We start from the raw sequence: 286,121 nt of genomic DNA, 5'->3' as shown, positions 1-286,121 counted from the left end.
AAGAAATCTGTGATATTACATCAAATAAAACCTTATAAGATTATCATTTAGCTATCCAATTGAATAGACCTACTCTGGTAAACAGACAATCAAATAAACTAAATTGTGATTTCATACACACTGACTTGTCTTCAATTTAGCATTATGTTTATAATGGACATAGCTGTAATATTGTATGCTGTAATACATTAGTCAGCAATAGTTCATTACATATTTTTAAAGAAAGAATCATGGGGGGAAAAATGATACAATGCATGGCATCTTACACTTTCTCCAATGTTGAATTCATACCTCCTTCATATGCTGTGGTGTGAAGGTGCTTTCATGCACATTATAATTTTGGAGACCTACCAGCAGATTCCCAGGGGTTCTATTTGTATACCTTGGTTGTATTTTGCTCCCAAAGGTTCTGAAGGTGGGTTTAATTCAGGTAACTATGACAGCCGACTCGTTTCCTATATTCCCTCCCCCTTAAACCACACCTTCACGTAACCAACACAAAGGCAAGTGCATTATCCTGTTGTTACTAAAGCCACCCCATTTTTTCACTGTACCAATCTCAGGAAAGGCTACAGATCAGTTGTGAAATTTATGTGAGCATGCTTGGCTCATTATAGGCAAACAGATTGTAACGTAGAGTTTAAGGGCCCAAATCAGCATCTGGAATACACAGCACTGAAACAGAAGCAGGCCTTCTCAGAGCTGAAATGAAGATATGTTAGGGTCTGACGCACAAATTCATTATTTTAATTGTGCATGTGTACAATTAACAATACTCATGCCATTAAATAGAGCTATTCATTTTTCATGTGTGCTGAAATTATTCCAAATGCAGTAACAGTGTGTCTAATGATCTTTTATCAGTGCAATGATATGATGGGAAATCTTAAACATTATTCTACTCTTTCATTGTTCTTCAGTCGTCCATTCAAAATTTTTTCATCATTATTTCCCTCCCTTTGCTGTGATTATCACGCAAACATGCAGGATTTTAATTTGCATTATAAAATTGTTTCTGAGACGACTGGTGAATGTTATCTAGTGTTGTTCACAATGAACACAATTGATGTACTCAACTGATATACTGTCCTGTGCAACTAACTGTCAACATATTTCTGAGAAAGTTTCAGGTGTTTCAGTCAAGTTAAAATATGGTGGGTGTGATTTAATGCATAATTCTGACTGCTAGGTAAAAATTGTTATAAAAACATTAGCAAAGAATAATTGATGTACATATTACAGTATTCAGGTTGGGACAAACAAAAGGGACAACCTAGAAAGGACAGAACAAGAGAAGCCCTGCCCTTCTGTGGATGAGTGCAGGATCTCACTGCCTTTGCTTACAGGACAGGGATTCTCTCAGACCTCTCCACTGAAATAGATTGTATAACTGGCAGCATATAGGAATATATAGGAAAATGAATTCTATAAGAAGATTTATCATGCAGGTTAGGCAAATGTTTCAATTTTGGTTTCTATGAAAGTTCAATAAAATGCCAGTGCCATCCTGTGAACTTACAATTATGTTATCTTAACCTTTTCTATCTTATTTAATGATTAACTTCTTTGACTCTGCTGTGCAAATATGTAATATGAGGAAAGGATAGAAGGAAAATTAAACAAATTAGTAAAACCTGAATTTTAACAAGCTGTTAATTTTCTAAATTAGGTGCTTAATTATAATTCTTAATTGCCCTGTTAAGCCACATTATGTCAAAAATAGCTTTGCATGCTATGATTTTTGCATGAAGAATTAAAATCCCACGTTTACATTGTATTTGTTGTGTTCTATAGGAATTGCATAAAAAGCGGTACCAAAATTTTTTGACTGATCAAATTTGACTACATGTATCAATAGGCTCTTAATTAGGTTTTTGAACACGTGTTTAAGTGAAAACAGGTTTGGCTCATAATCATTTGATTTCTCTTTGGATTCTTCATTATCTTACAAATGGTTTGTTTTACTTGACATGTGTCTACACTTGCATTAATTAGAAGCTTATTGATTCTGCTCAGTCTTTAATTTGATTAGTTAATGTATAATTGTGCAATACAGCATAATAAGCACAATGTGAACAGACTTTTATTCTTCACGGCACGCATAGCTATTTCTGACATAATGTGGCTTAAGAGGGTAAATAATCCCTCTAAACATGAAAAGCACCTGTTTAAGAAAAAATGACATCTTGTTAAAATCCTGGATTTCAACTGTGGTTGGAACAAAAAGCAGTATGCACTCTGTTCCCCAGGACTGAGATTGAGAAGCACTGATTAAAGGTATGTGCTTAATCATTGCACAAAAGGCTCGATTATTAATCATTATTGATTTAAGTAATAATATATGCGCACGCGCACGCACACACACATATATAGGGAGAGAGAGAGCGATCTGCTTTTGTATACAGCATGTATAAGCATTTACTCACACAACCAAACTGTGTGTGTACAAGAGAGGGAGAAGGAAAGAGATTGATGTACTATATTTCTATATCAATTATAATAGTGATCCAAATGTGTTTATAGTTTAAATCACGTAAAATAATGTCGCAAATGACTATTGGCGCAAGCCTTCAAACAATCTTTAAACTTCCCCTAGAGAGACTTGTGCACTGCCTTAGCCTTGTGCGGTGTACATCGCAGAGAAGGCAGCGGAAGGATACAATATACTTCCATTGATTCCCATAGTATTCACTCCGCTGCGCTAAGGCTGAATGACGTCACACAAGTTGGCTCCGATCAGTCTGGGATTTTAAAATCCACAAAATCAAGGGACAGGTGGCACAAGGGAACAGTGAACGATTTTATTGCATAGAAAACGTGATAAAACATACATTATAATGTGGGTCACGTGCAAACAATTGCACATGATAAACCTTAACTTACAAAGCTAATGCATCTCAATGAAAAAAAGATCAGTTGCTAGTTCTTACAAAACAGCGAATGGCTTGAATTGGCGTAGGGTTACTGAATTACTGTAAATGTACGACCCTTTGTTTAAAGTGTTTGTTTGACCTATTCCTGAATACGTTCAAATATAAATAGGGATGGATCACCGGTAGCCTCGTGTTGATATTGGAGAGTATTCATAGGCCTGCTTCTCGTGTACTGCCCCAGTGCGCCTATCATTCAGTCAGCATTTGTTCCCCGCCCAGAAGAACCTCCTCGCTATTGTTCGTGAAGGTCACTAAAACACACGGATCTCTTACCCGTCTATCCGTTCTAAAACCAGCTGTGGAACAGCGCACTGTACTGTCTAGCAAAAAGCCGAGTCATATGAATGTCAGTCGCCCTATATCACCCCCTTGCGACGTAATCTTTGCGCGCAATCATGGCTGAAGTCGGCAATGTCGAAGGTAAACTAACGACACTGACCCCGTTGGTTTTACGCAATTGAAGAAAAACGTTCTAAGTGTAAACAAGAACGAATAGAAAGAGTAAACATCAAAGATTTTATATGGTAAGTCTTTTCACCGAGCTGAGAGGGTTTAAATCATAATTTGAAATGTCGGGGATCCGGGCTGCAGTGTTCTAGTAGAGAACTGGTCTTGTAACCGAAAGTTCACAGGTTCAGTTCCCTGGTAGGACACTGTCGTTGTACCCTTGAGCAAGGTACTTAACCTGCATTGCTTCAGTATATATGCAGCTGTATAAATGGATGTAATGTAAAAAAAAAAAAAAAAAATGCAATGTCATATGTTGTGTAAGTCGCTCTGGATACGAGCATCTGCTAAATGCCTGTAATGTAATGTAACTTACTGGACTTTACGAAAATGCTCCCCATAAACAATTAAGCCTATAGGCCTACGTAATTATCAGCGTCACATCCCACTGTAGCGTAGTTTACTTTGTAAACATATTCATTGTTCAGAAGTGTGAGGGGAGTGCCTATTGTTTGTAGATTAATGATGGTTTAATGCCGGCCCACTGAACCCCGTTTTGAACAATTCATCATGGACTTCTGACCCTGGTTATGTGAACTGCAAAGAGAGAGGGAGAAGCCATTGATGAAGAGGGATGGACTCAGTCGTGTGAAACAGCTTATAATTGTGAAGCCATGGCACCTTGTTCTCCTTAAACTCTCTTTAAATGTCTTCAAATTAACTCTAGTATAATATACACTACATGGTCAGAAGTATGTGTATAGCGCCTATGAATCACACGTCACTATCTTGCAGTCTGACAGATTGATCTGGGTTTGGCAAATGCCAGGAGAATTCTACCTGCCGTAATGCATTGTGCCAACTGTAAAGTTTGGTTGAGGAGGAATAATGGTATGGGGCTGTTTTTCATGGTTTGGGCTAGGCCCCTTAGTTCCAGTGAAGGGAAATCTTAATGCTACAGCATACAGTGACATTCCAGAGAATTGTGTGCTTCCAAATTTGTGGCAACAGTTTGGGGAAGGCCCTTTCCTGTTTCAGCATGATAATGCCCCATGCACAAGTGAGGTCCATAAAGAGATGGTTTGCTGAGCCTGGTGTGGAACAACTTGACTGGCCTGCACAGAGCCCTGACCTCAACCCCATCGAACACCTTTGGGATGAATTGGAACTCAGAGTGCGAGGCAGGCTTGTCGCCCAACATCAGTGCCCAATCTCACTAATGCTCTTGTGGGTGTATGGAAGTGAATCCCCGCAGCCATGTTCCAAAATCAGGTGGAAAGCCTTCCCAGAAGAGTGGGAAAGGGGAGAACAGTTCCACATTAATGCCCATGGTTTTGGAATGAGATGTTCAACAAGTACATATGGGTGTGATATTTGGGCGTCCACATACTTCTGGCCATGTACTGTACATACACAGACAGACACACACACACACAAATTATTTTAATTTTATGTTTTAAAGTGCTTAGGTTAGTTTGTTTAAACTAACTCAGATGGTTTGCTTAAGTGAAACCAGCTCCTTGAAATGTCTATGCAGGTTTGTTTGAATTTGTGAGTAAATACTGTTATGGCTGTTTAATACTTGAGTTCACATTTCAGCATAGCGAATGTGATTTTTTAGGTTGCAGTAATGACAAAAAGCCATTCTGTGCCAGTCTGAGAACAGAAGGTTTTGGGGAGCTTTTTTTAAAAACTTTTTTATTTCATTAAAACATTTGCTTCATTTATTTAAAAAAAAAAAAAAAAAAAAAAAAAAAACACAATATAGTTTTGGTCATATATCAGGAGCAATCACAATCTTGAAAATCTAATTTACATAAATACATAATAATGCATTAGGGTTCTGTGCTGGCTTTTTTTGCCATAGGCCAAATTCCACCTATGATCCATTAAGAATAAATATTATTTTTCATGACATTTTATGTGAAACAGCAGATGAAATACATATAATGAACCAAAAACATCTGCCACCAGTGGGCGATCTTTGTCTTAGTATGAACCAGCAATTCTTTCAAAGCTCGAGAGATCTCATTTAAAAAAGCAATCAAACCCTGAACCCGTCTAGCATGAAAACATAGCTGACTGGAATAGTCACAACTGTAAAATAAAATAAAATAAAATAAAAACATTCAAAAGCAAGTCATAGTATATTTTGTACAGTATTAAGGACACATACTCTTTATTTTGACATGGATGTCCTCTACAGTCTAAGCACAAATGCAGTCATTTTTGGGGGAGGGGGGTGGGGAGGGGTGGTGGGTTAACTAGTCACATTCCCAGTACTGCAGTGTTTGTTTTGAAGCTGGACTGTTTGATTTAGAAATACTGCAACTGCCTGTATATACTCTTGTAACTCTAACAGGTTTTGAATATTAACTACTAGAGGTCTTAAGAGTTCCACAAACATAGCTGCCTTTCAAAAGCACTGAAGTTGAGAATAGATTTAAGGTGAAAATGATCACATAGTGAATATATATGGAAAGCTGTGTTTTCAGACAAAAGGTCCAGAATATATTATAACTGTAGAGTGACACTGCTCCAGCCCTCTGACAGACAGAATGGGTGAGGCACATCTCAAAGCGTTTTTGTCAAAGTCTAGCTTGTGCAGATCAGTGATGCATTGTGTGCTGTGCTGCTGTGTGCATTGGGAAGAACAGATGGAAAACTGTTGTGTCAGCCCTGGCCTTGGAGTCCACTGGCCCTTTGTTCCTGGAGGCTCTTCTTGGTTCAAGGGATATAGATTTTTTTCTGATGCATGCAACATCCCACATCCCACATTTGTCCTTGAGTGTCTAAACACATCTTCACAGATGTATTTTACCACCTGAACTTTGAAGCAGATAAAACTGTTATTCAAAACGTACATTATGGGAAAATTCAGAGCGAAAGAAGCAAAGTAATTTTATATAAGGTACACACACACACACAAACAATTCTTACTGTAACAAACCTGGGTCTGAATAAATCAACAGTGATGTTTTGGATCATTTTAAACTGACATATTACCAAATTACCAAATGTCACACCTTCTCTCATTTCCCATCAGTGGCTACTAGTGGTGGCCTCAATAAAATACAAAGCTCTAGTCCTAGCCTTTGGTGCTAAAATCTGTTTTCAAACCTTGCATTCCTGCCAGACCACTCCATACTGCATCCGCTGGTCACCTTACCATCCCTTCCCTTAAAAGTCCATCCTCCCAGCTACAACCTTTCTCTACTCTTTCTTCATTTCTTAGAATGCTTTATGCATTGCTAGTTCTCTCCTATATCAGACCTTAGTTAAACATGTGCAGTCTGCAGCTGTAGTTCACAACTTCATCAAAGATGTCAGATCAAATAAACATTTGGGCTAATTAAACAATTAGTAGCAGAAGTTGGCCTAGCTTGAAATGCTGACACGGATCAGCCCTTGTTCTGCACAGCTGCCAACCACTGAAAGAAAAAGTCAGCCATTTTCTTATACCTTCTTCTAAGGGTTTCCAGTGTTGTACTTGCATGCTCATGGATTTCATCATCTTTGAAATGAAAGATGACCGAATCGTGCCTGTCCTTATGAAGCATATGAGTCACCCTGGATCTCTAGAGAAAGGCTGCGCAAGCTGGCGCTGGATGTGTTGTGGGCACTGACTGAAGCACAGTTTGGACATGACACAGCTGGCAATGCTCAGCTCACTCATAAATATCCCTGTGGCCAAAAGGACGAAAACCTGCCAGGCATTCATCACTGCCACAGCCTGTATATCATCCCGCCCGTCACAAGGACTGCATAACAGGAAGTCCAGGGATAATCTCTCTGCCACATGCAAGACTTCACCTTCTCCTGGGCTCCACCAAAATCTGTGACTGTCCTGATACCATATGACTTTGTTGTAATGAGCGCTTTGTGCTGTTTTTATTGTGCTGGAGTCATTAATGATCACCAAATCATTACGATGTGTTGTGCACAAAGTGACATAAGCTCTTGGCAGTGAGAAACAGATTGTTCTGTCATCTGCTGCCAGAGTATCAATGCACGTTAAACTGCATTCAAGGGGTTTGTTTTAGCAGAGGTTTGAGTGGTTACCATGTTTGGTAATTGAAAAATGTACACATCTTTGCTCTCTCTGGTCTAATGACACTGTTCCTTGTTTGTTCCCGGAGTCACAGGAGTAGGTAATTGTATGCAAGACATCAATATGTATAGATACTGAAGTGGAGGGAAACTGATGTATCACAGGTCAAATGTTGTATAAAAACTTGTGCTCAAAACCAAACTCACCTGTCTCCATCTGTTATATTACAAGATCAGTATTCCATGGCTTGTTTCAATGGTGCATATCAAATTCACATCAAATAATTTAGACAAATAGAAGAGTGGGACGTAATTAAACAATGTAGTCCCCCGAAGTTCAATGAGATGGAGCATGTACACCAGCTTTGCCATATTAGTTTTTTGTTTTCCCCTTTGTTCTGTGAAGATGCAAGAGGACTACAAAAAGCAAGATGTAAGCCTATTGATTGGCAGAGCTTATTGTGTAAGTTTATGACTACATCAGTTCACAGAGGTGGTGCACAGGAAGAGGATCCTTTCAGGGCTTATTTGAGCCTAAGTAGATAGCACACAAAACCATCAGTCACAGTAATGGGGGGGAGCCCCTGGCTATCTGCCCTGCCTGCCACTATGGAGTGCTTTGAGGAGATGTCAGCTGCTGCCATTGATTAGCCACTGCACAATGTGCCTTCAGAGAGTGCCTAAGCCAGCGGAACATGTGGAGGAATTTGTCAAGCCGTGAGTCCTGCGCCACACTCAAGCCTCTGTGCAGATTTCCCCACATGTGTTCTGTGTTAGTGGCCACCTAACTATATCATTGGCCCAAGGAGAGGCTGAGAACAAGCAGTGCACAGGTAGTGAATGGAAGACAAGGGCCCAGATTAGGCCTGTTACCTAAAACATAGGCCTTTTAAGATGTGGCAGGTCATACACCTTTGAAGATGTGGCAGCTCCAGTTTAATCCTGCACATGCACATATACAGTTCATTGTTTGATTTCACCCTTGAATATTTTATTGCTTATGGCTTGTACAGTACCCCTTTGTGTCCCTGAATACTACAGCATGGAGACAGCTAGCCATAATACTCCATGAACTGTTCAAAAGAATTTATGATTGCTGAAATCAAAACTTTACTGGAACAGTAACTGGAATTGTATCATATAACAAAGTTTACACATTGCAGCATTTAAAATCCTTGGCTACTATACATTGGTGTAGTCTGCTAGTGTTTATGTTTCCTTATGTTTACAATATATTGCCTCTACTTTAGATTCCTTGCAAGCAGAGTACTTGCAAAACATTTCAAAATCTAAAATACAAAGAACACAATGCTGAGAATGTGTGAAATGCATGAGTACTTTTTTTTGACAAGACTAATTTTATAATTTCAAGCCATGATTCCATGACACTCTATTCCTAACTATGGACTTAGAACATGCCTATAGGATATCTTCTTTAAAATGGCACTTCATATTGCCAAGGGTTCTTGATTTACTGGCTGTTGATTCTAACAGTTTTTTTGGCTTCAATAATTAAGACAAACTACATTTACAGTTCCACTTATGCAAGTTTAAAGGCAGAAATAATATATCGCCTCCACCATCCAGAAGTTGAAACAAAGTTCAAATAATATATACCATGTCTGTCATGAATAACTATGAGCACGTAGAACAGTAGCACAGTAGCCAAGAACTCCAAGTTGTCATAATAAGGGGTTGTGTGGCAAGGATTCTTTCCACCGTTTTACAGCTACACCTCAGGTAATAAACTGATAACAGCTGTGCTTGAAATATGGAATATTTATTCTTGCAATCTGAAGGAAAAATGGTAGCTTATGTTACCAACAGAGCCCACTGAGAATGGCCAGCATGTTCCTTCACAGCAGGACCTCCTGCTGGCAGCAAGTCACTAAAAACAGAGCGCAGTAATGCATTTCGGACAGCGTTCTGTTTTTCTTGCTGTGTGAAGTGCAAAATGATTGACAGGTCAGAGTCACTGAAAGCACTGGGGAGAGTATGTTCCTCTTGAGAGTAAGGCTTCAGAGGAGTTGATACCCCCCTTGACCACAGCAGACGAGTCTCATAAATGGACTGATGTCTGACATCATGGACCTTTAGGATCCACCTCAGTGGTGTGCAGAAAAGAGATCTCATAGGGTAAACCCTTAACTTGTACTTTGACCTGCAGTATGCTCTTCTCAGCATTAACGATAGCATGTGTTTCAATGTTGAAATCAATTCAGTTCAGAATAAATTTCATTGTGATTGTAAGCAAGCCTTTTTTCTTTTTTCCCTGTCCAACTTTTTTCCCTGTTCATTTTGTTACTCAATTATACTGCTCAAAAGACAAATGTAAAAAATGCAGTGCTTGGTTAAATTTGTTTCTCAAACCACTTCTGCTGTTTCTGGCCACTGCCTAATCCCACATTATTCAGCTTTTACCCTTGCTTTTGATCCCTCGCAGGGCTATATTTTAAAGCCTGGCACTGTTTAGTTTATTTAAGAGTCTAGTGGTTTCTGACAATTTCCCTGGAACTGGCTTTAATGTGGTCTGTCTTCTCATCCTTTCCTTTGGGTTTGCTTTATATTCAGCCAGTATCTACCATCTCAAGATGTCTGTCATTCAACAGAACTGAAGGTGAACTGACTTATTTCTTAGTCTGATAGACAACTGCAAAAAAAGGCATTTAGCCTTTGAATATTGTTTGAACATTGTATTTATGTTATACTCTTACATGTCAGGGGTGGCCAACCCTTGTCCAGGGCAGCCACAGGGTCTACTGATTGTTCTTGCTGCTTAGCACTTAATTGATAAAGCCATCGATGGCAGTTAACTCATCTAACCTTATTTCTTTGGTAAAATGTGGTTGTTGATTTTAAGGTAAAACCAAAAATCAGCAGACCCTGTGGTTCTCCTGGTTTTTGCTGAAGTTCTACACTTTTACCTCAGAAACTAAAAAACTAAATTTGACACTTGAAAGTAAATCAACAAAATGTTCTGCAATTAGACTGAATGGACAACAAGTAAAAGAATGGCATCACTGTACATATGTGACATATATGACACCTATTGCATACAGGTACAAAAAAGAAAGGTTTTACTATGCTGTGCTGAGGAACGGAGGCCACAATACGCAGCCACACACAGTAATTGGAAGTGTTTGGGTCTTCCCTGCCCCTTCAGGCGACCTGACCTTTGTGCACGACATGCTTTATCTTGTCATATTTGGATTTGTTTAGCTGTCTTTTGGCAGACCAACTGCAACCCAGCAGCCACTGCTTGTAACCCTGGCTGCCCTCCTCACCTTTTTGGCTGTAACAGCTTGGCTATGTCTGGCCCAGAGTGTAAAATAGTTCTTGGAATGTCTCATTCACACTATTCTGGATTGTTCCCTCTCAGGCCTGCCAGCTGGGAAGTGACGGCCAAGCACATGCATGTGCCTCAATGACCCCAGCCACTAGCCTTTACAGGAAACTGGATAGACCACAGACTGATGAAATGAGGTCAGTTCAATTTAGATGGCAAAGTTAAATATACCGGTTTTGACTCTAATGACTTAGCATTAGTATTACTGTTCATTGCCTAAACCTATAAGTATGTACTTATGTAATTCCCTTTGGATCACAGCATCTGCTAAATGCCTAGATGTAAATGTAAAACACAGAGTATAATAAACCTACTGTCGAGACTTGGGGTGCTTCTCTCCTTCCAAGGAAAAGGCACAAGGAATTCTAATAAAGGAATTTCTTAAGAACTGTATACCTCTCTCTAGGTTAAATGTGATGATAATTTGAAATGCTCACAAAGTAGTAACTAGAATATTCTATTATAAATGACATTTGCAGTACTTCTATAAATAATTTATATAAAAAAGAAAAGCAGATAGTTTGCTCTCCTTTTGTACTTTCTGCTTCAGACAGCAAGAAAGCAGAGATGATCACTAATATAGAAGGCACGACAGCTCAGAAGGTGCCATTGCAGGTGATTGAACCTCTACCCACACAGGGGCTACAATGCACCAAACAGACTGCACCAAAAGCCCCTCCCACTTTTATTATTACGATGAGATCAAAGTGAACGACATGAATGAATGAATCCTAGAAATGAGTGCACAGAGTAACTCTTTGACTACAAAATGAACATTTTATTTTGAGATGTGCAGACCTCTATTAAAAAATCCCTAACACAGTATGTTACAAATAGGTGTGTGTTATGGGCTCTTTAACTAAAAACAACCAAACAAAAAAAAAAAAAAAAGGAAAGAAAAAAACACACACACACAAAACAAATGACATGAACTGGACTGAAATGCTTGTTGCTTGTTGGTATTTTTAGAATCATCTTAAACCATGCAAACATGCTACAGGTAAATGGAAAGAAAACACCATTATGCATTTTTCAAAGGTCTGCTCCAAATTAACAATGAGACATGACATGACAAACAGAAGAGTCACCTCAGGTGTATGAGTATTCAAACATTCTTAATGAATTCTTAATGAAGCTACATGTAATATTAACAAAGCCTTTACTAAATGCCTTTACTGAAGCCAAATGCCTTGGCTTAAACATCAGACCATTCACACATCAAATAAGCAAAAAATGTTTTTTTTTTTTTTTCAATCTAAAAGTTTGGTATAAAAAAAATAATCATACAAATGTGTCTACCAAAATATTTCATCTCTGTCTTTATGGTTTTCTGGATTATGTAGCTTTACATTTGTGAAAAGATATGGACTCATTACCTGCTGAATTTTCAAGTGTAAGCATATATTCCTCAGCAAAAGGAACTACATTTTGAAATTTTTATGTTTAAATTCTCCAGACGTTTTTTTCCTTTTACAATGAGTTACTGAACACGAGAAATTGTTCTGCTGGAATGACTTCTCAAAACCTTCTGGAACAGATCATCTGGAAGAAAAAAAAAAAACATGAAATAATTTTCAATCTAGCATAATACATATATGCTTGTAATGTCATATACAGAGGATTAGCCCTCTAACTCACATTCCATTTCAAGCCTTCAAAGAAGGAGGAGGCTGATTAAAATTTTACATTCACATCATATTTGAACATACAGTGCATGAAAAACTGTCATCTGCATGACAGCTGACATGGCAGCCCTTCATTATTTAAGTTGATGAATAGAAATAATTACCATTTCTAATAGCCTGTCTGTGAGTCTGTAAGAGAAGAGAAAAAAAGGATATGACATAGCATATATTTTAGAGCAAGCAGAACAGAGCAAAACTTCACTGGCAAAACATTAATTTCAAAGGTGCTTGTTTTATTATTCATGTGTGATTACCTCCCTTGCTAAAAGTATTTCTCGGCTAATAAAACATATAATCCTTGGAATTTCAGAGATAATGATTTGATTTATGGGTTGCACTAAGATACTACTAAGAATACTCTGATATCATAATTGAATGAAAAATCTGAAACTGAAAGCTATGATTGCAGATCAATGAAATCATTTAAACAAAAGTCTTGTGTGCTCGCTGAATAATGTGTTTTGCAGCTAAAAGGACTGTTCATTTTTTCAATGGCCTATAAATAAACATTTAATATAAAAGCAGTGAAATAAACTGAGATTAGATTATCTAACATTTCATTCTAAAAGCAGGTTTTTTTGTAGAAGCAATATACTATATTCTGTTATTGTGAGGGCAAAACAAAAAGAACAATGATTTACATTCTTCTTAAAGTTCTGGTCAAAAAACGTTTTAAACATTTCTAAACTGTTTCGAAACAATGAGAATTCTGTATTTTACTCTGGCAGATTGTCTCAGTCAATATTTGTTAATCTGCTGGGATTTACAATGGAAATATGATAAAAAACATACATGTATCAGCAAATAGTAATGTGGTCAAAACTAAACACAGCCCTCAATCATTTTAAATGTTAGAATCGCACAAAAAGTGAACTGGTTTGGTTTTCTGCCCTTTGCCTTTCAACAAATGAATTGTTCAGTGTAAGTAAATGACGTATCACCATTTGTTTAAACTACAAAATGTTCTTAGGGGGCGACATAGCTCAGGAGGTAAGACCGATTGTCTGGCAGTCGGAGGGCTGCCGGTTCAAACCCCACCCTGGGCATGTCGAAGTGTCCTTGAGCAAGACACCTAACCCCTAACTGCTCTGGCGAATGAGAGGCATCAATTGTAAAGCGCTTTGGATAAAAGCGCTATATAAATGCAGTCCATTTACCATTTACCATCTTAAATAATTTACCAGATTAGACTCCCCGAAATATAGCATAAACATTATTGTATCTCTCCCTTGCACATATAATATATTTTTAAAAATTAAGGTGATTAAGATTATTCTCATGTTTGGGTGTGCACAGTGACTTACTCTCACAGTGGAGGTGTGCCTGAACGCCCTCTTTGATGGTTCTGCTGCATCACTCAAAACCTTGGGAGCTGAAAGAGATGGAAAACATGAAGCTCTGTTAGCATCCTGATAGTACTCTATTGCACTGAGCTGGCTGCATCACTATGGTGACAATGCGTTAGAGCTGACAGTCTTACGCAGAGACTGGATAATTGAGCCCACGGCATGGACGACTCCATTGGTGGCCATCAGGTCGGCGTCAGTTACAGGGATCTTGTTGACATACACAGTGTAGTTTTTCTGAGAGAACAGAATATGGCAGGGGCCCACGTTAGCAAGGTAAATTTCAATGTGCACATTTTGTTTTCTGAGCCTCACACCTAAAAATCAATCACACATGGGTATACATAAAATTGTACGTTGATTCCTGGGCTTGATTTTTTATTTCACATATTTTAAGTCTATTTCATATTTCAATGTATACTAATACCAGTACGTTACATGCTGCCCCTTCTTTCCATCATACATTTGGAAAGGATGGGCCATGAACACATTAAGGTTTTTAAAAGGGAAGCAGAGTAAGACTTAAAATACCGAAATGACATGCCTGCAGGAAGGAGAATTATTCAGATGTGAAAGCACACATCAACTCCTCCAAACCCTGACCCATCCCCCCCGCCCCCCAATTCTCACTCCCAGATTACCCACCAAGCTCAGCTCCAGCCTCTCTCCCTCCAGTGGCTTCATCCTGCTGTGGGACCCCACCCCACCACTGACCAGAATCTCATCTCCTACGTGGTACTTCAGAACACTTGCCAGCTGGTTAGGGTCACCTATGCAACACCAAAAGGAGTTATGAAATCACTTCATGGCAGGTGAGGCTAACCTCAGATTCATCACTTTGACAAAAATGTGGTCCCAGCTATGTGTAAGAACAAAGTTACTGGCTTTTTAAAGCAACCTGAGCTATTTACATATGTATTTCAGCTGTTCTTTTAATTTTTACTAGTATTTAATCTGATCTATTATTATGTAATCCTTTACTAGAAGTAACATGATATGCATTTGTCACATTTTCTCTTACCAGACCAGTTTCAACATATTTGTGTGTGTTTATATACAGCTTAAACACAAATAAATACATGTATTTGGAACACACATTATTTGTGTAAAGAGAACTACCAATTCAATTGATATAAAAAACTGTTCATGGACTAATACAAATAATCAAACCGGAGCATATCAATAGACAAAAAAAGCAATCAAGCATATAAAAAGAATATGACAGAAAACAGTATCCTTATACGTTTCATGAACACAGTAGAAGGCATGTAACCTAAAATATGCCCCTGTACCTCTTCAAATTAAAGAAATCTATCAAAAAGTTTAAAAATGTCTTTTGATACTTCTCACAAGCATATAACTGCAACAGAGACTCATCTGTTCGATTGGGGGCCTGTGATAAGAAAGGCCAGCTACTTGCATCTGTTTCAAAGGATGCACAAGCAAGAGAATGTTTCATTGTGATTAGCTATTCCCAATTGGGGAGCAAAGAAAAAAATGGGACTTAAGTCAAACAAATGTTCAGTAACTTTAAAATAGAAAGGATTCATTTCATAGACAACCTCTTATATCCATCTTATATCTTTTATCAATGTCTATAAAATTAACTCAACTGATAATAATGATATTTCATCCTTTCTCTCAGGCTAAATATTATTATTCCTCTCAGAACACAGGGAAACTCAGATCAAGGAGACTTCAGCCCTGGAAGGAAAAGCTGAGTATGAGTGCATCTGCTTTGTAGCAGAAAAGGTACACTATGGGGGCAGACTTGGCAAATGTGCGCAACTGTGGTTTGGAAAGACACAACAAAAGAGGTCTTTAATGGCAGCTGTTTGGCTGCAGCTAAGTATGACTCTCAATCATGGCGCTCTCCTTGCGGCAAACAGTTCCAGGGTGAGGTAATGAAACGAATGGCAGAAAGCTTCTGCAAGTGGAAGAGATAAAAAAAGCCCCAAGGTCCAGAGTCACTGACAACATCAGTCAAAGGTAGCAGCTGTATGCTGTATTTCCTAGTGATGTCAGCATTTGCTGGACTGGGACTCTTCTCTCAAGGCTGTTGCTAATGTAATGGATGTAAACCGTTTTCTTGCTATTGTGTGATTCCATGGCAGCCAAGTCTGGCTAGGATTAGGCAATTCAGCACATTGTAACTGAAATATATCTGAGTTTTTGTAGCACAGACTGTTGATTAGGAGTGATGAAGAGCCAGACAATGAGTCAAACATTACTGTGTGTTATAAGTCAAGTTCAGATTTGTCTGCCAAAGATCCAAAGCTCAAATTGTGTACGGGAAGGATAGAGTCCAGGGAGCCAATTCCAAATGTGTTTCCATTTAAGAAACAACACATCATGTCATCTACAGGAATGACATGGTGGAGTTTAGTGACCAGAGGGCTGGCAGATACTGTACAGGAAATAAGGACAGCTGTTGTAGCATGAGAATGTAGCATATTTTCCCTATGCTTTAACTGTGAACTAAGGGATATATTCAGAATTGAGTGAAACATTTAAATGTGTTTTGTTTCTAATACAGCAGAATCTGTTGGTTGTGCTGTGTCTCCCTGAATTCCCTGAAAATGAATTACTGTTCAGAACTGAGCAGGCAGCAAATTCAAAAAGGGCAAGGCAAGTGCACTATAAATACATTTAAGTATGGTAAATTGTGGACGCAAGGTCTATGTGAAAATTGGAAAAGTCATGTTTTTGCGTGGTGCTATCAAGGGCACACCAACAGAAAGTCTGCATCAACAGGTGCAGCAGGTGCTGTTCTATTAATTGTTACCTACATAATCCATGATTGCAGGAGCCCCACTCTGTTTCCTACTGGTAAGGTGATATCATGACATTTTATTATCCTTGGTCAAGTTGACACCATGCCAAGAAGAACTGGGCCAGCCTCACACACACTCAGCCCTTTGTAGCAGTAATTACCCAGGAGTTTGTTGAGATCAGCTGGAGGCATGGCACTGAAGGCTTCATTGGTTGGGGCAAAGACGGTGTAGGTCCCAGCCTGGTTCATCATCTCTGTCAGGCCGGCTGTCTGAATGGCTCCCACCAGGGTGCTGAAAACAGGAAACGGGTCACTGCACTTCGGCAAAGCCACCTCAGGACACACAGGGTCTTAACAACAAGAATGATGGAGGGGCGAGGGGGTGAAGAACCGCCTGACCATGTGAGGTCAGAGAATTAAAATGTGTTCAAATGAGCCACTAGAGGCTTGAAAAAGAACAACAGAAGGAGTCAGAAGGAAGTCCATTCCCAAAAAAACAATGAGCAAAAAAAAAAGTTTAATCCATGAGTGGGCTAGGTTAATGCTGCAGTAGCAATAAACTGCACAACGGTGCCTCCTGTTGGTCTGCTAAAGCATATATGCACTTTTCCAAACCCATCCCATTGGGCGTTTGAGGAGCTTTTATGTTTCAGTAGTAGTAGTTGCAGTCTAGTTAGGAGTGTTGTGTGTGAGGCCAGTTGTTCTTTAACATACCTTTCTATCAGGTTACATTACCTCTAGGCTCAACTGCGGCAATAATGTGCCCCTACCTGAAACGGTCATCTCCCTTGAGCACATCCATCACTGTGCCTACAGGCGGGGTAAGGAGCTTGTCCACGGTGAACATGGTGGCAAAACGGCCAGTCTTGTCATGGGCGGCAATGCAGACGTTCTCGATGCACAGATTCTGAGGGTGAGGGAGAGTGCAAGCCAGTGAGACCCTTGTGGACTGCTGTGTGGCTAGAGGAAAGAGTTATGTGACACCAGACAGGAATCAAGGGTGATCTGAAGCTTTCCTCCCATAGCAGAAATGTGAGATTTACTGTACTATACCTGACCACAGACCCTGAAGAATCTGGCTGTGAATGTTGGACATAAAACCAAAGGAATTAAATATTTGCACAAAATCTTTTGCTCATTGAGAATTCTTATATTTTCTTGCAACCACACGGGAAAGGAAGTCCTGCGAATTACTAGGCAAAGCAGGCGTGGACTGAAAATCTCCAGGAAAGCAATTCACAATTAAATTTTCCAATTCATGGTAGTAAAACTATTCTAGTGGTGAAATGTTTTACATGACATGTGGTTACAAAATACACTTTCATTTCACGCACTGACTGTACTGTGCTGTGAGAGCATGGATTAATGTGCCATCAAGTTACAGTAGCCTAAATGAGTCACAGAATTGCATGTCTTTCACACAAATAGAGAGCCAAACACTGGGATCTCATGAGTGCGACAGCCTGACTTTGGGATTGTCCCACTGACTCAGGTGGGCTTAGGTTGATCAGTATTCCTCTGTCCACCACCATAATAAAGCCAGCGTATTATATACGGTGCCTACAGTTCATGTTGTGTTGCTCACAATGTACAAAATAGTCAGTGATTCACGCACGAATACATGTACTGCAGTAACACCTGCATGCAAGTGTGAGTGACACTCACACAGAGCATAGCGCAATTCAAATTCCAGACAAATATTTAAAAGAGGGGCATTGAAAAACACTGCAGATGTCAATATTCATGAACAAGGCTTCCCTGACAGTAACAGGTAACTTGGGCATTTAAAAAGTTTTCCCAAAATAAGTTCTGTAACTATTCCTAATCGTATGGATATGATTATGATAGGATGAACGACACATAGCCTGTGTCCAAGCAGCCGAGCAGTATAGTGACAAATAAACTGGACTCAACAAGTTAAAATACAGCAACCTAACTGTGAAGATGTGGTTCAATACAATGGGCACAACATGCAAATCTGCATCTCGGCAGCCAGCAGGAGACTAGACCTGAAAGTTGCACGCTCAAACTGTGCTGGTGTGCCCATGAGCAAGGTAGTTCACCGCAACTGCTTCAGAATAAGCATCCAGCTGAATAAACAGATCACAGGCAAAATATGAGCAATGTAGGTGGCCCAGGATGCAGGCTCCTGCCAAGCGCATAAATAACACAATGTGTTGGGTTACCGTGCCCTCGGAAACAATGGAAACCAATCATCAGATAGCCCTTGGCCCCCCACTTCCAGTTCCGGCACGGGTGAACTCACGTTGCGGTAGACAAACACCCTGAGCTTCAGCCCATCCACAGCCTCCAGCACCTGGCCATGGTACAGACTTCTGGAGGACAGCTGCCCCTTCACGATGTGGTGAGAAAGCAGTGTCTTCATATCTGGAGTGATCGTTGTACTGACCTCTGCAGATACCAATTACGCCGCCGTTAATACAGTGTTGGGCTTTTTAAAAGAAAGCCAGTAGTTTATCACAGAAACATTATTTATCATTTTAATCATATTTCTCATTGGAATTTTGCAGAGAAAAAGTTTTGTTAATTTGGAAAGGCACAATAGGGATTTTATTTCATTGGCCATTCCAAGTCAGTTAACCATCCCTTAATATTTCCAAACCAATGCCTTACCTGGGTTTTAGTTTATCATATAACCACCAGAAATCAGGAACCCCAAGGTAGCGACTGAGCATAGACAGGCCACTTGGTGCTCTCACCTTTAAAAGCATCATCCTGAGGTGCAAGCAACGTCACAGACTCAGATCCAGACAGGTGGGATTCCAGGCCAGCCTCAACGAACATCATATTTGCCTTTGAAATACTGGATTCCTGTGCCAGCTCCGACAGGGTCTTAGCTTTAAGATAAATACATCAAGTCATGTTGAATTCATATATGGCCCATTGAGTGCTGCATTGCTGTTAGGAAACAGCACTTTAAATCAGACGCTCATGGGTTTGAATATCAGGTGAAGTACTGCTGTTGAACCTTCAAATGTGAATTGTTTTAGGAAATAACTAAACATATAAATTAATAATATGTCAAATGCAAGCAATGTAAAGTTGTCCTTGATGAGGCTGTCTGCAAAACAAATGAATCAATAAGATTGTGTTACTGTATGTGGGGTGTTCTGTAGGACGGCACACCTGAGTCAGGGATAAGGAGCTCATTGATGTAGTGGACTACACCATTGGTTCCCAGTTGGTCCTTCTTGGTGATGACGGCTTTGCCATTGAGAGTCATCTCAGTGCCATCGCAGCCAACCTCCAGCACAGTGCCCTGCAGTGTTTCCAATGGTGTCCCAGCCACAACTGACTCGGAGCACTGCATGTTCTTCAGGATGTGGTAGTTCAGAAGATCTGGGTAATCACCAGAGGGCAATCTCTGTTCATACTGATCAGCTTGTCTTCCCACACTCAAATACAAAATTTTACTTTAGCACATTTCAGTAGTTTGCATTTTCTAGAAAAGGCCACCAGCCTCTCATATCTGGATGTGTAAAATAACTGGTTATAGAACTTGCCTGTGACTTACACAAACACACATTAAAACCAAGGGTTTTAACTCATGAAAGTCAGCCTGCCTAGAAACAGTTTTTGGGTCTACTCTACCTTTCAGAGCCACAGGGTCTCCCAGAATCCTGTTCAAGGTCTCTGGTGGGATCTTCTCAAAGGCCTCATTAGTTGGTGCGAATACAGTATAGTGGCCATCGCTTTCCAGCAAGTTAGTCAAGCCAGCAGCAGCAACAGCAGTCTGAGACAGACACACACAGTTACAAACACACCCATAGAGGACTCTCACCTTCTTATAGAGAGATATAAGTGAGCAAATGAGGCCTCTCGCAGAGGTCTTGCTTCCTGTGCTGCTAACTATGGCCCATAAGGCTATCATCTCCCACCACTCATTTCACATAGAACACGACTGTATAAATGGGAAGTTGTATAAGGTAAAATTTGAAGGAGTATGATGAGACTTCTCCACTTACACGCAGTGTCTCCAGGTCATCGTCGGTGTCGATGAAGGTATGGACATTGTTGGTGATGGCCGTGATGACCCGGTCAACGACATGCACAATCCCATTGGTGGCATCTTGGTCCGTCTTCACCAGACGGGCACAGTTCACGGTTATGATCTTCACAAGGAAACAGCAAAAAGGAACTGAGATTTGAGGACCAATATAAATTTTATCTGCTGAAAACTGTTTTAGTGTGCGTTTCCAAGACCCCTGTTCAACTAAACAATCTATGACTTTAAATTCAAACCAAACTTCATATATTTCTGAATGTGTTCAAGAGAGACAGCTTAACACAGAAATGGAGCACTTAAGAGGTACAGCTGCATGCACACGTGTTACAGGTTTCTTGTAAAATGCATACTGTCAAGCACAGGGTCATTTTCATTGCTAAGGGAAATTAAAAACTCAGTGGTTATGGACAAAAGAAAACTGTGGACGTTTGATTTTGGTTTATGCTGAGCTCTCTGGTGGTAGATTAATCTGACATGGAAATCTAAAGCCAACATTGGGCATCACTTACTCCATTGGGGTAATGGTGGATATGAACATCGAAGTCCTGGTACATGGAGGCGTAGGCTGTGCCGTGCTTGAGGTCCTCAGAGGTCAGACGTCTGTTGACCATGTGGTAGTGGAGAGCATTGAGCAACTCAATGTTGACATTGCTCACCAGGGCATCCAGGATTTCCTAATGAGTGGGAAACAGCAGAAATTTAGAGTTCATCAAAGTTTTCACCTTGAATGCAGTTGGATTTTTAGCACCTGGCCTCCTATATCACCATCAGTTGGTTTTGAAAGGTGTCCTGTGTAGTGCAACTTAAATAACATTTTGTCAGCCTGCAACACTTTCACTTGGTTCGGTAATAGCTGCTGTCTGGCTGTGGAGGTGCTGCGGGAACTCACAGATGGCAGGGCAGCCCAAGCCTCATTGCTAGGAGCGAAGAAGGTAAAGCTGCCAGGCCCCTCAATCTCCTCCTGCAGTTCGGCCCTCTGAGAGTACATCTTGGTGGTGGTGGCTCCGACCACGCCCAGGGTGTTGTAGATGTTGACCAATGGCAGAGCTGTGAGAGAAAGACAGCAGAAAACCCTGTCATGGGAGAGTGCCAAAGAAAACTGTGTGGCTCTCAGAGGGATACTTTCATACATTTGTTTTTCCACAATTTACACGATGAATCTTTTATGACTGTATTTATGGGCTGGAAATGTCCTTTCATACCATTCAAACCCAGCTCTGAATGTTGGGGCCCACAGTCATGAGCTTGTGTTGTTCCTCAGAGTTTAGAGCAATTCCTTTTATGCTTGTCTAAAAACCAAGTCTACGACTAAAAAGTTCAGGATAGAGCAACTGTAGGCATAAAAGAGTGAGGAAGTATGTCACTGTTTTAAACTAGATTAAACCATCTCTGATGCATTTTAAGATTTACATGATTAATATGATTCTGTCTGGCACACTTTAAAAAGGATTCTCACCTAAAACAGATATCATAAGCTTACAAAGACCTTGGAATGCTCTCTGGCTGTTTAGTGCAATAGAAGAACAGCATTCTAGTAGTACACATCTAGCAGTTCCCTACCTGGATTGGAAGTGGGAGTATCTGCATGATGGTGTACATGTTACAAATAATGGGATGGTTGCAGTAGCAACTAACATCAACCCCATTGAGCAGCACTGAGTAACACTTGTATACCTGCAGGACAGCCCTTCTCTCCAGGAACCTTCTCATAGCCGGGGCAACACTCATAGGTGATCATCCTGGAAAACATAATAACACAGCTGTTTACCATTTGATCTTGATTGATCCTGCAGCTTCAACTGTGCCATGTGGCTTGGAAAAATGTAACTGCATGAGCATCAAAATCTATAACAAGGATTCTACACCCTTTCTAATGCAGGTACTCCATCAACATGAACCTTTTCATATTCAGGTTGAAAGGTTGAAAATCTGGGTTCAGAAAGTTCACCCCAGTATTTTGTTCCAATCACCTGGATTTGCTAATTAGCATAATTTGTTAGGCAGGAAATAGGACTAATTAGTGAAATCAGCTGGCTGAGTTCATGGGTAGAAGAAACACATGGTAGGACTGTTACTTTCTGACTCCTGGACTTTCCACCTCAGCACATGTTTGTTATGCCAAAACACCATAATTTCACCCTTCACTTCTGATGGCCAAAATGTGCCATTTTCCTGCAACATATTTTTACTTTTGAGCTATGTTTTTGTAAAAGAAATGATTATTTACATCCAAAAACAACTTTATTTAGCCCAAGATCAGATCACTGTGCTTTAAAGTTAATATATGATGAGGTATCCACTTGAATTTCCATAATTTAGGTGATTGAAAGGTGCATTATCAATGCAATGCAATTTTCTTTTATTTTTAAAAGGATATTTAAAATTCTTTATCTACCTCCTGCCTCTCTAGCAGCACTGTGTGGGGAAAACATGACTGATGGACCCTTTATTCCTGCACAAACTGTGCCTTGCGTGATAACTACCACATGACCCGACCATGGTGCTCCTCCTTGTTCCTTTTGGATATCTCCACCATAAATCTGCACTGGGTTCCAGCCTTTTGCAGAGGGCTGTAAAAACCAATTTCCTCTGAGAGCCAAAGGAATCCAGAGGCACAGAGCTGGCAATGTGGAGACCCCAGAGAAGACATCACAGGGCCAAAACTGACTACAGCTCAAACATTGGATCCTGCCAGTAAAAATATATGAGAAATTCTTCAGAGCGACCGACCAGGCTAAGGTGTGCTCACTCAGCTACCAAAGGAAACTTAAGTCTTCCAGCGTGAAACTTATTTCAGCCACTGGAAAGTACACATTATATTCCCACAAGCGTCTCCACCATCTATCTTTATCTTCACCACTATAAGCCTTACTGCAATGTCAATAGTTGCAAAGGGTCAGCACTGCGTGTAGCCAATGATCCTTGTCAGGGGAGAAATGTTCTGAAAAATGTGGAGAGCCAAATTCCACGCACAAAATCATGGCACCTTCACTCTTACTTGAAATTGAGGGATCACCATAAATTGTGACATTGTCAAATTAAACATGAAGCCTCCTTGAGAGATTAATTGTCATGAAAACATTTTCAGTCATCTTTTATAATATTTTTGAGTGATAATTCAACTGGGCACAGCTCTCAGACACTCTATAAATTACACAAGGCTACTAGAAATGTTTTTGTAAAGTAAATGTGACCTTTTGTCTATTTGTTATTGGTCAAGAAGTAAACATAATAACATCTGATGCTCCTGTCATAAAAAGGGCTCTGAAGAGTTACATGACCATTCACTTCATTTTTCATTAGATCAAAAATATCATAAAATGACTGTCAATATAGTTGTTTTACTATGTACTATATAATAATACACTGGCATTCAGTAAGGTTGATCTTTCCTACAACATATCGATACAAAAAAATTCTCAAAATTCTCAGGCTCAGTAAGAACACGGAAAGACATTTCCAGAATACTCTGTTTGGGTCACCATATACACAGTCCATTGTTTTTTAAAATCCTATTCAGGACCACACACTCACTTATTTTACATGGTCCACATATCAAACAAAATTACATATTCAGAACATTGTATTCTTACAACATTCATCACTGTTTTTGCGCTCACACATAGTGTCACAGAAAATATATTTTCTTGACAGCCTTGAATATCCCAATTCCCAAGACATTTTTTTTAACCTGGGGTTCAAACCCCACAGTAATACTGCCGAATTTATCTCACAAAGCAAGCCGTTTTTCAATTTTCTTTTTTGGTTGTAGTACTCAAATCTGAACTGAGATTGCAAATACCATTGGGATGTCTTTCCCTCTTCTTTTTTCCCAGGCGGGTTAGCTCATGTTGCAACTGGACCTGCTTTACATTTCCAAGAAAAATTAATCTGAACCTTACTAATTAATTAAAAGAAAGCTTTGCAAGGAAATACTCATATACATATTCTCCCCTTTCACACCCTGCAGTAATCACCACATCATCACAAAATGACTTTGGTGGTCAATCAAAGGGATCAAGCAAAGTTCGAGCAACAGCGAAAGAACCCAAAGGAGACATTGCAAGAGTAAACTACAGATTCAGTGTTCTTGAAGTATGTCTTATGATTACTGCCCGACAGGCTGTGTACTGCATAACACCATGGCTCCAGGAAGAAAAGTCTGGCATTTGTTTTGCTTTCTTGTATCTAAATCCTGACTGGGCCCGTCTGACTGCAGGGTAAGCATGCAGCTGTCTGTGTCTCCCAGGAAGAGAGGGATATGGATGGCATAAGGATGACAGGACTGTACTTGTCTCATTGCACAAGAGTGACTTTGGTTGACAGAAGCACCTGCAAACTGCAGGTAACTGTAATTTGTAGTAACTGTAACTGTTTAGGCAGGGCAGTGCATTTCCATGAACCTTACCCATGCAGGAGGTTATGATAAAAATTAATAGTTTTATCACAAGTTAATGTCTATATTGCTCAGTCATCAAGACATTTTGCATTAGTCACCTTGTATTTAGTCTATTAACTCACCAAAACGTACTGAGCATAGCAGTGTGAGTAATGTAACTTTCTACACTGTTCCACTGGATTATGCAGCTTTAGTCTGTGTAGCACATTGAATTGACCTCAGTGTGACCTCAGTGTGTCAAATTTGTCTATTTGATTGACGAGTTTACGGTATGGTGTTTGCCTGATGAAAAATGCCATTTTAGATGGGAGAGCAGGAAAACAGAAAGCTGTGTTTGAAGGGGGAGGAGTGCACACAGTGCGTGCTTAAGAGTGGCCAGCATCTCATCTGAAGATCACAATATAAGAAAGGTAAAATCAGATGTGTCACACCGGAGGAGATTAAGTCAGGCGAACACCACAAACCATTCCAGATTCCCATTCCAATTAATACACACTGAGATGATGATCTCAATTTAAGCTCAAAGAAGAAATTGGGGGAATAGGACACTCCCTCATTCTTTGAATCTCATTACCAAACCTGATGTCTGCTCTAAACATATTATAATAGTATGAAGTACTCCAAGTTGTATATTGTTCAAGTAATTGTATAAGAGATTCCATATCATTCTTCATATTTATACATATTGTAAAGGACTGAGGTTAAAGTAAATTGTGGAAAAAGGAAAAGCTTTTTTAAAAGTATAGGATTTCAGATTTCAGCCAGAGTACTCATGTACAGCTTTAAGTAATCAGTGGGTATTAGCCTCAAATAGAGTAAAGAATCAGTAACAGAGGCTGTTTTTGACTTTCAGAGATGGGGAAACCCTGCAGAACAGAGACGCTCCAAATGAGACCAAGCTGATTATCAAAACAGATGGAAACTCAACACCTATTTGTCCTCTGCCAGCACAAACAGAGATAGTAGCCATGGATATGAGACAAAATAAACAGTTTGTCCACCATAATTCAAGCACTGTGTACACTGAGCCTTCCAAGTGCCATGGTAATCTGTATGGCCGAAGTACCCTTCATCATGAGGATCATCATGAGTTCATTTCAGAATTTATCTGCTTAATGCATTCGCATTTCCCTCTTGATTCATCACGCACAGATTGTGTGCTTTGGTAGAAATTCACCTCGATTCAAAAAATATCAAATTACTTTGGATGCTGGGCAAAGGAGCGGGGGATACACAAATGCTTCCAGACCCACTCATTTAAAGGAGGAAATCAAGTTTTAAAACACTTTGAAACATGTAATTCAGCTATAAATTCACTGTCTCCATATAAATCTTCCCAAATAAGACAGTTAAAATAACATTGCACACTCCCCGATTCCCTACCACCAGCCCTCTGGAATACTTTCAGCAAATATCTGCAAGCTGACGGGTTGCAAGTCGATCTGCAAGTTATTTCAAGAGCATTAATGTTGCCATCTGGAAACAATGACATAATGCCTCTCATTCTTACCCATTGCATCAGAAGCAATTTGCAGTTGGACTGAAGAGACATCATGGAGCCCATATTTCAGTCCCTGTGGATCTAGTGGTTCACATCATTCAAAGCAAGAGAAACCATGAACAATGTGTAAAAGTTATTACCCTCCCTATGTGTGCACTCACATACACGGACTTCAATTGTCAGAACTTTACTGCTTAGTCACATTTTAGTTCCAAAGCAGATGAGCAGACTTTGTCCTGCACGGGGAAAGGGACTGCGTTGTTGGTATCAGACGCCATCACGGGGCACCTTTGTCTGGTGCTGTCACTGGGAAAAGCAGCTAATGTTGGCGGTTAGACGATGGCATGTGATTGGGTTTAGTTTGGTGCCTCTCCAGGAACATGATCAAAAAAAGGGGAGGGGTTGGGGAGGTTAAACAGAACCAGGACTTCACAAGGCTACCTGGCATATTTTAACAACCAAACAGCATGATAAAAAACAAAACTGACCAAAGAGAATGCATTTCTCATTAAAAAAAAAACATAGAAAGGAACTGCATTTTTAAACAGAGAAGGAAACCAGAGACAAACTCGACTATTTTAACAGAAACATTCCTTCCTGCATTTTGGGATTTTAATTAAGGATAGCCCAACAGCACCAAAGTATTCAGTGGTACCACAGAGGAAAGGGACAAGCCTTGCACCTAATTACCATCAAAGCCCACCCAGCAGCCAGGGGGAGGTCGGTGGAGGTTCAGACTCCGGTGTGCACAGTCAACGACTCCCCTTAAGTGACCCCCCACCCCCACCCCCATGGGCAACCCACACAAAGGTGGGGATTGTTAGCTCCTTTGTACAGAAGGCTGGCCAGCCAGACATCTCCATGCTCTTATAGACCTTAAAGGCTCCCAGCGGATGTCAGCACATCATATCATATATGATGTGCTGCTGAAGTTTTATTTCATTGTTCTCACAAAGCCCAGTTATGTTCCTCCAGTGCATCCCTTTGGGTTATTTTTAGACAAATTCACAGACACATGTTGAGCTTCAGAAAATTTAAAAGTCTTAACATAAACTACCAAGGGATCATGGTTTAGGCAGCTGTAACATTCCATTTGGAAGAGACTCCTCAGACCATATGAATGATCTGTTTGTGTTTGGGGTTATTACCCTGCTGAAAGCTCCCACACTAAAACGGTCATTTCCTGGAAGAAGCTGGCAGGCCACTGCAACCTTCGACTCCTCTCTATTACTCTCTAAATAATCACTATGAAAGCAGTACAGTCATGCATTTAGTTTCAAGTACAGTGCAAAACTGTCTATAAAAGGCACTTTGGAAACATATTTTAGTTTATATGTCTGTTCTTAACATTTTCACAAATGTATTTAAAACCCATAATACAATATTTCCGATTGCACAAGACATTCTTGAGTGGGAGAACTTTTATCATGCTCAGAAAAAACCTACAAAGTGGCACATATGGAAAATAGATTCTCTTCAGGAAAAGAACGGTGCTTTTCCAATCAGATTTCAGACAGATACCAGACAGATTAAAACCACTTTTAGGGATGTTCATTGTTATGTTGAAGTAATCCTAACAGTATATGTAACTATATATAGTTAAATTCAAAAGTATTGGGACAGTGACATAATTTTTGTTCTTTTGGCATTGTACTCCAGCACACTGCATTTGAAATAAAGCAACGAATATGAGATTAAAGTACAGACTGTCAGCTTTAAGTTGAGGGTGAACCTTGTAGGAATTACAGCATTTTTTATACATAGTCCCCCATTTTAGAAGAGCCTAAGTAATGGGACAAATTAAGATAATCTGAAATAAAGTTGTCAAGGACTCAATAACTGCCTTAAGCCTGCAACCCATCACCAGATGCTGGGTATCTTCCCTGGTGATGCTCTGCCAGGCCTGTACTGTGGCCATGTTCAGTTCATGTTTGTTTTGGTGGCTTTTTTGCATCAGTCTTGTCTTGTGATATGCATTTTGCAAATTAATTCAGGTCAAGTGATTGACTTGGCCAGTCAAAAACATTCAATTTTTTGGTCCTGAAAAACTCTTTGGTTGCTTTGGCAGTATGTTTGTGGTCATTGTCCTACTGCAAGGTGAAGCAACATCATAAGAGTTTTGAAAAATTTGGATAGATCTGAGCAGATAAGACATTTCTGTATGCTTCAGAATTCATCCTGTTGCTGCTGTCAGCAGTCAAATCATCAATAAAGACAAGTAAAACAGCTCCAGTGGTCGCCATACATGCCCAAGCCATTACACTACCTTCACCATGTTTCACAGATGAGGGGCGTGATTTGAATCATGAGCAGTTCCTTTCTTTCCTCTCTACACTTCCTTTTCGATCACTTTGGTACAGGTTAACACTCATCTCATCATACCAACATTCTGGAGTCTTATTGATCTGTGTGACAGTTGGAAAGGGGTTTTTATTCTTCTGTCACCCACTACAGTGACTTTCTGTGGTCTACCAGGTTGTTTACTATTGCTGAGCTCAGCAGTACTTTCTTGCTTCCTAGCAGTGTATTAAACAGATTTTGCCACACTCAATGCTTTGGCTATATCTCTGATTGATTTATTCTGATTATCAGCCTCATGATGGCCTGCTTTGCTGATATTGCTATGTATTTGGTCCTAATGTTGTGAGACAACAGCAACAGACTGTAAATGCAAAGTTCACACCGGGTCAACTCTAGACCTTTTGTTAGTTACCTTGTGCACAAACTAATGATGCAAAAACACAGCACAGCTGGCCAAGAAACAGCAGAATAGCCAACTGTTTTGCACCCCTAAAATGGGGGGACTATGTCTGAAAAAGGTTATAATTCCTAAATTACCCAGCATGGATGCATATACCCTTAAATTAATGCTGTTAATCTGCATTTTAACTGCGTTTTATTTCACATCCAATTCAGCATTCCTGTCGGGCCTGAATAATTACATTTTCAGTCTAAACTCAAACTTTGTTTGAACAGCTACCCCTCTACGCCCTGTCTCAAAGGGACTTGATGACAGATGTTATCCTGAAAATAATGGGAGCTATTTAACTACCATGCTAAGTGGGATTATCTATCTGCAGATATAACATGCAGTTTCCTGAATTGACTGGTTCAAGGAAAAGCTCAGAGTCTATTCTTATAACTCTGCCCTGAACTGTCCTTACATGCCCAGAAGTGGCTGATTACGCAGTAAAAAATGTCCAAATAAGCGCATACAGAAAATGTAATACAGTTATCAGATCAGATTTGCTATCTGTATTAGAACCATTCTTTTATGCTTCTCCCTTTTGAATGGACTGATAGCCAAACTTAGTGGTTTGAATATGTTTACTACAAAAATTATACATATATCGGCCCAAGTCATTTTAAAACTGAAAGCACAGGAGAAGAAAAAATGCTATTAAGTCCTGTACATTGTTGCACTGTTTGCAGTGCCTTTGCCCTTTCATGCCTGCAGCACAGATTTTACTGGAGGGCTGGCTTAAGTGAACAGAAGCTCTTTTGGATACCAGGTGATTGATGCCTTTTTGCAGTTTCATATGAGAGCAGCCTTGCGGGTGCATGTCAAAGCCCTGCAAAGGGGAAAGATTTGAGGCCAAACCCAATATCCTTTAAATCTGCCACAGTTTTAATCAACAACAGTATTCATCTATATCTGTAACCCTAGGAGCTGAAATAATGTATGATGCCAGGCACCAATCAGAGGAGCAGCTACCAACCAATCATACATCTCATTCTCAAAAAATCCTTCCTAAATTCCCTACACACAATACATACATTCAGTGCCATGAAAGCTCAGGTTTATTTAAGCACAAGTCATGCCATCTGCCCCTGATTACTGAAAATTATTTAGCATATGTAATTTAATAGATGGTGAACATATGGCTCCTGTGCTTGTCAGTTCCCCTAGCAAATGCTCTTTTCTCCTGTGAGAGCTCTCAGAAGAATGAGCAGAGCTCCATTTGCTCTGACTGACCCTTTCATGTCTGAGGAATGCTAGGCCCACTGACTGTGAGTAAAACACTGTGATTCCCTGTGGAGACCTTAAACCCAGTGTCAATCAAATTAGTGCTACCGTCCTTGTCAATACATTCGTGTTTGGCCAGCCTTCCCCTGGAACGGGTGGGTTGCTCTAGACTGAAGTTTGCAATCAGACTGGATGGTTCAATTATTATTCGGAGCTCTGGAATTAAAAGACAGATGAATTTCATTACATCTCTCTCTCTCTCTCTCTCTCTCTGCTGAAAAGTATAACATAACATACCAAAAATCATAGTCATCAAAAATATGACTCTTTCAAAGCAACCAAATGATGGAAGTGTCTGAGTGTTTGAGATTGTTAACAACATTTCCATTCCCATTTTCCTATGCCTGGTTAGGCAAGAATTTTGCACATACTTGGTCTTCAACATGAAATTTACTCAAATCAATGATGTAACAAAATCCTACTGAAGTTCAGCCTGAAAATTACACAGTACACCACAGTTCATGAGCCACTAATACAGAAGGGCACAGAGTCAGTTGGTGGGACTGTACTGTGTGCCTTCAGTGAAATTATACTGTACACAAGAAAAATTATGAGATGGATGTCATTGACATGACAGATGTTTGGAAAGATACAGCTAAGATCACTACAGCTCAGTAATAGTGAGGAAGTACCCCTTTAAACCATATTTGGCAAATGAGACTAAATCAACTAAGTCAACTCAGCTTGCAGACAAACATGATGTTAGATGCCAATATGTTTTCCATGACTGTTAACTGATGTCCTATTATAAACACAATGTTAGAGATTTGACAACATGAACAGAGCATTGAAGTATTAGCAAAACTCACCATTGCAGCATGCAATGTCATCTATATCTTTGAATAGGGTTATGTGAAAATAAAATATTACATAGTTATGTAATAATGCATAAAAAGGTTTCCAGAAGTATCATGGGGTGGCAGAGCCCCTAGGGCTAATTCACTTTTTTGTGGCCACATGTTAGCTACATTTTCTACTTCAGGAAATCATTTCCCAGAACTTAACAGTACGGACATTTTAGAACCATAAATCCCATGATATAGAAAACACATTCAAAATGACAAAACGGGTAGTGCTCCCTTTTGTAAGATAACATCTTTACCTGAATTGAGCTCACCTTTTGTTCATAAGAAAAATTCATGCTTGTCTGATTCTAATGTAATGGCATTCATTTAAAACAACAAAGCCACACATGGATGCAGGCTACCCAATGGCCAAGTGACTACATAATTAACTCAAGTCTGGGGCCACAGCAATCCTTTAGAAAAGTGCAACAAAATGTAGATCCTGCTTAAAGAGAAGGGGTTTTATGGTTCGTCCCACGGCTTGACTCCCTAAACCAGGCTAGTAAATGGCTATACACGGCTTTGTGTTTTTGGCACATTTTAAACACCAAAGTGTCCACCTGCAGACCAATAATTGCAGTTGTTCAAACAGCTGTAACATGGAAAAGGATCAGTGCTTCCGACCCGACACTGCTGTGTACACAACCCATTGGGGGCAATATAAACCAATGAACTGAAGCATTGTGAATCTGATCAATGGACAGGGTTCTGGAGAGTGATAAGGGACACAGGCAAAGAATCACAAAACGTCTCCCTAGATTGCACACCTCACCAGGTGTTCAAACACTTTAATCAAATACAAAGGCAAGCTTCTAAACATACGATACGACAAACGGGAAAACTATGTATTCACCCGTATAGGGAAAAGTTGTTCATTCCAGATTGTGTTTTGGAGTTTTAGTTCACTGGGAACATTATGCTAAAGGACAAATGTAAAGCCATTTATGAAGAGAGTTAATAATATTAAAATATGAGCTAAAGTAACCAATAACTTGTCATTACACTTATTTTTATAATGTATTTTGGGTACTGTATCCTATGCTGGTCTGGCATTAAAGATATATAAAAAAAACTGGAAATCCTTGATGAGTAAAATTTGGCTTCACACACCAGGTAGAATACCCCAGAGCATTTGGATTTAATGGTTTTTCCCCTTTCCTGTAAAATGCTTTGGGGTTGCTTGTGTGTATGCAATTGGCCACAGGTGGTAAAAAATGCTGCTAACATTCTTGTATCAAGAGGCCAAGCATTTCACTCACTAAAACTTTCACAATATATTTCCGCTCTTGAAATTGGGGCGACTTTCTCGTCAGTTGTGAAGTACACCATCTTGTCTAATCAAGACAAAGGCATAAAAATGCATGTGCTGTGCCACAAAAGACTATCGGTTCATGTCTAGCCATCAGAACCAGGTTTCTGCTAAACATTTGAATAGCACGTTTAATGATTCACCACAGGTCTTGCTACACTAAGAGTGGGAAATTTGTTATAATTGTAAGAATCGCATGATAGGCGATGAACAGATCCTCAGGAAAGACAACTAAATAACCATAGTTTTTTATTTTCTTTCTGATAACCACCTTCCTTCTGAAATTATTCAGCAACTGAATGAGATTGTTTCAACAGCAGTCAGTTGTTTTGGGGAAAATATTATGTAGGCTATTTAGTTTCTATACCTAAAGCTTCTATTCACAATAGCTAATACAGGCTTTCAATTTACTGCTCTGGCAACCTGGAGATGAAAGAAGACCACCATTAACTTGATCTGATACAGAAACTTTCAGAACAGTATTACAAGTCTCTCTTGATCTTTTTTAATAACACTAACAATTTTCAATGGATATCTTAGAGAGGTTGCAAAACTGTCTCAGTCTGAATGTCATCAAACAATAACCTACTTCTTGAAAAGTGAGAGACCACAGGGAGATGTCTGTGGATTTAGAAAGCTGTTCATTTCACAATCTTCTATAAAATGCAATGCATGACAACACTAATGTCTTTACAAAACAATATGGCAAAAGATTCATGTTGCACAGATAGCAGGCTAATATTAGTTCTCAGCTGAATAATCAGGAGGGATCCTTTATAATTGGGCATTCTAAGTTATCTAAGTAGCCTATATCACAGTTATGCCCACTGGGGCTATCTTAAATTCCTAATGCAGCAGTGGGCTACTCCATTATTTTTACATAATCAAAAGTAAATAACTTCATATGTGTTATCATGCATATATTATGTGTAAAACCGTTCACACATGCACCAAAATACATTTATAAAAATAAATAAATAAATAAATAAATAAACGAACTCACGTTGACTTGCCGCAGATTTTGCGATGATACCATTGCTTGCAATTGGTGAAGTACTTCTTATCAGTCCCTGGGATTTTCTGCATCGCGCATACATTAGGGCTGAAGGTAAGAGACAACACAATAGCTGCATTTTTGTGGCAGTGTAAAAAAGCTTTCTCACTTGTGAGTGATTCAACTCAATCATATGTGCACTTACTAAACTGGGGATAATATTAGTATCTGGTTAATTTTATATCAGCAATAGTCTTGCGCACTTGCCTAGATTTACTGCTCATTGCTCTCCACAACTAATAAATAGCCTCATAGAGTGACTTGGTAAAGATGTCTATATTAATAAGACCCAATGAATATGTTTTTCTAATAACAGTCACAGCACAAAAATTTGCCAAACAAATAATCTTTAACTGTTCCAGCATTATAAAGGAAATTCGTTCTCGCGCAAAAACTATGTTCCGCAAACGTTAATGTGTGTAACTAAATAATATCGAGAGCTTCATACCCATGTTGCCTTCCCCTAATTCTGCTATGTTGAAGAACTGATTTATAAGGTGACTTCGCGACACAGAGCGTCGCAATCACCACTAGACCCAAAGTCAGCAAAGTAAAATGCTTCATTTTGTCCCTTTTCCAGGTAAACTACCCTCCACGCTCCAGAAAGGCTCCGAAGTGTCGAGGGTTCGGTGGCCGTTGGTGCTTTAATATATATGGGCAGTTCTTTTTGGTTGGGGAGGAGCTTGAGAGGTAGAGCAATTTGAGATATTCGCGCGTTACACAAACTCTACCACAGTTCATACTTGAGCTCCGATCCCACATTGGAAGATTCATATTTACATTGGAACGGCAACAGAACAAAATGGTTAACAATTTCTGCTTTGTTCATGATTAGGCCTATATTACAAATGCACAATTAGTGAAAGTTGCAGATTATTATTATTATTATTATTATTCATTAGTAGTTGTATTAGCAGCAACAGTAGCATTGCATAGCTGGATCAAATTATTTTTATGGTCAGCTGATCAAGATGCAGTCTATAATTATCCTTATTATTAACATCTTTTTGTAATTTCAGTAATAGCATAATGATGGTAATAATATGTTTAATAACAGGGATCCTCAGCAATGCATTACGTTGTTCAGAGCTCATTTAGAAAAGTGTGGCAGTTAGGGGTTTGGGACTCCTATGGAATGCAATTTCATAGGTGGTCCTTCCTGTTGTGTTGCGGCTTCAGGAATGTCATCCCTCAGTTTCGTTCCTTTCATGTTTAATAGTAAAAAAAAAGTTAAATATGCCGTTCCAAATATCAGAGCCACAGGGAGAGGACTCCCTAAAACCTGCCATGGAAAATAAGAGGCAATATTATGTCTTACAAAGGGGACCAATATCTTCAGGCTATTGACTGATAACAGACTTGCTATTGCATTTTGGTGTGTGCAGGTAAAGGTTCTAATTAGGTTTTATTGAGGATGGAGATGGACAAACAGTAGTTGTTAAGGTCCAGACAAATATCGATGCGAGTAAAACTTATGAAAAATATTTGAAAAAAAAAATGAAAAAAAAATCTGCTTATGAAAAATGATAAAAACAACTGACTTCACGATTGAGTGATGGCCCAAAAGAGCAGTTTTTTAAAAAAATTACATGGCCACATGTGCTTCTCCAGCAGTTATTAAATGTCAGGACAAGTCAAGGAATACTGTACACTAGTTATTTAAGTTGGACTCATTAATCTCAATTACCTGCATATGTTTTTGTGATTGGAAATTTTTGACATAATGCAGTTTATTGAGGTTTTTTGTTTTGTTTTAGCATTTATACCTTCAAGGAACCAAAACAGCTTTCCTTTCCTTGTATTGCAAAAGGGATCAGCAGTGGTCCATAAGTAGTGTAGAATTTGTAGTGCTAATAGTACTTGTACACATTTTTGAACAGGGCTTATATTTTCCAATACTTTAAATTTACACCTTCCGCTGCTGAATTGCACAGTACTGAGAATTCTAGTATGCTGTTAGGCTGTGATATGTCATCATGTCGTAGCACTTAGGGTCAGAAGGCCCCATCCCGAGGGAATGAGCAACTTGAAAAGTGAGGATCGTGAACAGGTACGCAGTGAACTGACGTCCAACTTTTAATGAAATCTTCCATTTAAAAAAAGGGAAATTCCCATGCAGACCACTAACAGTTTATGGGAAAGAGAGCTGAAACTCAGCACGTGTACTTCTCCCTCCAAAAGCAACTGCTCAGAACACTAGCACAGTCCCTGTTACACAGCCGTCCATCAGTTCACCAAGCAAAGCTGTCATCATGTCGGCAGCAATGCAGAGTGATGTTCTGCAGGGTAATGCAACAGAGAAGAGGAATATGTCCACCTTGCCTCCCAAGTGAGCCTTTGTGGCTTTTGTGTGCATCTCCAATAGAGCTTCTTTCAAAACAGCCTCATTCATCACCACGGGTTTATCTGGTCATGCTGACTGATTGAAAACCCCTGGCTGTTTGATACAAGGCGTATATATAACAAGGGTGAAATTTATGACAAAGCTCTATGAATTTTGTTTTCAAACCATTCAGTATGTTGAATGCCTGATTCAGTGTTGATGTGGTAAATTTAGATGTCTAAATACCTAGATTCCAGGACATCAAATTTTGATGTGAAATGTACCCTGACATACTGATACGATTCACTCTGAAATGAATGTATTGTTAGTCATTTCTGAATCAATTTATCCCCGCAATGTCCTTACAGGTCAAAGCAATCCTAAAGGACTTTCAAAAAGCACAATGTTGAAAATGTGCTAGGTTTCTTTCATAATATAACATAAAGGGAAAGAAAATATTGAATTTTTTGCCATTCAAGTCGTAATCCGAGTACCTGTGAACCATGAGTTCTGCATTAAATTCCTTCATTTTCCAATATATGCCTGTGATGGAGATGCTAATCATTTGTGGAGGGTTCTTGGCAAAGGTATTCATGCAGGATTTTACTACAGACTTGCACAGTGGAGGAAATGCTCCTGTTTCCAACAGAAGTGTCAGAAAGGTCCAGAAGAAAGATACTGCACCAAGTGTGTTAAAGTTGGAATATAAGTAGTTAAGCATTTTAGTCTGTGAGTAAATTCAGTTATTCTTTTCAGAACTTAGAGAACCACCCTTAGCTTGCTAGCCAGCTGCTTGCTGGCTTATTAACAGAGTTACCACATATCTCCAAGCAGCTGACCTTTTTCATAATTTATATTGCTAGCAGCTTATCTCATTCAGCTTAGCCTCCTTCCTTGAAATTTTAGTTAATTGCTTTGAATACTCTTAGGCAACTAGCTAGCTAAGTCCAGAACATATTTCTTGTAAGAGCATTGTCATAATTTAGGGTTTTTTTCCCCAAATGAAACTGAGGAAAAAAACTCCCCCAGCCAAGATACAGATTTGACAATGGCAGTTGCATGCATGTTGTATCATGCTTTTTGTGATTCAGTTGTCAGTTGTATTTCACAGCAAAAAATATATGTGAAAATACATGACACTATATACAATAAAATACATGTAGAAAAAATCATATTGGCCATGCACGGAGGCCTACATAAACAAGCATTTTTTAGTCAAACCCTCATGAGGTACAGGGCTTGGAATATAATAAGATTAGTTTACTGATTCTGGATTATTGTCCCTTATTATCTGTGTGAAGATTAGAAACATTTGTACAAAAATTATATTTGGAGTAAATGTTTTTTCAGCTGTGACAATTATCATTTTTGCCATTGTGAAATCTTGGTTATAAAAACAAAATGGCATTGTTGCAGGTTCCAATAAGAATTCTGTCTGTCGAGCCCAACTTAGTGAAATAATGTAGACACGACAATGGTGTGGGAAAATTATATATATTTTATTGGCTATGATAATGTATATATGGATAGGCTAACTGAAAACAATAATTTGCATAATATGAGAAATAATACCATGTGACTCTTAATCGGAGGAAATGATAATTCTGCAAACACTAAATATAGAAGTTAGCAGTAATAAAATTTAACAAAGTTTAATTTGTGTTACAGGTTAGTGGCACACTCCACTATATTATGTGGTCAGTTTGTTTCATCAGTCTCATAAAATTACATTTTAACAGGGTAAAACAACAAGGTCAAGGAATTTGCTGTTACAGGCCAACACATGTATAGCAAAAACAAAATACAACAAACAGCAGTAAAATAGTTCAAATAGGTATTATAAGTTTTATGCTATCCGATGGCTTGATGTCAGTGCTAAATAAGATGTTTTTCAATATTTAATGGCAAGAAAAGGATGGCCAAGCAGTTCCATTAAATTATGTCAGCTCGTCATCTGGACCAAGGTCCCGGGGGTGCATGGACTTCTGGGACACTACTTCCTTGAAATTGGGGTCTTGACAGGGTTCCAGTCAAGATGGCTTGAATGTGCACAGAACTCCACTTGGGCCCATGCCGCAAAAGAGATATTGGAGGAAAAGATATTTGTCCTCAAAACAGCTGTTGAAGGAAAATAAAACAGCATGGTTTATTTTGTAGATTGTGGCTGGCCAACTTTGTCTTGAGATGCTGGTTGGGATGGGTAGCAAAGTCTGTCAAGTCCTCAAGGATACATCTGGTAGGGTTAGACAGTGTCTTTGCCATTAGGGCAAAGTTGATAAAGTTTTGGTGAGTTTTTCTGCTCAAAAGTCAATGATGTCAATGACACTCCATGTGCATTCCCTCGATCCAGATTGGTAGATGGTTTTGGGCACTTGAATGGCAAATTGTATTGAAGTTGTCATTCAAACGCTAATGGATAAATCATTTACTACCACATAAATGTTTAAGTGTACTAAATTTGGTTTCCCATTTCCTTCTCAAAGTGTTCCTGCTCAAACTGGTGCCTAATTGATCAAGCAAATTTTCATTGAAGGTCATGAGAGAAAAGGGACAGACACTCCATTAGGCCTTGGTTGATCAGAGAAATTAATTGTGAATGTGATTCAGCAGAGAGTTCAGTCCCATGGTCAGAAAGCCAGAGTCCACAAATATCCCTGTGTGTCATTACATTTGTTTCGTCAAAAAGATTGAACAAACAAGCAGAAAAAAAACATCTGCTTCTGTGTCAGAAGCCATTGCAATGTCCTTTGAGCTCAAAATTGGACTTGTGCAGCTCACGTGATTGCCATGTTCTGAGGCTGAAGTGTGTGTTCACTCCAGGAGTGAAAGGTGTGTATGTGAACTCACTCAGCTAGATAATTCCAAGACCAGGGCAGAAACTGAAGCCAGTGTAACTGTAGAGGTTATGAATGTATACAGATATTTTTCTGTTTAATGCCTTACACAATTTCCAACCAATACATCCAACAATAGATTACTTTGTAATTGATCGGGTCAAAAACATTTGTGAAGGGGTTAAATTCAGTTTGAAACCTCTGGAATATTCAGGACACTGTTAAGCCAAACATGCACCAACTCTTTACAATGAGGTTAGTGGAATGCAAATATACTCTAAGCCAAGGTAATCAGTGAAAATTCCAAACTAACAAAAAGTTTACAGATGAAGGGGATATGAAGAGTTCCAAATATGTATTTTGTGGTGGCATTTTTTTAAATGTGGCTAACTGCTTTAATCCAGTGGGTTTCATTTACATCATCCCCATAGCCAGGCAGTGTTGATCCTATAGGGTTTTCCCCTGTCCCAACTGGCATGACAATCTTTTGGCATGACAAGACGTGGAGCTTTTACTTTGAGGTTTGTTTGCATTTCAAAATGAAGCCAGGGTAGTGGGTCACTGCTTTCACTTTATGCTGATGTCACTTCTTATACACTGTACAGGCCACTGTCTTATACCCAAATTAAAGAGCAGAGTGACTAGAGCAGTGGTTCCCAACCCTGTTCCAGGAGATCAACCGCCCTGTAGGTTTTCAATCCAACACTAAAAAGCAAAAAATGTCATTCAACAGCTCTCAAGAGATCTCACTGAACTACTAATTAGTAGAATCAGGTGTGCCAAATTAGGGTTGGAGTGAAACCCACCAAGAACAGGGTTGGGAACCACTGGTCTAAAGACCCCTCTTTCTTAAGTAATCCATCCAGTTTTAACTGAACTCATAGGTGAGGAGTGGAGTGGAGGTATTTTACACTGGTCACCCTTTGGAACCTACCTTCTTTTCACAAAACAAACAAACAAATAAAATAAATAAATAGTGGAACTTTCAGGGAGAGATATAAGCCAAGAAACATTGGGGACACAAGAACTGAGAATAAAGTACATAAAATGTGCCTGTTTCACAATATCTGCAATGACTCTCTGAAATGGACCTGATAATCATTTACATTCATTTTCCCCCCACTGCCATAGTCATAACAAAGAGATCTGCTCTCTAGTCCGCTGTAACAGTTTTCATAAAAAACTCCCATGAAAATAAGCACAGGGACACTGATGGCATTAACTGTATATGTAGTGATTTTATGTTTATGTTTACATACATCTAGTCCTGGCTGCTTACCAAAAGCGTTTATGCATCTCTGACAAAGCGGAAATTTCACCCATACAGGAAAGACATTTTTATGTCACCGGCTGAGATTTGAATCACTTTAACAGACTCAGTTCCTCTCTGCTTTTCCTGATCAGTTCCTAGGAAACAGAGTATAGACACAGTATGTAGAATTTTGAAAAAAAATTATATATATATATATATATATATATATATATACATATATTGTAAAAGTTTTTTTAATTTTTAAAAAATAAAGCCAGTGATGCATATTATGTACTGCATAATTACTCTTTTTTGCATGCCATTATTAATGCAATTAAAATTTTTTAGAATGGTGGATGGTAAAAAAACATGAAATTCATGATTTTTCCCATTTATCTAGTAATATCAACCTAAGTTCAAGAGCAGCTTCACAGACAGAGGCTGTTCCAGAGGTCCCATATACATGCATCAGTCTATCACAACTTTTACATGAAGCATCAAACAAAACTTGGGTGGAGACAAAGTTCTCCAGCTTTTGAAGCTTTGAGAAAAAGCTTCCGTGATAATGTGGCCAGGCAAATTCAGGGGGAAAATTTCACACTGTTATCCAGTTTTTTATTTATTTTCTTATTTTTTATTTTTTTTGTAAATAATTTCTTTGCTAAATTTAGATAAGAAATTGATTTTACTTTATCTCACCACATTTATTTCTAGGAAAATAACATATTTTATCTTTTTATTTTTAATGAAAACGTTTATTCACTACTCGGTACTGTTTAGTCATACACATTTTAATAGTTATCAATTCTCCATATGATGCATACAAGCACTACATACATTTTGATGGTTTTGCTGAGTTGGTGCCTTGAATAATTATACAACATTCTGCTGAAACATATTATTACTGAGAACCACTTTTTTATTGCCCAAGGTTATAACAGAAATAATACATTTAATTATGTAATGGGCAAGCTCACAGCAGGATCATGTGTTTCATTGCACAGCAAAGACCTCAAGTTTCATCCCCTTACGGATAATATTTAAAGAAATGGAATAAGGAATATTCCTAAATATTTCAGGCAGGCTGTGGTTTTTTGCATGTCATACAGTATACCATTAACTGTCTCCATATTGAACGGGAGACATTTTACCTTGATGCAACCGGCAAGACCACAGCTGTAATACGACGCCTCCCTGGTTTCTGGTAAATCTTTCTGCAGTGGCATCAGATCTGATAGTTGAAACCAATGTTAATTCAGTGTGCTGTGAGGTATTAGTCTGCAGAGCAGATCTTGCCAAACTGGGCTGAAACAATTTCAGACCAGGAACCTGGTATCCATTCAGTGCCATAAAAAGTACCCTTTTTGTGTGCTTTTTTCAAGCATTTGCACACCTCTTAATGCCTGCCATCAGGTTTGAAGGGTGACCAATAAATCACCTACAACATTCTGTAAGTCACTACACCTGTTCTGTGTTGCCAAGAAGGTCAATTTGTTGTGTTGTTTTGGTGTGGGACACCTTCACACAAGAGACCCCAAGTTTGCTGTGCGATTACTGGCTCTGGTGCGGGGCCATTTAGAAACTGTTGCTGGGATCCTACATGGCTGTGGTCGGCATATGTGACAGCACACCATGCAATAGGTTTCAATGGCGAGGGGATAGATGATATCAAAAAAACTAGTGCCATCCCTGCTGCCAGGGACCACATCTGACAAACCAACAGACCATGTGGAAGGCAGCAATTATCTAATAATTTCTCACTGGATCACTGGGGAGATAATAAAAAACAGCAGGGATCCATGATGGCCTGTGATTAGCCTGCTGTGGAGCATATGTGTGCTACATCAGCATTTGCACTGCACAGCAGAGCATGACTGCAGTCACTCACCATCATCTCTTTGTGTGACTGCACATAATGTAACTCCCCCTCCCTTCCCCCATTGCCAAGTTCCCACGCAAGAGATGGTTGATAATAGGGCTGGAAGTCATAAGACCATTACTGAGTGTGTGTAAGTTTACTTTCAAACCAATTATTTGGCCAAAATGTTTGTAATGGCACATTCCACACCCAGGACTTGTAAATTACATGTACATTTTGATCACTTGCCTGGTCTGCACATGCATGTGTGTGAGCCTCTGTTATTTTACTAACTAGCTGGTTCTTTGATGGGGAAAAAATGAGTGACCCAACTAGCATGACTCTTTTCAGAAGCAATTGGGGAGGTCTTTACTGGAGCTGAAGACCATAGCCCGTCTGGGAACATCCCAGGCTCCTGTTCCTGTTGAAATCCCATAGGCCATATTTTTCTACATATTTCCGCTTGGATACACAGAATACTTTCTAAAAGCCCAATTCATGCAGGTCTGAAAATCATTTTAATGCTGTGTTACATAATATCTGGTCTTGAACAAAAATTACATGTTTTTTTAATTCTCTCTCTCAAAGCCATTTTTTCCAGGGGAAAACTATTTGAAAGAGGATACCTTCAATTTTAGTCTTATGTTTTGGAATTCATAGACTTTTTTTCATTAAGCACTTGTACAATAAAGAAAATGGATACAGGTGTTATTTAAAAACATTCATAGAATCTGCATTAAGAATATTAATATTAACTTATTCTCTTCATAAAAGTTTCACTGAAAGTAGTTTTATGCCAATGTATCCTGTTTGTGGTTTGAGTACAGCATTGTTTTTGTTTCATATGGAAATTAAAGCACTACATGAAAAAATCTGTTCATGTTTGTTCTAACAAATATGACATCATTATTTAACATCATTAAAATGACTACAGTAAAACTGCTGGCTGTTGTTTTCAATGTATTGTGATATTGTAAAATTTGTCTGTATTTAATGGAAGATGCTGTGCTTATCAGAATGGCATGTTCAAGTGGGCTGTAGTAAATTCTGGTTTGTAGTTAGGCAAAAAAAAAAACCAAACAAACAAAAAAAAAACACAATATCTGTATTTCATTTGAATGCTAAATAATTCTAATGTGCCCAGCTTACATCATAGCCTTGTAAGGATCATTTCCTAGCCACTGATTGCAATGTAACTCCAGTAACCATGGTTTTTGGTATTGTGCTTTCATTTTTTTTTTTTTTTTTTTACGTTTTATTTCAAAATAAGATTGTAAAGAATTTCCATTCTTTTTACAGTTTCTGTTACAAAGCAAACATTGTCTTGTGAAATTTTACATATGGACAATTGCTTTGCAAGATGCCCTTTAAAATTAAAATCTGAAATGTTGTCAACAATAACCTTAAGAAGATGGTTTAAAGAGTAAAAGGTTAGCCAGTATTTTCTGATATTAGCTACCATCATATCAAGTAAAGGGTTAAACAAACAGACTAACCTGTTTATCTTTGGATGACAAAAGCCACACATTCCTATGCAGATGTCCAGTTGTGTGCAGTCTTTCAGTGTAATTATTTCAATAATAATTCCAAGATCACAATAGAGTCTACAACCAATGAAATCACTTATGTGATCTTTGGGCAACTTCAGAGTGCAAAAGAGAATGACTTACATTCTAATAGTGCCTAGGCCGTATTTCTTAGTTGTTATTCAACTCAGGGATGAAATATGGCATGGTTACTTAGTGGTCTGTTTCTTCAATTACCATTTATTGCTGTGCCCAACAGGAGCCAGTGTGGGGCTGTACATTAATGTTGACCTGTACTGTTGCCTGAAAAGCCCACATTCCTCCAGAAGGGTCCAAAAGAAAAAATGGAAAAGTGGCCCTGATAAAACCAGCACTGCCTATCTAATATCCAAAATCTTTCCTGTTGCATTTTCTTTGGCTCCTGCATGTAAACTGGATAGTAATAGTAATATTAATAGTAATCATTTAAATTGATCATCGAGCAGTAAGTATGATTGCTCTGTGTGATGATTAACCAAGTCAGGAAGAAAATAAGTGATAAGGCAGAACCCAAACTGGTTTTGCAGTTTATTATTGCAATAACTATGAATGAGCTCTCGACTTACTGCATAAGGAACTGAACTGTTCATATGCATTCCAAGACAGTTTGATCAGACAGATTTTTTTGTAGATTACCTGGGATCATTCAGTCTTGAAAGACTTGGAATTATTTTTCACATTGCTTTGTTGCACTATTGTGTGATTATTCAGATTCTAAAAGAATATTGTGTGTATTGTGTTTCAAAGCATTCTTTCTTTTTGTTCTGCTATACTATGGTGTTTCACTGCAGCCTTCCATTATTTTACTGGCGCATAACCTTGCCCAGCACCCCACCACTAACCCTTGATCTCCATCACCCTCATTTTCCCTCCATTTCATGAGACAGGAAGACTCCGTTTTTAGAGTTTAGAGCACCTACTACATCGTCCCCTGGTCACGTTGAGGGTTTTCCGTATCAAACCACAAGGGCTCGGAAGCAGTGTACCTTAAGGAGAAATAATTATGTGTGTTTTTCCAATCTCCTTGGGGGTACCACAGGTCTCCTCAATGTCTGGCATGACTTCCTGCTCACATGTTGAGGCTAGCTTGAAACGAAAAACAACACAAGTAACCATGGCTACAGCAGTGCCCTACAGACAAAATAAAAGGGGCCATCTCTCCTCACAGTGCTGCTGTTCATCTATGTACTGCATGGAGTAAAGATTAGAATGTCCAAGGCTACTGCTCTACACCTTGTACATCTTCACAAAATATTAGTCCTGTCTTTAGCACAGCTGCTTTTACTATTTGTGCACAACCTAGATTAACAGCACACATAATTTATAAATGAATTTTAATTGGCAATCAGCTATTTATTCTGAGAGAAATAAGAGGTGGACTGCTCCAGTTTTCTATAATGCTAAACCATTATAATGTGCCCAGCCTTCACACAGCCTTGTAAGGATCATTTCCTAGCCATTGATTGCCGATAGGTGAAGAAGGCAAGTGATAATATTAAAGCACAAATGTATTTACTGTAGCCATGGCTTTAGGAATAGTGCTTTCATTTTGTCAAATGCATTATTTTAAAATAAAAAAACACACACAGGCTACTGCTTGCAAAGGATGTGATAAATGACCGGCCAGTGTGCACAGTTCCAGCACGCTAACTTGCGCGCACGCACAGAGGGAGAAAGACAAATGAATGAAAATTCAGACTAGTGTGAAGTCTTTAAACCTCCAAGGCAGACATTTACTCATCTCTCACTAATATGTCTGTCACACGCTTCCCGTCTCCGGCTCCTGTTCAGAAACTGTGAAAATGTTATACTTTTCTTGGGAATAAAATAACAAAAAAGTTGTCTCCCACATATTTCAATTTTACGTTAATCTGTGAGAATATTAATTTTTAATCTGACACAGATGTATTATACGAAACAGCAATATTATGACTATTATGTATGTGCCAAGTGTGTGAAAGTGTGTGTCTGTGTGTGTGTCTGTGTGAGTGTGTGTGTGTGTATGGTGTTCCCTCTGAAGGGCAGTAGCATTCTTTCTCAGTGTGTGAACCGGTAGGGGCTGTCTTTGAAATCCATGGAGCTTTTCATCTGTATTGGATATATGGGACGCAATATGTGAACTTAGCGGGAAAAATAACAAACGCCTGAGCAATGATGAAGTGCGGGGCAGTTTTTTCAACAAACACCTCCATCCAGGAGACTAACATTACCATTGCCATGACTTAAGTTGAGTAGAATCCCCTAAATAAACTCCTTATCCCCCTTCCATCAACCACAAGTCTTATTTGGAGCGCTGGAAGAGGTATTAAAACAATTGAGTCAGTGTTTTCAAGAGACCGGTCACTTCTTGCCCTCATCTCCTTTAGAACTCTTGCAAAGGGCCTGAGGGGCAACTGCCTTGAGTCGAGCCACAACCAGCAGCCCTGACTCAGCCCTTAGGTCCCTCTGCGGTTACCCTCTTGCATTCTTTCCTGCTCTGTCTCAGCCTTCTTCACCGTCAGTGTTTATCCCTCCGGTGGAAAGTTGTTTCCCATCCCCGGGAGATGATCGCTGCGTTGCCAAAGCCGATCCCGTCAAACATTTAAGATTTTAAAAGCCAGGGCGACTTCCATATTCATTCAAAACACACCATCCCCAGAGGTTCATCTGATCTGTGTGGCTGGTTCCTTTCACATTAGCCATTGAAAACAGTCAGTGACATGTGAATGAAAAATTCATTGCAAGAAATGACAGACTACATCGCTGAATATATTTGGTTTGGTACAGGTCATTTGGGCTGTCGCATGTCAAAGGTCACTGAGTCTCAAATACTAAATCACGGTGAAGGGATAAAAGACTAGGTAGTAAGAGGGGGCAGTTAACAATGGACAGAGAGAGAAAAAATGAGTCTGTGTTGTGTTTCTTGAAAATTGGATTATCTCTGGCTGGACAGAGGTTTTGGACACACCCTGAGGTGATTTTTTGTTTCGGACGACAGACTGTCTGTCCCCTTGGATTTCTTTCTCTCTTTGTCTCCCAAACTGACAGAGTGGACCTGTGTCGATAAGTGAGGCTTTGTGTTCATGTTTGGATCAGGTTACTCCGGCAGATGTCATAAGGTGAGGAGGGTCAACTGCCCGGGTGAAATGCACTGGGGGAGCATTATCCCAAGACGCCCGATTTACTGCATATGCACCAACTGTGTGGCAAGGTTCAAGCAGTTTCGCAGTGTGTAAATATACGCATCCACAGTGTGCTGTTAAAATGTCAGCACCCTGGCCGCTATTTGTAACAGCATTATTTGACATAATACCCACAACTCCTTTACCGCCTTGGAAAAAGGTTCCTTCTCTGTGCTGTTTCCCATGACGTCTCACACTTTAACCTTGCCAGTAGAGCATTTAAAATTCCCATTAAAGGTTTCATGCAACTTAGTAACAGCAATGGTTCCCTCTTTATGTCTCTTAAATGACCTATTCAAAGCACAATGCTCGTATGACCTTATGAACCTAAAATGGCCTGTGGGATCTCAGTCAAATGAAAAACAGTGACCCGAGAGTAACAACTGGACCAGGCACGCGTTAGTGATGTCACTGGACAGCTATTCAAGGCCACAAAGAGCAACTTTATCTAAACAGAGAAAAGAAAGGAATGGCGTTTCTGTGTCTGGGGGGTGAGAAGGGAAGGATGGAGGACAAGGGTAGAGGAGAAGACATTGGTGTGAAAATAACTGGAACTTGTGAGCTCAGGACACAGCTGAGCTGCTGTGCTTGCTTAGAATATTTCAGTGATGCATTCTTTGAATTCACACATTTTTAATCTAGGGATAAGAATATTACAGTGCATGATTTATCCAGCAATGGAGAGAGACTGAACGCTTCTTTGTTTCACATTCAATTATCAGAAGAATATTTAATTTATGATGGTACCTTCCAGGTTGATCTGAATTTTAGAAATGTGACTCTTTGATTTATCAAGACTATTAGGTGGTTTTAGGACCCCTGCACCTTGAAAGTATTGTCATTCAGAAATTGTCCCTGCTGTCCATATCATGGCTTGAAAAAACATATTATTTGGAGTGAGGGGCATAAAATTAGAATGCCTTAAATTGACTCAATAAGTACATTCAGATCCCTCGGAGCTAAAAAATGCGTCGTCCAGGGTACCGGAGGGTTGTCAGAAAGATGTACGCGTTAATCGCTATCTAGCGACCTCCGCTGGTCGGAGGCGCCTGGGGACTGCATGTTAAAGCCCCATATGAAAGGTCTCCATCCAGTTGCGCTCTATGCAAGTTTAGCTGTAAGCGCCGAGAAAAAAAAGCAGCCAGCGACACCGGATATTTCGGAGGAGAAACGTGGATGTCTACCCTCTCCCAAATTGGCAGTGGGGTTCGTGCATATACGCGGCAGCAGTTGCAGACAACTGGCCATTCCAAATTCGGGTGGGAATTGGATATGGTCAGCCCCATTCGTGCCAATTTTGTACAACAACAACAACAATAATAATAATAATAATAATAATAATACATACGCTACTCCTTCGTTAAGATACAAATGTGTAAATTCTTTATTTCCCAATGAAACACCCTTGACAAAATAAGTCAGTCATTTTAGATGCACACATTCATCTTTCCTCATTAATTCAGCACAAGCACACACCAGCAAATATTAAGCAAATATATATATACAATTTAGTATAATTCCAATTTCCCAAATAACAGGAAAAATTATTTCAGGAAAAGTCAACAACTAGTAAAGAAAACAACTAGTAGAGAAAAACAAAAATTTCAATCACACCGAGGGCTGTTAAAGAGTGTATTTTTATTGACAGGTCTCTAAAACGATGTGAATATGTAGAAGCAGATCCCAAGTTCGCCCAACCCAAAATGGTTCAGGCTGAACATGTTCTGGCCTCCTGAACTTTTTTAAGTCAATGGGCGCCCTCTACTGGTATTCTCTAGTGTTATTCAGTACTATCGGCGTATTTAGTGTAATCTTATTGTGCGATAAAGAATACTTGTGGAAATTACAAGCCTAAAAAACTGTGGTTTGCGTTTTGAAGCAAGAATATACAAGCATTAAAAACAGTAGTTTATGCTCGCTAGTTTGAAAACAAGGTGATCCAAGGAGCCCAGAACAATTACGGGTGTATTATGATATTCTTAAATTCTACTCCGGTTTTCTGGAAGATATAAACGTAGCCTGTACACACTACATGTAGTGTCTACACGATTGCAGTGAGGCTTAAAAAAGAGACTTATTCTGTGACAGAAGTGTCTCCTTAACAGTGAACTGAACTGAAATCATAAAACATGTGTAGGCCTACTGTGCATCGTAGCAGACTTACTCATTTTTTGAATGCAGCGATTTTTTGAATGCATACTGTGTGTATACTTCAAACATATATTTCAACAATGCACGTGATCCAATCTGCCCTCACACCTTGAAACATTAAAACAGTTAGGCCTATTTCAATCTTCTAATTGTTGTACACTGTAGCCTACTACGTTGCCATTCGACAATGTTAGAAATAGATGTAGACAATGCAGTGCAACATTGTAGTTCAGAAGTCTAAATCACATCGGAATACTGCGCATTATAAATAACGAGGAAATATAAATTAACAGGACAATTTTTTTTACAACTTGTATTTAAAAAAAAAAAACCGTAGTATCTGCAAGTGTTCCAATATGAATGTATATGGTGACAGTTTTGTGGATGCAACATCAATAAGAGTGTGGAAAACAGAACATGGGGGTCCAATGTTCTGAGGTAGATCTTGCTGTAGGCTATCAACTGCATGTTTTAGTTGACTCGTTTGTTGTTAACCTCGAACCTTAAAGTAGGCTACTGAATTTAATAAAGAGGAAGGCCTTGCGTGTCATACAAATAGCTTTGCAATAACGCTTACGTGTAATTCACTCTTCGCGTAAGCCTATGCACTATATCTATCAGATATACACATATAATATCACAGTCGTATGTGCATTGTTATCGAACGTTCAAATGATGAAGAATCAGCTGATTATCCTTTCCTACAGGTTTGTGTGCGTGTGTGCGTAAGAGAGAGAGAGAGAGAGAGAGAGAGAGAGAGACGTGTACGAGATACTAGGACTATGACAAAAGATGAGGGGGAGTCTAAAGACGCATGGGGAAATCTGAGAGGCGTTCTCATATTCCATTCAATCACAATAGAAGCCAAACAAAATAACCAAAGAAAGGAAATCTACTGCAAGAGGCCTAACATGACACCCGATCTGTGCCCATCATTCAGTCTGACTGAATGCGAGGTCGTGTAGTCTACCCCACCTGGGCAACCGGGATATCAGTAATGTGACGCCTTACCTATATATTGCTTTCAAGTCTATGTGGCGAGTGACAGAGGAAAGCGCACCGACTGAATGCTGAAAGTCACTACTACATTATTTGTGCACCTACATGGATAACTGTCATCAGTAATAACAACAAAAATATCAACATTAAGAAAAGTTGTCGACTTAAATAGCTCGTCTCAAGAAGACCAAAAGGCGCGCATAACACAGCTTGGATACAACACACAACTTGGATACAATTTAAACTGCCCTTTCCACGGTTTTCTTTTTTGACTTGAAGACCTGGTCCAATTGACTGAAAGCAGTTTTTGTTTCTGCATAAGCACCGAAACCTACATCCCTTGAGTGACTGAAAGTAGGGGATCGCTCCTGGAAGACCAGATACAGAAGCAAGAAATAAACCAGAAGATTGAGACTGCCTTCTGCCATTCGATAAGGCAATCACTCCCCGACAGATCCGACTGAACTGCCGCAAGCGGCGCCGCGCGTCAGAAGAACATGCCGGTCCAGATTCCGGACGATACCGATTTCACCTCCTTCAAAGAACAGTGCGAAAGCCAGGACGGATGGACAGCCAGATACAACAAGGGAGGGGTGACGGTGTGGTGCAGAGAAGAAGAGTCTAAGACTGTGCAGAAACTGAAGGCAAGCGTGCGTTTTCTGTGTTCTCCAGTTTCCTCCTATTAAGCACCGCAGTGCGGAATAGCCTATAACAAATGCATGGCTTGTACCATTACATGTAGTAGCCCACCTGCCAACATCATGCGTTTACATTGCTGTTGCTCACGCTAATTTTCTAAAGAGTGTTTGCAGTAGGTGCTGCCTCGGGAATCGTAATAGCGTTAAATTGCCGGTAGTATATGGTGTATCGTGGTGTAAATGCCATCTACACCATCATCTAAAGTCCATTGTCATTTGAGAAGGGAAGGCAGTATTGAATCTACTCGGAAAGATTAGCCATGTAGTAAGCCAGTAAATAATGCACCACATATATCGATATGTGTATTGTCCTTGGGTAGGTTGGGATTGTTGATTTTAACAACTGACCCAGGGATTCCGAGAAAGTGTTTTTGATATTTATCACGTTTAGGGAAATAGTGCGCTGAGAAAGTGTGAATAAATTCCCAAATATCTCTTGGGAAATGTGAGAAATCATTTTATGTGGGTACATTACATTTATATTTAGATGCCATGATAATTATATTATATATACCCACAATAAAGCAGTATAACATATGCAATTTTCTTGTAATTATAAATCAATATAACCGATCTAGTCAGTTTTAACCTTATGTAAACATCTGTAACCATTTCCACTTCCTTTAAAATGTCAAAAGAAAGTGAAATGACCCATGTAAAACCACAAAAGGATGTATAGTATTATCCAAAATAAATTAAAGTTATGAAAATTTATATATATAAATGGCTGCAAGCCATTACAGTAGAAATTTACTGACAATGTTGAGCTTATCTGGCTTAAAGGCCATACATAAAAGGATGTATACTGTTCTGTTCTCAATGTGGATGCAGTTTTGTGAGGTGAAAAGCTCAGTGGATAGTCATTGAGGGCCAACATAATTCACTGTTTAACTTAATGATTTTCGCTATATCACACTCAGTGATAGTGGCTTGTAATAAGGGCACCCCAAACTAAACAAATTTCTTACGAAAGCTGAACCAGGATTTGCCATCTTTTACATAAGGGATGTTCTTATGAGAAGAATCAATGTTTTGTTTCTATGTAGAGAATCTGCATTATACTGTCGCGCAGTTGTTGAGCAATTCAAATGGCCACCATCTCTTACTTCTGTTCTGGATATGTTCCTTCCTAATCCTTCTTGTTAACCAATATGCATTGGTGTGGATCTTACTTTGCAACAGTGTCCATTTGTGGCAGCCAGTGGTTTTTTTCTCTCTGAATTAAACCATAAAATTCACAATTTTCATGAAGCACAATGCTAACATTGTCAAACAATTGTAATTTAACCCTTTTGAAATGCTAACAAAACATCTATTATAACAAAATAACTATTGGCTAACAATTATTATAAGGTTCCTTACAACAAACTCTGTGTTTTGGAAAATGGAAAGCAGTGCACTTGTACTGGAGAGCTAATGCATTTGGGTTGATCATAATTTAAAAGGAAAAGCACTTCAGAGGGATATGAGTTAAATTACACAAGTCTTTGAATTATTCAGACTGGGAAACAAAATCAGTAATTGGCATGCACCTGCATAAGAACTTCAAATTGGCAGGGAGAGGGCACAGCAGCTTGGCTAATTAAGAACAAGCTAAAAACAGTGCTCCTATTCAGCCTTCTTTTGTAGTGTCTTTATGATTTTTTCCAGCCATATGCACACAACAGTATTGGAAGGAAATATGAGTATTCTCATGTTATGGGCAGATAAAAAAGACACACTTTGTTGTTCATTAATTTTAACATGACCCTTTGCAGTGTGCAGCTCTACAGTACAGTATATAGCCAATAACCTCAGATTTGTGAAATTGTAGTTAGAATGCTTTGTTAGTAAACTTCACCAAAAAAGGCCTTTTGAATAAACCATCAGTTTCAGATTATTTTCAAAATGCCTTGTGCTAGTGTGCGCGTGAGTGCATTGTAGCTGTGTGGTGGGGGGTGGGGCTGGGGGAAGACCTTGCACTAAGACTGTTAATGTGACAGGGAAGTCTGTGACGAGCCAGTGATGTTGTGCAGGAAAACGTGTAGCACAGAATGGTCACTTCTGCTTGTGGCATTGGCCGCAGGGCAGCTTGGCTCTACAGGGAAGCTGTCCCACCAGGGTCTGCTTGAGCTGTCAGAAAAGAGGAGACCTGTGTGCCAGCCGCTCTCTCTTCAGCATGAAAAGTGGGGGTGGCGCTCTGTTGTCGTGCCTACTGCAGGGTACCTTGTGTTCCTACACAGCGCTCTGCACACAAGCACCGCCCCCAGCAGTACCCTGCACTCTCCATTCTGCTTGCTTCAGCACTCTGATGGAAACAGCTATAAAAATAACTGCTGAGTTTTACTCCTGAAAAGAGAAAGCAATGCCCTGAGCTGCGTGTGCACACTGCCAGCTGATGACAAACAACGTAGTGGAGTTCCACAGCTCGCTAATGAGACTTGGGAGTGGTATGCAAGTTTTTTTTTTTTGTTGTTTTTTTTTAGTTTCTCCATACACAATGCCTTTCACAATAATAGGTGATTTTGTGTTCTCCAAATCAGAGATGATCTGAATAGCAGTTCGCAGTTAAATTTACCTGCTGTTGAGCACAGTGGGTCAGGCAAGGAGAAGAAGTTTTCTGTTTGGCTGTCCAATGTGATCTTGGTGTGTTGGGATGGATTGTGAAAAAGAAGCTACACAGACTAGGTCCACAGCAGTTTTATGTTCTTGTGGAATTTACTTGTGCATTCTTGGAAACAGTCATGCTAGCTGGCCTTAATGGTTCACTTAGCTGACGTCAGCGGCATTGGAAGACTGCCCAGTGTTTAATGACCAAGTCAAGCGAGTTCTTTTCTGGTTTAGGTTTACATCTGAACTGAGTTACTTTTTAAAATTGAATACCAGGCTAACCAGCTTAATCTACCAGTACTGCTTTGATAATGTGGACAGAATATTTTGCCTTCATGCTTAGTAAGAATACCATTAACATTTTAAAAGCCTGACTGGGTCTTTGTATATTCATTATGTCATCCTTGATTAACTTCTGTACATCCACAGCAATTTGCTCTGGTTAATTCAATCCATATTTAATGAAATCCTGATAATCTATTGAAGCTTTTCAAAGCTGAACAAAGGAAGAAAATTTAGAGGCTGCCAGCAAATACTCTTGATGATTTTCCTAAGCCATTGTTGAAAATGTACTACTTGACAAGGAAACTACATATGATATAGTGTTGTATAAATACATGAAAATCTTCTTCAGTGAAAAAAAAATACTACTGCCACCACTGAAATTATTTGCTATAGGTAGCAATCCACATAACACAATGACAAACAATGATATTATTAGACAGGACAGTAAGAAAGCCAGATTATATCTTAAATCATTTTCATTGATTATTTTGCTATCACATATAATTTATTGTAAGATCCTGTGGGATTTGCAAAGATTTTGGTTTGATGAGGTGATTCTCTGGATTAAAATATTCAGCTCAGCACAGTAGCAGTTCACAGTGAGCAAAAGCCTAAATCTAGATGTCTAGAGGGGTAGAAATCAAGGTTGAGACATGTTTTGACCTAAAATGGAGTAGGCTGGCTCAAGTTAGCTCCAAATTAGCACAGGTTTTACCTGGACATAGCCTGGCTATGTCCTAGTTGGCTAGAAAACATTCACTTTTCAAATAAATGTAGATCATCTTTGATTGAAAAGTGAAAGTTTTCCAGCCGATGAGAACATATTCAGGCTTTATGCAGGTGAAACCTGAGCTATTCTAGTCTAATCTCTCAACCAAGATTTCCACCCCTCTAGACATCTAGATTTGGGCTTTTGCTGACTCGGTTATTGGGTTTTACAATTCACATGACACTGCCTAAATGTGTATAACAACCCCAATCAGGCTTTCATGACAAGCTTCAGGTTTCTAAGCATGGAATGTCATAGGCTAAAAATCTTTTTTACAAGGCTTTTTTGTTTTCCATTTTTAATTGTTTTGTGATTTGACTCACCTTGTAATTACACCATACGTAACTAATGTTAAACAGTTAAAGACACTGACTACTGATCTGCAGCTGAGCTACTTGAACTGGCATGCCAGGAGCACTGCAGGTGATGCAACCCCTCTCCACCTAGTGGCAATTTTACCCTCCTCAGTCAACATTGTACTAAAGTACTAAACTAACCAACCAGAGAGGATTGGAAGACACCTGGTAGCGTGTGGGTGTCTGGCATATGGTGGCAAAGATGAATATAGAAGTAACCCAAGGAACCCTGCCAACCTAGACAAACTGTACACCTGACAAGGCTAGGTCAATTGAATCTCAATGCTTTGTACTTGCAGTCATAGTCAGCTAATGACATTGCCAAGGCTGGAACCAAAACATTTAATGACACAACACTGCAGCCAGAATAGAACAGGTGTAGTTTACTGTTGGAAGGTTGATGTATTTCTCAATAGGCCTTTTCCTACTACCTTTACTCTAACAGGGTTTAAAAAAACATTATGAATATATTATGTATCCCTTTGCATAGCTGAAGCTTCCTCAGTTCTGTGGTAAAGCCATGAAGATCAACTTTGCTGTTCTGTGGGTGGGCTTGGCTGAGCCCGTCTACAGAAGGCTGTTTTGGCACTGGAATCAGTAGTGGACTGTGGGAGACACAAAGTGTCACTTTTACGCCACATCACAAACTGTACAGTAACCTATGTCTGAATGGATGCATTTAAGTGTCAACTAGGCATTCTTTTAGGCTACATGTGAAACCACACAGGATGTTAGTGCCAGATGTCTCATGGGAAAACACAACCATTATATTTTCTACGGACCCTGTAGATTTTTGAAGGGCTTGAGGAGAGAAAGCCAAGTGGGACATCACTAAGTGACAGTGTGTTCTCTCACTTTTCACAGAAGAATGCATGAGGGAGATTAGAAAATGCATCCTCACAGGCCTCAGAGTTAATAGAGCCGTGGAACCTGAAATTCCAAGCAGTTCGTTTGCTGAACAGTTCTCTTATCCCGACACTCAGGCTTTGTTGTTGGCAGAAAGACTTGTGCTGGCTGGTGCTGGCCTTCCAATGATCCTTGACAGAATATAACAAATACAATAATCACACAAAGGACGTGTATTCAATTCATATGTGGACTCTGAGTGTAGCTGAAACAGCGTTCTGCAGCATATGCTCTATTAATATTTGGTGCAAACATAGACTGGAAGCATCCATCACCCCTTGAGGTTCCTGAAAGATAGGCCTTTAAGAAGATTCATGAAGTGTGGCTTTCCTGTTTCAGTACAAAATACAGCAGTTGAACTTTCCTTGAATTCCAACTAGATAAGGAAAATGATCTGTGATGCTTGAAACAGAAATATTTAGAAGAAATTTCATGCGATCACTCATTTGTCTTTGCCCGATAAGGTATGAAGGGTGTATTGGTACAGCTGCGAGCCTGTCCTGTCTGAAATCCTTTTTTCCAAAGGCCCTGTAGCTGGCAGAACTCCACTTGTCAGATGCAGCAGAGCAGTATGTGGCTAAAGAACAATTTCGTCCCATTTTCTGGTGCCCTGCATTGGAGCCAATATTGTTTGGACTTCTGGTACATCACAGAAATTCATTACAAATTAACTACCACTGTCGTCAGGGCTGGAGCAGCAGTTAAATGGTAATTTATAATACCCAGGTTGTTCCAAATGCCAGAACTGTGAAAGTTCAGTGTTCTTAAAAGCTTCTGCCATCTGAAGCTTTTAAGCATATTATTTCCTTTTTAAAAAAAAAATTTGAGTAAAGAACACTTGTAGTTTTTCTGGCATCACGTTTCATTTACTGATCGATTGCTGTGTTCACCTTTAATGGTCTAAACAAAGCTCCACTGCACTGCACCATTTCACAATGAGCCAGCAATAAATCTCAATACTCTACCACTCCAGTGATGGGAATACATTGACTGATGGGTTTCATTTTATAGGAAGTTCCACAGGTGTACTAGCTTGTAGATCTGTATGTGGAATTAAAGTCCAAGATGAGCAGTTTCATCCTGACACAGCTCACAATTCAGAGATCATCCGCAACAATTAATTTACAGAAGCCCCAAGCATCGCAATGTTCCCACACGCCATTTTCGGACAAAATGTGGGTTGATCTGGGTGGCTACTGAATGCATTCTTCCCCTGGTAGGGTAGAGCCTTCAAAGTCAGAAAACATAAATTCAACCAAAGCTGTGAGGGATCATGTGTAAGACGAACAGTTACACTGTAATTACTAGGGTGGTGTTAGACATTGTATTGACTACGGTGGAATGCAGCTTATTACATTTCATGCCACAAAAACAAAATAATATTTGGTACTTAACCACCTTTACACAATCACACCCAAGAGACATTTAAAACACTTAAGAAATGTATACCACATGTGTATTATCAAGTTATTGCTCCATAGATTATGTTGATTCATGAAATATTAGATTTGTTTTATTAAATATTTTTTATGGGCATTTCAGCTTTATTGGAAAGGACAGTGTAGAGAGACAGAAAGAATGAGGGAGAGATGTGCGACAAAGGTCGTGAGGTAGGACTTGAACCACAGACATCGCGGCTCATAATGAGCATGTGGACAGTGCTCTACAGGCTGCGCCACGAGACACCCCGAAATATTAGATTTAAAAATCTAAACTAATGCGTCATTTTATTCAGTCCAGGTGTACACCTAAACCAGATAAGTAGCCAAAAAACTTGCTTGGCTTTGTCGTCATTAAACACTTGGCAATCCTGCAATGCGTCTGACCTCAGCTAAGTGAACCGTTAAGGCCAGAAAGCATTATAGTATTTCCAAGAATGCTTCGTGGCTTATATTTCACACCAGTAATTTCTACTGGAACAAAAAATGTAGCAGTGTCTGCCACCCAGCCACTTTTTCACAATCATTGCTGACACACTAAGGCCTCTTTGAACAAAATAAAAGAGGCCTTGGTGTGTCCACTGTGCTCAGGGGGAAAGCAAATGGTATTGCGAAGTCCCTCCGAGGCTATTTACGATTTCAAGAACAGAAATCCTCTTCATTTTTTGACACCAGCGAAAATCACCCCATATTGTGAAAGGCACATTATGGAGAGACTCTGAAAGGATTGCCTGTTTACCACTCCCATGTTTCTCCAGTGAACTGTGGAGCTGCTGTGTGCAAGTACAGACAGGGTAGCCTAGCAAACTGCGCAAACCTCAGCATCAGAACAGAGGTCCTCTTCAGGTAGGGTGCACTTATGGGACGCTCTGAAAAATTCAGAGCGGAAAACGGCAGTAATGGCAGACAGAGAAACTCGAGCCACCTGTACTGCCCTGTCTTTGGTGGCCTGACATATATTTTTTGGGAGGACTCCAGCTGACCTTGAGGTTCGTGTCAGATAGGGGGCGGACAGGAAAGGAAGCGGTCGATTTTTATTTATTTTTCTAGAATGGGGGCGGGTGGGGGAGCACAAGGAAAAGAATTTGGGCTCCCGAAACACCCAACTAAACAGGGATAATGGACTCCACTTCATCATTCATGAAGCCTTGTGGGACGCAGCTGTGCCTCTTGCCATGAATAATTGAATGCCTGTAGAAGCCATTGGTGACGTTCCATTCACAGTTTGTTCCAGGCGGCCGAGTGGAAACGGGGAGCAGTTGATGAAGCTGGGGGCAGGGCGGGGACTGCTCATGAATAATGAATCCGGTGCGAGGGGGTCAGGGATACAGTTACACGGAGCGTTTGCATCATTGCCTTGGACGATATCCGATGGCACCACACCTGACACTCTGCACCCATACTTCACTGGGCATCTACGCAAGCACCATGAAAGACAACTCGTGCGGTAGAAATCCAAAGTGGAAAAAAGCATTTGTTCCATCGCATCTGTTTATTTATTTATTTTAGCGTGCTGATGGCCAAATGTGGCACGATGGCGAAGGTCCATGCATTCATGTCCATCACTGGCTGAGGCATTTTTCCATGGCCTAGGTGGCTGTTTTTGTATTGGACTGTCTGTAGCAGACTAATTGTGTACTACATAAAAATTTAAATTTTAATAAGTCCTGTTGAACCCATATGCCTATTAAGAATTGTTATAAGACATTTTGCTGCATGCAACTGAACAAGACATAGAGAAGAGCTTTATTTTATATGTGGTGTAAAATCCGTGGTACAGGCCAAGGGCAGGTTAATTAAAGACTTGCGTGATGAATAGTTGGAATTGGCCATGCCCGTTAAGCACTTTCAGGTTAATGTACTCCAGCCAGTGATCAGCAGCATGCTCCCTATATAAAAGATCAATACTCCTTCGCTATTTTGTGAAGGCGTGGTGGCCTGACTGTAATTCTGTCACATTACAAACAGCTGCTCATAAAGTACAGTAAGAGAAGCTCAGAAATTGTTATTGATGATCATCTTCTGATGATCAGAGCATCTGGCCAGCATCATTACAAAGCCAAATGGGTCATAGTAAGGTAGTAGGGGAAATATATATAGCCAAAGAAACTACCAAAACTTACAAATGTAAGACATTTCTGTGTTTTACACTTTATAGTTCACAGTATGTGCCATCCATGTGTGTAACGTACTCTACTGTATATCACACTAGCTAAAAAGCAGCATGGTTCTGTTCTTCCGGGCCGTTCTATAGCAGTGGTGCTCTGTTCACAGCCCAGGGCCCAATGGGATGCGGTTGAGCCTCAGATCAGAAGATTCACGGAGTGTGGCACAGTGGGTAAGGAACTGCGCTTGTAACCGAAAGGTCGCAGGTTCGATTCCCGGGTAGGACACTGCCGTTGTACCCTTGAGCAAGGTACTTAACCTGCATTGCTTCAGTATATATCCAGCTGTATAAATGGATACAATGTAAAGTGCTATGTAAAAAGTTGTGTAAGTCGCTCTGGATAAGAGCGTCTGCTAAATGCCTGTAATGTAATGTAATGTAATTCAGTGTAATGCTGCAATAGATGTAAGCATTTAAGCCACACTTTGACAGCATTCCTTTGTGGAGATGAAGACCAACACAGTTGCTCACACTCTTGTGGGTCTTCTGCAGTTCACACCCAGCTTCTACTCACAGGGCTTTCTGGATAAATGAAGAAATTAAGGGTAGTGCTAGAAATCATAACATGCTGTGTAGAGCTTCATAAATATTATTGAACCTGTGTTAGGTAACTGGCTAAAACGGTTAGAACTTGTTATGTTAAAACTGTTATTATCCAATGCATTATTTACTAGTAAATGGAATATTCCAGACATGACTCAAAAAACAGATTACACTAATTAAATCTATGTGTAATTAATCCTCAGGGACTTGTTCTTTTAAGTGGGCTAGACATCTTAGTAGTGGGACTAATAAAACAATACTTGTTTTTCATTAAACCTGTTCTACCTCTGACTAATTATCTTAAATATGTCCACAGTGGTCATTATATATTTCACCCCACCCTTTAATGGAGCAGCCTGTCTATTAAAATACAATAACAGCACCATCACCTCTGAAATGAACAAATGATCGTGCAGTTTAATATCTTCCATACAACCCCACGTGATGTATTTCCTAGTGCGAAAGTGAAATTTACATATCATGTGGGCCATAGCTTAATGTGATTATCCCAAAAATCACTGTATAAATGTTACTACCAGAGATGGGCCTTATTTTTGCCTGAGGACATGTTCTTCCCTTTTGTAGTATTTTTACTTCCTCTAATGCGTGTGCCTGTCAACTCCACTACCACAGCAACACCCAAGTCCTCACCAAACAAGTCCTGACTTTTTCCGCCCTGTAATCCACCAGCTGAGCTGCACAGTTGCTGGAATGCACTGACACTGACACATTTGGTGCAGGCAGGGGGCAAGTACCTGACTGACCAGAGGAGTTCCTTTTGAACAATGAGACTGTGCGATTATATGCCAACCAAGGCAGCAGTAGTGCTGACACAGTCTGTATTTGATCAAAACATTATGGCATGTCTCAAAACTAAACAAATAGATATGCTAGTGAGGATGTTTCTTACTCCAATCCCATTCACTTAAACAAATCCTGATGTAAGTCATTTTAATTGGATACTTTGGACTTGACAGTAGGTATACACAAATTTGAATCATGACCGGTGAGGTCAGCTTGGATTGAATGCATTACATGACATAGTGATTAGATACTATTGCACTATGTTGACATCCATGATATGGTTCAAAGTGCCATCCAGACTGTATTCTGTTTAATGCATAACCACATTTGAGACAGAGTCTGTGCTCATCATCATCTCATTGGTAGTATGACCATTTGTAAATTTGATTATAACACACGATGATAGAGGAAATCATTTGCAAGCTAATCCTAAAGAAGACAATTATTTCTTCAATCCTGTTCAAGCATAGAATATTTTAGCAGAGCATTTTGTGCTAGAGCTTTATTTCTTGTGGCTTGCAAACATATTTATAATGAAACTGGCAAAATGGAACCAGTCTTTTAGAAAGGTCCCATTTCCTTATACTTTCCATTATCTCTTATCTAATTATTGATGCTTCTTTGGTTTTGTGTATCCATGAGCAAGATCCTAATACCATGAACTTCTTTGTTGGCTTGTGCCAGAGTCGGCTATTAAAGTGCTATACTGGCATTTCGGAGATGCTTTCTCCTGCTTTATGATTCGTAAGCAGAATTGAGTGTTATGGCCAGCAGGAAGCTTTTTTTAGCAGAGAAAATTACCGCAAAGAATGTGTAGGATTTTTGATCACTGCTGTAGTCATTGCCACTGTTATTATTTGTAGGTAAAGCTGATGTGTGGCAGTGAAGCAACATTTGTTAGGTGCTTTTGCAGAGGATTTCTGTCTCTTTGAAGCTAGGGCCTCTGAACTGTGTGGGCTGACAGTGGCCTTATGGATGTAAGCTTGCTGCCCTCAACATCATTTGTGCTAAATTCTTGCTGGTTTTCTCTGTGCCTAATTCTTATAGTATATATTTGAATTTTGTGAAATGCGAAGTGGATCCGCCTTTGTTTCTTGAAGTTGACAAAATGGCCTTTTTTGTGATTTATCACTTGAGCATACTAACACCATGGAAAGATGATGTTGAACTCTCATCATTGCTCTGATGAGCTCACATTATATTGGTTACCAGTCTTCAAGCCTGACTAAATGTTGTCCATTTATGATTGGAAAAGTCTAGAAGCCCATTCCAGTGTCCCTGTGTCATTGCACTCAGCTGGGTGAAATATCACCTCTGAGGGGAGCTCAATAGTTTAAAGACCTAATTAATCAGATCCATTCAAGGGGATAATGGCATGCATGGTTGCGAAACTTAACCAGCCACTTTATCCCGATTCCATGCTGATATCCCTGCTGATTTGACAACATGCAGAGAATGGTCTCTCTAGTTGCTCTGCCAGGACAGGCTTACATAACAATGTAAGATGAATCACAACAGCAAAGTGTGTTCTGGTGTCCATTTGGCCACAGTGGAATATTTGCACACATGCAGCCCACATCACTGATTTGTCTAGATGACCTAATATACCTTCTCATGGCATGTTATCATGAAGATTTAGCTGACCGTTGTAAGACGTTTGGGGGTCAAACCCAGTGACGATACAGGTGCTGTGATTAAGAAAAATGTGCAGTGTTAAGAGGAAGAGATATAGATAAGGCTCTGTCCTCTCATCCCATCATCAGAGCATTTAATCAAGCGTGGTATGAGCTGCTTGGCATCCCTTAATAGCCCAGAATCAGCAGCTTTGGACCAGAACAGATGGAAGTCATATACAGAGGGAACTGGATTTGTTTAATAGAACACAATGTCTCTGTTCCACAGTGTGTGAAGGATACAGCCTAAAATAAAAGAACAAGAACAGATATGGACAAGGTCAACGAAGATTTGACATGACATGAAATGTCAACAAAAAAAAAGAAAAAAAAAAGAAAAAAAAGCTAAGAGTAAACTGCTTCATGTTTTTGCATGTTAGCATTTACATGATGCTGGTAATTTAAAGCAATTTAAAGATTTTGAAAAAAATATTTCCAGATTTCAGTTAGGTATTAAATTTAATCAGTTAATATGTATAATACATGTTTACAATATATCTGTATACATAGTGCATTATCCAGGTTTCCAAAAACAGCAGCAACTAAAGAAGGGGGTTTGCCATTCATAGAACCAGTGAAAGTAAAAGTTCTGTAACCGACTACACCATTAGCATAACCAAGTTTTCTGTCCAGTACGCCAAAATGAAATGTGTTCATGTTTTTTTTCAGATGAGGATAGTGTGTAAGGATGTGACGGCAGAGACACTGTACGATGTCCTCCATGACACAAGCTACAGGAAGAAGTGGGACAGCAACATGATTGACACCTTCGACATCGGGAGGCTGACAGTGAATGCAGATGTGGGCTATTATTCCTGTGAGTGATGCAGACATTAATGCTGTAGACACATCACTTCCCTCACACAGTTTTACTGAAACCTACACACTGGCCTCCAGCCCACAGCAGAACAGTTGTTTTGTGATCAACCAGTAGCTATCAGGTTAATGGCGGGAGATTAATCAGATAGAGATTATTAAATGCAATATGAGTGTTCACCATTAGCCCAGACAAACAATGCATTCAAATCCATTTCAAATCCATGATGAATGAGCGACAAAGCACTTTCAGTGAGTCATGTTCACTTAACTAGTCATGTTCACTTATCTAGACTGAATCATAGTTTAAAATGACCTCAGGTTGTGAAGGTAAATTAGCAGATGTATTCAGTACTTTAACGCTTGACCTTTATATTGTACTTCAAAGCCCATAGTGTAGAAAATCTGTTGCAGAAAACAAAAGAAAAAAGCCTCAAGGGCATACTTGGGTATTCATAGCCCATGTACAGACACGCCACTATATCATGTAATGTGTGGACAACTTCACACAAATTTATCTTTTTTTCTGCTCTTCATAATATAAGACATGGACTTCGAATGGCTTGAAACCTTTGTATAAACCTTGCTTTGGATGCAGATTTCATGGTTTGTGCTGTATAGGTCTCTTGGGCTGTAACATTTTCCCTATTAGTGCCGAAACGCAACACAGCTGGGGTTTCATTCATCTGGAAAAATATCTGTCCGTGAGAAACAGACAGCCTTATAGTCAACTGTAATTCAATTCAGTTGCCAGCGCGGCATCAAAAGTCTTCCCACAGTCCACTCTGTCCTCTCCCCTCCATAGCTGCCATTTTCAGTTTCCTATGTATTCTTGCAAGTGCTTTGCAATAGTCACAAACCCCCCAGAAATTAAATAAATAAATAGACAGTGTAGTCATTCTGTTTTATATGCACAACAGAAATAATTTAGCTGCAGCAAATATGCCTCCAATTCTGGTAACCATAAAAAAAATAATTGTGTCTTGGAAGAATTAACAAATTTGTTTCTGCCACCAGTTATATGTTTCAGGAAGGAATCGGATGAACAGAACAAATGGTGCACTCATTTGTTCTTCATTACATAACCTGTCCAGCCACATGCACATTAGATTTGAACAAAGGGCACTGTCTCAGCTTGTGAATGAATTTGTCGCTACTTGCACCTGTATCTGCACCAGTCCAGGATGATGTGTAAGGAAAACATGACATATTGCAAATTATGGCCCTACCCAACTGATGTATCCAGAGTAATTAAACTACTTCTTACTGCACCTGACAAGCATAAAATAGACTATTCCAAGAGACTGAGCTCTCCCACGATCCCTTGCTCTCATCGCCCAGCTGTGTTTATAATTTCTGTTTATTTATTTATTTTTTTTATATTCCCTCATCAGCAGTGCCTGCCTCCACCATTGCGCCTGGCATTGACGTCGACTACACAAACACAAAAAAACTATTATTGGTATAAATTAAGTATTTTAGTCTTATTTTTGACTTAAAATAATATTTCTATTACTTTTTTGCTAAATAAGACAAAATATTGCCAATGAGGTGTGACAGTTTGACTCATTTCAAGATTTGCCAATGGGGTAAGACAATTTCACATGTCAAGCAAGCAGTAACTTAAAGCAAGCTAATACTTTCAGCTTGAGGGGAAAATATAAGATTTGGAGTCTTATTACAAGACAAAAACACTTAAGACAAACTTTTTTGTGGTGAAGATTGTTTTTTTTTTCCTGAGGAGTGGTTTTTTTGTGTGACCTATGGCAGTAGCTGTAATAGCAGATAATTCTGTGCAGTGTCTGAGAAATGATGGAATCGATAAGACCTCATTTACCACCTCAGTCATCTTGATTTGGAGGGCTTTTTTTCACAGGGATCAGGCCTGGAGGCATGTGGATGACTCAACAGAGCAATAATGAAACTGTACGCATCATTACCCTGCTGCAAAGCAAAAGCTGATTTATGCATTTCTAATCTAGTTTCATCCTTTGCTTCAATGAGGATTTCTTTGTCCTTTCCCGGCTGACACATATATTTTTTCCTGTTTATAATGTCTTGTCTTTTTTGGAGGTAATTTAAAGAGAATAACCTCTAACATTACAGCTGTAATAAACATTCAGGACAGCATGGGGTGAGATATACTAATAAAGTACAGAGATTTTATTGTAGTGCAGTTTGAAATTATTTGTTCGATGTATAATGAATGAGGTTTAGCAGGTTTTTATGGCATCACCCCAGGACTCTGGTATTGATTTGAGAGCACTGCCAAAGGTTAGAATAAGCCACTAAAATGAACATGCTTTCATCTAGTGACTGGAAAAGCAAGGATGTCTGCTGGCACAGACACACAGTTGTTAAATGTTACATGTGGTTGCACATGTTTTTGACCTCAGGGAAGTGTCCAAGCCCACTGAAGAACAGAGACTTTGTCACCATGCGGTCCTGGCTCCCTCTGGGAAATGACTATTTGATCATCAATTACTCTGTCAAACACCCGGTAAGTCTCTGCACGATGCCTCCTTTGGTGGCTCAAGATTTTGCTAGAATGGTTGATGCGCACATGCAAAAATGTCAACAGATAGGTCAGTGTCACATGTCAAGCATCTGTGTCAAGTTGCCAGCAAGTTCCTTTGATTTCTCGGTTCAGTTAAGTACCACAGATCCTGAGCAATAATGTCATATCACCAAAGGTATCAAACATCTTGAATTATTTTCTGTACTAACTCATGTCTCTGGCTGCCTACTGGATCAGTTGTATAGCATACCAATTATAAAAGAGGTAAAATCTGTTTTCTGTCAAGGTTGTGGTTTTTGTCAAACAAGCCACTGTCTGCAATAGCATTGTTGCATTATTTCTCATGTCTGGTCTGTGAAGATGCAATTCAGTGCATCAACAGTAAAATGATTAGTGTTCTTTTAACTTTAATAGAGTTTATATGAGTCCAAGATGGATTAGATGTGACAGTAGAATGTACTTTATCAGAGTTAATACTGAACATTTTACTGTGTATAAAAAGGTAATTGGCCAAAGAAACTTCTGTCTCATCAAGTTACTCTTGTGCTGTGTTCACTTGAACATGTTGTGCTTTATATCTTGTCCCAGCAATACCCTCCAAAAAAAGACTATGTGAGAGCTGTATCTCTGCTGACTGGCTACCTGATTCAATCCACTGGCACAAACTGTTGTACTCTCTACTACCTGACTCAGGTGGACCCAAAAGGTGAGACTGCACCAAGGGAAAGGACCTACATGCAACAAGAACTTAGCATACACAGAGCAAACGTAGTTTCCTTAAATGTGAATCCATTCACTTCTGCAAATTTGTCTTGTCATTAGAAAACTGTTTTAACAACAGTTAATTTCAGGCATGAAGGATTTTTGACAGATACAGTAGCTGCACAGATACACATACCATTTAGGACATCTGGATTATTGATTCTGAATAAATCAAGCGGTGTTTTACAAATTTTCTTTTAAAATATTGATGGTCTTTGTGTAAAGAAGCGGAAGCTGCGTCTGCCCTTAGGTTGTGTTTTACCACTTCCTTCCTCTTGGGCCACTTCCTTCAAACTTTAACGCATTTTGAGCTCCAGAGTCAGGAAGCAGGAGGCAAAAATAAACCTGTGCTGAAGGAATATTTTATTCATGCCTTTAAGTCATCTTTTCCAAACTGCTTTGGGAGTTCTCTGAATATTAATGTCTTCCGCTGCAAGGTCTTTATTTACGCACAGGAAATTTGTGAAAGGGGCAAGCCCTGTGTGGTATAATATGATGCACCGCTCTCCCCTCCCGTTATTCATATGGTGTTCACTACATGGGATGAACTTGGCTAACAGAGCAGAATTTTGCTCACAAAGAAGATAACATTTGCACATTTTGTACATTACACTTCATTTTCATTTATGTGGTCAGTGGGATTGTTGTTTATGCTTTGATTTAGCATTAGCATTTAGGCCTTTGCATCATTGATTGGAGTTGAAATTTTACATTGTGTTGAAAACATAAATGTCATGACCCAAGTCCATTTTGAAACATTACTGTGTCTACTGCAGGTTCCTTACCCAAGTGGGTGGTCAATAGAGTCTCTCAGTTTGTGGCCCCAAAGGTAACCAAAACCATTTATTTACATCTTTCATGATATTTCATGTAGATATGATATATATTTTTACACTGAATGTTTACTCGTCATTATAAATAGCAGTTATAGTTTGATCTTTTAAAACAGTATTTTATTTTTGTAAAAAAATAAGCCATCAACACATTGGGTATGTTGCAGTTAATTTGCACAAATGTAAAAAAACAATATATATATATATATATATATATATATAATCTTAAAATTGTGATTCATGAGAATTTTATGAATTTACTGACCTTAATCATATAACTTAAAGTACTACAAATCTCAATCCTACAGCATACTGCTGACTTTATAAATAATTACTTTGTCAGAGGAGGTGAAATAGTCTCACATTACTAAACACAATGCACAATACAGTGCACAGCTTAAACACCCAAACAACACAATTGGTTGTAATCGTACGATTATTTACTATTATGTACTATTGTTCCTCCCATTAGTTAAATATTATTTTCATTGTGGTAATGATGACTAGAAATGTATTTTTAAAATGAATTTTCCTAATTTGGCACAACTGCAGTAACAGTCGCACCAACACCACTAAGACATTCTGACAACGGCCTTGGAATCATATTAAACTTTCAGTGTGCCATTTATCCATCAACTAAATACAAACATACCATTTTACAGCCTTATACTGCCACCTTCTGGTGAAATAATGTAACTATATATACTCAAACTTCATCAGCCTTAGAAAGAGCATTGCTTCATTTGAGGTATGCACAATATATAAATATAAAATATAATATGGCCTTGTTTTAATTCATATTATTTGGTTTATTAAACACAGACACCTCCACAGAAATGCCTCTGTAGCCAGTACATGAACATATATTTCTGTATGTATCAAGTCCTAATGTGAGCTACTGTATCAATCTTAGACTAAAGACTTTGAAGCAATATTTTAAAAACTCGACCCTTCCAATTTGCGCATGCTCACTAGCGCAGCTTCCTTCACTGTGGGCCAGCTGTTGAGCTGTGGGTGCATCTCTGTGCTCTTTGGCAGGCCATGAGGAAGATCTACAAAGCCTGCCAGAAGTACCCAGAGTGGAAGCGCAAGCACAACCCCAACCTGAAGCCGTGGATGTACCCTGAGCAGAACACCCTGCCCTGCATCAACATAGCCGACCTGACCCTGCAGAGGGCTGACTCGCTGGAGAACATTGACGAGAGCAGCCTGAGCGAGGAGAAGTCGCACAACAACAGTGAAGAGGAGGAAACCTAATCTTCCTCTGGGGAAACCCCACCCATGGAGGAGGCAGTAGAGGGAGAACAGGATTTATTGACTGTATGTGTATATAAGCTTGTGTGTGTGTGTGTGTGTGTGTGTGCGTGTGTGTGCACATGCATATTTTATTTGGCGTGATGCAATATGGATTTGTATCGCAACCTCTGGTCTTTGTGGCGATCTTTGGATTTTGGACTGAATTTACATAGGACATTTTGAAAAGCCTCCAAAGATCCATATCAGGGACATAAAAACACAATTTTGACCCCCCCCCCAGTTTCTGTATTCCAGCTAGATTCTGGTGAATGGCAATGTGAAATATCAAAAATGTGGGAACAGTTAAATGGTTTTTACCTTGAGCCAAAAACTAATTTAGGAATATCTGCTAATTGGAGTGCAATCTTACTGAGAAAATTCTGCTGTGCATCCAAATTTTGGTTCTCTAGAATGACTGCAACCTTATAGGCAACCCAAAAACCTTGGAGCTTTTGGCACTGAGGGGAGCCTTGTTGCTGTGTGATTTGTGCTGCTTCATCTCCAAGGCAAACTCCCTCAAGCTAGAATGGTGTTTTGAGCAGCCCCTCTTGGGAGAAACTCAGCATGTGGTAATGCTTGCTACTGGGCAGTGGAATTTGCCTGACCCCGCCCTCCCCCACCAATGCAGGAATCTGGTCACCAAGGCAGTTGTTTTAAGTGAGCTCCACAGAAAATGGAACCACAAGTGTCACAGTGCAGTAACTTCTTGGAGACAATAATAGTGGGTAGCTGTGAAAAGACTTCAAAATAATGTCATGATAAAGTCAGATAATGAGATGGGTTCATCTTGGAGTCATCCACAAGTCCTTCATACCACTCTTCCTGTCTATATTTGCGTGATTTCACATCAGAAGCATGTTACCAATTAATTTATAGATTGTAAGGTGTAAGGGGAAGTTAAATGAAATACAATTCTGAATATCTCACATTATTTATGAGGCATATCATCATATATGCATTGTCCTACCCATTTTGATGAAATGAGTACCTTGTAGAGGTGTGCACAGGTAAAGTGAATTCATGGTAGTAATCAAATGCCACACTTAGTCAAACTGGTCACCATCCAGATAATTGCAGTAAAATGTGACAAACCAGTCAGGTGTCTCAAGACGTACTGGTTAGTCACATGGTAACATTCTAATACCTGACATTTTTGTATCTGTTTGATAGTACTGCAGTAACCACAGCTCTCGTACTGTGTCTTGAGTTTATTAAACTCTAAAATATAAGTATAGAGAGGCCTATTAGGCATCTCCAGCCTCATTAGTGTCAGCCTGATAGGCATTTATTGATGTGCTTTTTTTTTCTTTTACAAGGCCGTGCTTGGAATCCCCAAAACACAAGCAATAGACCAGACATTCTAAAGAAGTCAAGTCTGAAAATCAGTGCAATCATATTTATTTTCATAGCTGACAATAGTAGACTGTATTTTATAAAACTAGGAAATGTAATTCAAAATAGAATAGTATTGACAAAATAAATCTATTTTGTGCATGCAGATTTGAGGAAAGGGGCAAGTTATCTCTTATCTTTGTCAGTCTTAATATTTTACTAATAGTTTTGAATTAAGCATGCTTCAACCTATTGATGCAATTTGCCTTTATTTGATTTGATTCCTTTAGAGTTTCTAGCTAATACAGTGAACAGTTATGACACAACATTGAAATGTAACTGTATATATTTTTGGAGGATTGTGTTTGACTAAAACAGAAGAATATAAACCCCTTCTTCTTCTTTTTTTCTTCTTTGGCTCAGCCTTTGTCAGTGTTTTCAATGTAAGCCACTTCCTCTTGGAAATAAGGAGTGAACATTATTTACCAGCAAAATTATCTGTCATTTGATACCTTGGCCAAGTGCATGAAGTGAATGTAAAGATGACCACAACTACAATCCATGGAAATACAGTACATGCAGTGTGGGCATATGAGGTTGTGTAAAGGCCACTGGCTCTGTCTCTCCTGTTTCCATTGATACTGTACAATATATGACAGCTGTGAAGTCAAACTCAAAAGGGAAGACATAGCTTAAACAGTTGCCACAGAAGTTGCATTAACAGTTGGTTTCACAGCTTGCTGTTTTAGATGGCACCATAGTGCTTGGATAATCTGAGTGTGCAGATTCTTACCTTCTTTAATTGTTTCACTGCATTTTATTCTTGAGTTTATTTTTCCTTTTTTGAATAAAAGTACATGTCTGATTCATGGAATTCTGTTTTTTTTTAAATTAAATATATGAGCTCAGCATTTTTGTATACTGCAGGCTTGATCTGTTTCTGATGTTGCAACAATATCTTTTCAGAAACAAAGCACTGTTGCTGTTTGTTTCTTGTCAGTTTAGTTCCTATTTTTGCTGTACCACCTATTTGACAATCATTTCTTGCTACATTTTTGATGGACATCTCTTTCATCACAGCAGTACATGCAAATGCCGAAGCACACTAAAAACATATTTTATACAATTGCAAATTGAATATCTCACGAGTATTCTCATTAGTTGAGTTTCTCATTAGTTCCCAACCTCTCGTGTGTCTCCTGAATGTTGTTTATTTGAGAATTCAACATGTGACTAAATTTCTTACATGTCTTGAAATGACAATAAAATTGTGAAAAAAAAATGTAGGTATTAATTTTGGGGCCTGTGGTATGTGCAGTAGAAAAAAATATTCAGTGAGATGCTCTAAAATATGCATTATTTCTGAGAATATCACTACAGAGTATCTTCAAGTTCTCATTCCTTGACTGTTGAGGGCCATTTGCTATTAAAGGGGAGGTTGCGTTTTAGGGGGGGAAAGAGGTTGAATTAGGTTGCTGCCTGCCAGTTTCTTCATTAGCTGCTGAAGTTAAATATTCTTTAGCGGATGTCCTTTAGTCACGATACAGCTGAAAGGTTGAGAGATACTGAGATTTAGAGGTTCTTTTCTTTTATTTCAGCCCAGTAAAGAAACTGAAAGGATATAAAATAAGGAATTTATTATATATTCCATGACTCCTATATTCCAGGACTATATTATCCTACTCATTATGAGTAGAACCACTGGTTTGACTCCACCATTTGACCTGTAGGGATTTAATCTTGTATTTCAATGGTCATGACCCAGCATGCACTGGGTGAGAGGCATGAATAATACCCTGGACAGGTCGCCAATCTATCGCAGGTTACACACACCATTCACTCACCATGCATTTTCATAAATAAAAGATTAATTGCAGTTATAAATTGAAGACTCTGTTTTTTATTGGTTTTCAAAAAAATCCAAAACATTAGAAGACCAATTTCAGAATTGAGAGACTTCAAACTTGTGTGTTTGGATATCAATGGTTGTTTTGCTTTGTTCTTGTGAGTATTGCTGTGGAAAGTAAAATCCGCATTTTAACAAAAAGATCAGATATTGAGTTATTTGCAATGATAAGGGGATTTCTAGTGTCTGTGTCTGTCCCTTTTGTACACAGATCTACAGCTGGGGCCACTCCTCAAAATCTGTATTGTCTCAGGCATTTCCTGTTTCCCATTTGGCACACTTCCTGTCCACATCAGAGTAGGATTGTTTTTTCAGGGACATGGGAAACTCCTCAAATCAGAGGTTTTCTGATTTCTCACAGGAGAGATGATTGGCTCATTTCACTGTGTATTTTCCCCTTAGAACATGACTCACTTTGAAAGAAATCCATCCAAAAGTGAAGTGTGATCGCTTTCACGTGACAAGGTAGAGTCTTAGCATGGACCAGATTCTATTATTCTTTACGTCAATGAATTAATTTTTCCACCATCCTTTTAAAATTCTCACACTTTTGTCCGCTAATATTGGAAATTCGTGTTGTCACTGTACGTTGGTAATTAGGCTATATGGAGATCTTCACGTAACCAAGGGTGCGTGTGCTTGAACTTCCGAAAAGGCCTGTTCCCTTTTCCTTTTCCTAAGGCTGGAATGTGAAGCAATACAAACAGGACGCGAATGTAGAGGTCGAGCCAGCTCAGGGTCATGTGTGTTCTACAGTGTGTATGCTATATACTTGTAGCTGGCATGTGTATTGAACTTATATTGTAGAACGGCTGCTGAAAATGATGTTCATAAGCAGCGCAAATCATGGGGAAGGTCGTTGTGAACATAAAATGTGTTGTAAAAGGTTTACAAAAGGGGGAACAATTACTGTCAGATATTGAGATATCATATTTAGGCATATTTAACCTGGATAAAACATGGGATGCGACGATAAGGGATTGCGAGTTGTTAAATAACAGGGTAAACAGTGCAGGCGATTGCAATTGAAATGTGTTAGGCCACCCGTTAAGACTTCAGGACAGCCGCAGATTGCAGCAACAAGTATTCCGTAAACCTGGACCTCAACAGTCGTCGTTTGCTATCCAGAAGACTAAGTGAATAATAACGTTTATTTCCTCCAAATTAGCAGGAAAGGGATGACTCCATTGGCCATGAAGATTCAAGTGGGGGAAAGTCGGCAAAGGCTTCCTCTTCTAGCATGGACACCCTTCCCTTTAAGGGTTGTGTTGGTACTTTCGCTGTGACCGCGCGGTAGCCAGCGAGTCCCAGCAGTGAAACAAACCTTTCCGTCAAAGCTCCTGTTGAATGGCTATTTAGATACCCCGTGGGTTTCTTCTGTAACCCGAAAAGTAGTTGCAAAGGGGGAGAACGAATTTAATTGTTTCATAAAAAACCACTGCCTGGACAAAACCGCGGCAACAACAGGTGACAAAGAGGTAAGTTAGCTTATCTTACGCATTAAAAGTTACAGCACGCTAACTACAGGAATGTTGCTGTCTGGTTAACTTTCAGGATTTAACGTGAATGTTTGATGTTGTCTGATTGGCTTGGGGACGAGTTCAGAGCATGCAACGCAAAAATTTACAGAACATTTAAAAATACGGGTTTTAATTGAAATTATGTGGCTAACTTCTGTAGGTGCGGCCGGTATATTGATGGCAGTATTTTTCTGAACACGACCATCAAGTAAGCATATACAGCATGACGAATGTATAAATACAAAACCTTCTCGTTGTCTTTTTACTTTCTTCCCCAAGTTACATATTTGTGCCTGGTTTACAAGATTACAGTTTTGCTTTGAGAAACCCATTGCACAATACCTACAGTTAGCTGTCTGCAGCTAACGTTAGACTACTGTATGACACTTAAAATTTGGTATCCACGATGACTAAAGTTTAAAGAGTTAAACGACGCAGTCTGCACATTCTAATTAACTGTTAGCTAACGTTTTCTGTTCGATGTGTCGTTATACATATAACCGATGTTACACATCTTAGAAATGTCATTTTCACTTGAAAAAACATTTCAGTTTTGTTCAAAAACGTACCTAAAGTTTAGAGATTGTAAAGTTTATTAATGGAGACAGCTGACGTTAGATGTCATTTAGGATAATGAGCTAGTATTTTAATTTGTCGTGTTTGAAGTATGCCATTTTTTAAAAACCTCGATTATAAAAAAGAAAATGCACGTGAGCATGTCAGGGATGCAGTTTCTCTGTATTCAGTGTAATTAGCCACAATACATAGCTGTGATAAGAGCGATGGAGTTTCTCTTTCATGCATTACCAGACGAAATCAGTTTGTTTACTCTTGCCTGGTAAAGTTTCATTTTGTCGGTCCTAAATAAAGTATGACAGTTGCAGGGCTGTGAACAGAAAGCTAGCTAAATTAAAGGACACGCAATCTGTCTGCCACCATAGTAGACATACATCAACGAGCCAGTGGGGCATTTGTCAATTTAAAAAATCTCAGTTTCAAAGCTTCTAGCAAAACAATAACATTACTTTTGCAGTTTTGTTATTTGTATTCATTTGACAGGCACGGCTGATAAGTTCTTATGGTTATGTCGACATGGCATACTTTACCAGAATTTGAATGTCTAACATAAATAGAGTATAAATTCCATTCTGAAAATAGGAAACTCCAGCTCTATTGAGCAAGAAATTACCTAATAAATAAATATAGTTAATGTTCAGTCAGACAAATTGAAGCATCACACTGCAATGCAATGTTTGCTTAATTTTTCACAAATGTGATGAACTAAACTCTGCAGGCTTAGCACTAGAGTGTGCTGAGCGGGTGTTTTCATGTGATGCTGTGCTGCAGTAGTCTGGCTCGGTAGCCCATGTGGTATTGGCTAAGACTAGACTCAAGCCAGGTCTATGTTGACTAACCTGACATGTGCTAGTTGCTTGAGTTTGCTCAGTGTTTTGATGTGCCAGCCCAAAATAGGGGCATCTTATGATACAGCATTGCTAAAGCTCATTCTTGCTAATAAGCCTTGCTAATAAAGATACAGTTCCCTAGGTTAAGTGTAAGGTAATAGCTAGCTTTGTATATTTGGGCTGCAAATAGTTCAAGATGACATGATAAGCCATAATTTAAGGAATTATGTCAAAATATTAGGCCATCTGTGCAAAAAAGCAAAGTGCTCATTGTAATTTTAGATGACTGCTGTGTAGTATGGACCAGAACATGTGGGATTTTTTCTTTGAATCCTGTTGTCTTTCCTAAAATTCGGAAATATGAATGCCTTGCAGAATGTTTATCCACCCCCCACCCTACCCATTTGTACAAATAGCTATGTCACAAATTTTTAGGTATTGCTTCAATTTTCATGGGAGAGTGACCTCGAGAAATGTTTCCAAAGCTATGTTTTCCCAAAATAGAGGCAAAACAATTCTCCTTTTTTCCCCCATCCAACACAGTTAGGCATTTTGTTGTGTTTCAGTAGAATCAAGGATAAATAATGGAACCTCTGCAGAACCTGCTGTCTTCTCTTTTGTAGCACAGGGCTTAATTGTGATGGCACAGCTGCTGGAATGTGGGCGAGCTGTTGGGAGTCACAGTTTCATCCCTTTCATTCCGTTTGCCATGTAGGGCCGAGCCCAGCATCTCTGGGCCACGACCAGCCCGCCAGTTGTTCCTCTTCCTTTCCAGAGCCTGTTTTTAGGATGGGTCACGTGGCGTCAGTGCTTTTAATAACCCGCCTTTTCCCCTCTGTCAGTGAGCAGCAAGACCAAGGCAGGAAGCTGCCATTTGGTGCAAATCAGAGAAAATCTGTGCAGTTTTTTTCTTTTTTGTGTTATTCACTGAAAGGAGGAGATAGCGTGGGCTTAGTGAAAAGAATCTTTCATCCCAAGCTGTTTCTATTTTTAAAGCCGACTAGCCCCCTCACTTAAAGAGTTAGCCTACTGTAGATCGCTATGTTTACTGCAATGCAAATGCTAACAAACAAATAAATTGTTTGAAACATTTTTTTCCAATGGAAGTGAATGCACATGTTTTCATGTGTGAACATGATTCATCTGAATATCCTTAGAAAATGACACCGTAATTGCATATATAGTAAGATGAATATTTGTTAAATTTATAGGCATAGAGTGACTATCCAATTCTGTAGCAAAGCACTGAGAGTGTAAGTATGGGGCTAATCAACTATAGCAATGCACATGATCTAATTTCTATGACTGTCATAGTTCTGAATGTAACAATCTAATTACCTCAGAAAATACATTTAAAAACATGTCCTTGTCTGCATATGAAGAGCCCTGTAGAGGACTGAAAAAAAATGTCACACAAGCAAATGGATTTGAATGGAACACAGCCCTTTTATACATTTTTACAGCCATATTTTGTTTAAAACGGGAGCTCTTAGTGGTAACGAGCTATAGTGATAACAGTGTAGATGGGGGTTGCCACAATACTTTTTTTTAGGTAGGATTATATTGAACATATGTACTTTATTATAATAGCAAATAGCAACAACTGCATAGTCATTTGACCACATATTTGAGTGTGGTTTCCAAAAAAATATGAGATACCAGTAGCATTGATCACTAGGATACCGCTCATAGTACTACAATATTATTTTGTCTGGCCAACTTCATGATGCGTGCATTCTCATCTGTCATCACACACGCAGTTGTCTATGAAGGCCCAGTATTCACAGACACAGCCTGTAACCTCTGATGTTATTGGCTCAGCTGACACTAGCATATTGTATGTGTTCCTATTACAGGCTCCATTCACACAGCTAGGAAACATGGCCGAAAGCTTAAACGACGTCTGAATTTAAATGCAGAGGCAGACTCACCACTGACTAATGTGTGAGGGTAAGGCTGTCTTTGAAGGTTGGGCACAAGGTCATTCCAAGCCTAAGGCAGTTCTGTTCAACCAGACAGCACATCAAATTACAAGCCATGGTCAGTGTAGGAGGGGGGTCAGGATTCTTTGTAAAAAAAATTAAAAAAAAAGCGTGTAAGATTTGCAGGCGCACACTTCTCCTAGATACACATGTGAAACAAGTGGTGGGTCATGACAGAGTTTCTGTGGGTGGGTCTGTTCCTCTCTGAGGTGCATTTAGCTTTGACAGAGTTAATATCAGCACCACTGAAGTGTACTTACGGCTTATCACTTTCAATGTGTTACATAATCCTTTAAAAAGCATTACAGAGGACCACTATACACTGTAACTTTGAACACTGACAGGTTAGATGAATAGTATTTTTAAGGAAGCACAAAGTGAAACTGACCTAATTTTTACTCTTCAAGTATTTAATGCTTGAAATTTGTGCAAGTGACTTAGCAATTTAATTGTCTGCCATAACTGTTTGATTATTTATGAGAAATGGCTGGCAAGCCATTTTCCTCCCCTTCAGCATCTCTATTTTTTTTGTGTTGATGAGGCAATACACAACAACTCCAGAACATTACAGAATGCTAATGTTCATCCCTGTTTGCTGTTGGAGAGAGACATGCATTTTCTGAGCGGCTGTTGGGTGTCCTTTAAGTGCATATCTAAAGCAACACTCCTGTAGTGATTTTCCTGTAACCCTGCAAATGAACACGCATAGGTGTAGGTGTCTGTGGACCCCGTCTGGTGTGGTTTTGTGTGGATGAACACCAGACGGGGTCCACAGACATTCATACAGAACCACATCCGAAACTCAGACTGGAGCTCTTGAAGTGTTAGCACTCTGGTGTTTGTGTGGTGGGTGGGGACGCCTGACCGGCCACATCAGTCAGGGCTGCTGTAACCTCCCACACGGGCAGGCCATGAGGGCAGGGCTGCGGCGCTTTAGCGACGCGTCCGCTGCCAAGCGCGACCCGAGCGGAGGGGGAACCAGCGAGCGGCGCTCCCGGTGGCCTTCGAGGGAACTGGCTGAAGAGCCGCCAGCCCCGCAGGGGGTTGCGCTTCTCCAAAGAGGGGAGGAGGAGGGGAAGAAGCGGCGGGCCCCGTTTGAACGGAACAGAGGGCCTCAGTCCAGTGTGCCGAGCCGAGTGGCGAAAATGTGACCAAGCGAGGGGCCAGCTTATTAGCACACAAGCGCGTCCAGTCATTGAGGCAGCGCGGCCTCGGCCAGGCCCCAACAATGACATATTGTGGCGCACAATAGTGGCCCTCTGTTATTTATATACAACCCCTGCACCCTCCATCCCAGAGACATCCTCCATCCCTCCCTTTGGCAAATTGCTTTTGACTCTACAGCTTCCACTAATTGTTTGACTTGGAGGATTGGACAGAATTCGAATTTGGAGACGGACCCATAAGATTTTTCTAAATGTGCCTTCCTTCCCCCCCTTCCCCCCCTTGGTTACCTGAGAGGAGGGAGCATTGAAGCGACTGGGTACTGAACACAGTGATGTACATACTGCATTACCGCACTTCCCTCTGTGGGGAAAGATAAAGTGTTGTGCTTGTTCTCTTGGTATTATTCAGTTTTGCCTTGATAGAAAGTCATGATACAGTAATGTTGTTGGGAGAAACACTGGCATTAATGTGTTGTGTTGTGATAATATGTTGTTGCTGAGAAGTTGACTTGATTGTCATTGAATGGATCTTTGCATTCGGTTACATCTGCTGGTATCTGTCATTTCAGTGTCATATTTGTGAGTAAAATTACAAATTCCATACATTTGTACCATATTATTATCATTGTTAAATGCTGCTGTTCTCAGTTACTGTACACATCATGGAATGTTTTGAATTGCTGCAAGGTCCTAGGCTAACCTTCGAGTGGTACGTCGGCACACTGCTACAGTGTATGGATAGCTATGGCTTGGATTAGTGGTCAGGACCCATGGTGCCTCATGAGGAGGCATTTACTTGCTCACATATCCATTCATTTCAACACTTAAAACGGTGTAGGCCTAAGCTCAATTTATAATTATTTTTCTTATTTTGCGTAAACGACGAACATTTTCTTGCAACCGTATGTTGCAACAGAATCAAGGTTTTATGATAGTCAGAGAACAAGAAGTTTGTAAACTGGCTGTGAGTTGAGCATAGTTGGAAACCCCCTCCCAGTCACCCACTAGTTGCAAATTTCATTAAGTGAAAAGAAAGCCAGTCTTTAGTTGTTTTCGTGTAGCTCATGATTGTGGGATCGTATATTGTCCATGAGACTGTGAATGGAGTGCCTGTGTAGGGGTTGCCGATCATATGGACAGCTGTGATATGGAGTTGGGTGGAGCTAGGGAGGAGGGGGCGTTGGTGTGTGAACTCAAAGCACCAAACGAGGGTGCGATTCAAGGGTGTCCGTCAGAACAGACGGCTCTGGCGTGACTTGCCTTTAATGTGATTCATGCACTGACTGTTGTAAACCTGTTGAGGAGGTGGATGGAGAGTTTCCTTTCAGAGCTGTAGAAATCGCTGGTTGCGAAAGCTTAGTCTGGTGATGACTGAAACTAAGATGAACATGCGACCAGCTACGCTACATGGCCAACCTCGTAGTGATGCCTTGATTTTGACCAGTATTTTCACCCTTTTGAAGCCAAGAGGACCAGAATTATGTTTCAGCACTGAAATACAATAGGGCCAAGCTGATTTTTTTTTTTTAAATGATAAAAATAAATATTTTGTGGGGTCATCATACACGGCGGTGTGTTCTCAATTTGGCTTCAGAAAGTAGCGTGACCAGTTACTACTTTAAATGCCCTAATTTTGCATGCATTCCTTCAATTTTGTAGCATGGTACCTACGGGTTACGGAGGTTAACTAGTGTGTCCACTGAGTGGGTCTGTGTCTGAAGATTGTATTTTCAACTGTCTGTCTGAATCTGTCACCTTCTTCTGGAGGAAAAGGTGTTACATGCAAGTAGCGCTGAAAGCAGAAGGAAGGAAACAGGCTTGTGAACAATTGGTGGAAACTGTGTCACTGTGAGCCTGTAAAACAAGAAGCTGCTGTGTTACATAAACTGCAGGAGGCATGTTGACATATTTATTAGCCCAGAAAGCACGGCGAAAGGTGATTTTTGTGTTTAGGACTACTGGACAAGGTATACAGTAAAAGAAAATTGTCGACAGCCAACTGGCTTACTGGAATTTGATCTGTGTTTAACTGCTAATTCTGTGCTCAGTATATTACAGGTTTTTAAACGTTGTTTAGACTTTGCATGCTCTGCTTGTAAGGCTATTGCAGCTGGAGCACTGGCTCCTTATTTATACCCAGAGAACCTGCTGTATAGCCATTCCCGCACTGCATTTTTCACAGTTGCTAAAGCGACCTTCTGCCAAGCTTTCTGTGTGCCGTTTGTTTTCTCTGGCTTGAAGTCCGCATTGGTATGTTGCAGAAGGAAATTTGCTTTCAAAAACATTTTGGGTGATGACTCCATGCAGCCTGATTAAATGTCACACAGTGCATAGGCCAATGTCGAACTGACTTATTATCATATGCACACATCTGGCCTGTTACAGGAAAAGACACCAGTGGTGCTTAATGTTTTTAAGTCCTCTGCGATTTCTTTTCTGGCTAAAATAACTCAAGGGAATTGGAAATGTAATGCATTTAGAAATCTTTTAATTTTTTGCAGATAATTAATGTTACCCAATCAGTACCTGACAAAGTCTGAATCCGAGAAATCTCTTGGCAGCAAGCCGTTTTGATCTACTGGTCTCCATGTTTGTTTGCTTACTCTCCCTCCCTGTCCCCCGCCGCCATCATCAGGCTAACCCGCCTACATAAATTGACTGGGGAAAAATTCCCGGAGCTCTTCAGAAAATGCCAGATTCCCATGTGTGACTACGAGGACCACAAGACCACCACGCCTGACTTCCTCCATCTCTATGTCAACACATTCCCCTTTCAGCTGTGTGTCCCCCCTCCATCCCCCCAGCAGAGCCACGGGGCAGAGGGTCATCATTATCTCTGATCTGTCTGAACATTAGCGAGTTTATCTCCCTTCCTGTTATAGCAGGCAGAGGAGGAGGGTGTGGGCCCTGTGTTTTCAGCAGGGTTTGAGGGACAGCTGTATCCTGTGCTTCAAGCAGGCCGTACAGGGCCGAGGGGAGCCGTGGCAGCCCCCGGGGAGCGGAGGCTCTGATTGGTCGACACAATCGATCCTGTTGACTTGGAAAATGTGGGTGCGGTGAAGAAAGCGGAGCCACATTTGTTTGTTTGTTTGTTTCCTGCCAAGCATGACTCTCGAGCCACTTTTGTCCCCAGAATGCATGAGTTATCGATTGTCGTTTCTTGGCTTTCCAGACCAAGAGAGATTTAGGGTTATGGGTTTGCATGATGGTGGATGACAGACCATACTGTAGGATTCAGTGATCAAGGGGTTTTTTTCATGAATTTAAATTTGTTTTGCAACCCACAAATGAGAAAATATTTGTGCTTTACAGCCCCCGCTTACTTTTGGTCAATGGCTGACTTCTCACTCAGATGTGCTCTTTTTGTGGTGATGCATTTAAGCTGAACAGCGAACACATGTTGGCTGATTTTCACACATTCTCTGTTTCACACATACCCTGAAAACCCCGAAGAATAACGGTGGAGGAACTGACGAAGCAGATGACACTGCTGTTCTGCAAAAGACAGATATAGCCTGCAGACGTATGTAAAGAAAATCTAACTTGCCTTGTAGGCCATAATTTAGAGCACATTCCAAAGCCCAGAGCCACATGGGAAATCATTGTTCAGTGTTGGAGCGTATATCCACATCACCTGGGTGAGAGTGGGTGAAATTTATGTAGGCTATAGGCCTACATAGGCTACCTGCAAACTAGTCGCTTTTTGGCGAAATTCGCCAAAATAGGTCATTTGTGTGATTTGTGTAGATCTGATGAGTTTTTGAAATTTGGGGGGGGGGGGGGGTTCGCCACCGAAGATTTTCACCACAATCAGTTACTAGCAATGAACCAATAACTCTTACACCACCGCCGTTTGTGGTGTTCACTCCCTGGGTGATGCTGTCATAAGATTTTCCCCGACCGTGAAGACTGCCTTACTTGTTTACATTTTGGACAGATGTGGCTCATGGGTAAATCTGTCACCTTTTTCACCCCTGATGAGTTTGCAGGTCTGGCTATATCTGGAACTAATGCGAGAAATACGTAAGACACGAAACCAAATGCATTCTATTTTAACATTCCTGGCTCAGAAGCATGTTAGCTAAATTTGTTGTCACTGTGACTCAGAATTTTTTTTTTGTGTTTTCGGTTCTGGTTTTTTCTCCCCATATTTCCCTGGATAAGGTGAGCTTGATCGCACAAGGGATCTCAGTTAAATGTCGGCGTCTGCTTATAAAGGTGATTTAAAGAGGAAAACCTTTCCCTGACTCTGGCGATAGGCCCTAGACACCCCCACCCCCCACATGTCCTGCAAAAGAATGTCCATTAACTCATTTTAAAGCATTTTTTCCCTCCCCCGTCTCCCCTTCAGCCAGCCAGAGGCACTGCTTTTACAGAGCAGTCTGTCACACTTTTTCATCTCAAAATAACTCCCCCCTTCCTCATGTCTAATGCCCTGTCTGAAGTCGAAGCAGAAGTTGTAGTTTGGGTCCTACAGAGTGGGGATGGTGCCTACCCTTGGTGCCACTGTTCTTTTCTCTGGTTTGAACCCCAGTTCTTCAGGGCAGTTATTACTATAACTATCAAATTTATAGTTGAAATTTTAGGTGTTGATCTGACTAAACATTTAAAGTATCTTGAAGTATTTTGAGAAAATAATCCAGTTTTACGTACAAAAAAAAAAGCAATTGTTTTTTTTGTGAGTAAATTTTAGTTATCTTTGAATCCACGTCCAGTCATGTTTTTAAAAGTGAACGTTGATTGCGAAAGTTGGAATCCAAGCCCAACAGGGATACGTCAGGGACAATCTATAGTTGCATACCAAGCACATTCCAGGCAACTGACTCCTACAAAGCGAACTAGCCTAAATGATTTGAATGACCAACCCCAAAAACTTTCCCTTTACTTTCTGCAGTGTAATCCCTAGGAATTTAACAGTAGCAGAAAATGTTCTGTGAGGGTCAATCCCATTTTTTTTCTGACCCATGTCTGCAATGCTAAATTGATCGAGGCAAATAATATCAAATGCCTTACGATAATGGTTCAGGGACTATAATATAGGCCTCTCCTGTTTTCTGACTCCAGCGTCTATTTCTGTCACATGAAACGGTCACGTATCAGGGTCTGAAACTAACGTTTTGTTGAAACAGTCTGGTGGATGAGAAAATTGACCAGACACTTGGAAATTTTGCCAGTCACTTCTTCAAAAATAGCAGAACTGCAAGAGCATGCTTTGTAGAGCATTTTAAAAATCTTTATGTTAAGACAAAATAGATTTCAGAATGCGATTAAATGAACAAACAATATTAATAGCAACATTTTATCTTTTCTTTTTAAAGAAGGCTGGGTTACGGGCTTCAGGCTTCCAAGCAAGGAGAATTTCATCAGCCTTTAGTCCTGAAAAACATTTGGATTAAGAAGTTTATTTGAAAAAATGTTCACTTTAGAGCATCGTTTGATTGTGCCTTTAATTTCATCAAAATCTTGTGCCCGAGGGGTTAGTGTTGAGCCTGGGTAGCAGAGGAATACAGGAACCATGTAAAAAAATATTTCTGAAATGAATGACTTGCAGTTTTCATTTCAGCATATTGCCTGGGAATTGTCATCAGCTGTGTTTCATGGTTCAATGGATTCGCCGAGTGTTTGCATCTTGGCAATCACTTATCGGAGAGATCGGCCCCACGCGGGATACGTGCCGAGATCAGCATTTTTTGATTGTTTCACACAGCAGCCTTATCCTATTAACCAAATTAATCGATCAAATTGTTTTAAGACACTCATCAAGCTGCTTTGTTCTTACTACTGCAAAAGAACGAAACAGAGCACATGAAATAAAGGAACGCTACCTTGGTATCTGGCAGGGCGTTATCATTCCCTTTTTTCATTAGAAAGCTATTTTAGCAAGCTTATCTGGCTAGGAATCTAGATTTAACAAAATCATACCTCGCTGAGTTTTATACCTATAGGTCTTGGTTGTTCTCTTGACGTAGGCAACATCCATGGCTCGTTTGGCATATTTGACAACCGCTTGTCCAGACAGCAGGTTTTTTACCTGGTAAAATACCAGATAGTCCTTAGTTGTGTGAACAAGAGAAGCCACTAGATTGCTGAAGAAGTTAATACTGCAATGTTTTGTGTTCCATGTGCGAAAGAGGCTTTAGTCTGGCTCGCTAGCGTAATCAGTGCATCCCAGACAGCGTTACACTGAGATGTCATGTCTAGCTTGATGACAACACTGGCAGCGGACATATCTCAGCAATGGTGAGATGGGAGCCCCAGAGTTTGGCCTGAAGGCCAACCTTCGCCCCCACCCCCTTCTCTCCATGCGCAGACTTCCTTTATCAGCCCAGCTCACGCGCTTCCTGCCAGCCTGTCAGGGCGCTGAAGCCAGGGGTCACCTGCCAGCATGGCAGCAGGGGAAGGAGGCGGATATGACTCACGTCCCCTTTTGACAGCCGCCTTTCCCACTGCCTCTTAGTTCAAATCTCCGGAGGACGGAGGTTCTGCTCTTCTGCTCCGGCTGCTCTGCTCGGAGCTAATCACTGGACGGGTCGGTTGTTTCTCTTGAAATTTTCATATATCTTCTGCCATCCCCGTCCGATTGATTATGTTTTGGTGGATGTGCGGCAGAGAACTAACAAGCATGTCATTTGGTATCTGATATCTGCTGTTCTGTTTTGGTGCATTAGGCTCCTATATTGTACTAATGTAATTTCAGCTTTGATCCACCCAAGGCAGAGTTTATAACTTCCTGTTGATAGCATCTATTTTTTTAAACAGTCAAAGGGGTTTTTCAGCTCAGGTCAAATTAACCATTGGTAGCAATTAACAGGTTTTTTCCTTCTGTCCGCTAAGGGAGTTCCCAGGATTGGTCAAATCAAGGCTGCCCAGTGCCTTTATCTCTGGCAGGAAGTAGGCTATTTTACTCACTGCAGTCATCATTTAGCCTATTGCTGTCTTGTTTGTCACAAGCAATATAACTTAGTGAAACTTGTACAAAGGCATCTGATTCAGTTGGCCATTTGAACATGATGAAAATCTTGCAGTGATGTATGCATATTACCAGGTACTTGTAATCTGCTAAAAACAGCACAAGGCATTTTATAAGATACCCTGTTCAATGAAAGGTACTCAACCTCAGCATCCCCCCCCCCCCCGTCCCACATCCTCACCCCACCTTCCCCCAGCTGGGTCTGACAAAGACACAGTCATCCTTGAGATTTCACGCTACGCTGTGTTCTCAAGCTCAACTGCCCTTTGGGTTAGAAAAAGTTGAAAAAAAAATTATTTTAAAGCTCATTCCAATCCTTTTCCAGGAAGTGTCCGCTCTGGGAGCTCTTCTTCCAGGGCTCTGCCTCCTGCAGAGCTGCATCTCTGCAGCTAACCTCAGCTAACCACAGTGCACTGTCCTGGAGGGCCCCCGGCTGGGTGGTGTCTCTCCATTGTTCAGTGGCCCTGGCTGCAAGTTTCGTTTGCCTGTTATTATTATTATATTTTTTTTTTTACATGATGAGTTATTGTTAAGACATCTTCAGCTGTAGGTTAACAGTGAGCTATTATACTGTCTTTACATTGTTGAATTGAGAGCAGCATTTTCTTTCCCCAGGCTAATTTACATCCATTCTGCACTGTCCAAAATGCCTAGTCTGTTATTTAAACTGATTTAAGTACCTATACAGTGAGAAAAGTTGTCTTTCTATTTATAACTATTCAGATTTTGTCTCCCTAAGTAGTAATTCTTGAAAAATGATCTTGGATATTTTAATTGTGTGTTGTTAGTTTTCTGTTAGCACCTTTGCTGGTCAGCTTTTCATCTGGGATTTAATAATAACTTCCTTTAGTAGGGCCTTTAGTTAACACCCAGCAGCTAAATGACTACAGCCAGTAGGAGATCACATTTCCATTAGCACATGCTGTGCAATATATCACTGTCATTCCTCATCCATTAGTCAGTGATAACAAGCCTGAGCTCAATTATCAGCTTCTTCGAGACACAGTGTTAACAGGTTGGAGACTCAGGGCTTGGTGCTCAAGCTAGCTAGATGTAGCTGTTGAGCTTTGCATGACTGAGAAATCATGAGAAGTGCACCTTGCAATAGAGGTTACAAAACCAGATGTTTAGTTGATGCTGTTTTTTCCTGCATTTGAAGGTTTTACGCGGGCCACAACTGTTTTGACTCAAGAAAATCACTGTTGCATAATTTTCAAATGGGAATTACAAGCTTTCAGTCAGTACAGTGGTCTAAAATAGCTAGGTGTCCAGAAACATATCCAAAATCTCTCCAAAATTGAATAAAATGCTTTTTGTCCATTATAAAGCATATAAATGAGCCCCTTATGAGGGTTTAAGATGAAACATTGCTATCAGATTAAAAAAATCATGCAAAAATATTGTCACACAATGCGGTACAGTACCTAAATGTGTAATAATTAACTCGTGTGTATTTCTATACTCTATACTCTGTACTCTTATATGTTTTCTTGTATGGGGATGAGACAACATGAGAGCAATTTTCACCCGTCCACCAAGTTTTGGCAATGTTCCAGCTCTGACGTCATCACTGTTGCATGCTTCACAAAAACTATTACACTTCCATCTAACGCTTACATTACAGTGTGAAATATTTACATTATATAACACCACTAACCTATTTAAAGATACTCAATTTCAAAAATAACGTATATAACCGAAATATTTTGAGCGGTAATACTTACATAGCAATGATGAAATCTCCTCTATGTTCAGTAGATGGAGACAGAGACAGTATCAATGATATTGTTCTATTCGCTTCTGTTTTGCTCCAGAAAACAATGTCAGCTAGGTCTATCAGCAAACATATGGCTTAGCTATGTTCAGAAGTCCTCAATAATAATAGTATTTTCCAAGAAATTACGAAATATCCTTGAACACGTTTCGTTAGGTGCATCGTATTTGTCTGCTAACAGAGTGAATGCGTAAGTGAATGCTATGCGATAGCGATGCTAAGAATATTTTCTGTTATGCTGACCTATAAAACGCTATTCCAAAAGCAGAATTAGACATGTTATACATCGTTAGAAAGCTTATACTCTCGCCTACTGAATAAATGAATTGTCAATCAAGTCAGACTGTACTAAAAAGGGCGACGACGCCGTAAACAACAGGTGTGGTGTTTCGCACAGCTATTTTGGAAGATACCCAGGCGTCACAGATGCGCGTATATTTCCCAAACGGATTGTCCAAGACAATATATGACCACGCAGTCTCAAAAGGGACATCTCTACACGTAAAACCAACAGTAAGGTTTTATATTTATTCAATATTTAGTCCCAGATATTGACTGTAGAATGACATGGTATCATTTTAAAAAACTTTTTCTCGTTTATTTCGTTATTCAGTGAGCAGCGTTTTCACTGCTGTATAGGCATATCTTAGGGCTATTGTCGGGTTTATCTTGTTGCTATGACGGAATACGATTTTTTAGTGGTGAAAGAATATTTTTATTAATGCCAAGATAGACAATATTGTCCATTATGTCAAGGGTGGGGGGTGTTTTTTAGATGAGACTGCAGGGAGGGGGTGCGTGTTAAATGAACGACCGGAGCGACAATGGTGGGGCTGCGAAACTCCGTTTTCGGCATAGTTGTCATGTATCGTCTGCTAATGAAACTAAAACAACGCGTTTCTGTATTCATCTCACACGTTGGTTGCAGTAGCACCGAATGTTTGACTTTAGTAATCTAGGCACGCGGGCGTGCCCACCACTAGGGGCTGTGCGCTAAGAGGTTAATTGCATAAAAGAATGAAGTGGACAGATGACAAGAATTTTTATTGCCTGCATTTCAATGCATTGTAGTGGTCTCTTGAAGACAAGAACTTTACATTCTGAATGTAGCTAAATATAGAGAGATGATGCATCGAGTTGACCGTGGCACTAAAGCTGGATCGACCACAGTCGCTGTCACACAGTCACTGTCTGAGTTCTTTTAGCCAGGAAAAACTTAAAGTATGAAAGAAGAACTCCCGTGAAAAGATTGGGTATGGCCCTCCTTGGTGACTCAAGGCAGCTAGATTACCAACCAGGTTTTGCATAAATTGAAAGCACAAAAAAACATTGGAAAACAGATCATAAGTATAGTGTCATTTTGGAAAAACCGCATTAATTGATTATAATGTAACAATCTTTGTAGACCAACCATTCACTAAAACTTTGAAGTATAACCACAATTAAACATTCAGTTTAACAATTAGTCACAATGTTAGCTTTTATTGATGTTTTATCTCATTATATAACTTCCTGTTGTCATAGTTAGACTGTTTCTTACACGATTATGACATGAAATGAAAAATTTTACTCAGAGAGTTTTAAAGTGTAAGTGTGTATACACTATATACACAAAGTCCCTAGTCTTAATTTTTAGCACATTTGTACTTCATGTTTCTCATTGTGTGTCCAAAGAAGCCCATCCCTTTATTCTCTCCTTGGAGTATTACAGTCTAAAAGGAACAATAAGGTGGCTTTGTCTGTTGAATGATCTCAGACTCTGTGACTTCGTGAGGCAGTAGGAATGCCATGACCCCTTCTTCTAGAAAGGTCACTGTGATGTCATTGAATTTATGAAAAAAAAACACACACACACACTCTCCACACCACAACCACCACTGAACCAACCAAATAATCAAGCGGTAGGCCTACATTTATGCACATATTACACATTCAAATAAACCTTTTTTTGTCGATTGAGGAAATGTTCCTTTAATATTGAGAACTCTAAAGCTGATGTCAGCCTGTTTCTTTATCATTTCAGATGACAGGGTGGTGTCCTTTCTTCCATGTGGCCGATTTTGGCCATTGAATTTCATGCCAGCAGGATCCAGGAGTCTCCGTCTGTTATGGCGATGTTCGATGAGAATGTGGATGTGGGGAACCTGCTGACCTCTATTCACTTGGATAAGTACCTGGAAGTCTTCAGGCAGTCTGGGTTCCTCCAGGCCAAAGACTTAATTCATCTCAACAATGAGACTCTCAATCAGTTGGGGATAACTGCCACAGGCCACAGGAAGCGCATCCTCAAAATAGCAGCACAGATCCGTGGACAAAGCCAGGAGCCTCTGTTCGACCGCTGCCAGTCCGAATCTGCCATCCACTTGGCGTTTCCAGGGGCACCGGGTGGGTCGGGACCTCCATCTCCCCCATGCGGGGTCCCCGTGTCCCTCGGTCATCATCGGAACAGCTCTGTCCCAAACCTTCCATCAGCGATTGCAAACTCTCACCCGAAGCATAGCGGGGCACTGGTTAAGCCAGTGCCCAAGCCCAGGACTGTGTTCCACAAGTCCAAAATGGAGCCTCTACTCTCCTGTCCAGCTCCGGAGTCCAGACTAACCAAAGGAGTATCTCAGGAATCTCTGTGCTTCATGGTGGTGGAGGGTTTCGCTCCTGGAGAGTCCGACTTGGAGGACCCGGGTTCCGACCTGAGGGGGGGATCTTGTGAGAGGTGTTTGAGTAACTGTTCAGAGTCTGGCGGAGATCTGCCCCCTGTGCCTCCAAGGCTCAATCGGGGGATACCTCCAGCCACTTTCAGGGTTCTTTCATCACCCGCTAGGGAAGGTCAGAGCCAGTTTACCCCTCCTTCCGCCTCCTCCTGTCCCGGAACACCCTGTACCCAAGGGGAGCCTCCCTTCCTCCCTTCTACCAGTCCCCCTCACTGCCCCATGGAGATGGTCTCCAATGAAATCTACTGGGGCACTTTACCCGGCCCTGAGGCCCCTAGGTCAGAAATAAACAGGAACCGCCCCGTCCCACTACCCCCTCCCCGGCAGGAGCTCAACACCTCTATGGAGAGAAACAGGTACAGTCATCCGCCTCCAGAGTATTGCCTTTCTTTTCCACTATGCTCATGGAGTTTAGTGAACAAACAATGAAAACGCAACATGCTCCAACCGTGAAGAATTATGCTGATTTTTAAAATAATATCAGCCACTTTTTCCTTGCATAGATTGGGTGCACTCATACCCTGATAAGGCAGGGTTGATTTCAGGGTTTCCCCCAACGATACGCCTCCCCTAAATTACCCAGTGCCTCTTCTAATGTTAAGGGAAAAACGCAGAAATCTGCACTTGTTGCATTCTGTTATAAAAAACAAGCTTATAATAAATTTTACAATGCAAAAAGGACCTGCCATCTTTTAAAAACACTTTATTTTCTTACCAGTCTCTAGCCCAATCACTGCATTAGCAGCCAGTATCAAATATAACTGCTCATGTGGTCTGTGGCATACCATCACAGGTGCGATGATTGTCAAGGGATAAACGTTTTGAAGATGATGCAGTACCCACCAAGCTAAATGTGTTCCACTGCTGCAGATCACATGCGTTAAATAAATAAGAAAATACTTATTTAGAATCAACTAAAGGCGGAAAATGGTTACATTTTACTGGTGTAACATAACGTTGCTAACATAGAACATAATCAGGCTTTTTGAACAACATGGTTGATATCATGAGTGGCCTAAAATGGATATAAATGTTTTTCTTACCATTTTGTACAACCCCTGTTCCTAAAGTAGGGCAGCCATTGATACCATCTTCAAGTGGTTCTTGGGCGAGACTAGCATCACATGTACTGTTTCAGCTAAACGCTTTCACGACAAACTGATATTGTAGCTACCCATCTAAAATATTAACTTTATACATGACAATGTCATTAAATAGCCTGTCCATAAAGGACACTGGATAGATGCTAACCATGTCAAACAAGCGTGAATATGATTGCAAATGGGGCCATGGGAATCGGAGATGACCTTGCGTGGCATTGCTTCTAACAGAACGTAACTGCAGCGAACTAATACCTACCAGACATGCATTGGACTAATAATTTTCTTTGAATTAAGTCCTGAATTCATGTGATTGGTTAATTTTAATAATAAACAAATACAATGCTTCTCATGGGTGGTACTGTACATGTCAGAATCACATGTCTGAAATCATGCTGCGAAATGCAAATTTTGGGTAACTGTCTATATTATGCTTGTGAATAATAAAAAAGGTATCTCTTGTTAGCATGCCTCTCTTTTTCCCCCATACAAAAGCACTTCCTTTTTTCAGCAGCCCCCCCTAAGCTTGTGTGAGTTTAGTTTCTGGTGAAAGTGGTGGAATCATTCCTTCCTGCAGAAGTCCAGAAATTGGTAGATCCTGCCACAATGCATAATAACCACACTGGGCACTGGCCATACAGGTCATGGGCTATGAGTGACTTGACATTGGTTTGTTCATTTCTTTGTTCATTGCCTTCCGCATTTAATACTCATCGTAAGTCCAGGTACAAATCTCCCTGTGACTGGATTTTAAAACTGGCATCAAAAGCAGTTTGAGGTCCTCAGCCCTTCATTGGAGAGCACTAACTTCCTGCCTTTGAACACACACAATTTTCACAAGACATCGAAATACAAAAGGCATTGTGACTGAGGGTGTTTAGGTTTGTGTGGGAGAGGTGTACGCTGCATCACTGAAGAGCAATTTTACTATGTTTCAGACCCTTCCTTGGCCCAACCATTCAACTTTTTACGTCTTTTTGTGGAAGTATTCCCTAACAGTGTATTAAAAGATGATTGAAAAACCCAAACAGAACCATTGGATCATCATTGTGAACAGTGAATGTATCTGTGGGGAGGAAGATATAGAGTGAATTGTTTTATTCAATCGCTGTTCAAAGCACAGAATGTGGAGGTGTTAATGACCACACAGACTCTCAGCTCAGCGGTATGAGAAGAACGGGTGAAAACCAAAAAGTCTCCTCTCCTGAAGTTTTTTTTGTCTTATTTTGTGAGCTTCAAAGCCAAGGCACTGGGCCCCAATTTGTCAAAAGTGAGAACAAATAAACAAAATAGTATTGTCATACTTCCACAGTAGATTCACAACACTTCAGTGCATAACTGCATTGCCTTGTTGTCGACTAATTAGACTGCACTTCCCCATTTCATTTCCTGGCCTGATGATGTTTACTTGTTGTGGCCACATTGGACGAAATAAATGACTGGCTCAGCCTTGCCTAGAAACTCAGCAGGGCTTACAGAAGTTACTAATTAAATGGCAAAACAGTGGGAAAGCTGTAAAAAGTCAGCTTCTGCCCTTAGGTTAATTAATGTGTTGTCATGGTGAGAAGGAAGTGTGCTTGATGTGGGGATGTGTACCCAGATAATCTCACATTGAAGAATGGTGAAACATTAAGTCCTCGCAAGTGAATTGCGCCGCAAAGGAAATGTGTGAGCAGGTACACTTTGAGTTACATGGAGTTCAGTTAAAATTGATAAATGGTTGGTTAATCTGTGTAGAAAAAAATAGCGTATATCTAAACATGGAAGTACATGAGCGGTAGTTTAATGAAGAGTATCACTTTTGAGTAAACGGATGTGAAAAAAGCTTTCTACCTCATTTGAGTTGTTAAGGGTACTGAGAAAGGCTCGGGATTCGGTGACAATAGCCACATTTCCATCCGCCAGGCTTTTCACAATGACGAAACCTGCCTACTGCCTAGTGTTCAACTGAAATTTCCAAGGTTCACATCAGGTTTATTTTCATTTTGGTACCAACAATCTATGTTCACACAATTAAAGTAATTATTTGTATGATTGTTAAATGGGTGCAGCAGTAGCAGTTGAAAGTACCATGATATGCATCTACAGTATATATTCACTTTTTAAAGAATAGCTAAACGTATTGAAATACTTTTTAGTAGAAAAGAGGCATTTATTTATGGAGTGGGGGGCACATTGGTGATTATGTAGTGAAGTGATGTAATTCCTAAAATTGTATTAAGATCATGAGTTCATGAGTGTACAGTGTTAACACTATTTGCACTTGGGAATGGCACTGTAAACACCTTTAGTACAACAAAATTAAATATTCTTATTCAAAGATCCTCTATGTATATTCCTCTCAAGTGTAAAAAGATACAGTGCAGCATGATACAAAACCTTTTATATGAAAAATAATTATCTGCTTTCTGTTTATGATCATGTCGTTGAAGTCTGTTTGTTTTATAAACAGAACTAGTGTCAGTAAATTTCAGTTTGGCCTTCAGAGGGCCAAGCATAAGAGACATGTCAAAACATGCAACTCCCAAACAAACTTGTTTGAAATGCATTAAGTACTTCATTTTTACCTCTGAATCACTGTGCCATTTTTAGTCACAGATATAGAATGATAACTGTCCTACAGTGAAGGCTTTGTCCGTCAGATGTGTGAAGTTATACATGCAGTGAACTGTAATTTAATTGGTGTATTGCAGTCATTATGCAGTGCATTTCAGCACAGTACATTTGAGAAATGTTCTTTTGGGACTACCTGTTTTTTCCACCAAAAAATGATATATAAAGTAACTAATATATGAAGGAAATTGTTTAAAGAGAATTCTTTTTTTCCAGTCTACCTTCTAATTTACATAATTAAAAGACTTGTAAGCATGTAATAGGCTATACCTTGTGAAACATATTTGTAGTGTATGCATAACTTGTATTGAGAGCATACCCACTGGATAGGAAACGGTTGAATTTTATAAGCATGTAATAATATCTATGAGCCAGAGTGCGATTCTGAAAAGGTTTGTGTTTCTGTTTCATAGCACTTTAAACAACAGCCCACCAGAGACACCTGAGAGAACGCTTGGTAAGCTTCCTTCCTTCCGTAGAATTGAATTAATAACCACAGGAAAATTCCCACACTGCTCACAGACAGAAATAAAAAAGTTAACTGTTTGGTCATGCCCTCATATCAATAGTTTACTTGTGCATGTTACAGTTTGAATGTGCACGTAACTAAAATTTGTATTGGAGTGAATTAAAAAAATAATTTTCTTGTAATCATGTTCATTTCTGTGAATGAGATGAGCCCACATCCTCGTTGAAAAGGATAAAGAAGCTACACTGATATCGATCTGTGCAGTGCTCTGGCTCTTTTTGTCCTTGATCCTGCACGTATTCAGTGTGGCTGTAGTCAATCTGTAATGAAGACACGTTTGTTATGCAAGCCAAGTGACTTTGTTCTTCCAAAACAGGCGGCCGGGGAGACCCAGACGAGATCAGCCCTTACTGTGAAACGGTGTTTCAGAACAACAAGCAGCTTGAAGACACCAAGGTGAGCACCGCCTGGGAAAAGAATAAATATACAGGTGGCTTGCTTTCTGAAGGAGCAGGGCATGTGCAGACCTGAGAATGGCTTCTCATCAATGGTTAACTTCCTGGTTATTAACACGATTTCTGCAAGAACCAGTCTGTTGTGTAAGTCCCACCTGATTAATAGTTTACTCCTATCTACCAGATAAGTATCTCTAACTTTTTGTTAGATCTCATTGGAAATCATTTTGTTGGATTTTCTCTTCACCTGAACTTTGGATTGGAAAAGATAAATCCCTCATGAGATACTGACATTGAGAACGTTGTCACTCCAAATAAGCTGTATTTCACTCTATCTAATAAAACTTACCGTATGTCGCTTTGGATAAAAACTTCTGCCAAATAAATGTCATTTAATATAAAGTAAAACAAGCCAAATGGTGTTATGGGGTCTGAAAACCTACCAGCTCCTATACATTTTTAGTTTGATTTTGTATTTGGTGGAGGGTATTGATCGTAGGACCATAAATCTATGGGGGATGACAGATTGTTACAACCTCATATGAACATACATTGTATTAAATGTATTGTTTACTACTGTGTAAAAAATACAAAATGTTTTCGGTTTTTGCAGTATTTATGTGCTTAAAATGTCTCTAAGGATGAAAATGTTGATCCGGAGGTCTGTGCAGTTACTGAAGTCTTATTCACAGTTTCTCTGTTTTAACACAGTTTTGTTTCCTGCTGGTTACTCAAAGGTTGCAAGGACCAGAAGTGAAGCAGGGACTGGGGCTCTGAAAAAAGATGAAAGCACAAAAGGAGAGGATTCTGGGTAAGAGAACTGCATCCTGGGTCCTGGCGATGTGATTTACTGGGCACCAGGGCACAGGGCAGCTGGCACTGCCACAGTCTCTTGATTAAACTCAGGCAGGCCTACGTGGGCGTGAACAAAAAGATCTTTGTGTTGGTGTTGACTGCACTCTTTCAGGACGGCACTCTGCCATTTCCAAATGCTCTCAGATTACCCTGCTGATTCCCTGCTTTCATCCTCTGTGATGCCGTCTTGCATGTCTGTATCTACAGACTCAAGTCTTCAGATGTAGGTAACGGTAGTTATGTTTCATTTTTATTTCTGACCATTGGGATATCTGCACAAAAGTCCTTGTTTGAACTGCCTCCAAGGAGTGGATCTCATTTGTAATGGCTTGCATGTTAAGCTATTTTAAATGCGTATCCTAGAAGTAGCAAACTAGGTAAACATGGAATATGCTGAGAGAGACCAGCATGGTGGCACGGCCCAGTGGTGCATTGTGATTACACAGCTGTTCTCACAGTAGGCAGTTGTGGCGGTTATGTGGGTGACGGGGTTTCTGTTCCCAGGCCGTCGCCCCCGTCCAGAACTCTACGTCCCTCTCTGCCCATACACAGCGGGTCCCAGAGCTACTGCACAGTGGGGATCGCTGGGCGGTGCCTATCCATGCCCCCCAGGCTGTACCCGGGGGAGCTGGACGAGGACCAGACCATCTCCCCCTACGCCAGCTACACCTCCCAGTCCGAGCGAGCCGCCCCCATCATCAGCGGCTGGCTGGACAAGCTGTCGCCTCAAGGGTACGAGCCGCCGGGGCTGCTGCGGCCCTCCTCCTGTTGCGTCTCTTCCCCTCTGCGGAACTGTCTGTGCTTCGTGTCTGTCTTCCCAAACCGGTGTGTCTGTGCCTCCTCTCTTCTCTGATGTTTATATGCTGTCATGTTGTCATGTTGTTCTGTGTTTCTCGGCCTGAATGGAAATGACCTTAGAATAGAGTAGATGACGGTTGTGCACAACGCTAAATTTTGAATTTGAATTTCATTTGAATTTTATCAGCAAACAGGATGCGGAACTGCGATTTGAATTTTAATAAAAGGAAGTAGAATGAAAATTCAATGAATTCATGTGATTTAGGTGTAGTTTACAGTGAATGCTATGGATACATTTGACACCCTAACTAGTAGTAAATCCATTAATATATACACACAATGGCAACTTCTATACAAACTGAACTCATCAACTAGGTTTAATAAAAATGATTTAGAAAATGCATTCAAGGCTGATATTGTTCTATCAAATCCACCATATTCTGTTATATAGTATAGCTGCTTAGTTAATGGGACCACTTCTTTTTTGTTCATTCTGGTGACAAATAACACACTATGCCATATTAATGCAATGTGTAAATAAGCAATGCCTGAAGTGACACATCATTAATCTAGTTAATCTAGTATGTACTACAGTTGGGAATCATTTCTGGAAATGAATGATTTCTTTGAATTGCAGTGAATTAAATTACTCTTCCTGTCATTCCAATTCATATTCCAATTTGACATCCTGTGGGGTGTGGCTTGTTCAATTCAAATTCAAACTCTTAAAATTCTGCATTTTGCACTACCCTGGTAGTTGATGAGATGTCTTTGTAAATAATATGTAGAATTTATTATTTTCTCCACTTCTTTCACATTCTGAACCATTTTGTATCTTATACAAGAAAAATCCAAAAATTTAAATGCTTTTACAACAAATGTAAAAAATTTCTTGTTTGAGAAATCAATGCCTTTACATTGGAATTTCAATATGTAGTTTTGTAACGGGGTGAATTTTAACTACATTGTATTACATTAACATGTTGATTTTGTTTCATCTAATGAAGTGGAATATGGGACATTGTGCTAAAAAATGGTATACAGGTGTTAAAACTGTTGATTAACAGCACTAACTAGCACATTTGTATTGTTCCAGAAACTATGTGTTCCAGAAGCGATACGTGAAGTTTGATGGCAAAAATCTGATGTATTTCAGCAATGAGAAGGTACTGATAAGCATTGGTAATTTTAAGACCGGAGTTGTCCATTTCAGGATGAGCATTGTGCATTTGAGCATGTCGGGTCATTACTTCTCCACTTCATTCATTTTCAAACTACATTTGAAAATTAGCAGAGAACTCTGCTTTGAAGCAGTTGGCAATCTGCTCTGTCACTGTCGTTGCATATGTGGATGCAGAAGTAGTCATAAATTCTTGTGTCATGGAAGGCAAAATTTTTAAGACACGCATCTTCTCCTTTTTTTTTTGCAGTGTCAGAATTTATTATTGTGTTTTGATGTTAAGATACTATTACTATGCAAGTCGCAAGGCTGTAGTTTCAAGAAGTTCCCTTTTATAGAGCATTGCATAGTTTGCTGTGTTTGTTGTTTACCAAGCCTTATTTGACACCCCCCCCCCTCCTGAAATGGTTTCTCCTCCAGGAAGTTTATCCAAAAGGCGTAATTCCTTTGGCTGCGATACAGATGGCCCGCACTGCCAAAGACAATAAATTTGAGGTTGTGACGAGCCACAGGACGTTCCTCTTCCGCGCAGATAACGAAGGTAAACACGCGTTATTTCGAGAGCGGGTGCGCAAAAGCACGCAGCAGACCTGACCTCAGAGCTCAGACCCTGCGAACATTTAACCGAGTGTGTGGCGTCAGCCGCAAAACATGCGGACGGCTAACGCTGGCCCAGTTACCGTCAAACGTGAATTATCCGTCTTATTCCTGTTTGGCAAAAGCCATGGTGAATCCAAGCAGGGCGTGTGGGATTTTTGCCTGGCTGAAGGAAGAAGAGCAAAAAAAACACAAGTTTTCCTTTCCTACTGCAGCCCTGAGGAACAAATGGTGTGGCACACTGCAGGAGAGAGTCAAGGAGCAGCTGGTGTTCGGAAGGCCAAGGTTTGGCCCTGGCAACCACTGCCAAAAGAGCGGCTTTCTGGAGCTCAAAGGGACCAAGTCCAAGATCCACGCTGCCATCTACACTGACCAAGTGTGGCTGTACAAAAGCGAGCAGGTGATCTCATGGTCCTGGAGGGAAAACAATCACTCTCTTCTTCCTGAACTAAGGCCCAGTGCCCATAAAGCCCCCCCAACAGTAGAGTAGTCAAAGCCAGTCCAAAATACATACTCACTCTTAATTGAAACCCGTTATATTGCTTTTCCTCAGTTCTTGGAACTGTGCAGAGATACAGTTGAGTATAAGTGGTTAGAAAAGAATGGTTGCATATGTATTGACTTTGTTTTCTGTTACATGCTTCGTTTTTGTATTATATTGTGTTCATTTTCCATTTTGCTTCTATTCCAGTGTTTTAAGAATGGAATCGGGATCACTTTAATAGAGGTCAGAGGCTCTACCATCAGAGACGGCAAGAGCAAAAGCTTCGACCTGATAACTCCCTACAAAACATTCAGGTAAAGTTGCCCCAGAAATCCACAGCACCACTGGCAGCAAAAAAGCTTTTTTTTTTCTCAACCAGTCTCGTTGGCTGTGTAGCCATTTTCAAGTCTCAATGTCATTCCGATCACGTTCCCTGTATAAATGGCTCCCGGGCTGTTTGATGACATTGGTGGCAGTCGGCTGCCTTGCGGACGGCGGAATGGGCAGCCCTCCCCTGGCTGAATGTAGCTGTGCTCAGGCTGTGCAGTGGGAGGGCAGCGCGTGGGGGGGATGGAGCACAAAGGGCCCTGTGGTAGCCGTAGGAACGCGTGACCTCAGACATCAGCCATGTAACGAACCATGCCCCTCCCACAGCTTCACAGCCGAGTCGGAGCGGGAGAAGAAGGACTGGATGGAGGCCCTGCAGGAGGCCATCGCCGAGACGCTCTCCGATTACGAGGTGGCTGAGAAGATCTGGTCCAACCGGTCCAACAAGATCTGCGCCGACTGCAAGGCCATCAATCCCGACTGGGCCTCCATCAACCTCTGCGTGGTCATCTGCAAGAACTGCGCAGGTGAGGCAGTCTGAGGGTAAAGGGCAGGCCTGCAGGGTTCTTTAGTGCTGTAAATGAAGGGATAGCATGGGTTAAATGTGCCTGTGTTGACAGCCTGTGTTTGAAGAGAAACAGAATATTCAAAATAGCATTCTCTACACCAGTATACTGTAGCTGGAGTGCTAAACCCAGTGATGACATAAGCACTTCTTTGGTCATGTGAACCTTGTTAAGATTACTACAAGAGAGTGTAATCTCTGTGGGAGGGGTCTGGATTTCAGTGGGAGCAGATAAAATGTCAGCACTGCTGTCCCTCTCTTTGTTCATTTTGTCTGCAGGTCAGCACAGAGGCCTGGGAACAATGGTGTCCAAAGTTCAGAGCCTGAAACTGGACACCAGTGTGTGGAGCAATGAGATTGTGCAGGTGAGGTTGGGAGACAGGGGGTGGGGCATGAGAAGGAGCTTGATTCATTCTTACCACAGCACACTTTAAGAAAGCAATTCACAGAAATGCTGCTTTTTTATACATTTCTTAAACAGCAATTTTCATTCATTTAATGATTGCCAGAATCATAATCATAAAATGTCTGAAATAAAAATTTTCACACTTGCTTAAAGTCAGAACTGTGATTTAAGGACAAGGCACTTTGGAATTTGATTGAATCAGGAGCATTTGTTTTATTTTATGCAACTGAAACGGCTCAGTCTCAGATTGCTCCTTTTATTCTGTAAGTGATTTTAATGCAGAAGTAACCAAAAGCTACAGTTTGGCTCACTGTGTTGAGTTTTTGGTGGAGGTCTCTAACGTTCTAATGTGTGTTTTTTTTTTTTTTTTTTTGCAACAGCTCTTCATCATGCTGGGCAACGACAGGGCCAATGAGTTTTGGGCGGCGCGCCTGTCTCCGGCCGAAGAGCTGGACTGCGACGCCACGCCGGAGCAGCGGCGGGAGTATGTCATCCTGAAATACCGCGAGGGCCGCTACCGGCGCCCCCACCCCGCCTTCAACACACAGGAGGAGCTCCTCAAGGTGCTCCAAACATGGCAACCCATGCTCCACATCATACAGTATATGTACAATACCATATTTTCCTGTTCAGCGTAGATAACATAATAACTAGTTAAACAAAGGAACTGTTGGCTGGGAGATGGTAATGAGGTTCTGGCTCTTCAGAAATGAAAATTTCCAGAGACATGCTAGTGCCCTGCTCCTGTTTACTTGGTTACTGGTTTCTATTCTGAATTCCACAATATCAGCATGAAGAAAGCTCTCCAAGAGTAACTGCAGGGTAATATGGTCTGTTCAGTTTATATTTAAGGAAAGGAGCAATGCGTTTTTATTTCTACTGTAGAATCAGTCACCTCTCCACCTGGGAGAAGTAGAGCCATCTGACTGATCTCTATTTGCATCAACGTGGATATCTGACACCACGCCTTTGGTTGTGGTTGTTCAGTGTGTTGTTGGTTATACAACATTTGTCATCCGGTCCAGATATTAAGAACTTTCCTCTCGAAAACAGAAAAGAACAGCTTGTACAGTCAGGGAGGGACGGAGCTCTGTGGGAAATGAAGCTGGTGTGCCCTGCAGGTCCGGGTGTTTTAGCGAGTGTCTCCCCCCCCCCCCCCCCCCTCCCCCCCCCCCCAGGCTCTGTGCACTGCCGTGAGCGAGCATAACCTGCTGAAGACCGTCACGCACATCTTTGCAGAGGCCGAGGACGCCCACCTCTCCGACACTAACGGACACGACAAGCATCTGTCCTCCGACTCGCTCGGCCCGGAAGCTACCTCAGGTAAGGGGGAACCGCAGTGCATCACCCCGCCCGGTGGCAGGAATGCTTTCAAAGCATCACAGCACGCTCCAATTCAAATAATGCCCCGCATTTGTCGTTAGAATGTCCTTGTTTGTTGGGCTTTAATGGCAGTCCACTCAGATTATTTTACATTTTAATGTAACGGAGCTTGAAAAATATGTCCTACGGCTCCCCAGGGTAATTTGATAAATTTAATGAACTGAAACCCAGAAGTGGGGTTTGATTGGTTTGGAAGTAGATACAGTACATGGTACGTTCACCAAAAACTTCAATGTTTATTTTTTGACCCAAAGAGGAGCTATCCGGCAGGTCCCTGTAAAGTGGATTTCAGCCCTCTGTGTTTGAGCACACAAATTATTCCAGGACCCCTGATTGTTGTGCTAAAGCCGCTCTAACCACACAACATGACCAGAGTGCATGAAAAGAAACCTAACTAGCTTTGCCAGTGACTTGCACTGTGCCCGGCAGTCATGATTAATGAGGATAAGATAAGCCCATAGGGACTGAAGAAGCTCCTTTGCCTCTTTGAGCCTTTTGTCACGGTGGAGAAAAAGGCGCCATATTGTGGCTGTGGGGCACTCGGAGGTTTTGTGCGGCCATACTTAAGCAGGCCGAATGGCAGCCCGGAAAGTTCCGCTGAATGAGAGTCTTTGTGAGGGCACAGAATTTCTCAGAAACAGGAGACGGAGGGACAGAGGCTGTCGGATGCCAGTAGTGTCTTACTGTGTGTGTGTGTAAATATTTGAAGCTTTTTTTTATGTCAGAAAGAGGATATGGTTGTAACCAGTGGTGTTTTTTTAAGGGCTGAGGGAGTATCCGGAAGATCATATTCATGACACGTCAGGAGTTGTAAAATACACTGGAAAGGTGTTATGTATGAGCTAGGCTATTCAAAACACCTGAGCTCATTTGTGTATCTCTCCAGTACTCCCACTTCAGATACATTGAAATGGTATGGTGGCCTTTTTTACGTCTATGCAAAGGTGTCAGCTGTACACGTTCTCAAAGTACTTAGTAGGACCCACTGCTTTACAGACATGGAAACATGATACAATTCACCTGGGAATGACCAAAACTGCAGAATGACAAACCTGCTGATTCTGCCCCCAGACATTACATCTAGAATACTGTAGCTGCATCTAGTGTTGATATAGCAGATGAATCATTCTGTTTCCAGAAAAATGCTTTTTTCTGCACTGACTTCAAATACATATCAGTTCCTTTTGGTGCGATTTTGAGGAATTAGAACAAATAGAGGAAGGAGCGTTGCTTCTTTTTTGTTTTGTCTTATTGCCCTCCTTAACACCTTAAATGCTGTCTACAGATCTAAGCTCTCTGGACTGGTCACAGAGTGTTTATGATGAAATCACCCAGCCTGTGCTGCATTCTGGGTATCTCTACAAGTCAGGATGCATGAACAGGGGGACATTATCTCGGAAAACCAGAGAAGGTAAGCGACTATTCATCAGCATGCCAATTTGGCGCCTTTTTTCCAGATTACGTGTCCTTCCTTGGTTTTGTTGGGGGAAAAAGATTGCTTAATAATGAGTACATAAAAGTAGACAATGTACTCTATGAGCATGCCTAAATATTATGAGAAATTACTATTCATTATTCATGTACCTCAATTATGTGCCTTAGACCTATGTGTTTATTGATAATGATGAAGTCTCTGTTATGTTTAGTTGTTAGTCTTTTATATTCTGGTTGTGAATTTTAATATGGTTGAACTGCATTAATTGACATAACCGTGTATTTTCAGATTTCCAGAAATACTGGTGCTCGGTGGAGAAGTCCATCCTGTTCTACGAGTCCGAACGGTGCCATGATCCCAGCACGAAGGTCGACATTAAAGATATCATCTGCCTGGGAGTCAGCCGACCGGATTCATGCAACAACACTGGATTCATCGACAGGTGGGGGTGGGGGTGGGGGTGTTGGGGTGCGGACCTCTGAAGGGATCGATCAGTGGAGTTGCTGTTCATCTTTTTGTTCTTGAACAACAGAAATTCTGTATGTTCAATCTGCAAGCGTGAACCAACTGCTCTCAAGTGCACAGCAGCCTCTGGTCTTAGCATTTCTCCAACTCATTTCAGGTTCCGCTACACCTTTGAGCTGTACTTGTCCAACGAGAAGATGTACCAGTTTGGTCTGGAGACCCCGGATGCCCTCCACAGCTGGGCGAAAGCGATTGGAAAGGTGAAACAGCACTTTCACTCTTTATGATTGATTAACATTTTAGAAGAGCTGGTTTTTAGAATGTTTTTCCAAAATTCAAAGTTAGTGTTCTAGAACTCCATTGTTTTCCTTTACCAGTAGTGATTGTTAAATCAGAATTGAAATGGTCAGTTAAGAACATTCTGATCACAGATTTGTGATCTTATACCTTAATGGGTTAGAGCTGATGTGTTTGTGGACCCTGTGCCACCCCTCCGCAGGCTGCCACGCCCCTGAGCTGCCACTGCCTGCTGGCGCGGGAGTTTGAGCGAGTGGGTGTCCTGCGCTACAAGGCCATGCTGGACCCTCAGCAGTGGAAGGAGGGGTTCTTCGTCCTGCAGAAGTCCAACCTCTTCATCTGTCCTCAAAACGATGGGGCCGCTGAGGACATCATCAATCTCAAGCGGCTACAGGAGCTCAGTGAGTCCCACCTAAAGCTTTGCATTACCTTACTATAGTGAATACAGTGAGTCCCACCTAAAGCTTTGCATTACCTTAGTATAGTGGACACAGTGAGTCCCACCTAAAGCACTGCATTACATTACTGTATTGGATACAGTGAGTCCCTCCTAAAGTTCCACATTATACGACTGTACTGAATACAGTGAGTTACCTTTAAAGCTGTACATTACATTACTGTACTGGATTCAGTGATTACCACCTGCATTTCACATAACTGTAGTGTTTTGAGGGCTGTCACCTGACGTTGATGACAACTTGCCATCACTGTAGTTGTAAGGTCCTTTGCTGAATTTTGTGCAGCCGCAGCTATTTCAGGACATTAAAGAGGCCCATCAAAATATCCTGATGCAACTCCACATTATCATCATTATGTAGCAATGCTCTTCATATTCCACAAGCTTTATAGTGGCTTCGGTCTGGCCCGTAGCCTAAACATGGCTCTTAAATGTTTCAATGATGGTTATGGCACCCATCGCAATCCTCATAGCGCCACCCTGTGGATGTGTTTTGCCTGTGTCACCCATGGTAGCTCTGTCCTATATTTGTCTCACAGGTATCACTTCTGAGAATGAAAGCCATGAAAAGAAGGACATCCTGGTGCTGGTGGAAAAAGGACGGTAAGTATTTAGTCTCCTCTGGAACTAAGGGTTTAAAACAGGGGTGTCAAATCTGATCCGAAAAGGGCCACTGTGGGTGCAGGTTTTTATTTTAGCCCAGCACTACAACACCTAATTCAACTAATTAACTAATTATGGTCTTCAGACACGACGTTGATAAGTAGAATAAGAATTTGATCAAAAACCAACACCCACACTGGCCCTTTTCGGATAAGATTGGACACGCTTGTTTTAAAATGTCCAGTCCTGTCCAGTCCCTTGTGCAGATTTTGGTGTTGAGAGATCTGAAACATCTGAATTTTTGGAATGAGAGTTACATACAACTTTCAAATCACCACTCTGAACAACGATAACCTAACATCAGGTGTATTTGACGCCCTTTGTTCTGCAGGACGCTGTACCTGCAGGGGGTGGGGCGGACAGATTTCTCCTTGTGGTACACGGACATCCAGACGGCAGCAGGAGGGAAGGGGAACGCCCTCAAGGACCAGCAGCTCAGCAGGAGTGACATACCCATCATTGTGGACAGCTGCATCGCATTCATTACCCAGTATGGTGAGTATCCAGTTAATGATCGCTTAATATGTTGGTCCTCTCCTTCAGAAAAATCTTCACTGAAAGGAAATGAGGAGTACTCCCAATAACTTCATTAGTTCAAATGGTCTTCTGCAGGTACAGGCAATAGCTTTGGTGTTCACTCTTGAAATACAGGTCACAGAGGGTTAGGCAGGATGTATCATATTATGACTTGGTTGAAGACCCTTAAAGGGAGTTTGACAGTGTTTTCTGTTATAAAACATATCCAACATCAAAGAATGGTTACTCTTTTTTTACGTTTTGTGAGGCAACGTCCAGTAAGCTTCTCAGATAGTTTTTCATGTTTTTCTTCTGTCTTGTTCTGTATAAAAAGCATTCTTTTGATTACTACGATTTTGTTTTCTGACCTCTTCTGAAGTCGTACCGGAATTGTGGAAAATTGTCCAACCCATGACAGTTTAACACTAGTGTTGTGCTAGTAGCTACTAGTGGTAGTATTCTTAGGTGCCATAATACTGCATAACCTGGCCACAGAAGGTACCAGTCTCAATGAGGGCTTTCCACCGTGAATGATAATTGTAACTATAAATGTAAAATCATAGAAACTGTTCCAACAGTAACGGCAGTACTGGTTTTGCTCCCCAGGTCTGGGGCATGAGGGAATATACAGGAAAAATGGGGCCAAGTCCAGGATCAAGCTCCTGATGGAGGAGTTCCGCAAGGACGCCCGAAACGTCAAGCTGCGTATTGGGGACAACTTTATTGAGGACGTGACCGACGTGCTGAAGAGGTTCTTCCGGGAGATAGACGACCCCGTATTCATGTCTGACCTGCACCCCTCATGGCAGGAGGCTGCCAGTAAGCATCCTGACACCCCTTTACCCCAAACAGGGAAACTCCAATGGCATGACTGTGGAGGACACATTCACTTTCACTCTAAAGTTACTGTGTAACATAACATAATGACGAGAACTGGCCATTTAGCCCAACAATGCTTGCGATTTTCCTGCCTCTAAAATTTTCTACAGTCTATTGCTTCCTCATACCTGTCAGAATTATTGTACCACTCCCCTGATCCCATGCCAGATAAACATATTATTAGTACTGGCTGTTGTGCTGGTTGTAATATCTGATTGTTGCAAAAATGTTTATGAAGAAATTTAGCCTCGAATTGGACTGTCTCTGTAGAAATATCCAGCAAGGTGCACCGCCTGGACAGGTATAAGGAGCTGATCCGCAGTCTGCCTAGAGTCAACAGGACGACACTAGCTGCTCTGATTGGTCACCTCTACCGGTTAGTGGCCTGAGACCACATCTTTGATTTTTATGACTGCTGTGCAGCAATGCTTTTTATTTACGGTCACTGTTCTGACTGTTTTCTAAACGCCGATGGCTATCTCTCCCTGACCCAGGGTTCAGAAGTGCGCCGACCTCAACCAGATGTGCACCAAGAACCTCTCCCTGTTGTTCGCACCCAGCCTCTTCCAGACAGATGGCAAAGGCGAGCATGAGGTCAAGATCGTCGAGGACCTCATTGACAACTACCTCTACGTCTTTGATGTGAGTGGACTGTTCGCGAAGGACACATTTCAGGTCTGTCTGTCATAGATATAATCAGTTATCTTGTGAATTTTCCACATTCCTCAATTGTGAGACGAAACAAAAGGTTGGTTTTTACTATTATGTAGTTTTTTTTAAGTTCATTCGATTGTTAAATTAAGTCTGATTTCTATGAAACACAATTCCCGTTATCCCTGTAAGATTACTGGGATGGATGTTGTATATGAGACAAAACAAAAGTGCTGTTTATACATTATGTGTGGTTTTATTTACCTTTTTAATGGTTCAGTAACTTCAGTTCACTCAGTTAGTAAATAATGTCTGGTTTCTTTCAAAACACCATTCAGGGTTTCCTACTAGATCACTGTACTGCATGTTGTATGTCAACAGTAAAGTGTACCTGCTGATTTGGTGTAGGAATGCTGGCTGTTAGTGTGATCAATAGGCTGATTTGCCCCGATGGATTTTATACTCCACTAACGCTTTTGGGCGAACGTCAAGCCCAGGCTCACTCTAGATCCACATTGTGCTGACATTTTCCAGACGGTCATGCACATTCATCAGCACCACTCAAGTAGGAATCTGCTTCCCCCACGCAAAATTACCACCATAAGTGTCCATACTACAGTGAGTCTTTTCATGTGAAGATGCATGTGCTTGCTCGTGATATTGTAATAATGGCTGTGTATTTGTGTGTGCGTGCGTGCATGTTTGTGTGTTCTTGTGTGTGTGTGTGTGTGTGCATTTGCATGTGCGTGCATGTTTGTGTGTGTGTGTGCATGTGCATGTCCACAGATTGATGAGGAACAGCAGACCCAGATTGAGCTGGAGATCAGTCTCATCACCACCTGGAAAGACACACAGGTAAAGCAGGCCTTCCCCTGAGCACAATAGTTCTTAAGGGACCTATTAGTGCCTTTATGTAGTAACATCTTTATTTATAAAGTAACGCAAGGGTAGCAAACAAATTGTAGGATATAATTAATTGAATAAAATAAATCAGTAAATTAGAGATTTGGAAAAAGACCTGCAAAGATTGCAAATTTTACACATTCTGTGCATGGATTCTTCTTTTTCCCCATTTTATTCAGCTGTCTCAAGCAGGTGACCTGATCATTGAAGTCTACTTGGAGAATAAGATTCCGGACTGCTGCATCACCCTGAAGGTAAATCACTTATACATATTTTTATTTACATAAAAGCACTTCACTCACTCAATTTGTTATTCAACACTGAGGGTATAAAGGTCACATTTAAAGATGCTTGTATTTTTGGTTGTTTGATGTTTTTTGGTATTTTTATTTGGCATTTCAAGAACTTAAGATATTGCTCACCAGAGAAGAAAAATTGTAGTGCTGTATGGATTTATTAGTTAAGTGTACTATAAAATTGAAGGTGAGGCATTTTAATTTTGGTTTCATAGGGTAAAGCCATTTCCTGAAATAAATCTCATTTAATTTGTGTTACAGTTACTCATTCCAGCCACTAGGTGGTGCTCCTACACAAGAGTAGTAATACACAGCACCCGTTTAGTCATTTAGTGTCATCTGTTGTCCTATAGGTGTCACCATCAATGTGTGCAGAGGAGCTGACCAATCAAGTCTTGTACATGAGAAATGTGCCAGCCGGAGAGAAGGACATCTGGCTGACATTTGAGGCCATAGAAGATGGAGAACTGGGTGAGAGTGCTGGGGGCATGCTCGCATCGCTTAGAGAGAAAAAAATGTCACACTGATTCAGCTAATCGTGTCGTATAGTCAACTCAGAACTGAAATGAAGAACTGAGAGTGGTGTGAGATTAGTCTGAGTAACTTCGAATTTCTCCAACTTCTCCCTTTAATGTATATGAAAGCTTCAGTGATGAACAGGGTTGGGAGAAATAATATTCTCTTCTGAAACTGGATATACATGTTAATGTAATATAGACAGTGTTTATATGCATATACTGAATACTCATACACATATTATGTCAGAAGATATTGTAACATCATAAACTCGATATTGAGGCTTTTTGTAAAGCTGATTAATGTACGATTGTCGTACAACATAAATAATTGTTCATTCATTGCATTACGACTGACTGTTCTCATTTTTATACATTTGTTTAGGATATGGAATTATATATCCAGAGTGAGTTTGTGTCTCCAAGCCACCTGACAAATAAGTATGAGATGTTATGTCACCCATTGCAGAGAGGCCATTGCACCCCAAAGAGAAGGTTCTGGAGCAGGCTCTGCAGTGGTGTAAGATGGCCAACCCCAGCTCTGCGTTCCTTGTGGTGAAGAAGGCACCTAGAGGAGAAGCCATCAACATCTTTACAGGTGAACACAGTCCTCTTACAACCTAAGGTTCAAGTCAAGGTGGAGCATGCTATCACCATAATTATGCTCTGTTATGGTGTATTATTGTGGTTCTTCTGTAATTTCTTTTGGTCACTGAGACATCAGTATCAGCTGTTACTGACAGTCACTGCAAAAAATATTATAAATAATATGAAATATTACCACACATTTAACTAAGGTTATGTTGATGCCAAAGGCGTTGATACTCTGTGGTGTTTAGATTACAGTGAGCAGTGTATGCACTGCAAGTTTAATTGTAATTTGTTTGGAGTTTTATCTGCCTCGTGCTACGATCCTAGTAATGAAGCGTCTGTCTCTGGGGGGGTGTAGGCTACAAGAGTGAGATCGTGAAGAATGGGGTTCTGAAGTGTCGAGAGGAACACCCAAAACTTCTTCAGGGGAACAAATTCCAGGAGCACACATTCCAGATCCGGGACCACAAGCTACTGCTGCTCAAGGATAGGAAGGTACAGCTGCCACTCAGAATCGTGGCCAATGGCAGCACAAGAGGACTATGCAGATGCTTCTCACTTGATTATATGGAGACATTTGGATTAAGCTACGGCTGGAAGGGATGTATTCCATGTTTTGTGTTTCTCTATGAACATCACATCATGTCTTTTCACAGATAAATTCCTAATATGTACATTGCAGAGGGTGTGAAGAAATAGACCGAGAAGTAGCCGAAAGTATAGAGTTTGAGTTCTAATGTTTCAGATTGAGCTCCAGTGAAATGGCACAGAGCTAATGCCATAATAATGAGCTATTTTTTCCCTTGTGTTTCTCTGTCATTGAAGACTAACAAGCCAGAGAAAGAATGGCCATTGAAAACCCTAAAGGTCTACATTGGGATTCGGAAGAAGCTTAAAGCTCCAACAAAGTGAGTTTCCAATGATATCTGAAAGATTTCTGCATATTTGTGTGCTTGTCAGTCAGTCGGGTTCCTGTGAGAATGCTCTCAGCTTACCAATGAGGCAGTCAAATCTGTTAAGACTCTTCATTCTACTGTGAATGTTAAAAGGGAAGTTAATGTATTTATGTCTTTTTGTAGGTGGGGGTTCACTGTGCTTCTGGACAAAGAGCAGCTGTAAGTATTCATTCATACATTCTCTAAATAATTGCAGAGCTGTGTATTTGTACTACGAATGCACAGATTTATGCAGTGTACATTTCTCATTTGCAGCCCTGCAGGTGGTGCATTGTGGGTACCATAAGGAACACATCAGGACTTTGAATAATTGTACATTTTATGACTAATGATTGTTTTGGACACATCTCCTGTAATGTGCATTTGTAATGATTACTTAGATATCTGTACATTGTACACTTATAAGGAGTCATTTGTGGCCAGAGTTCTGTCCACTGTATTGTCAGCTGCCACATTTCTGTAATCAAGGGGAATTATTTTGGTTGATGCCAAATTTATTGACAGCATGCCACATGTAGGGCGGCATGGTGGTGCAGTGTGTTGTCAGCTAGGAGGTCCCATTTCAAATTCTGTCCTGATTGCATGTTCTCCCCATATTCGTTAAATATAAATGTGGATGCACTGCGTTCGCAGGTACCTGTGCTGTGCCAGTGAGTCAGAGCTGTGGGACTGGATGACTAATTTCCTAAAGGCCCAGGTGGGTTCCTACAAGCCTGCGCATGTGCACACGCTCACAGGGCTTCACACAATGCCGGCAGCACCCGGCTCCTCCACCATTAACCTCCAAATCTACATCTTTGCGTCTGTGTCTGCCTGGATCCCCCCTTTACCTTATTGGGTATCAGAGCTGTTACTGGGTGTAGTTCAGTTCATTTTCCAGTCCAAAATAATCAATTATCCTGCAGGCATGTGAAACACGTTTTTGATGGCTGTTTTACAGCTTGTGTTCTGTGGGCAGGGATCAGGGGGAAGTAACTGATGCTATTGCCCTCAGAGTAACGTCCATCATTCATTCATCCTGCTCATTTTCATCACCAGCTCATCTAAATCAGGACTCTGTGCCTGCCTGGATGTAATTCTCCCTCAGTGCTTCTTTACCATCACTTCATATCAGAGCTACTGTGTGGGTTTCTGCAGAATTTCCTATTCAGAAATGATGAGAGGTGGACATAAAGGAACTGCATTGTAGGCAGGCATGCAGTTTGACTTAATCTTGAGGATGCAGCCTAAATGATAAAATAAGATCAGGTTTCTGTGCGCTTCATGAAGAATCTGATTAGATTAGAATCTGATAAGAATCTAATTAGATGAGCATTTGATTTTGTACTTGTACCATTTGCTGAAATATGGATGAGTATTTATGGGTTTGTTTATATACCTGTAAGGAAAAGGTGATGCCATGGCATGTCAGCCATGAAAATATGCTCCTACCTGATTATTCCCTAGTTTGCATTTAGCATTCAATATAGGAATGCTAGCATTTTAGTAATGTAACTCATTTGAATCATGACATTGACCAAACCTTGTCCTCTGGCTGGTGTTTCATTTGAAAAGCGGCCCCTCAGATGGTAACTCTTCCATAGAGGGTAGCTGTTGGAATGTGACTGCGTGCTGACTGTTCGTGTGCTCCCTCCCTCTCCCAGCACGACGATCTGAGGCCTCCCGTGCTACGTCGCCACTCGTCCTCCGACATCGCCAAGCAGAAGTTTGGAACCATGCCCCTGGTGCCCATACGTGGGGACGAGAGCAACTCCACCATGCTCTCTGCCAACCAAACCCTGGTGAGATCCCGTCAGAACCCGGGTCCAACCGCTCCCTCCCAAGCGCTCGTTCCTAAATTAGGGAACCGGTCGGTCAGCGTTCTGGCAGGGGCGTGGATTGTGTGCTTATCGTATGTTTAATCGGCCCTGAGCTTCTGCGTCCGCTACAGAAGGTGACATCACTCCCAGAGTCCCAATGAGAATCAAGGTTCTTCTTTTGGTTGGTGTCCTCGGTGCTAGGTCTACAGGCTAATCGTCTCGGTGGCATGGTATGAACGGGCTGAACACCAGTAGTAGGCCCCTACCCTTCTAAGGCCGAATGATGTCCGCATGTACAAAGCATACAAATTAGTTTCTGCCCAATCAAAAATCAGCATCAGGCCCCGCTCTTGGGTCTCCCGGCCCCGCTCTTGGGTCTCCCCGCCCCGCCCTCATCCTCCAGCCCTCGCTTCCATAGCTCATGTAGTGCCCGTATATTCTTCTTTTTTCACAGCGAAAGCTTCATGCTAGGAGGACACTCTCCATGTACTTTGTAAGTATACAGTACCCCCAGTGCCATTCCACCTGCAAGACCCCGTCACCCTCCATTTCCCAAGCAGTCCTTTCCCAATGACCTCAGCTTGTGATTTGCATGCGGTTCAATTTGCATTAATTTTTTTTAACCCTTTAAGGTGTAAGATCACAAATATATGATTACAGTGTTCTTAACTGAACATTCTATTGCTGCTGTAACAATCACTACTGGTAACTGAAATCAGTAGTGTTCTAGAACACTGACAAGACATTCCAAAAAACCTACTCTTCAAAGGGTTAATTGTCTAGCCTGTAAAAGCCGGTTGCGCATGTACCATTTGAGTCCTGTCTGCGGAACGCCATGCATTTTATTTACTGCTTACTTTTCCAAATATGAAATTCTCTAACAAAGCATGCATTCTAACTCTGTTGATTTATTCCACTAAAGATGCGGGGTGTGGGTTCGGTATATTTCAGTTGAATCTCCTCTCTCTTTCTCTCTCACTGTCTTTTCCAACATGCATCATGCATTGTGCCAATCATAGTGGTTTCTGATTTGTTGATTGTGTTTATAATGTTTTACAGACAAATTCTTAACTCGTAACTTCCCCTAAATACTTGGGCCCCATGATACAAAGCTGTTGAGGAAACTCTGGATGTTTAGCAATGGCTGTTCGAAGTTTACAGGAAAGGGGGCTGAGGCAGTTTGTGTTGTCCCAGCCCCAAGCACTTTACAGGCACATTGTCTCCACACATTTAGCTTTTGTCCTACTGTGTGTCGCATAATTATCCCGAGGTTGTCACTGTGGTCCTGAAACAATGGCCTCACCTCGTTTTAGGAAGTCGTTGTTGTTTTTAAAATCATCAGGGGGCAAATTCCTTGAGGTCCCGTTTTAAAGTCAGAGTGCCTGCAGGTAACATTGTTGCATTTCTGTCTAATGGAAGACGACTTCTCTGGTATATACTTGTATCAGAAAATATCTGCCAAAACAAGAAAAACCTTCCAATTCAGTCATGTTGATATCCACAGTGTCCTAGTGCAGTTTTCTGGTAAGATTCTGTCTGTCATTGTTACTCCACAGAAGCTCCAGTACCAGGCCCATGCATTCACAGTACAGACAGATCACTCGGTTCCAATCAGATGGCCAGGATGTGAGCTAAGCGAGTTCGTTGGTTAAGTAACCACCCCCCTCCCCCCGTCCTGTTGTCCCCTACAGCCCATGAAGGTGCAGCAGGACTTGTTCGAGGCACGGCCCGTGAGCCCGGAGCCCCTGTACGAGGAGGTGGGCGACTTCAGCCTGCAGGCGCCCAAGTCGCTGGAGACCAGCTTCCTGTCGGCCGGCAGCCCGGAGACCCGGGAGGTGGCGGAGCGGCCAGTCAGCCTCGGCCAGTGCAAGACGGGCTCCCTGGACCGCATGATCGGGCCCAACCCCGTACGCCTGCTCGGCCGGGACGGGGCGCTGCCCCCCGCCGCCTCGCTGGACACCCTGTACCTGGAGGAGCCCCGCGACCCCCTGCAGAACCTCCCCAGGAGGAAGCAGCTGGGCCTGGCCAGCCCGTCCCAGGACCTGCTGCTGCAGGAGCTCTCCACAATCTTCACCAAGAAGACTGAGAGCGAGGGCCAGCCGGCCAAAGACAACAGCCTCTGATGCGCACTTCCCAGCAACAACCAGCACGATGACCAAGCTTCAGCTCTCGTACAAGGCCAACCTGTACAGTCATATTCCTAAAAAAGACTATTTATATGATTGCCAGTGAAGTAACCACACCCTAAACTAATCTGCAGGGACAAGGCTTCAACTCAAGCTATGTTTGACAGGGAATCAGTGTGTGGTCTGACAGTACATTTCATTGTGGTCACAAAATGGTGGGCTTGGAAGAGGTCAATAGTTTATATGGAGTGAATTAAATTCAAGATTTCAGATTCACCCTTGACACACCCTTGTTCTGCCAGTTTTGTTCATAAAGCATTATTTTAATAGTTAAACAGTTCTGAAATGTATTCTGATTGCACTGATGTTGGCAGGGGTTTGTTGGATCACTGCCTTTATCCAGGCCATTTCCAACTTGGGGATTACTCCTTGTTTTTTCTCTTACTATACAATATTATTTTAGTAGTATTATGGGTATTCACTCATCTCTCACCTTGGGTGTGGGGCAGCAGAGCTGTTGCTGTAGGTTACACGTTATGCAGTATTGAACACAAGACACTGGCATATTTTGTCTGGCTCATATTGTAACATATGGAAAGGCCAATGTATTTATTTATTTATTGTTAGAATACTCAGTGAATTTTAAAGGAAGAACAGAGGAATACACTGTGAAGGACAGTTAGACACTGAGACCATACAGATACAGTTTTTGGGCTGTTTAAAGCATGTGTACTGTTAAATGCTTTTTTTAAATCACTATGACTGGCAATGTTTGTCCCCAATCGGTTTCAGAACGGAAAGACTGGAATCCCAAAAAATAACAAACTAAGTGCAGTCTTGTTATTGCTGCCAGGAAAATCATGATGCATGTTCAACATATTCAGTACTTCAAGTTTTATTTTAAGTTTTAAATATAAATGGTCTCTACAGATGAGCTACATCTACACCAAGAGCTGGAAGAGACCGTTTTACTCTTTTACAACAGTAGATGGCAGCAAGAAACCAGAGCCTTAGCCAATGTTTTTGAACGATTACATTCCTTTTTTTTATTACATTACAAACATGAGTTTTTAATATGCGTCACAATATTGATATTTCTTCTTGCTGAATAGCTTGAAAATTAATTAATTGTCCAAGTTTTCTAAATTAAAATGTAGAATTAAGAACTTTTTGTACACAACACAACACAGACCACTTGCCTATACTTTTCATGTTAGCTTAGTTGTAATACCATACCGGATATGGAAATAAGTATAAAATCCACAGATGTCCTCAATCCTATTTTATGCAGTAAACAAATTCAGTCACCAAGTTTAATACAATGATAGCGCATCAGAGTGCTGCTTAATGTGTCGACTGCCGAAGAGCTGAAAGATGAGTGTAAGGTTGTACCCCATAGAATCATAAATATGTTAGGTTTATAATCATGTCATTGAGAAGGTCTCAATGCAACACTCCCATCATTCCTAGGTAAACTATTGGATTTTTTTTAAAGGATGTGTCTTCTTATTAACTTGTTTATTTGTGGCTACTGTATGTTTATATGTTTTTTTCTCTGTATGGTGCTTCATTACATGTACCACTCCTAACAAATGTAAATATTGTATAGCTCTTTACTGTGGCTGCCATTTTAACTTTTTTCTGTTTATTTGAGAAAGTGCATCGCAAATTCAGCAGTTGTTTTAGTATTAAATGTTTTATATAAAAAAGTCCTTTCCTTATTTCCCAAAATGTTAGGAAAATACGTACTGAAATGTTAACTGGAAAGTTGTATAAAAATGCTTTGTTGGTGTACAGTTCATTATACAAGTGGAAAATTAAAGTAAAATAGCCCTGCTGTACAGTATCCTACCATCTCACAGGATAAACCGAGGTCTAGGGATTTCGAAGCACAAATAGTGCCTCTTGAGTCACTGCTCTACCACTCGCGTCGATAAAAGGAATACTGCTGCAGAAGTGCATTCTCCCACAAGCCTGTCATCATTTCCTGAATCAGTAAGAGAAGTGTATCTCTTCACAACAGCTGGTAGCATGTCAGTGTCTGGCATACCTTTTGAGGAGACCAGTAACACAGGGAGCCCTGGCAGGTTAAAGCCAGGCGTGTCCCCCTGCTGCCAATTCCTGTTTACAGTCGACTGTTAACAGATCTCAGCCTTGAATCTGTCATGTCTTGACTGCAAGGCCCAACCTAACCTGCACTTGCCCAGTTTGGACTACCCAACCTACCGCTACAATGTCCTCCACCAATTCTGATGCACATCATTTAACATTCTGACAGCTGATGCATTGTTTCACTCGGCTATCTACCTGCAGACATGCGGTCACAATCGGAGGACTGTGTCTGACAAAGCAGGTGTAGAAGCTGCTTCAAAACTTCAAAACTCAAAACTTCCAACAGAACTGCAATCAAGCCTGAGTGCTTTGTGTGTGAATAGTTCACAGTTTGTGAAAATGATAATGTAGAGCATGTAGAGGTGAGTGACATGAGGGTTTAACATCTGACATGGGCCATTTATGATTTAATCATTTGACTCATTTTAGTCATGTCTTGCCTCACACTTGAAATCAGGGCATCCAGTCAATCCTGCTCAGATTAGAGAAAATAAAAGCTATGCATTCTCAGTTATTTGTACTTACACACTCCTAGCCAGCAGGTGGCGACAGTAATACGAATTGCAACGCGTTGAGGAATCCCCGAATGCAGGACCAGACGAGGCGTGACACCAGTAGCAGAGCATTGGAAAGTATTAATAGCAACAGCAGTATTATTGGCAGCTAGCTCGTGCACACAGGTGAATGTAGGGTTGACACCCATTATAGTTTTTCCGTGAGTGTTCGTCTTTTTGACTGTCTATCCAGGGCAGGGAATGTTGTCCCCGTTTTTATTAGGCCAATGTAGTTCTAATACTTTTCAGTTAAATTCGTAATCGAATTATAGCGCGCAACGTTGTAGCCCAAATCTCGCTCGTGAGTTTGCCTAAATAAAAGAGAAACTATGTTCCCGCAAGACTAAACCCTATATTGCTTAGCATTAAATGGTATACCAAATTGCAGCCTCGTTTCATTGAATACACTACAGCCTAGTTTTGAGAAGTGTAGAAAGTATGTCAAATAAAATGAACTGACAGGATCCGCCTAGTAGCCTAGACTAAATTCCGGCGGCAATTCTGATTAACGGACAAGAAAAGCAGCCCAAAAGAAGTTTGTTTTTTTTCGGTGATTGGCGATTTCCGTGCGGTCTCTGGCCTACCCTGCTAATGTGCTCCTATATATATATATACCATAGATTGTATAAAAATATCGTTACCGTGTGTGTTCCACACCTCCAAAGACAGTGGATCATCAACAGAAAAGGGCCACAGAGAGTACAGAGGGGCAAGTCCACTATGCTAGTTAGCTCGTGCTGATTACAGTTGGAATAGCAGCTACCCAAAATTTCTCTTTGACTTCAGTTTGGTCAGTGTCCCCAAATTCCAATTATACTCACCCATTGTATTTCTTAAAAATGAGGAAAGGTGGAGGCGTACGTCATTATGACGTATGCCTCTACCAAATGTTGCACTTTTACTGCCAATATCTCTGTATATATCTTTGAGATTGCTTTGGCTGGCCACGCAGAGAATTCATCAGCTATGATTAATCTGTTAAATGAGCTAAATGTTGTTTTGCGATGGAATTCCCCTTTAAGTGGCCTTTTTGGCCTTTTGATTACTTAATAACAATAATCAAACAAACCACAGCATGCATCCCCTTCTCTTCTCCCAGCCTCATCCACCCTCTGCTCCGTCTACTGTTCAAAAGCCAACTATATGGCATTTGAAAATACGTGGAATGTCTGATAGTGTGCTCTCAGCCAACACCAGTTTTTGATGAACCCATCCTTTGCTTTATTAATATATCCTGATAAGAAGTAATCATTAACTTTATATTGCCTTGAATATTATGCACCTAATTGTGTACAGTTACAGTGGTGGAATTAATGGATTACATTTATATTTTATATATTTCCAATTGCATTTATGCATTGACAAAATACTGCAGGTATTCATGTAAAATTGCTGGGAACCACCTTAAGGCAGCATTATGTCTATACATGCCCATCTGTAGAAATGCAAGAAACTGTATTTAATACCGAAGTCGTGGAATACTTTGAAATGGAATTTGACCCTTAATGAAGAGGTGGGCAAGTTCCAAGATCATCAAATTTACTAAGAATTTGAGTTAAAATGGCCAGTAATATGAGTTAGGCTAAATGATAATCTGTATGAAAGATAACCTGTAAATAAAATGTTCTTCTCTGATATTTTTATTTATTTTTATTTATCCTTTATTTAACCAGAAAGGTCCCACTGAGATACAATATCTCTTCTGCCAGGGAGTCCTCGTCAAGATGGCAGCAGAAAAATAGAAGTTTCATATAAAAAACATACCAAAAACAAAACAGAACAGAACATACAAGGATCAGGAGCTAAAAGGCACTTGTTGTTAAAAGCAATAACATTGTTCAGTAAAAACTGATTTTCACATATTTTTAACATGTCAAGAGAGGGTAAGAATTTCAGATTAAATACGCCTTGTAACTCATTCCAGACATGCGGGGCATGAAAGGAAAAGGCAGATTTACCCAGTTCTGTTTGAGTACTTGGGAACATGAGGAGAATTTTCTCTGATATCTGCAAGCTTCACTTGTGGAATAGAAGAGTGAAAAAAAGCGATAGTTGACATCACTTGTTTTACAGGAGAAGCAAATCAGCTTTGCTGATCCTGATCTTTGACCTTGTGGTTGTGAAAACCGATTGGGTACAGTTCACTGAGCACAGGATTCAGTTTTGGATGCAACAGTGCAAGTAACCTTATGAGGAACAAGTGTTTTGCAATTTTGCTGTTAGTTGGCAATTTCTGTATAATATACTCATCAGGTTTGTTCTATTTGTAAGTTTCCCAACTTACTCCCCGGTTGATGAACCGGGGAGTAAGTTTTTTGCAGGAAATGCATATCCCTGTTTTCTGCATTTCAGGCACTACTGTGGATGCCTCATTATCCCTGATGCACTCCAGCATCTCACGTCCACTCTACTGCCTCAGGTAATGTTGAAGGAACCAGTAGAATTGAGCATGCCAATGGTTTTACATGCAAATATGGTACTTTACATTATACAGTGGTGTTGTTTGAGCTGTGGCAACTAGAACCAGAGGGCATTTTTGAATATGAGATGAACACAAGCACTCTTGTAAGAGATAGTCATACCAAACATTAAGAAGCAAACAAATTTATTTATTTATTTATTCAATGTTTATTTGATTGAGTCAGACATTTTAACACAGATTATTGTAAATCAAAAATCCAATGTAATGTATCTCAGCATTTTTACTATTTATACGTATATGTCCATTTCCTAAGCTTGTCCCATCATGGGCTATTCAAACACACACATATACAACACAGAATAGAAAAGATAAAATCCATGAAATACAATTAATACAATGTTGTTAAAATTCAGTGAAGATATAACAAGGAAATAAAAGCCTGCTAATACATAATCATGTATGATAGCACGACTGATTCTATTTTTAAAAGTACAAACCTCTCCCTTTCAGTTTCAGTTAAAACTTAAAATACTCAAAATTATGCTCAGATTTAAACTGCACAGAAAATTGCCTTAATAGAAGTCGGTCTGACCAAAAGAGATTTTCCGATACAGAACTTATCGGAAGACATATGTAGACATTGAAAAAGAAGTTTGGCGTTAGCAAACATTTTTTTTAGAATGTGACAATGGTGACATTTATCCAGTATCTTTATTGCACAATTATGAATGTTTGATCACCAAGGAGCATGCTGGCGTCCAAGAGGTTACACAATAACTAAGATGTGAAAAAATCATAGAGTGCATGTGGAAATGTGCTGTATCAAATGGCAAATAGATTCTAGTTGGTCTACATGAGTACAAGTTGCCTTTTATGGTTCTACTGAAGTTTTTAACATGCAATAGGTATAGAAGACCTAGATATTTGACTTCTCGAACCTGCTTATCTGGCTCGCCATTAATGTTAAAATCAGTTTCGCCTAGTGTTGGCCGTCTCTTGGATGGAAATTTAGACACCGTGTATATAAAACAAGCCAATAGCGTAGATAAGCTCGCCAAGTAAGAGACTCTTGACAAATACAGTATCTGACGCTGATATGCTGATATGCTGGAGCTCATCGCAATGGCAACATTTTATGGTAATTCATGGTTTGAAAATATTAATTTTTCAGAATGGTTTTAACACTCTCTTTTTGTACACACAGAACTACACTTTCATTCTCAAGAGATGGATCTTTTAAGCGCATGGCATATGACCAATGTTTTCTTCTCAGACAATACACCTGAATTTGGCATAATAAAACTTTCGGAGAGTACCAGTGGGCAACCACAGACACCTGCCACCTCATCCTAATCACTCAAAATCTGACAAATTGGACACTGCTTTCAGGAATCAGTAGAGTTTTAAGAAAAGAGGATTACTGAATCTCTAGGAGCAGGACACAAGCTTTCAACATAAAGCCCGCGGATCAGTCAGTCACAAACATACTTCCCGTAATACCACCTTGAAGCGTAATCTCCTAAGCTTGGTGAGACTCATCCTGGCTTTTAATGGAACACCTCGAGGAAAAAAGTGACACATACCCTGACGCTAAACAATAGGTATTGGCTCATCCTCATACACGGATATAAGAGCTATTGATTTACCTCAGACTAAGCCAACTCAAAATCTGCTTTCCTGTCTTCTGTAATCACTTTTTAATTTTTCTACTTTCCTGTCCCATCCGATTGATCTTAATAGAACTGTAATATGTCAGTGGATGGTGTAAACAACTTAGACCTTTATTTTAAATCAGTATGAAAAGAATATGTGAATCTCAATTTATTATCTCTGCAGTGATCCAGGTCACTCCCTACGAATCAAAGCAATAAAACAAAACAAGTTTTCGTTCCTATTAAAATGCATTGAAATTCATTCTATGCTCCTATTGCGAGAATCTGAAGAAAGCTGAAATGATTCGGCAAGTGGACATTTTACAATGTTGGAGTTTTACAGACAGACACAGAAGGCCCATTTATTGTCGTGTGCAGTGCATATGATTTGGGGTGGGGGGGGGGGGGAGTGGGGGGTTGAGTGCAAGGTTTTCATCCTTCCCCTAATTTATAACCACTCGTCTTGGAATACCTTTCTCCCAAAGATGAAAAGCCCCTTCTAATAAGCATGCCAAGAGGGGGTTAAATGTCATTACGACCAAAAGGGAGGAGAATGCACAACGTGGATGTGCAAAAGTGTGATTAGAGTGTCACATTGACTTCAGAATGGACCATGACACACCTGATCATTACACAACACCGAAAACACGACATATTGTTCCGCGACCTGAATGCCAGTGGGTTGCTCGGTTCCACGTCTGAATACAACGGAGACAAGGGCTTAATTGCCGCAGAATGGGAAGTCAGTGGAGAAGAGGTAATTATAAGGTGCCCAGCTTTTAGTGTTGGCCTAAAAGGGGTTGGAAGTAAGGTCAAAATGGAGTATGTGAGCCAGAGGTCATTAGGTGAGGATAGCGAGGAAATGGACATTTGTGGCACTGTTATCAGGGATTGTATTCAGTGTAACAAAAGCACTGTCTGTCATCTCCTTCAGACTTCTTATCTCTGCTGTTGTTGTACAATAGTGATTGATACTCGAACAGAAACATTTTGGTTATATTCATATATCTGAATCACATAAGGAACAATGATAGTTCTCTTATTGTAGATCTTATTTAAAAGTAGCCTATTAAAAATAGTAATTTTTTGAAATGCCCTGAAACTATTGTTTTGGGTATTAAATTAGGCCAACTGTATTTCTACTTTTATTAATGCTGTTGAAATTGATGAATTACTTGAAGATAGCCAGCCATGTGCAAAAAAAAAAACAAACACAGCGGGTCTTTGTCTAACCACAGACCACAGATGTTTAAACTGCACCTTGCCGTCTGTGTCTGTACCCCCTGCACACTTATGAACAGGCAAGCCTCGTTGTCACAGAGGAAGAGAACGGTTGCACAACGCAATTTGTTTCCCTTCTGCTGAGCAAATGAGAAAAACATTACCTGTCAAGTAGTCTTTAGGGCAAAAAATAAGAAAAAAAGAGAAGAAAGTGAAGATGTAGACACTCAGTGAAGACAGTAGCTCCTTTTGGCGAGCTGTTTTGTGTCAAGCAGGCTGGAGTCTGCTATTTAGCGAGGGAAGGAGAGGGGCGACAAGCCTGGACAAGAGCTTAGGGGATTAAGTTCATTCTCACTGCCAGTTTGTCACCTATCGGGTGCCCTCGGCCAGGGGTCTGAATGGGCTGCAGTATTTTCGGATGGCTGATTCACTCCACTGAGCAATAATAAGGGCCAATGGCCCCTCCGAAGGGCAGCAGGGAAAATATCCCCGGGGTAGAAGCCTGTCCCTGAGCACGAGGTGCCAAACAATCCCCTAATTCAACAGCTTTCTGTGTGTATGCTGTGCTGTGCTGGCTTCATTTTTACCGGCTTGCATGAACACCACATTCGGTACAACGGACTGCTAACACCTCGGCACAATTCATTTCGCCCCTCTGGGAGGTATACAGATGGATGTCCTTGGCCAGCATTTAAGAGACTGTGTCATAAGTTAATTTGGATACTTTTTTTTAGTTATGTGCAGGACCTCTTTTACATGTTGGAAGTATTTTTATGTATTATTGGAAAAAGGATGGCATAAATGATATTTCACAGCATGTTATAGTGGGAAAAAATATGAATACATCTAATGTCTACTGAAATTGTGCACTGAAAAGCGCCAGCAACCTGTTCCTTATTAGGCAAGAGCAAAAAAGTGACACGTAGTGTTTCTTGACAACAGTAGCTGGCAGCAAAGTTATTAGGAAGTCATTTTTCATGCTGCTGCCCCAACAACACCACCTTCCCAGTTTGGGTTTTGTACCTCTGGAAACCTTGACTGTATAATAAGCCAATATGGTGTTCCCCCTCGAATAGAACACTAGAAAAACTTCATTAGACAAAATGAATAGAAATAAATGTGAATGAGCACCTGTTTAATTTGGAAAATGTACTTCTCTCTTCGTTTGATTCTGAGAAACCTGCATTGCTTTTGTTTTTGACTTATTTGTTTATAGAATTATGCCATATGTCTGTGATGAAATGATCAATGGATGATTACTGTTTGCCAGACACTGAAGCGTGTTGAGTTCTCAAGAGCCTTTATAGTGAGCAAACATGTATTGTTGAGTTTGGATGACTATGATTATCCTGACCTGAATGGATCCCACAAGGATTAATTAAGCCCATAGCTGGGGCTGCAGACACTGTGAACCAGCCCTGGATCCATCAAAGGAAATCAGTGTGCTGTCATTTGAAAGCGGACCTCATTCAGAGACAGATAGGGGACTCCATACTTAATTTAACTGTGCCGAGAGTCTGCCTCGCACTGTATGAGTCTGATCCACTGGGAAGAGTGGCGAGGAGAAGGCAGTGATTCAAAAGCTGAGGAAACCACAGGATTAGCACCGCCCCGGGTTCCTGTTTCAGACTTATTTGTGAGATTGCCTCCTCTGTTAAGCCCGGTGATAATAATGAGTAATTAGGCGTTTTTGTTGGAGCTGCATTTTGCATTGAAGACAAGGAAACCTCTCGGATGACAGCCATTATTTCTGTCCTCTGGCTTGGCAATTAGGACACAAACCTCTAGCTGGTATTAAACAACTTTGTGACCCCCAGACTCATATTCACCCCGGTGCTAGGAGAGTACGGAGGGCAGAAAGAACTGATCTGGTCACGTGATAACATTTACCATGAGAAAAGGTGGCTGCATTGTGCTTATTGTCTGTTTTATTCGGACTCGCCCAGACTGCTTGAGCCTCTCGGGCGTTTCTCTGTCCCGGCTAGAGGGCAGCTTCCAAAATGGAGTGATAAATCACCTGTGCTGAAAGCAACATTTCCTTTCTGACCGCATTTTTAGCCCCTTTCCAAAGGGCTTCAGCGTCAGACTTCAGTGGGGCCAAAAGAGTTGTAGTTTGAAGTGTGGAACTTAAAAGCATTACTGCATATATATCACGATTAATGCACTCAGAACGCCCTCATGATGCATCCGTAATAGGTACTAATGTTTGACATCAGTGTTTGTGAGTGTTAGGGTCTGTTTAGCAATATTTTACATAATGTATTGCGGGAAAAAAACATTATGAGTAACAGCAACAAGAGACACTGCACTATGTAGTCCATTGTTTCTTGTTCTCAAATTGTTCTTAAATTTTCTGCTGTGCTTTTACTGACTCTACTAACTTTCTCATGTGATGCAAGGGACGTATCTGAAGTGAGATACATTCTAGCAATTTTGTCTTTGATGCAATTCCATCACTTTGATGGAATTCTGATAGATGTTCTGCAAATAACTGGGGGACCGCGCCTCCAGTCCTCAGTCGATATACAGTATTTGATCTTCCGGTTCTCAAGGGGCAGTACGCTGCCACCACTCCAGGTACTTTATGCCAGTCGGCAGCACGCTCACGAACAAGCGCACGGTCGGTCACCAGCTTGTAATCCAAAGGGAGAAGGTTACCACAGCTTATGCAACAACACCATCTAGTTAGTTGCCCCAATTATTTCAAACAAGCGCAGACTGTTTTTGATTAGGCTGAGTTATGCTAATCTGCGACGTGGCTGCATTGTTGCACACATTTCCCTGGAGGGGCGAGGCCGTAAACACCCTGCCAGCATTCTTCCTCCACCGCAAATATCCCCCCCAGCACCCAATCAATAAATAGAGAATACGTTAAAGAGGTATAATCCCGAGGATGACCCCGCTTTGTCACTTCACCTCTCCAAAAACATTGGGGGTTTGGGGGGATGGTTGGGGGGGGGGGGGTGAGGGACGGACGACAAAACAAATGGAAAAAAGCGCTCCACATTAAATCCACAACACTGCACGTCTAAGCTGTCACCTCTGTAAATGACCTCTGGATTCAAATGGAGAAGAGAGAAAAAAGGACACACTTTATAACTCAGACCGAACCTTCCAACCCAAAAGCCCCTCCTCCCATTTTTTTTTTTGCCTGCACAGAATGTTGTTGCTTGCTTCTCTGTACATTAATCTTCCCCTCTGCCCCCCACACCCCCTCCACACACCCCTCAATCTCTCCTTAGCCGGCTCCCGCTATTGTGACTGGCCTCATTGTAATGTGAGCCTGACTTCATCTCTATGCACCGGCAGGCAGGACTGTCTTTTCCTCTCCTCTTTTTTCATCCCCCCTTCTTCCACTGGGGCATTAATTGCCCCAGACCACCAGTATGTTGCCGCTGCAGATGTCCCACTCCTTAATTTGCGTAGAGAGCACAATCGGTCCCATCTGCTGCAGTTTTTCCTTTCCACCACTAGCCCCCCCCTCCCTCCATGCCCCCCACCCAATCCCCTCCATCACCACCACCTCTGCTCCCTTGCTACATCTCCCCAACTCTCTCCAAAGTAAGCCCCCTCCACTCCCCTACTCCCCCCCCCCAAACTCCAACTAAAAAAAGCAACAACTCCCAGTCCTCGTAAAAGGAAACCTTGTCAGTGGGGCCGGGATTGAAAGCCTATCAAAAAGCTATACAAGAGTGCTTTGGTGTGGAAGGCCAGAGCGGAGGGCTGGTGTGAAATGAGGACCCCCTGCTAGTTTACTTTTTTTCTCTCCGCCGCTTCTTGTCAGGGGCCTGAAAGACGCTCGGGGCAGATAAACCGGGACAGATGGGGGGGAGCTTTTGGGAGGAATAATCAGGAACGCGCCGCGGCTCAGACGAAGGTAGCGCGTGTTGCCGTTGTTTATACAAAACAAAATAAAATATATGACTGTGGATCCCTTTAATTAAGCCCGGAGACACTTGGCCGAAGGCAGCCTCCTCCCCCCCAGTCTTTCCCCTCCAGTGCCCGGCCATTCTCACCAATTAAAAGGGGAAAATACCCCGCACATAAAGCATGAGCAAACAGCGCTGACATCATAAAGTACGGTCAGCACAGAGCCTACTTTCATACACAACTTCTCAAGTCAAACGCAGCTATGATTCCCAGTTCATTTTAAAATACATTTAATATGCTTGTGAAAAATTAATTCTGCCATGTGAAATCCCTGATGTTTTTGAAACTTCTTTTGCAAACTAACATGACACTGTGTTATTGAAAGTGACGATAACACAAAAATAATCTTTTCTTTCACCCAGAGAATATGTGGATTGTTTGAATTTTCTTCTAGTGCAACAGTCTCCATAAACTATAATGTCTCAAAGGGAAATAAACTTGCAATGTTCTCTGCAAGGTTAAATCTTGGTTGCTGCCGGGCTGAACTTGGTAGGTGTTGGTCTTCACTGTGATATCAAACCCCAAATGTCCCTGGTTAGTATTGTGACATAAGAGAGTGAAATGATTTATGTGGGCTTTTTGAGAAGGGTTTGAAACTTATTTTGCTTATTTTGGTATCTTTGCAGACAGGCTTTTGTTCTGTCCATCACAGGTCTCTTTTGTCTCCTCTCTAAAGTAAAGTAATGAGATGAGTGAGGCCGGTGCTGTGCTCACTAGCCTGTATTGTGTGGGTCACAATGAACCTTCATCTCAATACACATTAAGACCTGACTGTGGGCATTCATCAACAGTTTTCTCTCCCCATTTAATGTTCCATTTTGCATAGGGAACGCTGCCATTTTTTTAGACACATTCTGACCAATCTGTTGCGCTGCTGGTGAGATTTCTCCTCTGTGAGCTCAGTTAGGATAGGTGTCTATATTCATTTATGTTTGAGTTAAGCGTCATGATTTTTTTGTGAATTATACAAAACAGACCAATATAATATTGTGCCACAAAATTCCATTTTGCAGGTTTTATATTCTGGCTCAATGATAATTTGAGTGGTTCCCTGTGCTTGAATTGTACACAGAGAAGCTGAGCGTCTTTGATATAGGTGCACTGACAAAGTCTCTGAAACATTTTCACCTTCGGCTATTTCTGCACTTTGGCTTCGCTTAATAAAACCCTTTTTGGAAGAAAATGGATGTATCTTTGGTGCTAGTAGGGGGCATATCAAACTACATGCTTTTGGCCTTCATGAACTAGCTTGCTAGATGTGCAGACATCACAAGTCAGCTAGAAAACCATTGGCTGAAATTTAACTTGGTGAAAACTCTGGTGCTGTACTTCCCAGCCAAGTCTGCCTTTGTCTCACTCTGGATGATACTGCAGTGTCATCCTCTCCATCTGCTAGAAACCTGGAAGTGATGTTAGATGACAAACTGTCCCTCTGGAACATCACAGTTTTAATGTCGGGCAGATTCTTCCTGTATATCCTCCTAAGAATCCACCTGTTCCTCACCATTTTCTCAACCCAGCTCTTAGTCCTAACACTGGTCATCTCTCATCTGTACTACAGCTATTCCCTCCTTACAGGCCTCCCTGCCTCTGCCATTAGAACTCTGGAGCTCATCCAGAATACTGCTGCTCACCTGATCTACAACCTTCCCAGACTCAGTCATGTCACTGGCCTTCTCGTCTCCCTCCACTGGCTTCTGATATCAAACCTTTGCTGCTGGCCTATGACCCTCTTTAGCTGTCAATTCTTTTGGCACTGTAATGATAGGTAGAGGCACCAGTTTATCTAGGGCACGTGACCCAAAATTCTTTCAGCCTGCATTGCCATTTAAATCCCCATGGGGTCACTGTAGGTGTTGGATTGTCCCAATTACCTGACTAAATATACAATTCCTGATTAATTCTGATCCTCATAAGGCTAAGAGGAAGGAATGTGACATGAACAGAATGTTAAACACAAAAAAGTCTGAGCGACCCGTCCTGATATATTTTCTTTATTTTGCAGTTTTCAAAGAATCCATACCAGCACACTAAAGAACAATAGACCAGCATTTACAGACAAACAAATCAGTGTTTGAATCAAGGTCTGAATTAAACAATTAGTGGGAACCATCTGTCTGTGAAAAAATCCAAATAGAGAAGTGTGCAGACATCCAAGCTTTGAGGGATGCATTCTGATTGCAAACATTCCACTTTAAAAAGCTGGCAAATCCTAAATAACATACACTTTTAAATATGCCTGTAAGAAAAGACGGAGCTGGTCGGATCAGCTGACGGCATATCTGTGCTCTCAGACGAGTCAACAGATGGCACAGACTATTCATTTTTACACATTTTATTCAGCAAGGAAAATCAATTACTTCTGATTTAAAAGTTGTTCTTCCTACCGCTGTGTACCCTGATGCCATAAATTACAGATCAGTCACAGATAGCATTAAACAATGCTTATTGAAATTTGAGGTTGATTTCAACAATGTAACTGAATTTGTCTTGGAAATCGTACAGAGAAGCCCTCAAATGCCTGATGCTAAATGTAGTTCATTGTAATTCTGACTCCCAAAAATCTATTTCCCAAAAGTTGACAAATTTTTCCGACCAGTCAAAAAGCTTTCCAAGCATGTGCCAAGCAGTAAGTCTCACTATATGGCACTTCTAAGAAGTGTGATAGGTTCAGACTATTCTATAAAAACCATGCTAAATGAGATGGGGTGTTTGGTATTATGTTGTACTGTGCCAAGTAGTCCAGATTTATGGACATGAAAATTGACACCATACTGAATGTGCAGATGCAGGAATTGTTTCCTGTCAAGAGTTTAGGGGCACCGCTCAAGTTTTTTGTGGAACATGGCATAAATCTGGTGGTTTGAGAGTAGTGACATCAGAATACATGAAACATATAATAAGATCAAACAACTGAAAAATGCCAAACACTAGTTCAACAGACATTCAATTCATAAATACCCACTGCATCAAAACATTCAAAGGAGTTACTGAGAAGCGGACTGCAGATATTCCTAAAGAAACTGTGGTTCTGTAAAATAAGTTAAGTAAGTTATTGACACACAACCATGGCACTGCATTGATACTCTGAGAGTTGTGGGACAGAGGCAAAAAAATAAAAATAGAACAAATTGTTCCACACATTGTGCAGAAAGACAATTATACTTGTCTGTTACAACCATCTTTGTTGATGCAGAAACATGCGTCTCTTCCTCAGGACTGGTCTATGCTAAGCACTGCCAAATAATGGCATAGGAGACTTTTAAGCAACAGATCACAATGCAATTTCATCATAAGGGTTTATACTTGCATTTATATTTCATTTGAGTTCATCAACACCATTGCAAACTATTTTATTGTTAGTGTTAACAATTTTTGTGCATGTAATATAATTGCATGTGTGTGTAGACCTGCCTATAGAACTGCTCAGAAAGAAAAAGAATGTTACTTCTCAACAGTGTAAAAATGTCTTCTCCATGTGTGTATTTCTATGCTCTGAAAGCACAAATAAAAGTGGTAGTATTGCAGTCAATCATCACCTGTGCTTAATTAGTGGCTATTGATGTACAGGGGAGGAGCAATTTTAAGGATGACTGAATTTATGCACTTTCGCTGAATTCCTGCACATTTACCTGCATTTAGGTGTTTGGGACGTTTCTGGACGTGGACTCTTCTGTGTGGGGAAAGGGTGGGTGTGGCTACAGAGCCTGTGGTTTGGGATCAAATTTGTTCTTTGTTGTCAGCTAGCTAGCCGCCACAATGGCCCAGATACAGTGAAGCAAAAAGACAAGCGGACAGGGCTTGTTTAATATAATTAACCTTGGAATTGCTTTTTCTTGGTGATATCATTTGAAGTTCGACAAGGGGATGAAAAGTGATGTGGAGTTGGCTTGTTTTCTGTTGGACCTGTAAGTAACCCTACCTCTAGTAATCCCGCTAGGGTTGCCAGACGCCCAGTCATCAAATTATTTGTACTGCATGTCCGGTTCGTGGTCCCAGCTGGACAATGTAGGTAATGACAGTCCAAGTAATTGATAGGATTAATTTACTGGTAGTGTCTAATGAATTTGCGTGTCAGTATCTCGGTCAGGTATTCGGGGGTGAGTGGGCAGGGTTGAAAACGGAGGAGACTTCTTTGATAGTAAACACAGGCTAAAATATCCTGCGTAGTGTGCCTTTAAGGCCTGAATTAATTAATGTTCTAACTTATAGACTCATTACGTGAGGGTAAGGGTTTCACCTTCACAAACCAGCTTAAATATAGTGCTTTAAGTAATGTGGTTACTTTTTGTGCATTCTTCATGGTGATTTGTTTTCTGTTGCCAATGTGTGTGTGTATATATATATATATATATATTTATTTTTTATTTTTTTTAATTAATTTATTTATTTTTTACCTGCAGTGTGTTTCTACCATCTTAGGCTATGCATGTAGAAAGTTTCATTTTATCTCAGGAATGCAATTTTGTGAAGACCTATAAAATTGCTTTTGTCAATGTTTTTGTGTACTTTATTGGATATCTTTTGATTGATTTATGAAAACAACCTCTTGGAAGAGCCATATTTATCAGCCATAAACCTGCTTTTTCACCGAAGTGGCGACTGAGTAATGGGATGTACTCCTATGTGCTGAGTACTGACTACTTGGTTCTAACTTTGTTCATTTAGTCACCAAAGCCATAAATGGGAAAATGATCAGTAAATATACGTACAGGCCTGTGCAATATACATACCAGCTAAATGTGTACGTGATTTATTCAAATTTAAGTTTTTTTCTTCAATATTAAGAGGAACTAGTTATTTGACGTGGAATGGATTTGTCTTGCTTCTCTCAATATTCTTGAGAGAATATCTTGTATATTTAAGTTTCTCGTATATTTCTCCAGACAAGGACAATAAGTTTCAGAAGCTTAATTTTACAGAAAGTTTGTATTTCCACTATGTTGCATGAAGCCCTAAATGTATTGATCTTGAAGTTCATTCAGCTTTCTGTATCCTTCACACTTAACAGTCGGTTGAGCTTGGACAGTTTCCCCTCTGAGAGTGAGTGAAGGGGTATTGTGGGGCGACGTTTCGCTTGTTATCCATGGCAACTCCTCACATCATTCAGCCGCCCTAGAGCAGCCCACAGCCACCAAGAAGCTGGGGCCCAAGTCGCCGTGAGGCCTCCTCGTGGCCCCCAAGCCCAGCGCGAGAGGTACAGGGGAACTGGAGAAGGGCCCACCACGGTCATGGTCTCTCCCAATTCAATAACAGTTTGTTCTCAATTAGATCGCTTTGTAGAAAGCTGAATGCCTTTTGGGAAAATGCTCCTCAGCCATCTGGGGAGGGCTTTCACAAGCTTAAAAGATGGCATCCTCGCCATAATAGTGATGTTTCGCCTCTTTTCCCCTATCCCGTATTTTCTTTTTTTCAACTTTCTTTAGCCATTTAGTGCGCTGACTTTAGAATCAAACTTGCAGGGCCCCAACATGGCGTGTTGTGATGGAGTGGTCCATATGGATCATGTGTTTTTTTTTTTCAATCGTAAAAGTGTGAGGCGAACAATTTTGTCATTGTTTATGAAGTTTTAACACACATCTAATAAGCAATTCTATATGAAAAAATATTTTGTTGGCTATTGTAATGATTCAAAATGATAAGGGGATGCTCAACCAAAATACAGTGGCCTTTCTAGTAAAAGGCCCACCCTGAAGTGCTAATACAATTTCATTTCTGATACTACAGATAATTACACTAAAGTGAAGCATGCCATTGCATTAAATGTGTTTATCAGACCTGGATATAACACGTATTTGATATCCATTAGTCTTTTGGCATCGATAAAAACAAAAATTATTATCATCAATATTTACTATAAAAGTGAGTATCTGTGTTCCTTTCAAAGAGGCCTACTGGAGTGTTCTAATTTGACTAGTTTTGAACATTTCACTAATTTGGCTCTAAATAAACACCTGTTTGACCCAGGTCTGATACTGTGTTTGGTGTTCATGAGTATTTATAAAGTATGTATTTGTTTTATTGAGTGTAAATTTGAACAAATAGTAAACTCTGTCATTCCCCCAACTGAGTCCTTTTTTTTTTGTTTGGACTTGTGTATTACAAGAACAATAAACTGTCAAAACTTTCAAAAAATAACATCCTGCAATAATGCTTCAGCCCATCAGATGGTGCTGTTTAATGTAGATCTCTGTTCAATGCATTGACTACAAACGTGAAACAGTTCTGAATGCCCAGAACCCAGAAGACGTTGTGTGTTGTGATGTTACATTGCAGGGTCACTAGCATCTTCATTACATTACATTACATTTACAAACTGCAAACTGTACACAGATACTCCAAAGTGCCATTATGTATGTTACAGGGGACCATCTAGTTCATAATTATTTCTTCTAAAGCACAAAATTTCTATGACACAATGAACTTATCACATTTATCAATATATCCATTCATAACCATTATCAATCTGTTTTTTAATAATAACTATTAAATTGCTCTAATTGCATGGACTAATGCAAAGCCAATATTCCACTGACTGTCTCATCATGTGTCCCACTAACAGTACATAACATGATACTAATGGCAAATCCATGTTAAAAAAACAAACAAAAAAATTCTGAAAATCAGAAAATTCTAAACTTGTCTGATGGTTTGATTGCATTTTATGGTTCCAAAATATTTCAACTTATTTGGCTTGCTTTGATCTAATAAGAATAAACGGCATTGTTATACTCAATGTCACATTGTTAAAGTGATAGTGAAGGGGCCAACTTCTAAGCTCTGGCTCTGCTTGTGTGTTGCATGTGCTGCCTGCAGCCTGGAGAGTGAATAAAGGAGAGGATAGGTGAGCAAAACGCATCTGTGCCACAATGAGAGTGGGTTTTTTTTTTTTTTGGGGGTGGGGGGGGGGTAGTAAGGCAGTTGGCGGGGTGGACGTCCGCTGTCTTAGAGGGGGCCCCCCCACGGAGCGTACTTTGCTGTGAAGCACCGCCTTTTGTTTGCCGTTTGTTTACCTTGCTTCCTCGCGCCGAGCCGGGGGGGGGGGGGGGGTACAGCGAAGGCCAGATGAACAGCTCATTCACTGCCCTCCTCACCCTCTTCCGGGGCCTCTGAGAGAGAGAGAGGCAGAGGGAGAGAACAAGCCATCAAGAGCCCAACGGGTTACCCCGAGATCAGAGGCACAAAGGCTCTCCAATCATCCATTAAGAAAACCTTGCTCCACGAGCCACGTTCCACGCTGTGCTCACTCAGAGCTGAACATCACTGTCCAGGTACAGGCTGCATCAGGCCTCCCATTCCCCTTTCTAGGCCTCAGCATACCCTGAGCGCACAATGACGTAAGGCCAGGTAGCCGTTATATAGCCTGGAGGTAGTTGTGGTGGCAATGTCGCTAACCACAGAATCAGATTTGTGTCAAAATGATCAAAGAAAGCATCGTACTTCTGACAAAGATTTGTGTCAGAATGATCAAGAACCATTTCTGGTTGAGAGCTAAGAAATAAATATTGCAAACAAAGATAATAATTTCAGAAGTAAGACCTAAGACTTTTGCGTTTGGAACAAAAAGGAAAAATATTCCAAGTAAATATTTTCTATGCCTGTGCAAATTATCTATTTTGTTTGATACTTGATACGATATTTTGTTTGATACTTGATACGTTGTTTTGTTTGATAATTTTGACACAAATCCGATTCTATAGCAGAGCAGCACTAAGCAACATAGCCACAACATCTTCAGAATGATCAAACGACCTCCACCCTGCACCGTGACTACCTGTAGTGGGACTACCTCCCACTGACGGAAAGTGACAGAGCGGCTATGTTGGCCCGACGTTGGTTTTCTCAGTGTGCTATCTGGGTACTCTTGCATGTCCCTTCCAGCCAGTTGAGGTTGTTTTAGGCGTTTTCACATTGTACAGTACAAGGACTGTTTCGAGTGCCAATCAATGTGTCCAAATGGGCTAGCATGAGCACATTGAGTTTTGGAAATTGGAAGGTGGTAGGAGCAGAATAGAGGATGGGGGTGTGTAGTTTGGAGGAGGGGGGGGTGGTCTGAGGGGTGGTTTGGGAACAGTCGGGCAAAACCAGCTGCATTGCAAAAAACGCCGCCCATTCCCCACTCAGCAACAAAAGATGAAAGAGGGTCCTGCTGGGTGGCAAGGACACCAGGTGACTCTGGCAACCTGAGGGGTTTAACCGAGCGCTCTAATGTGTAAAACCATATCCAGTTGTATGCAGGCCATTAAAGAAGTTTTTCTTTAGTGGGGGGGTCTTTCCCTTTGCTTTTTAAAGGCAACCACATAATCTTTGCCTGCGAGTTACAAACAATGGAGTGGGTTGAGGGTGGCACCACAGTGGCCGACTCTTAACAGGGGACCGGCATTCTGGACCCATTCACTCGGATCAGGTTGCACATGAGAAACTGGATGTAAGGGAAGGGTTGCTGGCTCTCTCTCTCTCTCTCTCTCTCTCTCTCTTAATGTTTCTCACTTTCTTTCTCTTTCTTCCTATCTGTCTGTCAGAACTCTGCTGTACATCTCTGTCTGAGTTTATCTGGGTTGTTTTTGGATTAAGAACTGTAGAGAAGCACTACCTGACTGTAGGAAAAATACCTCCGGTTGTGGAAAAACTAGAGATGTTTAGCCTCTCTATCTGTGTGGTGTTTGTGTGTGTATGAATTGAGGTCACAGTCTGGGGTATGCGTGTAACATTTGGATTCTCTTTTAGTTACACTTGTAGAGGGCTAATACATGTGAAGAAGCCCATATTATGTTTTTCAAAACTCATATATTTTATAATTTAGTCCTAAAAACCCAAACCAAATTTGTACAGTTGAGATCGGTGTGTGTAAAACCCTTACAAAGCTAACCCAGGATGTTACTGTAATGGGGCAGACCTATGGTTGTGTTTGGGGATTCCCGACTGAAGTTGAAACCAGTTTTATATATTCAGATGTGTGATGTACATAATTAAATACTGCTGTGGAGATGTACTGGATGTCCCTTCATCCTCATCAGTATTTTTTTCTTATGGGTCTGCTGATACACTTTCAGTGTATGACACTCCACAAGGTCTTATATAAAATTCTGAATTCAGTGCTTCCTGGTGCACTGTCCCGTAAGGTAGCCAACAGCTGACCACAGCTTTGCTCAGTTGTCTCTGTGTCTTCATGCAGTAGTGACACCTGGTTCACTGGATGACTGCAGTCTCCTTGCACACTTACAACACCTCCGATGCAGTGACTGCATTTCAGCTGGTGGACTCTAAAGTGAAGATAAGCAGTTACTGACAGCACATGCATTTCTGTGTTTGTATTAAATGATGATGACATTGTATTTGTTAGAGACTTACAAAAGGGAGCTGGAAATTTCTTAAGCAGTGAGCAAAGTTGAACTGTTATTGTTACTGTTCTAAATTGTTTGAAATTGCAAAGAATAAATTTTCAAGTAGAAAATGGGCACCATTAATCTTATCATACTCCACTAAAGCTCTGAAAACATGCTTTCAAATAATCTACAGAGCTTTCAACAGATTAGCAAGAGGTCCAAGAATGAATAAAGAGCAAAACTAGTTCAATTTTACAATGGTTCATCTTGACATGGTACCTTGTTTTTCAAGTACTCCAGTTGATAGAATGATGGTCACAAGCCAAACCTCCAGGATCTCCAATCAAATATAATGACCATTGGCAAGTGCAGAAGGTGGAGCAGGGTGCTGGGTTTCTCTTGCAGGCCTGTCCCCACTAACAGCCATACTGGTTAAGTTAGAAGAAATAGCTTACTCTGTCATTTTTTAAAAATGTGTTTGTTTGTTTGTCTGTGTTTGGTCAGAATACAAGAATACAAAATACAAAAAAGCTATTCTGGGTGGCTACAGACAGTACTGTCAGATTTTCTTTTAATACAATGATGCCTGTAAGTATTTGGACAGTGACACAATTTTTACAGCTCTTTTTATACATAGTCCATTCATTTTAGGGGACCAAAAGTAATTGGACAAATTAACAATCTTAAATGAAGTTGTCATATTAGCACTTCCATAAGGCACCCTGGAAACTTACTGTACTTTTTGCCAAATATCAGTTTAGAACAACATTTCCTAGTTCCTTAGGCCCTATTTTATATTTTAGAAACATATTTGGAGTGAAACATTGTCAGCTGTTACACAGAGGTGTATGGAGTACACACAACACAGGCTCCACAAATAGATCCACTTAACATCTGGATTTTCGACTACTTGAGTGAGTAAATTACCACCAATATTTTTTATTGGGATGCCAAATGTGTGTAGTACACGTAGATAATCACAAGTAAAACAGAACAATGGAAGTCTTTGAGGTCATTTTGTTTGCAAAAATGCAACATTGGGACTCAGTGGTAGTACAGTCATGTGTGTATTAGCAAGAAATAGGCTCACTATGACAATATGCAAGACCTGATGTCTGGTAATGTTCCATTAGTTGTAGTTTATGTTAGCCTTGTGGTTTCATTATTGTGTTTGGTTGGAAGATGACCCTTTGCCCCCCATCCCCCCCCCCCCTTCACCACCACCACTCCCCTTCATCATACAGGAATGATAGTACTGTATTACTGCTCTCCCACAATGGATAGGGAGTCATTTGAAAACAAACAATATGATTATATAAGGAGTTAAAGAGCAAAATAAGACTAAAAGTTCAACATGTGTTCCTTATGTTATCATCACAACGAAACGGCAACGTTTTAGTTGAAAGTGAAGTTAAAAGTAGCACAACTGTGTCTTTGAGTATTCTTACTGGGAAGCATAATGATCATTTCTGCTACCACTCAAGCCCAATGTTGCATTTTTACATGTTCAAAAGTTGCACCAAAACGTTTTTCAACATATTCCTCATCAGAGGCTTCCCACAACAAGGTTTAAAGAGTATTAAAAATTTTTTTCAATTGCCTCAATGTCTGGGTTTGGGTCTGGGTCTCACAGGGTTAAACCCTTACTTTACAAAGTTGGCATCCCATTTTCTCATTGGAAGACCGAATTATAGCGCAGTTAAAGTGTAGGTCGTGGAAATACAGTGAATACGTACAGTATACAATCTCAGTTGGCACTCATTAGGCTGGAATAAGCCTAAAGCCTGCAGCATTTTGTTAATTTCCTCCACACACAGTCAGCTTACTGCAGCCACACAAGTGGTGCTCCTTTGCCCCTCAGTTCAAAGTGCCCTCGTGCAACAGGCGACCCTGTACGTAGGTTCTGTAGCCTGTTTAAAAGATGAGGTTAATGTCACTGTGCGGTCAGAGTTTGCCCTCGGTTTGCCCTTGCGGAAGGTGGGGGAGGGTTGTGAAACAGACACTCATTACTGTCTTTTCAATATATAATCATTGAACTCTGGACTGTGTTTCTCTACCCCCCCTGTTGGTTTACAATGGGGCAGCACACACCCCCAACTGCTGGTTTATGGTCTAACCCTTGTGTGGCTGGGCCGAACCTACGAGGATGCGCTGGAGAAAGTATCCAGCTGTGACCGGCCGGTCCTACAGTGGTATGACCTCTGTTCTATACTGGAGGCCCCTCTGAGGCAAATTCCACCTCTTTTGTTTTAATAATAATGACTGCCCCATCTTCAGGACTACGCTTTTATCATGAACTACTGAAAGATTTCTACATTTACTGCAGCAATATACTGCAAAAAGAATGGCTAGTTTTTTCCATTTATTTTTAACCAGTCTCGTTTCCAAATTGACAGGTGCTCAAAATCTATACATTTTGAGCAAATGTCATTTAATTTAATCTGAAAACTAATTGTTCCTTTCTGGCTTGAGTTTTATGTTGTTTACATATTACTTCTAGTATGTTACATCATCGTTCTTATCATTTCTTAATTTAATTGTTGATGTTTTAACTCGGCTATATTATTTATTTTAAAGGGTATGTTTGTGCTATGAACTTGCCCTGAAGATTCAAATTGAATTGAAATTAATTTAATGTGTATTGATAAAATTATTTATCCTCCTAGAGTAGATGCAAGAAAGTAGTGCAAGAAAAATTAATTCCCTACCAGGGATCAGGTGCCACAGTAATATGTATACAGTGTGTATTTTATTTGAAAACATATACAAATTATAATTTGGGCTGTGGGATCTTTCCTTTTATGCAGTAGCGTTTTCTGCCCTACTTTACTGGACATTGTGTGCCATTGCTGACCACTCTGTGCTCCCTGGTGATTACCCTGTGAAAGGGGAGCGACACACTCCGAGAGCCTGAGACATTAGCAGGTTTGTTAATCATTCTCCCGACACACTTGGGCTGATAGCGAAAGCCAAGCCAGTGCCACGCAGTGACAGGCCCCCCCCCTGACTAATGATGGACGCCTGGCCCATTCTAAACCTCAGAGGGGTGATAAGCGCGCCCTCCCAGCCCCTGAATAATGAGCACAGGAAGCCGTCTCGGCCAGACAGCCACTTCGTCAACCGGTGAGTGGCCCACTCACCCGGCGCATTAGAATCAGATTCCCTGCGATTGATCAGGAGGGTTATTGATCAGCGTCCCCTGTCGCTTTCCTCCAGACCTGAACAGATAGTGCCAGAGCGGGGCTGCATCGAGTCAGTTCACCCTCAGGTATTTTCAGGGTCTGCTGTCATTTATTATGCCGGAGAGCAGTGGGCTGGACGGACTACTGTGTGTTGCTTGGCAGATTGATTGGCGTGTCAGCTCTCCGATTCTGCGCGTTCAAATGAACAGATGGGAGGGAAGTTGTGGGATGAACACCTACTGAATCACTAAAGAGATCCTATTGCCATTGTTTCAAAGTACTCCCCCCAGAGACACGGAAATTGAGATGTTTTCAGTGTTTCATAAGAAGTGAAAACTATGATTGTGATGTCATTGTAGTCATTGTCAGGACTGCTACTCATTTGACAGTGTTTGTGTAAGTCATTTTTCATTTTCACTCTTTTTACTTTTTGTGTTAAAAGGGTCAAGTGGATATCACGCAGCTGCAAAACTTTGACTCAAGCTGTCATTGATAAACTCTGTAAGAAACCCAGCTCATTATTTATGGCCTCCAGTTTTCAGATCCAGTCTCGCTCAACAAAGGAACCTCTAAGACAGTTTCAAACGCACACTTTCAATATATCTTCTTTTTTTAAGCAACATCAACAAAAAAGATGTCTCCTCTATTGATCATATTCTCTCCGCCTCCTTCTGCATGCCCTTTGCCCTTCCCTCCCTCTGTCCAGCCAGTATAACAGGACTGGTAATTATTCCAGACTTCCAGCTTCCCCCTGGAACTAATGTGATAAAATCTAGGAAAAAGACAAGGTGCACAAAGAGAGAGATGTAGCCCTGGGCAGGATGGCTGCCAAAGGTCTAAGCCAAGGCAGCGAGTGCCTTTGGGACGTAATGGGATTTTCTGGGGCCTGCATTGATCTCCTGCTCACTCATTCAAAGCCGCCTTTTTGCAGCCAGTCGGCACACTTTCGCCCCCAATCCCCCCCACCCCCCCCCCATCCCGTATCACCCCTGCCTGCACTGGGGGGCCCCTGTTTTGGGCCAGATCCAGGCATTTAAGGAGTCAAGGCAACAGGTGAGACTGCCCAGTTTCTGAAACACTGAAGCACAGGGCTGCTGGTAGGGAAGATTTAGGGGAGGACTGGGGGGGTGTGGGGGGTCATGTTGTCTTTTTTGACAGGGGTGAGTTTTTCAGGGGATTGCTAGTGTTTCAGTGAAGCAGCATTCCTCCGATTTAAGCCCGGTTATGTTATGGTCATCTCAGAGGATTTATGAAGGATGTCAGGTAGCAATTATTGTCAGTCACACTAAACACAATATCTTAAGTGTAATGTAATAAGTTCATATTCCTCAAAGAGTGACAGCTTAGGCCACATCCGCAATTAACCATCCTTAATTATTAGCTATAAGCTGAAGCATATTTACAGCTCACCCATTTGAAATGAGGGCAATAAAGGCAATGATACTTTCTTAATGTGCAGGGGCCTACCTGACTGTTGGAGAGGGCAATGAGGAAGGGCTATAATTGATGTACATCTAGTCCTGCTGTACCTGTTGTATAGAGGGGCACAAATGGCATCTTAATCCAATGCAGTGGCTGGAACACAGGCCATTTTTCAGAGTTGCAATAGAATGTTTTTTTCTATTGAAATACTTATAACATTTTTTAATAAAAATTATTTTTATAAGAATCTTAACAATATAAGGATGTATGATATAAATTTTTGTATACCACCAGATAGCTAATTGTTTCATTTTTTTTATTTTAAGTCCTCTTGCACATGCTGAAGCCTCCAAGCAGATCGTTTGATAATGTGACTCTATTGTAGTTGAGTTGAGTTTTGAGTTCTCTGTACTTGTAACATACAATAAGTGACTAACTGCTGGTAGACTGGGTATCTCGCTTAAATTAAAAATTTCTGTTTAAAAGACCATACAGAGTGTTTTGGTACAACTGAACACTTCATTCACAATAATCAGTAGGCCGAGGACAATCCATGCCTTTTTTTTGAATGATCACAGATATTACAGTAACTTGAGGCAGCTCAAGGTAGATAAATAATATGTTGTCAAATTTAGCATGAATGGCATTTTCTCTTCTACTCTTATCATTTTAAACCTAGTTTATGAAATATAAGTGAGCCTTTGTTTACTCTCTGACCTTCGGTGGAACAGAGTTGCGAATCGGATCTGCAGACAGATGTCAGTCAAATGGTGACTTTTGTTACTGTTGCAGAAGTAGCTTGTAAACATGGACATTGCAAAGGGATTGGGGGGCTGTGCTAAAACTGAGAGGCCCTAGGGTATATGAGTGCCAGTGGAGTGATCTCGGCTCAAAGAGCTGGCAGATAAATCGTAACAGTAGGGGTCACTGAGCTATGCCTTCTGGGAATTGTCAGGAGGCACACTTGTGGCGAGAGGGAACACATTCCGCCTTGGATAAATGATTATGGAAGGAAGAAGCCAATTAATCGATCATTAAAAATTTCTACAAAGTGCCTTTTGGCCTGCCACCACCCTTCTTTCCAGCAGGATCGGTCTGTGGAACGGTGCACGTGTTGTGCAGAAAGAGGTCCCCCCTTTGTTTCTCTACAATTGACAGCCACAGAAACACCCCCTAGGGCACGGACTAAGGGTTGCCAGAGATGACAGTAAAGTCAAGATTGTGTGCTTCGGTGGGGTGGGGGGTGAGGGGGGCGGTGTGTGGCTTGGGGTTGGAAGAGGCTGTAGGGAGGACTTGGGGGGTGTGGGGGGGGGGGGGTGGAGAACGGGAGCTTGGTCAGGCGATCTTCAAGTGTCCGAGCTTTTCAAAGCTTTGTTATCCACTTTAGGATGCCCTCACTGACCTCCCTGTGCGCTCGCTCGGCGAGGCGAGGAAATGGAGAAGAGGGGCGCGGGAGGCGGGGGGGAGCACTTTTTATTGTGGTCGGGGGGAAGCGGGGTTCAAACGCACACGACCGGCATTCCCCCAAGGAGCAGGAAAGGGTGAGGGCCCTGCCCAAAGGTGAAGCGGGAGAGATGCCGTCGGGCCCTGTGAAAGGGAGAGAGAGGCACCGAAGATCAATGTCCACAGGCGACCTCCTTGTTTTGGGAGGCTGTCGTACACTGCCTCCATTCTTCTGGCTTCTTTGTCCCCACTTTTAGTCCTAATATAAAGTGCACGTTTCAGCCCCCCCACCCCTGTGAAGTGGCAGGGTTCTCTGGTGCAGGGCACCGCTGCGCTCTGAACGGGCACGGCCGTCTCCCGGGCCCCTGGGCTGTGCTGCACGGCGGCGCACGTGGGCAGAGACGTGACAGAAACTAATTAACGAGAGCGGTCTCAATTTCGGTCTTCTTCCGCACTTTGAAAGTTTGGAAAGCTCTCGCAGTCGCTCTCTAAAGTTCCTCCACTGCCAAAGCACCTTAATTTCATGTGAGAAGCGTTCTGCATCATTTGCTGCTTTTATGTACGGACATGCATGCTCGTCTGGCGGTCCCGGCGGTGGCAGGTGCAGCGCGTTTTCAATTATGCCCCCCAAAAAAAGCCCAAAACTGCGCCTCATTTAGACTCAGGCACAGGGCTGAGAAATAGAGCAAAGGCAACAAAAAAGCTGCGTCTGACGCCACGATCACAACACGCACTTTCCACTGCTTTTATTTGCCACTGTGTCGTTTATCCCGGCAACAGATGCGATGTAAAAACATTCCTGTTCCATTTCCCCCCCGCACAACAAGGTTAATTTAACTTGTTGTGCTTTCAGACGTCGCCCTGCCACGGCTCTTCCCCGGCAAACCCGGAATAATAAAAAAATGCAATTAAAGAGGCTGACTCCACATTAACCGCATCCCAGACACTTTCACTGGGGCTTAATCCCACCCCTGGCTCTAAGACCCTAATGCGATCTGGGACGCACGGCCCCCATTCAGGGCGCTTCATCCCGTCCCTTTGTGTTCTTAATCGTTCCTCGGCATTAAGCGGGCCACACAGCCCAATCCCCTCTCAAACACCCTGCCCTGTGCTTTGTCAGATGTCAGGCCCCTGTCTCTGCCGTCCCCGAACCCCCGGCGCACAGCCACGCTGTTGTCCTTCACCCTTCCTGGGAACGCTTTCTTGACACCACGCCACTGATCCCATGTTGTCTCACGTGCCCCCCGTGTGCCCCGCACGCATATAGGCTCAGGACGTGAACTAATCACGTCCCCGGCCCGTGGTTCACTGTCTCAGACTGAACTCCCCCAAACGCAGTGTTGCGCCGATAGCTCACAAATGCATGTTGTTGTTTTTGCAGGTAGAATTGTCTTGTTTGGGTCAACCTGTCAAGGGTTTTTGCCTTTTCATTTCTGTGAAGAAACTGGCAAAGAGCCTTATGCTAACAAAAAGCAATTGGGTGCCACAGAGCAGATCATAGAGCAATGAGAAAGATGAGAAAATTGAGATTATATGAGTGTTACGTGAGTGAATAATCTAACACTGGCTTTTCTGCTCTCAGGATCATAGATGATCGAGTGCTTATGGCCACTGGTCCAAGTGGAAGCTAAAGGGCTGATGCAGGAAATGGCATGATATAGTCTGCAGATGGAATCGCAACAAAGACGATCACCATCCACTGAGGCCACAAAGACATGCTTCTCTGGGGTTAGCAATTCAGAATCGCTGGAACTACGGCCAAAGAAGATGACTAACATTTATAAAATCACGTAACCAATTCTGGAAAGAAAGCAAAACTGATCAAAGAAAAAAAGATGAAAATCAGATGGCTGGAAACAATTCATGACCAGTAGCCACCTGCTTTTGTGAAAATTGGACTGTCAAATCTCAAGCTGACAACAACCAAATATTTGAAGTGTGCTGAAACTGATTCTTGAAAACGCCATGAACACGTATGGTGGGGGCTCCCAATGGTCCAGGAATGAATGCATGCCGTTGAAATGAATGGATGCTGACAGGTGTGAGGGGAGGCCTTATAACTGAAAATGGGTGCAAATGCTCACTCTGAAGAAGAAAAGTGTGTGTATATTAAATTCTGTTTTTTTTTTTTAAAGATCAATATTCATCACATGGTTCCAGGCCCCATTCAAGGCTGCAGAAATTCAAAAACTCACAAAATAGCTCACAGTGTTGACTCCTCCTACTCAGACTTTTGGCTGGCCCCTGGAATGGAAATGGCAGCAGGGAAAGACAGTGATGGCATGACAACATCAAATCATGGGGCTGAATGGTCCCTGCTCGAGCAGGAGACAAAGGCCTGTGTGCAGCATTCAGGCACATTCATCTTTAGATATGTACGGAACCGTAAGTAAAGTAAGAATGGGGAAAATGTTTGGATTTAGGACACACACACACACACACACACACACACACACTCTCTCTCTCTCCCTCATACACGTGTTGTCTAAACTGAGTACGTGCCGATAATTCATCATGATGCCTTTTGTTCGCAGTTAATTCATTGATTATTTTACTACATTTCATAAGAATAAATAAATAAAAAAACAATATCATGCATAATTCACACTTTCTCATAATTATTGGTCATAGTAATTGCATACGATTCAACAATAATTACCTGTTGTCTGTTTCAGATCTGTATGTATTTGTTTTTGAAGATCTAAAAAAGATGGTCATCCAGATTTATGATGATAATAATGCAACTTCAAATACATGTTGAATTTGATTGCAAGTCATCATAAATATCTATGATGAATGTAACTTCAGCATTCCCCTGAGGCATATAAAAACAAATTATGTTAAAAATGAAGGTAGCTAACTAATATTTTGTACCGCAACATATTCACATTCATTACCTTAGCTGTAGATTGTATCCAGGATTGTATTTATGAATTTACTCCCAGTCTAGGGGCCAGTACAAAAACTAAACTTACCGACAAAAACTTTGTCCATGGCTGGCATGCGTGCATGACGTTTACGATATGAAAGTGGGGTCTTCATTCATTATAATAGTGTGTTCTTTCAATCAAAGGATCCATTTAATCAACATATTTTTTTCTGAACTTGAGTGTTCACTTTACACAGTTGTACTCAACCCTTTGAAATAAAAATGCATTTTGAGAACATTCTTTTTTCAACCTATGGAACCAGAAGTACTGAAAAACAGCCACACGGGCAAGCACACAACTACTTAATTCTCATTTGTATCCAGTTTATGTCCAGCTTTTTCCATTATTATCACAAGTGACATATCTATTTCTGAGCTTTTTAGAGAACTCTTCCCTTGGAGAGCTGTTAACTTGAGATAAGAAAGGAAAACAACGCAGAACATCGCGAAAGCCACCGAAGGTATATTTTCCCATTGTCTTTGTTTTTATTTCCTTTTCTGTCCCTTTCCAAGTGCTCCTCAACACTTACTCGGGCAACACAAACAAATGCAAATAGGCTCTGAAAACTTAACATAATGTAACTGGGACCCCTTTTTGAGAGATGGGATGAATGGCTCTTAAAAGGAGGCCTAATTAATCTAAGTACAGAGGCAATGGGCCCACTTGGAATTTTTTCACTCCTTTATCTGAGGAGAAAGAATGAAAAGAAACAAGCCTCCGGAGCAGGGTCTGCCTCATTCAGCCATCCGATGTTAACATTATCGAATGCAATACCCCATGAGTGAAGAAAATCAATCAATCTACCTTTCTTTTTTTACGTTCCTTTTTTTTTTACTGCTGTAAAAAAATGGGTAAGAAGGGAGGGGTAAAGATATATGGCAATAATCTCAATTCTTTGGGCCTACACATTTTTAAGTAGCAAAAGAAGCCTGGTGCTAGAGTTGTCAGGTGCTGGGGTGGCTGGGGAGAACAATGGGAGGGGAGAAGCAGAAGGCTGGAGATGAATGCTTTGGGTAAATCAGTAATAGAGCTAAAGGCCATACGCCTGTGGGGAATTTGCTGGCTTATAAAAGAGCTTTAAGAGGCCCTCATTCATATGGACCAAAAGAGATTTGAATTGCCCCCTTCACAATTGCTTGAAAGGCTGAGCTCAGGGTGTTCCGAAACAAAGTGGATATCAGGCTGCCTTTCAATGGTTCTAATAAGCTTTTAACTATTTTACATTATGGCGTTACCCTCTTCTTCTCCCCCATTTTGGCATTGTTTGCTAGCCGTGCGCTAAGCCAACTTAAATGTCTGATTTATACTTTTCTTCATGGTGAATTAAAACAAAAAAATTAAATGAAATAGAAGGCCAAATCAATGGGAGGGAATTCGGTTTTATTATGTAAGGTAGAAAAATGGGCTTCATTATTTGGTCAGCCACAGGGAATTCTTTGTAAAGTATAGCCTGTGATAAATATAGGGAAAAATCTGAAAACTTTCTGCAGTGGGGAAGTTACAGTACTTCTTTAGGATCTTAGCACATTTTGCAAGTTGCCAAAATAAGAGGCAAGGTTCATTTTATATTTTAAGGAATCATATCCCTGTATAGATGACTTTCAGTCTCTTTAAATTATGCCTTTAGGCTGTAAGGTACTTCCATGGTCTTGTGCCTAAACCATTCAAGTTTGAATTGTTTTTCTTTCTGATCTGTGGCTTAATGATGCAAGAAAACCAGACATTACTGATTCTTGACAGATGATTGTTGCTCCAAGCCCTGTAAAACTGAATAAGTTCGAATAACTGAATAAGTAAATATTATCCATATTTCTATGATTTATGATTTATGATTTATGTAAATAATAGAAAGTCCACATAATATTTTAGTAAAATAGGCATAGTGATGAGCGTTGCTATGGTTCTTTTTTATTGCCCTGGAAATTGCCTCCTCTCCTCTGTCTTGTGAGGGTCAGAGGTTCAGCAGAGGCCTGACTGGACCTTAAACTTCTCATCGCAGCGCCCCTAGAAGATGGGTGTAAATTTTAGGCATGGGGGGGTGGGGGGACGGGGACGAGGGGGTGGGGGGACCAGGGGAACGGCACCACCAGTGGAGTCGCCCTCTGGATGACACTTTTAAATCCGAGGTCCTCTTGGCTGTGTGGACATTAAGAATTTCATGGTAATTGTTGAAGACAAGGAGGGGGCCCTGACCTTTCTGGCCCTTATTAAGTTCTCATAAAAACCTCACGGCTTCATCCCAGTAACATCCCCTGACAGTAAAAAAAAAAAAAAGGAAGAAAAATGAAATAACGCTTCTTTGAGGGTTCAAAGAGAGGCAGTGGGCTACACGCATGCCCTTCCCCCATGAACAAAAGTTCATTTGCATTAACTGCCATTTCTAGACCATATTAATTTGTATCAGTGTTGGGTTAGACTTAATTTGATTTCATATTTCATAACACCTACATTTTACAAACCAGAGCAGTTAGAGTGCTTGTGTGAAATGACGTTAAAACTTAGAGGTCCTTCCACCTTTATAACAGTAACAAGTAAACCCTAGTAAACAAGGGTCAAATATCTGAGACAAGCATTCTGCGAAAACTTGGAAAATACTGTGGCCAAACATGAGGGTGTTATGTGGTTTGCATCACCGTAGAAAGTTGTTGAAAGTTGTTTGCACAATCTTTAGAGTGTCTGCCTTCTGGGAGAGGCCTTTTGAAAAGTGACAGTAATTGTAATTCACCTCACTCAGCTCTCCAAAGCTCTAGCCCATACAGAGTTTGGCCACCCAAGGCAGTTTAAAAGATAAAATCTTGTTCATTATGAATTTAAAGACCGCTCTGTGTTGGTATGTCAGTATCATATATATGGTGCATTTCTTAAGTATTTGGACGGTGGCACAGTTTTTGTTGTTTGGCTCTGTACTCCAGCACTTTGGATTTGAAGTGAAATAATGAATATGGCGTTAAAGTGCTGATTGTCTTGTTCTAATTTGAGGGTATTTGCATCCATATTGGGAGAATTATGTTGGAACTGCAGCCCTTTTTATATATACTCCCTGCATTTTTTGGGACGAAAAGTCATTGGAGAATTCACCACTCAACTGTATCTTGGCCAGCTGTGTCTTTCCATCATTAATTCATGCATAAGAAAGCTAACAAAAAGTCTAGAGTTGATTCTAGTATGGAATTAAATCAGGAGTCTTTTGCTGTTAATTTCTTATTTTGGCTCTCTACTCTAGCACGTTGGATTTGAAATGAAACAATGAATCAATAGAGTTGATTCTATATGTGGAATTTGCATTTGCAGTCTGTAGCTGTTGTCTCTCAACATTAGGACCAAAGAAATGTTAGTCACAGTAAAGCAGGCCATCATGGTGTGGAAAAATTTGAATAAATGAATCCGAAGCATAGCGAACAACCTGGTAGACTACGGAAGACCATTGTAGTGAATGACCAAAGAATGCTTTTACTTGTGAAGAAAACCCCCTTTTCATCTGTTGAACTGATCTCCAGGAAGTAGGCATAGATGTGTCAAAGACTAAAATAAAGAGAAGACTACGCCAGCATAACCTCAGAGGCTTCGCCATAAGATGCAAAGGACTGGTAAGCCTCAAGAAAAGAGCAGCCAGGTTGCAGTTTGCTAAAAAGTACAGCACATAACAAAATGGAAGAGTTCTGGAACAAAGTTACTGACAGGTCCAAGGAGTATGAAAAGTGATGAAAAGAGAAAAGTCTGGAGAAAGAAAAGAACAGCTGATGATCCAAAGCATACCTCCTGTACTGTATCGCATTATGCTTTGGGCATGTATGGGTGCCACTGGCTCACTCGTCTTTATTGATGATGTGACTGCTGATGGCAGCAGCAGGATGAATTCTGAAGTGTACAGAAACATTTTATCCCGCTCAGATCTAACCAAATGCCTCAAAACTGACCTTGCAGCAGGAGAATGCCCCTACACTCACTGCTAAAGCAACAAAGTGAGTTTTTCAGGGCCAAAAAGTGTATCTTGACTGGCCAAGTCAGTCACCCGACCTGAATCCAATTGAACATGTGCTTCACTTTGTTAAAGACAAGACTGAAGGCAAAATGCCCCAGAAACAAATAGGAAAGGAAGATGGCTGCAGTACAGACCTGGCACAGCATCACCATGGAAAATGCCTGGGGTCTATTAATGTCTGGGGGCTGCAGCCTTCAGGCAGTCGTCGAATACACAACTGCAACGAAGTACTAAATATGATGGCTTTATTTAAGATAATAATAATAGTAATTTTTCCAATTACTTTTGGTTGTAATTCCTACACAGATCACTTGATATGGATGTAAATACCCTCAAATTGCACTTTAACATCATATTTATTATTTCAAATCCGGTATGCTGGAGTTCAGAGCCAAAACAACAAAAATTGTGTAACTGTCCCAATAGTTTTGCATTTAACTATGGGTGTGTGTGTGTGTGTGTGCGCGCACGTGTGCGCACGTGTGTGTTCATGTGTATGTCCTGAATGAGTGAGTGTTCCTTTACTCAGAGTAGTATAGGACACAGCACTGCCCAGTGAGCTGTATGAACCAGTGAACTAGCTCTTCGTTCTTTATTGCCCTCTTTTCAACTCTTTTTACCATCACTGCTGGAGGTGTTTTTGTTCCTATTCCTCTGTCTTTGAACAGAAGAACAGTAGTGGTTGCTAATGTGCAGAGCGAAAATAATGCATACCTTACCAGATAGCAGAGTTTGAAAACACATCCCTAAAAAGCAAATGGTTTCACAAAGGCAATTGTTTTTACCAAGGGTCAATCTATCGCTGTGCAGGGGACTACCATTTCTTTTCTATTCTGGACAAAGGGTTTTTATTTTCAAATGATACATACAATAAATATCATTGTAGTATGGAAAGATTTACCTCTTAGTGACCTCCACATAAGCATATATATACACAGAATTGTGCGCACACACTCTTCCAATATATACATAAATATTTCCTTCAGTAATATATCACTTACTTATTGTTAGCTTGAAACAAACAAATTCATTTGCTACATACAGTATATATTTTACTTAACATTTTAAAGTATGGAAAACTGCTTTTTTAAATAAAAGATGTCAGCTATATTAAATACTTTGGCTAAGTAACAAATGACTCTTGCCTCTTGCTGCATTGGATGTACATGTGAGTCAGTGGATATTGCTGCTTCTGCATTCAGCTACTTTGTTTTTACACTGTGAGAGATTAAGATGTTGGTTTTAGCATTCTGGTATTAGCATGCTTAAAACAGTAATTCCATAGCAATAGAAACAACAAGGAGCCTTCCCATTGTTAATAACTAATGTATTGTAGATTAAATTTTCTGATGGTATCCTATAATTCCACGCTCTTGGCTGGTGCATGATAATGGTGTATGAAATATCTGACGTGCTACAAGATATGCTCCCACTGAAACTCCAGACTAAAAAGCTGTGTCCTAAGCCATTGATTGCCTGTTCTTTAACCATAATGACCCAGTATAAGAAATGTCCTGCTACTCATTGCAAAATCAATTAATTGGACACCCTTCCAGTAATAGTATGCACCAAGCAGCTTGGCCTTTGGAGGGCAGAATAAAGCACTGGCGTCAGGCTTGGCTGTAGTACTCCGAGCGTCAGTGCAGGTGCAATCAGTGGCTGTGTGGGAGGGGTGGGGCAGGGGGAGAGGTTATCTTGTATTGCATTGAGGGGAGAAGAATCACATCTGTTTATCCTCGGCATCGAGTGGGATTGGATTTCCTTGATTTTTATCTGTTCTCTCTGAGGACTCCCCCTTCCCGGGGTGGGGAGGGGTTTAGAAAAGCCATCTATTTCCAGAGGAGCCACTCTGAATATGCCCAGCTGCATGGCTACCCTCTTGATTGACACTTTCCTGTGACTCTGTTTTGCCTCTGTGGGTATCTAAGCATCTGGCTTCCCACCCCCCACCCCACACACACATACACCCGCAACCCAGGCAAAATGCAGATCTTGAGGGGTGAGGGCCCACATAGCCAGGGGGATTGCAGGCATAGGTGACAGTGCGTTTCAATACAGGTGGATGTGCCTCCACCCCCTCTCCTCCTCTTGAGTCCACTCCAGGCTAATTAGACAGCACTTAACATGGTTGAGAGCACTTCCAACCCTCGGCTACCTACTTCCCTTCACGGAGAGGGGTGGGGGCGGTGCGGGGCCGCTTACTCTACAAACAGGTCGTGTTTTGAACTTGTATTGCCCCGAAATCAAAGCACTCTCAGCGTTTCTTTAAGAGCGGTCTCCGTTTAACACCAGTCAGCTCATTGTCTGGCAAACTGTGGCTCTCCTGTTCTAAGAGGGCTGCGTGTGTTGACACTCTTTAGAGGAAGGATGCTCTTGTGACTTTTCAGGGGCCATTGTGGGCAGCACTTGTAAATTTAACCTTCCCCTTCTTTACAACCGACCACTTGATTTTGACACATCACAATATGGCAACCCACTAAAATACTAAATCCTCTAATGGCTAATTCAACAGGTAATCAGAGGCTGCATTTTTAAATGATAGTGATTTTGTATATATCATTGAATTATAGGTAATCACTAGATACCTTTTCAGACAACTTCTGTTTTTGATATAATTTTTTTGCTCAGGCATTCACTGAAGTATTAGTGCGCACACAGCAAAACGATCAATGTAAATCAACTCTGATAGAGCACATTTTACTCTAATAGAGTACATAACAACTCTGTTAGAACTGAATGTGGTACCTCTGTGAGGGGTGATGTGTGCGTGTGTGTGTGTGTGTGTGTGTGTGTGTGTGTGCGCGTGTGTGTGTATTAGTGGCTTTCCATTACAAATGAGGACAAGATAACTTTACAGACTGGGAGCAGCCACTTGGAACAACTAGCCCTCAGGCGACGGCTGGCTGTGCCATTGTATCCCTCTCATTCTAAAGCGGACGTTTCAGGCGCCCAAATCTGAGGTTGGCCTCTACCTGAGGTTATGGGGAACAGATGCTTAATCTACCATACAGAAACATCTGCCCTCACAGTATTTTTGCACAGACGGCAGTGAGGCTCAAATGGCCAGGCAAATGGTGTGGCTACAGCAGTCAGCAGTCCATTACGGCATCGTTCGACATGATTGAACCGCTGTCATCTGTGAAACCCCAGCAATCGACCCACCCCTGGGACTGGCATTTTCAGACCGAGAAATTTTCATTCAGGAGTTTGATGTGTCTGCGCGACTCTGCAGTGTGGCACCTGCCGTTTGTGCGGCTCTCTTTGCACTACTTCGGTTTGGGCATTTTTCCCCGATTCAGTGAGAGGTTGGAATGACCTGGGAGAGTCTTTGCTGCTGGTTCGTTCACGAAACAACAAAGGCAGCATTCTCGTTGTCCACACCAGACTCACCTGGCACAAGTCTTCAGCAGTGAGGATATGAGGTCCCGTGGAGGTGAAGCTGGGTGAAGTTATGACTGAAAGTGCATCCAATGTACCCAGTACTGCCGTGAGAGTGCCTCCAGCCTTAGAAACAGAGATGAGATGGTCAGACCGCTGGGGGGCTGGTTGTAGGGGGGGTGGGCTGGGGGGGTTGGCGTCATTAGGAGATGCAGCCACAGAGCCTGTGGGCAAGTGTGAGTGGGAGGGAGAGGAAATCATCCACACGAGGAGGACAGAGGGGACAGAAACTCAGAAAAGCCAGGCTTCCCCCCTCACAGTGGCTCCCTCCTGCTCTCTGACAGGGTCAGACAAAAAGAAGTTGCCCCTGTTATTAGACTGGCAGTAGGAGTGATTGGGGACTGTGGAGGCTTAAGTCCCATTGCACAAAGCATCTTGAGGGGGTTTACAAATTGAGAACAATGTGGAGGAATTTACAGTGGGATCAATTCTACTTCAGTACCAAGTCATGCGTGATACTGACCAATCCGACCACACTGTTATACCAGGAAGGAACATTTCAATAGGCTTTTTTTCATTTCCCTTTAGTCTGTTAAACAGTAATTTCAACAATTCAGCATAGGAGTCATGTGGAAAGCAACAGTAACTCTACCATCAACCTGAAAAAGTAGATACCAATACTAATATTTTTATTCAAATTGCAAATGTACAGATGAACAATATCCCTATAATATCATTTGACTGATTGTGTGGTACTAATTTAAAGATTTAAAGTGGCAAAAGCACAATGTAGTCATATGCAGTAAGCGCCAGTAATGTTTGGGCAAAGGCATATTTTTTCTTGATTTGGCTCTGTACTCCACAATTTTACATTTGTAATAAAACATTCTCAGCTTTTATTAAAGAGTACTTTATGAACTTTAGTTTCACCATGTAGAAATGTCAGCACTTATTATACATAGCCCTCCAATTCAGGGCACTAGAATGTTTATTTATTTGTGTTGTGTAAATGAAAATAGTCATATTTAGTACTTTGTTGCATATCCTTTGTATGTGATAACTGCTTTAAATCTGTGACCCATAGACATCTTCTCTGGAGAGGCTCTGCCAGGCCTGTACTGCAGCCATCTTCAGCTTATACTTGTTTCAGGGGTTAGTTGCCTTATGTTTTCTCTTCAGCTTATGAAACGCATGTTCATTTGGATTGAGAATGTGTGACTGACTTGACCAGTCAAGAATTTTCTAGTTTATTGCTGAAAAACTTCTTTGTTGCTTTAGCAGTATGTTTGGTATCATTGTCTTGCTGTAGGATTAAGCGCCATCCAATGAGTTTGGAACCATTTGGTTGAACTTGAGAAGATAAGATGTTTCTGTACACTTCCGAATTCACTCTGCTACTGCTATCAGCAGTCACGTCATCAATGAAGCCAAGTGAGTCAGTACCTCTGGCAGCCAGATGAGGGGGTGCCTTGTATGTTGGGAAGGCCCATTTGGCCTCCACACCTTGCTGTTCCTATTACTCTGACACAAGTCCATACATTCTTGTATGTCCGCAAGAGCTTTTTCCAGAACTCTGCTGGCTCTTTTGGGTACTTCTTAGCAAACTAACCTGGTCATCTGTTTTTGCAGCTAAATAGTGGTTTGCATGTTGCAGTGTAGCCTCTGTAGTACTGTCCATGAAGTCTTCTGTGAACAGTAGTCACTGACACTTGGACACTTGCCTTCTGAAGAGTGTTTCTGATCTGTCTGACAGGTGTTTGGGGTTTTTCTTCATTATTAGTGAGAATTTTTAGTTCTTCCTTGGCCTACCAGGCCTTTTGTGATTACTGAGCTCACCAGTGCTCTCTTTCTTAATGATTTTCTAAATATTTCCCAGTCTACCTTGACTTTCATTGGCACAACTCTGGTCCTCATGTTGACAAATGCCAATTACTGACTCCAAAGGCAGCCAAAAGCCTAGAATCAATACTAGATACTGAAAGCTCTCTTATGTCTGCTCCAAGTAAGTAATTGAACACACCTGAGTAATCTGAAACAACTGTGAAACCATTTGTCCCAAAAATGATGATGCCCTGAAATGGGGGTACTATGTAAAAAATTGTTGTCAGTTTTTACATGGTGAATGCAAAAAATATAAAAATATCATTTAATTAAATCTGAGAATGTTTACTTTACCGCATGTGATTGTTTGATTACGAATCTTGTGAAGTGCAGAGCCAAATCAAAAAATATATGTCTTTGTCCAAAATATTATGGTGCTCACTGTATATGTTCATACATACTGTCATGGCAGTATTGACAAGTACCTTCCTTGAGCTAATAGATACATCTATATTAATATACACTTTTGTTTAATTCCAAATTAGAAGCAAGAACCAATGCAAGCAGTCTTCACATAAATGTAGCCTGTGCCTGGTTAAAATGGCAAATGTAGATGAGTAAGTTTTTTTCTGGTCTGTATCAATACTGCGGAAACATTGACTGTGTCCTATTACCCAGGGAAACAAAAATATTTCCATGTGTGTACAGATTACATCTTCCACATTTGAATGAAATATGGATAGCTAATATCCATATTCACCTACAGTCTTATAATTAACAAACTTGATACACAGAGATCCGAGAATTATGCATACCACTGTAATAATTATGAACAACGTGACTATTTAATCAAATATCTCACATTTTTCAAACGATTGATTTAAAAACTGCCATATTGATTAGGTAAGTGTTTGACAAAACCCCTACAATTGGATATTACATGTGGTACATATCCTTACTGCAGAATTTTCTTTAGTTTAAGCAATGGAAAATGAAGATGACAAATCATACATAAACTGTAGGTTGCAGGGTTGCAGCACATTTGTTGCTTGGCTTCTAAAAAGCATTCATAAAAATAATCGCAATTGACATTCTTCATCATAATATTAATGACAGCGTATGATCTGCCCTGTTTAAAGGATAAGCTAAAGGAAATTAAAGATTTTAATAGAACTTTTACTTGTAAGCATAAAATTATCACGATTAAGGTAAGACTATATTAATACAAAATGGCTGCTGAGTCCTTCAGTATATGAAGAAATGGCAACAGCTATGTCTTACTGGTCATCCGTTAAATCAAATTACATTTGGTTTGACAGGTACTAAATAATTAATTGTAAATGTTTTTCTCCACTGTCTTACAGTGTTCCTAAACACCTTTTTAAATGTTTGAGAAGGACTCTTGGGCTTGCAAGTAAATTTGTACCTTTGATTTACGAAGGGAATTACTCTGATTTCTTTATTTATTTATTTTTTGGGAGGAACATCTGTTAACCTCAGGCAGCAGTGGTTTTGGGGCAGGTGCTAAACTGTCTGTGATACTAATAACCCCAATTAAAAAATAATCCTGTATTTGCTCAACAAATCATTAGTCGTCCTAATCACCCTCTCTGATGCCATCAGGTTTGCTTTTGAGGTTCCATCACGGGGATCAAGGTGCGAGGCCGTCGGTTGGGATGAAAGACACGGGGAGGAATGCTCTAAATGCTCTGAACTGGCAGCAGATTGACAGCAGGTACGAGTATGGATGGGGAGGCTGAGGGAGCCATCAACACAGTTCTGCTAATCCCTGCATAGGGCGTGTCCACAAACAGTGAAAAACTACTAATGGTCAGCTATAGGAGGGGGCACAACGACCCCTAAACAAGCAATCAGGGAGGACAGCGGTTCAAAACAAACTGTTATACAGGAATAGCATTGTATACAAATTGAGTGGTAAAAGTTCTGGCCCAGTCCAGGCAATCTGGTGCAGGACTCCTGAACTTAGGCCCTGGAGGGCTACAGTCTGGCATTTAGTTCTGCCTGAAACACTGGCTATCTCCCCAATCAGCAATGAAATATAATTGTTCAATAAAGAAAAATCATTTGTGGAATTGGGCGGTTGAGTGCCAGGTGGCAATTGAAACCACGCAGATGCTGTGACTGTCCCAACCCCGCATTCATGCCCGTGCAGCATTGTCACAGCTTTCCACAGCCTTACTAAACATGAAAGAATGAAACAAAACTAGCTGGGAAATTCCTGATCAGAACGATAAGACAACAAGCTTCCTCATCTGGTACAGGTCCCATCATTAGCACGCTGTAATTGTTTCCTTTAGGGCTCTCTCATACCCTCCACTGCGACTGCAGAGTTCCTTTATGACTCCAGGGAAGTTCTCTTAAGGGCTCTGCCCAGCTGAGCCCTCACCTCTCCCTGGGTGCAGGCTGTCTGGTCACTCTTGGGCTTCAGAGGCCAGCAAGACCCGGAAGAGGAGGGGTGCAGCCCTTCTGTCCCTCCCATCCTAACCCTATCAATATTTAATGGGCCAAGAATAAGAGGGCACTGAAGGAAGAGTGTGCCGTGGAGGTGGGGAGCCCAGCTCTGACACTACCCAAGACCTGTTCAGATCATTTGAGCATGTTTACAGAAATGGAGGCACGGGGAATGTCACACATCATTATCGTTCAAATACAGCACTATATCCCTGTGCCACAGCAGTTTTGGGGGCAGATTCTCTTCTCTTAATATAATCACTTTAAAATTAGAAGAGAAATCATGTGCAGCAACAATATTATCCAGTTCTGATAATAATCACTACTTCTACAATAAGCAACTTCCATGGGACGACCAGGCATATGGCTGAATACACATCTGAAGACATTTTGTTATGAATAAGTATGTGTACCTTTAAAAATTACACTGAAACATGTATGGCATGAATCCTGTATGTTCAACTGTGGGAGTTTAGATTCTGGGCCTTGGGTTTAAATCCTGTGTGAGCATGGGCAATTACATCCTTGTGCAATGTGATTTACCATAATTGCTGCACTAAAAAGCCAGCAATGGATGCAGCACGTTTGTGGTATAAATTGTGAGCATTGTAAGTTGGGAGATGAATCAGAGAAATCAGCACTGACTGCATTCGAGCTGACCAAAGATGCCAGAGGGGAATAAGTGCTATCCTCCATAAACCCTTCTTAAAGTCGATCAAAATTTCCATTTATGTATTGAACATGACCCAACCCCATGCACAGAGCAATGTAAAGGTCAAAGGTTCAAGACATTTTGTGAGACAAGGCTATCCCTGGGCCATTTGTGTGTGTGTGTGTTGGGGGGTGGGGGGCCTTAGATGTGCAGGCAGGGTGCAGGATATTTTGATGTTTTTGTTACTGTTTGACTGGCGAGGCTGTCTCCCTGGGGGGTCAGGGGGTGCCCCTTCTCTGTGATGCCCTGTGACCCTTTGCTTCCCTGCCAGTACTGCCTTTCAGCCCTGAGGGGTGTGGGGGCCAGGCAGAGGGGTAAACACACAAAATCAATCTCTCTCTGTGGTCAGGGGAATATTGTTTCACTTGTGGGCATTTCTGAACCTATAAGGGCACTAAAACTGTAGAAATTATTGGTAATGGAAAGTTTAAGGGAAAAATTGCAAAAAGAAATTGCATTAGAACAAGAGTAATGCATATATTTTCATTGATAAAAATCAGCCCATCATGCTCTGTTGTGTTAGACAAAGGCAGGTGCATTCTTACTGCAGGATTAATTACTTTTACAGAACCATTTATATTTAGTCAGAACATCGTCATCATGTTTCCACTGCTTCACGTCCTTTTTTAATATTTGAATTACAAGGCGTTATTGGTCAGATTGGAAGAATTCTGTGAAACAAGGTCAGAGGGTGTCCAGTCACGGCTTCTTTGATTAGTCTTCATTCTCTGATGAAACATGAGCCTCCCAAACAGATGCAGTGAAAATCCAGACGCCGAAAACGCCTCATGCATCACCTTCTGACTAATGTCGACCCTATTCATGCCAAATTAAGGGCACGCAATCGTTGCCAAGCTTCACAATTTGTCCCAGTCTCGAGCCGTCCCCGAGCAGTGTCCCGTGCCTTTGTGAGACTGTATTTACGGTGGGACTAGGACGAGCGAGGCTTTGTGTATTTCCAACGTGTTTCGTTTTAAAAACCAATTATCAGAGACTAATGAATTAGATTAATTAACACATCGTCACAGAGACCTCTACAAAAGCAAGGGACCATTGTTCTCCTTATACACTGCACTTCGGTTCGACTCGTGTACAACTAACCCGTTGTTATTCCTTAAACTGCACTGTGCCACTCTTGTGCTATTGTAACAATACAAATAATATTTGTATATGATGACCAAATAATTTCAAAGAATGCTCAATTACACATTGACACACGTAGCCTAGTTATGCTATTAACGCTATAGTATATGTCTATCATTTAATCGTGCCAGTTAATATGTTTATCAAATATTGATAGCATTAATTAGGCAACACATTAACTATAGTCTGTCCAATTAGCCGAGCTCTGCGATAATTGCTTTGCAGGTGCGAGCTGAGCTCGTGATTCCGGCGTCAGTTCATGTCAGTGTTTGGTTTTTATAATTGCTTATGGTTCTTTGCATATGAACAATGAGACATATTCATAAAGCATGCGCACGTTATTGTGCGTTACTAGCCTACTGTCGTGCAACGGCGCTCATTGTGATTGCATAGCCTAAACCAAAACAGGTGGCAATGTTGGGCCGTAATATTGCGTCTTTACAGATAGTAACTTGAATGTAATTAAATAGGTTTGTTTTCCGATCCGATTTTAATGTTGTTTTATGTATGAACTGGCTCATTTTTATACAGGCTATGTCTGAACTTTGCTGGAACATGATCACTTCAAAATGTTTCCCATGAAAGTTTTATTGTATCATAATTTTGTAGAATATAATCCTGTATTATTGTATAAAACGTATTGTATAATAATTTATATGAATGTGTGTGTGTGTGTGTATTTGACGAGAGAGAGAGAATTACACTACTTTCGCTGCAGTACAAAATGTGTAGCTAAATGTGGTAGCCTCCGTCATTAGCTATAGCTGGATGGTACATACTGGTTTCTTTAAACTCAGGAAGGCCACTCGGTTTTTCGTGGAAACTTTCCACACTGAAAGAGATTAATCGTCGGATTAACATTCAGGTCTATTCTCTTGATTAGACAGGCTGAATTCTTTCTCCTTCTTTCTTCTCTTTTTAATGTTAGTTGGCATGCGCTTTTCTCCCTGGAGCCTGCAGCAGTCCCTTTATCCCTGTCTATCCCCGACACGTGCAGATACAAGAGTCTTGGCCGGACCTCATGCTGAACTCACAAATAGAGGATTTAACCTGAGCCCCTTTCGAAATAAAACGATCCTGGAAGCACAAAGAACTCCCAATCAAAACCTCTTCAAAGTCCTATCAGAGTTGAAGAAAGAAACCGAGATTACCGACTTTCCAGGACACAATGCAATAAACCCACGAGGCAACATAGGCTGCCTGTTTTTTTAATAAGTGGAATTGTACGAGACAATTGTCCAAAGCAGCACAAGTCCACAAAATAATAATAATAATAATAATAATAATAATAATAATAATAATAATGATTCGTCATTTTTGAAGTTCTCAATTTGGAACACAACAATAATTTTCGAATTAATCTTGTACGTTACTTTGCTATACAATCTCAAATATGCAATCAGGTATTAAACAAAATTTAGTTTAGATATATAATTCTAGATCTTCATTCTGGATATTTTCGAATGACTTTTAATCAAATTTAATCAAATCATAAACCAAATTTATAAAGAATGGTTGGTAGATATGCTCGTTACTTTCGTGCGCTCACTTCGGCTATTGAAGGGTTTAATTAGAATTTCCAGTTGTTTCAATCCGTTACTGAAAATAAAGGCTGCAACATAGTCTCAACCGAAATAACACACGAATCTGTTTTTTTTTTATTTCATAAATGCTGCTCAACAGTTGAAAACATTATTTTCTTTGAAAAGTTGTTCAGTATGTGGTCCCTCGGAGAGATGTTTAGCCTATAGCTATACACCATTTTGTTGCCTGAAATGATGCAACAATTTATTTCTAACAAGTGCGTCCACCTGCCCCTGCGTGGGCTCTTTATCATTGCCAATTTATTAATGCATCACATCCTCTTTGTTTCAGCGAGACAAACAAGGACAGATTATGAGTTGAGGGACTCAGTTCTCGTTATTGTAATTATAATTATCACATTATATACTACATATTTAAACAGGAAAATATAACATACATTTATGTAGCTAGACTGTAGAAAACGTGAGCATCTTTAAAGAGACGTTCACAATAATAGGTTAAATCATTGCAACTCTATTTTGTTCACATATTCCCTCTTCCCCGGAATAGTAAAGAATACAAAGACAAATGCAAGTTTTGTTTTTTGTTTTTTTAAACAATTTTATTTGTACAAAAGTATTTGTACCTGACTTAAACTTTGAGGTAAATACATAATAGAATAAATCTCTTTATATACAATAAAAAATACATTTTAATATGAAAGCAAAACGTTGAATAAATTAAATCAAAACTAAGTCAGGGCTGGGCTGGTCCTCGCACGTGGGATTGAGTCTTTCTGCAGAGCGAGACAGAACGGTTTTCAGGGGGTCGAAATACATAATGCATGAGACCAGATCCTCGTCTTCTGACAGCCTTTCAGTCTATTGTCAGAGCGTTGAAACCAAATTTCCACGCTCGTTTTTCTTTATTATCACTCTACAAATTGTAAAATTGACTTTTCACCTCAGTCTGCAAAAGCAAATCTGTCTTTTCTTCTTTTTAATTCTAATTTTCTTTTAATAGAGGTGGGGGTCAAGATTTCAAGAGGACTTTAGTGTATGCGCTGGAAAAGTGCAAAGGTTTTGAAGACAATAGCATAGCAAAGGCTACCGTACAATTATATATAAAAACAATCACAAAAATAAAATTATCCTATATATCTGCATTATCAGAGATGTGAGTATAAATGAAAATACGAAATACACACAGGGTATCAGACAGGCTTATGTAACATAGTTAAGGCAAACAGTGAATAGTTAGAAAAAGCTACGGCGCCTCGCTTTTCTTTTTTCTAAACTGAGTGACAAACTTGACTTTACTATAAAGCCGATCCCCTTCAAGTTGTCACTATTACCAACATTACGACGGGCCATATCTGCTCAATAAAAGTTATTATGGGAGTCTCTTAATAGATGCCTGGAACAAAGTTGTGAAAGCTGTACAGACTGTCAGTCTGCAAAAATCCATAGTCTTCCGAAACTGCCGGGCTGCTGGGATTTGAGGTACAGTACGAGGGGGATGAGGAGGAGGAAGAGGCGCTTGACATCCAAGAGCACGCGTCGCTGCCCGGGCTCGGGGAATCAGCCACACAAACTAGCCCTGGGAGCAGGAGTGAAGCGTCTTGGGACTTGTTCTGGCGCTGGTCTGCAATTCGGATTGTCTCTGAAAGCGCCCAGATGTAGTTGTGGGCGAAGCGCAGAGTCTCGATCTTTGTAAGTTTCGTGTCGTCCGGAAACGCCGGGAGGACGCTCCTAAGAGTGTCCAGAGCATCATTGAGGTTGTGCATCCTGTTCCTTTCGCGATCGTTGGCCTTCATGCGTCTGTTCTTCTTGACCACATGCACGGTGGCCTCACTCCTCACGCGCCCCCTGCGTCTCTTTTTCTGCTGCTGCTCGGGGCTAGAGGGTTCCTGGTTGCTGCTGATGGGAGATGACGGCTGGCCAAAAGAGGATAACGGGGAACCCGCCTGTATGCTGCTGCGAGAGTCTTCGTCGTCCGTTTGTGAGTAGGACAAGTCACAGCTTGAGCTGTCCAAGTCAGAGTAGAGGGTCTCCATAGTACTGCACATGATCTGTTCTTCAAACTGCAAAGGCAAAAAGAAGCGAAATTGGTGAGTCAGAGTGCAAGAATGAGGCAGTAAACTGATGTCGTTTAAATGCTTGAAATAAGACGCTTAAAGAGAACAAAACGTACCTCAGTGTTGTTGTTAGAAACTGTCAATGCAAGTTGTCTTGCACCGCGCCAAAGTCCAACAAATGGTGTGGATGTTCAGAAAAAGGCACGCGTCTGTCTTGATCTTGATGCAGTCAGCTCGTGTGAGCTAGTGAGCTTGGCACACGACTGGCGTCAAACCCCTTATATACTCTGGGGAGACAATGGTCGTACCCCCCTCGCTTTGGCATTTTTTGTGAGGGATGAAAGGCTGGATTGCATCAGGTCTGCCCCGTGCCGCACGACCATCTCATTAGCATAATTTATGCCCGTTGTTTGTTCACCTTCCGAAGCGTGCCTGTAATCATAGCTGTCCAATGGGAGCGCGGAACCGCTGGCCAGCCACGCGAGCGGCACTGTTGCTATCACGGAGCCGAAGACTCAGCCCACTTAAAGTTAAACCTCAAGAGGAAAATGAAAAGATAGGACGGCCAAATAATCGAAGTGCTTAGCCCCCGAGGCAAGGCACACTTTACAAGTTTTGGGGTGAGGTATTTTCGACACCTGGATGCCTAATGTGGCAAAAACAAATATAAATTATTTTTAGTACGCCAGAGAACTTTATTTTTGGTGCATATAGTTATGTGTTATACATACAATGAAAAATAATTTTATATAAACGCACACGCACACACACTTTGATTCTGTTAATTGGGCAACTGGGAATTTAAAACATAGTTAGATGAAGAGAAGCGTTTAATGTTTAGGGGTATAATGCCAAATAGCCAGAAGATTACAAATTCAAGGCAAATATCTTTAGCCACTTGCCATAATTATTTATATGCTTCTGAAACACTAGAAACTAACTGCGGGGGAAATGCCAATGGAATACGATATGGTCAGTACTGCGATAATTGCGTCGGTCAAATAAAGATTACCATTTAATTTTACCATAAAAATTGATAACAAAATGTTTTAATTTGGGCGTATATTGTGTGTAACAGAATACATTCTGAAAAACGAACGTATTCAGTTTATGACCAGTTTTATTAACTTATTAATAAATTAATTTTGATCTGATAAATATAATTAACATTCAAAGCATAGACTGTATAGTAAAATAATCAAGATCTCCTTTAGCCTATGCAATTTCATTTAGTTAATTCAAAGACATCTTTATGGGACAACCATACAATTGTCCATTAATTATTCTATTTATTCAATTTCCAGCATCTCGCCTCTCTTTTGAAAAAAGTGGATGGGGGTACTATTTAGAAATAGTTTGAGGAGAGACCTGCAGCGCCTTTCTCCCAATGGCATTATGAAAGTGGGGGGACAGTCATTTATAAATAATTACACAATGTTTAGAGTCTTCAGGCATGTATAATATATCAAAGCGATTATAAGGTGAATTGTTCCATTGTAAGCGTCTCCCCTCACTTCTTTTCAGTCCCATACGCCTTGTCCCCCGTCCAAATTCTGCTCCTCGGAGCTTTTGTCACTCATTTTTTCTGCCTGCAACAGTCCAATGGCATTATTCTTATTCAAAGAGTCCCAGCGTGAACAAAATGCGCCGCCACTGTCGCTTGTTTGAAATTTTGCTGCAGTGTTTTATATCTCTTTTGTTAATAATACTCATACAATGCCATACTACTATTACTACTACTTAAATAAATAAATATATGTAAGCATTTATAACATGTATATAGTATAAACACAGATACCAAAATTACTTATATAGCCTACTAAACGACAACAAATAGACCTACTACTACTGCTGCTACTACTAGCCTACTGCTACTGCTGCTGCTGCTGCTGCTGCTACTACTACTACTACTACTACTAATAATAATAATAATAATAATAATAATAACAATAATAACAGCAACATTATTATTTTATTTGTATTAATTAATTAATTAATTAATTAATTAATTAATTAATTAATATTACTACTACTATATGGCGTAACTCAGTATTTATTTATTCTAAACGTACATTTAAAAAAACCTGCATTCGCTAGATTACTGACGTGTGCCATCCTTTACACATGGTATGTGCACGCTCAATTATTCATGCCTAACGTTATGAGGAAGAAACGGTCCATGTTTACAGCGCAATGGATGGATCCCAAACTATTTGTAAGAGCGGATTTGGGCGAAATATGGAGATTTTTATTACAGGTGAAAGAAAGGAGAAAGGTGGAGAAGTTTTACTATTACAACACCAACCTGTTAGCAATAACATCAAAGGCAAGAAACAGCTTGCATGCTTATTTCGTTATTATTTGGGACATTAGTGGGCTTTCTTAGAAGGTATGCTTATTGGCCGTATAAAGTGATAAAAGTAACAGTTTTACAATACGACCTAGTCAGTTCCAGACCAGCGGAATTGCAGTTTGCGAAGTAAGCGATCGCACAGAATTATGAGGTTTCAAAATGCGCACTTGCGGCCCACACTTGAGAGACGTTGCCTGGGAGATACTCTGGCAGGATTAGGCACAAGTGCACGAGATGTGATTGCATTTCAATGTATGAAACACGTGAGAAAAAGAAACAATCGACTTGCTGGAGGAGGGACTAATCCTTGTTTGACAATTCAAAAAATTCTGTGTTGAAATCAATATACAAAAAGAAGTAGACTATATAAAATTATAAAAAACAATTTTTTCTCAATTTCCATCTTTCTGTCGCAACTAAGAGAACGATGGTAAGGGTTTTACCTCGCTTGTTTAAAATACAAACATTTTGCCTTTTTATTTTCCATGATATAGCATAAATCATGAGGCATATCGCATATGGGATCTACGCAATGACAGAATGCCCGATATATTTGCATGCAGGTGCGAAACCTGTGGTGTAGCATTAAATGCCTAGTAGTGATGCTCTCTGATTCTTAAAACTTGAAATGCTTCCATCTACATTCAGAAAAGGGAATGCGGGAGAATACAGACTCTCTCCTCACTTGTGGTCGACTCTTACATTTATTTCATATTTATTTATTTAATTTGAATTAAAGTTCAATTTTGCATTCGGGGTAGTATTAATCCCCGGGTATTAATGCGATTACTGTCCGCAAAAGATCTTTGAGTCAGAAAGTCTGATAGGAGTTTTCAGATGTTAATCCCCGGAATAATCCCTTCCCTTAGCGTTGTAGCAGGGCTGCAGCCACTAGACCTTTTCTCCTTGTTAAAAAAACTCAAGCATGGCAGAATAGGGCCATTACTTTTGAATGGTAATTAATTCTTTACTCCAGTGCGTCAATTGTACGGGGATAGTGCTCGGATAGTGCTCTCCACAATCTAAAAGCTCTCCTTCATCTTTGTAAAGGCATTAGAAAGAGAATAAGAAAACAAAGTCCGTGCTTACAACAGCGATGGAAACCAACTCTTTTGTTGCTACCAATTTCTTGTATCTCATACAAGATCTCACTCTTAGGATACTTCCAGGGTTCGCCATTTATTTAGTTATTTATTTATTTATCAAAAATTGAAGATACAGTGAAAGCATCTCTATTACATCTCCATCTCTATTACAAATGTTATATATTCCGATGTGGCCCATTTTTTGGGATATCATGAAGCCAATAATGAAGACATGGTGCATTTTTAGTGGTATATGATTTGCTGTTCTGCAAAGCCAGAAACATCATTACATCAAAACAACAGCCATCAAATCACTTATTTCCAATTTTTAATTAAACCTGTCATTTTGCCTGTCATTTTGTGATGTGATAAGCCACATGTCCTCTGGTTGCTCTTGGTATCCCTTTAATAGTAGAGTCAATCCTTTACCTGCCTGGTCTATTTTTGCTCATCTCTTTCTAAGACACTCTTTAAGTTTGTATACCATTATGACGTTATCGATAAGTTTCCTTGGGATAGTCTCCGGGTGTGCATTGCAGGTCACATGTTAAAATTTTCACTTTTCTGCAGAAATCTAGGTACAATCACTGCCTGCGATTAATTTCTGAATTGGAAGACATTTTGTTGCATTTAGGTTCTTCAAAGTGATTGAGTACCTAGAGTATTATCAAACAGTTCAGACCACCTGCACACACACCAGAGATACAAAGTGTGTAGCTACTCTTGTTGGTTGTTCCCCTGGGAAGGTATGCAATACGTTAAATGTTCTATTGAGCTAAAACAATGGAGTGGTTATGTATCTAAAATAAATAATGAACATTTAAAAAAAAATTAGATTAGAATACACATTGACCATTATACTTGATCAAGTATATTGCATCTCAATTCACGGTACATGTTTACCTTTCACATATATTTCCCCATGTCTCAAGTCAACCTGCACATCTGTTTCCATACCTATCCACATGACGGGATGTACTACTACTTTGGGAAAAGGTCTTCATAAGCGACCAGTACTTTGAGCCTCCCAATTACATATAGGGAATGAGAAGAGGTCTAATCCTATTCTGTACCATGTTATGAAAAATGCAGTGTTAAAATTCTGATTTGTAAACTTCATTATATGTAGCACTTCAAATTGAGATGCGTGGTGGTCCTACTGAGTTTGGGAAACCTTTTTCAGGAATATTTTGAGGAGAAAGTTTAATAAATAAGTGACATTTCTTTCGTTTTCCCGACTGGCAGACATGCCAGAGAGAGAGACAGGTGAAAGTGTGAACTCAGAGGATGAGACACACTTAGGTGCAGATTGAGTGGGGGGGATAGAAACGGGTCTTTGAACCGCAGTGCTCTATGACAAAATGCAATTCTACTTTATAGCTGGTTTAGCTGCTAAATATAGAAACAAGGTTCAACAACATTCACAGCACAGTTAACAAAGTGCAAACGTTGCCTGGCGGTTTTCACCGTGTTCCTGTTTAACCTGTGTCTTAATGTTTTGTTGTACAGAATGCACAACTTCCTGCAACACAAATATACTACCCTGATACCTGAAATATTTATTTTTGTGTGCTTCAACTTTTATTTACAAACAGGTGCTACTATTGAAGTAATGGAATCTCATTACAGGCTTTCCGAATGCTAATTCTGTGTCCTCATTGTGAGCTGACGGTAGAATTGTGCCAGAATGTGAACCTGGTGCTATCAATCAGATGTCCAAGTCTAAATGCATAACCTCGTGCAAGCCATTCACTTGTCTCCCAGTATTTGTACAAGAGCATAATTTACCTCCAGTTTACCCTATATTAGCCTCCACAATAAGAACCCTGTCTCTAAAGACCTTATAATACAATGTAACCAAGGTAACTATTGAATAAGATGAGAAAAAGCTTTACACAGTAAATATCGTTTTCGAGGGGAACAAATGAAAAGTAATGCTACAACTGTTCTGCCAAGACAAAATGATTACTAGATACACATAACCTGACCAGACTACCAAATTAAATAAACAAACCCTTTTGAATGCCCTTTATGACCATATGCCCGTTTAGGAAGTGAAGCAGCCAAAAAAATTCTATAATAAATGCATACTTTGTATTATATAATATTGCTTTGCTTGTATCATTGCTGCTGCTGTTGCAAAAACTGCTCAAACTAATGCTACTGAAACTGTAATAATACTAATAATAAGATGGTGATATTGGTTAATATATCTGATAGTTGTACTGATATAGTTGTATCATTATTTCCTAAAGTTTTTCTGACATTGTGCAGTTCTCTTAGTGTTACACCAAGCGGCATGGCACACTGCCCATCTAGTGAAATGGTTAAGGTCTGCAGCGATGGCATCGCTTGTGGAGGCTCGAATGAGCCATATGGTTTGGAGTGCAATAACTTGAATCTGGGGCCAACAAAAGAGTAATTGAGAAGGGGAAGGGGGTCTGAGCTTGACTTGACAAAGCAGGAAAAACTCACTCTTTCACACTAATGAAGCTGTTGTCTGGAGGTGTGTGTGTGCGTGTGCGTGTGCGTGCGTGTGTGTGTGTGTGTGTGTGTGTGTGAGTGTGTGCGGGCGTGCATGTGTGTGTGCCTGAGTGAGTGGCTGTGTGCGGAGGGGGGCTGGGACGTGATTTGTCATACAATCTGAATCTTTAGGAGGGCAGCAGAAAGCCCTCCCCTCCATATGTCTACTTATTTAGCATCTGAAAGCTCTGGGTTAAGAGAGTTTGGGGGGTGGTGAGGGAGGCAGGAAGGGTGTAGGTTTGGTTTGAGGGACCAAAGATGCATTCTGTTTCTACAACTTGAACGACTGTGTTTCATAAAGCTGGACCTTTTTTAGGAACTACACAGAGATTGTATAATTTTACATTTTAGGTTAAATAAATGGATGCATGCTGACTTCAAGTTCTCAATTGTGGTTATTGCTGGTCACAATTCAGGAACACTTCATAACACTACTTAAGCAGTGTTAAAGTATGTACAGGTAAATTGAAACAAGTGCATATTTTCACTAAAAACTGAATCAGGGTTGTGTTGAGACCAGTTAAAATGAAAGGCCATTCATGATTTGTTAATATCTTTGAATTTTCAGCATACTGAGTTGGCCGAAAGAATGTCTCTTTTTTTATTCCTCATCTGATTATTGTAGCAGAGCATTCTGCTTGCATTTAAAATTAGTTGAAGTATTTTTTGCGAGGGAGTAGAGTTTTTTGTATTTGAAAATGATGTACTGCTGTTCCAGGTCATTTCTTTTTGGGTATAGACAAATTTGGCGGGCGATCGATCGACCTGCAGGGCTTGATTTGACTGGCTTATTTAAATGTTGTTTCTGCTAATTGCAGTACACCGATAAAATGAACAGGTTGGTGCCGCTTGTGCTGCATTATTTCTACTCCCGGTGACCCAAGAGCCCTTTGCAGAGTTTATTATTCTTTCCTTGTTAAAACAAGACCTCCATGCTAGATTTTAACAATTCCAGATATAAAAGGGAACCACTTGAAAGAATGCAGCGGGACAAAAGGAGATGAGAGACAATGGCACCGCACTTGCATTAGGTGTTGCCACTAAAGGGGTTAGACCACCAACTAATGAAAAGACACTGACTGGCTATGCAACTGCAATTACGTGGCGACAATGGCGGCACTGCAACACAACTCTACGCTGGCATGGGCATAATCTCCCTCGCCCATGGAACGGGAAGCAGGTGTGAGGCAGAGGGGACCAAGGGAACACTTTTACATCACTCCGGTATACCAAACTGCCTCGACCCATTATTGAGGCACGTAGCGACACTTCAGAAAAGATTAGCTCACTACTCACAGGGCCGTAACCCAGGGAACCAGGCTGGAGGAACAGAGGCTCACCTTTGTGTTTTTCTGGGAATTAGAATGGCAGAATTTGGGTTTTGTCCTTAATTTTTGTCTTTCAATTTGGTCGAGCCCTTGTCTGGACACTCATTGCACTCTGAAAAGAATCAAGTGTTCCTAGTGGGTAAAAATGTCCAACAGTGAGGCCCCTGTCAAATGACTCCATGTGGCTCTAGTGGAGCCCTCTAATTGTTTGTTCCCCTCTGTAGCCAGGAACCTTTACTATCACATGGACAATTCAGAGAAACTGATTTTGCAAACAGGCTATACAGGCTAGATAAATAGTTAGCTAGCTAGCTAGCTAGCTAGCCAGATAGATAGATAGATAGATAGATAGATGATAGTAGAAATGTTGCAAGCTGCAAAAAGAAGGTGGGGTGGGAGGCATGAGAGAAGTATGCACAGGTATGGTGAACAATGTACAGAATCTTCCATTTTCTGTAATGTGAACATTGATGTTATGAAATACACCATGCAAAGTCTCATTTATAACGTTAATGATAATTTGTGTATTGCACACAGGCGTAGAATCTAAGAAGAGAAACAAAGAAGAGAATCTAATGAGATGAGAACAGTGCACTTAGGCTGCATCATTGGTTGCATCTGGGGATGATTCTGCTTTGGGACCTGAGGGCCATGAACTTGTTCAGTAGTGACATCTGTACACTCTCCCGTCCTTCCTTTTTGATATCAAGGTTAATGACATGAGCATTCCGTCGTCTCTCTGTCAGAATGTGGCGCGGAGAAGAAGAGGAAGTCCCCAAGGACCCTCGGTTGGGCCCGGCTGCTTCTGTTCAGAATTCCTTCAATAAACGCATGAAGGTTCTGTGGACATCTGCCCCATCTCATCAGCATGCAGGCCTCAGTCTGGGGGTATCTGACCTGCTTGGGGGGCAACAATGGAGAGACAGTCTGATCTATGGCACGCCACCGCTACCGCCTTTATACGTGCAGTCAAAGGAACTGCCTCTAAAACTGGCCTTCAAAGTGCATTGCTGGAAGGGCCCTTTTCAGACTACTTCTGGAACCCACACCCTGTCCCCTCTTTCTCTTCCCTTCCAGCCTGCCCGACATTACCATTTCCCCAGGCGACCAGATCATTGTGCTCCCCTTTATGCCAGAGACATGGATTTAGTGCACAGGGCCTTGTGGGGTAAAGGGCATGGTATTCTGAAAATAAGAACCATCCACGAGTTGCGCACCGACTAATTTCATCACCCTCTGTGGCTTTTGTATAACCTGTCTCTTGTTTGCCTAGCAATGGTTGCTAATGTGCAGCTGAACTCACTGTTGCTTCAACAGAAAGAAGACGGATAAGTTGGGGGTCAGCCACTAATTATATGAAATCATTAACTGGAAGAGAAAAATTTTTCTCAGAAAGTGAACATTTATATAATAAACATAGTTTATTTTAATGGAAGAAGTTGTGTTGCAATATTGGTGGACTAATATGCCTCTCACCAATTTCATACACATATTTCTTCAGTCCACATACAAACAAAATACAAAATACAACATTTTTGAATAGTGCATCTACCAGAGATATCTGCAGAACTGTTGAGGGAGTTCTTCAGATCGCTCCTTGCTACTTTAAAATATGGACATGAGCGCCATCTCGTGGCCATGAAATTTGGCAAACAGCTGCAAAAGAAACTGTAAGGACAGCTAACTCAGGTTATTTAATCTCAAATGGATGAATTATCAGTGATACTACTCATTTCTAAAATAATAGTTCCAAGGTACTGGATCATTTTTCTACCTTTGTCAATCTTAGCATTTCTGGCAGAATGGAGAGATGGTTATGAAACTGAACACACCTGCCCACACAGAGGGGTTTTGCTGTAGTACTTTATCTGAATTACTACAATTACACAGCAGTAAGTAGTGTAACACAAAACATACATCTCCCAAAAAAGTGAATCTCCCATAGAGACATTATTTCTAATGTTTGAATCTTTTGGAAGGTATATTGCAAGTATGCTACCAATGATTATAGTGCACTCCATTTCAATACAGCAATTCACATTTCCAATTGTTGATTCTGTGATGATGACGCTGCTTTGCTTTAGTTTCCTTCACTGTCACTTTTATATGACATCACAGCCCTCCCCTAGGCATCACAGCACTCCTCGACCATACTGTATAATTCTGCCCACCCACTTTCCTCCTCTGATCTACATTCTCTTTCCAACTTCTCTCCCCTTATAGATGTCAACATATCTCAACTGCTGAGATCACATCAGCCAATCACCCGAGCCCTGGACTCTTTCTCTTGACCATGGAATCCTACATATTTACGTTCATTTCCTTTATGATCAACTCATTACTGTTTACCAGCTGTGCACCCACTGCCTTCACACAACAGAAGAAAACTTACTTTTTACTCTTTCAACTCTCCAAAACTCTGGCACACATTCCAATCATTTTATGACTATACATTCTTTGTAATGACTATACATCGATTGACACATTGCCGCTTTGTGTAGGAATTCATTGATGCATCTATTTTACTGTTCATCTAGCCTTGTTATATACATACATGACATTATCATTTGACTTTTAACAAGTTTCAATACATGCAAATTATTGATGTAATGCAACATATGACCAAACTGATTTCTCTGCTATTAACAGCAATACCTTTAATAGCTGAATGCGCAACATCCAAGCAATTCTCGTAAGTTCACTCATAAGTTAATAAGTAAACACATTGGTGTGCCTCTTGCAGTGTAGTAACACGGCACATTCAAAACAGCATGTGATGAATTAGGGGTCTGATGCAACGTGTGCAGAGGTTCACACTGTAAGCTATTAGCACAGTAACGCGCAGCACAGGTCCCAAGAGAACAAAGGTGGGATGAGGAAAGGGGGTAAGCAAGCACAGACACAAAATCTATTCCACCAATGTTTATTTTTAAATATTTTTGAAAAAATATATTTTTTACAATATTTTCATTTTATTCTTTTTTTGTGCGTTTTGTTTTTTTCAACACTATTCACATTTAACACATGAGGCAGTGTCAAATACCATGTTCTGTGTAAGGAGAAACAAAGGCTGGCCAAAGAAAATAAGTGCTGTTCTGCAGACTTGCCAACATTAGTGTTTGATATGAAAACAAAAGAGGTTCAAAAAATGGACAAGAATATACCAAAACAATCCCCAATACCGAACACACCTTTCAAATTTAAAATGAGACAAATAAAAACAGGCAGCAGGTATGACTGGGGAGGACAAAATATGACTTGATTAGACGTGCTCATAAAGTCCAGGCAAAAACCATCCATTTCAGATTAGATTTAAACATAAGAAAACTGGCCTTATGTTTTACAGGGATGATGAACATGAAAACGACAAAGGCATATTTAAATGTTTTCAGAACTTGCATTCATTAAAACATTCTAAATAAAATGTTAAATTTGTAACTAAATTTGAGAAATCTGAAATGGGGGGCAGGTTCAAGAAACAATATTTGTAAATATGCATGTTCTAGCAACATACACATTAAACACTTGAAAAGAAGGAATGGCTGAGAATTTTAACTTCCCTTTTCTACATATTCCACAATGAAACATTCTGCACTTGCAGTGAGCCTTTTACGTAACTATTTGAAATATGAACATCACAAAGAATTAACCTCAAAATAAATTCGGCAATGAACAGTGCATCATGAAAATAGCTAACATTAAGGCAACGACTACAATGAAAGTTCCCCAAGGTTTGAATGAGTATTGCCCTCCTGGACTGGTGCCTCTAAGCACTGGTATGAAAACACCAATAAGGGTTTCAAAAATAAAAGGCTTTATATGTAACATTCTCAGCACTTCAGCATGCAAGACTTAATGAAAACTTTGGCGATGCAATAAAAGTGTAACACAGTGACAAAAAAAGCATCCACAATGATTCTTCTAATACTGGCTTCACAGTGTGGAGATGTGCTACATCCACCGAGATGCTGATATTCAGTACTTAACACCAGGAACAAATTCTTTTGCATTGGGGTTCAAGTTACTGTTGACCTAGAAAAATAAAAGACGATAATCAATTTCACATGAACCCAGTTGACTGGCACAACTTCTCTTGGCTATGCAATCATAAAACTGAAATCAAACAAATAAGTGCAGAAATAAAGAACTGATTGATTGCAGAATAAAAGTCGTAATGTAAAAACACAATACATTGGTCCAAGTTATCTTTTATCAGCTGAACTTATCAAAATAATATTTTGACCTGCTGCTGCTGTTGGCATTACAATCTGCAGCCTGTGTGCACTGATGTTGGACATAATGGTCCCCCAATGTTATCATGTTCATTTAGGATGATGGTATTATTCAGACTTTGAGAAGCTAGCCTGATTTATACGTTAGCATTGTGTCACCCCAATGTTAAGTCAAATGACTATTCATCATCAGAATGTCCAAATTTTTAGGACTTGTTATAATTTAGTAAGGTCTACAGCCATAAAAGCAGAAAATGCATGCATGTCTCAAAATTACCAACAGAATGAGGCGTCTTATGTTGATATCTGTTGGATGTAAATTGCATTGTGTGTGCGAATGTCTTAATTTTGAGCCCATGTCATTCTAGTCCACTTGTGAAATGGCACTGAGATTGGTTTTGAAAAGACAGACATAAAAAGGTTCAAAACTCGTCGTTTGATACTGTTGAGCTAACGCGGCCGTGCTCCGGGTAATAACTAACCACAAGCTCATCTGTGATGTTTCCATCGCCAATGGCCAATCCATTGAGCTGGTCCTGCAGCTGGTTGATGGTCTGTGGCAGATCCCTTGCTGGAATAAACCACTCGTATTCCTCCTCTTCCTCCAACATCTCCTGAAAGCAGCGCTCGATGAACTCCTCCTCCAACAGCTCTTCCTCAATCTGGAACAAATAAACTTGAAGCTGTCATCTGCAATCCGGTGCAGAACACCATCTGATTAATTGTGCAAAGCATGTGAGGTCATCGGAAGGCATGGATAAACAAATCAACAAAGAACACATGAATGTGCTCAAATGAGTCCAATGAGTAGGGAAAATATTCTGAAATCTACAGCATTGTGTATATATGTATATTTTTTTTCCATAAATTACTTATTGTAAATAGCATCTAAAACTACCTTTACTGGCTAAGATAACTATGCATATTAGATTGTAATGTGGGTGCAATCATGGAATTATATACAAAATTTCTTAGATATAAAAAAAAAAAAAAAAAAAAAAAAAAAAAAACACACATACTGTGAAACCAAACTGAATTTTAATTATAGTTAACATGGCTGAGATAGCTAACGCCTTTTTATCGTAGACTAAGTGGTGGCCTATAGGGTATGGGATACTTGCTAGAATACTTAAGTAGGCTAATGTTTCCTTTGCAATGGAATCGCATGTTTTTAAATGCATGTTTTCATTACATTTCAGGAAGTAGTAAATTCGCCTCAGGCAATTTCCCTCAGCACAGGGCATTCAAACTGTGCCAATCAGACATTATGCTGCTTATACAGCGGCTCACCAACAAAAATCATTACAATCAAAACACGCGTTTCAAAATATTTCATTGCTTTATTCTGTTCATATTAGATAAACAAAATATCCTCCACTTAATGCATTTCTTTTCTTACAAAAGTTACTGTAAAATAAATTAATAAATGGAGCCAAGTTCACATAGGAGTACACACATAGCCTGTTGGAACCATTATTCTTGTATGTACTTTTATTTTGAAATGACCACCTCTAGCCAGGTAGCATATAGGAAGTGCTTAGGGAAGAGGTGGATGGGATTGGTGAGCACATGGTTCTTCGACCATATTGGAATGTTCTTTGTTTCACACAAAAGGTTTGGGGCTTGAATATTTTTGTTATCTGCTTCGGGTCTAGACAATTTTTACTTTTAATAAATTTACAAAACTCAACATTGTTCAAACTCCTGTGGAGTCAGTTGACTGAAGTATGCGTCGAAGATTACCAACCCATTAGTAGTTTACAACCTGGCTTTTATTTAGAAGGCTACTACATAACCTGAATGAGAGACTGAGTAGGCACGTATCCGATGAGTAATCGCTCAATCCATTACTTGTACCCATCCCTAGTTTCAACATTGTTTTAACCATGTTGACACTGTGCTCAAAATACTGGCATGCTTTGGTTGAGACTAGGCGCAGATATACACAGGTGCCATACTTCGTAGAAAGTAGTTTTCAATGAAACCGTACACAAATTAAGCTCTGTGGTTGCTCGTGTGTAACCATGGCATTATGAGGCTTTTGCCGAGTTTAAAAAAAAATATTTGGTGCTTTGAGGTCACCAAAGCAAGGGACCCGTTGAGGTCATGAAATTTCAGCAAAACTATCCGGGTGGATAGACAGTACTCTGGAGAAGTGGAAACATACCTTAACGAATGTTAATGCTTTAAGCAGGAACACATTGTAGAGGTTACAGAGCGGCCTACCTGTCGGTTGAATTCCTCTTCATTCTCCATCCACATGTACTCAGCAAAAGGGTTGTCATCATTGTGGAACTGGCCACTGATGATGACATCATTGTTGATTATGTTGGGAGTGTTGCTGCTGCGCCCGGGGTCCTTCATTTTACCCTTAAAGACAGAAAACTGATCTTTCAAAAAAAAATGCCTGGGAAGAGTGATTGAAGTGTTGCATCAGCAACAAGGGAACAATATCTGAAATACATGATTAAGTTAGACTTAGACTTAGTCTGGCGCTCCAACTGTCTTGGAGCCATTAGCTACATCATACCAAGCATCACTAACTGTTAAATAATTGTATCTCCTTACACTATTAGACATTGTGGCAGCAAGTGTTTATCAGTGTTTAAAAAGGGGCCTGCATGATATATTCTTTTATCTAAGGAAATCTTGAAATGCTATTCAACATCTTGAATAATGGAATGCATATGAACAAAACTGTAAACCACAACATACTGTTCTAAATTACTTGAACCAGATATTATATGAACTTCAACATGTATTCAAAGTACATTACACTTGCATTTTTGTCAGTAACATAGTTGACAAATTAGTCAACATCTGTTTACAAATAAATATCTGAAATCATTGCTTGGCAAGTAGTAAATATTTTAGATTTTGATTTTAGAGATGCAAGCAGATGACAAATTAAAGGAAAAACCAATGAGTGGAGAAACATAACGAATGCAGGTGCTTCCATACAGGTATGCTCCAATTAAGCAATTAATATCTGATCATGCTCTATGGCATGCATAAAAATCCTTAGCAGGTACAGTTGACCTCAATTTTTGACCAAGATGGCAAGAGGAAAAGATGTAAGTTACTTGAAAAATTGTTTATTATTGGGGCACGGGTGACGGGAGTTTCAGTCACAAAGCCTGCTCACTTGGCTAGTGTTTCAATAGGAACAGTGACTAGAGTGACATCTGCATTTAGATCTTTGGGAAAGACATCAGTAAATGGGGTCGAAAATCGTAGTTGAAAGTGCACATTCGATGACCGTGATGCTCATGCATTAGTGCGATATGTAAGGAAAAACTGAAGAGTAATCAGTTTACTTTTTGTGGTCAAGTGCCGTTGGCTACACGCGGGGAAAAAAAGGTTTCATTGGATTATGAACCTAAATCTACTTCAATGTGTTACACCTATATTTGGTTTAATCCATGACACATTTTTTTTCAGTGTAGGAATGTCACTGACGACGAATGCTAGCAGGTTGTTAGTAGCAGTTAGTCAGCAATTAGTTGGCATTGGTTAGCGTTAAGTATAGTACCGTTAATTAAGTTACACTTGAATTGCTCTATTAAAGAAAAGGCATTCTGCAGGAACTTTAATCATGCAGCTATCTAGCGAGCGAACCATTAACCTACTTAGCTACTGCCCTACAAAGAGGGAGTATCCGGATGTTTTGCTAATCTTAGGTTAGTACCAAAAGGCAGGCTAGCTTGCTAGCTAAATTTACCATCAACAATGACCTAAAACAGACTTCGTCGGCATACACTTATGTTGGTGTATCAAGCTTCCAAATTAACCTTTTTTGCTGAAGTACCGTTTAACCAACTAGCAACTTTATTATTTCCTACGCCGTCAAACTCATGTTATTTATATAACAATCAAGCTAGTAGGCTTTGGCATCTGCCATTTTTGTGATAGCTACGGCCTCACGGGCACTTGCCAGCAAGCTTGAAGCTGCCAATAGCTAAGCTAACGTTATCAAAAAGCTTGGCGAAACATCTGACTCCGTCAGCATTTATCTACATTCTACTATACCTAGCTGAATGTGTGAGCGTGGCTCCATGAGATAAATAATTTCTTACCGACGAATGTGAATCGTGCTGCTCTCGAAGAACTTGGGAGAATACTTAACGTCAGTAGCTGGTACACTTCAGGTGTAATGGCCGCTACACGTCTTTGTTTTGATTACTTTCCTTCGCCACGCAAACTGGGGCACTTCCGTTTTCTGTGCTTTAACGCCTCCTGCGCAAACGCGTGGCCTACCATTGCGCCTCTGTTTATAATAATTTATTACATGCTATGTGCGATTATTATTTGTACTTTTGACAATGGCAGTGCATAGGATTGCCGGCCCTAAGAAAAAGCAATATAACATAGCATAAAATATATGCCAAATTAGCATAACTTTTTTTTTAAAGAAGCCTACATCTTGGAATCGTATTTTGGATCACAAAACACACATATTTATGTTGGTTATGTGAAAAAAAAAGAAAAAAAAAACATTACCCGTCTTCTTTGCGGAAAAGTGTTTCTAAGTAAAATAAATCAAAGAGTGGAAGGTATTGGAAATGTATTGGTCTTATTGTATCGTGTTTTCAATAAAACTGAAACAGGAATTTGCAGGGAATCACAAGCCTAATGTTCAGCTCTACCTGTACAAGTCTCATGACCTATACATTACAGTGGCACTGCATTCCATCCATGATTGTGTTGGCATCTATTCCAAGTGTTGCTTCATATGATAATTTCTGGGGGATTACAGAGAGGACATAAAGTAGCTGTTGACAAATCCATATATAATCATCTTTATTTATATAGCGCCCTAAGAAAGAAAATAAAAGAAGTGAGGCATTAATAGTTAACAAAAGTGGCAAAACATAATTAAACATTAAGCAGGAATAAAATAAAAATAAGATACAAGGGATCTAAAATCTATATATATACAGTACAGGCCAAATTAATTAGGCCACCTGTAGTTTTTAAAAATTATTATTATTTTTACTTTAGGCAGAGAAGAATTCAGTTAGTATATGCACATTTATTGAATAACAAAGCAAAGTATAAACATTTGTTAAAATTGCTACCTACAATAATACAATAAAGAAATAATTTTACTTAAAAGTAATCTTAGACATGACTCCTCGAAATAGCCTCCTTTGGCTTTACAATTAAATTAATTGGAAGTTTATCCAATTATTTTGCAATGTGGGAGATGGAGGGGTGGGAAGAAGGTGGAGGGGTAATTAAATTGAGTGAAATCTTATCTACCTTACGCTTTTTAAAACCCCAGGTAGTGTAATACTTTTGGCCTGCAGTGCAAGTAAAATAGGCACTAGTTGCAAAAAATATGGCAAAGAAAGAGGAGCTAGGCTTTGATGTGTGGGGCCAAGTAAACACTGTGACAAAGAATCTTAAGATTTCCAGGTGCAGTGTTCTGTGCACACTGATGGGCAGTAATGTTAACAAGAGAAGACCAGGAAGATCAAGAGACAGTAGACAAATATCTTATTTTGTCTATCAAGGAAACCATTGTAAAACTCTAAATTTACATAAAAACTCTTTATTTAGAGCTCAGCGACTGGGATTATCTGTTAAATTTGTATGGATACCTGCTCATGTAGCAGTACTTGGCAATGAGATGGTAGATATGTGTGTTAAACGGGCTTTGAAGTCAGGGGAAATGCAGACTGTGGTCAGAACTAGTAAGTCAGGAGCTAAAGGGTCAATCAAAAGTCATTTTAAAAAGAGATGGCAGGATGAGTGGAACAGAGAAAGTAAGGGTTGGCATTTATTTGTAATTAACCCACTGGTTGGGAGTACAAGGGCTGGAGGGGGCGACATGATGTGTCACACAGGATTTAATAGCACACTGTGTACTATTAAGAAGCACAAATCACGTAGGTGTGTTTTTTGTGGAGAAGTAGAAACTGTTTCCCATGTCATTAATAATTGTAGCAAATATGGGAGAGATAAATATTGAGAACAAGTTTGCAGGAGATAGGGGAGGAACTTTACTCTACGAGGAAAAATTCTATTAGGGATATCAGCACGACATTTTTCGTACTGTAATTGAAAGCCACAGGGTTCATTCACAGAATTTTTTTTTTTTTGAGAACCCGAAGTAATCTGTAATCCTCCTCAGTTCACACTCCAATCGGTGGGTAGCGGTAATGCACCCCTTGTTTTACAACCACCCTTAAACGGCACCAAAGAAGGAGAGTAATAGCGCCGTTCTAAAGCGCGCTTTACAGCAGATAAAACAGCTCACGACTGTGTGGTTGCAAGGTAGGTAGCAATTTGCAGGCAGTTCAGAATTATACTAACACATTTACATTTGCTAGGCTGTGCTGTTTGTATACTCTGACGCTTTTGAAGACGTTTTCGTGCACATCGGTGAGCAGCTAGCTTAGCAAATTAGCTTTAAACATAGCTAACTATGTGGACCGAGGCCTGTTTTACGAGGATCGTAACGTTACAAGAGTTTCCAGTCCACCTGTTTAAATTTAGGTCACTATTTTCATAGCATGCTTACTACTGTGAGTGCGCATCGCAGCTTACATTAGTTTGGTAGGTCGCTGTTTCTGTAAGATATGGTTATAGTTACAAGCACAGCAATCTGTCAAGTCGTATGCTAATGTCTCATGCATAGTGTAGCTGGCTAGTAATTTGTAAGTTCACATTAAATGTGGCTAAAGCTTTTCATATAGACGAAGGTAAGGATTTTTTCGTTCTGCTCTTGCAGAATGTTAAGGTCGTCTAGCCAAATAGCGTATTTCACCTGTACAATTTTTCAGGAAATGTGCAAGCATCTGTTTATGCTTACTTAACGCTACCAGTTAGTTAACGTTAGTCTAACTATCTAAAATAGCTGGAAGTAGGTACTTTGAAATCAACATGGGGCTGTCGCTAGCTCGAGTTTTTGTGTTCTGTTGTCAGTAACGCTGAGGTTAATGAAAGGCCATTATGTTTTAATCATTGCTTTAATGTCACATTTAGCTGCTTGTATACACATATGTATGTATGTATGTATGTATGTGTGTGTGTGTGTGTGTATATATTATACACACACACACACACACACACACACATATATATATATATATATATATATATATATATATATATATATATATATATATATATATAATATTTTAATTTAATTTTATCGTTGTTGGTACCGATAACAAAGCAATCCACAATCCTTTTGCAAGCGAATTGCTGCTGTTAGTTAGCTCACGGGAATTTGCAAACTGTCAGATGGCAGTTTGCTTGTGCTTCATTGTATAGACTTCATTGATTTGCTTTTAAGCTATTAACCGGGATCATAACATGCATTCCTTCCATCTTTTCTTGCTTGTTCTTTCAGCTTGGTTGAAGTGTAAATTAGCTTCACGTTATCGTTCTGATTATAACTTTCTTAATTATTTTGCCCGATTCTTTCTATAGGCCCGATGATGCCACATTTAATGACATATTCTGACCATATTTAGTTGTAATATTTTCTTGACAAAAATATTTATTGATTTTCTTTGCATTGCGTCTTATCTTGTTTTTAGTGATTTTATTCCAAAGGCTTACCATTTGGTATGTCGTGATTTGTTCACTTTATCCTGGTAGAACTGTTTTATTCTGGTGCAATATCCTCTCTCTTTCTGGACATAAATTCCAGGACATTATATTCAATACACTCACCTTTGTAGACATCAGTTTGAACCAGGCTTCCAACTGCTGCTTTTCTTCATTAGTCACATTCGTTGCTTTTGGCAAATTCTTCACTAAAATATGCATATATCTCTTGACTGTCAAGATGTTTGTAATTGGCTGCTTTACAGGTTTGCATCTTGTTATTAAAATTGCTGATTATTCTGTTCATGTTCAGCTCTCTTGATAACCATATTGGACATATTTTGGGTCTTGACTAAATGATTGTTTCTGCTGAGAAATTTCATGCTGTAACAGAAGAGGAGTTTCCATTGGCTAAATTGAGTTTTTCTTTCATTCTTAGAAGTACCACAGACTTTTCCAGCTTTCTCCTTGGAGCCTTTGTACATTTTCAGCTTTAAGCTGTTCTTGTGCCGTTCACCACTAAGTAATTGCACACCTTTTGTGCGGCAATGTACCAGAAGAACCCCTCTGACGGTGCTCATAAAGGCTTTGCTGTGGGCCGGGGGCTCCTGGCTGCTGCCGAGACTCTTAATTTCAGCATGAATGATCAGCGCCCCCTCTATGGCACCTCTTCCCGGCCCTCTTACGGCATGTCCTCAGGTCTGGGCAGTGGGGTCAGCAAGAACCGCGACTCCCACCTGCCCCCTCGTGGAAGTGGCCATGTGACCAACACTATGAAACTCTTTGACAGCCTGGGACTCTCTCCCACTGACATTGATGCACTGGCCCAAATCCCTGAAGAAAATATCGGTATAGAGACTTTGCCACAGCTTATCATGCAACTGAAGAACCGCAAGATGGAGGCCAATCGGCGCATGAGTGGCAGCTCCAGGGACCTGCCCCCCATCTCTCCTGAGCACTCGTACAGATCATCTCGTGATGACTGGGAGGATATGCCGGCTGGCCGCATGGGCTCTTCCGGTGGGCAAGTCTCGGCCCGTGGCCAGCAAATGGACTATGGCTATGGTTCCATGCAGGAGGGCCCATCTCGAGGCTACAAACGTATAGACTATGGCGAGAACAGCAGTGGTGGGATGAGCAGAGACCGCCCATATTCAGAGCTTTCCCGTGACCGCTACGGCGGCCTTGGGATGGGTCCCTCCCCGGCATCTGACAGTGGCTTTCTGCAGAAAAGGATGGGCTCTCCCTCCCAAGGCAAAGTGCAGGACTTCTTGGGAGTCATGCCTCATATGTTCCCACATGTGTGCTCTCTTTGTGATTTTGATGTGCATTCAACGATGGTGAGTACTCTTACATATGTAATGCACTCACTCATACACATGTGCATACACATACACAGCCACAGGTATACACTTTCCCCATGCAATAAACTGGCTCTTTTATCTATGCATGCTCACTTTTAAACTCTTATTTATTGCATCATTGGGTGTTGGTTCATCTTCTGCAGCATTATTCTGCTTATGGAAGAAGTTTGGGAGCTGCTTTTTTTTTGTTGTTGACATTTTCCACGTGGCACTTGAATATAACAGTTATTACATGGACAGTATTGTTATTGTGTTCCCTGAGATAAAAAATGACTTGTAACAACTTGATATACTTTATTGTTTCTCTGTTTTATTCATGGACAAGCTTTTCATGAATTAAATAATCAGTGAATTGGCTGGCAACCATGTGTCATTTAAAATTAAATGCAAATGCGAAGTATAGAAGGGGAGAATGAAATCCCTAAAGTTAAATGACTGTCACACGCATCATGCTTTGTGGTAGGAGTGGACCCAACACAGTAATGGAGTACGCCACATGGAAAACCGTAGGCTCCTGCTACAAATGTAAGTCTGCTTCTCTTTTTGTGCGTCATCTTAACAGAGAAATGATTTCCTACCAGTACAGTACATTTTACAGTACATTTAACTTCAAATGACAGAAATTGTTGATTTGTCCCCCCATCGGTGCTGTGGGTTTGCATATTATGTCAAAGGCACAGGAGTAATTAGAGGGCACTTTGGAATGGGAGTTGGAATGACCCATGTATTTAGTATTAAGTTAATCATGGTATGTGTCACAGGATTTTTGTGTTTGTGTTCTAGATAAAATAGATTACTTCCTAATCATTTTTTAGGCCCACCTTTGAATGGTAGGTGATACTATACATGATATTTTAGACTTAATATGTTTTGCAAAACCAACCCAAAATCTGGCTGAATGTACACCTTTCCCCATATTTTTCAGGTATCCAGACTGGGATCCTCACATGGCTGCAAGCAGAACGTGAGTGTACATAAACCATCCTTATTGCTCTCTAGGGTTTCTCCCACTGGTGTACTGCACCATACCTCACTGTAACCCCTAATCAATAAGCCAGGTTCTGTTATTGCCAACAGCAATCCACTATACCTAGTTCCTGCTAGTAGACTAGTGTATTGCAAGTAACCATGGCAACAAACTATTCAAACTAAAATGTGTTACTTTTAGTGATTTCACTTTTTTTTCTTTATTAATGGTCACTAAAATGGTCAGTTTAGTAAATGTTTAGGCAGCTATTTAAACACATAGCTTAAATAAAGGGATGGAAACTTTCATCCTCTGGGCTTCATGAAAGATTAACCAATCACAATTCACAACATAACCTAAAATAATAAAAATAAACACACGTTGCGTGAGAGTCTTGAGAAAGTCAACAAGATGGACCACCGAAAGTTAATTTTTTTTTGTTCAGGTATTGCACGATGTGGCCTATGCAGTTTGGATAATGGGACACATTTCTTTGTGTTTCTCTCTTCGTTAAAAGGTTTTATTTATGTTTGCAATTATAGACATGGCCATTTTATATACTGTATGTTTTTAAAAAAAATCCTTCATCACCTGGTGAACAGAGGTTGTCTGTGGCCTGGGGACCTAAAACAAAATTCTTGCCCCCTCTCAAACAGTCTTTGCCAGTGCACTGAAATGCATCAATTTTAGTCTATTCTTCTTTGAAAGAAATATACTTCACTTTGAAAAAAACATTAAACTACAGTAAATGAGATACATTGCTGACATGGTTTTTTTTTCATGAAGGATTAGGGATGGGTATCGTTATAATTTTATTGATAGCGATATCAATACCAATACTGCTTATCAGTGCCGATCCTTAGCGATAATCTTGTGTATACTACTGTCTGTAATTTGGCGCAAAAAAAATCATGTTGTGAAAAAACATAAGTTATTTAATTATTATTTTGAACAGAACATAACTATAGTTCCTGACCTTCTCACAAGCTTACAAATGTGTCCCTGGCCGGGGGAGGGTGGTAATTGGGGTTCAGGGCTGTGGTCATGCACCCATGCACTGCTGCTGGAAATGTTTTTAGATGAAACACTGTTGTTTAAAAAAAAAAAAAAAAGATGCTAGCTAACAAACATTTGATTTTGCCAATCAAGCATCCGTAAACTGGACTCCACTGTATCGAAGGGTAAATGGTAAATGGACTGCATTTATATAGCGCTTTTATCCAAAGCGCTTTACAATTGATACCTCTCATTCACCAGAGCAATTAGGGGTTAGGTGTCTTGCTCAGGGACACTTCGACGCACCCAGGGCGGGGGAAGGGCTGTAAGTCTTTCACCGCAAACTTGGTGACAGCCCTGTGACGTTCTGCGATTCTCTCCTGTGTCATTCCTCGTTAGACTAACACGGCAATAGATTGATCATGAGACGATTCTCTCCTTTGTAGGTCTGGGGCACTCCTACTGGATAGCACTAACCGCTCTGCTGGAATCCTGGGCCCTGCACCCATGGGACTACCAAGAGGGGGGATGAGCTCCAACTGGGGTAACTCATGCTCTCTAAAATTATAACCCAGCTCCTGCACCTTTTCTGTTGGATCTAATCAGTTATGATGCTTTACGCCTTTTTAGGTTTTAAGATTTATTGCTGAATAATGGCAACCTTGCTCCTCGTTGAAAATTGATCTGATATCAATAACTTAATTATTATATTATTTAATTACATTCTTTCTTTTTTGTTTTTAAGGTGCTGGTATGTCAAACCAAAAGCAGCCATTTTCAGTGACACCAAAGGTGATTCATTTTTTAGTCCAAAGATTTTATTTTTTATTTTTGTTGCTTTTACCTTGTTAAATCAATCCGATTAATTTCACTGATGTCTGACTTATTATTGTATTATTCAGGAATTTGTTGAACCCTTTGGTGGACAAAATGTATAAAAGAAGGATTGTGTGTACCTCAACACTGGAATTGGTTTAAAAGAAGTTGTGCTTCTGTTACTATGCAATGTGTTTTTTTGCTGCTAGGTCAGAAGCAGAGTTGTAGTGGCAAAGTATCAAAGGAAACCTCTCACACTGAACAGCTTACTAGTTCTGGCCCAACCATTTGGAACTGTTTGCCAACATCTGGTTCTTAACAACAAGGTGAGGATTAAGGACAGTGCAACGCCTTCACTTTTCTTTGTGGTGTTTTATTATATTGAATGTATGCAGTGTGTCCAGATTTAAAGTAATGGAAAATATTGTTGATCTACCTTCAGCAGTGTTTCACCCACTGTTCACGTTGAGTCACAAGCTCTTGTGAAGTGCAGCTGCACAGTTTTTATGAAAATATTCTTAGATTCATTTCAAGTTTTCAGTTTAATTAACACCCTGTAAAGCTTCAGTGGTATTGAAATAAGAGCTTTGGGTGGTCAAGTCAAGACACAATTCAAAAAGCTGAACTAAAACATTTACAGCTACTTTCTTTTTTGGTAGAAATGCTCTTGGATGTTTTAAACATACTTTCCCATCACAATGTATATATCTTGTGTTTATTACAAACTCTTAAAGGTACAGGAAACTTGACATCTGTGAATCTGTGAACTGAAAAGCCTGTACCAAGATTGGCTTGCTTTCCCCCTCGGCTAAACACCAGGTTTTCATTGGGTGGGGTTAGCTGGATACAATGTACATCACTAAAACTGTGAATGACCGGTGAAATCCTTTCTACTTGCAATATGCAAATGATGCCCTTGCCAGCTTTTGTGTGGGTGATCTCAGTTGGAAATGCCTAAGCATTGTGCCTTCTCCGGATGCAGAAAAACCAACACGCTTTTTTATTTTACCGAAAAAATGAGGAGACCCACAATAAATTATTTTCATTTCTGGAGGCCCACGGGCGCTTCTTAAACCGCAACAGTTAATATTTGTTGTGCCCATTTTCACGAGGAGGACTTCACCAACTATCTACAAAATAAATACAGCTTTGCTAATAAAGCTAGTGCCGGTGCATGCCTCCCTCCCAACTGTTGCTGCTAGTGACTCTACCAGTGGTCGCAGAACAAACACGTGATGGGTCAGTAAGTAGACCTACTGGTAGCTAGTGATAATTAAATAGTATTAATGAGTGCATGGATACTCGCTCACCCTGTCGTTATCTGCTGAACAGGTCGCGATAATCTAATAGTCTTTATTACAATTTAATGGGTATATTTGGGTTAAAAATTTGAAAGAAATATTAAGAAGGCAATCTGTTTTCATTCTGGGGAATATAACCGCAATTTGAATCTAGTTTCCTGGACCTTTAAATGTGTCTGGCGTTTGTGTTCATCCATGACATTCATTCCTTTTAATCTGTTTAATGCAACAAAAGATGATTGTGAACTCTGCTACCAGGACTCTACCATACTACTCATTTGAATGATGCTGCCATAAAACCACATTTTTTCCTACATTGGGGTTCTCTGTCCTCCAGGCTTTCTTGGAGATGGAAACTCATGAAGAGGCATTGGCTATGGCAAATTTCTACCAGAGGAAACCAGCAGTGATGCATGGAAAAGAAATCACTATCTATTTATCACAGGAACTTATAACAATTGAGGTAAAATGGACTTTTATGTGACACAAGTTTATGTGATAATATTGTCATGGAGAAGTGAAAATATTGGTCTCTTTCCCATTCTTTGGTTTGGATGATGACTGTTAAGTCTGCATGGGCTAGTTTCCAAAGCTGTTTTTACACAGAGCATAAATACCGGGTAATTGGTGGAGCTGACCCGGTATCGATGTCTGTGTAAAGACATAAGGTTAGGGTTAAGGTGGGTTAAAATGACATGGCTCTGACCCACTTCAGCACATAGGGAAAAAGCCAGACCTGACCTTGTAAGAATTAAAATATGATAAAGGAGTAAAATATAATTAATGAACGCATTATGGGATTGTCTGCCTTGCGTCTGCTTTCTCTCGGCATGCCTTCGCCTTCCCTTTTTATGCCTCCGCGACGGCGCGGCCGTGGCCGGAGGCATTATGTTTTCGGGCTGTCCGTCCTCCCGTCCATCTGTCCTTCCGTCAGTCCCGATTCTCGTGAACGCGATATCTCAGGAACTCCTTGAGGGAATTTCTTCAAATTTGGCACAAACGTCCACTTGGACTCAAGGATGAACTGATTAGATTTTGGTGGGCAAAGGTCAAAGGTCAAGGTCACTGTGACCTCACAAAACACGTTTTTGGCCATAACTCAAGAATTCATACGCTTATTATGACAAAGTCACACAAATGTCTAATAGGATTAAATGATGAAGTGATGACATTTTATATCCAAACTGGATACTGGTTCGTGGAGGCATACAGCTGTGAGGCGGCATTTCTAGTTTCTGCTTTGCCGCTTGAAAACTTTCTTTTGGCGCATGCCAAAAATTTCTCTCAGGAAAAACCATGTGATTTACGAATCTAAAAAAATCTACCGCAGCATTGGAAATATGTTGGTTCCAAAATGTTTATGGGAGTAAGGGATAGCTCAAAATTAAGGGGATTCATGGAGTAAGTTAAGGAAAAGTGAAGCAGGGTTGGGTTAAATTTTATTGGCTTTCTCCAAATTAGGGAGAAATTGTGCGGAAACATTTAAAATAAGAATTATGGCTTGAATTGGCGAATTGGAAAAAAAAAATTTATGTATTTATATTTAAAAATATGTATTTTTCTGTTTTCCACAGAAAGGCAACAGAGATGGTAAAGGCAGGCAAAGTCAGGTGGTTTTCTTTTCCAACCTGCCAAGAGAGAGAGAGAAGAAATCAGAGCTTCTGACTGTTGCTCGCCGTTTTGGAAATGTGGAGAAATACCTGTTTTTAAACGACGAGGTGAGATCCCCTCTCAGAACAGAATGTCGGTCCTGTTGTAAATTAAATACAATAAATAATCTGTCCTGTCTTAAGTCAATTACATCCGCAGTTTCTAAAGCCACTAGGACTTCATATTCAAGCAGGGTTTTAGAAAAGTTGGCTATACCAAGCATTCAGTCTTGTGGAGGTTATATTTGTAATAACAGATTGGAACTGGAATTAAATTAATTAGCAATACACAGCATCATAATTCTGGCAGTTCGATAAGCCATTAAATATCACTTGCCTCAATGAGTTGTTACTACAGCTTCTTAAAATCTCTGCTCACAGGCATTTGTACAGCTTGGAACCCCAGAGGATGCTGAGATGATGGTGAAGTATTACACTCTACATCCTCTCACTATCAAAGGCAGGGACATCCGGCTGAACATCTGTGAAAAGTACAAGACTTTAATGTGAGTGGGACAGGGTGAAATGTGAATGACATGAGGGTCTCAATAATAAGTTTCATTTAGGAGGTCTGTGTTCTGAGGGCATGCCAAAGACATTTAGTTTCTTTGAGTACTCAATGTGCTGAAATCATAAATTAGGTTTATCAGCCAGTGAAAATATCATTCTTATCATTCTCTCAGAGTGAATCCCTCCAGACAGATTCCAGGGAAAGAGAGAGAGGACACAAACAGAAAGAGCAGCACCACTAGCAGGAAAGGATCTCCAAAAAAACAGAGATCTGAGTCCACTGGTGAGAGGAGCTCCAAAAGCAAGCCGGAGAGCGCTACGAAAGAGGAGGATCCAGCAGCTGGGGACAGCGCAGTGCTTGAGGAATGCTCTGGAGAAGAGATATCTGGTGTGGTTGAAGCTGATGAAGGGGACTATGATGAAGCTGCTGAAACACAAGAAGCAGAACAGGCTGAGATCCAAGATGAGGCCATGATTGAACCAGAAGAGTCCTCCACCCAGCAAGAGGAGCCTGTTCCTGATCTCGATGAGACTCAAGACACTGTGGAAGAGACCTGTGAAGTTCCTCCCACAGCGGGGTCTAAGGAAGCCATCGCAGAGGGGCCCCCATCACAGGCTAAGACTGCGCAGGCTGAAGGTGAAATCCCTGCAGAAGAGGTGGGAACACAGGAAAACGTGCCCTCTACGGAGCCAACTGAAAGCACAGAGATCCCTAATGAGGAGCCAGAGCAGGACCAGGTAAGTTACCCAAAGAAAGACATTATTCCCTCAATTATTTTGTTATTTGGTGATATGGTCTCCTTTTAACATGAGTCGTTTTGATTTTTGTTAAGAAGTTTGATTGCGTTTTTGGGCCTCCTGATTATCTGACATAACCAGCTTACATAAATTTGAATACTGGCATTTACATGTTTTGTGGCATAACGTTCCCCATAAGTTACCTAGCGATGACCTCCGTTAGCTGGTCAAAAAGATGCAGACTGTATCTGTTTTCAATAGAATATGCCTATGGAGCAGGATTTCCCAGAGAACATGGAAGATTTTGTGACAGTGGATGAGGTGGCAGAGGAAGAAGATGCCGATAGACTTGAACTCCAGTCAAAATCTGGGGACTCGTATTCAGGTGCTTCTAGTTAATTTATGATTTATTTAATTCTGTTGAAATTAATTACAACTCCCATGGGAGTTTCTTATTGCTTTTGAAAATGGTGTACAAAAATGAAAAGCTATTTCCCACTTCTCTTGCTTTTCTTAATCTATTTTAATTGGGCTATTAAGTTACTTTGCGTTACCTTGTAAACTATCCAGATCATGAGTTGGGATTTATTGTATTCTGTTCAATATTGTCAAATGTTTTCTTTTCTCTTTTTCAGGAAATACAAAGAACGATGGGGTTTGTTCACATTTTATTAGTTATGACTTTTGCCTTGTATTTGCATGCATTCCAATATTTGTTTAACTGACACATTATTCCTTTTCACTGTAACCTGATAATTTTAAGGCAGAAACTTTTTTCCAGGGACGGAAGGTTGTTAATGTTGTGGGATTTAGACGGGGCCACAGCTTTCTTCAAGAAATCCTTAACCTTGCCAAACCTTTTGGAAAGGTGGTTCGACATCTAGTACTTGATGCCAGACCTGAGGTATGCTCCAATACAAGGTCTGCTCACCTTCTGTTTTTCAAGCCCCAAAACAGTGCGATTCCCCTGTGGATCTGTCTTGGGTTTCTCAGTGCTTTAGGACACTGAACAAGTCATATCTGTTTTTGAACAGTTGGAAACACTGCACAATTTATTTATTAATTATTGAAATAATTACTTAAATTGTTATAATTATAGTTCATATTTATATAACCTGCATAGTAATACATTGCTCTGATTTCCCCCAAAAAAAGGCTTTTTTGGAACTGTCCTCTGAAGAGGAGGCTAGATCGATGGTGGCATTCTACAATGCAAATATTACACCAGAAGTGTGTGGAAGACCTGTGAAAATACACCATTCACAAGCTTATTCAACAATCCAGGTATGTCCTCAAAACATAATTCAGGTATGTGACGATGCTTTCATGTACTTATTTCTGCCAGAAAGATAACTGGTTCATACTGTCTTACAGAGTGGACGAGTGCTTTATATTGGACAGATTCCGCCATTCAAAGGTTCCGATGGCTCGTTCTTGAAAATTGCTGAGCCTTTTGGAAAAGTGCGACGCTATTTCCTCAATCGGTCTCGTAATGAGGTAATTATCAATTTTTCATAAAATTGAATAGATTTATTTATATTTGGTCAAAATGTGAAGATACCATAAACATAGCTAGAGTAGCTATATGTCCATAAAAATAGCTAAAGTAGCTCCTAGCCTGCTGGCACATTACCACAAAGCTTTAAAATGTTTTTTTTTACCCAAAATTGGTGTGCTGATAGATGCTGTCATTATAGATGATAGATGCTGTGCTGCTGCTGTTTATCACAACTGAGAAACACAATGTCATGTTTTCTGTATTCTGTAGTGTTTCATTGAAATGGAAAGTAGTGAAGGCACTGAGCGAATGGCTAATGCCTACAGGGAGAACCCACCAAAGTTTGAAGGCAAACAGTTGACTGTTTATGTGAGCCGAAAATACAAACAGCTAAAATATGGGTAAGTTTTGATGACTTCCTTTTTTAAGAATTTTTTTCAGTGCACTTGTGCAGAACATGCAAGGGTTGGTTTTATAGTTAGCATACATTTATCTTCATTATTTAATTAGCTTGGGTATTTATTTGACATGTCTAGGGTCCCCTGGAAAATTCAAGTGGCTGCATTTTAGAATGCAGCTTCACTTCACAGAATATCCTGCACAGTTTGCAACTCATATGCACACACCAAGCAAGATCAACATGTCTTACAGAATGGAATTACACAGGTTAAACAAACAGCAAAATAGCACCGTGCTACAGAAATATGCCATGGCCATGTCTGTGGTTCTAATAACCTCACCAAATGCAGGATGGGATAGTGGGGGAACAGTCATTTATTACATGACAATTGATTTAACAGTGTGGAGGCCTGGGGAGGTATGATGTGATAATTATCTTACGTGAAATCCAAGATGGCTATACTGACCTTATGCTGAGTGGTGACTGAAATATAGGTGAGAGAACTGCTTTTGAAAAATTGGAACCCTTGTTGATAATTTAGTTACATTTATTGATGAATACATGAATAACAGTTAATGACCATTTTGTGTCTGTGGATGAAGCTTTTTACTGTAAAGTTATCTACCACTGAATCAATGTTACTATATGCCACTGTTTATTTACTAATTGGGTGAGGTAATCGGTGGAAACCAAAAGCTTTGTATGCACAAGCTCTCCATGAACGGAATTGCCTGCTTGTGTGCTAGCTGGTTTGCTTGTGGGCGTGGCAGTAGAGTCATGACGAGCTGTGCTCCTCCAGGCTCAGGCCACCCTCTCCAGAGCCTGAGGAGGAGAGACCACCCAAGAGAGAGCACAGTGGTGCTGAGGAAGACTCTACGGCCAAAAACAAGGTTGAGAAGGAGGAAGAACCTCCAACTAAGAAGGTCTGCATCAGGGAAGAGAAGACCACCCCAGCAGAGCCCAGCAGCAGCATTAATGAGGAGGAGAAGGCAGCCTCAGAGGAACCCAACAGCAATGGGGAGCAGCAGCAAGAAGAGGAGGAGAAGGGGACGTCTGAGACACCTTGTGAACAGGAAGAGTTGGTGGTGAAGACAGAAAATGAAAACGTCACAATCAGCCAGCCCTCCGACAGTGTGGATACCCAAAAGAAGGACACAGAGGGGGTGAGCTGGAGCTGGATGTACCGCCTGGTTTTGAGGGAGGGAGATGGGAGGATTTATTGAAAGGAATGTCTAGGATTGATAATGGTGATAAATATGTGTCTGTAGGTCTTTCGTATCCTGTATATTTATCTGTGTTCCCTGACATTTGTTTTCTGTGTGTAAATAGATTGAAGGAATTTTAGCATTCATTTATTTACATTTATATATTGCAGTAAACTCTTGTGTAAATAACCTCCTGAATAAGCAACCTACCAGATTAACAGACACTGTCATTTAAATGTTCCTTTTTTCCAAGTTGAGGGCTGGTTTACATGATGGCATTTTGGTGCTGTTCTGATGAAATCGTTCATTGGGCTCTTCCAGGATTGTGGAAGCGAGTCAGCAGGAGCGCCCCCCTAGGATAGATAATGGTGATAAATATGTGTCTGTAGGTCTTTTTTTATCATATAATCCTGTTTGACATGTACCTTCTGTTTGTAAACTGATTGAAGGAATTATAGCATTAATATGTTTACATTTGTATTTTGCAGTAAACTTCCACATAAGTGAATGTTATGAAAAAGAAGCAGGGTTTTTTGGCAATATTTGCCTGACTGTAGTACATTAATGGTCTGTCCAGACTTGCACTTTTGGTGCAAGCTAAGACCTTTCCCACCATGTGTGATTGACTGTCTGTTCACTATGGGAACAGTACAGATTAAATATGAGTGGATTAAATATGCATATTCAAATTTTGAAATTGCATCAACTGCCATGCTAAGATTATTTAAATTTTTACTGGTTTATCTTGCCTTTCGTGTATCTGCCTGCCCTTGTGTCCCGTTGAGTTTAGCTATGTGTGTGTTGTTTAATTGAGCACTTCAGGTAAAGTACTGCACTCAAGGACCCCATAGTACAGTTTTACGTGGTTTGTCACGGTCTCAATATTTTTCTAAGCAGTTTTCCAAACATTTGTATTTTTTGCCTCTCTTCCTTACCCTCAGTCACAAGTCATTTGAATAAGAAATCAAACTTAATATTAGACATGACGTCTCAGAAATTAGAAGAATACATCATTGGATCCTGAGGCATAAACCTATCTCCTGTAGAGCTTTTGATGAAGGTATTCCAAGTTGACAGCCAGTTTACAAGATGGCATTTTGGTGCTGTTCTGAAGAAATCGTTCATTGGCCTTGGGCTCTTCCAGGATTGTGGAAACGAGGCAGCAGGAGCACCCCCCTGCGGCGGAGCGAGTGAGAAGAGCTGTGGGAGCGAGGGGACGCCCAGCACCAAGCCACAGGCTGAGAAGAAACCAGCGCCCACCTCTCTCCCTCTGGGGCCCTACCAGCCCAACAACCCTGTGGGTAAGACTGGCTCATGTTCCTCATTCAGGAAAACGCTCTGCAGTCTGGAACATTCCTGTTCTTGTTTCTTTGTAAAAATTTGCCTATGTTTTACATATCCAACATGTTTTGGAATATAACTTTTCCCATGGTTTGAGATTTTGAGTAACTTGTGGACATGAAATTTACTGGCCTAGAAATCCTTCAATCTTTTTCCCTATTATTGTCCACTTTGCTCCTCGTCATCTTTTCTTGGTTTATCTTTGAATATAATTGACAAGACGACCCTGAATCATGGAAATTTGCAGACATAGTGCATACATCATTCAGCCAGAACTGGCACATGAGCATACATACTCTTGAAGTACATTTCCTATGTTTTTAACATCTTCCTAGATAAAGGATCACAGTCAAGATGTAGCAATACATATCACAACTTCTGCTTTAACATGTTTGTCTGAATTACAGAATATAGCCAGAAGTTATACTGTAATTGTTATGTGAAGTCAATTCTTGATTCTACATATTCTGAAAGCCTCAACCAACCACTGATTTTAGATTTTTATTCATTAGCTTTTTTACTGGTGTAATCGTGGTAAAATTCCAAGTCTTACTTACTGTTTTGAGAACTAGCCAGTGTTGTGGATGAGTAAAGTCTGTCATCTCTATGTAGTAATCTCAGTATAATTCTCCCAAATTTGGCTAAGGAGCTAGCTACCTAAAGCCATTACTTTCAAACAAATTAGCAAGTATTTCAACAGGTTTTATAGCCGATTAGCCTAATCAAAACTGGAATGTAATACTAAACTGATAAGCAATGAATTATTTGTTTTGTAACTCTTTATTTACATTATGTTCCACATATTGGTGGGCGATACTGCCATAATATCATCACAATTTTTTTGGGATATATTTTAGGATATATTCACGATATGGATCACCATTTTTGTTCATGTTGCTTTTCTAAGACTCGTTTGTGAGTTTCTGAGAGATTCTCAAAATCAAAAAACGTCTGTACACGTCTCTCGATCTGCAAATGCAGATTCAAAACTTCACACGCCAAATTTTACTTTTGGGAAGGTCATATTAGTTTTTCACTAGTTACATTTTAAAAATGTGGGCAATGAACAAGGGCCAGATACTAAATTGTTGTTACAATGTTTTAATGTTGTTTCACTGTGAAATTTCAGGTGTGGAATATGTAAAGATGGGCTACTACTGCAAAGTCTGCTTCCTGTTTTACTCTAAGGAAGAAACTGCGAAAAAGGTTCATTGCAGCAGCCTGTCTCACTATCACAAACTGAAGGTATACTTTTCTTATTTAAGTACAAGTTTATAATAAATTCAAAGGAACAGTTCACACATAAAATGTAGATCTAAGACAAGTAATCGGTTAGTTACCGACAATTGAATTCAAAAAGGTTTGTACTTCAGAGCATTGAGTTTGTGATTTGACTGAATCTGGTATATTTTTTCCCCAGAAACATTTGGAGAAAGAAAAGGAGAAAGCAAAGGAGAAGGTCAAACCTCAGTGACATTTTCCTTTTTTTTAAATCAGATGTTCAGCATGATGAAACTGTTTAATTCCAGTGTTGTTGCACATGCTGTTATAGTAGTCCTCTTTCTTTGATATATAATGAGCACAGGTAATGTTTGTCCCTGTTGACCAAGAATGCTCATCCAATGAGGCAATGCTCAGAATGTGGAGTACTTTTTTGTAATGCTTCATTGCCTTTATTGTTTTTTACATTTTATAATGGGATTAGTTATTGCCCACAGCTGGACTATTTTTATATGTTTGATTATGTAAAGGACTTGTGATTTTTAAGATCTTATTAAAATATTGATTTGCATGAAAATGCAGCATTTACCTCACACTGTGTATACTCTGTTTTTGAGAGTGAAAACAATGTTCTGTCACTTCCTTAATGTGCCAGTAAAATGAATGATCAAAGAATAGACCAATATATCAAGGAGTCCCTTCAAAATTAAAATAAGATGGTTGCCTCAGATTACACTGTATTCCTTCAAATGCATTCTCAAATGTTTGATTTTTTGAACATTTTTATTTAAGTTTTTTGTTGAAAATATACATAGAAATTAAACTGTTTTCTAAAGGATTGGAATGGGAATGTGAATGTCACTTTTTACACTGATCACTGCAGAACCTTGCATTTATGCGATCAGTTGTGGCAATAAAGGTAACCATGTCAATTAATTGCATTTTAGACCAGTATTTTCACAACTAGGGTCTGCAAGTTGTTCATATATCAATGCTAATTTCAGCTTATTTGTTGTCATCCAAGTACAATGAAATAATGTGGGTACAGGTGAGTGTGGGGGAAGTGGGGGTGGGGTTCCCAAGGCCCTATGTCGTCTGTTCTATTCAGAATTTGTTGAACAAATGACGATGGAACATCTCAACGCATCAGGGCTCCATAGTCAGTTCATCCTGGAGGCTGGGTGCCGTCTTGGTACTAGGATCCGTCTTGGGTTTCTTGTTCCTCAATGCTGCATGTGACCATCTCGGTTCTGGGAGGGGTCATCACCCCTGAGAACACAAATTGAAACCAATACAAGTATTAGAACAGTAAGTTCCTTGTCTGAGAGCTGCAAAAAATACATGGGTAAAAGACACCATATTAAACTTAAATTTACCAGATAATAAATATTACCATGATTAAGATTAAATATAATACTGCTGCACTACTAGTATTGTGTTGCCTTGTATAATTTGAGAAATAAACATTTTCATGTGACTTTTTTTGTCATGCTGAACAACTGACAGTCTGTGTGCGCACTACTGAGGCTTGTAGGATTCTATAAGGACATCTGGAGGGATTGCTGGTAGGTTGTGGCTGATGGTTGCAGGTGTAAAGTTGCAGGTGATAGTTGCAGATCTGTATCGTGGATAAAATTCTTGAAATTTGAAGCACTTGTTCTTGAATAAAACATAAAATTGGAAAATGTCTTTTTATGAAAAAGAGTGAAACCCAGCTTTTGAGTTCCAGAATTTGTTCATTGGTTGCACTTATGCATTTCATATGGATAATATGGCATTGGAAATGTTAAGAAATTTGGACACCAAGTTTGGACCATAGAGCAAGGAATCCAGTGCTTGTTTTCAGTGTGCCACCCAGGAAATCCAGAATAACAAGCCTAATTGTATATGTAGTGTAAACGTAGAGTTGGTTAAAATACTGAAAAGCGGTCTTTGTGTAATCCTGACTGCTGATGATAAAAAATCTAAGAAATTTAAGAGTGATACCGATACTATAAATGTTGCTTCAATTTACATCGACAAATGCGTGGGCCTGCTTGTACACATTGACTTGGACATTCCTGCCTTCTGTAGGTTACATAGCCTATACGTCCGTCTTGCCTTTTGTATACATTTCATTTATATAATTTTCATTAAACGATATCGGTCAAATTGTTCACCAGAATGTAACTCCTTAAAAATAGAGGTATGCAGGCCTATGTCTCTTATCTTTCAGTAATAACGTATTCAAAATAAAGGGACGGCAAAGTTCATCATCCACACTCCAGTACAGTAGGTGGCGATGTGAATCTGTGTGTTCTGTCCGCCATTTAAAACTGATAAAGAGAAATCGTTGTGGTTCGTAACGCTTCGTCGCGTGCCCTGTGTCGTGTTTGCGAGGTAAGGCCTACAAATAGAAACCTTTTATTAGGTTAACGTTAATGAAATATTTTGATTTGTGTTTACTATTGCACAGCTAAGTAACCTTATATTTACCTTGGAAAACAGAACCTCGTTTGAGTGCACTGAGTTCGCAATAGCCTGATCTGCGTGGATGAGTTGGCTAGTCTAGCTCTGAAGTTGGATTGTGAGCTAGTCTAGGTCGCTAATGTGAAATTGTTAGATAAGCGCGAATCGCATAACTAAGCCCTAGCTAGTTGAGCAAACACTTGGCTTGCTAGCACTGCAGTTTAATTACTGGGTGATTAAACTGCCTAGTTGATGTTCGAGCAACTTACGTTAGCGCTGGCTACGTAGCAATTGATGTCTGGCAACGAGTTGGTTATGTTGATAACCTACTACCGTAGTAGTACTAATAAAATGTGGTAGCGATATTATAACGTTAACTAGTTTACCTCGTACTAAATAATGTAGGTCGACTTGTTTATTGAAGTTAATTCCATAACTAGCTTTGTAGCTTTGTGTTGGTCATTAGTTCGTATAAGTAAAAGGCGAGAAAACCAGGTAGTATGTGTATGAACTAGGAATTACACCAGAAGCGGAGCGTAGGGCTACGGAGAGCAGCAGCTGTGCGGCGCACATGCTACCGGCTAACGTTACAGCTTTTAAGACGAACGACTGGTCATCCGTGGGGGTTTCGCCGAGTTACCATTGTGGAAATGCACTGTTGATGGTTACATTAGCATCATATTACAGAAGCACAGTCCTAGAATAAACATTTGACTTAGCCAATACTTATGTATTTATTGTTGACGTTTATTAATAGGCTACATGTGCACCAATTTAAAATTTAAAAGCAAGTCATCACAGAAATAGTAAATGTCCGTCAAGCATTTCCCCGGCTTTTAGGCTAGGGGTGTCATGAACACTTGTGCTGAGAACACCCCAAAAACCAGCGGACACTGCGGCCCTCCATGACTGGAGTTTGACACCTTTGCTTTAGGCGGAGTGTTGAACTTGAAATGCCTGCCTAAACCTTTCCTAAACATGTATTTATTATTGCTTTCAAAATTTGCATTGGTGGACAGGTAGCCTATTAATAAACATCAACAGCAATAAAGACATGAGTATAGGTTGCTGATCAAAGTCTAGCACTGTGCTTCTGTGGAGATAAAATGCAAATATGACCATCAACAGTGTACTAATCTGCGGACCAGGCGCAGAGAGATTAGATTTGACGCTGAACCTGTTACTGCGCGTGGAGCTCCACACTGAACAGTGACTTTTATAAAACTGTAGTCCACTAGCATGGCCACTCCTCGTGTAATTCGTGTTTAATTCTGCAAGCGTCGTTTAATTTAGCAATAGCATTGCTAGATTTTTCTTCTGTTCTTGTGCTATGTATGCTGCCGTTTAAGGTCACATAGGATACAAGGAGCATCCACGTTCATACTGTATCATGTTGATGATGACTTGTACTTTAGCGATCTGTAACAGTAACAGTCAACTGGCTTTCGAAACTCACCTGAGCTACACATTGCTTGTGGTTCCCATTGGAAGAACCAGTCCTAATCGGCGATAGTCATTTAGCTAGCTAGCAAAGGTTTACCGCAGTCACCTACTCTTTTCTTACCATTTGAGAACGAGGTTAGGGAAGGAATCATTATGGACACTCTCCTCGTACATTTTGCCAAGAATTATATTTCGTTTATAATCCCTTATTGCAAGCTTGGGAAATTTTGGACAAATCATTCTGTATTGCCTTGTGTTCTTACATCCTCCTAAACAACAGATAAAAGCTGACATGCCCTGACTTATGACCTTATCCTGGCTGAGTGTTTCACTGGGTATTAGTGTTCCATTCTTGATACTCTGTTCAGCACAAACCTTTGTAAGAAATCAACTCAAGTTTAAATTGGATGTCCACTTACCACTTTCTCTGATAGTCACTTCCAGTGCTTTCAACCAATTTCAATTTCTTTTCACAATGTGCACTTAAATCTATGGCACTCAAACATCAACTTGCCTAATCAGAAATCTGACATAATTTTAATTGGTTGACTTTGCTGATTGGTCTTAGGCTTTGTTACACCACATACACATAATTCAGTTGCTCTCATGATCAGCTCTCTCGCTCATTATCATGTGGAATATATGTTTGGTGTTACTTTGTGTGTCCCTGCAGAGAAAAAAATAGGAATTGTTCTTGCGCTAAGTTTATTTTTTCTTTGACTTTCCCAGCCCTCTCCCCTTGGAGAATAAAAAAAAAGTTTCCTGCTTAAAACAATTCTTGTGCCGTTTACCACTAACTGCATAACCTTTGTGCGGCAATGTCCCAGAAGAACCCCTCTGACGGTGCTCATAAAGGCTTTGCTGTGGGACGAGGGCTCCTGGCTGCTGCCGAGACTTTAAATTTCAGCATGAATGATCAGCGCCCCCTCTATGGCACCTCTTCCCGGCCCTCTTACGGCATGTCCCCTGCTCTGGGCAGTGGGGACAGCAAGAACCGCAACTCCCAGCTGCCCCCTCGTGGAGGTGGCCATGTGACCAACACTATGAAACTCTTTGACAGCCTGGGACTCTCTCCCACTGACATTGATGCACTGGCACAAATCCCTGAAGAAAATATCAGTATAGAGACTTTGCCACAGCTTATCATGCAACTGAAGAACCGCAAGATGGAGGCCAATCGGCGCATGGGCGGCAGCTCCAGGGACCTGCCCCCCATCTCTCCTGAGCACTCATACAGATCATCTCGTGATGACTGGGAGGATATGCCAGCTGGCCGCATGGGCTCTTCCGGTGGGCAAGTCTCGGCCCGTGGCCAGCAAATGGACTATGGCTATGGTTCCATGCAGGAGGGCCCATCTCGAGGCTACAAACGTATAGACTATGGCGAGAACAGCAGTGGTGGGATGAGCAGAGACCGCCCATATTCAGAGCTTTCCCGTGACCGCTACGGTGGCCTTGGGATGGGTCCCTCCACGGCATCTGACAGTGGCTTTCTGCAGAAAAGGATGGGCTCTCCCTCCCAAGGCAAAGTGCAGGACTTCTTGGGAGTCATGCCTCACATGTTCCCACACGTGTGCTCTCTTTGTGATTTTGATGTCCATTCAATGATGGTGAGTACTTCATTTTACGTGTAACACTAAATGCATACAATTAGAAGCTTTCCCTTTGAAAAAAGTGAATCTCAAACATGCATGCCCAAATTTTAAATGGAACATATTACCAAATCCATGAGTGAGTATATATTGCATAGCAATTTTCAGGCACACATCAACTTATGCACCAGTGTTCATTTGTTTGACTGCATTAGGACGCCTCTCGATATTTTTTTGAGCAATGCAAAAGAACATTTTTGGTAAAGATTCCAACATACAGCAGCACAGCCTCATAAATTGTAACTTCTCTTTTTCTTTTCTGAGCTAAGTGAATGGTAAACCTTTTATGAATATTTTATTTGTCATCCATGCTTTATACGTTTGTTCTTGTTTAAGCTCCGTGGTTTTGGTTAAAACCAATAACTTATGTTTTTGTAGGCAAAAGTAATCCTTCATAATTTGCGTCCATGAAGCTCTAGTAATTATGGATTCTTCATTGATCATCATTCTGTTGTTTGAAGAAAATGACTTGCATTTTTGCAGGAAATTTGTAATATACATGAAGGACCATGCAATGTCTATCAGCTTGTGGACTTGAGTATACAGTTTCAGTGTGATGCTGCCGTAGTCATTGACACTGCCCAGAAAGAACTCAAACAAGCTTACCAGAACATAAAAAGTTACCAACTTTTTCCATTAAGCTGCCAGGCTAATACTTTCTTTTTTACCATTCTTCCTTTTGTGCAGTAGATCTGGTCATGGGACATTAAATGTGCCCTCATGCTTTTAGCACAACTCGAATACATCACCTTTTGCTACCATGTACTTTTAACTTTACATTTTCATGGGTACTTCTTGCATTGTGGATTTGTTATTCCACATCTTTTGCTGCTCTTGGCTTAGCAATTTTAGAATTTGAGAAGAAACCTAAATCTTCACAAAACCATTGTTCGTTTATTTTATTGTTTTATTTTTTGTGGCAAGGTGGGGTGGTGAGTATTTTTCATTGGGTGTTGGCGGTTACTCGCTACTTTTGAAACCTTGCTTTACTGTCCAACTGTGGAAGATGTAACTTAAAGAGTACACTTGGCGGAGGCTATGCTACAGACAGTTAGTTTTAGTTGATTTTATCAGCTAGTGAAATGGCATTAGCTGTTTTGAATAACATCTGTGGTTCGAGGGTGGCAAACACTTTAGATGATCATAGAGGCAAATGTGGTAGGCTATTTTCTTACGATGTGAAATTCACTCAGCTAAAGGCGTCCATTAAGTGACACTTGTAATTATAAATGGAAATTATGAAAACCTGGTGTTGCATCTGGCTATTGTTTTGTTTAGTGCTTGCATTTTGTTTTTCTAAGTCACACTTCCAGAATTTTTGTAATATTAAAAAAAGAAAAAAAAAGAAAAAATCTTATTGTACTGTTTAAAAGAATGAGCCATTCGTTTTTTTATTATTTCTTTAAAGATGAAAACTAGAAGTGATGGGCTTATGTATGTTTGAGATATTTTTATTTATTGCAGTGACAACAATTCAGTGTACCCAACAGAATTATTTGATTATTTACAGGCAAATTATTCTCACAATTTCATATTGCAGGAGTGGTCCCAGCACACAAATGGATTGCGTCATTCAGAAAACCGCAGGCAGCTCTTGCAGATGTAAGTCTCCTTATCCTTTGTGCCTATGGCCTGTGTTACTACTTAGCAACTGGATGAATACCTCAAGAACTTCATTATGTCCAGGGGTTCGCCCAGGAAAATAGTTAGCTTTGGGGGAAGTGCCTCAGTGGATGTGCGATGACTGCGTGATGCAGTGAGCCATAATGTTCACATGGTATAGCCTACACCTGACCTGGTGAAAACATGACCACACAATTCCAGTTTTATTAAATAGCACATATGTATTGAATGCCTCAACATAAGATTATGGAGATCTGAGAATTTTTCTCTGCTGAGGCGCTCATGAATTCAAGGCATACCTCTATTAATACCTGGGGAAACCATAATGTCCAGTTGTGTTATAGGGTTGATACATTTGTAAGGTACAAATACAGCATATTGAACTTCTACATTGATGTTTCAAGAAGGCGTGGAAGAATTTGGGAATTCAGGGTGAAGTTGAGAAGGATCTGTCCAGTGCCCCATTTATCAAAGGCTTCTGAACCTGAGCAGTACTTTGAATTTTGGACAGATGCCCTTCTATGCCTTTATAGTTAATTCTGCTTTGTACATGCCGCGATGGTCACTAGCCTAGTTGTTATGTTTAATACTTAATATTCTAAACATAACTTGTTGTTTCTAAGAGAATTAAAACTTTAAGCCTCACTTTGATACAAACATTTGTCTGTACATGAATTGTCAGGTATCCAGATTGGGATCCTCACATGGATTCAAACAGAGCGTGAGTACCTATCTAGTCCATACCTTCATCTGATTGGTGGGCTGTGTTGTGGAAGCACTTGAATATGTGCTTGAATATGATAAGGTCATGGTGTTTGGGGGGGGGGGGGGGGGGGGGGGGGGGGGGGGGGGAGAGATGAAAAACAGTCATAGTAAAAAATAAAAAATGGTAGTATTCAGTAATGTTAAAAGTAACAGTCTTGCTTTTGCAATGGCTCTGAGTATGTTTTCTGTCTTACAGGTCAGGGTCCCATGCACTGGATAGCACTAACCGCTCTGATGGAATCCTGGGCCCTGCACCCATGGGACTACCAAGAGGAGGGATGACCTCCAACTGGGGTAACCCATGCTCTCTAAAATTATAACCCAACTGATATTTTCTTTTTTCTTTACTTTTTTCTGCAGTTCTATTGAGTAATTTGGATATTTGTTTGGAAAAGAGATTAATCATCATTAATCATTTGTCACCTTTATCCTCTTGTTTCAAGATTCTGGAATGTCAAACCAAAAACGGCCACTTTTAACAACACCAAAGGTATCCTGCTTAGTTTATTTTCACTGCCTTGCTGTCATTTCAAATCAAGGCGATTGAAAAATAGCATGTGTTCATATTGGAAATATTAACCATGATTGCATTGTGATCAGACCTATTATTGCATTAAACCTCATTGAAAACGTTTTTAAAAGAGGCTATTAGTGAATTCTAAGACATCTGCTGTGCTAAAATCCTTTTTTTTGTCCTAGATGAGAACTAGAGTTGTGGTGGCAGAAAATGAAGGGAAACCTATCATATTGAACAAATTGCTGTCCCTGGCTCAACCGTTTGGAACGGTCTGTCAGCATCTGGTGCGCATCAACAAGGTAGGTGCAGTTCACGCAAGAATTTCTTTTGGAAACTGTAATGCCCTTCATTTTCCATTGAACCAAATATGCTGTTTGGGGTGAAATAAAGTACAAGTAACCGTGCAGCAATTCTTTCAGAAGACTGTTTGGTCATAGGCTCTTGTTGAAGCTCTGTTCTACACTCCTTTCAAGTTTGTCATAACCATTGACATGCTCTAAGATGCCAGTATACTCTAAACATAACGGAGCAACAAAACGAAACGGACAAACAAAAAGCTGCAGTGTTTTGAATTCATACGGCGCGGTGTGTAGAAGTCTCCATTGCAAGGTGTTTGCATTGCAGTTTGCAAGTTCGCACACCTCTCCCTGTCCGCAGTTGGTTAATGCAAATTTCAAGTAGTTGATTGCGTCACCATTTGTTTTTTTTGTTTTTTTTTTGCCCACAAAAATGAGTCAGCGATATGATGTGAAACTTGACTTTGAGTCTAGTCCCAGTACAAGTGGACACATTTTTTTTTTTTTTTTTTTTTTTGCTTTTATGTAGAGTACACTCTTGGATGCTTTTAGTGAATTTTGAAATCACATCCATGTTTTGTCATTTATCCTCAGATGTTTTTTTCTGTTACTTTTATCCCTTTGGTAATTTTACACCCAGAAAAAGTATTCATTTATCAACATGTGCAATGTCTGTGTTTAAGGCATACTTGGAAATGCAAACTCATGAAGAGGCAGTTGCTATGGTGAATTGCTACCAGCAGAAGCCGCCAGTCATGCATGGAAAACCGATCAGTATATCTTTATCATGGGAACGTTTCCCCTTTGAGGTAAGAATGGTCACTTGTATCTGTATGAAAAAATTGATTAACTTCAATTTGTAACTGGAGATACGTTAGATAATAAAAGTAAGCAAGTCCTGCTTTTTTCATGAACATAATTTCGATGTTGCAGGATGGACCAATGCAATGTGTCAGTATTGACATATTAGACTTGTACATTTGAACACTGCCACAGGAGTCCTCATGTTTCCTTTTGAAATGGTCCATCCTGATAAGGACATTAACTTGACAGCTGAGCTTTTTTCCTCTCTCCACAGAAAGGCAACAGAGATGGTAAAGGCAGACAAAGTCGGGTGGTTTTCTTCTCCAACCTGCCAAGAGAGAGAGAGAAGAAATCAGAGCTGCTGACTGTTGCTCGGCGTTTTGGAACTGTGGAGAAATACCTATTCTTAAACGAACAAGTAAAGCCCTCCATCTGAAAATTCACTATTCCTGATGTGTAAAGATAGAGGCCCAAAAGATGACTTTTGAAAAGCTTCAAAGTTTATAGGGATTATGTCTCTGTTTTAATTTTTTTTAAATCATAATTTTTCAGTAAGTAACTGTAATGAGTCAAATATCTGAAATACTTGCATTATTCCAGTTGCATATTGAGCATTGGTGTCATGTCTGTGGAACACTTACGTGCTTTATAGCTGAACCTTTCAAAGGCATAAAAATTTCACATGCCTAAAGGAGTTGTTGCTATAGCTTTTTTTATTTTTTATCTCTGCTCACAGGCATTTGTACAGCTTGGAACCCCAGAGGATGCTGAGATGATGGTGAAGTATTACAGTCTACATCCTCTCACTATCAAAGGCAGAAACATCCGGCTAAACATCTGTGAAAAGTACAAGACTTTAATGTGAGTGGGACAGGGTGAAATGTGAATGACATATGAGGGTCTCAATAATAAGTTTCATTTATGAGGTCTGTGTACTGAGGGCATGTCAAAGATATATTGCTTCTTTGAGTACTCAATGTGCTGAAATCATACATTAGGTTTATCAGCCAGTGAAAATATCATTCTTATCATTCTCTCAGAGTGAATCCCTCCAGACAGATTCCAGGGAGAGAGAGAGAGGACACAAACAGAAAGAGCAGCACCACTAGCAGGAAAGGATCTCCAAAAAAACAGAGATCTGAGTCCACCGGTGAGAGGAGCTCCAAAAGCAAGCCGGAGAGCGCTACGAAAGAGGAGGATCCAGCAGCTGGGGACAGCGCAGTGCTTGAGGAATGCTCTGGAGAAGAGATATCTGGTGTGGTTGAAGCTGATGAAGGGGACTATGATGAAGCTGCTGAAACACAAGAAGCAGAACAGGCTGAGATCCCAGATGAGGCCATGATTGAACCAGAAGAGTCCTCCACCCAGCAAGAGGAGCCTGTTCCTGATCTCGATGAGACTCAAGACACTGTGGAAGAGACCTGTGAAGTTCCTCCCACAGCGGGGTCTAAGGAAGCCATCGCAGAGGGGCCCCCATCACAGGCTGAGACCGCACAGGCTGAAGGTGAAATCCCTGCAGAAGAGGTGGGAACACAGGAAAACGTGCCCTCTACGGAGCCAACTGAAAGCACAGAGATCCCTAATGAGGAGCCAGAGCAGGACCAGGTAAGTCAATGTCATTCTCTCAATTATTTCACTATTTCTTTACATAGTGCAGATTTCTCTTTTTGAAATCATTTTTTTTCTTCTTGTCTATGAACTTCTGGCCAGGAGCTTGGTCTCAACTTATTAGCCATCACCTCTGAGAATGTTGGCTGAATCTATTTCCAACAGGAAATGCCCTTGGAGCAGGATTTCCCAGAGAACATGGAAGATTTTGTGACTTTGGATGAGGTGGCAGAAGAAGAAGATGCCGATGGACTAGAATCCCACTCAATATCAGAGGACGCATACTCAGGTGCTTCATTAACTCGCCTTAATTCTGTTGAAATAAGTAGTTTTTGACTTTTTCATTGCTTTTGGAAGAGCAAAAATATTGTGATGTACAGAAAGAAAATATACCATTGCATGAAAAAAAATTTCCATTCTGTTAAATTCCACTGATACTTAATTGGATCTACATATGGAAAATACCCACATAATCTTAAATACATTGTGATATTTAGTGTTTTAATTATTTTCTTTCTTACTTTTCTTTTTAGAGAGCTCAGGCAAAAATGAGGTTTGTACACAACTTTTTGAAAAAGCATCATTTATGACATGATTTTAATTTATAAGCCAGCTGCACACTTTGAGGTTTCAATTATTTAATGAACACTTTTATGCAATTGAATGTCCTGATGTTAAGTTGGAAACATGCCAACTACATGTTTTTCATTCATAGGGTCTGAAGGTTGTCAGAGTTGTGGGACTTAAGCGAGGCTACAACTTCCTTGATGAAATTCTGGTCCTTGCCAAGCCTTTTGGAAAAGTAGTTCGATATCTAGTTCTTGACACAAGACCTGAGGTGTGGTTCTGAAAAACTTCTATGCACTTTCAGATTTCTCATCATCTTCCTTGTTCCTACTTGTCTCTATAGTCACATTTTTAAAGAAGAGAATGTTCAAATTTGCTAATACATCGCTGGTTGTGTGAAACAGGCATTTTTGGAATTGTCTTCTGAAGAAGAGGCAAGAGCTATGGTGGCTTTCTACAGTTCCAATGTTACCCCAACAGTGTGTGGAAGACCTGTGAAAATATACCACTCGCAGACCCATGCAACAATCCATGTATGTTTGCAAATCCTTACTCTGTAATAATTACAGTTTTGAATGAACTCTTTTTTTCTCATTCCGTTTACAGTCATGCATAACAGGAGTTTTTATTTACTGGAATTGTTACTATATTTCAGAGTGGACGGGTTGTCTATGTTGGCCACATTCCTTTAGTGAAAACTTCGGATGCTGCCCTCCTGAAAATTGCTGAACCTTTTGGAAAAGTGAGGCGTTATTTCCTCAATCGACCTCGCTGTGAGGTAATCAATCTTCCGAACCTACTGTATTATACCAATTCTTTAATATTAAAACTTTTTTGCTTTGTCATCATGACATCATCATTTAACAAAATGCTCTTAATCATCCATCTCTGAATAACACCTTCATCTTATGTAGTGCTTCATTGAAATGGAAAGAGGGCAAGATGCTGAGAGAATGGCTAATGCCTACAAGGACAATCCACCAAAGTTTCATGGCCAACGGCTGACTGTATATGTGAGCCGAAAATATAAACAACTGAGGAATGGGTGAGTTGTATAAGTCATGCAACCTATTTTGCTGTGATGTAGAGCTTTTCAATTGGTGTTGTGGTGTTAGAATTGATTCATATTGAACATACTCTTAAGTAGAGCTGCACAGTATATCTCAGGGTTGCTAAACCCTGTTGCTGGAGATCTACTGTCCCGTACGTTTTCACTCCAACCTTAACAAACTTTGCAAAACAAAGCACATCATTCAACAGCACAAGATCTCATTGCGCTGCTAATTGTTAGAATCAGTTTTGCCAAATTAATAATAATACTAATAATAATACACTTTATTTATAATAGCACCTTTCATATCATGAAATGCAGCTCAAAGTGCTTTACAAGAGAAACAATAGAAATCAGTACCACAGGTATTAAGATAAGATAAAAATAGTAATAAAATGATAATGATAATAGCAGAAATGAAGTAAATTAAAAATAAAAATAAATAAAGAAAAATAATAATACTAATAAAAATAAAATTAATAAAATAAAATAATAGCAGTAAAATAAATTGAAATTAAGGTTTAAATTAAAACCTACTGGACGATAAATCTCCAGGAACAGAGCTGGGCAGCCCTAATATGTCTAATCATGTTTTTTTGTTAAAGCATAATAAGTGCCTTTCCTCTTGTTTCTTTAATCATTACTGTTGCATTTGTAAACAACTAAATCTCAGAGGCCATATGAAAAGCTTCAGGGAAAAAGCTACCATCGCTTTGTGTTGGGCATTGATAAGACAGCCAGTTTTCATGTTGTACAGCTTCTATGTGATCATGTGAGGTGCTTGTGCAATCACATGGAAGCTGAAAGGCCTTGTCTTATCAGTGCCCAGTAGATATCGGTGATGTTTTTTCCTTGGAAGCATTTCAGGTGGCCTCTGAATTTTGGTTGTTCATGAAAGATAGGCAATATGCTGCATGGCACCAATTATTGATGATATATGATGCTTTAAAAAATCGCAATTAGATTTATCGAACAACCCTACTCTTAAGAAGTATGTCCGTTAGTTCCTAACTGGTTTGCTTGTGGGCGTGGCAGTCGAGCCGTAACAAACTGCTCCTCCAGGGTCAGGCCACCCTCTGCAGAGCCTGAGGAGGAGCGACCACCCAAGAGGGAGCACAGTGGTGCTGAGGAAGACTCTCCTGCCAAAAACAAGGCCAAGAAGGAGGAAGAACCTCCCACTAAGAAGGTCTGCATCAGGGAAGAGAAGACCACCCCAGCAGAGCCCAGCAGCAGCATTAATGAGGAGGAGAAGGCAGCCACAGAGGAACCCAGCAGCAATGGGGAGCAGCAGCAAGAAGAGGAGGAGAAGGGGACGTCTGAGACACCTTGTGAACAGGAAGAGTTGGTGGTGAAGACAGAAAATGAAAACGTCACAATCAGCCAGCCCTCCGACAGTGTGGACACCCAGAAGAAGGACACAGAGGGGGTGAGCTGGATGTACCGCCTGGTTTTGAGGGAGGGAGATGGGAGGATTTATTGAAGGGACTGTCTAGGATTGATAATGGTGATAAATATGTGTCTGTAGGTCTTTCATACCCTGTATATTTCTGTGTTCCCTGACATTTGTTTTCTGTGTGTAAATAGATTGAATTTTAGCATTCATTTACATTATACATTTATATATTGCAGTAAATTCTTGCGTAAACCACCTCCTGAATAAGCAACCTAACAGATTAACATACACCGTCATTTAAATGTTCCTTTTTTCCAAGTTGAGGGCTGGTTTACAAGATGCCATTTTGGTGCTGTTCTGATGAAATCGTTCATTGGCCTTGGGCTCTTCCAGGATTGTGGAAACGAGGCAGCAGGAGCGGCCCCCTGCGGCGGAGCGAGTGAGAAGAGCTGTGGGAGCGAGGGGACGCCCAGCACCAAGCCACAGGCTGAGAAGAAACCAGCGCCCACCTCTCTCCCTCTGGGGCCCTACCAGCCCAACAACCCTGTGGGTAAGACTGGCTCATGTTCCTCATTCAGGAAAACCTTCTGCAGCCTGGCGTATCATTGTACAATCAGGCTCTCTCTGACCTTTTTAAACAAAGTTAAGCAGGAACATTCAATTGCAATATGTGGCTTTTAGGAAATAAAATGGTTATCTGAGTTTGTTCATGCAGACACTATTTGGAGGAACAACACAGGAACATTTGCTTTTGGAGAACAAAAATTTCAAAAAATAAAAAAATGTCTAGTTAAAGAATGAAATTAATTTGCTGGGAAATTTCAGGTGTGGAGTATGTGAAAATGGGCTACTACTGCAGAGTATGCTTCCTGTTCTACTCCAATGAAGAAACTGCGAAAAAAGTTCATTGCAGCAGTCTGTCTCACTATCAAAAACTGAAGGTATGTCTGACATTACAGTTGTCGTGGAACTTCAGTAATGCATTCATGGGATGTCACAGGTGAAGGAACCAGCCTTTCATATATGAATAAATGCAGCATACTGTCAGAGATGTTTCTCAAAAGATATTTATTTTTATAACATGAATGACCAAAGAAAAATTCTTTAATTTAGGCTTATTAGAAACATGGATGATGGTGACATAAACACCAATCAAATTTCTGATTCCTTCTAGGATTGATAGATTGATTTCTTTTTGTTTTCCAGAAACACTTGGATAAAGAGAAGGGGAAAGAAAAAGAGAAACCAAAAGCTGAATGAACAATTGGAAACGCATCACAGAAACAAGCATCTTAATGAAATACAGAATTTTGTGTGAAGCATATGACCCATTCTTGCTGTGTTATAACACTACCCAACTTTGTCCAATTCATAATCCTGTTGCCTAAGTTTTCAGTAGTCATTACAATTAATGTAGGTAATCATTGTTAAAATGCTGAGTGTGATCTTTTAGACAACGAATATAGCTGCTTAGAATGTAGTACGTTTTTTGAAAGCTTGATTTGTTTTACTGTTGTTTCTTTCTTTTAAAATAGGTTAAACTCTTTACTGCTACCTTATAATACATTTGACCACAAAAAGAAACATTCTTTTGGTTGTTTTTCTGAAAGGTTTTAGTGCAGAACTGTAGTATTCGCAGTGCTAGAATTTTCTGACCAGTGTGCTTTTTGCAGGGGAAATGTATTAAATATGAGTTCTGCTACCATCTTAAGCAGCGTATACACCATTTATTTCAAAAGCTATTTATTTTAAGTTTGTTTGTGGAAACTGCTCTCTACAGGAGGCTCAGTATGTTTTTAGTTTTCCTGCTGTAACTTTTATGGGCTAATTTGTGAGATCTCTTTCCACAGTAATTTCTGTCATTTATTCCTTCAAGTATGGTTAAGATGTGATACTGTATTTCTCTTTAAGCTTAATTTATACTGTTCATTCACAGCCTCGTGGTTTTTCTGCTCAGTGGGGCATCTACAATAATTTTAAGCCCTCGGGAAGCTTAATTATGGAGCTCAGCTGTTGATTGTAGGATTTTGGGTTGAAATGTAGATCCTGATAAGTGAAAATGCACATGATAAATGACCATTACACTGTACCGCAGTTTGGTACATCAGTATTTCTCTGCCATTCAGGGTCTGTCTGCAGCACTGGTGTATGCATGCATTAACACATACAAATGTAACATGAAAATTAAATGTAGCGATACAACTTGGGCAGCTTTCTCCATCATGTTTTCGCAACCGTGTGCATCCATCCTGATTCATCAGATAAGCCAGAACCTCTTCTGTGTTGCTTGTTAGCACATGCCTGCTGGCTTTGTTAAAGTGCAGATTCTCAGCTTTTATTAAATGGTATTTTAATACATTTTGGTTTCACCATGACGGCACTAAGCCCCTCTATCTCAGGGCACTGTACAGTTTTGGACAAATGGTTTCACAGGTGTTTCTGAGTAGTTAGGTGTGTTATACTTGCAGTAAAGAAGCAATTTAAGAGATATCTAGTCTTGATTCTATGTTTTTGATTGTTTTTGTAGTCTGCTATTGCCATTTGTCAGCATAAGGACCAGATTTCTGCCAATGAAAGTCAAGGAAGCCAATATGAGGCTGAGAAATATGGGGGAAAAAATAAGCAGACAGGCCAAACTGTTTGGAACATTAAGAAGAGAGAAAGCACTGGTGAGCTCAGTAAATGCAAGAACACAATTCCTGGGAACATGATTTCATAGAAATTACAGTATAATCGTAAAAATATGGGTCTAAAGATTAAACCTATACCGCTTTTAATTGCTCAGAATTTTTAGTTTTTGCAGTTATCAGATATGCAAATGAGCTGCGGGGTATTTCACAGAGCAGGAATACTGAGCTGGATAACTGCACTGAGTAAAACCTGGAACCCTCCCAAAACTTAAATGGACTGAAGAAAAGCTGTTCTAATTTTTACTCAGTTAAGTTATCCAGCTAACTTTGTAATCCTGCTTTGTGTAATTCCACCTGGTAGTGAACTGGCAGTGTATGTCAATGCATGTCTGGGCTACACTTAAACACAAGTAAAAATAACTGGGAATGTGATTTTACAGAAATTACTGTATAATCTTATAAATACAGTATGAGTATATTATATTCAATTATATACAACTGTATTGGTTACAAGAAGAATAACTACAAAATTACACTTCAGAAATAATTTTATTTACCGGACCTTTATTTTGAAATACGCTAACCGGAAGTCTCCAATTGTTGCCAGCAAAAAAATTTCCAGACTTCATCGAGCTGGTAAATTTGGCGCCTGGCCTGCAATATATCGCTTTCTGCGTACTCGTGTTTTACGGTAAGATGTTAACCTTATCACAGTGGGGTGACGTTATTAATACAAACTAGTAGTTGGCCACCTTGCATGCTGACTTCTAGAACATCGCATTGACATTAGCTAATACATTATGTTTCATTGATATGATTAGCTAGTTAGTTAGCAAGCTAACGTTAGCTAGCTATTTACCAACTTGTGCAGTAATGTTATATATACAACGAGCGTTCATTGTCACAAAGCTAAGTACTGTAACATGTTACTGAAAAACCGCGCAATTTTCTTCTAAAACAAAGGTTAACCAAACGAATACAGCCAACGATGTATTTGGTTTGCTAGTATGATAACGATCACGCATTTAAGTAAGTAGCTTTGGCTGGTCCAAACCGATTGCCTGATTGTTGATTATCTAGCTTGTTTGAGGGCGGTTTTTACGAGGCAATGTTCCAGAATATAAAAGAGTTAGGTTTGCTTGACTATTTGTGTCTACAAACACTGAAACCTCACCTCAATTTTTTCCTATCGATGTATTCATCAGAACTAAAATCGCAACACGAATGCTATTCTGGGCGTCCTGTTACGTTCAAAGGCGAGTTAACGTTACTTCAGCATTAAATTATGAACGACATGACCTGGATGAAAGTAGTGAAGCTCTGTACTTTGGCTTTAGCAATGACTGTTGGAGTGATTTTCATAAGCTCCAGAGCAGCTTTTTGTACCCCAAATTTGTTATGCAGTGAGCTTCATAATGTTTGGGACAAAGATGTAATATTTTCTTGATTTGGCTCTGCACTCCACAATTTTAGATTTGTAATCAATAATTCACCTGTGGTTAAAGTGCAGATTCTCAGCTTTTATTAACAGATTTTTTAATATACTGGTTTCACCATGTCGAAATTACAGCACTATGTTAGACACGGCCCTCATTTCAGGGTTCCATAATGTTTGGGACATAATGTTTTGTAAAAGAAAGTAGTTATGTTTAGTACCCATATCCTTTGCATGCAGTGACTGCCTGAAGTATATGACGGTTGACACAGACATCACCAGGTGCTGAGTAGCTTATCTTGTGATGCTCTGCCAGACCTATACCTCAGCCATCTTCAGCTCCTGCTTGTTTCGGGGGCGAGATGCCTTAAGTTTTCTCTTTAGCATATGAATCACATGTTCAGTTGGATTCAGATCAGGCGAATGACTTGGCCAGTCAAGAATTTTACTGTTTTTGGCTTTGAAGAACTCCTTTGTTGCTTTAGCTGTATGTTTGGGAGTATTGTCTTGCTGTAGGATGAAGCAGCATCCAATGTGTTTGGATGCATTTGGTTGGACTTGAGCAGATAAGATGCTTCTGTACACTTCAGAATTCATTCTGCTGCTGCTAACAGCAGTTACTTCATCAATGAAAACAAGTGAGCCAGTACCCGGGGCTATACATGCCAAAATCATAATTTGTTGCATTCTCACATCTTGAAATTGCTTCAGCTACCATGCTTATTTTAATTTGTCCAATTTGTCCCACCTTTCATTTATCCACCTCCCCTCTGGTCCCATTGAAATAGATTATGCAACGGATTAGCTGGCCTCAACTATCTGGTGTATGTATGCTGCGTCTTCATACGAACCCCTTGTTCATCTGTAATTGTAGTATTGGGCCAATACCGAAAGGTTCGTTTTAAGCTATTATCGGGCGATACCAATATAACCCTGATGTGTTCACACGTCACTGCTTCCTGTATGGTTTTATGCTACCTTACATTCACTCCACGTATTATTTTACCAGTTTTGCAATGCTGGACTGCTGTCTAATTTGTCTATATCTTTTTGTAAGTTATCTTTTTTTATTGGACAACATGAAATGTAAAACAACACGTATTCCCAACAAATGTAGTGTCTGAACACTTAAAAGCATTGGATTGATGTCCGAACAGAAGAAATGATGCTGTAAATTCTTCTCTATGTCTGGCTTGGCAAAAGGTCTTTCCAATTTTTGTTTCGATATTGAATGGAGGTCCAGCTACACAGAGGTGTTTGCCAAATCTACACATCCGGGTTGCATAAATGCCAGTCATCTCATCCAAATGTCAGTTCTACAAACCTGGACACTGATAACAACAAATGCATTTCTACATATATAATATCCAAATAGGCAAGAAGTCTAAATGTAACCATCACCCTGGATTTCGTACTTTCCTCCATACCATGCCACTCGGCTATTCTTACTCTCCCCAAACTCTTCTTCCATTGGCAAGCTCACTTTTGATAGGAAGTGCCGATGTTGTGTAAGGATCTCATGCCTTACACAGGAAGTGGGAAAGTGTACATGTGGGATATGTATAACCCTAACCCTAACATTGTGCATTTTTTGCTTGTGTTTCTACAGACATATTGCATTTTCTGCAGAGGAATAATTTTATTTCACAGTTCTTGAATGCTGACTTCAGGAAGGATTTTATCTTCACAGACTACTCATCTCTTCATTGGAAACATTGCCTTTATCTCTGGTACATTACCCATCCAGCATGTCTCACAATTATCCATATAGGAGGTCTCCAGAAGATTTTAGTTCACATCAAGGAGCCTTTTCTACATCAGACCATCTACACCATGAAGAGCGTCACATCTATCAAACCTCTCTACAGCCATCTCCTCGCTCAACGTCTGTTTTCACATCCCAAAAGAGTGTCCTGGATTCTTATTCCTCCCGAAGTTCTACCACTGCCGACAGCGCTTTGAGTCTTCTCTCCAGCTGTGGGCTTGAGCCTGAAGATCTTTCTATCCTAGCAGGTATGCCTGAAAATATGATGACTGAGGAGTCTCTCCCCCGTTTGCTCATGGAGATCAGGCAGAAGAAGGCCCTCAGCGACCGCAGCTGTTTGTCAAGCACTCACCGCAGCACATCTCATCAGCCTCTCCAGCCTCCATCAGACAGCTGGGAGAATTCCGCTCGTTCTGCCCCGGCAAAATATCTGGCAAACCCTCCCCAACATTCATCATACCCACCAATCCCTCCCCTGCTGTCCTCATACCCACTTCACAGGGAGGAGCCTGAGAGCTGGAAGGATCGCTGGGGGAACCCCCGGCAAACTGGTGCAGTCCGGCAGGAGAAAACCAGCTCCACCTATGTTGTGGACTATAACTACGGTCAGCCACAAGAGGGGGATTCACGAAACATAGAGAGACCAGCTTATAGTGCGAGAGGAGTAGGCATCGGAGAGCGCCCCCATTTGCAGTCTTTGTCTGATTACCGGCAGTTAAACCCAGGCAAAGAGCCAGCAGCAGCATATCAGAAGAAACTAATTCCTCTCTTGGCTACCACTGTTCACTCTACGCCAACAGCAAGAGAAGCAAATGATTTCCATGGTTCTATGCCCCAAACTTTTCCTTATGCATGTTACCTCTGTGATATTGCAGTACTTTCTCAAAAGGTAAGCAAACCCTTGGTCTCCTTTTTAAATCTGCAAATGACACATGGGCTGGTTATCCCTGCTTGAACTTTGTCTTTGTGTCCAATCAAAGGTAAAAAATTTTTTTTTAATCGTGATCGTTTTTTTAGTAACTCAATGGATACGTTTGATGCATGCATATTGTAAGGCTCAAAAGACTGTTTTGTTCTGACGATATCAGGTAAGTACAGTCATCACCAAGCCATCACAAAATCTATTAAATGGAGTTTATTAACACAGAAGACTTGGCACCGCAGCAGAGGACATACTCCTGGTATTGGTGTACTGCTGGTGTTGGTATATTGCTGGTATTGGTATGCTGCTGGTTACTGTAATACTGTTTTCTTTCCATTTAGGATTGGACCTTACACATAAATGGGGCTCAACATGCAAACAGCCAGCTTGCCGTGTTACAAATGTAAGCGGTTTTCTAAAGTATAACTTTTAATATTAGTCAAACTCCACCTAAGGTAGTGCACCCACATTTGGTTATGGTCTGCAGGGCAGAGCTACATGTATGTACATTACAGAGCTGTAATGTATGTCACACTGGGGACATAAAACATCCTGCAATATTTGAACATTAAAAAGTAAACACAATTTGAAAATTTGTGTTTGTATCTTACCAAATGGTTAATAATCAAACATTTTAGATTGTTCCTCCAAAAACCTAGTGCTGTAAAGTGATAATATATTGTCATAGAGTACGTGTACGGTGCATTATATACAGTATATTAAATGCTTATTGGAATTATATTCATATCTTATTGAATAATGTGTGTGCTTGTGTTAGATGCTGATATCAGCCCATGCTGATATTCAATGCATGACATGACAAAACATGACCTCTTCAATTTTCAGGTATCCTGAATGGGACTGTCGGACTGGATCTGCTAGACAGTGAGTATTAATATAAACTAATTAACCATTCATGATCATTGGCTGTATAATATTAAACCTTATAAACGTGCAAAATCTTAAAAACTGAAGATTGTTAAAATGATTTCTTAACTGTAAATCTCAGTTTAATTAGTTTTCCCTCTTTACAGGAGTGACTACATATCAGAGAAAGGCAGGGAAGATAAAAACACTGGAGGAAGAAGACATGTAGCTCCTCAGCACCATGGTAAAATGGCTTCTTTTGCTTTTTTATCAAGAAAGGTAGTACTGCAATACTGGAAGTTAGAATGAAGGTTCTTGTTTTAGAACTTTCTTTTCTTTTTGCTTTTGTAAAGGGGTTACATCAAGCTGTGAAGGGAAAAGCTATCCTATTGGAGATAAGGTAGTGTATGGTGTTATTTTCAATAGCATGGACTTCAATAGCATATCTCTTTTATTGTTACTGTATATGTCTTTTTGCACCCAGGCTAGTGGAAGAGTGGTTTGCGCTAAATATGCAGCTAATTCTATGGATGAGCACTCCATAAGGAGGCTGGTTGGCCAAGTTGGATCTGCAGTGAACGTTATGATGTTTCCTGTACAGGTGAGAGATGTATCACTTTCACATAGATAGTTTACTAGTTTGTCTTGCTAAAGATGTACATTATGATTTATGCTCCGTACATAGTGAAATGGATCAGGAAAATATAGCATATACTGAAAATGTGTTATTTCATATTGTCACTTTCAAATAGTTGTCTTTATATGAAACAGTACAGGGAAAATGTCTTGTAAGCCAAATGAAAGAAGTACTTTATCCAGCTAAAGTAGTGCTTAATTGGTCAGTTTAATGTATTTTGAGTGTGAATAAAAAAAATTTTCCACACTTGAATTTTCTGACCCACCTGATACATTTGTCACCGAAGTTAGCCTATGTAAGGAATTAACTGGTAAATTAGTTTGGCAAATGTAAAACAGAAAATGAATAGTTTTATACAGAACTGCAGGAGTGGAATTTAAAAACATCTTGGGTTTATTTCCAAGCTGAGCAGTGTTGTATTATTGTCTTTAGTATTGGGTTATTACAAATTATTAACACTCTGCCAACCTTATCATATGTTAAATGTGGTCACCTTGTTTATTTGTGATTTTGTACTTGTGCTTGCAGGCTTTCATTGAGATGAGTTCACCCGATGAAGCACAGGATGTTGTAAAATACTTCAACAGGAACCCAGTTGTAGTTGAAGGGAGCCTAGTCCAATTTTCTATGTCTGCCACATATAATTTTCTTCAGGTAAAAATGCATACATTTTCATTTTATTCCTTTCCAGCACAAACAAACACATTGTTTATAATTGTGACAGGTCAGCTTATAGTGTACATTACAGCATTGAGAGTGGGTGTGTTTCACATGAACATTAATTGTGTGTGACCTGCACTTATTTGGCAAATTAATTCTTTGTTGGTAGAAACCTTTGAATAGACATAATAGTTGTTTCCCTTCTCTCATTTCATACTGCATGTTTACTTGCTCCGGTGTTCAAATGTAAAAGTTATTCATAATATGTTAACATATTGAATGCTTAAATGTTGGTATTGATATGTTCATATGCACTGCAGAGTTCTCCGGTGGTGATTTTTTCCTTGTTGCCCCCTGGACATGAGAAGTACCCTGAGATAATGGCCATTGCTAAACGATTCGGACCTGTTAAACACTCCTTATTCTTACCAAATCAGGTAAAGTAACAATCTTTACTGACACCTGTAAATCTCATTGCTTATATAAAAATTGCTTTGTGTCTGAGGTCTATCCTTCCCCCTTCTCATCTGTAGGTGCTCTTGGAAATGGGATCTAGGGAAGATGCAGGAAAGTTGGTTCAATATTACACCTCCCATCCTCTTAAAATGAAAGGCAGTATTATCCAAGTATCCCACTCTACAAAGCACAGCACACTGAAGTAAGGAAGATAAACAGTCTTTCTTTTGTTGCATGTTGATTTTGCGAAGAGTGAATTCAGTACTGTATATTCTTGTTTTGTAGCTCAACGTTTTAAAGAGTTTTGTCACCTTTATGTCATGAATTGGGGAGGACAAACATAAACAAGAGCCCATTAAAGCAAACAAATGAGTGATGGGACTGAGGTCGGCTTTTATATGGGGCTAACATTATTCTTTTCACTGTTTACAGGTTTGCAGTAACTGACAAAGAGACTGAAAGCGGAGAGGCCAGCAGACACGTTGGCCAGTCATATAGGTCCCAGACTAGATCATCTCCTAGCCCCAGGAGGAGGTCTCCAAGTCCAAGGAGGTCTCCCGGCCCCAGGAGGAGGTCTCCCAGTCCAAGGAGGTCTCCCGGCCCCAGGAGGAGGTCTCCCAGTCCCAGGAGGAGGCCTTCCTGTACGAGATGGTCTCCCAGCCCTAAGACGTTCTACAGTCCAAGAAGGAGGTCTCCCACCCCCAGGAGGAGGTCTTGCAGTCCGAGAAGGAGGTCCCCCGGCCCCAGGAGGAGGTCTTGCAGTCCAAGAAGGAGGTCTCCCGGCCCCAGGAGGAGGTCTTGCAGTCCGAGAAGGAGGTCTCCTAGCCCCAGGAGGAGGTCTTGCAGTCCGAGTAGGAGGTCTCCCAGCCCCAGGAGGCGATCTCCCAATCAAAGGAAAAGGTCTTCTGGCGACAGGAGGAGGTCTCATAGTCCAAGGAGGAAGTCCTTGGAGAATCGAGATGTAGCCAAGTTAGAGGACAAAGCTTCACAGGTGAGAACACCGTCCTCCAGCAGGAACAGGAGTCAGTCGTCTAGATGGTCAACATCCCATACCAAGGAGGACAAGAACATATCCAGAGTACATTCTGTAGAGAAAACAGCTAATACTCAGAATGCGATAGTCAAAAGCATTGGAGTGTTGACAGAGACTCCAGACCTGGGGAGCACCAAAGAGCCCTCATGCACTAATACTCAAACTAAGGAGAGTGTGCCCAGCCCAACAGAACATCCCCAAGATCATGGCACTGGTCAGAAAACTGAAGACCAAACTATGTTTGAGGGAGGGAAGGACAGTGACATGGACAGTGACATTGAAGGGATGGCAGTGATTGGAGAGGATGAGGAAATTCGGTCAGAAGAGGGCTCTATGGGATTCCTGGAGGACATGGAAGAGCATGTGTGTGATGAAGCTGGAACTTCAGCAGAGAATTTATCAACTTGTCCTTCAGAGGTTGCTGAAGCTGGTGAAAAAGAAAAACAAGGAGAAGGAGAGGAGCTGGCTTTGCACCCCGATAAGGAACCTGGTTCACAAAGTCCTACAGCAGATCCAGCAGTGTCAGAACCTCCTGGAGTCACGGCAGTGCAGGAGGAGAAAGAAGGAGGTCTGGAGGATATGGAGGAACCTAACGAGGCCTATGATGAGGTGAAGTCCTATTTAGGATGTACTCTAATATTCTCACTATTATGTTTAGTTCAGTTGCATAGCAGGGGAAAAACAGGGGCCAGGGGCGGCTGAAAGCCACTGAAATAAATAATAGTGAACCATGTAGAATTTAGCTAATTCTGTAAGCACTGTAATTACCATAAAATTGCATTTATATATTCAACATAGCATGCATAGAGTTTAGACTCAGTTGAACCAAATTATATTTGAGAAAATGATCTTGTGTAACCCAGGATGGATATTACGCTTTTAAAATATTTGTTTTGTGCCTCCGTAGGACGAACCTGATTTCCCTGAAAGCCTGGAGCATTGTATTACTTTAGATGAGCTTGAAGATGAAGATGGTGAGGGCCAGGCACTTGTGTCAGAAGGCAACTCCGGTACTTTATCTGTAATCCAATGCAAATTCACCTGTAGTTTGTATTTTCATGTTGCATCAATGGATGTTGTATTTGAATGGTGCTTATAATGGGTAATGAGTCTTCACTATCACACGTTAATAATTGCACATTTCATTATTACCATCATTATATTTATATTGCAGATCCGAGGTCCAAGGAGGAAGAACAGGTCAGTCATTTTTTTCTCACCGTGCAGTTTCTTTTGATTTCCTCATGTTACTCAGTGGCCTGAGAATAATAATTATTTTTCTATGGCTGTAAGAGGATATCACAAATTAATAAATTTTGTTGCAGCCATTGGTTACACGGTTTATTTTTTTGTTTCAGGAAAATGATTATGGAAGAGTTATCTACATCCAGAATCTTCCAAGTGGCTATTACACAGATAAACAGTTTGTGGCAATTGGCAAGAAGTATGGGAAAGTGAATCGTTATTTCTTGATCCGTCGACGTCAAGAGGTGACGAAAGCAACCATTTTGACACCAATAAGTACCCACTTTGTCTCATTCAATGTGACCTTGGTTTTTCAATGGGACCATAACCCGTGAAGCCAAAATAAGCAACTGGGAAATGCTTGCCATTTAGTTACTGTATTTTACAATATGGTTTTCTAAATACCCTTAATTTTCTGCATAAAAATTTTTACATTAGTTAAAACATTATGGCTAGCTATTATGCATGCCACTTGCTCTTGTTGTTTGACTATTTAGCTAGCTAGATTCAGATAACAAAAGCTACAAGAATGCAACTTGACAAACAGGATGTTCACAGGGGACTAGATTGTATTGTAACACTAATCTGGAAGGCATTAATCCATTAAAGAGTAGTTTCAAATGCTTGTTATGTCTGACCAGAAATCTTTCCTGTTTTATGCTGAAAGAACCACCTTACAAGGGAAAAAAATTTGTTAAACATTCTCACCATTTATCAGGGCTTCATTGAAATGGAGAGATCTGCAGATGCCCGGAGAGCTGTAAGGGAGCTATCAAAAAAGCTTGTGAGAATGGCTCGCAATATTTTGGTTGTTCATCTGTCACGGAAGTACAAAAGATTGACATGTGGGTAAGTGCCATTGTTTTCACTGATGTAATACTACTAATACTATGTCCAGAGTGAAAGGTCATAAAGCAAGCAATGCACCTGACCTAAATTCTTCTTGTAAAATACAGTAGTCTGTTTGTGCAGCCTTTCACATAAGGAAAAAGCATCCTCCTATCATAACTGTTCCAGTTATGCAGGTGATACGCCACTCAGATTGTGTGACTTTTTGGTCCTTGAGCTGTGGTCATAGTGCCACCGATTTTCACTTTGAGGTCATTCCATTTCTGAGCAAGGCTCAACTCAGTGTTTTTGATGTGCACTTATATTCACAGGTGGAGCCCTGAATCGGACTCAGAAGATGAGAGTGGGTGGAGGAAGCATCGAAGGGAAAGGAGGAGGATGGAGGAACGGGAAGACAGTAGCTCAAGAACCAAATCCAGGAAAGAGGAAGAGCCCCCATCTAAGAAGGTCTGCATCAGGGAAGAGAAGACCACCCCAGCAGAGCCCAGCTGCAGCATCAAGGCGGAGGAGAAGGCAGCCACAGAGGAACCCAGCAGCAATAAGGAGCAGCAGCAAGAAGAGGAGGAGAAGGCAGCCACAGAGGAACCCAGCAGCAATATGGAGCAGCAGCAAGAAGAGGAGAAGGCAGCCACAGAGGAACCCAGCAGCAATAAGGAGCAAAAGCAGGAGGAGAAGGCAGCCACAGAGAAACCCAGAAACAATAAGGAGCAACAGCAAGAAGAGGAGGAGAAGGGGACATCTGAGACACCTTGTGAACAGGAAGAGTTGGCGCGGAAGACAGAAAATGAAAACATCATGATCACCCAGCCCTCCGACAGCATGGACACACTGAAGAAGGACACAGAGGGGGTGAGCTGGGGATACCTTGTGAAGCACTACACATTGCTCTTCGGCTGTCTTTTTAAAAAAAAAATCAGAATTAATCTTGAAACAGATCTCATTTACAAATTACTACAAATTACTAGGGCTATTACTTTTTCCGGTTTGAACAAATAATAGAGAAATTCATCCAGATTTCTTCAATTTTCCTTAAAATTGAAAATTTAAATAAAGGATGCCTAAATGTAAAATTATTATGGCCTGGTTTTAATTACCGATTGAACCTGTAGCTAAATAGCTTAAATGTGCGATTAATAATCACAACATTGTTTTGGAAGTTTTACTGAACAAAATAAAGCCTAGGAAGATCGTAACATTGCCAATGATTCCACTTACAGGAATATATTGCTCAGACGAAAGAAAAAAATTATAATGCATGAGTCCATCATTAATTCACGACAATGGCGTGGGGGTTCAAATTAATCCAAATAATTTTATTTGTGTAGTGCTTTTTACAGAAAACTGTTAGAAAGACAGTTTACAGAGTGGCAGAAAAAAGCTGGCAAGGGGAATGGGAGTGTCTTACATGGATAGCATGACCCACATGAACTAGGTACTCTTCAGACGAAACAACAACATGGCTTGTTGTTTATCGGTCTGTTGGATATTTAGTGCTGAGAGCTGCACAGTTGGGCACAGAGTGCAACTGGGTTCCTTATTTTGCCTAGGCAACAAGATTACAAATTCAAACCCTTAATTACATATTTGAAATTTGAAAATTTCCTGTGATTCAAACAGGTTTGTTTATCAACTGGAAGAGTGACAGCCTTACTACTTACTTCAGCTCTGTGGTGTGATATAGCCATGGATGACTGCAGGTTTCACTTTCTTGAAGGTGTAGCTAATCCTACTATGTATGACACAGTGATGTGATGCCAGCTGTTGAAAGCACTTGCTGGTGATAAGAGTCCAAGCAACTGCAAGTGATTCACAACAATGTCCTGCAGGTGACCAGCATTGAAAATCCAGATGGAATCAAACAGGTCTATGTTAAGGAAGAGAAAGTGGAAATGATAACAGAAACCACTCATGTCCCCCTGGGGCCCTACCTGCCCAACAACCCCATGGGTAAGTGAAGCCAATCATGTTGTGGATTATAGACATCTGATCTTAAATCATTTGCATAGTGGCTGCATACTGCTTTATTGCCTCCCTACAATAGCATGAACACTTGAGTTGATATCTGACTCTGATTACAGGAAGGGAGTTTGTCAGTCAGAAAATCGGCTACTTCTGCAGCCTCTGCAATGCCATCTATGTCACCGAAGACGAAGCAAGGAATGAACATTGCAGCAGTCACTCTCACTATGAGAAACTGAAGGTAAGCCCATATGAATTTGGTCAGCTTGCTTTTTTCAGGATAGCCCTTATTTTATGTGTTTCACGTCAGCTGTACTGTTTCTGACATTCTGAAATTTTTTTTCAGGCATATATGGAACAAAAGGGCAACCCTGCTAGACAACTTTAAATGCGCAGTGGTTATTATAAAAGTATCACAACCCAAATATATGTGGAAATGGCCTTTGATAAGCAGTTACATCAGTGGGACCTGATGTGCAACATTCTTCTAAGAAATATCTCACAAAACCAAGAATAATGTTGAGAATGGGGGGGACCTATCGAATCCAGGCCATGTTGTCAGCTGTTGCCGAGCTTGGTGGAGGGCGGTGCTCAGTTGGCTCTAGCATCACCAGGCCTGGTAGGCTGGGTTTCAGTTGGCCAGGAAGATGGACTTGTGGCGCACCATCGACACCCACCGGTTGTAATATATATATATATATATATATATATATATATATATATATATATTACAACCGGTGGGTTGTAATAACAAATTGGTGGGTTGTAATTTTTAACAAATATATATATATATATATATATATATATTTGTTACTAGGGTTACTACATAGAAAATAGGTTGTTGGTCATAAGAATTGTACTTCACTGTATATGGTTTGTTTTTGTTGGTAGTGATACTTTCATTTTTGTTGTGCATAATGAATACTTATCTTCTGTACATTAAAGTCACTGTAGCTGATGGCTGATCTGGAAAATGTTTTTACTTCAGCAGGTACATACAGAAGCAAATCTTATGAAAAGGCAAGGCAGGCAACTGCCCTGGGTCCTGAGCATGCTGTTGTGTGTGTGTGTGTGACTGTCTAACTGGCTGAGTGATTGACTAAGTGAGTGAGTAATGTGTGTTATTGTGGCTTTGACATGTCACTAGTGGTGCCGTGAACTGCACACACGTCCCCATCAAGGCACCCTCAGGACCGCATTTTGTTAACAGAAGGCTTGTTTCAATGCCCATGCGATTTGAACTTCAAGTTCAAATTGAAGTAGCTGATAATTACAAGTCTTTTTAAATAAATTCTTCATTACTAAAAAATTACTAGAAAATTTCTTTAACTTTCTTATGCCATTCTGTAATTAATTGCTGCTTCTTGCCACTGAAAAAAACTGCACGCCCTGTGGGTGCCAGCGCTAAAAATCATTGGCTCAGCGTGTTTCAGATCCCCTTTTTGAATCCAAACGGGAATGCAAGAATGTTATCTTAGCCTAGGCCAGACATCACTCATCTAACGAGATCATTAAAGCACAGATATGCATTGGAAGAAACGACAATCCTGGATAGCTAGTTGAATGCGGTAGACGTCATCTTAACCTGAATTACTTAAACGACATATGAGGAATGGGGCCTTGGCTATCTAATCATGTTTGTTTACCTACATATGATTGGCTACACAGTCTCTTGCTTTCCTTATCCACTTTAATTCCTTTTGCAAATGAGATGTGTCTGGTTGACCTACCTGATTAAAGGTAGGACTATAGAAGGAGTATTCAAGAAATTGCCTTCAGAATTGTACATATTACCTGTTTCACAAGTTTTATGTTCTGTATGGTTATTTTTTTGTTCCATTTCTTTAAAGAATGTAATCCAGAGAGTCTAGCATTTATGTTTTGTAAGTTAAATATATCCGTTTTTAAATTCACCTTTGGAACTCACATCCTTTAAATATTTGAGAATAAACAAATGCTGCTGTACATTTCAATACTAATATTCTAATAGTTAATATTAACTAATATTCGGATACCTTTCTTGGGGCTGGTCAGCAGTTTGAGGTTATCCAAATGTAAAGTGTAAATTAGCTTGACGGTTCTACACAAAAGAAGATATGGTGAAAAAATGAATCATGCTACCACAAATAATTTGGCGTCAAATGAATGCCAAAGTCAAAATTTCAAGGATATGTCAGAGACACTTTATGAAATAAATTTTGTAAGTAGGTACTGTTATGCCCGGCACATTCAGGAGCATAACAAAGAAGGGAGGTCCGCAAAGTAACAGCTTAAGTAAACAAATTATTTAAGATAAGTCAACGTAAGCAAACTATGAGGTGTAAAGTCAGTAGTGAAGGATGGGTGTTGGATGCTATTAAGCTGTATGTGCTAACCTAAACTATTTGTAACATGAACCAAGGCTAAACTAAATGCAATCAAAACCCGAACAAAACCAAATTAAGTGCCTGAAAGACTCCAGCCTTCCAGGAGGGAGAGAGGGAGCCATCTTGGAATCACCCAGCTTATGAAGGCTCCAAGCAGGTGACACCAATCCCTCAATGAGGTGGGAGGGGCCAGACTATCAGGAGGAATCTGGAAAGAGGAAAGCAGAGGCAGGCCAACACAGATACTGTCATAAGGCAGAGGGCCGTCACAGTACTCATCGTGTAGAAGACTAAATTAACTCGATAGATATGATGAGCATCTGCTATATATTTTCTCCTATGTCCCTCTGTTCACATCATTGTTACAATAATGTGAAATTTTAAACTAATCATGTATCTTACTTGATATGTTGAAGCCCATTGCCACTGTTTGTCACTGAATGTTAATCCATTTAATAAACTAGTTTAACAGCCAAGAGTGACATTTTAAAATGTAGATAATTACATTGTAGTTTCAGAGTCTGACTTTATTTAAGAAGCCTACATCTTGGAATCGTATTTTGGATCACAAAACACACAGAATTATGTTGGTTATGTGAAAAAAAAAAAAACATTGCCCGTGTTCTTTAGGGTGAAGTGTTTCTAAATAAAATAAATCAGAGAGTGGAAGGTATTGGAAATACTCATATAGCTGTATCGTGTTTTCAATAAAACTGCAACAGGAATTTGCAGGGAATCACAAGCCTAATGTCCAGCTTCACCTGTACAAGTCTCATGACCTATACATTACAGTGGCACTGCATTCCATCCATGATTGTGTTGCCATCTATTCCAAGTGTTTCTTCATATGATAATTTCTGGGGGATTACAGAGAGGACATGAAGTAGCTGTTGACAAATCCATATATAATTATCTTTATTTATATAGCGCCCTTCATACAAACATGCAACTGAAAGTGCTTAAAAAGAAAAAATAAAACAAGTGAGGCAATAATAGTTAACAAAAGTGGCAAATCATAATGAAACATTAAAGGCAGAAATGAAATAAGATAAAAGGGATATAAAAATATATATATAGTATATATGTAGTTTTTTAAATTTATGTATTTATTTTACTTTAGGCAGAGAAGAATTCCGTTAATATGTGCACTTTTATTGAATAACAAAGCAAAGTATAAACAGTTTTTTTTATTTATTTCTACCTACAATAATACAATAAAATAACAATTTTACTTAAAAGTAATCTTAGACATGACTTTCTTCGAAATAGCCTCCTTTGGCTTTACAATTAAATGAATTATTGGAAGTTTATCCAATAATTTTGCAATTTGGGAGATGGAGGGGTGGGAGGAAGGTGGAGGGGTAATTTAATTGAGTGAAATCTTATCTACCTTACGTTTTTTAAAACCCCAGGTAGCATAATACCTGCAGTGCAAGTAAAATAGGTGCTAGTTGCAAGAAATATGGGAAAGGAGCTAGGCTTTGATGTGTGGGGCCAAGTAAACATTGTGGCAAAGAATCTTAAGATTTCTGGGTGTAGTGTTCAGTACACACTCAGACGGTTCCAGCTGATGGGCAGTAATGGTATACACCATTTATTTCAAAAGCTGTTTATTTTAAGTTTGTCTGTGGAACCTGCACGATACAGGAGGCTCAATATGTTTTTAGTTTTCCTGCTGCAACTTTTATGGACTAATTTGTGAGATGTCTTTCCACAGTAATTTCTGTCACTTATTCTCTGAAGTATGGTTAAGATGTGATACTGTAGTTCTCTTTAAGCTTAATTTATACTGTTCATTCACAGCCTCGTGGTTTTTCTGCTCAGTGGGGCATCTACAATAATTTTAAGCCCTCGGGAAGCTTAATTATGGAGCTCAGCTGTTGATTGTAGGATTTTGGGTTGAAATGTAGATCCTGATAAGTGAAAATGCACATGATAAATGACCATTACACTGTACCGCAGTTTGGTACATCAGCATTTCTCTGCCATTCAGGGTCTGTCTGCAGCACTGGTGTATGCAATCATTAACACATACAAATGTAACATGAAAATTAAATGTAGCGATACAACTTTGGCAACTTTCGCCATCATGTTTTCGCAACCGTGTGCATCCATCCTGACTCATCAGATAAGCCAGAACCTCTTCTGTGTTGCTTGTTAGCACATGCCTGCTGGCTTTGTTAAAGTGCAGATTCTCAGCTTTTATTAAATGGTATTTTAATACATTTTGGTTTCACCATAACGGCACTAAGCCCCCTCATCTCAGGGCACTGTAACGTTTTGGACAAATGGTTTCACAGGTGTTTCTGAGTAATTAGGTGTTTTATACTTGCAGTAAAGAAGCAATTTAAGAGATATCTAGTCTTGATTCTATGTTTTTGATTGTTTTTGTAGTCTGCTATTGCCATTTGTCAGCATAAGGACCAGATTTCTGCCAATGAAAGTCAAGGAAGCCAATATGAGGCTGAGAAATATGGGGGAAAAAATAAGCAGACAGGCCAAACTGTTTGGAACATTAAGAAGAGAGAAAGCACTGGTGAGCTCAGTAAATGCAAGAACACAATTCCTGGGAACATGATTTCATAGAAATTACAGTATAATCGTAAAAATATGGGTCTAAAGATTAAACCTATACCGCTTTTAATTGCTCAGAATTTTTAGTTTTTGCAGTTATCAGATATGCAAATGAGCTGCGGGGTATTTCACAGAGCAGGAATACTGAGCTGGATAACTGCACTGAGTAAAACCTGGAACCCTCCCAAAACTTAAATGGACTGAAGAAAAGCTGTTCTGGTTTTTACTCAGTTAAGTTATCCAGCTAACTTTGTAATCCTGCTTTGTGTAATTCCACCTGGTAGTGAACTGGCAATGTATATCAATGCATGTCTGGGCTACACTTAAACACAAGTAAAAATAGCTGGGAATGTGATTTTACAGAAATTACTGTATAATCTTATAAATACAGTATGAGTATATTATATTCAATTATATACAACTGTATTGGTTACAAGAAGAATAACTACAAAATTACGTTTCAGAAATTATTTTATTTACCGAACTTTTATTTTGAAATACGCAGGAAGGAAGTCTCCAATTGTTGCCAGCAAAAATTTCCAGACTTCACGGAGCTGGTGAATTTGGCGCTTGGCCTGCAAGATATCGCTTTCTGCGTACTCGTGTTTTACGGTAAGATGTTAACCTTAGCACCGTGTGGTGACGTTATTAATACAAACTAGTAGTTGGCCACCTTGCATGCTGACCTCTAGAACATCGCATTGACATTAGCTAATGCATTGTTTCATTGATATGATTAGCTAGTTAGTTAGCAAGCTAACGTTAGCCAACTTGTGCAGCAAGTGTTATATACAACGAGCGTTTATTGTCACAAAGCTAAGTACTGTAACGTGTTATTGCAACACCGCGCAATTTTCTTCTAAAACAAAGGTTAACCAAACGAATACAGCCAGTGATGTATTTGGTTTGCTAATATGATAACGATCACGCATTAAAGTAAGTAGCTTTGACTGGTCCAAACCGATTGCCTGATTGTTGGTTATCAAGCTTGTTTGAGGGCGGTTTTTAAGAGGCAATGTTCCAGAATATAAAAGAGTTAGGTTTGCTTGACTATTTGTGTCCACAAACACTGAAACCTAATCTCAATTTTTCCTATCGATGTATTCATCAGAACTAAAATCGCAACACGAATGCTATTCTGGGCGTCCTGTTACGTTCAAAGGCGAGTTAACGTTACTTCAGCATTAAATTATGAACGACATGACCTGGATGAAAGCAGTCGGACAAGAGAACCAGTGTTGCCAACTATTTTCTGTGGAAAGTAAGGCCTCCTCTGAAAAGTCGCTAGAAGTCGCAGTCGAGATGACGCCATACGTTAATTTGCATATATATGACATCACCACGTATTCATTTGCATGTAAAAAAAAAAAAAACTTACGTCAAGCCACGCCTGTGCAATAGGCATAGCGTTGGTTTCATAGACATATATATGTATGCATGCCCCCGCCAAGGCGTAACTTGGTGGGATGGCATACCTGCCATCCCAATATATGTCTATGGTTGGTTTTGTGTCTGCCTGCCCTCCAATGAGGTTGGCCAAGCTGCATAGTATCTGTTAGATCTGTAGAACATCCAGGGTTCTAATTACAGGGGGATTGGGGGGGTCTGACACACCTAATTAAGACTTGGACCCCCCAAAAGAGGTAAAAACAACAGGCCGGGGGGGTCGAAACATTTATATATCCTTCTTACCTGTAATTCTAAATATTACAATATATTTCCCATCAGTGGCGTCACTAGACACCAACCCTACATAGGTCAATCATTATTTTTATAAACGTGGGCAACGCTAGAGCACTAGGAAAGGCAGACGTGACATAAAATTGAAACAATCCATGTTCAACTGAGGCAGCTATATCATTCTTTATTACTGGAACAATAGTAATGAATAAAATTGTGTTTGTTGCATATTCACTGAGCTTGACAGCAGTGAAGCTCTGTACTTTGGCTTTAGCTGACTGTTGGAGTGATTTACATAAGCTCCAGAGCAGCTTATTGTATGCCAAATTTGTTATGCAGTGAGCTTCATAATGTTTGGGACAGAGATGTAATATTTTCTTGATTTGGCTCTGCACTCCACAATTTTAGATTTGTAATCAATAATTCACCTGTGGTTAAAGTGCAGATTCTCAGCTTTTATTAACAGATGTTTTAATATACTGGTTTCACCATGTCAAAATTACAGCACTATGTTAGACATGGCCCCCATTTCAGGATGCCATAATGTTTGGGACATAATGTTTTGTAAAAGAAAGTAGTTATGTTTAGTACCCATATCCTTTGCATGCAATGACTGCTTGAAGTATATGACGGTTGACACATAGACATCACCAGGTGCTGAGTAGCTTATCTTGTGATGCTCTGCCAGACCTATTCCTCAGCCATCTTCAGCTCTTGCTTGTTTCAGGGGTAAGATGCTGCGTCATCATACGAGCCCCTTGTTCATCTGTAATTGTAGTATTGGGCCAATACTGAAAGGTTCGTTTTAAGCTATTGTCGACCGATACCAATATAACCCTGATGTGTTCATACGTCACTGCTTCCTGTATGGTTTTATGCTACCTTACATTCACTCCACATATTATTTTACCAGTTTTGCAATGCTGGACTGCTGTCTAGTTTGTCTAATCTTTTTGTACATTATCTTATACTGCTCCATCTCAATATTCATTTTAATATTCTCCATATTGAATGTATTTATATACGTATTTCTAACTTCTGAACAAACTGCTTAGGGTATTGACAATATCCTTATTGTAAAGCAAAGCTCCATCCTTAGTTTTTATTGCATTTAAAACTCTTCCTAGACCTTCCTTTTTTCTATCACAATGTTATCATATAGACTACACTGAGCAACAAATGGTGGTTAAATACAGAGTTTTTTTTATTGGACAACATGATATGTAAAACAACACGTATTCCCAACGAATGTAGTGTCTGAACACTTAAAAGCATTGGATTGATGTCCAAACAGAAGAAATTATGCTGTAAATTCTTCTCTATGTGTGGCTTGGCAAAAGATCTTTCCAACTTTTGATTCCTATGAAGTTTCGATATTGAATGGAGGTCCAGCTACACAGAGGTGTTTGCCAAAACAACACATCCGGGTTGCATAAATGCCAATCATCTCATCCAAATGTCAGTTCTACAAACCTGGACACTGATAACAACAAATGCATTTCTACATATATAATATCCAAATAGGCAAGATGTCTAAATGTAACCATCACCCTGGATTTTGTACTTTCCTCCATACCATGTCACTCGGCTATAATATACTCTACTCTCTCTAATTCCCAACCTCTTCTTCCATTGGCAAGCTCACTTTTGATAGGAAGTGCCAATGTTGTGTAAGGATCTCATGCCTTACACAGGAAGTGGGAAAGTGTACATGTGGGATATGTATAACCCTAACCCTAACATTGTGCATTTTTTGCTTGTGTTTCTACAGACATATTGCATTTTCTGCAGAGGAATAATTTTATTTCACAGTTCTTGAATGCTGACTTCAAGAAGGATTTTATCTTCACAGACTACTCATCTCTTCATTGGAAACATTGCCTTTATCTCTGGTACATTACCCATCCAGCATGTCTCACAATTATCCATATAGGAGGTCTCCAGAAGATTTTAGTTCACATCAAGGAGCCTTTTCTACATCAGACCATCTACACCATGAAGAGCGTCACATCTATCAAACCTCTCTACAGCCATCTCCTCGCTCAACGTCTGTTTTCACATCCCAAAAGAGTGTCCTGGATTCTTATTCCTCCCGAAGTTCTACCACTGCCGACAGCGCTTTGAGTCTTCTCTCCAGCTGTGGGCTTGAGCCTGAAGATCTTTCTATCCTAGCAGGTATGCCTGAAAATATGATGACTGAGGAGTCTCTCCCCCGTTTGCTCATGGAGATCAGGCAGAAGAAGGCCCTCAGCGACCGCATCTGTTTGTCAAGCACGCACCGCAGCACATCTCATCAGCCTCTCCAGCCTCCATCAGACAGCTGGGAGAATTCCACTCGTTCTACCCCGGCAAAATATCTGGCAAACCCTCCCCAACATTCGTCATACCCACCAATCCCTCCCCTGCTGTCCTCATACCCACTTCACAGGGAGGAGCCTGAGAGCTGGAAGGATCGCTGGGGGAACCCCCGGCAAACTGGTGCAGTCCGGCAGGAGAAAACCAGCTCCACCTATGTTGTGGACTATAACTACGGTCAGGCACAAGAGGGGGATTCACGAAACATAGAGAGACCAGCTTATAGTGCGAGAGCAGTAGGCATCGGAGAGCGCCCCCATTTGCAGTCTTTGTCTGATTACCGGCAGTTAAACCCAGGCAAAGAGCCAGCAGCAGCATATCAGAAGAAACTAATTCCTCCCTTGGCTACCACTGTTCACTCTACGCCAACAGCAAGAGAAGCAAATGATTTCCATGGTTCTATGCCCCAAACTTTTCCTTATGCATGTTCCCTCTGTGATATTGCAGTACTTTCTCAAAAGGTAAGCAAACCCTTGCTCTCCTTTTTAACTCTGCAAATGACATATGGGCTGGTTGTCTTTGTGGCCAATCAAAGGTAAAATTAAAAAAATAATTGTGACCGTTTTTTTTGTAACTCAACGGGTACGTTTGATGCATGTATATTGTAAGGCTCAAAAGACGTTGTTCTGACGACATCAGGTAAGTAGTCATCACCAAGCCTTCACAAAATCTGTTAACTGGAGTTTATTAACACAGAAGACTTGGCACCGCAGCAGAGGACAAATACTCCTGTTATTGGTGTACTGCTGGTGTTGGTATATTGCTGGTATTGGTATGCTACTGGGTCCTCTAATACTGTTTTCTTTCCATTTAGGATTGGACCTTACACATAAATGGGGCTCAACATGCAAACAGCCAGCTTGCCGTGTTACAAATGTAAGCGGTTTTCTAAAGTATAACTTTTAATATTAGTCAAACTCCACCTAAGGTAGTGCACCCACATTTGGTTATGGTCTGCAGGGCAGAGCTACACCTGATCTCAAAGTTTAATGTTTTTCTGTGTTTGCAGCATCAAATTAGGTGCTAATTCTGGCTCCACTGTCAAATACCTGTGCTAGTTGTCTTTGGATGTATTTGTTCATTTTTTTAAGTAAAGTCTTTTTTCGACATAGTATCTACTATGTCATTTGTTCAGCAAGTTCTGTTATGTATGACACACTAGGGGCATGAAACATCCTGCAATATTTAAACATTAAAAAGTAAGCACAGTTTGGAAATTTGTGTCTGCATCTTACCAAATAGTTAATAATCAAACATTTTAGATTGTTACTCCAAAAACCTAAGTGATAATATATTGTTATAGAGTTTGTGTATGGTGCATTATATACAGTATATAAAATTTCAGATGCTTATTGTAATTATATTTATATCTTATTGAATAAGTGTGTGTGCTTGTACTTGTTAGATTGCCCATGCTGATATTCAATGCATGACACGACAAAACATGACCTCTTTAATTTTCAGGTATCCTGAATGGGACTGTCGGACTGGATCTGCTAGACAGTGAGTATTAATATAAACTAATTAACCATTCATGATGATTGGCTGTATAAGGTTAAACCTTAAAAATGTGCAAAATCTTAAAAATTGAAGATTGGTAAAATGATTTCTTAACTGTAGATCTCAGTCAAATTAGTTTTCCCTCTCTACAGGAGTGACTACAATACAGAGAAAGGCAGGGAAATAAAAAACACTGGAGGAAGAAGGCATACAGCTCCTCAGCACCATGGTAAAATGCATTTTTTTTGCTTTTTTATCAAGAAAGGTAGTACTGCAATACTGAAAGTTTGAATGAAGGTTCTTGTTTTAGAACTTCCTTTCCTTTTTGGTTTTGTAAAGGGGTTACATCAGGCTGTGAAGTGAAAAGCTGTCTCCCAGTCCCAGGAGGAGGCCTTCCTGTACGAGAAGGAGGTCTCCCAACCCTAGGAGGAGGTCTTGCAGTCCGAGAAGGAGAGCGACCCCGTTTGCAATCTTCGTATGATTACCGGCAGTTAAACCCAGGCAAAGAGCCAGCAGCAGCATATCAGAAGAAACTAATTCCTCCCTTGGCTACCACTGTTCACTCTACGCCAACAGCAAGAGAAGCAAATGACTTCCATGGTTCTATGCCACAAACTTTTCCTTATGCATGTTCCCTCTGTGATATTGCAGTACTTTCTCAAAAGGTAAGCAAAACCTTGCTCTCCTTTTTAACTCTGCAAATGACACATGGTCTGGTTATCCCTGCTTGATCTTTGTCTTTGTGGCCAATCAAAGGTAAAATAAAATTTAAAAAACCGTGACCGTTTTTTTTTTTGTAACTCAACGGATATGTTTGATGCATGTATATTGTAAGGCTCAAAAGACTCTTTTGTTCTGACGACATCAGGTAAGTACAGTCATCACCAAGCCTTCACAAAATCTATTAACTGGAGTTTATTAATACAGAAGACTTGGCATCGCAGCAAAGGACAAATACTCCTGGTATTGGTGTACTGCTGGTGTTGGTATATTGCTGGTATTGGTATGCTGCTGGTTACTGTAATACTGTTTTCTTTCCATTTAGGATTGGACCTTACACATAAATGGGGCTCAACATGCAAACAGCCAGCTTGCCGTGTTACAAATGTAAGCGGTTTTCTAAAGTATAACTTTTAATATTAGTCAAACTCCACCTAAGGTAGTGCACCCACATTTGGTTATGGTCTGCAGGGCAGAGCTACCCCTGATCGCAAAGTTTAATGTTTTTCTGTGTTTGCAGCATCAAATCTCCGTCTGATTACCGGCAGTTAAACCCAGGCAAAGAGCCAGCAGCAGCATATCAGAAGAAACTAATTCCTCCCTTGGCTACCACTGTTCACTCTACGCCAACAGCAAGAGAGGCAAATGATTTCCATGGTTCTATGCCCCAAACTTTTCCTTATGCATGTTCCCTCTGTGATATTGCAGTACTTTCTCAAAAGGTAAGCAAAACCTTGCTATCCTTTTTAACTCTGCAAATGACATATGGGCTGGTTATCCCTGCTTGATCTTTGTCTTTGTGGCCAATCAAAGGTAAAATTTAAAAAAATTGTGATCGTTTTTTTGTAACTCAACGGATAAGTCTGATGCATGTATATTGTAAAGCTCAAAAAACTGTTTTGTTCTGATGACATCAGGGAAGTACAGTCATCACCAAGCCATCACAAAATTCTTTAACTGGAGTTTGTTAACACACAAGACTTAGCACTGCAGCAGAGGACAAATACTCCTGGTATTGGTGTACTGCTGGTGTTGGTATGCTGCTGGGTGTTCTAATACTGTTTTCTTTCCATTTAGGATTGGACCTTACACGTAAATGGGGCTCAACATGCAAACAGCCAGCTTGCAGTGTTACAAATGTAAGCGGTTTTTAAAAGTATAACTTTTAATATTAGTCTCCACCTAAGGTAGTGCACTCAAATTTGGTTATGGTCTGCAGGGCAGAGCTACACCTGATCTCAAAGTTTAATGTTTTTCTGTGTTTGCAGCATCAAATTAGGTGTTAATTCTGGCTCCACTGTCAAATGCCTGTGCCAATTGTCTTTGGGTGTATTTGCTCATTTTTTTAAAGTTAAGTTTTTCTTCGACATGGTATCTACTATGTCATTTGTTCAGCAAGGTCTGTTATGTATGACACACTGAGGGCATGAAACATCCTGCAATATTTAAACATTAAAAAGTAAACACAATTTGGAAATTTGTGTTTGTATCTTACCAAATGGTTAATAATCAAACATTGTAGATTGTTACTCCAAAAACCTAGTGCTGTAAAGTGATAATATATTGTCCTAGAGTACGTGTATGGTGCATTATATGCAGCATATTAAATTTCAGATGCTTATTGTAATTATATTCATATCTTATTGAAGAAGTGTGTGTGCTTGTACTTGTTAGATTGCCCATGCTGATATTCAATGCATGACATGACAAAACGTGACCTCTTCAATTTTCAGGTATCCTGAATGGGACTGTCGGACTGGATCCGCTAGACAGTGAGTATTAATATAAACTAATTAACCATTCATGATGATTGGCTGTATAAGGTTAAACCTTAAAAATGTGCAAAATCTTAAAAATTGAAGATTGTTAAAATGATTTCTTAACTGTAGATCTCAGTCAAATTAGTTTTCCCTCTCTACAGGAGTGACTACAATACAAAGAAAGGCAGGGAAGAAAAAAACACTGGAGGAAGAAGGCATGCAGCTCCTCAGCACCGTGGTAAAATGGCTTCCTTTGCTTTTTTATCAAGAAAGGTAGTACTGCAATACTGAAAGTTAGAATGAAGGTTCTTGTTTTAGAACTTCCTTTTCTTTTTGCTTTTGTAAAGGGGTTACATCAAGCTGTGAAGGGAAAAGCTATCCTATTGGAGATAAGGTAGTGTACGGTGTTATTTTCAATAGCATGGACTTCAATAGCATATTTCTTTTATTGTTACTGTATATGTCTTTTTGCACCCAGGCTAGTGGAAGAGTGGTTTGCGCTAAATATGCAGCTAATTCTATGGATGAGCACTCCATAAGGAGGCTGGTTGGCCAAGTTGGATCTGCAGTGAACGTTATGATGTTTCCTGTACAGGTGAGAGATGTATCACTTTCACATAGATAGTTTACTAGTTTGTCTTGCTGAAGATGTACATTATGATTTATCCTCCGTACATAGTGAAATGCATTGGGAAAATATGGCATGTACTGAAAATGTGTTATTTCATATTGTTACTTTCAAATAGTTGTCATTATATGCAACAGTACACTGAAAACGTCTTGTAAGCCAAATTAAAGAAGTACTTTTTCCAGCTAAAGTTAGTGCTTAATTGGTCAGTTTAATGTATTTTGAGTGTGAATTTTTTTCCGCCCATGAATTTTCTGACCCACCTGATACATTTGTGACTGAAGTTGGCCTATGCAAGGAATTAACTGGTAAATTAGTTTGGCAAATGGAAAACAGAAAATGAATAGTTTTATACAGAACTGCAGGAGTAGAATTAAAAAAAATCTTGGGTTTATTTCCAAGCTGAGCAGTGTGGTATTATTGTCTTTAGTATTGGGTTATTACACATTATTAACACTCTGCCAACCTTATCATATGTTAAATGTGGTCATCTTGTTTATTTGTGATTTTGTACTTGTGCTTGCAGGCTTTCATTGAGATGAGTTCACCCGATGGAGCACAGGATGTTGTAAAATACTTCAACAGGAACCCAGTTGTAGTTGAAGGGAGCCTAGTCCAATTTTCTATGTCTGCCACATATAATTTTCTTCAGGTAAAAATGCATACATTTTCATTTTATTCCTTTCCAGCACAAACAAACACATTGTTTATAATTGTGACAGGTCAGCTTATAGTGTACATTACAGCATTGAGAGTGGGTGTGTTTCACATGAACTTTAATTGTGTGTGACCTGCACTTATTTGGCAAATTAATTCTTTGTTGGTAGAAACCTTTGAATAGACATAATAGTTGTTTCCCTTCTCTCATTTCATGCTGCATGTTTACTTGCTCCGGTGTTCAAATGTAAAAGTTATTCATAATATGTTAACATATTGAATGCTTAAATGTTGGTATTGATATGTTCATATGCACTGCAGAATTCCCCGGTGGTGATTTTTTCCTTGTTGCCCCCTGGACAAGAGAAGTACCCTGAGATAATGGCCATTGCTAAACGATTCGGACCTGTTATACACTCCTTATTCTTACCGAATCGGGTAAAGTGACAATCTTTACTGACACCTGTAAATCTCATTGCTTATATAAAAATTGCTTTGTGTCTGAGGTCTATCCTCCCCCCCTTCTCATTTGTAGGTGCTCTTGGAAATGGGATCCAGGGAAGATGCAGGAAAGTTGGTTAAATATTACACCTCTGATCCTCTTAAAATGAAAGGCAATATTATCCAAGTATCCCACTCTACAAAGCACAGCACACTGAAGTAAGGAAGATAAACAGAAGTCTTTCTTCTGTTGCATGTTGATTTTGCGAAGAATGAATTCAGTAATGTATATTTTGAGTTTTGTAGCTCAATGTTTTAAAGAGTTTTGTCACCTTTATATCATAAATTGGGGAGGGCAAACATGAACAAGAGCCCATTAAAGTAAACAAAAAAAGTGATGGGCTTGAGGTCAGCTTTTATATGGGGGTAACGTTATTCTTTTCACTGTTTACAGGTTTGCAGTAACTGACAAAGTGACTGAAGGTGGAGAGGCCAGCAGACACATTGGCCAGTCATATAGGTCCCAGACTAGATCATCTCCTAGCCCCAGGAGGAGGTCTCCCGGCCCCAGGAGGAGGTCTCCCAGTCCAAGGAGGTATCCCAGCCCCAGGAGGCGATCTCCCATTCAAAGGAAAAGGTCTCCTGGCGACAGGAGGAGGTCTCATAGTCCAAGGAGGAAGTCCTTGGAGAATCGAGATGTAGCCAAGTTAGAGGACAAATCTTCACAGGTGAGAACACCGTCCTCCAGCAGGAACAGGAGTCAGTCGTCTAGATGGTCAACATCCCATACCAAGGAGGACAAGAACATATCCAGAGTACATTCTGTAGAGAAAACAGCTAATACTCAGAATGCGATAGTCAAAAGCATTGGAGTGTTGACAGAGACTCCAGACCTGGGGAGCACCAAAGAGCCCTCATGCACTAATACTCAAACTAAGGAGAGTGTGCCCAGCCCAACAGAACATCCCCAAGATCATGGCACTGGTCAGAAAACTGAAGACCAAACTATGTTTGAGGGAGGGAAGGACAGTGACATGGACAGTGACATTGAAGGGATGGCAGTGATTGGAGAGGATGAGGAAATTCGGTCAGAAGAGGGCTCTATGGGATTCCTGGAGGACATGGAAGAGCATGTGTGTGATGAAGCTGGAACTTCAGCAGAGAATTTATCAACTTGTCCTTCAGAGGTTGCTGAAGCTGGTGAAAAAGAAAAACAAGGAGAAGGAGAGGAGCTGGCTTTGCACCCCGATAAGGAACCTGGTTCACAAAGTTCTACAGCAGATCCAGCAGTGTCAGAACCTCCTGGAGTCACGGCAGTGCAGGAGGAGAAAGAAGGAGGTCTGGAGGATATGGAGGAACCTAACGAGGCCTATGATGAGGTGAAGTCCTATTTAGGATGTACTCTAATATTCTATTATGTTTAGTTCAGTTGCATAGCAGGGGAAAAACAGGGGCCAGGGGTGGCTGAAAGCCACTGAAATAAATAATAGTGAACCATGTAGAATTTAGCTAATTCTGTAAGCACTGTAATTACCATAAAATTGCATTTATATATTCAACATAGCATGCATAGAGTTTAGACTCAGTTGCACCAAATTATATTTGAGAAAATGATCTTGTGTAACCCAGGATGGATATTACGCTTTTAAAATATTTGTTTTGTGCCTCCGTAGGACGAACCTGATTTCCCTGAAAGCCTGGAGCATTGTATTACTTTAGATGAGCTTGAAGATGAAGATGGTGAGGGCCAGGCACTTGTGTCAGAAGGCAACTCCGGTACTTTATCTGTAATCCAATGCAAATTCACCTGTAGTTTGTATTTTCATGTTGCATCAATGGATGTTGTATTTGAATGGTGCTTATAATGGGTTAATGAGTCTTCACTATCACACGTTAATAATTGCACATTTCATTATTACCATCATTATATTTATATTGCAGATCCGAGGTCCAAGGAGGAAGAACAGGTCAGTCATTTTTTTCTCACCTTGCAGTTTCTTTTGATTTCCTCATGTTACTCAGTGGCCTGAGAATAATAATAATTTTTCTATGGCTGTAAGAGGATATCACAAATTAATACATTTTGTTGCAGCCATTGGTTACACGGTTTATTTTTTTGTTTCAGGAAAATGATTATGGAAGAGTTATCTACATCCAGAATCTTCCAAGTGGCTATTACACAGATAAACAGTTTGTGGCAATTGGCAAGAAGTATGGGAAAGTGAATCGTTATTTCTTGATCCGTCGACGTCAAGAGGTAGACGAAAGCAACCATTTTGACACCAATAAGTACCCACTTTGTCTCATTCAATGTGACCTTGGTTTTTCAATGGGACCATAACCCGTGAAGCCAAAATAAGCAACTGGGAAATGCTTGCCATTTAGTTACTGTATTTCACAATATGGTTTTCTAAATACCCTTAATTTTCTGCATAAAATTTTTTACATTAGTTAAAACATTATGGCTAGCTATTATGTATGCCACTTGCTCTTGTTGTTTGACTATTTAGCTAGCTAGATTCAGATAACAAAAGCTACAAGAATGCAACTTGACAAACAGGATGTTCACATGGGACTAGATTGTATTGTAACACTAATCTGGAAGGCATTAATCCATTAAAGAGTAGTTTCAAATGCTTATGTCTGACCAGAAATCTTTCCTGTTTTATGCTGAAAGAACCACCTTACAAGGGAAAAAAATTCATTAAACATTCTCACCATTTATCAGGGCTTTATTGAAATGGAGAGATCTGCCGATGCCCGGAGAGCTGTAAGGGAGCTATCAAAAAAGCCTTTGAGAATGGCTCGCAATATTTTGGTTGTTCATCTGTCACGGAAGTACAAAAGATTGACATGTGGGTAAGTGCCATTGTTGTCACTGATGTAATACTATCAATACTATGTCCAGAGTGAAAGTCCATAAAGCAAGCAACGCACCTGACCTAAATGCTTCTTGATAAATACAGTAGTCTGTTTGTGCAGCCTTTCACATAAGGAAAAAGCTTCCTCCTATCTACTTCTGTTCCAGTACTGCAGGTGATACGCCATTCTGATGGTGTGACTTTTTGGTCCTTGAGCTGTGGTTATAGTGCCACCGATTTTCACTTTGAGGTCATTCCACTTCTAAGCAAGGCTCAACTCAGTGTTTTTGATGTGCACTTATATTCACAGGTGGAGCCCTGAATCGGACTCAGAAGATGAGAGTGGGTGGAGGAAGCATCGAAGGGAAAGGAGGAGGATGGAGGAACGGGAAGACAGTAGCTCAAGAACTAAATCCAGGAAGGAGGAAGAGCCCCCATCTAAGAAGGTCTGCATCAGGGAAGAGAAGACCACCCCAGCAGAGCCCAGCAGCAGCATCAAGGCGGAGGAGAAGACGGCAACAGTGGAACCCAGCAGCAATGGGGAGCAGCAGCAAGAAGAGGAGGAGAAGGCAGCCACAGAGGAATCCAGCAGCAATAAGGAGCAGCAGCAAGAAGAGGAGGAGAGGTCAGCCACAGAGGAACCCAGTAGCCATAAGGAGCAGCAGCAAGAAGAGGAGGAGAAGGCAGCCACAGAGGAACCCAGTAGCCATAAGGAGCAGCAGCAAGAAGAGGAAGAGAAGGCAGCCACAGAGGAACCCAGTAGCCATAAGGAGCAGCAGCAAGAAGAGGAGGAGTACGGGACGCCTGAGACACCTTGTGAACAGGAAGAGTTGGCGGTGAAGACAGAAAATGAAAACATCATGATCAACCGGCCCTCCGACTGCATGGACACACTGAAGAAGGACACAGAGGGGGTGAGCTGGGGATGCCTTGCGAAGCACCACACATTGCTGTTTGGCTGTCTTGTTTAAAAAAAAAAAAAAAATCTAAATCTTGAAACCAATCTTATTTACAAATTACTAGGGCTGTTACTTTTTCCAACAAATCTCATAATAGAGAAATTCATCCAGATTTCTTCAGTTTTCTTCTGTCGAAGGATGCCTAAATGTAAAATTATTACGGCCTAGTTTTAAAGGAGTACCATGGTGATTTTCACACTTTCTCGGTTTTATGTGCTATTTTCACAAGAGGCATTGAAGAAACACAATGAGTAAAGTATCAAATATGTCCGTTCTGTATTTTTGGAGAAATATGCGTTTTAAATTTATCATCCTATTTTCAACCGGTTGAGAAAGTTGTCAACTTGGTGCGTCACGAACACAGTAACCACTCCCCTTTCCACGCCCCGTAAACCCATGGATAACTCGAGACCCATAGTTTGCGCCGCTGGCTTACGGGCAAGACAATGCAAATATTTGACTAACGTTAGGTTCACTTAAATTAGATTGCCTTTTAAGGACTATTAGATTATTTCTGGTTATATTCATTTAGCTAGCTAGCTAGCTAACGTTAGCTAGCTAGGTAGTTTGCTTTCATAAGGCAATGTTATCGATAACGTTAGCTAGCTAGTTTGCGTTTATGAGGACGTTATAGTTGTGCTTTTATCTTAACTTGGCTAGCTAGATAGCAAAAATTATAATTGGATATAAGTCAACGTCCTTACCTTAGCTATCTATCGATACTTGATATACTACTAAGCTAGCTAGCTTGTGAAAAGTCTCCCAAAAAGAGCGCGTATCATGGGGGTAGCTATGGTAACGGGGCACGGTCTGTCAATCATAGCTAACTGACAGTTCTCATTACCACGCCCAGACGGTTCGGGTGAACTTTTATAGTGGGAAATTTAGGCTTAGAAAAATAAGTTTTAAAGTACATTGAAATGACTGAATAATAAAAAAATTATGCACATTTGTTTTGTTGTTGCCTAAAGACAACTGGGAAGTGTCACGTTCAACCACCATGTTACTCCTTTAATTACCGATTAAACCTTTAGCTAAATAGCTTAAATGTGCTATAAATAATCACAACATTGTTTAACTAAACAAAATAAAGCCTAGGAAGATTATAACATTGCCAATGTTTCCATTTACAGGAATATGTTGCTCAGACGAAAGAAAAAAATTATAATGCATGAGTCCATCATTAATTCACAACAATGGCGTAGGGGTTCAAATTAATCAAAATAATTTTATTTGTGTAGTGCTTTTGACAGAAAACTGTTAGAAAGACAGTTTACAGAGTGGCAGAAAAAAGCTGGCAAGGGGAATGGGAGTGTCTTACATGGATAGCGTGACCCACACATGAACTAGGCTATGTTATGGCATACTCTTCAGACAAAACAACAACATGGCTTGTTGTTTATCGGTCTGTTGGATATTTAGTGCTGAGAGCCGCACAGTTGAGCGCAGAGTGCAACTGGGTTCCTTATTTTGCCTAGGCAACAAGATTACAAATTCAAACCCTTAATTACATATTTGAAATTTGAAAATTTCCTGTGATTCAAACAGGTTTGTTTATCAACTGGAAAAGTGACAGCCTTACTACTTACTTCAGCTCTGTGGTGTGATATAGCCATGGATGACTGCAGGTTTCACTTTCTTGAAGGTGTAGCTAATCCTACTATGTATGACACAGTGATGTGATGCCAGCTGTTGAAAGCACTTGCTGGTGATAAGAGTCCAAGCAACTGCAAGTGATTCACAACAATGTCCTGCAGGTGACCAGCATTGAAAATCCAGATGGAATCAAACAGGTCTATGTTAAGGAAGAGAAAGTGGAAATGATAACAGAAACCACTCATGTCCCCCTGGGGCCCTACCTGCCCAACAACCCCATGGGTAAGTGAAGCCAATCATGTTGTGGATTATAGACATCTGATCTTAAATCATTTGCATAGTGGCTGCATACTGCTTTATTGCCTCCCTACAATAGCATGAACACTTGAGTTGATATCTGACTCTGATTACAGGAAGGGAGTTTGTCAGTCAGAAAATCGGCTACTTCTGCAGCCTCTGCAATGCCATCTATGTCACCGAAGACGAAGCAAGGAATGAACATTGCAGCAGTCACTCTCACTATGAGAAACTGAAGGTAAGCCCATATGAATTTGGTCAGCTTGCTTTTTTCAGGATAGCCCTTATTTTATGTGTTTCACATCAGCTGTACTGTTTCTGACATTCTGAAATTTTTTTTCAGGCATATATGGAACAAAAGGGCAACCCTGCTTGACAAATTTAAATGCGCAGTGGTTATTATAAAAATATCACAACCCAAATATATGTGGAAATGGCCTTTGATAAGCAGTTACATCAGTGGGACCTGATGTGCAACATTCTTCTAAAAAATATCTCACAAAACCAAGAATAATGTTGAGAATGGGGGGGGGTGGGGGTGGGGGGGACCTATCGAATCCAGGCCATGTTGTCAGCTGTTGCCGAGCTTGGCGGAGGGCGGTGCTCAGTTGTCTCTAGCATCACCAGGCCTGGTAGGCTGGGTTTCAGTTGGCCAGGAAGACGGACTTGTGGCGCACCATCGACACCCACCGGTTGTAATATATATATTTTTTTTACTAGGGTTACTTGTTGGTCATATCGCTGTTTTTATCTTTTCATATATAAAAAGTTGTACTTCCCTGTATATGGTTTGTTTTTGTTGTTAGTGATACTTTTATTTTTGTTGTGCATGAGTATTTATCTTCTGTACATTAAAGTCACTGTAGCTGATCTGGAAAATGTTTTTACTTCAGCAGGTACATACAGAAGCAAATCTTATGAAAAGGCAAGGCAGATAACTGCTCTGGGCCCTGAGCATGCTGTTGTGTGTGTGTGTGTGAGACTGTCTAACTGGCTGAATGATTGACTAAGTGAGTAAGGGCGCGGTCACACATACGCAAAATTAACATTGGTGAATATTCGCCTCCCTTTCACTTCCATTCTATGCGAGCGACGGTGCGAATAAAACATTCGCTTCCGGTGGCGAAGAAAATTAGCATCTTCAGTTCGCGTGGAGTTCAACTTCGGTGAACTTTGGCCGGCAAATTCGCAGCCTCAACCAATAGCAAAGACGTGTGTGTGGTTGACCCCACTTGGCTGCGATTGGCTGTAGTTTTCTTAGTGAGCCAGGATGGAAGAGACTTTGATTGTTGCTGTGTCTAACCAGCCAGTATTGTACGATCTTCAGTATACATTTTCCCGTCGCAAAACCAACAACCGCTCGTGATATCACAGCCGCTCATGTGTAACCCACAACCACAACCACTCAAACAGACTACAAACCAGCAAACTGATTTCCATGTGCATCACATCCTGCACTGCCCACATTCAGCACGACAAGATACGAATTTCGCCTCTGCAGGCGATGGTCATTCGCTTGCAGTCGCACATGTGTGACCGTGCCCTAATGTGTGTTGTTATGGCTTTGACATGTCACTAGTGGTGCCATGAACTGCACACACATCCCCATCAAGGCACCCTCATGAGCAGATTTTAACAGAAAGCTTGTTTCAATGCCCATGGGATTTGAACTGAGAAATTCAAGTAGCTGATAATTACAAGTCCTTTTTAATGAATTCTTCATTACTAGAAAATTTCTTTTACTTTCTTATGTGGACGGAGTGTGGCACAGTGGGTAAGGAACTGCGCTTGTAACCGAAAGGTCGAAGGTTCGAATCCCGGGTAAGGACACTGCCGTTGTACCCTTGAGCAAGGTACTTAACCTGCATTGCTTCAGTATATATCCAGCTGTATAAATGGATACAATGTAAAGTGCTAAGTAAAAAGTTGTGTAAGTCGCTCTGGATAAGAGCGTCTGCTAAATGCCTGTAATGTAATGTAATGTAATGTTATGCCATTCCGTAATTAATTTCTGCTTCTTGGCACTGAAAAAATCTGCACGCCCTGTGGGTGCCAGCGCTAAAAATCATTGGCTCAGCGTGCTACAGATCCCCTTTTTGAATCCAAATGAGAATGCAATAATATGTTCTTAGATGAGTGATGTGTCTGGCCCAGGCTAACAAGATCATTAAAGCACAGATATGCATTGGAAGAAACGACAATCCTGGATAGCTAGTTGAATGCGGTAGACGTCATCTTAACCAGAATTACTTAAACGACATATGAGGAATGGGGCCTTGGCTATCTAATCATGTTTGTTTACGTACATATGATTGGCTACACAGTCTCTTGCTTTCCTTATCCACTTTAATTCCTTTTGCAAATGATTGCAAATCAGATGCATCTGGTTGACCTACCTGATTAAAGGTAGGACTATAGAAGGAGGATTAAAGAAATTGCCTTCAGAATTGTACATATTACCTGTTTCACAAGTTTATGTTCTGTATGTTTATTTTTTTGTTCCATTTCTTTAAAGAATGTAATCCAGACAGTCTAGCGTTTATGTTTTGTAAGCTAAGTATAGCAGTTTTTAAACTCACCTTTGGAACTCACATCCTTTAAATATTTGAGAATAAACTAATGCTGCTGTACATTTCAATACTAATATTCTAATAGTTAATATTAACTAATATTAACTTAGCTAGCTTTCTTGGGGCGGGTCAGCAGTTTGAGGTTATCCAATGTAAAGTGTAAAATAAGCCAAGGTGACAGTAATGCCGATGGGGAGAACAAACATTTGCATTGGTGCGTGTCCAGGAAGAAACGAAAAAAAATTAACTACACCTCCCAGTATCCTCTGTGAAATCACTGCCCTTTGCTCCCGATCACGACGCCGTCACCATGGCAAACCAATATGGCGGGTTCTGGTGAGTTTCCTGAAACAAGTAGTTAGCAAGCATGTTATAACATTAGCTCACTATGTAATTGTAATTTTAAACTAATGCTTCTCCTTAGAATCAAACGAGACGTGAATATATACATTAGTCTAGCTAACATACCGCATGGGGAACGTAGCCACATTACTGGCTAGCTAGACACAACCATCAGAGCTAGCTGACGATACGTTCTAGCGTTAACTATCGTTAGATAAATTGACTAGCAAATACCAGTAACCTTAACTACCTGTTAACTTAGCTAATGAAGTTAGTTCGTTTTTTTATGCATTATTGTTAGCGTTTTAGTTGCATTAGTTAATCTTAAAACTGATAAAATAGTCAGTCTTCTCAGCATATCTCAGCAAATCTAGCATAGTGAGGACAGTTAGATTACAATGTTAATTGACGACGTTATATAACTTAACCACAGCTATCGACAGCTAGCAATGTATCGATAACGACATTACCGAAGATAACTTAGCACATACGTCTGGTAGCTGCTTTGAGTAAATGATGAAAGCCTACTTGTTTGTGGACCAATTTCATGACCTAATTTGCCTCGCTTAGCTCAGCGCCTAACATTGCATAATACACATTTTGTTTTTATGCTTTTCAGGAAAAAGTGCAATCGTATCCTTCAGGAAAGTACCATCAAATTTCAAATCACTAAGTTTGCTCTTTCACTTTTGCCGCATTTGCACTTGTCATTGTGAAGGTTCTTAAACTCTACCCTGTCCTTAACAAACGCACCTAGCTGTCCTCGGCACCACTACAGGTCCTGCTTCATCTGAATGGCTGGTACTTTGCTGCCCTCTTTGTCGCTGAGATTCTTATGTTTGTTTACAAAGGTTAGCTCCCTTTCAAATGAATACAGCACACCACAAAACTGACTGTCCATGAAGGGTGTGCCCTCTTGGTAATATGTGCTATAACTGAAATTGAATGCACTAGTCCTGCTTGTTTATTTGAAATGCTACGCAAGTTTGCAGTCATAGTAGGTGGACTGTAGCAGCTTCACTGCTGTTATAGCTGGTGTGACATGCGGTCTAAGTGATGGAAAATGCTGTGATTGTGGATCTCTAAAATAAATATTCACCTAAATATGTTCCAATAATGAAGTGACATTCAAATGATCATAGTACATGTTGATAAGCATAGTTCAATGTGATACATCTAAAGAATATTATCTGAAAATAATAATGATGGAAAATTTTGGAACATTTCAGTTGAAGCACCATAATGTAATCTATTTCTGCCCCCCCTCTGCCACTAGGTATCTTGCTGCCATATCCCAGAGCTAATCTTATTCTTGACATAGTGCTACTCTTTCTCTACCTTGGCCTTGAAGTCCTCAGGCTCTTTTATGGTAGGTAAAATAGTTTGTGAATTTTTTCTTTATGGCCCCAAGACTTTGTGTGCATTTGTTTATTAGTCTATATCTGTGCTGCATATTTGTTGATTTGGTGGAAGCACTAGTAGGGACTTTGTGGGTGTACATAATATGTCCACCATGAATTACCAATACTGATAGGGAAACTAACAAAATGCACAGGCTGTTGGGTCTCCAGAAGTTGTGTTGATGTGCTGGGGTCGTGAGATCACGGTGTATGTTGGTGGTGGTATTGTCTTACTTCCAGGTTGGAAAGGGAACCTGTGTGAGCGCTCTCTGGCCCTGATGCTAAGCGTGGCAGTGCTGGTGCCTTGCGCAGTGCTCTGCGTGTATTACCTGCTCCTGCAAACCTTTGTCCTGCGCCTGGAGCTGGTGCTCAACGCCATACAGCTCTGCTTCTACAGCCTGGAGCTGCTCCTGAGCCTCATTACCATTTCCGCTTTCTCAAGGTACCCAAGGCACGCTTAGGTGTCCGTCAGCGCTTCATGAAATATTTAGCGAGTTTTCCAAGTATATCGAATTACTGCAGAAGTAATTCTTCCTTGTGCTTTAGTTAATCATTCATGCGGTTGCCCCTGAATCTTCTGGCAGACTGACTGAAACTTAGACTGTTCTTGTAAACTAGTTTATTTTTTATTTTTTACTGTTTTTGTACCATTTTGGGGTTTCCCGGTCAAATTTATTTTCTTTTTTCTCCCCTTTTTTAGGGCAAATGTGTATTAATGTGGCTGTGGTCCCAATGAGGCAGTGGTGATGTCCAGTGTGTTTCTGAAAAGACGGGTAAAGAAAGAGAACCACACAGAGGCTGCTGTGTACAGGAATTCCTTTGTTAGTGTATAGTTCACTTTTGGATGCATTGCACAAGCTAACTTTTTAATTTAGCTATCAAAGTTTGAATAGATTTTTCTTTTTTAATGTATATAATTGTATATAAGTATTTCATATGGATTGTTTTGTTAATCTGCCGAGAAATAATGTAATGTAAAAATATATTGGTAACTACATAATTAATTTGTGTTTACAGAAGCCCTAGGTATTATGAATCTTTTTATATAGTAACTTCTTGAAAGTACCATACAACATTGCTTTGCTAACATTACAATGCATGTTATCAAGTTATTACTGAAAAATCAGCCAAAAATATTGCTTAGAATAAATATATATTTGTAATGTTATTTGTAATGCCATTGTTTATTTTGTCTTCTTTCTTTTATTCTGATGAGTTTACACAGTAACACACTTCATTTATTTAAATTAAAAAAGGATTAATAATCTTGCATTTGTTTGCAGTGCTTCTAAAGTAATCTCTACTGTGATGAACAGGGATAAATGCAGTGGAATAATTTGATTGTTTTTAAAGCCAAATGTCTAAATAAGTAATGAAGTTACAACTCCACACACAGCTTTTTGGCTGTTGGTGGATTTGCTTTGTAGACTTCCCAGACAGCTTGGGTCTGCATGCCATTCAAAATGAAATAATTAAAATATATAAGTAAATATAGATGTGAATAAATGTGTTTTAGCACAATACATATAATCGTCCACTGTAAGAGGTTTTGCCAGGTACGAGTAATTGGCAGGACTGATATTTTATGGGATACTAGAACAATTCAGGTGACGTTTACCTTCATTAATATGCGAGTATGGAACATTGCAAGGATATAAAATAATAGTTGTTGCATCAATGATGGCATAAACTCTGTAGCCTACATAATGCGGCGCACATGCGCCCCGACAGTCATTATTCTTTAATAGTGGCCCTCAACTATTCCTACGGTACCGTCGCACAGAAATGCTGTTTTGCATTCAGCCGAAATTACTAATCAGACACTGATTGTACGGTATATGTCCAATGAGTGTTTATGCAAATAATTAGCGTATAAACACCCGAAGAGTGAGCTTTTAAATAAATATGAGATGCGCTCTGTTACTTAGTATGTGACGTTCAATGAATGCAAATAACCTTTCGTAAGCAATAGATTAGCATTAAATTAAATTGCTACTTTAAATGCCAATTTTCATCCGCACGTATTGCGACACAAAACCCGTGGCACCTTATTGGGATGGCAGGTATGCCATCCCGCCAAGTTACGCCTTGGCGGGGGCATGCCCCATACCTATATAATTGAAATACACGGCCATTACACCATCGTTTCGTTTGGAGCGTGCTATGGCAATATAACAAACGTCCCAAAGATTATTTATGATGGTGAGGATGATCTGATATTGATGACTCTTAAATGTCTGGTCCATTCATCCCAAATTAACTACTTTCAATCACGTAGGCTATATTTTTAACAGATCCATTGCCAAACGGAACTTCTTTTGCACTGGGCCCGTAAGACTAGACGAGACAATGACAGCATTTTAATGTCTGGGATCCGCAGCTGGGATAAGTGTTAAAGTGTCAATAAATTCCATAGTGCTACGGTAGCACTTGAGTAGCAGTAGGTGGGTACTACTACTAACCTACTGCTACTACGTCAGTATACCAGTTTTGGCTTTGAGTTTAATATTATGTTGCACTTTATTTCATCGTCAGAACAATTATAGCTCGATCTCCGCTGAGCGCATATACTCGGACAACCACGTTCGGCTGTGGATGCAAATCGCATCCATTAGCACGCGCAGTCCAAGGGGTGGAGCTTTTGAGCATCGCTAGGAAGACAACGCCGACCTCAGTCTGGAATTGAGAAAAGGATTTTCCGAGCCGGGTGGTCGGGTGCACAGGAACAAGAGGAAGGAAAAATCTGGGCAGTTTGTCAACGAAGAGGCTGGGTACCACACGGCGCGTGTCAATTGGATATGGAGGCTTTTCTTTACAACTGAGCAGGGCTAAAATGGTCATTTGTCCTATCTTGGCATATAGGCTATCTGACCTACGGTAAAACATCCCCAGTTGTTTTTTTATATCTTAATTTTCTATAGATATATTTCACAATTCAGTTAGCTCTTTGCTGTTAATCTTGATTTACTGGGGCCAACGATGCTGCCGTGTCCTTCTTCACCGACGGTGGTGGAGGAAGGCAAAGAAAATGAAGGCGAACCTCAGAAAGTAAAAACTGAGGTAAGAGATTCTCATCAAGAGCAATTTTCGCAGACCGGGTTTGTAGGCTATGTAATCAATAACTGCACTGCATTTAACGGGGAGACATTTAACCTGCACACTGTAGCCTATTTGTAACGTCGGTTAGGTTTCTGACAAACCAACAATATTTTAAGATTATCTCTGTGAACCGACTATTCAAAAGCGAGCCACCCCTTTTTTTCTTCTTTCATTCAGCAATTTTCGTTGTAGGGTAATATTAAGGGTTTGGTATGGTTAAGCAATTGAACCAATTCCCGTAATGAGGTGAAACACCAATCATGTTTTATTTAGTAGTCTATAGCGAAATATAGTAGGCTAAGCTAGCATGTAAGATTTGGTATGGGGTTACTATTTGAAGGTCGGAACCACCCATAGCCTACTCATCTCATTTACCTGATATGTGGAGATTAGCACGATTAGAGCGATTTGTATAATGATTCATTAAATATCTTTATGCATTTGAAGAGACCAAGATCAGCGTTGGGTGGTAGGCTACTCTGTGATTTATTTCTTGCAAGGCGTCTCGTTATCTTTTGGAAAAAGACTTTACAAAAAATGATTATGGTCAGTGCATTGTAGGGTAACATAATTTTATAATGTAAACGAACTGTTAAAACACATCCATTTAGCTATTAATATCCAACTGGCAGTACGGGTAACTGTAGACATTCATTCCATGTCTGTAATGTAAATTTTGAGGACCTGCTCCTTCGCTTGTGAAGCTTGATTGTAAAGTAAATGAAAGTGACAGCTGTTCTGTTAGACCTAAAGTTCAATCGTATAAAATGGACTAAACGATTAGGCTGTGTGATAATGATATGACCCAAACAGCTGAAGTTAAACATTTCTATATACTGGGGAGTTCGCGATGGTTAGCCGAAAGTGGGTCATGTTTCCTCTTCAACTGCAATTTTCTAAATGGACATTCAGAAATATCTACTCTCTAACCAGTTACAAAGATTATATGGACATATCCATAAATATATACAAATGCCTGGGATCAGAATTAATATTAATTAGTATTATTCACGATGCATTTAGCGGTTCTTGCAATGTCTTTGAGTCAGCATAAAAAAGCAAGAGATGTTGTAGTAGCCGGCGTCACGTGACAGCTTGTCTGTTGCATCCAGAACGCCATGACCATAGTTAAAATTGTCACCACTTCACTTGATCCGCCTGAATTTTTCCGATTTATCTGTAGCTGTAGATTGACCTTAAACAAGGGTTTGTCAGTTAAAAAGGTTTGGAGTGTAATCATTGAAGACCACACAATGCACAAAAATACACCCCTCTTCTCATGCATGCTTTCCAAGAGGCAATTTCATTGGCTCAGTGTGGTAAGAGTTGACCGGATTTGTATTTTACATACTCTTTATCCAGCCTGTTTTTAAATACTTAGTGTAGAAGTATCACATTGATATTACACAGTGATTATATTGATTTGAAATACACACACACAGAGCTCTGTAGTAGTTACATACAACAAACAGGACTACACCAAAGACCCCACACATTAAAAAGTGTACTGTTTTAGCTGCAATACAAGAGTTATAGTAATTTTATTTTGTAATAAAATAATACAATGTTGGTTTTCCCAATATCTATAAGTATTTTCCTGTTGCACATGCCACAGTTGATAGTCTCCAGTTTTTACCCCTTTGTCTGTGTGAAACACAAATATCTGGATGGATTACTAAACCAAACCAGACTGAATTATGTGTATCTGAGTAAGCTTAACCTTAAAAGCAGTGAGGCCATTGTGGGTCAGTTCAGTTCAGAGGCAGATGTGCTGCTCTCATTTGTTTCAATGGGAGTTTGTTTAATCTTCCTTTGCAGCGTCATTGTTGCTCAGTAAGGTTGAGTCAGAGAAGGTGCTGGATATGCTACTCATTCATGAATGCTTTTCACAATGGCTGCAGCAGATGTTTGATCCAGGAGCTGTACTGCAAATGCCCTTTTCTTCTTTGTTATGTTTCCCTAGATTCTGGCTGTTTTATACTGCCATTGCTCTTAGAGTAGCGGAAATGAACATAAACAAAAGGGCTAAGCAGTACAGATAATTTGAAAGAACATGAATGGAAAAAAACATGCCCCCCCCAAAAAAACTGAAAAGCCAAATGCGCTGGCTAAAGTGAGGCTTTAATGACCTTGCAATGCATATGGAGAGATGGTTGTCTCTCTGAAGACTGTATTGCTCTTGTGTCCTTATGGATACAGCATTTTAACAACTGTATGGCTTTTCTGTAATGTTTTTTAGACTACAAATTATCGGTGGCACATTTGGGAAGGACTCTATCCCTTTGTACATGTATATCAGCATTCATCCTCTTGGTGATGAGCCATTTTCTTTCAAATTTCGAAATCAGTCATATATAATGTGCGGGTAGTTGTCCTTTGTCAAGTTTCCATTTACACCATGTTCCTATTTTTTAAACTTTATCTTGAAAGGAACTGTTGGCAATCATTTTCATGTTTCCCTTGAATGAAACTCACAAAATTCTGAAGATGAATTCTATGATGCCTATGAGATGTTGATAAAATGCTTGATGGGAATTGTATTACAAAGCCAAATCAGAAGAATGCCATTGCCAATCATGATCTAAGAAGCTTAAAAATAATCAAGCTATATCTGGTATATTCTGCTACCACCATAAACCAAACAGGGTAAATATTTGCTTTAAATAACCGCACACTCATGAGTTACTACCATATATTACAATACAACCAACAAACAGTTCTTATATTAATAATGAATAAATAGGCCTACATGGTTTGTTCTGTATGTTTTAGAGAGGGAATATAGGCTAATCACTCTACTGAGGAGATGTTTATCTGTGAAAAATGGGCTATGACCAACTTGGTAGAAATTTTGTACTCTTTAAACATTACTTAAGTACAGATAGTGGGACTAAAACGTTAATGGGTTAATGTGGCGCATCACGTGACATGAGCTGCCTGCAGCCAAAAACAATGAATCAGTTGGCATCCTCCCACATTACAGTAACATATTGCTGCCCACAGCCATTTTGGTAAAGGATTCTTGTGTTGGTGGCTGGTCCATATATAATGATGAATAAATTGTACCTCGCATATTAATGCCGTTTAGTCGTGGGCTGCTGAGAACCTGACTTGCATCCTCTTGCTTGGCAGTGCATGAGGCTGGCCGAGGAGAGAGATGAGGCCGAGAGACAGCTGAAACACATCAAAAGGGGTGAGTTACTGCCTCTACTTCAGAGACATAGAAGAAAAAAAGACACTTTCTTTGACTTGCTACAAACGTTAGCATCTTGCTTGTCTTAACTGTCCATATTTTAATCTCTATGTTGGTTCAATGACTACACCCTCTGTACTGTTTCTTAAGAGATTATGTTGATGAGTAAATTGCCTGTGTGGCAATTTCAATACAAAGAGAGAACAGAACATACAAAAACCAGGTCTCTGACATTTGGGATTCTTAACCCAGTTACACCTGCTGTGCAAATTTCCATTGCCATGACACTGAGATAGGGGGATGGGGGGAGGGGTGGTACTGAAGTAGTGATGTCATTGTCTCGCTTTCTGGCAGCTCACGCAGACAAAACACGGCAGATTCTTTCGCATTTGCCTTCCTGGGTTATTACCAGCAACAGTAATTATGCAGGCTGTCTGTGCACAGAGAGCTCTCAAAGAGGAACTACATTTTATTCACGGAGGGAGACTGGCTGGTTAACTAGAGTGGGTGGATCAGAGAAGGGAGCCATTTGTGTGTCCACGCAATGCCCTTTGCAGAAGGTTTCCTTTAGTCAGGCAGTCATGGTTCAGATAGGTCCTCCGCAGTGCTGTGCAAAGGCTCTGATGTGGTGCCCTTGTTATCTCACTCTGTTCTCTACTTGAGGCCTATTGTTGTCCAAATTCCTCCAGGAAAAGAAACACAGGCATGAAAACATGTTTTATTCTTGCAGAAATTGACCAAAGTAGGCCACTGTAAGGCATGAACAATGCAAGGCCACCATTTCAACAAAACAAAATCCAGTAAATGCAATTTGAAAGTGGATTGATAGTGTCAGCTTGGCATGTTCAGATTATGTTTGCTGAAATTTCCAGCATATTAAAGTGTTAACGGTAATTTCATTTGCTTTCCATCCCTCCCTGTTCCAGTATGTTCTGCAACCAACCATGGTTTTGATTACATGCAGACGAAGTAGTGAGAGAAAATGTAAGGGAATGTTTTATGGATAAGTGTTCTTTGGGGATCACCTGTGATGAGATAAATTAGTAATGTTAGCTCCTGTCCTTGGTCTAATGAGGGAAGGTGACCTTTCTATTACCTACATTCTTCACCTCTACCAAAACTCCCCCTGCTTTTGCCTCCCACCCTCCTAATGGCTCTATCTCCATGCTGGCCCCAGTACGGGCCACTTGCACAGTGTTTGAGAGAGGGATCCCAGTTTCCATGACGACTCAGAACCAACCGTAGAGATGGATTGCTGTTTGGCCGGCCTCTCCCAGCCCTACCTTACAAAGTGTAATGAAATACAGCTGCCATTAGCCGAGGAGTTGCAAACAAGTGCGCCTTTTGGCTGGAGCTGCCTGGCTGGGTGTGAGGTAAGAAAAGAAACAGTGTGCTATTACAAATATGGAAAGCCTTTTGATTTCCTTTTGGCTTTAACCTCTTAGCAGCACACAAGTTTAATTTCTTTCCATTTAGAGAGCCTTTCAGATGTTATGAGATGTTTTGAGTATTGAAGAGTACCGGGTCCTGAACTGGTCTTGTACGCTGTAGTAAAAATAAATTTTTTGTTCTGTGTACTTCTGTACCACTTGGAATGCATGTTAGGTGTGTTTTGGAGATCAGGCTTTTTTTATAACTCAGGCCATCCTGGTATGCATATCGTAAATGATCCAGGATTGATAAAAGATGAAACTCTTCAGTGATTACAACCAAGTTAAAGATGGGTTATTTCTTTTAGTGTGATGTGTATATATGTTAATCCTAGACGTTAATAGGTAACTGCCGTGAAAAGCAAAAATGAAATGATTCCTCCAACATATGACTTGTATTTGAAATTGATATACTGTCTTTGCCCGAAATGTTATCTGTCCTGAAAGTACTTTACCTTTAGAGGGGACCTATACTATGTACAAATTTCAACAGCTTGACACTGTAAAATGTTCCTACAAGGTGCATACATGCCATTTTGATTTTCTGGAATATCAGAGAAATGGCTTTAATATCATTGGAGAAAAAAGGTATGCTTTCTTGCCCAAAGAGGCTTTTGAGCAGACGTGAGGGAGGGATTGTAGTGGCCGCTGAGCTGAAGTAATTTAGCTGACACTAAGGACGAACAAAGGCAACTAGCGCCCAAGCAATTATGCTTTTCCACGGACAGTCACGGGACCCTCCACTCTGCTGGAATTGTCACTTGGCCCCCAGGGAAGGAGTGTAGACAGCAACAAGCTCTGTACTCATCCCTGTGATGTTATTTCATTGAATTATTAAAATACCCCCCCTCCCCCCAAATCATACATTATTCATTATTAGAAAATGAATGTCTGTTCCTGTATTACAACCCTCTATTGTGGTTCATGCAGGGTGCTTGTTACCTGCTCCTGTATTTTTTATGGGTGCATTATAGTATAGTTACTGTGTAGAGGGAGAGGTTATTTTAATAAGCACACCTGCTTTCAGCCGGGTCATCTCAAATTTAGCAGGTCTCCACTTTTAAAAAGATGACGCGGATATCGTGTAACACAAGAGGACAGATATATTAGTATCCATGTAAAAAACTTCACTTAAAGAATGACATTAGCTATCATGTAGACATTTTGAATGAATTTTACTCTCAAGCATTGATTAAGACATATTATATTACGTTTTACCTTGTATGTTACATCTATGGAGAATACCTAGTAATTAGTAAGCACTTAATCAGTTTCAGTTTTATACATCTACACCTAAAAATAACTCATTACTAGTATGGCTTTTAAATAAGTGATATGATTATTCATGCTGCCAGGGACAGGCATACTGTAAGAAAGCTGGCGTATGGGTTAATATTTTTCTGTTCCAAATTGCATACTCCAGCTAGACAGCATACAGTTTGAAGCATTTTAGGCATTTTCTCAAAAATAATTGTGATGTACTGGTTAGAATGTCTGGAGCTTTTTATGGTCTGATCAAATCTGGATCAAATTAAAAATGCAAGTGCTGACAGTGGCTGCCAGCCCTGTAAGGCAATACTTTAGGTATTCGTTTTGAATGTCAGCAATATATATATAAAACTGAAACAAAACCATTAGATTATCTGATAGGGACGTACAGGAAAAAAAACTGGTTTGTCTTTTTCCCAGCCTCTTGTATTCTGTAGGTAGATTTGGCCTCTTTAAACTCACAGATGTAATAGTTAAGAACTTGAGAATGAAGATACATTATGCATTCACTAAGGTCTCACAGGTGACAGTTGCCTCCATGTACTTGCTGACAAGATATTGCCTCCATCCTTCATGCGTTTGCACCATTGCCATTGTTGTACTCCTGTAGAACAGCCAAGATGACACTGCAAATGCCAAAGCTTATTTGCCCAGTTACACACTCCCAGCTGCATTAATGCTCCCATGCAGGTGAATGGTGATTGGTTGGAAGCAGCCTCAGTGATTGGTTGCCATGGAAGGACTTAAACCATTGAGGCTCTGCATCTGCACCACTGCTAGAGAGTATCGGGGAAATTCTGGGTCTGTGTCTGGCTCGTAAATTTCACAGCAGCTGTCTCCATCCCCAGGCAATCACACCAATGCAGCAGCGAGCAACGCTCAGAATTCCCCTAACACCCATATAAGGGAATACGTCACCATGAATGTGTCAGGATGTCACTCTGGCTTTCCTTGTTACTCTCCTAATCAATGACTCAATCCCGTTCCTCTCCACTCATGACAGTCTCTTTCTGGATCCCAAAATGTGAAGGATACTTAAATTATCTTTTATCCGAATTGTGCATCAATAAACTTTTGGAGGCTTTTATTTTAGACAACAGAGGGCATGATACACAGAAATAACCTAGGAAAACATAACATGGCCTAGCAGTTTGGTTGAGTAGCACTTCACTGCTGTTGTCTGTGGAGAGAGATGAGATATCCACATAAAACCATGGAGCTCACTGCAAACAGTATCATGACAGTATGTTAAAACAAAGACAAAATGGTAAATGTTTATATATAATTATGTTACTGCTCATCTTCATCATTTTGCATGCACCTTGAATGCGTATTGAACATGTACACATTTTTTGCCATTTTGTAATGTTTCCGTATGCAACAATGCTCAACAGTGGTACAAAGAATATAGGTGCTTCAGCTTAGCCTGCTGTTAGCTGCAGTGTCTGAGGATCTGAGCAGAGGGGAGACTTTTTTCAACTTGGGATGAGGTCGTAGAAATGCAGGAAAAAAAATCCCAAGAAATGAGACATAACTGGCTGGGGGTTACCTGAGTGTATGTCCCATAATAGACTGACACACAAATGGCCCTGGTTTCATTCCACATTCAAGGAAATACTGTATTTTTTAAAATTGTATTTGTATTTATGACTTCAGTCGTTCTTTTCTGCCTTTATGCTACTGGTTTTTTTTTTTGTTGGTAGGGGCCATATTTAGTTCATGTCGTTTTAAGCCCAGGGTAGCTACTGACCTAGAATCAGGGCGTGAGGCGGCTCCCAAGCAAAGCTCTCAAAGGCACTCGTCACAGACGCCAGTGCATGAATCCAATGAGTCAGTCCTGTTTCTCAAGGGCAGTTAGGCAGCTCAGCTTAAAACATAGCCTGTCCTTGCACTGACCACTGTGTCTGACTTGATTGCTTATCCACTTACCCACTGACTCATGCCTGGATGTTGAAATTATGAATGACCAACCTCTGTACGTTGTAAGAGTCAGCTGACAGTGTGAACCCCGTTCCCGTAACATGTGCAGTAAACTAAAAATAGGAGCATGTGTTCAGGCATGTGTGGTCATTGCTTTAGCTGATTAACCGGGAGACCGGCACCACTACCACTACAGAACACATTTTGATTATCAGGGAGAATAGGGAATTATGGAATTAGAGGAATGATGATCTTTTGCAGGTGCCTCTTCGGCTTACATCCTGCAGGAAATCTATTTTTCCATTAGGGACAACAGATTGCTCCAGGAAGTCATGTACAGGAGACACTGACCTGAAAAATTGGGGAACAGACAGATCCACATCCATATGGACTCAGATTGTGTTCCTGATAATGTGCACTAAGCTAATCACAAGGAGTGAGTTGTGCATCATACTGGCACCTTTAATTACACCATGAAGACGATGGATGGATGCCACAATGCATCTCATGTCAGTCGGAATTAATTTTCCACCAGCATTTATGTGTGTTTTTAAGATATAGCACAGTTCAGTGTTTTTTAAAATGTTGTCATCAGTTGAATAAATTGCATGTTCTCTGGTAGCTATGTTACGCAGGCAGCTAATTGAGGCTGCTGGCTTCAGCACCTTGACAGAATGATGGAGAGCGGAGAGCTAGGCTGGGGACAGAGTGAAAGAGAGGAGAAACTCACCGAGGGAATGAACTCTGTCCTCCTCTTCTGTAACTATGGAAGCCACTCCCCAGCCCTCCCCTCCCCTCACTCCACCAGGGCACAGGTGCATTTACCTTCAAAGCTATAGCCAAGCATATTTAATATTGTATGAAAGATCTAATATTTATTCAGACATCTCATTTGCTATACTGAAGGCATACTGCAGCATAATTCACTGGCAGTCTGCATTGTGTTGTGCTCAGGGAAGTCTAAAGGCTAAAGACTGAATAATATAGTGTAAGAGTATAAAAGATTCTAATGCAGTTCTGCTGTGAATACGTTATAAATTTGGTTATTCTGCTTGGAAATTATAAGTTGTGGTTTTGAATTTTACTAGATTTAATCATGTAATTAAATGGACTCTGCAATGCGGGTCTGGGAAATGATTTAGATCAGGTTTTAGAACTTTGAAGGACAGAACCTTTTCATTTTTTGGTGCGTTAAATTTCAGATCTATTTGAAATGTATTAATGGACCTTTTCAGGGATTTGTGTTGTTACTAGAAAGTTTGCTTGTGAACCCATTGATGTCAAATCAGTAGGATTCAGGATTCAGTAGGATTGCTCAAAATTTTTTCCTCATTCTTCCTTGGGTTCACCAGCGCTCTTTTGAGGAAGCCTATGGTTTCCGTTGACCTGCTAAGACAGCGCTCATGCGGAACAAGATTCTCCCATTTGATTGCTGAGCTGTTGCTGATTAATATGGCACAGTGGCAGTGTTCTTATTGCAGAGTTCAGACCTAGTGATTTTTGTGAGGTTAAGAGCGCTTTTAGTACCACCAGTATCAACCTAAATTCTATAAAGAGCAGTATTTGATAATTTTTTTTGATAGATCAGTAGATGTATCCAATCCATCTAAATGCGGTCTTATTGAAAACTCAGCTGAAGGACTCAAACATGATGATGTTTGCAAGGAAGCTGGACAATATGTCAATGTCAGGCCAGTCTGGTAATGAATTATAGGAAGGATGCCTGCTCGCAGTAGAAAGACTCTTTAAAATAGTCCCTCATGAATAATTCACCAGCTGCTGTATGAAGAAATGCCTTCCTTGCAGCTTGCTGAAGTTTAATTACAAACTCATACACAGATAAATTAGTCGTATGTAAGAAATGCAATTAATATCCACCTGATTTACCAGCCTTTGAAAATAAATAAATAAATAAATAAAAAAGCCTCTTAAGTCTGAATAATGGAAAATGTTTTGAAGAAACATAAAAAGGGTCCCAAGCATGCAGAAATGTTTTTTGCAATCAACTTCCACATATTTTAGGCAGGCGTTTACTTTATTTAAAAAGGTGTACTTTACTGGCAATCAGGGAAGTTATTATACATGATCATTACATTTAACAAATATTCATTTCAATAAAATAAATAGTTTGGCAATGTGAAAATCAGGCACTTCAAAAGTGTCAAAACAAAATGACGATTTTACACAACTTTATGCGTTATATGTTATTTATTTTATGTGTTATTCATGTGTTATTTCGAGTGGATAAAATACATTGATAATACCAGGACAAAAGGTGTTGCCATAGACACACTAAACAATGTATTATGAATTATATTTAGACTGGACATATTTTTGTTTTTTAGTAAGTAGGTTATTACTCTGTCTGTTCTCCAGGTTCCCCCAGCATCAGTCACAGTTCATATGGTGCGTTTCCACACCTGCATTTCCTCTAGTCCCCCATCTGTGGAAAGACCTGCCTTAGCTTTTATTTCAGAAGAGCTTATGTTGACAGTGGTATCAATCCCTTGGGACAGTGGGAACCTCTATATATTTTCAGGCCTCAAATCAGAATTCCAGTTGACTGGTTGAACTTCCAACATTTTTTAAAGAGCTACACCTTCAGGCTAGAAGATAAGGGGTTAGAAATGAAATTGGTGAGGGAAAGATAAGCCGCTCTCTTCTGGGCAGAGTGGCTCCCGGGCCCAGGTGACTTAATGGAGCTGACGTTTCCTTCTGTCTGCAGTTTTTAGGGCATAAAGTATTGGGTTCATCCCCAGTGTGCCATATAATGCGGGAAACCAGGCAGTCTCCATTAAACAAGCAGTATATTTTAAGAGCTGTATATGCTGCTTCTCAGCTAAAGCATTCAGAATTCAGTGTGGTTTGCAATTTGGAGGCAGACGTGCTAAATGCATTCATTTAGAACTTGTGGCTGTTTGTTCAGTGTTTATTTTCAGGATAGAGATGGGCAGATTGGACTTTGACTATAACTGGAGGGAGATTTCGCAAGCTTGACAAAGAATTTAGGACTATATACATTATAACGTGAATAAGAATAGAGAGAAATTGAGAGGCTCTGGCAAATGGGGGGGTGGACCTTTATATAAATTACCATGTGGAACTCAGGCCTCTGTTGCTGTGAAACTAAATCAGCCATTGAGAACTTTTGAGTCTAGGGTTACAGCAGTGGGATGTATGGAGTAACAAGCACATTTGATATGATAAAATTCATTTGAAAAATACTGTAGCCGACTGTCAGCACATAACCAGCGAACCTGGCTATTTAGTGGCTTAGTGGTGATCTGCAGGCCACACCAGTATTTCTGGGCTCTAAATTTGCAAATGTGATCATTGTATTTTATTGCACCTTAATGATACCTTCTGTAACAGTATACCTCCTCAGTGTACTGTAAGTTATCAATTACCCACCCACCACATCTGCTAGCTGAAGCCAACAAATGACCACAGAACATATGAGCCATTCTAAAAGTCAGTTACGAAATAATTAATCAATATGCATGCTGCACGGAAGCCCACATGCTTTCCCATCTCTCTCTGTTAATGCATATATGTGTGTATAACTTTCCCGATAGCACCAATAACCGATTTTAATGTGCTTACATATAACAGGAAAGGTCAATATACAAATGCAAAATGATTTTTTCCTGTAAAGCATGAGATCTGTAGAAACCTGGGATTATTGTTGAGTACAGCTACTAGGGAATTCATCTGACTGCTGCTTTAACAGTGACATGAAATAATAGACTTGGGTATAAGCAGACTCTGGGTTCCCTGAAACGCTGTCTGTACAGAGAAGCTCGTTATGGGCACAGTAGCAGTTGTGAGCTGAGTGAAATGCAATAGCTCAGTGAAGTGGAAATGGCGAAAAATCGTCCTCATTTATCCTCCGGGACAAATATGTTAGATGTAGTAGGCTATATTTACTGCAAAGCTGGTTATCTGTCCATAGAGCAGTGCTGTTTGTTTATGTAGGATGAATATTTCATGCAGTGTTTAATTTGCTGCCCCATAGTCTGCAATGTGCTGTCTCATTGATCAATATTTTTCTTATACATTTGAGTCCCCATGCTGTTATGCTCATTACTAGTCATGCAGTTTTCAAAACAGCTGTTTATTGGTGCATTCCCTTAAGGCATCATTTGGCCTAGCTTTCTTATTATTCACCTACATTAACACATGGCAGTCAATAGTCTATATTTGTTTAAAAACAAATTTATCTTATTTCTTTGTTTCTGAAGGTACTGGTGTAGTACAATTATCGCAGAATGCTTTTCAGCTTCTCTATCTTTGTATTGTGTTAATTATAACCCATTCAAAAATGTCTTTCATACACTTTATTGTCTCAAAGCATATTTATGCATCGGCTTGAAGTAGAATAACTCAGCTGAAAGTGTAGAGGGCAAAGGTCAAAAACAGACGAGTCAATTAGCAAGAACAGTCATTAAGCTGGGTTTCTGTTGCTCAGGTTGCCAGAAGAGACATTTATTTCTGTGAGAATGTCAGTGTGTGTGTGCGCGTGCTTGTGTTTGTGTGTGCGTTTGTCTCTATTTTTGTGTTTATCTTTGTTTTAATTCATTTCAGTTTTTTTAATTCTTTGTGACATGCTAAGAAACATCAGACAATGCCAAGCAGTGTCTGATTTGAATCTGACATTTCAGTTTGCCCGCTCTTCTAAAGACACGCAGACAATATAGTGCTGTGTCTGTTGTTGATGCCATAACATGATTGGCTGGGTTATTTTGTCTAGGTGAGGGGGAGAAAGAGAGAAAGGGAGGGGGTGGGGGGGGAGAGCGAAAGGCAGGCCTGAGGAACGCTGGGTATGGGAATACGGAGCTGCAGGGAGTTGCCTCCATTTTTTCTGTGAGAGCTGTGTCAGGGCTCCAGTTTACCCACACACAACCCCACATAGATGAAATGTGGAGCCAAAATGATGCTGAAATTCACTTCACTGATCCATGGCTGCTGCCACTGAAGTGTCACTCATTGCTCCTTGGTAAGGGCACCAAAATATCATTCAAAATCATTATTAATTTTACATGAATGATAACTAGTGGACACTGGAAGGAAACAATGAAATCTGACAGAAATTGTGACAGTAATATGATCTCTTGATCAGTTTTGGGGCTTATTAAAGATGATTTGATCAGATGAACAAGTCTGTCTGTTAATAGGAAAACAGAATTATATCCATAATGACATTTAATGTACCCAGAGGTTAACGGTGAGCTCCAGACTTGCTACCCACAATCAGACCCTGGTTTCCGTCTCCTGCTGTCAGAACGTTCGCACATACACACACAGCACTCTCTGTCCATCTGGGCAAATCAAACGGATTAACACACATTTTAATCCTGCCAGGGTTATTTCCTCTCTCCCTCTCCCTTTCTCTGTCTCACACACATTCTCAGTCTTGTTCTTTCTGTTTCCCATTCACCCCCCCTCCCCCTCTTTCTATCTCTCGCTCTCTCTCTCTCACACACACACACACACGCCTCATGTCCCTCTTTCTCTCTCTTTTGCACTCACATTTACTGTATGATTAGCTAATGACTAATATACAATGTTGTCTATTTATACGATAAAATCTGCATGAATTTATTATTATATTATGGTCATGCCTGTGTGTAATACAGAGGGCTGAATGTAAAGAAGAGGGTACCGCTTACCATTTATGTACATATGTCACTTGTTTCAGAGATATGAATGCAAACAAAATCCTTAACTATCCTTTATAATGGAAGTCAGCGGTGAAATTAAGCTGTTTGTCAACTTAAGAGATTCATCTGTTGGGCCTTGAATACATGTTTATTCATGATTCCAACATTCAAAGGAATGATGCCCAGGGGCAGAATATTACAGTTTTAATGGGCTTTTATATGGTTCTGGCAATGACACAATATTCAGCCTTACAAGGTGAAAAGCACCATTGCCTTCACACAGACTAAGTAATCAGGCTCTGGCCTACAGCCAAATCCTCTGTGCTTCAGACCTGGAGCAGCCCATTGACTGGGTTCCGAGAGCATTCCCAGTTTCCGCAAGGCAAATCCCAGCCACCGTCCAGCCCTGCCTCTGAATCTTGCTTCCTGCTGTTTGGTAATCTCCCACCCACTTTTTTACCCTAGTATCCCAAATGGTGATTGAAGAGGTGAGCGTTCTGCAGACCCAGCTGGAGATAGAGAAGTCCTGCAGAGAGAATGCAGAAGCTCTGGCAACAAAGGTGAGCCACTGCATTGCCAAAAAAAAAAAAAAAAAAAAAAAATCTATCCGATGATGTCATTGCACCTTTCCTGTTAAATCAGCCATCTTTTGTTCTCATGGTCACTTGTCCTCTTTCACACAGCCATTTTTATTGCCACTGTCCATGACATCATATTTTGTGTATCGGTTAAATCTTTGCATCTGAACTGTGTTTTGACATTTCAAACATTGAGATTCAAGATTTGAACATTGTGAACCTGGAGGAAAACATAAAATGTATCTTTCCTTATGTATTTTCTATGAATTTCTTATGTACAACTGGTGATTTTTTGGCTCATACAATAATACCATGCTATGTCAGTCATGTTAATCCTATCCAGAAAGACAGATGCCGAATATGAAAAGTCCCGATTTTTTAGGCTGCATCTTGGCTCCTTTAATCTCCAGTCCTCTTTACTAGAACTCCTTCAACTCGTAGCATTTGCTTTAATAATGTGTATGTTATTAAAGCAAATAAAGCTAGTAAAAGCTAGTTGCTTATGATTTTGAGTCTTATGATTTCCTTGACAGTCATTTCCAGTAGTTACTGTTGCTCTTGTAAGCACTAGTAAGTTCTTTGCTTTAAAAGCCGCTCCAGATAAAGGATTGTAATGGCTGTGCATTTGTTTACAGCTGAACTGTGAGAACAGGAAGCTGAAGTACCTGAGTCTGTCTTCTCGACCCTGTCTGGATGAGCTGCTTCCGAGTATCTCCGACTGCATTGCCCTGGAGGAAGAGACAGAGCCACAGGAACCCAGTCCAGACCCCTACACCCAGTACCAGCAGCAGGTCAAAGGTGTGATGGCTTTCATATAAGGGTTTTGGCAGCACTGTGGATTGATGGATAAGACATTAGTAACCATGTGATTATCAGTTTTAGTCCAGAGTGCAATGCTGCCATTTTTGCATGAAGCCAGTTTTCTGTGCATTTGGAAAGCTTTTCTGACAGTACACTAACATTAGCATTCATTTTGTGAATCGCTGAACATTAAATCACCCTTTCTTCCTTAATACACTTCCAAGTTAATATATTAGCTCTGTTGTCACTGATACAGCCAAGTGAGTTTCAGGCCCTTGATTTACTCTACATTTGTTGCTGCTTAGAAACCACAAGGCATGAGTGAGCAATTCTACCATGTGACAAACAAATGTGCGTAGTTTCTGCTCAGTGTTTTCTCTTAGAGAAAAAAAAAGATTTCTAGAAAGCGACTTCTCGTAAAAGAGAGTTCTCGTAAAGCATACTGTATTCAATTGGTCCCACTCCACCTCAGCAAACGAGGAGCATTCTGGTGCTAAATGGCAGCTTTGCATCACCCAAGAGGATGCTATGCATTAGTATCCATGAAAGATGCTGTACTAATGTAATTCCCGATTAGCTGATCTTGGGGGTTAACAACCAGCCGGTACATTTCACGGGACTTTAAATGAACTAAATGAAATTTCATCATAGGTACGTGTGAACTGTTTCCGGGCGGTGAAGGTGCATGTTGCGTACATGGCAGCGAGTAAGCGGGTGATGCGTAGGTCTCGGTGGAAGGTGCGAGCGGCGGGTGAGTCACCGTGTCCGGCTGCGCCTCTCTCCTCAGACCTGCAGGAGACGGTGAACTCCCTGCTGGAGGAGAAGAAGCAGTTCGCCTGCCAGCTGCAGGACCAGCGGAGACAGATCGAGGAGCTGAGCGCGCGCGTGAGTGTCGGCCCGTTTCTCCTCGTTTCAGCGGGAGAAGACCTGGAGGCGAGCAGCCAGTCAGGCTCGGTAGAGCCTGGGCTGGACGACCTCTTGGAACGTCTCTCCCTTCCCTTTCCTTATTTGTCTGTAATGGATGAGCAAGTTAACAGCCAAATGTTTTTTTTAAGAGGAGTAACTGATCTGACCCAACACTGAAGCCACTGTGCAAGACTGTTGTGTTGGACCGGAGCCCAGCTCAACAATCTTCTGTGGAACAGTGGCAGGCCGTTAAGATCTGGCCGCAGCTGGGAGCGATTTATCTCCCCTTTTCAGTTGCGGCCATCTCTTCATCTGTTCTCTGAAAAACTGGAGTGCTTAACTTGGTGGTGCATTGTGGGAATTTTCAGAGTGAAAAGGAACAGGCAGAGATGAAGGAGCTTTACAAAACCATTGATCAGCAAAGCAAGACCATCAAGAGATTCAACAGAGGTAGGTGAGAGAGGGAGGGAGTGGGGCTGGAAGGGTGGCATGGTCGCGGGAGGTTGTGTGGATGGGCACACAAACAGCCCAGTGCTGTTGGGAAGGCCCTGTTGCCAACACACCCATTTGCAGGAAATTGCAAGACTGTCAATAATACCACTATAAAATAATTCAAAGCAGCTGTATGCGCACTATACTTGCTTTGTTTAAAGAGTGCAGGTGAATTGGCCTCCTCTACTGAGGGTGCTGCTCAGTGGAGAAACAGAAGACTCAGCATTTGCAAATGTGACATTCGTCATTGTGCCCCCCCCTTCCCCCCTTGACCTAATGCTTCACTGGTCTCCTGCCGTCTCCACCACGCCCTGACTCATCGTTTTCCGAGCTGTTAGACGCGCTTACCAGGCATGGCCACCAAGCGCCTGACGCTGATGTCGCGTTCGTAGAGGCGTGAAAGGGCAGGATGAGGTGTCTGAGTGATGACCCATGTGAAGGGGCGCTGGCTCCACCTCCAGAGGATAGGGGGGTGGGGGGGTGTGGGGGATGGGGGGTTTGGCAGCAGGGTGCCAGACAGAAGAGCACACAAGTCCCATTAATCACACTTAGTAATTGGAAATACAGTCTGAAAATTTGCATGCTGTCTTTATTGTTGATGGTGAATAGGAGTATGGAAGTCTCCTGGTGTTGTAATTAGATGGGATAGGATGAACATAACATAACATAACATAATGACAAAAACAGGTCATTCAGCCCAGCAATGCTCGCCATTTTCCTAACATAATTGTACCTAGTGCTCTGATTACATACCTACATGCTAGATAATGATACAGTGTAGCCTGGGTTTGAAGACCCCCAGAGTTTCTGCCTCTACTACATGACCTGGCAGATTGGTCAGGTATCTGAGTGCAGGGAAATTAACCAGCTCCAAAAACGCTACATGCAGCATTACTAATTCGACATTAGTTATGAAGTTCAGAAGCAATGCTTGATTAAGTAAATTAAGTACATCTATTTGGCAGCAGTATTGTACAGTATGTAGGTTTTTAATTACTAAGTCACATGACTTACATGTTGTATTATCTCTGGTTGCGAGTCATGCTTAGTGCAATTTTTGAAATTCCTTATTATTGTAATGATGACACTTTTATTATTTTATCTGATAAAAAGTAATGTGATGCCATTATTGAAATAGCTTTAAGGCTGCCTTTGTTTCTTATTCACCGACAAATTAATTACTGTCAATAGGCATTTCCCTGCTACGGATACAATCAAGAAGGGTTCAAAGATTTCAAAGCTGATAATGATGTTCACAAGAACGCTTTGCAATTAAACCATTACTAGCAATCGTGTATTTATGACAGTCAACCTTTGTTAAGACAGTTTTTTTTTAGATTATATGACAATTGAATTATATTGTAATGAGTTCAGTTGTACTGGGATGAAATAATTCCTCGAGGGGAATGCAGTAGGAAATGAAATTGATATGAACCCCAGTGCCATTTCACCTGCTGTAAATAATGTCTTTGCAGAATGGGAATTTGATCCAGTTACTGAAATCATTGGTGGTAGTGCCCTGGACTTGCTCTGCAGATACTGTTTATCCATATTAGACAAACTGTTATTTGCAATCCCATTGACAGAAAGCTTTACTGTGACACATTTCTTCAAGTCGTTGGCCGTCAGAATGCTATATTAAAATTTTGAAGACTCAGGGCTGCCTATGTGAATGAATTTCATTGCCATATTGAACAAAGAGGCAATATCTTATACAGTGATGTCATAGGCAGCTTGCTTCAGCTGGTTTTTGCTGATGAATTGTGTGCACAGTAGTCAGAGACTGTTAACCCTTCCCCCCCCCGCAACACAAGAAATCAATTCATCAGCCCTCCCTGACTGATGAGGAGCTGTGAGGAGCATTTTGAGTCACGCCGTATTTAAGCAATAACTCTCAATGGTGAACATTAATGGCAGCTATCAGCTAGCTTAATCGGCTGTGGAAAATAAAGAACAGGGATGAAAAAACCAGCAGTCTGAGCTCACAGTCCTGCCCTTGGGAGTCCGAGGTCAAAGGCTCATCTTGATTATGCGTTGCTGAATTCGGGATCTTGCGCTTGTGCGTATGTGTGTGTGTCAGAGCAATATTCTGCAACAAATCCCATTGAAACGGTGATGTGCCAAATACAGCTTGAACACACAAACACACACACACAACATGGGCTGGAACATGAACCGGGTCCCGGTATGTGCACTGATGCATACGAGCTAAGCGCAGTCTGCGAATGCTGCATTTTAACTGGCGGACGATGATGTCATTCCCAGAGGGCCTTTGTGAGCCTGGATGCTGATTTCTATGGAAACGGAGTCCCTCCCCCCCACACACACACAGACACAGAGGCACTCCCTCCTTCTGCTCTTCCACTGCACTCGCCTCAATCAAATCTAATGAGAAAGCCAGGCTGTAGGAAGATCCCTGCAATCACACATCCGCTCCACAGGCACCCTCAGGGAGAAGGCAGCAGACTCCTCCACCAAAGACCTGATATCAGGGGATCTTGACTATTCATCACAGCCGCACAATATCAAACCCCCAATGCACGGCAGTGTTGCAGTAAGCAACATTTGAGAGCCTTCTGTACTGAAACAATTGAGTGGTGCTGTTTATGACAGCGATACTGAGAATATATCTAGCTGTCCTCTAAGTTGGCCTCATGTATGCACTGATGCTGTCACAGAGAGCTTACACTATTTCAGAGTAACTCCTTTGGGTCTAGCACTATCTCAGAGTAATTCCTCTGGGCCCAACACTACCTCATATTAACAACATCTTGCCTGACTCAGTTTAACTTCACGTTTTGTGTCACTACCATGCATGATTCTGTCTTACTCTTAACACCTAAATGCCTGACTGTATTTCAGTCTAAAATTAACTTCATTGTTCTTTCTCAGATCAAAAACCTCACATCCTGCATGCTTTCTTTTCCTGGCCAAATACCTCCCATTATCACTGAAATAATTCCAGTTATGGCTGATCTCTGTATATTTTTATGACCTAAGGATCAGGAAAGCACGTTAATTGTTTTTCTCTAAATCTGATTTTCTACATCTAATTAATATCAATGAAAGTCAACTGAGTTCCCAGTTTACCAAAGGTGGTTAAACAAAGGTGAATAAATAATGAAATGTTCTCATGGATATTAGCTCTGTTTAGAGTCAGGACAACTAGAGCTTCACTGCTGGTGAATCTTCACAAGCTCCTGATTCACAGGTGTAAGGGGGCGGAGACATGTTTGAGTGAATGTCAAGCACAGAGAACGTGATGTCACGTTACTCCTGAGAGTCCCTGGAGCCCGACCCCAGACGCTGACCCTTCCGCATGTGTCCGCAGTGTCGGTGATGGCGGCCCACGAGTACGAGGGACTGAGGGAGCAGCTGGACCTGGAGCAGAGCCTGAGGCAGAAAGCTGAGACCTACGCGCACGAGGTACGCGTGGAAAGGCCTGGCTGGACCGCCGTGGCAAAGCCGTGCGGCTGCACCGCCACCGCGGTGCTGCTGCTAGCCCTAGCGGCCGTGGTCCTCATAATCATTCTGATCGCCTTCATTGACGAGGCTCTGGACTTTATGTGAGGAATGTGAATGCTATCATGTAAATGCTAATTTAACATAATTGCTAATGAAGCGCATGTGTATTTATTCTATTAATGAATGGAGTATTAATGAATGTGTGTGCTCATAAATGGCAGACTAAGTTGACTCAGACCATTGGAGCAATCTCAGAAACACTAAAATTACAGTAATATTCCTTAATAGTTGTACGGATAATTTCTCATCTGTCAAATACAGATTAACAGAATATTCTGTGCTGTATTAAAATACATGACTCATATTAAAATACTCTGAAAAGTGCCCTGATATCTTTAATTAACCATTTTTTTCAGCACAATTCAAGTGTTGTGATGGGTGAATTCTCCCACATACAGACATTGCGAGTTAATTACTGTTCTCATTTTCATCTATTGTTTGTTATCAGTGGTATCTGCTCCAATTCAACACTTGTGTTTACTGACCTCAAATCCCCCTTAGGCTGAGAGCTAATTTCGGGTTTGAAGGGCAGCCGTGAATCTGTCGAGGACACAGACGGCCCAGTGCCTCAGTGGGGGTTAGTCTGTGAGAGACGTGGGGTGAGGGGGGGGGCGTGTCTTCGTGTCACTGGCAGGAAGTGGTGATGAGTGCCACGCCCCCCCCGTCCCTCCACAGATGCTGGTGAAACAGAAGGAGGCGAACCGGCAGAGCATGATCCTGCTGCAGAACGCCGACCCCAGCGTGCAGCTGCTCAAGGCCCTGGAGGACGTGGCCAACATCACCAAGACCTTGGAGCAGGAGCGACTGCAGCACCAGCAGAAGGTAGGATCCAGGAGGACCAGGGGTGGGAGGCCTGGGGCCTGAGACGGCCTCTCCCCCCATAATAACCAGGCCAGAACACCTCTTCCTGTAATGTGTCTTCATGCCGTCTTTGACAAAGCATGTTCTGGACCGATCGACCATAGAGTAAATAAGTAATGAATCTGAAATGGTCCATATTATTATATCTTCCACCCTCAACTGATCTGACATTGTAGGGAAATGAAACACAATTAACCTGATCAAGGTAATTAGTGAAACTTTTTTTTTTTTTTTACATTCAGCAAAGGTTTTGTGTCTAATATGGTTGGAGTTCTGATCGGAAATGCCAAAGTCAACCAATCAAACTGTGAGTATGTTGAGTTGGGTTTGGACTTGACCGGAGTGAATGGGATAGCTGTGAGGAGAAGCCAAACCATGTCATTTATATTTATCTACCCCTTCTGACACCAGACCATCAACCTTGCAACCTGTTCTCGGTAATAACAGCACACTGTTGTAAACTGCCACACAGTAGCGTTATGGGGAGACAACTGTCCTGCAATCCTAAGCGGGGAAGCCTCACCAGTCCTTTACAGCCAGCACCCTGAACGTTTCCCCATGGTGGTCCTCACGTTTCCCCATGGTGGCGCACACGTTAAGAGGCTGGAAGATTAAAGGTAACCGCTGACCTGCTCAAAGTGCAGCCTGGCCTGGATCAAAGCTGAAGGATGGTAGAGGATATCATGATGGATATGGCCCTCATTTGTTCAGACTGTACGTCAGCCGTTAAGTAGTCACAGGTGCAAACTGGCATTGTTCTGAACTGATTCTCAGAGATCCACCCACATGAAGGGTGTTTGAGAAAGATCAAAAAGACGAGCGAAACAAAATACTGCTTAATGACACTGGCTGTAGCTTTTTTGTGTATCCCTACAGGAGTGTCATAGTTGATGTAAAGATATTTTGCTGCCAGGCAGATTCATATTTTCAAGGTCTTTTCAAGGACAAGAGCATAAAAGGCCTATGCTGGCTTTGCAAATATAAGGTCAAAGGCAAATGCATGCACACACACACACACACACACACACTCTGTGTTCTGCACAGCATTTCGGTATATAACCAATCAGTTTTCTCTGCCTTTTAGTACCTTCAATGCTATATTGTGCTTCAGTGCCTCTAACTGCATAGCTGCGAAGCACCCTTTTGGTTCAAGGGCTGCACAGCAGACTCCTGCTCACTCCGGCTCCATCGCTGGTCTGTTCTTCCCACCCGCCAGACCCCACTCCTCACTAGCTCACATTCATCATCTGCCAAACAGCGCAGTCTGATCACAGCGTTCTGCTTCATGTGGCTGCGGTGTGCTGTGGGTGGGGGGTTTGGGAAAAGGGAGGGTGGGAGGGCGACACTGCTTCGTGAAGGCTTTGGCACAGCGGAGATGCCATGTGTGAAGTCAGATGATCAAAGCGCACGGCGGGAGGCGGGGTGGCGGGTGGGGGGGGCGTGTTACGCGGGAGCCATGTCGAAGGTCCCTGTGCTCTTCGCGGCTTATTTGGGGATTGGCAGAGAGACGACGGGTGAGCGGGCTCTGCTTGTGGGCGTTCGGAGCTGTTTGTGATGTGCAGGGCTCGGCAGCAAGCCTACGCCATCCAGACTTCATGAATATTCAGTAGGCTGCAGACAGCCTGGAGTAAACTCGCTTGACATTTTAATGTCTCCGGGCAGCCCATTAAAAGCGCAGTTAAAAGCTGGCTTTTCCCACTCCCTCTACAGTACTGAGCAGCTCTTAAAAACCACTGAAAATGCTGCCAGTCTGAATGCATATTTCTGTGATCTCAGAGAAGAAGTACCCTGTTTCATAGCAACTCACTACTCGCCTATGCGCGTTGGCGCACAGGACTCTCTTTGACGGAGCCGTTTCGCTCCTCAGGTGCAGAGCCTGGAGGCAGAGCTGGCGGAGTGCGCCCTCCGGAGGCAGCTGGAGGAGGTGCGCAAGCAGCTGGAGCTCCTGGAGGAGGAGAAGCGTGAGGTGGAGGGCCGGCTGCAGGAGGCTGAGGGGAATAACAGCAGCCTGGAGGGGCGAGGTGGGTCCCTGCTCTGTCCCACACATCTCAGACCTGCCATGCACCTGTCACATACCTGTCTTACACTTGCTACACACCCGGTAAACACCTATCAACACCTGTCACACACCTGCCACATGCCTGTCACATGTCCACACCTGATAGGAGTGGAACTTTAAAACAGAGTTATTTCAACCCCTTCTCTAAGCCAGGCCTTATTAAATTTGGCATGTCCTTGTAGTGTGTATTGCTCTAAATTATATCTGATACAAAATTCTGTTGCTTTCAGTATCACATACTGTGTGGTACGACAGTGCAATTGTTCCTAATGAGTGTATGTGAAAGGGGAGTGGTTAACTCTCCGTCGCATAAAGAACCTTGATTAACTAATTGGCCTACGTCTTCTGATGATGGCTGAGCAGTTTTTAGCCGGCATCTGTTATAAAACATACTAATACTCAGCCAAACGTGAATACACTGCAGCTTTAGCCTGAGTACCTAACTCCCCTGCTGTGGCGTCTCTCTCTTACGCAGTACAAGAGCTGCTGGCGGCGCAGAAGAGCACAGACGAGTCAGCAGGCCCAGCTCCTGGGACCGCCCCTCCCCCTGCTCCGCCGCCCCAGCCTCCTCCCCCGCCCCCTCCCCCTCCTCCCCCTCCCCCTCCTCCTCCCCCCTCACGCTGCAACCCCCTCAGGTAAAACTCTGCTGCCGGTAGCGCGCCCCCCCCCCCCCCCCCCCCCCCCCGCAGAGCACAAACAGATGCAGACTGGAGCAGAGAATGAAGTCAGGAATACAAACTGCACATAGCCTCCATTTGTCACCCGGACATGGTGCTGACTGAGCATGTTTTTACGAAGACGACTCGAAGTGAACTTGGAATTGTTCCTAAAATGTATGCTTTGGTTTCATTGGCCAGAATCCAGTTTTGAGAGAGCAGTTGGGTGTTATTATTATTGTTATTATTAATTATTAATTATAGTAAATGTCTGAATAATTACTTCTTTGTTTCTGTAGTTCCCTCATTGCAATAATGAGAAAAACCTCCAAAGGCACTAAGGGGCCTCTAAAGGCTGAGCAGGCCCCTGGTAAGTGTGTGATTATACTCCTCATGTATCAGCTTCTACTCAGATGACACTTAGGGTTGTTCTTCAAAAAAAGATCTGTGAATTACATTCCACACTTATTACATTACTCCTATGTATCTAATTTTACCTGGCCTAATAGAAGTCAGTAATATGGCCCTTATGGACAGTATATATATGTAAATATTCCGTGATATAATTGCTTGCTTTGAGTTCATTCTCCCAGCCTGTAAGACTAGCTTAATTTTCCATAGAACAAATGTGCCAAATACAAGTTCATGTCATGTTGGTGGATGTTGAGTGTGATACCTGTTTGTCTTGTAAAGATGGTGGAGGTGTGGATGATGTGAAAGTGAAGGCCGTTAATGAGATGATGGAGAGGATCAAGCATGGGGTGGTCCTGAGGCCCGTCAAGGGCCAAGACACCAAGGTGAGGTCTCTGCTATGGCACAACATCTTTCCCATACTGTTCTCACACTGTGAGAACTGTGTGCTTTTTGTTGAGTGCAGGTCAATAACCAGTCCTATGAGTATGCATTTATATAGTGCCTTCCATTGACCTCAAAGTGCTTTACACTGAAGCAGGAAGGGGTGTTAACCCCAGCTAATGTGTTATCTATATTGTAGCAACTAGCCCGATGATGCATGACAGCTATTTTGTTCCAGAACACTTCTCAGTGCCTTGAAATGGACTGTGTATAAAAAAAACACTGTAATTTCTACATGGTGAAACCAAAATGTATAAAATTACCACTTTCCTTAAAGCTGAGAATATGCATTTGAACCACATGTGAATTGTTTGAGTGCAAATCTAAAATTGTGTGAGTACAGAGCTAAATAAAAAACAAGTATTTGTCCCAAACGTATGTAGCTCACTGTACTGTATATACTGTAAAATCTTCATGTTATAATGGTAGTTCCTTTTCTTTTCCCTTAACATAATATCTCATTGACTGGTGACACTGAAGAGATTTGGCATAAAGGTGAGTGTTTTAAAGATCGCCTTAATTTACCTCTGCTGTTTAAAAAGTGTAAAAGGACAGAAGCAAACTGCTCACTGTTGCACTATTTGATGTCAGTGCTGCTGCTTTTAAAAGGCCATTTTGTAGAATTCTTTGTTTCCTGTAATTTTATTTGTAACTGACAGCATTTCCCCAGTACTCTCAACACTATGCCAGACATCACTGTTAGCATATTTAAAAATCTCTTTGCTTCACTTTTCACTTTGATGGTAAGACAGACTGTAGACTAAAATCAACTTACAATGATTTCCTGCTTAGTGTTTTTAGACTATTCCTTTTGGAAATGTGCTGCCAGCTTTCTGTTTTGGGCTGGGCTGTGCTCCATTGGGGGATGATTCAGGGCTTAAAGCAGTTTTCAGACAGACAACTTATATAAACGCAGTGCTTCGATTTGATTTAATGTTATTGATTGACTTTAAAGCACCATGACTACCCTCCCCCTCGAAGGGCCCGTAAAGAGTAAATCAATACAGTGACCTCAAGGCCGTATTCACGTTGAATGGATGCCAGCTCTGTGGCCGACTATAACGCTAAATTCTGGCCTGTATTACGCGCAAGGCTGAAGTATTTGAACTTAATTTTCTCTAATAACCAGATTGATGAATAATGCAAGGCTTGTGGCGTAGGTTTCTTCGGTATAAAATGAGGAGCGGTCCTGTGCTTGGACTATGATGTCTTCAGTATCTCCTGATAACAAAGGCTACTGGGTGTGATGTTGGAATAATCTCTGTTATTCTATGCTGCTAATTTTCAGGGGGCTAATGTTCCATCCTGAGCATGTGTATGTATGGCAGGTTTATATCGCAGAAGTAGGGGGCAAAGGCTGCCATGACTCCCACACCCATTTTATATTTTGCTGGCACTGCTGATCAAATTAGGTTCCATGCATCTGGAACTGTCACCGAGTAAGGTCACAGGGCCACAGAAGCTAAGCAAATCACTGCCGTTCTGCTCTGGCACTGGCTAATCATACATAAGTATTAGCATTTTCATTTTTTTTTTTTTTTTTTGAGGTGAGATGGGATGATTCACTTGTAATCCCTAGTGTATTGGAAATAAAAAAAGAGCTCCTAATGCACTTCTCTTTTGTCACAACAGCACCCTCCAGTGGTTGAAGAGAAACCTCTTCAGAAACCTCAGGAGAGCGCAATGGAGGAACTGAAGGGCATTCTGGTATTCTCTTGTTCTGGTTGTCATGCCATAAAAGCATATACACGAAGGAGCCTATATTGTCTACTTTAATGTGTTGTGGTGTTATCAGCTTCTGTAGTAAATTACATTTAATCTGAGATTCCGTGAGTATAGCAATCAGAAGACAAGTCTATTATGTTCCTGAACATTTTTTGATTTGACAACTCATGGGAGAATGACAGAAGCTGTTTTATATTATTTTAATTTTTATTGTTGAAAAACATAAGTAGTTCATGCAAACAAACATTTTCAAAACAAACCTCAAGCTGAGAAAAGGGTGAGATTTATGCCGAAACTCTCCAACCATGCAGTCATCAGGAACTTGAGCGTTTAAAGCAGGCCGGCTTTCAGTTGAGCATATTGTAACTACCTCAGCCCCTTGATGCTTATCAACGACTTCATGTTTGAAATCTCAGGAGACGGTGAAGAAGAGTCCCAGTCGGGGGTTCCCTGAGGCACTGCCAGGGAAGAAGGACAGTGAACTGGAAGTGATTCTGAGGAGGCGGCGTAAACAGGCCTGTGACCCCGGTTCAGGAGGTACTGCCACTCAACACCCCCTCCCACAACATCAGCAAGCTTATTCAAAACTTTTCCAGTTTTGCTTCATTGATCTTAGTTCTTAGAATGAGACTGTAACTTGTTGATTTAGGTCCTAGAGCTTATACATACAATATGCACCATATACATACAACGTATAGAGTTAAGGGCATGCTCAGTAGTTCAAAATAAAATTCTCTCCAACTTCAGAAGAACATAGTTCTTAAAATATGTATCATTAAAAATTTCCACAACACCATAGGTTTCTGCATTTTGTCTAATTAGGCACACATATTTCAAAATGTCCCCATTATTTAAAATGCTCGTGACTTAATTCCATTGGAATGCATGTAGCCTCCTACAGAGTGCACGTGCACACTGCCTCTCTATTGTTCCGCAGATGAGAGGGATGGTCAGATCAGTAAGTTTTCTTCATCGGAGAGCCTGAATGCCCGGAACAGCTTCGACTCTGGCAAGGAGCCGGGCGGCTCCAGACACAGCTCCGACTCGGGCAAAGAGCCAGACGGGCCCAGAAGCTTCGGAAGCCCCGGCAGGGACCCGGCCGTGCTCAGGCGCGGTTCAGACTCTGGAAGAGAGCCGGTCGTCGTGATGAGGCGCAACTCTGACAGAGAGCCCAGGGGGTCCTGGCAGGGGGGCAGCGCTCGCAGTTCCGTGTCCGAGAAAGGGGCCTGTGAGGTGGTCATCAACGGCTGCTGCGATGGGTAAAGCTGACTATTTGGTGGTTTTAACAGTTAGAGGTGTTACATGTTTCTGTGTGAGAATTTACCAGTTAATTACCTCATAAAGTATTTACCACCTGATAATGCTTTTACTGTATAGTTCCAATACCAGTGTACCGTAGCTGAGATCCAAAGAAAATGGTCTCCACTTAGTTTTATCTTGGCACATTGAAACTACTTTGACTGACGTGCATATGGGGAATGCGCATTCACTCTTTGTTTCTTACAGCGAGGAGGAGAAGCAGAAATCAGCGAAGTGCACACGCTCAAATGGAATCAACCACACCGTGCTGCAGCAAGACAAGCACACCACCCTCACAACAGGGTCGCCAACAGGCCCCAACCCCCTGAATGGCAGCAATGACGCGGAGTGTTAACGGCAGTCCTGGGAGTAGTCACAAGGGGGCAGCAGAGATGCGCAGTGCAGGATAGGGCGGAAACGGCTGCACAATTTGCACAGTATCTTAATTTGTTTTGTAATTTTAGACACCTGACTTGAACAAGTTTTGTTTTGTTTTCTTTCTAGGTTTGAATGCTCAGACCATCTACTGGTGTGGGTTTCTGTCTGATTAAGTGCATCATTGGCTTGTTTTAATACAATATGATAGTTTTGTGTTTCTCTCTTTAGTGAAAGGACTTTAGAAAATATGAACAGCTCATTCTTTACAAATATACTTATTCGCACTATGTATGCAACAGTTCCTGAAAATTTGATTATTATTATTATTATTATTATTATTATTATTATATGAAACACTCAAATATTTGAAATGGCCTTGAGTTCTGATTTTATACTATATAATGTATTAATGCCTTCATGATGATCCTGAAATTTCTCAAAAATGTAATTGCTTTTTCTCCAAACTTACCAAAAAACAACAATAATCATTAACTGAAAAGCTATAAATAATAGCAAACAAATCACACTTTAAGCAGGTCAAAAGTTGGACTCTTATTAAATCAAGTGTTAAGTATTGCGCATTCAAGCACTATTTGCATTTAAGGTGGAAGACTCCAGTATTTCAGTTAAGTGAACATGCCGGTGTGTTGTGCTTGTTGTGTCAACAGATGTGGTGATGCAAATGAAAGCTATGCAGGTGTTTGGTTATTCTTGGACTTCCTTAAGGAAATTAAGTGCTAGTATACTCAGCCTACCTCCAAATAGACACATCCACCTCTTAACTATCGTAAATTGTATGAAATCAACAACTGTAAAAGGGTGACAGCTTGAGTGGAGATTGCAACAGCTGAAAATGTCTTCCACATCCTACTTCTGAGGTGCTTGCACTGCGGTGGTCACTTTATATACGCTAAGGGGCTTGAGTATTTGATGAGTTATCACTCGCAGGAAGGTGCTACTACCAGTACATCTCGGCTCATTGTCATCGTCATTTTGGGAATACCTGGAAGGTTTTCAAAGCCAGGGAGCTAGGGTTACATCCAGTCCCCTTTGGGGGTCTTGGATTGATTATTCCACACTGAAATCCTGGTTCTAGTTTGCTGCAGTTGAGCGGATAGTGTAAAACCACGGTACTTTGATACATGAGTGTGTAGTTTTACTACGTGACCGATTTCCCTCTATGCCTCTGGGCTTGTGGATCAAAGAAAGGCTGTTTGACAGAAAAAAAGGTTGTTTGATCTCTTATTCCATTTTTGTACCAAACACTAAAGAAGCCATTTGCATACTGTGGAGTCAAATGTACTTGCTTATGCCATTCTGATCTGTGGACAGACTGAGTCATACATGTATCATGTTCTTGCTTACTGTAGATCTGCCTTATAGTTACTGCTGCAAAAGTTATTTGGACACTGAGTACAATGGATTGTCACATCAGGTCAGCACTTCAGCATAATAATACTTCATAATGCTTCCTTTAAACATTTTCAGAATGAATACCCTCTTTTTACAAAGCTGTAAGGCTCCATCATAATTGCAAGATGTGGCAGGACTCACAATGAATGATTGCGCTTTTATCTCCCCCAACAGCCACACACTTTGCTAACACCGCTTCAAGTCCACATTTTTTGTTGCCCTCTGATAATTCAGTATGAGCACTGTAAAGTAACAATCTGTATGTGTGAATTTACTTGTTCCTTGGCTATGTGTGTATGTCTGAGATGTGAAATTAATATGACATCATCACAAACTTGAGTTTATAAACATTTTCATGGCTCTAGTATTCATGAAACATTCTTTTTTTAAATTGGAGGTAATAAAAATTGGCCATTTAAAGTATTGTTATCTCCTGTCATATTTTGTTGCCTAGCTACCACACTTGTGTGTCTGAAGTTGACTGATTTGCAACATAAAAGCATTTGCTATTTAGCTTGCCATACATAAAGTTTAGGCAACAACAGAGCTTATGCAAAGTCATCAGTCATCAACTGGCACTGGTACTTAATCCATAAACCTACAGCATAAACTTAATAACATAGTAGGTAATAACATGTACTAATGTGGCATGGCAGGTTGTGAAATGTTCTAAAAATGAAAACAAACAGTTGTGTATCTTTGTATTATTTAACTTTTCTAACGCAGCTGGTAACAGGCATTGCAACCAGCCATTGTGGTTCATAGTAAAAGTTATCGTTCCATACTAGAGAATTAATGAGTAAACAACATACAATGATATAAATAAGCTCATTATGGATGTTTTGTCATAGCTAAACAGATTATTTAGAAATAAATTAACACATATCTCTGATATAGATAAGGTTGGATGTCGAGAAATCTGTAAAGACCCTCCCACTGCGCCATTGCACTGAATGTACAATTGCAGAAACTTACACATGCTGGAATCCTTATGGTGCAATCATTCACTTGGTGTAGCCTACATTGTGTTCTTGTAAGCAGACAAATGTTGTCACAAAACTTAAATATGACTGTTCAGTGGCCATGAATAAAAAACGAAATGGGATGGGTTGTTTTCCAATGTTTGTTTGCTTGCTTAGTTTAGTCCTTGGTTTGAATCCTGGCCAGGGCCTTTCTGTGTGGAATTTGTTTTCTCCTCGTTTCTGCGTGGGTTTCCTTCCACAGTCCAAAGACATTCAGGATAAGCTAATTAGAGAGTAAATTGGACGTAGGTATGAGTGTGTGAGCAAGTGGTGTGTATGCCCTGTGATGGATTGGCGACCTGTCCATGCTGTATTCCTGCCTCTCTCCCAATGCATGATGGGATAGGCTCCAACCCCCTTGCAACCGATGCTTGCAACCCCTCAAGAAGCAGGACTTCTTTTGTTTACTCAATGCAATTATCCTGCTAACTGAGTAATCCTGCTTTGTAATACAGCCCCCTGGAATAAACAGGTTAAATAATGGATGGATGGCTGTTTGCTTAGTTTGTCTAAAACTTAATATGTGAGGCATTGTTGATTACAGTATACATAAACTAATGAATTATAAAGAAAATAATTGCACAATTTGTGCTACCATCGTTCACTCAACAGTGTCAACGCAAGTACTTAATAAGAGGAGTAACAAATGAGAAACAAGTATAAAATGTTCAGTGATTCTGGAGTGCAATTTGTTCCTAGTTTTAATTGTAATTAGTGTCACATTGGCACAATTGGATTACGATGTCAGTATATTGCGTATTTTGCGTAGAGTAGATCGATTTACGTAATGTTTTTTACCGTCTTATTGGTCATGAAGACAATTTACCGATTTTGTGGTTATAAAATATGTGATTTCAATATGCTTACTCAGACCTGAGCATCTTGCTTCGACACTTTGTACGCTTAAACGGAGTGTCAATAAAGTTTACAAAGAGTGAATGGAATGAACCATTTAGTAGTTCAGGGGTTGTTGTGTAGTTTCAGCATTGAATTAGGCACCACATACAAAATACAAACTGAATTTATAATTGTTTATTATTGAATTTATTTTTTTGTATCTCAGACCATAACCGGCTGCCCCTTTCATAAAACCGTGTGCATTCTGCCTGATTTGTTTCGAATATGGCCTCCCCCACACACATCCATAAGTATTAAATCCTATCGCAAACATGGCGTCGCAGTACTATCTGGAAATGCAAGAGAATTTCAAAAATAACAACAAAAGTCGTGAATTCCCTGCTCACAGCGCCAAGGTGCATTCGGTTGCTTGGAGTTGTGATGGCAGGCGGCTGGCATCTGGATCATTTGACAAAACGGCAAGCGTATTCGTACTGGAGAAAGATCGCTTGGTAAGTGAAGCGTTTCTACGAAGTGATGATGAATGAAGACGTGCGCCTGGCGGCCCATGTGAAAACAGTATGACTTCCAACGATGCGCGTTTCAGAATTAGTTTAGTAACCAGCTTTACATAGCTGGCTACCATACGTGGAGCAACATATCAAACGTGTACATATCAGTTGTCTGAGATTAATATCGTGGTTAAAATAATTAGCAGTGTTTCCAGTGAACGATCTATATGTCTAGCTCAAAGTGTATGCACATATGCATTTGTTACAGTTAACTTGATCTAGCTGCATCTGTTCGCTTCGTGTTACTTGTAATTTCAGGTGAAAGAAAACAACTACCGGGGTCATGGCGACAGTGTTGATCAGTTATGTTGGCATCCCACAAATCCAGACCTCTTTGTTACTGCATCGGGGGATAAGACCATCCGCATCTGGGATGTTCGGACCACGAAGTGCATTGCTACTGTGAACACGAAAGGTTTTCTTGCACCCGCTCTTTTGTCAAATATTTTAGCTAACGTTAGCTGATGAAACGGACACGCAATTCATTCAGAATGCTGCGGCTCGTCTGGTCTTCAACCTCCCCAGACACTCTCACGTCACTCCCCTGCTCACTACCCTCCACTGGCTGCCTGTTATAGCTCGCATCAAATTTAAAACATTGGTCCTAGCATACCAGGCAGTCAAGGGATCAGCCCCAGCATACCTCCACAAGATATTCAAACCCTACATGCCAGCTAGATCCCTCCGTTCTGCTACCTCAGGACGCCTAGCACCTCCCCCTCTTCGCACCTGCACTTCCAGAACACGTCTCCTGTCTGTTCTGGCCCCACGATGGTGGAATGACCTCCCTGTGGAGGTCAGAACAGCTGAGACACTGACCCATTTCAAACGACGACTGAAGACTCACCTCTTCAGGCTGCACCTCTCCCCATCCCTCCCTGCCCCCTGTAAATGACTGTAAGCTTAGGGTTGTAACTAGGCAGCTGTTTTGTAGGTGACTTAGGTACATTAACTGTCTTAACTACTGCTTGTATTTTTTCCATAGACTGCGTTGTTGCCGTTCTCGTTGTTAGTGTTAATCAATTTAACCTTCAGGGTCCAAGTTGAACTATGCGGTTGTTCCCTGCACTTGGACCGGTACTTCTCTCTAGGGCAGTGGTGTCAAACTCATTGCCATGGAGGGCCGTGTGTATGCAGGTTTTCATTCCAACCAATTAATGCTGCCTTAATTGAGTCCAATTACTCATTCAGCCATATGCGTTTAACTGCATTGAAGCACAGAATATAAGAAAATTTTTATTTAGACAATGCGGGTCACCATAGACGTCGGGTCACCATTGTGCACAAACCTGCATCCCTAATTCAGCAAATAATTTAACTAATTATATAATCAAGATCTGAGGCTGGAATGAAAACCTGCATACACACGGCCCTCCATGGCAACGAGTTTGACACCACTGCTCTAGGGGTTTCGTCATACTTGTTCCTGGTTATGGTTATACACTTTGTTGTACGTCGCTCTGCATAAGAGCGTCTGCCAAATGCCTGTAATGTAATGTAATGTAATGCAATTGCTCATGGTTTAATTAGGTGTTAAGTGACGTATGGACATAGCCGTTATAAAAAATTATTTTAAAAGTATTGTTATGTACAGAAGTACACAAAGTGTAATTATTTGGGATTCAATTCCCTAGTAATACCGACTTTGGGACACTTGTGTATAAGATAATCATTGCGCTAGGTCTAGGTCAGGATCGGGACATTGTTTTTTTTTTTTTTTTGAATTTTTTTTTAAAGACTCTGTTTTGATCATAGGGGAAAACATAAACATATGCTGGAGCCCTGACGGACAGACTATCGCTGTTGGAAACAAAGATGACGTGGTTACTTTCATCGATGCCAAAACGCACCGGTCACGAGCGGAGGAGCAGTTCAAGTTTGAGGTGAACGAGATCTCTTGGAACAACGACAACGATATGTTCTTCTTGACGAATGGAAACGGCTGCATCAATATTCTCAGGTACTAGCAGGAGACTTTACGATACATTATTAAAACGCACCGCTTGGAATCTTAAAGCAGTTTGCATTTCTCTATAGTGAGCTGATGATTGAAAGGCCTGATTTTTGTGTGTTCAAAACCTGACCTTCATATTAATTTGGTGTTGGAGGTACAACGCTGATAACTTGTAGTTTTCTATTTGGTTTGGTATATGGTTGTATTGTCCAGATTGTATTTAAAATAAGATGACCTAATACAGGGCTGGCCAACCCTGTTCTTGAAGATCTACCTTTTTGTAGGTTTTCATCCCTAATTTGGCACACGTGATTCTACATGACCAGGAAAACCTACATGACAGTCCACAAACAGGGTTGGCTGGCCCTGACCTATAATTAATTTTTAATGAATATCATAGTGTGGCTGTGTCTGCATATTTTCCACCAAGTTAAACAATGGAAATAACACCCGTTTTCTCTTAAGTTACCCAGAATTGAAGCCCATACAGTCTATCAATGCCCACCCGTCCAACTGCATCTGCATCAAGTTTGACCCCACAGGAAAGTACTTTGCCACAGGCAGTGCAGATGCTCTGGTCAGTCTCTGGGATGTGGAAGAACTTGTGTGTGTGCGCTGTTTCTCCAGGTGAGGGCGCACTTGCTCCAAATCTACTGTTAGGATTGCCTCTGGAGTTTATATAAATTAAGTGTTCTCCTAGATTATACTCTAAGCGTACCGTGTTAATTTTTTTGATAATAATAATAATGGATTACATTTTTATAGTGCTTTTCATAATCTTCTGTCTTGGTTGCAACTGAGGTCAGAACCTGAGGTGTTGGTCTAGAGCTGACATTACTAGTTCTCATTCAGCTGGAGGTAACCGAAAAGCACCTCTTTAAAGTGAGCTTACTCTAATTCTGCTGTGTGAAAGGAGAGTAACATGTGACAGTTGAGTCTTTATGAGCTTCAGCATTTCCCTTTGAATATTGACCAGGTTGGACTGGCCGGTGCGGACTCTGAGCTTCAGTCACGATGGCAAAATGCTGGCATCTGCATCTGAGGATCACTTCATTGACATTGCCGAGGTTGAGACTGGTATGCTGCATGTTTTTGAGGCATCAGTTTTATTTTGCTCACAGGTCTGCTTGTCTGCAGCTGTGAAGTGGTGCTCATTGAATCAGGTGTTGAACATTTTCAGACTAAACAACACATTTTTAGTTTTAGGCATGGCTTAATGTTGTAGTGAGATTTTGACTTAACTGTAAAAATAGAAACTGTATAAAAAGGTTCCTCAAGAAAAGCAAATTCATGTCTGTTCCTTGTGATTTGGGCAACGTGAATGAGAGAGCAAAATGAGAGTCACTGATTTGTCTTTGTTTTTCTTCTGTGACTTGTGAAGGAGAGAAGTTGTGGGAGGTGCAGTGCGAGTCTCCCACTTTCACCGTGGCCTGGCATCCCAAAAGACCCTTGCTGGCATACGCCTGTGATGACAAGGATGGGAAGTATGACAGCAACCGGGAAGCAGGCACCGTCAAGTTGTTTGGATTGCCCAATGATTCCTGAGGGGCGTGGTCTGTACACTTGTGTGCCATCAGCATTACAGTACTGCTTTTATTTGGTTAATCAGGAATTGTTTTGGCCTTGAAACCTTGTGATTGGTGCCAGTGCAGATCTTGCTGTTCCGTTAGCCAGTTTCCAACACACAAGCAGGGATGGATGGAAACTGAACATCTCTGTGTTCTCGTGTTTAAACTTGCAGATGGCATGGCATTACTGTTTGCCGAGGTTATAAAAATAGCCTTCTTTTGATGCATATATGGCCATGGCTTCCCGGTGTGTTTACTCCCCTTTAATGTATTGGTATATTTGCTGAGAAACCATCATATTTTTTTATTAAGGTAATTTCTGTGCCTGAAGGCTTGGCTGTTTTTTATTTTCTCCCAAATGGATTGTACTCATAAATATGAATCTGAAACCTATTTTGGAACATGCAGAAAACGCTTTTGCTGATTTTAAAAGGAACGGGTTTACCACACCCTCGAACAGTTAAAAAAAAAAAAAAAAAAAAAAAAAAAAAAGTTTAGTGTGTACACTAAATTTGCAGTTGTTGTTTTTGTACAAAAATGGGGACCAACCAAGAATTGCTAAGAATTACCAAGAATGGATGCCATTGTTTGGTGTTACAATTTTAATTCAAGGCGTAGCAGCATCTTGTACACTGACAGACGGGGCAATTTCTGCAGATAGGCAGCAACGTTTCACTTTCTCATTGGAACCAGCAGGGGGCCTCATCACCCTGTGATGGCACATTAGGAAATATTTAAACGCCACTGTAGCTTTACTTTTGAAAGCAAAATGTCATGAAATGCTTTTTTGTACCGTAAATTTTGTCCTCAGAAGGTGGAATTTGTTATACCATTAAAAATACTGAATGTGAAATGGCAGGCTGTTTGTTTATTTCTGCGTGGTCTGACTGAGTTTTTAGGGATGTGTTTTACTCTTTCCCCTCCACTAAACCTCAGAGCTGTTTTGCTTGGTTTAATATGTATGTCTCAACAGCAGGAATACCAAGTGTGTCCTGTCAAAGAGTTGAGATTTCTATTGAAATGTATGTGCATATAAAACATGCATATTATGCACATACATGCATATAAAATAAAGATGTGGACAGTGTTTGAAGCATATATAAAGACCACTACATTTTATAGTTGGGTAAGCTTAGAACAGCATCTAGGTAAACAGTGATTTCTTTCAACAAAAAAAAAGTAAATGCATATATGCATTTGTAGCTGCTTTTTGACATTTTTCCATTTTTGTAAATGCTTTTCATTTGGCAGTGCTTTTCCAAAAATCCTAAAAGCGCTATTTGTGCCCAGAGGTTACTGATTTACTCTCCAGTTTGTGAAATCACAATTTAATCGTTTATTTGATTGATAGTAAATTGTGGATTTGTTCTTTGAAATTATTTACTTGTATCAGACTCCTTTCATTTTACTGTGTTATGCATATAGAGACTTTTTAAACTTTTGC

General features: G+C 40.5%; 12 protein-coding genes across 37 annotated transcripts; 9 read left to right on the top strand and 3 right to left on the bottom strand.

Moving 5' to 3' along the window:
* Positions 1–11,533: 11,533 nt before the first annotated feature.
* On the bottom strand, positions 11,534–34,372 carry tgfbi (transforming growth factor, beta-induced). The gene is made up of 17 exons (XM_035411381.1): positions 34,191–34,372; positions 33,692–33,790; positions 22,282–22,346; positions 21,497–21,654; positions 21,117–21,281; positions 20,567–20,713; positions 20,193–20,334; positions 19,728–19,940; positions 19,301–19,438; positions 18,847–18,992; positions 17,351–17,487; positions 16,742–16,872; positions 14,453–14,577; positions 13,942–14,044; positions 13,766–13,833; positions 12,566–12,590; positions 11,534–12,318 (listed from the first exon to the last, which is right to left on the bottom strand). Exons 1-17 carry the CDS (start codon positions 34,304–34,306, stop codon positions 12,257–12,259), a joined length of 2,040 nt encoding a protein of 679 aa, XP_035267272.1. The 5' UTR covers positions 34,307–34,372; the 3' UTR covers positions 11,534–12,256.
* Positions 34,373–49,655: 15,283 nt separating this feature from the next.
* On the top strand, positions 49,656–70,540 carry stard15 (StAR-related lipid transfer (START) domain containing 15). Of its 2 annotated transcripts, none has more exons than XM_035407896.1 (6): positions 49,656–50,535; positions 62,784–62,931; positions 65,327–65,430; positions 66,037–66,154; positions 66,987–67,039; positions 68,082–70,540. In XM_035407896.1, the coding sequence occupies exons 1-6, from the start codon at positions 50,383–50,385 to the stop codon at positions 68,298–68,300; spliced, it is 795 nt and encodes a 264-aa protein (XP_035263787.1). In that variant the 5' UTR covers positions 49,656–50,382; the 3' UTR covers positions 68,301–70,540. The 2 variants fall into 2 exon arrangements, with proteins under 2 accessions (XP_035263787.1, XP_035263788.1); XM_035407897.1 differs by having other exon boundaries at positions 49,658–50,529.
* Positions 70,541–71,930: 1,390 nt separating this feature from the next.
* On the top strand, positions 71,931–114,730 carry arap3 (ArfGAP with RhoGAP domain, ankyrin repeat and PH domain 3). 5 transcript variants are annotated; one of them, XM_035409556.1, is made up of 36 exons: positions 71,931–72,042; positions 72,746–73,055; positions 73,258–73,305; positions 88,419–89,459; positions 93,230–93,273; positions 93,662–93,741; positions 94,478–94,551; positions 95,100–95,327; positions 96,490–96,559; positions 96,994–97,114; positions 97,386–97,570; positions 97,862–97,968; positions 98,309–98,508; positions 98,826–98,911; positions 99,333–99,515; positions 100,131–100,275; positions 101,621–101,746; positions 102,059–102,212; positions 102,393–102,495; positions 102,735–102,933; positions 103,529–103,592; positions 103,984–104,147; positions 104,775–104,987; positions 105,318–105,423; positions 105,542–105,689; positions 106,485–106,553; positions 106,781–106,855; positions 107,251–107,368; positions 107,882–108,010; positions 108,362–108,498; positions 108,829–108,911; positions 109,083–109,118; positions 109,593–109,656; positions 110,603–110,740; positions 111,213–111,251; positions 112,450–114,730. In XM_035409556.1, the coding sequence occupies exons 4-36, from the start codon at positions 88,444–88,446 to the stop codon at positions 112,879–112,881; spliced, it is 5,136 nt and encodes a 1,711-aa protein (XP_035265447.1). In that variant the 5' UTR covers positions 71,931–72,042; positions 72,746–73,055; positions 73,258–73,305; positions 88,419–88,443; the 3' UTR covers positions 112,882–114,730. The 5 variants fall into 5 exon arrangements, with proteins under 5 accessions (XP_035265447.1, XP_035265449.1, XP_035265445.1 ...); XM_035409558.1 differs by lacking the exon at positions 73,258–73,305 and having other exon boundaries at positions 95,148–95,327; XM_035409554.1 differs by lacking the exon at positions 73,258–73,305 and having other exon boundaries at positions 71,932–72,042.
* Positions 114,731–158,773: 44,043 nt separating this feature from the next.
* On the bottom strand, positions 158,774–160,431 carry neurog1 (neurogenin 1). Its single transcript, XM_035411123.1, has 2 exons — positions 160,304–160,431; positions 158,774–160,193 (listed from the first exon to the last, which is right to left on the bottom strand). Exon 2 carries the CDS (start codon positions 160,176–160,178, stop codon positions 159,516–159,518), a length of 663 nt encoding a protein of 220 aa, XP_035267014.1. The 5' UTR covers positions 160,179–160,193; positions 160,304–160,431; the 3' UTR covers positions 158,774–159,515.
* A 9,952-nt stretch (positions 160,432–170,383) lies between these two features.
* LOC118224123 (polyadenylate-binding protein-interacting protein 2-like) lies at positions 170,384–175,934 on the bottom strand. Its single transcript, XM_035411318.1, has 4 exons — positions 175,785–175,934; positions 173,935–174,078; positions 172,191–172,370; positions 170,384–171,508 (listed from the first exon to the last, which is right to left on the bottom strand). Exons 2-4 carry the CDS (start codon positions 174,070–174,072, stop codon positions 171,452–171,454), a joined length of 375 nt encoding a protein of 124 aa, XP_035267209.1. The 5' UTR covers positions 174,073–174,078; positions 175,785–175,934; the 3' UTR covers positions 170,384–171,451.
* Positions 175,935–177,865: 1,931 nt separating this feature from the next.
* LOC118223505 (matrin-3-like) lies at positions 177,866–194,210 on the top strand. 5 transcript variants are annotated; one of them, XM_035410142.1, is made up of 21 exons: positions 177,866–177,987; positions 179,708–180,608; positions 181,096–181,157; positions 181,558–181,596; positions 183,042–183,139; positions 183,341–183,387; positions 183,621–183,737; positions 185,050–185,175; positions 186,287–186,430; positions 186,743–186,867; positions 187,045–187,609; positions 187,871–187,994; positions 188,245–188,264; positions 188,391–188,513; positions 188,765–188,893; positions 188,984–189,106; positions 189,378–189,508; positions 190,307–190,670; positions 191,857–192,013; positions 193,183–193,298; positions 193,474–194,210. In XM_035410142.1, the coding sequence occupies exons 2-21, from the start codon at positions 179,817–179,819 to the stop codon at positions 193,525–193,527; spliced, it is 3,456 nt and encodes a 1,151-aa protein (XP_035266033.1). In that variant the 5' UTR covers positions 177,866–177,987; positions 179,708–179,816; the 3' UTR covers positions 193,528–194,210. The 5 variants fall into 5 exon arrangements, 4 of the variants coding, with proteins under 4 accessions (XP_035266033.1, XP_035266031.1, XP_035266034.1 ...); XM_035410140.1 differs by having other exon boundaries at positions 188,373–188,513; XM_035410141.1 differs by lacking the exon at positions 177,866–177,987 and adding an exon at positions 178,002–178,095 and having other exon boundaries at positions 188,373–188,513.
* Positions 194,211–195,548: 1,338 nt separating this feature from the next.
* Positions 195,549–209,648, top strand: LOC118223321 (matrin-3-like). Of its 2 annotated transcripts, none has more exons than XM_035409694.1 (21): positions 195,549–195,653; positions 197,895–198,775; positions 200,358–200,419; positions 201,123–201,161; positions 201,402–201,499; positions 201,649–201,695; positions 201,905–202,021; positions 202,702–202,827; positions 203,097–203,240; positions 203,559–203,683; positions 203,863–204,427; positions 204,596–204,719; positions 204,964–204,983; positions 205,146–205,268; positions 205,402–205,530; positions 205,653–205,775; positions 205,912–206,042; positions 207,111–207,474; positions 207,835–207,991; positions 208,267–208,382; positions 208,648–209,648. In XM_035409694.1, the coding sequence occupies exons 2-21, from the start codon at positions 197,984–197,986 to the stop codon at positions 208,699–208,701; spliced, it is 3,456 nt and encodes a 1,151-aa protein (XP_035265585.1). In that variant the 5' UTR covers positions 195,549–195,653; positions 197,895–197,983; the 3' UTR covers positions 208,702–209,648. The 2 variants fall into 2 exon arrangements, with proteins under 2 accessions (XP_035265585.1, XP_035265584.1); XM_035409693.1 differs by having other exon boundaries at positions 207,084–207,474.
* Positions 209,649–210,655: 1,007 nt separating this feature from the next.
* LOC118223758 (matrin-3-like) lies at positions 210,656–222,589 on the top strand. Of its 4 annotated transcripts, none has more exons than XM_035410717.1 (19): positions 210,658–210,762; positions 213,116–214,160; positions 214,535–214,596; positions 215,040–215,078; positions 215,228–215,304; positions 215,414–215,460; positions 215,545–215,661; positions 216,226–216,351; positions 216,678–216,794; positions 216,891–217,015; positions 217,246–218,455; positions 218,754–218,856; positions 219,021–219,046; positions 219,205–219,336; positions 219,810–219,940; positions 220,252–220,789; positions 221,767–221,887; positions 222,019–222,140; positions 222,246–222,589. In XM_035410717.1, the coding sequence occupies exons 2-19, from the start codon at positions 213,255–213,257 to the stop codon at positions 222,285–222,287; spliced, it is 4,041 nt and encodes a 1,346-aa protein (XP_035266608.1). In that variant the 5' UTR covers positions 210,658–210,762; positions 213,116–213,254; the 3' UTR covers positions 222,288–222,589. The 4 variants fall into 4 exon arrangements, with proteins under 4 accessions (XP_035266611.1, XP_035266608.1, XP_035266609.1 ...); XM_035410719.1 differs by lacking the exon at positions 210,658–210,762 and having other exon boundaries at positions 211,971–214,160; positions 217,246–217,347; positions 217,405–218,455; XM_035410720.1 differs by lacking the exon at positions 213,116–214,160 and having other exon boundaries at positions 210,656–210,762.
* A 4,755-nt stretch (positions 222,590–227,344) lies between these two features.
* On the top strand, positions 227,345–243,163 carry LOC118223756 (matrin-3-like). Of its 11 annotated transcripts, none has more exons than XM_035410708.1 (25): positions 227,345–227,451; positions 230,291–231,335; positions 231,689–231,750; positions 232,339–232,377; positions 232,527–232,603; positions 232,714–233,039; positions 233,420–233,481; positions 233,615–233,735; positions 234,172–234,233; positions 234,828–234,866; positions 235,016–235,092; positions 235,202–235,248; positions 235,333–235,449; positions 236,009–236,134; positions 236,461–236,577; positions 236,675–236,799; positions 237,035–237,959; positions 238,254–238,356; positions 238,522–238,547; positions 238,706–238,837; positions 239,309–239,439; positions 239,752–240,364; positions 242,158–242,278; positions 242,410–242,531; positions 242,637–243,163. In XM_035410708.1, the coding sequence occupies exons 2-25, from the start codon at positions 230,430–230,432 to the stop codon at positions 242,667–242,669; spliced, it is 4,509 nt and encodes a 1,502-aa protein (XP_035266599.1). In that variant the 5' UTR covers positions 227,345–227,451; positions 230,291–230,429; the 3' UTR covers positions 242,670–243,163. The 11 variants fall into 11 exon arrangements, with proteins under 11 accessions (XP_035266599.1, XP_035266598.1, XP_035266597.1 ...); XM_035410707.1 differs by having other exon boundaries at positions 233,615–233,816; positions 238,254–238,320; XM_035410706.1 differs by having other exon boundaries at positions 233,615–233,816; positions 239,752–240,355.
* A 1,124-nt stretch (positions 243,164–244,287) lies between these two features.
* Positions 244,288–247,780, top strand: si:rp71-1d10.5 (transmembrane protein 216). 3 transcript variants are annotated; one of them, XM_035410721.1, is made up of 6 exons: positions 244,288–245,199; positions 245,825–245,838; positions 245,963–246,056; positions 246,482–246,574; positions 246,846–247,047; positions 247,306–247,780. In XM_035410721.1, exons 1-6 carry the CDS (start codon positions 245,187–245,189, stop codon positions 247,319–247,321), a joined length of 432 nt encoding a protein of 143 aa, XP_035266612.1. In that variant the 5' UTR covers positions 244,288–245,186; the 3' UTR covers positions 247,322–247,780. The 3 variants fall into 3 exon arrangements, with proteins under 3 accessions (XP_035266612.1, XP_035266615.1, XP_035266614.1); XM_035410724.1 differs by having other exon boundaries at positions 244,288–245,838; positions 245,963–246,006; XM_035410723.1 differs by having other exon boundaries at positions 244,288–246,006.
* Positions 247,781–249,157: 1,377 nt separating this feature from the next.
* shtn3 (shootin 3) lies at positions 249,158–277,977 on the top strand. The gene is made up of 17 exons (XM_035407645.1): positions 249,158–249,665; positions 252,837–252,897; positions 263,642–263,736; positions 264,390–264,552; positions 265,343–265,440; positions 265,830–265,911; positions 269,285–269,379; positions 270,154–270,300; positions 272,207–272,360; positions 272,874–273,033; positions 273,354–273,424; positions 273,748–273,851; positions 274,390–274,404; positions 275,542–275,616; positions 276,051–276,171; positions 276,572–276,893; positions 277,141–277,977. Exons 1-17 carry the CDS (start codon positions 249,585–249,587, stop codon positions 277,286–277,288), a joined length of 1,992 nt encoding a protein of 663 aa, XP_035263536.1. The 5' UTR covers positions 249,158–249,584; the 3' UTR covers positions 277,289–277,977.
* A 2,910-nt stretch (positions 277,978–280,887) lies between these two features.
* thoc3 (THO complex 3) lies at positions 280,888–285,530 on the top strand. The gene is made up of 6 exons (XM_035407779.1): positions 280,888–281,095; positions 281,414–281,570; positions 282,911–283,115; positions 283,575–283,736; positions 284,086–284,186; positions 284,491–285,530. The coding sequence occupies exons 1-6, from the start codon at positions 280,916–280,918 to the stop codon at positions 284,652–284,654; spliced, it is 969 nt and encodes a 322-aa protein (XP_035263670.1). The 5' UTR covers positions 280,888–280,915; the 3' UTR covers positions 284,655–285,530.
* The last annotated feature ends 591 nt before the right edge of the window (positions 285,531–286,121 follow it).

The sequence above is a fragment of the Anguilla anguilla genome, chromosome 3 (assembly GCF_013347855.1).
Source record: "Anguilla anguilla isolate fAngAng1 chromosome 3, fAngAng1.pri, whole genome shotgun sequence".
Lineage (NCBI taxonomy): Eukaryota > Metazoa > Chordata > Actinopteri > Anguilliformes > Anguillidae > Anguilla > Anguilla anguilla.
This window is presented reverse-complemented; position numbering and strand designations above follow the sequence as displayed.

What these genes read in the sequence shown, in the direction of transcription:
- stard15 (XM_035407896.1), top strand. Translation starts at nt 50,383, where the DNA reads ATGCCGGTCCAGATTCCGGACGATACCGATTTCACCTCCTTCAAAGAA. An exon ending in GACTCAGGTGGACCCAAAAG is followed by an intron (nt 66,155 to 66,986) that starts GTGAGACTGCAC and finishes TGTCTACTGCAG; the next exon opens with GTTCCTTACCCAAGTGGGTG. An exon ending in CTCAGTTTGTGGCCCCAAAG is followed by an intron (nt 67,040 to 68,081) that starts GTAACCAAAACC and finishes GCTCTTTGGCAG; the next exon opens with GCCATGAGGAAGATCTACAA.
- LOC118223756 (XM_035410705.1), top strand. Translation starts at nt 230,430, where the DNA reads ATGTCTCACAATTATCCATATAGGAGGTCTCCAGAAGATTTTAGTTCA. An exon ending in CGGACTGGATCCGCTAGACA is followed by an intron (nt 234,867 to 235,015) that starts GTGAGTATTAAT and finishes CCCTCTCTACAG; the next exon opens with GAGTGACTACAATACAAAGA. An exon ending in GGTCCAAGGAGGAAGAACAG is followed by an intron (nt 238,548 to 238,705) that starts GTCAGTCATTTT and finishes TTTTTGTTTCAG; the next exon opens with GAAAATGATTATGGAAGAGT.
- LOC118223505 (XM_035410140.1), top strand. Translation starts at nt 179,817, where the DNA reads ATGTACCAGAAGAACCCCTCTGACGGTGCTCATAAAGGCTTTGCTGTG. An exon ending in CATTTTCAGTGACACCAAAG is followed by an intron (nt 183,388 to 183,620) that starts GTGATTCATTTT and finishes TTTTGCTGCTAG; the next exon opens with GTCAGAAGCAGAGTTGTAGT. An exon ending in AAAAGAAGGACACAGAGGGG is followed by an intron (nt 190,671 to 191,856) that starts GTGAGCTGGAGC and finishes GGGCTCTTCCAG; the next exon opens with GATTGTGGAAACGAGGCAGC.
- LOC118223321 (XM_035409693.1), top strand. Translation starts at nt 197,984, where the DNA reads ATGTCCCAGAAGAACCCCTCTGACGGTGCTCATAAAGGCTTTGCTGTG. An exon ending in CACTTTTAACAACACCAAAG is followed by an intron (nt 201,696 to 201,904) that starts GTATCCTGCTTA and finishes TTTTTGTCCTAG; the next exon opens with ATGAGAACTAGAGTTGTGGT. An exon ending in TCAATCGACCTCGCTGTGAG is followed by an intron (nt 205,776 to 205,911) that starts GTAATCAATCTT and finishes CATCTTATGTAG; the next exon opens with TGCTTCATTGAAATGGAAAG.
- neurog1 (XM_035411123.1), bottom strand. Translation starts at nt 160,178, where the DNA reads ATGTGCAGTACTATGGAGACCCTCTACTCTGACTTGGACAGCTCAAGC.
- LOC118224123 (XM_035411318.1), bottom strand. Translation starts at nt 174,072, where the DNA reads ATGAAGGACCCCGGGCGCAGCAGCAACACTCCCAACATAATCAACAAT. An exon ending in AAGAGGAATTCAACCGACAG is followed by an intron (nt 172,371 to 173,934) that starts GTAGGCCGCTCT and finishes TATTTGTTCCAG; the next exon opens with ATTGAGGAAGAGCTGTTGGA. An exon ending in ACATCACAGATGAGCTTGTG is followed by an intron (nt 171,509 to 172,190) that starts GTTAGTTATTAC and finishes TTATTTTTCTAG; the next exon opens with GTCAACAGTAACTTGAACCC.
- tgfbi (XM_035411381.1), bottom strand. Translation starts at nt 34,306, where the DNA reads ATGAAGCATTTTACTTTGCTGACTTTGGGTCTAGTGGTGATTGCGACG. An exon ending in ATGACCTGGAGACACTGCGT is followed by an intron (nt 20,335 to 20,566) that starts GTAAGTGGAGAA and finishes TGTCTGTCTCAG; the next exon opens with ACTGCTGTTGCTGCTGCTGG. An exon ending in TCAGGATGATGCTTTTAAAG is followed by an intron (nt 18,993 to 19,300) that starts GTGAGAGCACCA and finishes TGGTATCTGCAG; the next exon opens with AGGTCAGTACAACGATCACT.
- shtn3 (XM_035407645.1), top strand. Translation starts at nt 249,585, where the DNA reads ATGCTGCCGTGTCCTTCTTCACCGACGGTGGTGGAGGAAGGCAAAGAA. An exon ending in CTGAGACCTACGCGCACGAG is followed by an intron (nt 269,380 to 270,153) that starts GTACGCGTGGAA and finishes GTCCCTCCACAG; the next exon opens with ATGCTGGTGAAACAGAAGGA. An exon ending in CTGTGACCCCGGTTCAGGAG is followed by an intron (nt 276,172 to 276,571) that starts GTACTGCCACTC and finishes ATTGTTCCGCAG; the next exon opens with ATGAGAGGGATGGTCAGATC.
- arap3 (XM_035409556.1), top strand. Translation starts at nt 88,444, where the DNA reads ATGTGGCCGATTTTGGCCATTGAATTTCATGCCAGCAGGATCCAGGAG. An exon ending in ACAAAAGGAGAGGATTCTGG is followed by an intron (nt 94,552 to 95,099) that starts GTAAGAGAACTG and finishes TTCTGTTCCCAG; the next exon opens with GCCGTCGCCCCCGTCCAGAA. An exon ending in GGCTGTACAAAAGCGAGCAG is followed by an intron (nt 97,571 to 97,861) that starts GTGATCTCATGG and finishes CTTCTATTCCAG; the next exon opens with TGTTTTAAGAATGGAATCGG.
- thoc3 (XM_035407779.1), top strand. Translation starts at nt 280,916, where the DNA reads ATGGCGTCGCAGTACTATCTGGAAATGCAAGAGAATTTCAAAAATAAC. An exon ending in TACTGGAGAAAGATCGCTTG is followed by an intron (nt 281,096 to 281,413) that starts GTAAGTGAAGCG and finishes TTGTAATTTCAG; the next exon opens with GTGAAAGAAAACAACTACCG. An exon ending in GGCTGCATCAATATTCTCAG is followed by an intron (nt 283,116 to 283,574) that starts GTACTAGCAGGA and finishes TTTTCTCTTAAG; the next exon opens with TTACCCAGAATTGAAGCCCA.
- si:rp71-1d10.5 (XM_035410721.1), top strand. An exon ending in TCTTATGTTTGTTTACAAAG is followed by an intron (nt 246,057 to 246,481) that starts GTTAGCTCCCTT and finishes CTCTGCCACTAG; the next exon opens with GTATCTTGCTGCCATATCCC. An exon ending in AGTCCTCAGGCTCTTTTATG is followed by an intron (nt 246,575 to 246,845) that starts GTAGGTAAAATA and finishes TCTTACTTCCAG; the next exon opens with GTTGGAAAGGGAACCTGTGT.
- LOC118223758 (XM_035410717.1), top strand. Translation starts at nt 213,255, where the DNA reads ATGTCTCACAATTATCCATATAGGAGGTCTCCAGAAGATTTTAGTTCA. An exon ending in TGTGTCAGAAGGCAACTCCG is followed by an intron (nt 218,857 to 219,020) that starts GTACTTTATCTG and finishes TTTATATTGCAG; the next exon opens with ATCCGAGGTCCAAGGAGGAA. An exon ending in GGTCCAAGGAGGAAGAACAG is followed by an intron (nt 219,047 to 219,204) that starts GTCAGTCATTTT and finishes TTTTTGTTTCAG; the next exon opens with GAAAATGATTATGGAAGAGT.